At 41.3% G+C, this 246,295-nt stretch overlaps 4 protein-coding genes and 1 long non-coding RNA gene across 10 annotated transcripts; 3 read left to right on the top strand and 2 right to left on the bottom strand.

The window, feature by feature from the left end:
* The first annotated feature begins 7,280 nt into the window (after positions 1 to 7,280).
* Positions 7,281 to 7,770, top strand: CARTPT (CART prepropeptide). Its single transcript, XM_054054855.1, has 3 exons — positions 7,281 to 7,409; positions 7,485 to 7,568; positions 7,638 to 7,770. The coding sequence occupies exons 1-3, from the start codon at positions 7,281 to 7,283 to the stop codon at positions 7,743 to 7,745; spliced, it is 321 nt and encodes a 106-aa protein (XP_053910830.1). The 3' UTR covers positions 7,746 to 7,770.
* Positions 7,771 to 123,314: 115,544 nt separating this feature from the next.
* On the top strand, positions 123,315 to 157,844 carry MTAP (methylthioadenosine phosphorylase). Its single transcript, XM_054054834.1, has 8 exons — positions 123,315 to 123,385; positions 129,955 to 130,041; positions 136,842 to 136,900; positions 139,266 to 139,433; positions 145,762 to 145,864; positions 148,465 to 148,704; positions 149,241 to 149,363; positions 156,892 to 157,844. The coding sequence occupies exons 1-8, from the start codon at positions 123,365 to 123,367 to the stop codon at positions 156,928 to 156,930; spliced, it is 840 nt and encodes a 279-aa protein (XP_053910809.1). The 5' UTR covers positions 123,315 to 123,364; the 3' UTR covers positions 156,931 to 157,844.
* Positions 157,845 to 169,118: 11,274 nt separating this feature from the next.
* On the bottom strand, positions 169,119 to 182,215 carry LOC104059513 (cyclin-dependent kinase 4 inhibitor B-like). Of its 3 annotated transcripts, none has more exons than XM_054054493.1 (2): positions 180,395 to 180,647; positions 169,119 to 172,264 (listed from the first exon to the last, which is right to left on the bottom strand). In XM_054054493.1, the coding sequence occupies exons 1-2, from the start codon at positions 180,641 to 180,643 to the stop codon at positions 171,977 to 171,979; spliced, it is 537 nt and encodes a 178-aa protein (XP_053910468.1). In that variant the 5' UTR covers positions 180,644 to 180,647; the 3' UTR covers positions 169,119 to 171,976. The 3 variants fall into 3 exon arrangements, 2 of the variants coding, with proteins under 2 accessions (XP_053910468.1, XP_053910469.1); XM_054054494.1 differs by lacking the exon at positions 180,395 to 180,647 and adding an exon at positions 174,666 to 174,826; XR_008447817.1 differs by lacking the exon at positions 180,395 to 180,647 and adding an exon at positions 181,818 to 182,215 and having other exon boundaries at positions 172,126 to 172,264.
* A 1,019-nt stretch (positions 182,216 to 183,234) lies between these two features.
* Positions 183,235 to 186,433, bottom strand: LOC128850526 (cyclin-dependent kinase 4 inhibitor B-like). 3 transcript variants are annotated; one of them, XM_054055326.1, is made up of 3 exons: positions 186,238 to 186,433; positions 185,529 to 185,645; positions 183,236 to 184,988 (listed from the first exon to the last, which is right to left on the bottom strand). In XM_054055326.1, the coding sequence occupies exons 1-3, from the start codon at positions 186,376 to 186,378 to the stop codon at positions 184,671 to 184,673; spliced, it is 576 nt and encodes a 191-aa protein (XP_053911301.1). In that variant the 5' UTR covers positions 186,379 to 186,433; the 3' UTR covers positions 183,236 to 184,670. The 3 variants fall into 3 exon arrangements, with proteins under 3 accessions (XP_053911302.1, XP_053911301.1, XP_053911300.1); XM_054055325.1 differs by having other exon boundaries at positions 183,237 to 184,988; positions 185,466 to 185,645; XM_054055327.1 differs by lacking the exon at positions 185,529 to 185,645 and having other exon boundaries at positions 183,235 to 184,988.
* Positions 186,434 to 186,547: 114 nt separating this feature from the next.
* On the top strand, positions 186,548 to 237,206 carry LOC128850527 (uncharacterized). Of its 2 annotated transcripts, none has more exons than XR_008447951.1 (5): positions 186,548 to 186,642; positions 187,473 to 187,715; positions 201,450 to 201,497; positions 228,067 to 228,195; positions 232,749 to 237,206. It is a non-coding gene; the product is annotated as an uncharacterized LOC128850527 (long non-coding RNA). The 2 variants fall into 2 exon arrangements; XR_008447952.1 differs by lacking the exon at positions 186,548 to 186,642 and adding an exon at positions 187,241 to 187,342.
* Positions 237,207 to 246,295: the final 9,089 nt, after the last annotated feature.

Genomic DNA, 246,295 nt, shown 5'->3' with positions numbered 1-246,295 from the left:
CTTTGCCGTATGTGAGCCCAGATAATCATTGGCAGAAATACACTTGACTGAGAATCAAATCCAAGAAAAGGTAATGTGTGTGGATAGAGATACTGTTGTGTACTCGTCTGCAGGGAGAAGAAAGATTGCTACTAGGAGTAATCATCTTGGATAACACTGTAGCTGTAGTGTTCTAGGCCTGTGTGACAGAGGAGTTCCCCTTGGGCCCAGGAGAGGGGAGAAGGGTTAGCTAGCTATTGTCTCAGGCAAATGCAAAAGTGAAAATGAAATAGTTCTTTGGAATGGGGATTTTTCAATGTAAAATGCAGACAGCCCAGCATATGTTGAGCTGTGGTACACCTCTATATTGCAGTAACCAACCAGTTTTCTCTCATTTTAATAAGAAGAAATCTATCCAAAACCTAGTGTTAAGTGCCACTAGAAAGATTACTTTTGTAGGTCTGCACACATGTAATCTCTCTGTTGTGCTCACACACATGTTCTTAGTATATTTATTGAATATATATTTAGCAGAGAGTAATAACTTAAAATACTGCAGTAAATGGCAACTAAACACAGAGCTGTGCTTTTGTGCCAATGATTCTTGTTCTTGTCTGACTATAGGGATTTGTAAATGTGTTGGGCATGGCCCTGGGATTTCTTTATCCTAAAAGTACAGCAAAGTGAGTGTTTATCTCTTCTCCCAAGTAGCAAATGACAGGATGAGAGGAAATAGTCTCAAGCTGTGCCAGGGGAGGTTTAGTTTTAGTACCAGGAAAAATCTTTACTGGAAGAGTAATAAAGCATTGGATGAGGCTGTCCAGGGAAGTGGTGGAGTCACCATCCCCAAGGTATTAAAAAAAATGTGTAGACATGGGGGTGTTGGTGGGACTGAATGATCTTACAGGTCTTTTCCAACCTTAATTCTATGGTCGTTGGACTTCTGAAGTGCCTTTAAAAATATCCTACTTTTAATAATGTATGTATAAATATAGCCAGAGAGAACAAAGGTTTCAGACACTGAAATGATTGCTCTTATTGCCTTCCAATAAAAAGAAACAATCCATATTTTTCTCCTGCTACAGCTGAGCTATCAATTCAGGCAACTGTTGTCTTTATGCTCTGAATTATGGGGGTCGCTTTCGCCGGTCTGTTAGTCCCAAAGCCCTAAGAAGTACTATGTATTTTCTGCCAAGAAAATCAATCACTTCAGAATAATGGTTTTACTTTGAATATTCTTTTAATAAGATTGGTAGTGAAATCATTCTGAGTTGGAGACAGCAATGCATAATCCTGGGATGTAAATAATGTAAGTAGATACATTTGGGAGATTTCATACTTCTGAGAGTGATAACTCCCTATCACTTATTATGTCTGAAAGGACAAGTATTTATGGCTATCCAAACTTCTTCCTCTAAGCATGTGTGTAAGCCAAGTCAAAACATGTCTCTGAGTATTAAGGCGGAACATTTTTATTTAGTGCTTACCTTTGGGAACTTGTTAAACAAATGAAACTAATCAGCATGGGCTTAGGATCCTGTCAGCACGTTCTTGTTAAGAGGTTACAGATCAGGACCTTCACTGCAGACGAACAATTCAAGGAATCACTAATGAATATCAGTCCCCCACTGCACAGCAGAGCGCTTCTGCAGGTTAACACGTTGTGCTTCATATGTGGGCACTGACTACACACAATACACGTCATGTGTGATGGCAATCTGATGGCAGAGATGGCCTCTTGCCACCCAGAGGGCTGCTGAAAACCCTTGTCTGTCGATTCACCAGCAGAGAAGAGCTGGACCCCATGCTCATACCACATTTGGTGGTGTTGGTTGATACATTTATCCTGTCTTGAAATAGTCACCCGCAGCTCTTATGTTGCCTCTGCCATCACAATCTTATGCCCTTGCATTGGCAGCTACCTTTTGTTTATGTTTATTTAATGTTTCCTTTCATTAAATATCCAAAAGAGATGGTACCGGTAGAGCAATGGCAATGGGAAGTGAGAATGACTGTGTAATCGAGTCCATAATCAAGGCAGGAGCACCTCCCATATGAGGACAGGCTGAGGGAGTTGGGTTTGTTCAGCCTGGAGAAGTGAAGGCTCTGAGGAGATCTTATAGTGACCTTCCAGTACCTGAAGGGGCTGCAGGAAAGCAGGGGAGGGACTGTTTACAAAGGCTTGTGGTGATAGGACGAGGGGCAATGGCTATAAACCGGGGAGAGGCAGATTTAGACTACGCATAAGAAGGAATTTCTTCACCATGGGAGTGTTGAGGCACTGGCACAGGTTGCCCAGGGAAGCTGTAGCTGCCCCATCCCTGGAGGTGTTCAGGGTCAGGTTGGATGGGGTCTTGGGCAGCCTGGTCTAGGGGGAGGTGTCCCTGCCCATGGCAGGGGGGCTGGAACTGGATGGTGTTTAAGGTCCCTTCCAAACCAAACCACTCTATTATTCTATGATTCTAAGGTATTAAATAAACCTAAATAAAAGGTAGCTGTTAATGCAAGAGCATAAGATTCTGATGGCAAAGGCAACATAAAAGCTGTGGGTCACTATTACAAGACTAATCCTGTCTCCATTATATGTCACCCTTGCACCATGATATTGGAGCAGTTCACAACCATTAATCTCTTTCCTTACTGGAACGGATGATACTTAGGACTACACTGATTTTTCAGATGGAAGTTGAAGAACAAGGGAAATGACTTTGCCATACCACGAGCATAAACTGTGTTGGACCAGGACCTTGAACTCAGGCTTCCAGAGGACCTTTCTGCTCCCATCTGATCTCATCTTTGAGACTGCTCTTCTCAGCTGTATGTCTCTCTCCTGCCTCAGAGCAGTGGGAAGGCCAAGAAGTTACCTACCCCTCTTTGATAGCTGTACATGGCCTGTTTGAGAGACATAAACAGTAGAGTGTAAGGAATTTAAGAGGGCCAATACTGTGCCAATATATATGCCTCTGTAGGAGGAAGTGGAAAGCTGTGAATAAGGTGGGCTAAGCCATTCATCGTATTCCATGGGACTGCTGCAGTTAACCAAGGGTGCTTCTCAAACTGCCTGAATTGAAATTGTGAATTCAGGATGGATCATAAAAAACTACCCACTGCCATTTTCCTGTTTTATTCTTGGGGCAAATAGGAAGGTGCTGGGAAGCACCGGGAGCTACTATGTTGTCACCAGTCAGTGCCAGTTTGTACAGCGGCTATCAAGGGCAGAGCCAGCGATACACAATCATTGTGAGGCTTGCATGCCTGCTTCCAACCCTGCAATGAGATGTGGCTAGTGAACAGCCTCTGCAACAGCTCTGCCTGCAGAAATGGGGAAGGTATAGATGTAATTATTTGAGAAGCCATTGGATGATTGTTCCCACCCCTCTTCCACCCATTTTGGGGCTAGTTTAATGGGGAGTTTGTAGCCTCAATGTTCATGCTGGCCCCTGTGTATGTGTTACTCTTGTGAGAACCCACCTTTTATTTAGATGGCAGTTTTCCAATCTGTTGCTCATCAGGATGAATTGGCATCTGCTGCTGAAACAGATGTTATCTTTCAAGTCTGCCTCTGGACTCTACTATTGCTTCAAATCTGGCAGAATCCTAATTTATCTTAGATTTTCCTAGCTCTTCCAGATTTCAGCCACAGACATGTCTTGATTCAGAAAACCAATGATGGTATATTATATTAACTACTTTTTTTTTTTTTTTGGCTGAGGCTTATAAATTAAGGCAATTCAACAAAGCACTTACAAAAACCTGCTGCCTTTCAGCAAAGCCTTAAAGCATCTACTTAAAGCCAGATGTCCACTTTCATGGCTCTGATTCAGTACAGCACTTGAACAAATGCTTCACACTAATCTCTATGGTCTAGTAGTCATAAAATCCATCCAGCTCTGTGTCTACGTCAAACCAAAACTCAAACACATACATGCATCATAACTGCCTAATGGATACTCCATTATTTTGACTCTAGCACCAACAGAAATCTCTATTATTTTCCCATTTCTGGAAGAACATTCAATTTATTTATCATGATGGAAGAGTGTGATTATGAAAAGCATATACTATGTCAAAAATTACCCATTTGATATGCATAGGTTAATGAATATTGGCTGTGTCCTGTTTGTACTTCATCTCCAATTAACATTTGGGTGGAGAAAGCAAAGTAACTCTGAGAACCTTGAATTAATGCATAGCTGCAACAGAGCTGTGCATCTCTGAGGTCGGATGGTATTTCACATAGGTTATCTGCGGCTGAGCTCTTTGGTATCACAGACCCCCCTAATTTCACAGCCAGTGGTTTTGCGTCTGGCTACCAGTGCTGTCAAAAAGTGCCTGCTTTTTTATGGCTGTAAGCTGATTTTGCGTTTTTATACCTTGACCCTGTTCTGCTCCTTGACATGGTAGCTTCTCACATTCTTATTTAATATTCACCTATTGTGTGCCCTATGACTTATTTTAGTTCTTAGTGCTGGAGACAAAGTCTACAAGAACAACTACATAGGGAGCAGGGTACAGTGACATTTGCGGAGGCAGTGTGGTACAGGCAATAACAAGCACACAAACGCACAGCTCTGTGGGTGTCTGTAACCAGCCAGATACAACAACTTTTGGAAATAAATTTGTAATTGCATCCACATTCAACAATAATTTTACTGGGGCAACTAATAAGTTCAGCTTTTTATTGGAAGTGCAAGTTGGAAAGAAACCAGTGATGTTTTTCTAAGCAACTCTCTGGTGTTTTCCACTCTGCATGAGTAATCCTCACACTATAAAATATGGCTTCAACTCTTGGTCAGGCTTCACAGACACTGCTTTCAAATTGAAGAGGCCATATATCTGCCTCTTTATATGAAGTGTTGCATTTTTCTTAGCCTGTGTTATTTCTCTGCTGTAAGAAACTTTTTCTTTGGCAAACCCATCATTTCCAGCACTTCACATAGCTGCATTTTTCCTCCAGCCTGGGATGTAGGATTCTCTGTGAGTGTTTCACTGCCAGCCTTACGTCTGACATCTTAACCTTCCCCGCAGCAAAAGGAGACTGAAGGTTTCATGCAAACACACAGAGGATCCCTACTGTGAACAGCAATTACAAATGAGACCTTCACTGGATGTGATGATCAATAGGAGCGTGTGGGAGGAGGTAAGAGCAAGAGGTGAACATGCAGTTCTGGAGGCAAGCAACATGATAGTCAGAGAGACCAGAGTCTTCTTATTGCCTCAAAAAAAATGGTGCTGTAGAAAATTACTTGTTAAGCCCCAGTCCTCTTGGTCCCTTTAAAGGCTGCCTTCCCATCTGGAAAAAATACATCTCTGGGCCTGTTTAATTTTCTTTAAAAAACTTTTTTTTTCCCCTGTATCTTCTCTACAAATAATCAGATAGGAGGGTTTTGTTGACAAGTCTTTCCAAATCCCTCTTCTCCAGATGATTCTCCATCCACGTGGGAAGACCCAGCCCAGCTCCTGCTGCCACTGGCTGGAGGGCAGGAACCTCCCTGTGCCACTACAGACCTGGTAGCTGGGAGTGGAGCCTCCTTGCACCTAGACCCTGCTTGCTGCCTCTTTGTCCCCATAGCCATCATACTAGAGGGCAAAATGTCTCATGCCAGCAAAGCTGGTGCTCGGTTCCCTACCCCTTCCCCCCAAGTTTTCCCCCAGCCTTGTCCCAGAGGTGTGAGCCTGGAAAGGGCTGGGCACTGCCCCTCATCTTGCATGTTCTCCTTGCCACACCACTGCTTTTCCTAGTGGGGAAGCTGCTCCTGTCTTCCTCCTGTCCAAACCTCAACTGTGAGGCTTGGGCAGGCTTGGGCCTGCAAGGGAGCATTTCAGCCATGGTGTTGAACACAAAACCACCAAGCTTGCAGAGCCAAACGGCAGCAGGAAGGTCTGAAGGGAGATGAGTGGGCTCATGCTTGGTCTCCTTCTGGCAACCGTGCTTTTTCTCTTCCCCAGAAGGAAGTGACCTCATTTCACACACAAAGGTGGATGATGCTCACTGAACACCTGCTCAGCAATATGATATTTGGCCTCAAGCACCTTTTCACAGTTCTGTTTCAAGTGCCAGCAATTACTTTTGTACTGGGCCTTTTGACGCTGCTTCTTACTGTGCTCTCCACGGCCCTGAGACTTCCCACACTGTTGACGGTCCCACCTGTCCTTACTCAAGCAGCTCATCCTCAAAAGCTGGTTGCTCATCATCTTTGTCAGTCCTCCCCCCTCAACAACTTCAGGTTAATCCTGCTATTTTAGCTCTCCCTCCCATCACACTGTGCTTTTCCTTAGCCCACAGGCTACTAACTCTCCTTCTCTGCATTGATTTCCAAGCATGATATCCCTGATGGCCCAGCCTCCACTTGCTCCTCCAGGTGTCCAACAGCCTCCGTCTCCTTCCCCCTTCCCAACACCCACAGGAAAGATGCGGGGTGTGTGGGCAGATGAGGTGAGATCCCTCTTCTCTCTTGCTCCCTCTCAGAGATGGCTCTGCAGTTTGTCCTTAGCCTGGTGGGACGAGAATGCGAGCCATGTTGGGGGACAACTTCTGCCAACGCAGCTGGCTTTGGGGCAAAAATTCAGGAGGTATAGGGTGCTGAACTGAGATGAGTTGGGCCAAGTCAGGCTGAGCTGAGACAGGCTGAGCCAAGCTAGGCTGAGCTGAGCAGGGCTGAGCCAAGGTGAACTGGGCTGAGCCGAGCTGAGCCAGGCTGTGCTGAGGTGAGCTGGGCTGAGCTAAGCCAAACTGGGCTTAGCCAAGGTGAACAGGGCTGAGCTGAGCCAAACTGGGCTTAGCTGAGGTGAGCTGGGCTGAGCTAAGCCAAACTGGGCTTAGCCAAGGTGAACAGGGCTGAGCTGAGCCAAACTGGGCTTAGCTGAGGTGAGCTGGGCTGAGCCAAGCCAAGCTGGGCTGTGCCGAGCCACGCTGGGCTGAGGTGAGCCGAGCCAGGCTGGGCTGAGCTGAGCTAGGCTGAGCGTAGCCGGGCTGAGCTGAAGAAAGCCAGGCTGAGCCGAAACAAGCCAGGCTGAGCCAAGCTGAGCACAGCCGAGCCGTCCTGAGCCGAGGCAAACCGGGTTGAGCTGAGCCGGGCTGAGCCAAAATGAGCTAGGCTGAGCTGAACCAAGCAGGGCTGAGCTGGGCTGAGCCAGGCTGAGCTGAACCAAGCCGGGCTGAGCCTAGGCGGGCTAAGCCGAGCGGAGCCGGGCTGAGCCGGGCTGAGCCGGCGGCGCGGAGCGGGGGCGCTGACGCAGGTCGGGGCGTGCGCGGCGCTATAAAGGCGGCGGTGCCGGCGCGGCAGCGGGGCGGCAGCACCATGGACAGCTGCCGGGCTCTGGCGCTCTGCGCCGTGGCGGCCGCGCTGCTGCTGGGCGCCCGCGGGCAGGGGCTGGCGCCGCGCCGGGACCTCGGCAGCCCCGGCGGCGCCTCCCGGGAGAAGGAGCTGGTGGGGCTGGGACCGGAGGTGGCGAGGGGGGAACCGGGAGGGCGGCCGAGGCCTGACGGGGTAGTCTCTCGGCAGATCGAGGCGCTGCAGGAGGTGTTGGAGAAGCTGAAGAGCAAGCGGGTGCCGCACTTCGAGAAGAAGTTCGGGCAGGTGCCCATGGTGAGTGGCGGGGCGGGCGGGACCGGGGACCCCGGGGACCCCGCTCAGCTCCCCGCCGCCCTCCCGCAGTGCGACGCCGGGGAGCAGTGCGCCGTCAGGAAGGGGGCCCGCATCGGGAAGCTCTGCGACTGCCCGCGGGGAACTTCGTGCAACTCCTTCCTCCTCAAGTGCCTGTGAAGCGCGATCGTCCCAAGCGGCCGCCGCCTAGTTCCCGGCGCGGGGAACCTCCCTCGGCTCGAACTCCCCGAGAGACGCGGCCGGGAGCCCCCGACATCGCACCCGACATCCGTGGAGCTGTGTTGTTTTCTTTACTCTCCTTCCCCTCCCTACCCCGTTTGGTTTTGCCCATCCAGGAAAATCCCAGCCCGTGCCGAGCCGTGCCCGGAGTGCCGGGCTCCTTCCATCCCTTCGCTGGGGCTGGAGGGGCTGGGACAAGGGGATCCCCTGGGTGGTTGGGACGGGTGGGTGTGTTGGAAGCTCCCCGACCCCTTTTCCTCGCCCCGCAGCCCGTGGCAGGGTCTCACCCATGCCTGAGCTGCACATCTCACAGCAGAGAAGGTCCCGGTGATGTTCGCGGGTCCAGAGGTACTGGTGGTATTCGGGATCCAGAGATACCGGTGGTGTTCGGGGGTCCAGAGATACCGGTGGTGTTTGGGAGTCCAGCACTAGCCTGGCTGGGGTGGGACTTGGGGGAGAAATCAGAGCCATCACGGAGAGAAAACCGTCAGGATTCATTGCAAACTACCAGGGGATATCCTAGTCATTGTGACCAAAACGCTCGCGTTTCTACGATGAACTGATGTAAATAAATATGTCTGTCCTCCACAGGTACGCTGTGTTTCAGCAAACTCATGATATGTTTTAATCCTTTACTTGTCTCTATTAATAAAGCCACCGTTCTGATCACTGTGTTTTGGAAGAAGTTTTTATTCCACACGCAGGAATCCCTGGCGTTTGTAGGGGGAGGCTGTGGGATACTCCAAAATTACTGCAACCATCTGCATTTCTGTGTGCTTTACTCGGGTGGGTCAGCCAGGGCAGGAGATGGCTGGAAAATGAGGTTTGTGTCTTCTGGCACCGGGTTGGCTGGTGGCTGCTCCCCGCCCTGCAGGTGCCCAGAGGGACTGTGATGAGTGCAGACGCTTAGGACCTCAGGTTTTCCCTTGGGAGAGAGAGGGGCTCATTCCAGCTGCAGGAACCACGCAGAGGAGGCAATGCAGGGGGATCGACCACCATGGGCTGGATCATCTTTGCTGCTTTGCATTTTATTCCCATAAAAGAGGGACTGCTGAAGAAACTTCTTGCTCCTCCCTGGGTCACAGCTCATCTGTGGGTGACTGTGCCAGAATTGGTTCTCGTTTCTACCAGCAGGGAGATAAGGAGCTGCTTGGAATGAGACAGACATAGCGGGAAAGCACTCCTCTAAATAGACCTCAAGTTTGGTACTGAAGAGAACACAAATTCAGGTGAAAGCCAAGACAGACTTGTGAGAAAAAGAGACTTCTGTAAGGTACTTGCTTTACTCCTGAAGAGTAAGAGCATATGAGCAAGCCTGGCTGAAACAGGTACAGAAACACTGCACAAAGGGACACACCACTGTTTGTTTCATCATCCTTATTACTGTGACTGTTGTTAGTTTTATTGTCATTGGGGTTGGTTTGTTTGCTTTCTTCCAGTACAGAGACGAGCTCTTCTTAGCCCAGACAAAGAGAAAATAAATTGCAGCTGGAAACATCTAGAGAGAATGTGAAGGATGGTGGAGTGGATGGAACCACAGGACTGCAGGATGCTGTGGTTGTACTGATCCGGGGGCTGTGTGTGTTGAGGGGCAGGAAGGGAGTGTTAAAGTAGGGCAGGAGCAAACCGTAGGAACACTGTTCAGGGAGGAATTTACAAAGAGAAAGAGATATGAATTGAGCAGGGATGGAGCAGTGGGAATTTCCAGGCAAAGGTGGTGACCCACTGTGAATTCATTTTTTGTGGCCGTGGGTGAGTGCTGGCCTGCGAGGGAGATGTGTGATTGTGCGTTCACAGGGCTGCAGGTGTATGTTAGGTTTTGTGAATTGGTAACTGTGCTTCTGTATGTCTTTACGTTGTTTCGCAGAGACACTATAGAAGCATTTACCCTTGATTTCTTGTGGAATAATGAAATAATTTTTGTAGCATCTGGGTTTGGTTCCCCCCGCCCCTACAATGAAAAGGACTAATTTGTAAGTACTGCATGCTTTCAGACATAGAGTGTGTAGTCTGTTTTTTTTGGTGGTCCCTTCAAAATTGAGTCCGGCCCCAGGTACCACAGCCACCTCAGTGAACTGGGTCCAATGTAGATGATCTCAACACCTAACATTTTTACTGAAGGTTTATTTACATAACGTTGGACTGAGAAATGAAATACTGGACTAAAATATACCAAGAATGTTTTGGCTTGTGTGTAAATTTTATAGTTCTTATTTTGTTTTGCCTGATCATAGTGCTCAAAATTGTAAACTTTATTTAAATAAAGATCAAAATCATAAATCTAAACCTTAAGGAAACCAGGATTTATGGCTCACTTGCATGATGCTGTCATTATAAGAATACTCCGCAAGAATGCATGCATGAGCCTGAGGACTCTTATCTCTGATTATATTCACGAACACTTAACATTAAATTATTTCTATTACACAGCTTGAAAAAAGCAGGTAAAGAGGGAAACTTATGCTGTAAGCATCAGGATAGAGTTGGAATTTGCACGTTTTTCACTCCTATAATCAACGGCATGCTATGACACTGTTTTTCGTTTAAAAGATGTCTTGATCTCACCTTTCCTTTTGAGGGGTTTGGGCATGCTCTCTCATGGCATTTTAGAAGCAGAGGAATGCCTATACACCTGGGGTTCTCCAGTGTCCTTTGAACAGGAGTTTGTAACGTCCTCAAGGGCAACCATGTGACTCAAGGGCTGTTTCTGCCCTGGCACGGCTTCTACGCACACTGTCCATCAACCAGGACCCTATTTCAGCCCTGCCCTGGGCCCTCAGCCCATGTCCCACTGATGCGATAGGGTACTTCCACAGCCCTGTCCTGCTCAGTCATGGGCCCTCTGGGCTGCTCTGCTGGCCTAGCCTTGGCCCATCCCAATCCTCATTCCCTGGGAGGCGCCTGCTGGCCCCTGGCCTGCCCTGCTCCCTCTCTGTGGGTGGGATGGATCTGGCTCTGCCTTGCCACTCTTGGAGCATCCTCTAATGGTCCCAGGACCCAGCAGCCCTTGCAGGATGCACCCACAGGTGCTGTGGGAGATGGATAGCTGGACACCAGTTGCCAGTGTGTATTCTGGGGCAACACTGCCATCGTTTAACATCTTCATTAACAACCTAGATGATGTTCTAAAGTGAACCATGCAAGTCAACACAAGGAAATGACCTGGGCAGGAATAGCACCATGTACCAGGACAGGTTCTCTTGGCCCAAGTCAGAGAGTCGGGTTTTACCACACATCTGAAAACCATATAGCTCAACAGGACATGGCCTCGTAGCAGTCTTAGCTTCATACACTTTTTGCAAAGGGTCTGGGTGCTGCAGGTGTCAGCTTTTTAATCACCAAAAAAAAAAAAAAGAAAGAGGGGGCAGAGTATCTTCCACACAGTACTCTGAGGGCATTGATCCAGAGTACAAGATCAGTAATGAGATCAACATCAAGGACACATTCCTCAACAGATTGCTGGATGAAACAGGAGGATAGTTTGCAGACAGCAGAAAGAGGAATAGTCTGCCAGACCAGCTTGTGGAGAGACCAAATGCCTATTGCCAAGGTTCTGACCTGTTGTGGAAAGACTATTGAGGAATAAACCCTTCTTGGTCAGTTGTGTGTCTCTGCTGACTCTAGAGTCTGGAGAAAAACTAATGTAGCTCTGGTCCATGTTCACCCCTGCCTCTTCAGTACCTCGTTCTTGGAGTTAACAGAGAAACAGTTAACATACCAGTCAAAACTGATATAGCATGTCTGTGGATACTTTCAGGCTTTGTACCTGTTAGTAAGTCATACGGAAGTACATGGTGTTGCACCACTCTCTTGCTGTTTCTTGAAAGGTTTCAGTTTAACAGAAGTGGAAGGGGTTTTATGCCCTTGGATCCACCACAAGCTGGAGCGAGGCAAAATAAAATCTGCAGGTGAACAAGAGGTGGCAGTGTTGTAATGGAATAAAATTTCCAGCAAGCAGCTGCTTTTCACCTAAATGAGTGTTTTAGCTGTGATGAATGGGAAGCTGAATTATTCAGTTTGGGGGACTTTTTTTTTTTATAAAGTAAGCTGGAGCACACAGCTATACTTTGCCTGGCTAGAAAACCTTACAACTTCCAACAAGTCACCTTTAAACCCAGATCTCTGTAAAGTGTGAAGACACTGCAGAAAAGGGGACTCACAAATCTGAGAGGCCTTAGCTGATGCCTTCACCACCACCACCTGGTGGCTCCTGTGTGAGCCTCATTTCAGCTCAAACATGGCTCTCCATTCCCCAGCTCTGTCTCCAGAAGGCAGCTCAGACTTATGCTGTAGCTATGTTGCTTCCTGCATGGACACCTTATCTTGGTGTTGTAGCTTGTCTCCAGTCCCATCTCCATCCCAGTTCCCCATGGCTGCACTCCCCAGATGGATTCTAGGCACAGTTCAACATTTGCCTTCTCTGGGTCTAGTGATGGACCCTGCTACCAGCACCTGGCTGTGGTCTGCCGCTGAGGGCACTGCCTGTGTGTGTGTTCCTAGCTCACCTTCCCCTGGGGAGCAGACAGCTCTTACTGCAAGGATGTTCCAGCACAGCACTTATGTGCAAATGAAAAAGCAGTCATGCAGCCATGGGAGACTTAAGGCCACTCAGCTTTAAGTCTCACTCCTTTTTGCTCATGAGTAAGCAACAAGCTGCCTCCTATCCATGGCAAGTTGGGGCTTGGGAACCCTGCCACAGCTAGTGGGGATTGCCATTTTTTGAGAAGTCAAAAGATGAGGCCATGCATCCTCAGGGGAACTCAATCCTTCTCACACAGTGTCTTTTTCTGGGAAATAGTCTGGCAGCCCTGAACAGCCAATTCGAGGAGATGCTCATTCATGCCCTTCCTCTTGCAGCCAGCAGCTGTACCCATGATTTTGGCAGGATTATGCGGAAGCGGTGTAAGACCTTCCTGGAGCCCTTGCACATGGTCCTTCTCCAATGGCAGCTGTAACCATATTGGAAATGAAAACATAGATACTGATTAAGCATTCAAGTATTGTTGCAATTCCTACCTAGTAAGTGGCAAATACTAGTTTGTATGTGGTAATTGACTTTATGGGAAGTTGGAGACCCTGTCTATTCCGCATGAAGAGCCATGCCTTCTCACCCACAGGCACTACTGGGAGCCACAGAAGGACCATGTAGCAGCCAGACTTTGTCCCAGAAGTCCCTCCCCTCTTCTGGCCCACTATGATTGGCTGGTAGGACCCTAAAGGATTCCAAAAAAAGCTCATGCCATCCCAAAGAATCAGCCGGTGGGTCTGTGAAAAACAAATTAAATTTCAAGACATGGCACAGAGAGGGCAGATGGTGGTGGTGATCTTCCTTTGTTGGTGGTTCTGGTGGATCTTTCAGCAACCTGCAAGACCATGACAGGGTACAGGTGCTATATGTGTTTCGGATAAGGTCTATAATGTTGATGACCTTACTAAACAGTTCAAAAACCTCAGGCTGGCAGTTGGAACATGGAGAACTTAAAAGCGTTCTGTAACCTGCTGGTGTTCCTGGCCAAGCCAGCAGCAGCCAAAAGAAAAGAATGGATATGGAAGTGACAATGGTGTTTGATGGCAAAAAGGAAAAACCCTGAAGAACCTTGACTGGCAACCAGCTCCCTTCACATACTGCTAATAAATTTCCGCTGCATTTGTGTTAAAGTTACACCCCGGTGTTACATTTTTTACACATGTCTAATAGTGACATGTCAGTAGAAGCGTCTACACCACCACTTCTGTTAAAAGACATTTATGATGCTCCTGAGGAGGTGGAAACCTGTAGGGGTATAGCTTTTGGAAGCTTCTAAAAGGTGAATTGCCAGTTTGAGGAGAAGCTGTCTTACAAACCAGGACTCTCAGTTTACAAAAGGCAGCAAGAAAATACTTTAAAAGAATTAAGATGATTGTGGCAGAGGTGGATGCACTGTGGCAGGCAGACTTGATGGACATGCAGCAGTCTTGTAAACACAACAGTGATGCAACTTAATTGCGATAGACATATTATCCTATGCCTAGGCCATTGATCTACAAAGCAAAATAGATGCTCAAATAGCCTGAGCTTTTACAACAATTTTTATCAGGGAGCACTAGCCTCAGAAACTACAGCCCAATCCAATAAAAGAGTTTTTAAACCAACCTATCATTAAGCTGTTAAAGCACTATGATGTTCACAACTTTTTTTTTTTTTGAAAAAAATTAAATAAAAGCCTCTGTCACAGAGTGTTTTAACAGGGTGCTCAAAGCCAGTAAGTGCAGATATTTTACAGCACAGACTCTTTTTCCTGTGTTGATGTGTTGTCAGCATTTATAAAGAATGACAGTCATAACTTCTGCAGTAATGAGAGCCCGGAAGGTGCATGCAAATCCCATGCCTCTGCTTGAAAAGGGAGGCTGCAATAGAACAAAACAAACATCTGAGAAAAGTTTCCACCCATATATGTGCATGCATTTTAGAGGTCAGGCTGACAGTGGACTCCCTGGTTTCCAGGGTGTCCCTGTGGTGAATGGAGCAGGTTTTGAAGGCATATTCTGTAGATTGATTTCAAAATTCTCAAAAATAACTTTGGGGTGTCCAAGAGGGCATTGTTTTGTTTCGTTGGTAAGGCATAGAAGCTAGTAAAATGACAAGAATATAGCTTTTTATTGGAGGTTGTTTGTAATGCAGTCAACTGGCATTTACTCTGCTACTGAAAAGCATATTTCTGGGCATCAACAGTGTAGGCAGTTTGGTACCGGCTAAGTTCTCCGCTCATTTGGTTACAGTGATCTGCTCGGGTGCCTATTAATGTGTTGAAACACATTCTCTTTCAGTGGCTCTTTTCAGCGGCTTTGAAAAAAAATGGGGTGAATAACCTTTGCAGCTCTCAATACACAAAGCATGGGGGAGTTCACTTGGTTTCACGGGTAAAATAATTAAAGACTCTTCGAAATATATTTGCAGGCTGAGTACACAGAATCACAGAATCACAGAATCACAGAATCACAGAATCACAAGGTTGGAAAGGACCCATTGGATCATTGAGTCCAACCATTCCTAACACTCCCTAAACCATGTCCCTAAGTACTTCATCCACCCGTTCCTTAAACACCTCCAGGGAAGGCGACTCGACCACCTCCCTGGGCAGCCTGTTCCAGTACCCAATGACTCTTACTGTGAAGAATTTTTTTCTGATATCCAACCTGAACCTCCCCTGATGGAGCTTCAGGCCATTCCCTCTAGTCCTGTCCCCTGTCACTTGGGAGAAGAGGCCAGCTCCCTCCTCTCCACAACCTCCTTTCAGGTAGTTGTAGAGAGTAATAAGGTCTCCCCTCAGCCTCCTCTTCTCCAGGCTAAACAACCCCAGCTCTCTCAGCCGCTCCTCATAAGACTTGTTCTCCAGCCCCCTCACCAGCTTTGTTGCTCTTCTCTGGACACGCTCCAGAGCCTCAACATCCTTCTTGTGGTGAGGGGCCCAGAACTGAACACAGTACTCGAGATGCGGTCTCACCAGTGCTGAGTACAGAGGGAGAATAACCTCCCTGGACCTGCTGGTGACCCCATTTCTGATACAAGCCAAGATGCCGTTGGCCTTCTTGGCCACCTGGGCACACTGCTGGCTCATGTTCAGTCAGCTGTCAACCAGCACCCCCAGGTCCTTCTCTTCCGTGCAGCTCTCCAGCCATTCTTCCCCCAGTCTGTAGCGCTGCATAGGGTTGTTGTGCCCCAAGTGCAGGACCCGGCATTTGGCCTTGTTAAACCTCATCCCATTGGTCTCGGCCCAGCAGTCCAGCCTGTTCAGATCCCTTTGCAGAGCCTCCCTACCCTCCAGCAGGTCCACACTTCCTCCCAGCTTAGTGTCATCTGCAAACTTGCTAAGGGTGCACTCGATGCCTTCATCCAGGTCATTGATAAAGACATTGAACAGAGCTGGACCCAGTACTGAGCCCTGAGGAACTCCACTTGTGACTGGCCTCCAGCTGGAGTTAACTCCATTGACCACCACTCTCTGGGCCCGGCCATCCAACCAGTTTTCAACCCAGGAGAGTGTGCGCCTGTCCAGGCCAGAGGCTGACAGTTTCTGCAGCAGAATGCTGTGAGAAACTGTGTCAAAGGCTTTACTGAAGTCCAAGAAGACTACATCCACAGCCTTTCCCCCATCCAGTAGTTGAGTGATTTTGTCATAGAAGGTGATCAGGTTAGTTTGGCAAGATCTGCCTTTTGTAAACCCATGTTGACTGGGCCTGATCACCCGGTTCTCTTGCGTGTGCTTCATGATAGCACTCAAGATTACCTGTTCCATGACTTTCCCTGGCACTGAGGTGAGACTGACAGGCCTGTAGTTCCCCGGATCCTCTCTGCAACCCTTCTTGTATATGGGCACAACATCAGCCAGCCTCCAGTCTAGTGGAACTTCCCCAGTCAGCCAGGACCTCTGGAAGATGATGGATAGGGGTTTGGAAAGGACATCCGCCAGTTCCTTCAATACTCTTGGGTGGATCCCATCCGGCCCCATAGACTTGTGGGCGTCTAGCTGGGCAAGCAAGTCTCTAACCGCCTCCTCTTGGATCACGGGAGCCTCAATCTGCCCCTCTAACTCTTGGATTTGTAAACAGAAGGAACAACTTCCTTTGCTATTAAAGACTGAGGCGAAGAAGGCATTAAGTACCTCAGCCTTGTCCTTATCCCCTGTCACTGTTATTCCTTCTGCATCCACTAGAGACTGGATATTCTCCCTCGTCCTCCTTTTCCTGTTAATGTACTTGTAGAAAGACTTTTTGTTGTCTTTCACAGACTTAGCGAGTTTTAATTCTAGTTGGGCCTTGGCCCTCCTGATTTTTTCCCTGCACGATCTCACTTCGTCCCTGTAGTCCACCCAAGATGCCTGTCCTTTCCTCCAGAGCACATAGAGCTTCTTCTTCTTATTGACGCATCTTGAGATCTCCCTGCTCCACCAAGCTGGCTTTTCCCCCCGCCGGCTCCTTTTCCGGAACACAGGGATGGCTTGCTCTTGAGCTGCTAGGATTTCATTTTTCAAGAGCGCCCAACCCTCATGGGCTCCCTTGCCCTGAAGGACTGTTTCCCACGGGACTTTGCTAATCAACCTTCTGAACAGGCCAAAGTCTGCCCTCTGGAAGTTTAATGTGACTGTTTTGCTAACCCCCTTCTTAATCCCACCTAGAACTGAAAACCCTATCATCTCATGATCACTTAATCCCAGGCGTCCTCCAACCGTCAAATCCCCAACAAGACCTTCTCTATTCACAAACAGCAGGTCTAGGAAGGCACCCTCCCTTGTTGGTTCGCTAACCAGTTGTGCAAGGAAGTTGTCTTCAATGCACTCCAGGAACCTCCTAGACTGTTTCCTTTCTGCTGTATTGTACTCCCAGCAGACATCCGGAAAGTTAAAGTCTCCCACAAGGACAAGAGGCAGAGATTTAGAGACTGTCCCCAGCTGTTTATAGAAGAGTTCATCAGCAGCTTCTTCTTGGCTGGGTGGTCTGTAACAGACTCCTATCACAAAGTCCCCTTTCTTGTGGGCTCCTCTGATTTTAACCCATAGGCACTCGATCTCATCCTCACCGTAATCCAGTTCGAGAGTTTCAAAGCACTCTTTGACATAGAGGGCTACCCCGCCTCCTTTCCTACCCTTCCTGTCCCGCCTGAAGTGTTTATATCCCAACATAGCTGTAGTCCAGTTATGGAGTCATCCCACCACGTTTCTGTGATGGCAATGACATCATAGTCACCTTGCCCTACAACAGCTTCCAGCTCATCCTTCTTATTGCCCATGCTACGTGCATTGGTGTAAATGCACTTCAGCTGGGCTGATGAACCTTCAGCCCTCATAAAGGGAAGAGAGTTTATTCTCGATTGACTGGTCCTTGGAATAACTAATTCCACAGACCCAGTTTCATCCTTACTGTCCCCACTTATACTCGCCCTCACTTGCCCTGTTGTGGTGTACTGGTGGTCCTCTCCAGCACACCATTTCTCAGCCGCCGGTTTCCCACTTCCAGGCTCATTCCCAACTAGCCTGGTCTCCTCCCCTTCCTCCTTCACATCTAGTTTAAAGCTCTATTTAAGAGCCTAACTAGATTTTTAGAGATAACTTTAGTCCCCCTTCGAGACAAGTATGACCCATCCCTAGTAAGAAAACCTGGGGGTGGGTGGGTCACCCCATGATCAAAGAAGCCAAAGCCTCTCTCCTCACACCAGGCTCGGAGCCAGGCATTAATCATCTGTACGTTCCTGACTTCCTGCTCCATATTCCTTAGTATTGGGATGGAGCTAAACACCACTTGCGCTCCAGAGCCCTCAATCATCTTCCCTAAATCCCTGAAGTCTCTTTTGATGGCTTTCAGCTTTCTGTGCTGTAAGTCATCATTACCTATTTGAAATACTAACAGGGGATAGTAATCCGTTTCCTTCACCAAGGAAGGAAGTTTTCTATTGATATCCCTCACTGAAGCCCCCGGCAAGCAGCAGACCTCCCTGTGGAGCGGGTCCGGTCTGCAGATGGGACCCTTCATTCCTTTAACAAGGGAATCCCCTAAGACGATCACTCTCCTCTTTTTCTTGACAGAGGATGTTTTTAGGGCCCTCCGAGGATGCTGGAGCCTAGGGAATGTTTCCAGGCTGTGGGGACCATCTCCTTCTTCCACTGCTTCTTCCTGGGGAATAGGTTCTACCTGCAGCATTTCATATTTATTTCTGAGGGCTATCTGGGGATATGTGCACGTATGCACATCAGTTTATCACCTTGGGTGATTAATTGTACAGGCATCTTTTCTTTCAGAAACTGACTAATAGTAAAGTAGCCACCCAAGCCTTTGGCACTGTGCACTACAAAACCAGAGCCCTGAACTCCATGTCGATAAGCAACTGAATAAGGCACATGAGATGCATCCCCTCTAAACTCCAATTTTCTTTCAGTTTTCTTGTCTGCCTCTTCTTCAGCTAAAGGGACAACCAGGGATATTTCCATGTAAAAGTGTAGTTTGGGAAACATGTCCCAATTTCCCACCTGCGTTCCATGTCATAGACAATATAACCCTGCACTGCTCCTGGATTTTTCATCATGGGCATGATTTTTAATAACTGGTGCTTGTTTACACTACAGAACTTCCTAGTTTGTTGCTTACTTCCAGACTTCATGTTCATGAATTTATTTTAAAGGCATTTAAGTCTCACAGAAAATCATAGTCAATCAATCGATTTGGTTTTTAAAAGCCAGGACCTTATGCCCCTGTAGAAACTCCCCAGACCCACACTGCAGCCTGCAGCCAGAGCACCTTATCTTTGTCCCCATGTTAACTGCACAGTTGTGTGATAAAATTTACAACTCTGGCCATATTTACACAAGGTATGATGAAGGCCACAAAGGTTTCTTGCTCCAGATACCTTCCTGACACCCTTAACACCATAATGATGTTGGTTGTATAAAAGGAGGAAATAGCTCTTGGTGTATCTAAGACTGTTGTTTAGCTTAAAGATCCCCCAATCCTTTCCCCCTTGGATAGTAGGGGATGCATATATTAACTCCTGATGTCACCTTTTGCCCCAGATTTTCCTGGTTTGCTGACTTATAAGCCAAGGCACTAGAAGTAAAAGGCCCACTATCTCCACTATCACCACCATCCTGCCCACTGCTCCTCTGTGCCCCCAAATAATCATGATCGGAGCTGGAAAGCTCTACACCACCCCTTTGCAACAATTGCTGCAACACAGCATTGATGGATATCTCTGAGAGAAGGTGACAGAAGCCAACCTGCCTTCTCCAAGCCAGGGTCATTGGGACGTTCTCTGCGATGACAGAGGGAGCATTCAAAGCCTTATCTGAAGCTCTTGACACTGCAGGACTTATTCTGAAACTCCCTCTTGGAAACTCTTGCTGGCTGACCTCTATCAAGGCCTGCATGTGACCCTTGGAGAAGCTGAGTGAGGAGGAGAGATTGGAAGAACTGGATTGAAGAACTACTTAGAAGTTTTGCAAGTAGTGCCACCAGTATGGAGGGCCTGGAAAAGGCATGGGATTTCCCTGCAAATCTGCAGTTTCCTGTAAGATCCTGCTGGTTCTGACAGCTGCTTATTGCTGCTGTGGAATAGGATTTAGAGGGAAAACGGCATAGAAAAGCACTTCTTTAGTCAGAACACTTCCTTAAAGAACTTAAGATTGCTCCACAAAGTGACTCTCATCAGAAGCGGCCAGCATTTGCAAGTGTCTCAGTGAAGGCAGTTCCTCTGCTGTCAACCAGACATGGACAACTCTCCCTTTGAGCAGGCCTGAATGAAACCAGGACCTGGCAAACACCACCACACTTCTTTACTGAAAAGCAGATTTGAAAGCTGGGTTAGAGTATCTTGAAAGCTGTGTAACACAACTACAGGTTTTTGTTTGCCCTAGGAAACCCTGCACTGACTTCTCTTGATAGCAAAGGAATTATTAAAGACACTTATGATGCTCCTGAGGACGTGGAAAAAAGCACATACTTTCCTCTCTTTAGAAGTCATGTCATTTTTTTATGAGTTAAATGAAATACACGCTTTTAAAGAAGTAGCAGCCAGTGAAGTGGTGTTACGTTATGTTCATGTCCCCTCAAGGGGTGCTGACAAATTGCCTAGAGACAATCTCCTCATCTTCAAGTGGTTGGTGCCTCTGGTGCACCACATCAGGTAAAACTCCTCAACAAGCAGGATGCACTCCAGCAATATTGCCATACATTGGACCAAATAAGCTGAGTGAGGAGAACCTGTTCTAGCTGGAGCTGCTGATGGAGTTGAAAGACAAGTTATGCTGAATTTACCAACCAGCTACACCAGTGTTGTTTGGAAGGCTGTTGCGTGTATACCAGTGTGGGTCAAGTAGAGCATTGCTGTTGAGTGGTACTTTGCTGTCTCCTCTCTTGAAGGCTTGTGTAGGAGTTTTTTGTCAGAGTAGCAGCATGGTTGCAGCTATCTGCATATAAGAAAGAAGTCAGAAAAGCTGTTTGATGCATTTTCTGCTCCTTGGATCAAAATCAGTAATTTCAGAGATGGTTGTATACAGAGAGCAGTGGTCAACGGCTTGATGTCCTGATGGAGATCCGTAACAAGTGGTGTCCCTCAGGGGTCTGTACTGAGACCAGTGCTGTTTAATATCTTCACCAAAGATATGGACAGCGAGATTGAGTGCACCCTCAGCAAGTTTGCAGATGACACCAAGCTGAGTGGTGCAGTTGTCACAATGGAAGGACAGGATGTCATCCAGAGGGACCTGGACAAGCTGGAGAAGTGGACCTGTGAGAATCTCATGAGGTTCAACAAGGTCCTACACCTGTGTCGGGGCAACCAGTGATTTCAATACAGGATGGGGGATGATGTGATTGAGAGCAGCCCTGCAGAGAAGGACTTCGGGTGCTGGTTGATGAGAAGCTTGACATGAGCCGGCAATGTGTGCTCACAGCCTAGAAGGTCAACCGTATCCTGGGCTCCATCAAGAAAAGCGTGGCCAGCAGGGGCCTTCTATTCTGCTCTTCTATTGCACTCATTTTTTAAAAAAGAGTGGAATTTTAGCAGAACTATCTACACTTGATATACTCAAAACACATTTCCTCTGATGGAACTTTCAGAGTATTTAGAGTTAACTAACAGCATGTGATTTTCAGGCACACTCTTCTGTGTCATATTAGCTGAAGACTTAGAGCAATTACTTATTTGTTCAGCTTTCTTTTTCACCTTCAGAACAGTCAAGAAGATGAGGAATATTTGCAACAAGGCTTTAGAATGCTCCTTTACAGGTTTGTCACTTTTTTTCTTTTTTATCCCACTTCCATTACACCGATAAGGAACTAAAGAAACCACTCCATAGAGTCAATTGAGCAATGAAATAATTAAGTATTAAAAGGTCTGCTTCAGTATCTTCCAGGCCAATATAAAGCCTTCATTTAATCTACAGCACTATTTAAAGTATAATTGATTCTGATTGTCAGTTCAGGAGGTGACATTGGCAGTTGTTGTCTGCCTGCATTTATCCATAAAACAGGTAACAGTTCAGACCAATGTGCACATCCTTGCCAAAGACAGACCACCAAAATGAGACTAAGGATCACAATGGGCTGATGTTTAAGCCAAATGCAACTAAAATTAAAGGTATAATGAAAAACATAAAGGTAAATGAGAGATTATAACCTTTTGTCCATCATACCCTGGAACACGCTGTACAAGCATGTGTAACGTCACATCTCATTTATATTTATGAAATTTAACAGTCATCTTCACAAAGTCCAGCAGGGGGGGATATTTTTCAGCATTTGAGCAGGTATTTTTTTTTAAAAAAACCCCGTGTTACTAAACTCACCTAAAGAACAGACCAACATAGTGTGGATGATATGTTATTCAAGGTACATTTTGTACACAAAATAGTGATTCTAAGTCTTCTGAAAGTGCAGAATCAAAGACGGATTATCTCATTTATTTGTAGTAATAGGTATCACACCAAAAAAAGGTATGACTTTTTTCCTCCTGACAATATATCATAAACACTGGTAGTGGTACAGGTAGTGCTCTCTAACACACGAATGCTAGTGAATATGAAGGCACACCACCTAATCAAGGCACACTGCGACAAACCGAGCTTGCAAGAATAGGCTGTCAGCTGCTCAAACCTTCGTACGCTTACGTTGCTGTATTCCTGATACACATTGAATGGCAGAAATTTGTCATGTCCTCATTTAAGCAATCTAACAGTTTTTAGTGTGTAATATTTCACCTTCACTACAGACATAAGTAACACTGTAGTGCAGGAGATGAAGGTGGCTTTTTATGATGCTTCAATTACTTCTGATGGTAATCCTGAGACAGTGCCAGGCCCAGAAATTTTCATTTTCCCTAGTGCTGAACTAACTATTGTAGCCAGAAGTATTTTTTTCTTTAAATACATCCTTATGAGCGCATTCAGCACTAGTGTTCCTTGTCATATTCTTCATAATATATTTGATATGTATTCAACTCACTTACTACCAAGTGTTATACATGTTTTCATACCTGGCACCCTGTGAATTTAAATCTTATTCAAATTTACCTAGTTTTACCAGTAACCTTATGTTATTCAAAGAATTACTCAAGATTCAGCTAGCAAAGATGACAAAAATCTATGTAGATAAGCATTAATACAAACTGGATAAAATATGGCTATATTAATGTACAAAATACTTGGAGTGACTTGTTTATTGAGAAATCCACAGAATAAAACAGAAGTTGTGATCATACCGGAGGATTCTTGGAGAAACACTTCTGCACAATAAGAATATGCTTCATAGTTCTGAAGGAGGATGTTGAAAAGCTGCAGAAACATGCAGATCTGTATTAAACTCTACAGCTGTGGACTAGTTTCTACAGACAATTGTTTATAAACTATATGCAATTCTAGTTTTCTGTATGAAGTAATCTGAACACACAAAAAAAAAGGAGCTTTGATTGGTGGACAGTTCAGGGGCTGGCAGTCATCCTCATTTTTTTAAATAGGAGAACTATTCACTAGTAACTGCAACAATCCTGCTTTTATTCAGGTACTAGTGCTGTACCTATGCCAGACTACGTTTTTGTTCTGCTTCGGATCTACTTATGTTATTTTGTCACTGTTGCATTCTTGCCTGTGCACTTTTTCTTCTCTATAACAAAGCGTTGGTGATTTAAAAAGCCACTTGAGGAATTTCTGTCTTCTGTTGAAGATAGGGTGAAAACTAGTTTTTGAGACATTTCTGTGCTTCCTGGGAAGGTGGTAGTAGCTCCAAAGAAACACTGAGAGGAAAGTTCTTCAGTTTGAAGATTTCTGATGGTGGTTGTGCAAATTATCGTAATTACATATAGCTGTGCTCATTACTGCTTTCCTGGCTGGGCAACAGCCTGCTATTGGGGAAACATGTGTAAGCCTTGAGGTTCCTGCTGTAGCAGCAGATTTGAGGCAAGGGAAGTGTGCTGAGCAGTGAACGAGATCCCAGAGTCATCCAGTTACCTGCTCAAGGTTTGGCCTTTGCACACTACAAACACAAGAGGGTGCTGGTTACTCTGTGGAGACTTTTGCTTTTGGAAATAACTTTGTCCCAGTTTGGAATGGAAAAGCTAGAGGGAAACATGCTGCCCTGAAGCTCTATGTGCTGGGAACTGAAGAGTCATGATCAAGGTAAGCAATATGCATGAAACCACAGTTACTAAAATAATCATTCTTGATAGTACTGAAGTCACATATTTTATGTCTTTGCTGTTTGCATCCTTCCTTCATCCTTCCTTTACTCTGTCTAAAGTGAAAGACAGTAGTTTTTAAAAAGAATGTGATGTTGTAGCATCATTATAGCAGGCCTGGAGATTTGGATAAAGTAGATGCAAAGCTCTCTTACATGAGGCTTTTGCAAAGTCACCCCTGCTCAGAAGTAACACCTCACTGGAGACCTTTCATGCCACCCAGATTCTGAATGAGCTTTTCTGCTTGCTTTTGACCTGCTTTATGACCTCATTATGAGAACATGCCCACACAAGCACTGCTAAATATATATATACACAGATGAATTCTTGCATCCTATTCTATAAACACTCAGCAGAAGATTGAAGCAGTGGAGTATGCATAGTGTTTGTCAAGATATTGTTGGAGAATTGTTTAGCAACTGGTAAAGATCATATCAATTTTGCTGCATTATGTACATTATGCCTGAAACTGGGATATCTGCATAAGTGAGTAGCCAGGAGCCGAGATCGGCAAACATCCAGCTGATGGTTACTTCAGTAAACCAAATCTATTGCCTGAAGAGGTACCGCTTTAATTAAAATTAGCCTGGACGTACATTTTGAGAACAATAGGCATTTAGAGACAGACATAAGCAATTTCTTGTGCTCTTAATGATAATTTCTAGGAATCATGTGAATTCTGACTGTAAAACAGGGGTGTAAGAAATGCTAACTTTATTCACGTAAATCGTAGCTACTTTTTTTTGTGCTGTGTAAGGGAATGAAAGAGATAGGGGTTAGTATTTATGCTTTTTGTGTGTTTATTGTGGTTCAAGAAAGACTGATTTTGAGGTGGGAAAGCTGCTTAAAGAATGAGTTGGTGATGTGTTAATTTAAAAATACATTAAGGAGACCCTTGCCAATGTATTTCAGAATTGTTGCTGCATACACACATCAATACTTACCTAACTGAATCAATCAATAAACCTTTCTATACACTTATGCACAGAGGTCAGCAGCAGACATCAGCAAGTTTCACCAGGTAATGGAAAAGGAGCAAAGAGCTTTGAAACAGTTTCCATTCTGTACACCGCAACTTTCCTACAGTTCCTTCTTGTTCTTGAGCAAATAGAACTACTTTTGGTTATTAATCCTTTCTTGTGTTTCCCAAATAAGCCTACTTTTCCCTCCATGAATGGCAGTAATCAGACAGTTTCATTCCATTTCCTACTCAATTATTGTCCATTTTCCTATTCCTTACTCTTCAGTTAAGCATGCATTTCAGCACTGGAAAACTTTTCAGCTTTAAAAGAACACAAATGTAGGAGTCAATATAAAAAGTGAGCACCTACAACTTACACGGGTAACTAATCTTAATAATCAGTTAATACTGTAGAAATCATCTATTAGAAATAATGCAGTTTGTCCCTGAATTATAAAAGATCACACATGGTCTATGGAGCTGGCAGAAACCATGAATGAAACTGCTTCTAAATACATCCAAAATACTTAATGCTAGGGAGCATTTGTCAATGGAGCTATCAAAGCCTGAATATTCTTCAACTACTAGCATGTGTATGCTCCTGGAAAATAAAAATCTCAGAAATTACTTGGTTAGGAATGAGAATATTTTAAGAAATTGTTACCAACAGCCAACGTAGATTCTAACTTATTTCTCTAATTGAGGTGTAACTTCACTTTGTCATCTTCTACACTTTCAACTGCACTCATTAGCCCAGGCCAGCAAAATCTGAGTAATTTACTGAAAAAAATTATGAGGTAAGAAGCAAACGATGGTTTGCAAACAGCTTTAATATAGTGTTTCTTTTGAGGAGCATTGTTTGGAAATTACCCTCTCCCACTCCCCCTCACTGTTTTCCTATTTTTGGACAACCTTTGTACTATATTTACAGTATACTTTCATGATCACAGCAGCCAAGCTTGCCAAGTGCTGTTGAATCTTGCTGACTAATGAAGGTCACCCACTGGTCCGCCTGGTGGAGTACTTACGAGTAGCATTTCCCTGTTTCCTCCTGGATGAATTCTCTTCTTCTCTGGCACCAAAGAGAGGCCTTCAAGTTCCTCTACTGCTGTGTCAAAAGAGGAGCCGAGTATATAAGTGCTAGTATCAAGGAATATCTATTAGGATTGTAAATGAAGCACAGTACTTGAGCATTTTTAAGGACTGTAGCTCGTAAAAAAGAAGTTATGAAACAGACCTTGTTAACAGCAAACTTAATTCTATGGCTGTATCTTCATCCTAATCAAGGTCAGAATCTCACCCCAGGCCCTTGCTTTCTCCTTCCTTATAACTCTGCCCAGTCTTGTATTTGGCAAGAAATATATGGATTGTTTTCTTTGTTCTCATTCAGCTGGTTTCTGCACCATTTACCATTCTTTTGAACACACCAGAGGACCTTTAACATAGATTTTACATCTATATACACACACAAAACATCAGTTATCCTTTACTTGAAGTGCACTTACTGAGAATATGTTTATGATATAGTAGGTACGATTCATAGTACAGTAGATGTATTCTACACATCCTACAGCACAGTTGTTTCCTACAGAATTAATAAGATTTTGCTGGAATTCATCTCTCTTCACAGGACATACCGATTTCTGTGTAATTTGTAGAGGAAAAGGCTTAGTATTGTTTAGGCTCTACAGGCGTTTTACTAAAGCACTGCATTGTATAAACTTAGAACTGAAACAAAAAGTTTTAATACAGCTGAAATGCAATTTTTAAGAAATGTCAAGTCAAAACTTTTCAGAATGTTTAAAAAAAAATTAGGTTCTTGGCCCAGTCCATCAAATGCTTAAAAATTCTGAATGCTTCAAAAGATGCGAGTTTTGGGTTCCTGTTCATTCTTACTTGTATGAAACCTGGTTTAAAGCAGCAGACAAAAGGAAATGCCTAACAAACTAAGATAAATACTTAAACAGTTGCATCTTTTGATAAACTCTGGGGATTTCTAAAACATAATGTCAGATTATCATCAAAAGCATCCTATAATATGCTGCCTTTGTAATGAATGCTGCTCCATTCCATCTAGTTAACTGACAAAGGCTTTAGTCAGTCTAGTCAATATCCACACTAAAACTTCTTTGTGAGCTGCTGTTGAAATGCCTTATTTTTCAGAGTGAATAGCATAGAAAATTATAGTCTGTAAATCTGTATGATCCAAATACATCTTTCCTGGGTAGTTTTACCTGGAATAATCTTTTTTAACATCTTAAAGTTATAAAGTATGTGTAACATGTTTGCATTATGACAATGACAATTATTTGGAAGGAAGGTCAGACAAAGAGTAGTTGATTCATGGAGTGGTTCTTTTTTTAAATGCAACTCAAAACTTGAAAAGAAAAAATCCCACCTGTCTGTCTTTGGCCTGATACTAAACACTCAAAGGGTCTCAAGTGGAATTTTGTTAATTTTTTCCTCTTAAAGTTATAGTTGCCATTTTATGGGGTTTTGGGTTTGATTGGATCTTTTGGAGATCTATTCCGATTTAGTTGGTTCATGAGGTGCCACACAACAGACTTAAGGCTCTGAAGCAGTTTTGGGAAGAAAGAAGGCTGCCTGCCCACTACTGCAAGACTATCTAAGAGTCACCGCTCTATTGTTATACAGACCATGCAACTCAGAAACATAATGATAAACAGAGCTCAAAATGAAAGAGGTGCCATGAAACATCTATGAAATATTACTATGCAAATATAAAGTAACTTCTCAATAAACACAAAGGAAGGAGGAAAAAGCAGCTACTTTCTTAAATGGTGTTATAAGCTTCCAAAACTTCTGTCTGCACCTAAATTTAGACAAAAATATACAAAACCCATTCCAGTGTCAAAAGTATAGTGAACATAAGTTGAAATAAAATACAAAAAACTTTTGAAAATCTTGTGAGTTTAGAGGAGAAAGGGGGAAGGAAAACTGCAACTACACATCACACTAAAAACGTGAACAAAACTATCTTACAACCGGCAAACTATCCTTTAGACACAAACTTCCATTTTACACAACCCAGGGCCTGTTATTAACATGGCTACTCAAAAACTAGGCTTTTCTTGTACTTATATTGCATCCTACAGCCACCACTCATTAGGAACAAAAACTGAAAGGTACTGACTGGAAACTCATCAGCAAGGAAGTACATTCCCTGCACACCTGCAATACCCAAACATACAGACAGACACACGCTGGCTTAAGACAGGAGTCAGCACCACTCTGTTGGGTTACTAGGCTACTTTTCTACGGCATAGCAGTTGTGGAAAGCACAGAAAAACTGTTTTCTAAACACAGAAGAACATTTGTTTTTGATGAATGCTAGGAAAAAAAAATTATATTTCAAATTAAAAAAAGCTTAAGCTTTTTAATATTAGCAGAACTACCAAAAATATCAGTATTTTTGGTTTTGTGTATAAAATACCAAGCCCAAGTACTTCGAATCTACTGAAGACAGCAGGAGCGCAGTTTTATTAAGCTCAAAATGTACATTGTCTGTTCAATTACCCTTTCTACATTCAGGGCAGGACAATCTTCAGGCTGGTGTATTTTACACAAACTTGAAAGAATTTCTATGAATATCTATAAAAAGTAAGACAACATGCAGAGAGCAGCCTTGTGGTATTGGATAAGCAGGTAAACTTTCATAAGTAAGTATAAAGCAAGATCCATTCTATTCTTTTCAGAGTTAAGATGATCCTGAGACAATGGAAGAGAAATGTGGAACCACTTCCATTGCCAGCATTCAGATATCATACTAGTGATATAATTTGCTTAGGACTGAAATATTATGTACATGTTTTAAACTTGTTCCCTCAAAAGTAATAAACAACAGTACTCTAGCAGATTTCACTGAATTTCAGCAAAAACACAGGATTCAAAAGTCAGTAATACTAACTAAGTTCTCATCTAAGGTCTGAGAAAGAAGAGTTGTCATTTTGTAGAAACAAGCATTTTTTCGCCTCTGCTTGTGAGGTGCTAGAGAGAACAGTGAATGAACAAGAGATCATTATCATATATCAAATACCTTTCCCCAATTCTCTTTAATGCATCCTAACAGGCTGCATAGCCTCCCACATATTTTCCCTTCAGAAAACATGTAGGATGTATTTTGTTACTAGAAGAGTAGCACTGATAAAAGGTAACTAGGATCTGCCAGTGCTAGGCACTCAAATAATGGGATGTTACTTGTTAGCGAGCAAGAAGTCACTGTGCCACAAGAAAGATGACAGCTGCTCTGTGGATTACACTTGAGGCCAGAGGAGAGCTGAATTTTTAGTCACGTCTGCATCCTGCTTTAAGAAAAGTAATGTCGTCTGTTTTGGCCTTCACACCTGGTTACTTACACACCAGATTATTTTCAGTGTGCATCAGGAGAGGAGAATTCTGTGTTTGCAAAAATGAAGGAATTTTCTACAACTACAATCGGTGTGCTGCTCTATGTTTGTGATCAAGAGTGCAGTAGAATACTAAAATGAGAAGCTCACAGATTACCTGCATAACCTTCTACTGCAGATACATGGCTTAAGTGTAGAGATTACATTAACCTGAATACTGGATAGCTGAAAGTGATAGGAACATTTAACTTGTAACCCTTTTGTTATGGTGAGTGCAGATACTAACCCAAAGTTATGTATGGCAATGACACAACCCAGCCATAATGCATTTATCTTTTTTTTTTTTTTAATATATATATAGGTCAAACTCAATAGCTGAGTGACAGGAAAAGCTGCAAGCGTAAACAGACTACTGCAGAAATACACAACCCGGAATCAAGTTCTGCTTAATTTTTTTTTTTTTTTTAAGTAGCACTACTACTCCTGATCAAGACTCTAATTTATATTCTCTAAGCAAAACTCTAATTCTGTGAAGTAACATCTTAGACAGAATAAGTACACATAGCAATTTCATCATTAATGTAATTTACCTTTTGCCTGAGTTTCCCTGTACAGAAATCGTGAGACCTTCAATACCAAGTCTTACCGGTTTTTCACATGAAATGCAGCTACAACATTTCTTTAGTGGGAGCTCATTTTTTGACTACCACTGTGTTCTCGTAACTGAAAACCCTTTACTAGATGACTCAACAGAAAGTACAAACCTTAGAAGTTCATGGAGAAGGAGTAGATAATGAAAATCACAGAAAAAATAAGTAAACAGAATTACTGCTATGCAGGCTGCTATCTAAAAACTCATAATATTTCTGCAAACATGTACAGGTTACACAGTGAAACATTCAATCCTTGTCCTGTCCCCTGATGCCCTCTGGAGACCTCTCCAGTCCTCTTCTTTCTGCGTCTCTACACTAACTTTTTCACAGCAATTTAAGCTGTTTGCCATTTGAGTAACAAAAGAACTTTCAATTTCTGACCCTCCTCTGGCAATTATACAACTAATAAATACTTATCACATTGACTCAAAAGCAGGGCCAGAGAAATGGCATTTCAAGTTATCTATGAAAACTAACAGTGTTCCAAATGCCCACTATAATGTAGAATTTCTCTCTGCTGCAAACAGACAGGAAAGATGGCAATATGTCGGCATAGCAGGTTTTTAGGTCAACAGCTATGCCAACATCTTGCCTCCCCTCCAGCTCTCCATAAAGGAACTTCTTGGAAAGGCATCTGTGGGAACGATATAATCTTTTACTGCGATTGTTTGATCTGAAATAGAAACCCAAAATTAGGTAGAAGCTTCACACTGTTATGTAAAACATCTGAATATCAATCTTACAGTACAGCATACAGTAACTCTAGTGTGAGTTGCTTTTCACTCCTTAGGCTGTGAGATCTAAAAATAGGCCCTGAAAAAGGGCCCAGTTTTTAATTCTGTGGCTATAATAGCTGCAGAGCAGAGATGGCATTTGCTTAGCTTTTTTTCATGAAGCAACAATGTATGCAGGACTTTCCTTACCAACGCATCTACAAAATCCAAGAGGGAGGATGGTCGATATACAGATGTATCCTACATACTATAATACAAGCATATTCTCAAGTGGCTGTATTTTAAATACTCATTTACTGGATTTGGTCAGTTTCTTTGTCCTAGATTCATCTAAACAAAAGAGTGATGCCGAAGGAAGAGATTTTAAACACAAACATTTGCCGTTACAAAAAAATATATCAAAAGCTTCATTCATACTTAGAAATCACACTGTCACCTTCCTGTAATCTATTTCCATTGGCACAATTATTAACAGAGGGCGTTTGGGGGGGGGGGGGCAGTAGATTTGCCAAGGAGACAGATTTTTAGGAAGAACACTGTACTTATTAAAAAACTGGAGATAGCCTCATGCAATTTACCTCGCCCACAGCGCCCCAATTCTACTGTTTTGTGGTTGGTTTGTTTGGATGTTTTTTAATTTAAAAAAAAAAAAAAGAGGAATAGAAATAGGGGAGGTATTTGAATATATTTCTGTTACTGTGTACCTGAAGCTGTACCATAGCAAAAACAGTAGGACTAAAAAGTAGAAGCCTAATAAGCTTAAGGACATTTGATAATTATATCTGGAATACATTGACTAGGTCAGTCATTTGCCACACCAAACATACACGTTACTGAACAGACAATGTTGTTAACTGTGGGCATTGTCAACTGTACCTTTGCTTTTCATTTCCAAACTCTGTATTCAAACCTGATGCCTTAATACTGTATAAGCAGTGGGGGTATTATTATTATTATTAATTTTTTTATTTTTTTTTTTACAGTTACTACTGGTTTTGGGGGTATGAGGGAAAAAAACATAGGAAAAGTTACTGATTGACGTCGGGTACAATGTCTTTAACAAAAGACACGTGCACTCATGGTCACTAGACATCCTGGTAGCATAACATTTTGTAAGTAATCTCTGAAGAAGCTGTGTTTCAGTAAACCCTTTTAAAGCTGTGGTTGTTGCACAATGACCTCTTTCAGGTCATACTGTGCTACCAATGATTAAATCACTTAACAATATACAACCTAGAACTGTCCAAAAAGACGGGTGAAGACAAGAAGGCACACTTTTCCATACAAGTAGAATAGAAGCCATTACTGAATTAAGCACTGCATCACATTTCAAAATCCTACAAGATGGCACCATTTGTTGTCCTTGTTAACACTTGTACAATTAGTCTGAGAGCTGTCACTATCTTACCCAATCAAAAGTGTGGTTTTCCACCAATTATTTTCTTGTAAGAAAACACTGCAGAGTTGAAGACATGTGAATGATCCTTAGGACTTATTTTTTAAGGAAAAGCTCTTAAATGTGCCATTTTAAAATATTATCAGTGAATTCCATTAGAATTTTTCCATTAAAATTACTGTACCTCAGGATGGGAAAAAGTTTTAATTCTTCAAAATGGGAAGAAATTTGTAAGTTTAAATTGTTTATTTCATAAAAATAGTGGATATACAGAAAAAAAAAACATATTTACTTGCCCATTTTGTGTTTGTTAAGCCTGTAAAATTAATTTTATAAACATATTAGAAGAAGGCATGTTAATTTACAACTTTTCTTTACCATTACCTTGTAGATTTCATTTACAAACAAGTATGATTACATTAAAACTTGTAATATCTTTGCATTTGCTTAAGTTAACAACTTTTCCAAGGGTTTTTTTAATTGAAAACTATCTATATTTTGGGTCCGATTCTGCAAAATGTTTGCACGTACGTGTACTCACATCAGCAGAGGGGTTTTCTACTCTGACATGACACAATAACAAGAATTAAACTAAACAGCAGTGTCAGCAGACAATATCAGAGTGCATTAACACTGATGTTCTCTGACCTGCCAATCCAATGTCTCACACAATCACTTCTGTCCTAACAGAGCCTGTTGTTTTGGAGGGCAGTGTATGAACTGCAGCTTAGTCTGGACTTAGGCCAAGGGAGGTATTATTTCAAAGCTGCACGTCCTAGCTGTGCCACTAACCCAAAGATTAATTTTATTATTTATTGCTGCCACAGCTCGTTTTATCAATAATCCAATATAGTTAACATTTTTTGTAGATTTTGTAAAATTCTCCACAGACCCTACTGGCTAACAAGTCAAACAGGTTAGCTTACCTGGCAATACATCAAATGCTACCAAATGCATGAAGCAAGCAAGCTGTCAAAGGAACCATTTTTCTGGCTAAGTAGAAAATTTAGCTATAACTGATAAACAGAGATGTGCGATGGGGAAATGCAGACTGCGCATTTTTCTTAACAACTTGCCCTCTTCATCTGCTCCCGCTGTTAAAAAGTTGAGTAGCAGTACACAGCTTCACTTCATTATGACCAGATAAGAATATGACGGGGGAAGCAAACAGGTTATGGGCTGACTTCATTTGATGTACTGGAGTGTCTCCCACTCTCAGATTGCTCTCCCAGTTTTCAAACACGCTGCAACAGGGAAGCGAGGAAGACAGACAGCAAAAGTCGTTGAATCAGACAAAGAATCAGTACCTCACAGAAGCAAAGCTGTAGGTATAGAAGGATCCTAAAACAAAGGATAAAGCCCACATGAACATTGCAGGCTAAGCTTTTGGGAGGGGTGAAAGGAAGTGAGAAATAACCATTGTTGATACTGATTCACTGGGAACCTTGCGGTAGGGAATGCGAGGATGCCTTCCAAACCCAAGCATCACCTGCTTATTGTGTATAGACCTGCTCTGAGCAGGTTTAGACAACCGACATTTAAAATGCTAGCAGCTGCCTGGAGCTTCTTCTACGATAGGGTTCCCATTATCAGCACCAGTAGCTGCACTGGCATTAGCAGCGTGTGTGCGAGGGAAGGCATCATGAGAAAGCCGGCAGCCTCACGGGCACAGTTTAATCCCTGTAATTATGCAGGCCTGGTAATGTAAAGATCTGCAAACAAATTCTGAAACTCCATAAAACTGGGAGTTTGGGACATTCCCTGAAGTATCTTGGTTTAAAAAACAAGTATTTTGGCAGCCTTTGACATGTATTACCCATTTCAGTATATTTTTCCCATTAATTATAGAGAGAAGATGCCTAATTTCCTCAGAATAATAGCCTAAAGATAAGTGTCTGTCATAAATTGACTTAATTGCATTTTAATTAATTTTCATTTATTGCATTGGCTAAAGTATTTTTTCCAATTAAATGCAGAATAAGCATATTTCTGAAGGAAAGAAATACTTTACTTCAAGAAGACCAACCTAGTACATGCACGTACAACAAGGACTGGCAAACAATCAGGAGGTACTCCAGACTATAGGGAGACAAAGGGCAAAGACACAGTAGCTGTTCTGTGGCCTGGGTTTCTAAAGAATATTTGGTAGATTTCCCAAAATCTGAAAGCATTCTATACCAGGAAGATTAAAGGACTGAGCAGGCAATAACTTCCCAGTAGATCCTGCAATTACATGAAAAGTTTTCAGCTGGGAATGCATCAACACAAAGCATCTGGAAACAGAAAAATACGCAGCTGATCAAAATGCTCATTGAGGAAAAACTTGAGTGTTGTCATAGTTCTTTAAAAAAGATACATACGTATACCTCCCTCACGCCAAATTACTTGGCCACAGAGAATTTTATAAATTATTCATCCAGAAATATTTATTCACTTACTGCATTATAAAACATAATTAATTGTAATTGGATTTGACTGAATAGAACTACACTCTTTCTGCAATTGCAAGATTCTTCCGTACTAAGTTTTCTATGGATATTCTTCAGGCTAAATTTAAAAATTCCGCTTTTCTCTCCCCTGCTCCCAACATCCACAAGATTACTTCAGAGACTAATCCACATAATTTTCCTGCACAGCCTCAAAAGACACACTAGGGTTACAAAGCCTGCTGAAAAGATTTTAGTTCATGTCTATGGGTTTTAAACTGAGCCTCTTAAGCTCATGTGCTTGCCTTTTTTTTTCCTTAATCTGTGAATGAAATTAAAAAAAAAATACTGTGCAAATATTAGTGGTTGTTTACATCTCCACGTTGAAGCTGGCTAAGGTATGACTGATTCTCATCTTCTTCCACAAATGACTATATCCATTCCTCTGATAATTTTTTAGCTCAAGCTAAAAGAAAAAAAAATAACTTTTAAAAAAACTTAGCCTGAGAGCTAAGTTCAAGAGCTGAACTAATCCTTCTTAGATTGTAAATTTGGTCCTTAAAAATATATAACTTCTTGCAGTTGGCTGTGGAAATAAGAGAAATACATAGCATAGACTATGTCTTCTGTGAAATGTCGTGTTATCTGTCATTCTCTGGACACTGAAAAATGTGTAGTTTCAAAATGAGAGATTATTGGGAGGATTCCAAATTGAAACATCCCATGGAGGCCTGATTTCTCAGATTTTGCTGAATTCTAAGCCTCTGGGAGAACTGACAATTTTAAAGGTGGCCCCAGAACAACAGAACTGAGGTGTGTGAGTTGAATGGGTTTATCTCAGCATTTAACCACACAGCACTAAACTTTGACAGGCTAGTACCCCTGACTTCACCTGATCATGAGAAAACTGACCCCTACTCAGAGTCTAATTCTGACTACCCACTTCCAAAAAATACTAGCCTATGAGACTGTTTAAAGACAGTGGAACTTTAGTCTAGCTACCTTTACTGATAAAGGGACATTTGTTTTTATGCAGGTATAAATAAAATTCATATTTTATCAATATTTTAAATAAGCTACACACTTGGTATGTTCCAATGGTAAAGTCTGAAGAACAACTTTGAACCACATTCCTTATGAGTAAAATGGAAACAAAAAACATTTCAATGGAATCAGCTAGAACTGGATAGTGTCACTTATAACTAGCCAACATATTAGATGTTACAGACAATATTTCTGTAATCCTCATTTATTAAAGGAATACCTGTGATTTTAATTCAGCTTTTGCATTTAAAAATACAGACTAAAGCCATAGGGTTTAAACTTTACTGCAGCTGATAGATGCAGCTCCTCAAATAACTTCTCAATTTACTTATGAAGTCCATTCACTACATCAGTTTTAAAAGTGATACTATAGTTTCATATATTTAATTTTGTTCAGCTAGAAAGTCGCCATACCTGTTATCCAAAATTGAAACACAAACTTATAAGAGGCACCAGTAAAGTAAATCACATTACTTAGCACGAAAGCAAGCTGAAAAACATTTTTCTAAAAAAATCAATTCAGTAATCTTTTAAGATCAAACACAGTGGTGAATGCCATCAGTAAATACAGTAAAGACATTTATCATAATCATGTTGTATTTCTTACCCATCTTTAAGATTAAAAGATTGATGCAGTAGAAAGAATTCTGGAATACAGTGTCTTTAAATTTCTGAACCCTGTATTTGAATTCTGAATCAGTGTTAGGTGAACATCTCCTCTCCTTACTGGATGTAAAAACTGCAAACATTCCTATTATTTAGCAGCTGACAACTCAGTCTTCTGGGTAAATGCATTTTTTGCCAAAGACTGGGTGGAAACAGGGACAGATTAATGCTTGTGACTGGAAGTCAGAATGAAACTAGATTCAGGTAACAGCATCCCACCTCCCTGTATGAATTCTGTCCTTCCAGCACATGCTGTGAGGCATTAATACACCACAGGAAATAATAGGTTGCCAGAAAAGAAAATATATATACGTGAAGTAGCTTAGATTCTCTGAATATTTCTGTTTCTCCAGTGAGAAATAAGTCAGTTAGCTGATGTGTAGCCAGATGCAATGAAATGTACCTTAAATAAATTGCTCGAATTAAGGCCAATGATGATGGGAAGTTCTACAAGCTTCAAATAGCAACAGGGCATTCTATAAGATCATATTAAATTTAGCTTTGTCCCTGGAAGCCTCATTTTAGTAGTATGCTAATGAAGAAAATAATGGGTGTGATTTTATTTCAGGAGTACCTTGTATATTGCTAGTATATAGTTCCATGGTGAAGGAAAATCTAACGGATAGCTTCTCTAGCCATTGCTTGACAAGATAATCATATTTCCTTTCAGCTTGGAACAAAGTTTGTTATAAATGACAGATAAAACTCTTAAGATGAGCAACAAGGCAAATGCTTTTCTGTGAAAACATCAGCCACCTACATATTTGGGTATTCTCTGCTGGCAAAGAAACAGTCTTGGCTACTTACTTCATTTGTTCAAATAGAATAAGAAGAGGCAGTTCTCAAGGCACAACAGGAAAAGATCAAACATGCTGTATCAACAGAGAAGCTTACCTGCATTGTTCTGTCCATCCAAACAACTTTATTACTACTGCTGTCCTAAAAAAGGAAATCCCCACTTCCTATACGATGGTGTAGGATGCATATGTCAAATGACTATGACATCGATAATAGCTTTGGTGTGTAAAATTAGATTTCATTACACCACGATGTATTACTGCTGAATTAAGGATGCGGATGGGTCTAAATAATAAATCAAACGTGTAACAAAACCACTCGCTCATCAACAGGTTATAAAAACTAACCAAAGATATACAGATATAATAAGCAGAACATAGTGATTTGTTACGAACATCTAAGCCTTTTGTTATTTCTACCTTGTGGGTTTCGCTGGGGCTGTACTGTAAGACATTTACAAAAGACTTGCACACATATAGGCATATAGTAACATTAATTATTGACCACCTGTTCCTCCCTAGTTTAAGAAGTGAACCACTAAATCTAGAAACTTGAGGTATAAATTGATCTGCAGCTCATAGGCTGTCAGCTGTCCGAATTATTCAGCCTGTTTTTTCTACTTTGTGTAGAAAACAGAACTGATTCCTGAAGATAGGAAAACACTGTTGTCAGGAAAGTTATTGCAGTGTAGTCCTCAGGTGGGTACACAATATGCATCAAGTTACCTTTGAATTATGGCAGGTTCATATTAGCCATAACATTTGTGAAACACATTTGTATCACCCGCCATATAAATGATTGTTGTCACCCCTTCTAGTTCACAGACTGGGACTTCCATAACCATATCTGGTTAAAAATGAATGCAAAGACGGTGCAGACATCCATCGGTCTTATAAGGAGTCGACGATTTGAAAACACATTCATTGCGATTTTGCGACCAACATATTTAAAAAAAAAAATCTAGTTACAAAATCAATTATCCTTTGTTCTTTGCTGTTTGTTGGTTTTGGGGTTTTTTGGGGTTTTTTTTGGTTTTTTTTTTTTTTGTTTTTTTTTTTACTGTTCCTGACCCTAACTATCTGAAATTTGTTGCACTTTAAAGAAAGGTGTTAATTACTGTTCCTGGGTAATATCTTACAGGGGCAGGTGTCTTGCAAATGTGTTCTTGCAATTTAAAATGTTCTTAAAATACTTTGTTGTGGGCAGGATATTCCTATGTAGGTCTAAGAAACACATTAAGTAAAGCTGCACCTTGTACAGCTCTGTACTGTGTAAAGAACATCTTTATTGGAAAGAAACCTACAAATTAACTGAGGTTGACCTAGTTTCTGATTTTTAAGTATGGTCTGATGCTGTTCTAGGTCAATCTATGGAAGTTTTAGTTTTCAGTTTTGTCCTCAGACTTTTTAGTACACTGCATAGAAAGCTGTCTCATGTCTACTGCAGTTCCTCCCCACTCATCCCATGGCCTACATTTCAGACACTGCCAATAAAGATAGGACTGATTACTGGAAATTTAGGTGAATCAATGACAACATACTGGAAACAGAGATATTGTTGCAGGAATTGGGCATTTTTGTGTGTTTTCCGTTTCTTCAATGTGTAGTTTTTAAAGGAAATAGATAGTTTAAGAACTTGGGAATTCTGAAGTAGGATTGTAAGGAAAAGGAAAGTTTCACCATGATTAGCCAAAACAATTTGTTTGGATAGCACATAGGAATTCTTCATGCAGAATAGATTAAAGAACCGATCTCGATGTACACCTGGTTAAACTCAGCAGCCTCTAAAGAATCTGTTTCTGGGGAGCACATGTACTGTATGTGGTGGACACTGAATCCTATCGAGGATGCAACATGCATAACTATAGAAGAATTTCCAGAGGGAATAAATGTTCCTGCTGGATTCCATGGGCAGTCATTACTGGAGAAGACCTGCTGCACTGGTCTCTGAGAGGCAAGTGGTGTCAAGACCAACATAGTAACAGAAAAAAAACCTGATTTTTTTTCTCCTGTCCTGTTCAGAATTACAAGAAGATTTTTATGCTCAATAAGTGTTTTCTAGATGTCTGAGCATAATTTTGGCAGAATAACGTTTCAGCGTAAAGCCTGTGCAGTTAATAAATTGTTTTATTTGTTGCAGCCAGTAACAGAAAGACTTGCCTGCAACAGTGTCCCTCTGGAGAAAGCCTACATCACCACTTTCATGGAATGTTAAGCTTTAAGTGCATTTTGAAAATAAACCCATGGCACTCTATTGCCTGTATGAAGCTACCTTCTCTTTTTAGGTCTACTTGAGCAAACACTGAGAAAACACATTGACCTAGTCCTTGCTCAGTTGTTCAGAAGTTAACCTGTATCTGAATTTTTAAGTTCTAGGATAAAAGAATAAAACTTACAAAAGAGTAGTTTTAGGCATGTATTTTATATTTTTTAAAAAACCTACAATGGACTGAAAATTTTGCATTAATTTTATCATGCATTGAAGTGGGTTACATACATGTACATAGTCACAGGAAGAAATACCTTTTCTTTTTTTGTTTCCCTTAAATCATACCAGTTCATTAAACCAGGATTTGATGGTCATAAGTTCTCCATCAACAAATTTCTAAACATCCTTTTTGTTTTGCAGTCATGCATTCAAGAAAAAAAAAATGCATACTACTTGAAACTATCAATGCTGGATCTATTTAAAATAGTATAAATTATTTATGGGTTTATTTTTTCCTATTCTACTTTTTTTTTTTAATAACTTTAAGTGCCAATGTATGCTTGTTGGCTTGTGCAGAGAAGCTTTAAAATGTATTCAGAAAGAGTTTACTGCTCATTTGCTCCATTTAAAAAACCTGACCTTACCTATTTCACCCTCTATAATTTTCACCTCCTGGCTGTCTTGAAAATTTGTGAATACTCTTTGTAAAAACATCTGCTTCTTGTATTTCACTACATGAAGTATTGGCTCAATTCCTCTGAAAGTTAGGGCTCATTTTCATAAAAAAGTCTGCGGAAGTGACTGATGCACAGTATTTTACCAGAACAGATCTTGACAGATACCTTACCGCCAATTTGAACTTAGTTTTCTAATTCGCTGACTTCCAGAAAGAAATCTGTATTAACAATAGTTCCTAGATATATGTTCACATAATATCTTTTCAAAAGTTTTCTATCTTGTACAGTCCATCCAAAGGACTGTGCTCTGCGAAATCAGTAAGCTTGATACATGGAAGGACAGACTTTGCTCTGTTGCAGAAGCTGCAGGGTATATGTGAATTAAGTGTAAGGGCGGGAGAAAGGAAAAGTGTGTCCTTGCTGTACAGACACTGAAAGCTCTGTTAGTAAACTGAATTCCTTCTCAAGTCAACGTGCCCAACGCAAAGCTGGGACTTGACTTCTTCTAAAGTTTTCATAAATACCTACTAATCGTTAGCACTTTGTTTTATGAACAGCCAGGATGAAATACGCAGAGACAGATCAACAAATGTGAGAGGAAGCTCTCCGCTTGCTGCAGAAATAGTTATCGAAAGGATTTCAGACCCACCTAGAATACCCAGAACTAGCAGGCATCTGATCGTATTCACCTTAGCATCTACTCAAACTTGCAGGTCTTGTGAAATCCAATCAGTTTGTCACAAGGTACTCACAAAACACGCAGAAAGCTTGTATTAAGTGCACATTTAGGAAGTAACATAAAAAAATGGTCTTTGGGGCACAATGGATAAAATTAAATAAATCTGGTGAGAAATATTTTTTTTTTAAAAAAAGGACAGAATAATTATTTCACCAAATGAAGGTGGGACTGTAATAGGAGAAAACCAAAGAGGTCAATTTGTAGCAATGCCAAGCTTGCCAACACATGTACAGGCTTATAAGGCAAGGATCAAGGGCAAGAATAAAAATGATTCTGCTGCTGCCACCAATGCCATTTTTTCTTAACAAAGTTCTTTCCCTTGTTAGTCACAGATGTTGGGTTTTTTCCTTTTTTTTTTGTCACTTCCCAGAGAGACGTAATTTCTTCTAAATGAGAATGGCACCTGACTTACATCATTTTAAAACTTGTATCAATACATCACTAAAAACAAGCAGCAAAAGACAATATCCAGAGAAGGAAGACTTATTGACAGTACAGTAGGACAGCACTATCCTATTTTTTAGCATCATGCCGCTCTTTAAAAACAAATAGCAAACTTGAAGAACTCATTCATCTGCCCTGTTCTCAAACTCTTCATACCTACTTTTCATAAAGACATTCCTCCTACCACTAACCTTTTCTCTGATGGAAAGTTCTCACAGCATCTGTTCATCTGCCAACTGTGCAGCATCACTAACAAGGGAGGGAAGACCGAGACGCAGAAGAGACAGACTGAGATATTCTGAGCTGATCTCAATAGTAAATGTACCTATATTGTAAAGGCTAATTCCTTTGTTTTCTTCCCTCCATCCCCTCAAAAACCAACCAGACTCAAAATGTTCTTCACCGAGCTGTACTTTTATTGTGGGTTTTGATATGCCAAGAATAAAACTTTGCTTAGGTTCCTTAATTCTTCCCCTCTCCAAATGCCACTTTTTACATCATGGGTGGAGGTGCAGTACCTTGCCGTTCTGGCCAGAACTAGACTGTCCTCCCTATTAATTTTTAAGAAGTAGTACTGCTTAGCTAGTAGTTTCCTAAGGAAACACAGAGATAGCCACATGGATTGCTGAGATAAATGGAAATAAACACAAGAAAAGGAAACCCTAACTAAGGCAACTATTAGGATTTACACAATGATTTCTTTTTTTATTCATAGCTTCTTTCATTTCTTCCAGTTCTGTGCTTTCTCCTTCCACAGTTCCTTCATGCAATACTCTTGCACTAAGAAATAAAACAATAAATTGCACGTACTAGAACAAATGTCATTCCCGTATATGAGACTTTAGAGTTGCCAGAAACCTCTAAAAAGCAGGAGAGCTTGCTTCACTTCTTCAAATAATTTTGGTCAAACACAAGGAAAGAGAGCCTTCACAAAAGGGACTGATAGAAACTAAGAAGCCCATTTTCTTCTCAAAGTTAAAAAAAAAAAAAAGCACAAACTGCCACCGCAAGTACTTGCACAAAGTCCAAAATCTGAGGTTAGGCCTTGTGCCAATGCACTTCCTTCTAACATTACGGTTGTTCACAGCTATAGAAACACTTAAAAGATTTCTCTGTTTCTACATGCTGTTATGGTGCTGCCTGCAAGGAGTGGAGTGCTGCCTCAAAAACACCACTTGCCTTGTTTCACCCCGTAGTGGAAATCCACTTGACTTTAAAGATGTAAAACTCATTCCTTATGAAGCAAAGTTTTATTTAAATCAAGGACTCAGTCATGAAGGGGGCTAATTGTAATTGCCTATGTAACTTTTTTTACTCCTCCCCAGACTAGATGCAGGAAGCATAACAAAAATCCCTAACTATACACATTCACGACACCTGGTTTAGAATCAAGACTAATATCGAAGAATTAAAGATTATGCCTGTTTAGAATAGACTTTAGCAAGTCAGGTGGTGTGTAAGTATGACTTTCTTCTCCTGTTTGCACTTAATCCTACTGCGCACGGGCTCAGATGCTCCTCAGGGTTAAGAGTTACAGAAAGCCTTAGAAATGCATTGAGAAGATATTTTACTCGCGACAGTACAAGTTCCATCTTGAAATAATCTGTAAATAAACCCCCTTTTAAAACTATGTGTCCCTGTGTACAAGTGCAAGGCAACCACTTAATTTCATCTTAATGTTACCAGTTTAATTTAAGAAGTTTTCTGAAAAACTAAGCTAAGTGGACTTAAACTAATGTACGGCCAAAGGGAAGCTGGGCAATGGGGTTACGCTGCAGGAGCCTTCGGGAGTTCTTTCTTCACAAAAATATTAACATCAGGGATTTCAGATCCATAGTTTCACCACCTCTTTGCTGAATTAAAGACTTCATCTGATGAAGATGTCAGTGGTGGTCTGTGTCAGAAATGTCTCAAACACACTAGCACAGAATAATTACTGCCTTTTTTGTAAAAATAAAAAAATACATTAAAAAATAGCTTATAGACAAAAAATAGGCGTATATATAAACAATAGCAGAGAAGTGCAAAATTCTGCAGTGCTTATAAGTTTTTGTGTAATAAGAGGAGAGCCTTCAAAAAGTCACTGTACTACAGCCTCAACTCCAGTCCTAAGAAAGAGAAGGTCGAGTCAAACACGACAAAGGAGCCCTCGTGCGAGAACAAATCGGTATCTATGAGCAGAGATGCCTCGGCGATCTGCACTGGGCTAAACACCAGTAAGCAGGAGGTGGAACAAGCATCCATCCATCCATCCATTCATCCATCCATCCGTCCCGAAGCCCCTCCGGGACGCGCGGCGGGTCTGGATGCGGCTTCGCCTCCTGCCCCGCCGCTCGGGTGGGAGTGATTTCCTCCCCGTTCCTTACCGCTCGTTCCTCGCCGTGCCTGTCTCACGCCCGGTCCCTGCAGCGCTGGGATTCCCGGCGGTAGCGATCCTCGATCCGCCCCGAGATGCGGGACGGGGAACCGGGGCTCGCACCGCCCCTGGGATTTGCTCCTCCTCCGGGGACACCGGGCTGCGAGGGAGGCTGCTGCGGGGAGAGCGACCTGCTGCCCTTCGGGCCTCCTGCCCTTCCTCCCCAGCCCCCTGCCCCTCTCACCCCCCCGCCCTTCTCAGCCTCCTGCCCCTCGCAGCCTCGTGCCCTTCGCTGCCTCCTACCCCTCACAGCCTCCTACCCCTCACAGCCTCCTACACCTCGCAGCCTCCTACACCTCGCAGCCGCCTGTCCTTTGCAGCCTCCTGCCCCTCTCAGCTCCCTGCCCCTTAGTGCCCTGCCCATCGTTGTCTCCTGCCCACCGCAGCCTCCTGCCTTTGTCTCTCCTCGCTTCCCCCCCGGTCCCTCTTGCCAGTTTGTTTGCTTTCTTTCCTCTTCAACCACACCTTCTCCCAGGTGTTCCTGCCGGTGCGCAGTTCCAAGCTTTTCCCGCAGAGCCAAAACGGGGTCCGTGGCGGAGGCTCACCTTGGAACCAATGCCTGCTCCTCTTGCACCCCTCACTCCCCATCCTATGGGCGCAACCCCCGACCTGTTGCGACAGCAGCCAAGAGCTGCCAGGGCCGCTCTCCTGGTGCAGGCTCCAGGCTGTGCGTGTAGGTGGTGCACACGTGCACATGCACAGCGGGAGCAATGCTCTCAGCTATAGGTATGATTGCAAATAAACACAATCCCAACACTGTCTTTCCAACGTTGAGTGTCCATCGGCTTTTGCCACTTTCAGTTTGCTTTAGGGCAACCAGCAAGTCATTGCTGCCTACGTAGGATGTCAACACCACTGCTCCTTTCTACAGGAGCAAAGGCAACCACATCTTTTATTAGACTTATGATTATTAATTTTATTATTTACTTTTATTTTATTGTTTTCTTAAGGTCCTATTTTTTGTATGTGTAGAAAAAAATGTCACTCATCAGACCTGCCAATATAGTTGGGAAATGCAGACACATTTTCGGACCTAGTTCCTTGACATGGCTAAAAAGAAACAGCAAAATGCAAGATTAGTTAAAAAAAAAAAAAAAAGTTAAATACAATTGTTTGAGTGATCTGTTGGGCTGCTGGAGAACAAGAGGTAGTGAACACTGGTGGAGTGGAGCAGGGAGATAGGTGGCAGGGGTTATATCCTGATACTGATGGATAGGGAACTCTCATCACTTCTCCCTGTTAGTATTTTACGTGCAGTCTAAGTTGGAAAGTTTGGGCTAGAAGCTTCAATATAGAAAAACAAAAGAACCCCCAAAGTTTGCTTAATCAGGATAGGCATTAGTTCCCTGCTTTTTTGCCTTGCAAAGCAACTGGCCATAGTTTTTTAGTCGCCTTCTGCTTGGTGGGAAAGGGAAGAAATATGTTTACTCTACGACCAAGCAAGGCTTGGATAGATGGCCCACCACATGCAAAATCCCTTTTTAGCTGTGCAGTGCATTACAATTTTGGTTCAGTCTGACATTTCTGCTGACATTTCTTGCTGTGAACATATTGTCCATGACATGGACTACATTGATGTGTGTTGAGCTGGCTTCCTCTGCTTCTGATCACAATTAATGCAGTATAAGTTTGTGGGAAACACAGCAAATGCTTGCTTTAAAACTAGCATAGAGGAGTATTCTATAAATGTCATGGTCATAGATGTCAGACGGCAACTGTGATGTCTTTCAGCAAAATCTTTTTTTTTTTTTTTTTTTTTTCCGCTTAATAGTTACGAGTAGCAACAACCAAAGAGGACAGCCGGACAAAGACACCACCAAACCATCTTCTTGCTGGCTCTCTGCTGACTACCAGCTCACTGCTGCAGCACATACTGGTGCCAAACAGTCTTCTGACTTTAAGAGTAGTTAGTTTCTGCAAAGATGGTTGAGTATACTCAGCTTATGGTGAAGTCAAGCTCTCAGAAGGAGTGGCATTGTAATTATTTTAACCATTATATTGTAGTCGTACCTTCTAGAGATCAATAGGATTGTTCAGGAAAAAAAGCAACAACAACCACACGAGGCTGAAAAATAGAGTGTATCAAGTTGATCCTATCGTTTCCCATGGTTTTGTTTATGCTTAGTGAATTGGGATATGTTAGGAACTGACAGCAGATTCCATGACAGCAGATTTACAAAGTGTGTGTTAATTTTACTCTTTAAATTGCCCTGCACCTACTCCTTATCTCGTAGTAAAATTGGAGCTATATGTGCCTGTTCATTTATGGTATATATACATATAGAGATTATACGTATAGGGATTATAAAGCGCTTTGCAGACATCAGCTAAAAAAATTTTTTTTAATATTTACTCTGACATTTCTGTTGAGCAGGAGTGCTTTTTTTTTTGATCTAGATTTGTTTCAGAAGCTTGTGACAGCACAGCTTTCTCACCTTTCAAATGTACACCTTTTAAAGATTTTGAGTTAAAATTGGAGTTTGTTAAGTGAAACTCCAGACTGAATCTACTCTCAGTTCTGTATGTCTCTTTCCTCTTCTGGCAAAACCTGGAAATATTCAGATTGCTTAAAACTGTAGATGAAATTAGAAAGAACAAAAGGAGTATCCTAAAACGATAACTGTACTTTTATGGTGTAAACTTGCACTTGATTTCAACAACTGTCAGTAAACTGAATGTCATGTATGTCCTTTTAATGTTTAAAAGCATAACTGTCCAAACTACTTTATTTTCAGAAGCACCTACAAATCCACTGACAAAAGCATTTATCTTGATATACATTGTGTGGCTTTAAATACCACACATAGTTCCTTTTGTCTGATTCTGTTGAATGTTAAAGTTCTAAAACTTAAATTCCATTATCCATATCTGGTAAGTGTGTATTAATGCAACTTTTTCACAGCCTTGTAACTGTTTTTACTCAAGGACATATCCACTGAAGCACGAAGTTCTTTGAAATGTTGTCCATTGCCTATGTTTTGCAGGTAAGAAGCAGGGCTCAGTGAGCTGGCTGAAGTTGTGTAATGAAGGTACAGCTGAGCGAGGAAATCTAAAAAGAAGATTCTGTCCTCACTTGTGAGAAACAGCCCAGGAGAGGGGGACAACTCAGCTCAGACAGCTGTGTTCCCTCTATGCTGACGTCCTTAAAAGACAGAAAAGTTTCCTGGTAGAATCTGGAAACTCCTGGGCACTGAGAACGGCAAGAAGGTTGATATCTTAAGTGGAAGCTTTCTCCCTTGGTTATTGGATTTCTCTGCAGCCTGTCATCTCCTTTGTATCAAGATCTGAGATGGTCCACTGAAAACCACTCACACGCCAGCATATCTGTCTTGCCTCCTCAGGCAGAACTGAGAGTTTTACACCATTCTGGCCATTCTCATCAACATTACAATGTAAGAGCACGCAGTCAGAATTCATAAATTCTTGTTATTGTCCCATATGCAAGGCAAACATACAGGAGGTGGGAAAATTTCTCCAGTTTGTACACAGGTGTTTTACCAAGGTATTATACAAAATGAACTTTGACTTTATTTTATGCAGTCCCTTGGAAGAAAGAAGGCAGCCCAGAATGGTACAGAAAGCTTATGAAATATTTAGCAGATCTGTGCCACTGCTTATCTCTCCCAGTTTTATCCTTTCTGGTCAGGGCTGAATCCCCCTTAAAATTTGATAGAAAATTCAGTACGTGACTAAATGGTATTTTTCATGAAAATTACCTGTTTGTCTAGAAAATTTGATTAGTTTTATCAGAGAATAAAAAATTCCTGTTGGTATAGAATTTTAATTCATTTTTTTAAGACCATCTTTCTTTTTCTTTTGACAGAAAAATTCTACCATTTTTCTACCCAACTATGCTCCTATATTAAAAGATTTTTGAAGTGCTCATGTCTGGGAACTAAAAATTACTGAGAATGAGAAGACAGTGTTCCTTTAATCTTGTATGAGTTCTTCTGACTTAAACCCATGATTTGGAGGAGAAAAGGAAAACTGAAAGCCTTGTGTTAGCAAGAAGTGTAGGAGATTGCATGTTTAGAATTCTTGGTTCATAGAGATTAACTATTTTTCTTAGATCTCACTTTTTTATGTTTAAGTGTACTAAGTGGGGGAAAAAAAACCAACCATAAAAACATAGCACAAACAAGACATTAGTGAGATGCAGTGAGTCTCAAATCCATACCAGAACCGCTGAGTTTTGTGGAAATGCTAGTCCAATTTGAGGGTAAAATTTTGAGTGATAAGAAGCAGAATACATCATCCTGTCTGCCAGCTTATCTGCCGTATTCTTTTCTCTAAGGCCCCTTCCTTCTTCACTACCTTTAGTCAGACTGCTGAGGCTGCAGACATGCCAAAAAAAGACAGTTCAATATCGAAAGTGAGTAACTTTCAAACTGCTGACCTTCCTCAGGAAATCTAGAAGACACACACAAAGATGCAGGAGCATGAAAGAGCTACTCAGCCCTGTATAGTTTGTATTGGTAAAATATTGTTTGACTGTGGCTCTTTGATAGCCTTTTGTCCTTCCTTTTGGGGTAAATTAGACATTCTTTGTGAAATTAAGTCATCTACCCATAAGATAAAGCATGAATGGAACACATTAACTGCATCTCAGTGACTAATGTTCCCCCTGGTTAATTATCACAGCAACAATATAAAAACAGTTAAAACTTAAAATTAACTTGCTGCCAGCCTGCAGAGTGGCAGATGATTTCTAAAAGGTTGCTTTTCAGTAAAACTGAAGAACACCTTACCTGAGGGAGAGCTAATTGAACCAAAGGAATTCATTACATTACACACACCACTTCACATAGGTTGAGGGTGGAACAGCACTTCCACTGTTCTCTCCAAGTTCAAAGTAAATTCTTATTTCTTTTAAACAAAAAAAGCAGCTAAACAGCTTTACACTCAACTTAGTAAACACAGAGCACTTCGCTACTGCTTCCTAGTGCTCTAAAATATTGAAAGACCTGGAAAAATGTGTGTTTGAAAGAGCAGAAGGCTTTAGTACTTTGCCCTCAAAAAGTGCTTGATAAGTGTCATTAAGTTCCTCATTCCACTGATGAGGAAGCTTAGGGTCAGACAACACAGTTCATTTGGGTGAGGACATACAGTACCATAAAAAAGGTATTTTCTGTCTTCTGCATTAAAACAGAGATCCCAGTCTCACTATCTTAAGGGACAGAAGTTCTGGGGTGAAGTGAGTCATGTTTGATCCTTCTGTGAATAGTATGATTTTCACAGCTGCTGTGAACTTGCATCTGCATTCGATGAACACCAAAGACAAGCAACAGGATAAGAATGACAACTGTCATTGACAGGTCAGTGATTTTTGATGTTGTATGGAAGTGAAACTGAGGTTTAGAAAAGACATCCCTTGTTTTAGCAACACTGTATGGGTTGTACAGCTTTACGCGGCCTCTACTGGTGTCAGGCAAACTATGTAATATGGGAGACAGCTACAGAATTCCTCTGAAGCACGCAAAAAAGGCAATGCTAGATTTTGAGCAAAATCACTCAGTTTAACTGCATGGACTTCATCAGCCTGTCAGCACTACTTGTTTGTGTTTAGGCAGGAAAAGACTTCCTAGGGTTTATCATGCAGGAGGATGGTTATCATACATGCTGCATTGTTTTAGGCATCTTTGCTGCACTGAGACTCAAAGTAAAAGGCAGATGAAACTGAGAATTCAAATTGGTCTTTTAAATGTCAGCACTAGGAACAGAAAATCCTAGAGTTATAATGTTGCTTCCTGTGCATTTCATTCTGCTGTTTCTTCAAGCAAATCCGTTGCAGAGCAAATTACCATCTTTGCTTATGTTAGACTTTATCTAATTTTAAAAGTCTGAGCAGAAAATCTGTGCTCCATTGGTCTCCTTTTTTTCCTCCACACCTATGCAGTGAGCGTCTGACAGGCTAAAACTTGCTCTTCTTCCTTTGCATCTCATGGCTGACTCTCCTTGGGGGCTTAACGTAGTTGGCATTACAGGAAGAAGCAAAGTCCAAAAAAAATGAAGAGAGCCAGGATTTACACCACAGCTGCTACTGATCTGCTGGGATGATGGAGCTATACAACAGTAGCTTGTTGTATATAGGATCCACTTGTTGTAGAAAGAAGGAATCAGAATGCTAGCATGGCCATTGGATCTGGCAAATAGTTGTCCATGGATGCAGAGATGCTTCCCTCTGGGGATCCTCAGGGTTTGTACAGCTGGCTGTGTTTATCCACTCCCTCTCAACCCTGTCCTCAATGAAAGTGGACATCCATGAGAAGAGTTGCATTTACTGCTGTGTTTTGCGGGTGGTGCAGAAAAAGGCAAGACACTTCACAGCATGGAAAAAGGAAGTTTTGTTGCCTTGCTGCCCTATTTGTGTACCTATTTTGTGCTTCTAGAACTCTTCAAGCTGAGCTGAAAGGATATGTGGTTTAAATTAAGGGCATGAAATCTAGTTAAGTGTAAGTTAATATTCCCTCTCTAGCTATCTCTTGTAGATTGGAGTAGTATTTTTTTCCATCTCTAAACTTTCAGCTTGAGTGTTTTGCGTATTTCTAACCTAATTGTTTTTATGCTTGCATGTGTTTCCTTTGAACCCTCGCTCTAAGACATTAAGCTAAATCTCATATTTCGATGAGGATTTTCTATGTCTAGTCAGGTATTAGTCATTCCTAGTGAAGCAGAGCTGTTTTACTGTGACATGGAAAGGTTGCACAAACCACAGGCGTTCAATATAAATGTGTTTGAGAATTGCCGTTTGCATTATATGATGAACTAAATTCATACAGAGAGGGATGTTTGAAGACTAGCTACTATAGTAGACAAAAGCTGCATTTTGTATGCAGTTGGAATGTGCTATTTTTTTTATCTGTGTTATAAATTTATTATATATTTGCATATTCATTTTATAAGGCTATTTTTGAAAACTCGGCCTAAATTGTATGTGTGTGTTTCATACAGGTATTGCATCTGATAAAACATAGTGAGGTGTATAAAGTTTTGAATAGTTAAAACACATATTTTGGACAACAACACCCTGTAAAAGGCAAATTGTTTAAAAATACTTAGAAAGAGTCTTTAGTGCACAATACCTCTAGGCACCAGGGAGAGGAGTAGGAGAGGGGTATTTTACTGTACCCTTTTCATCATCTGAAGCCAAAACAAAAGCACCAATTTAATTTAATTGAATACGAATTAGGTCCTAGATGAAGAAAACACAGCAGTTCTGTGAGATCCTAGGCCCATTGTCAATAGTGAACTGTTCAGTCCTCAGACATCAGTTCTTGGACAGACTCAGGAAGGGAGAAACTTTCTGCATGTTTGTACTAGATTTTTCTGGATAGTTTTTTTTTTAAAACAGGAATAATATTTTTTATTTTTAAGCAAATTAGTATCTTGCATATTCTGAGCACTGAATAAAGAAACATCGAAAGTATGAAGAACTTGTTTTCTTTGAGGAAATGGTATTCACTTCAAACTATTGACAGGCTTGTCTATAAGACCCAATAAAGGAAAAATAGCTTGAGAGTCCCGCATTGTAATATCTAAAAAAGATCCTTTTTGTTAGTGTCAAAATCTGGTGTCCATGAATTAACTTTATGATTATTCTCAACAGTGTGTCCATAGATCTGTAAATTCTGTAAGGCTGTGCATAATGTATGTATAAAGTACATATGAAGTATATACATATATAATTTTTGGTTTTTTGATTCAGCAGCATTGCAAAGGATGAAGGAGTCAAAACAAGGAGTAAAATGCTTACACTTTAAAATAGGACAGAATTTTTTCTTTAGGCAAGTAGCATTGTTTCAGATCACTTTACCTCATTTGCACTGCTTAAGAATTATTCTTTCACTTTGGCTCTGGGGTGTTGGTGTTGTTCAAGAATTCAGATTATCTTACCTCCTTTAGAGTGCTCTTGGCCTTTTGTATTATTGTTTTAGCCAATCGGTATTCAAAGAAAAGACAAGATGGGGCAGTTAGGATTGCATGCTTGAGCTAAAATTTCCTTGTCTTGTCTTTTCTTACTTTAGAGTTTTCTTCCTGTACCTGTGAATTTACAAGTGACTAGTTCCTACCCTATCTCATATGTTTTTAATAAGGGTACAGAATTAAGTGAGAGTGGAATAAAAACTTGGGAGTGCTCCTGACTGCAATGAGATTTCAGGTCTCGTAAGCTGGGGTTTAATTTGGATGATTGGCATTCAGGGGTTCAAATTATATCATTGGTGCTGGAGAGTTCCTTGAATTTGTTCATAGATACTTCCTGGCCATGGATGACCTGATCTTAGGTGGCTCTGCTTTGAGCGGGGTATCATAACATATGTCTCCCAGAGTCCCTGCCAATTTAAAGTGTTCTGTCTTTGTACAGAAAGGGGGGAAGCCCACGGCTAGAAACGGCTACAGGTCTGTGTAGGCAAACACGAGACTTCTTGCAGAGGCTGAGAAAGGTCACTTTCTTTCGGCAGTTTGTCATGCCAGTGCAGCAGTGTTAGCTGCCAGAATCAGCTCCACAACCAGAGTCACCCCTGCAATAACCTCACAGGCTTAAGCTGTCATTAGTTGCTTGTATTTACTTGTAGGCTTCTTCATAGCATATTTATTAAAATTTGGAGTTTCCCTTGTTTCCCCTCCTTTTTGTTTTCCCGCTATGTGTTTGTAGTTCCTGTCCTGAAATATTTGCCTGGCATCTAGGACAGCAGACCTTTACTAGTTTTGATACATTCATTTCTCTGTATTTACTCTGTCTCTTCAGAGAGTTGGGATTTTGTCAGACTGGAGTTTATACTACTCTGCAGCAGCTCAATTATACATTTGGATTCTAATATGAGACTTTAAATGAGAGACTTCAATGCAACAAGGTACAGAATATCAGCCCTGCATCCCTTCATAACTTTATACTCTAAGACACAGAGCTGTCTGCTACAGAAAGATTTTTAATTATGGGATGGCATGACATATATAGACAGTATAATTATATTACTAATGATAGAAGAAGACAGGAAAGGATCTAGGTCATATAAACAGAATTTTTTCAAATTTTATGCATTAATAATATCCTCTATCTCGATGGCCAACAACAGAAGCGGTGCTGCAGTGTCTATCCATAGTATTCTAGTGGTCTTCTTATGGATCTCAAATTTCAAAATCGTATTGTTCAAGGGCACATTTAATTTCTTAGAACTACATACATGTAACTAACCATATGCATATGTATTTTCTGGATTAGAGTCTTCAAGAAAAGTTTAGGATAAGGTAGTAAGAATAAGAATGACTAGAATAAGATTATTATTTTTTTAATTATAAAGGGAGATTTTGTCATTATTCATGAAAGAAGGTTTCCGATTTTTCTGGTATAACATCGGTGGGAAAGGAGGGCTTCATTTATAAGGCAATATTTCTGCCCTATCTTAGATTATTCTGTAAAATCTTAAAGGAAGCAGTTGTTCGGAAAACTGTCAATAGCAGTTTCAAAGATATTTCCTTAATAAACTGTCCCCTCATTTTCAAAAGTCTAGAAGAAAAAGGCAGAGCTTGAACATTTTGTGTGTGTGCACGCAGAAAGCAGCTCCAACCAGATTCTTCAAGAGAGCTGCGTAGCATCTGACAAATACAGTTGTTGTGTGCTTCAGCATGTGATTCAGTTTGCTTCAGATCTTGTCAATTAGTTCAGTGCTGGTGGGTTTGTTTACAATGTGTCCGCTGCAGCTCCCATAGACACACCTGTGTTGAGCTTCCTATCTGGATGCTGCTGGCAGAGTCACCGTTGTAGCCCAAATTGTGGTGCAGGCCACTGCATGAATGTTTACGCAGCTGTTGGAGAGCAGGATTTGCAGTCTGATGAGTTTTGTGCTACCTACGAGTTTCATGCTACTGGTATGAAAATATTTTAAGGGATGCACAAACCCCGTGTAACACAACTGTCCTTGGTCTCAGTGCATTCAAATGAGTCGCAAGGTTCCTCCATGTGGCACTGAATGAACAAGTTTCATTCGCCCATACAGCTGTCTCCGTGGGGTGCAGCACTTTTGACAGTTACTCCAAGTAGTGGAATCAATTTGCTGGACATAACAATGGCAAATGGAATAATATGGCTTCTGAGACTTGAGTTAGTGCCTAATCTCAAGGGTTAATTATATTATCGAGCTAACTGGTTAGCTTCCTTCCTGTGACAGGCTGCTGTATAATTTTGTGTAGGATAGCTGCAAACTACCTAAGGGCTCCTGAAAATGCTGTCTTTATAAATTTTTTAAAGTGGCTACTTTTGTGCTGCAGTAACATACATCAAGTAGAATATCAGTCATAAGGAGACTTACCATATCTAAATTTTACGACAAAATTGATCAAAATTTCTACCACTTTCTTGTAGTCTTCAACATTACTATGAAAGGCACAGTAGTATTTCGCAATCTCTTTCATCAGGCATCTACTGATCTCATGATCATAAGGTACACACCCATTGTGAGAGCAAGCAAGTAATTTGATTTTTCATTATCAATATTGCTTCCAGAGGCAAGTGTCAAACCCAAACATTCATGAAACTGGTATTATTGAATGGAAAGATTACATCTGTGGGATTGTAACCACTCCCAATTTGGTGGTAAAAGTAATTATTAGTGTGCCACATACGCACCTCTTATTCTTTGAATGGTTTTAATTTTGGTATTAAAGCGTTGTGGAAGAGTAAAGAAAGCAGAACTGCTTGTCATAGTGGGGTTGCCCCTGCATCACTGGTACTTAGGTAAAGGGTATCCACTTTCTTAGTCCTTACGAAAACTATTTCAGCTGATTCACAATCGCTTTATTATGAAATACTCTTTTTTGACATCCTTTCATCTTTATTCTGTGTTGTCATTACACAGCTTTGGATTCCCAACTGCAATAGGGAAGAATAAAACCCATGTTTGCTGTGGAGTACATTTACATGCTAGATAAAGATCTGGTACAAAAACATCAGCCAGTTTGCTTTCAGGACCTGCTTCAAGTAGCAGCCCAGGTCTGACACGAGAGTGGATGACATGCAAAGAACACAACAAAGAAACTAATTCTGTAGTATTCAAGTTGTATCTCAAATATGAGCATGTAGTAGACACTTAGGCACATTTTTAAGCTAGAAAATATTTTATTTTACCTTTGTTTCATAATAGCTAAGAGAACTGAGTAGCTGAACTTCACAGGTTGTTGGAGAGGTCACTGAAATATGCTTTATATATGCTGTAAGATAGTTGCAGTGAACATGCCCTTTTCCTTTACGAGCTGTTTTTATTTGCAAATCTTGGAAGACAGGGGCATCTCACAGCTTGATACTTCCACAACATGTCTTACCTTTAGAAGCCAAACAACCATTGTATAAGATGCTGATGGTTTATTCCAGTGAAGTAAATCTGTGTGAAACTTCTAGAAAACACTGGAGCCTAACTGTGTCCTGTATATTTGTTGCCACTGACCTGCTTTTATTTAATTACAAATGAAAGGAATCCATGTCAAGTCTCAGATTCCTCTTAGACAGGCAGAACTAAAGTAACGAAGTTTTTATTTGGAGAAGTATTGTAGCTTATTTTGCCATTCTGACTTTAGTAGGTGTTCAGGAGCAGTTGGAGGTATACTGATCCTCATAAGCATTGTTTAACTCAATTTCTTTTGTATTAATAAATAGAGAAAAGTCTGTATGAAACAACACGTATTTATTTAATTAGAAAGCCTGTACAATGTAAATGAAAGTATTTCAAAGAAAAGGAGCCAGTAGTATTATCTGAAAGCTCAAAACCCAATATTAATACAAGCACATGCTTTGTATTATCCTAGTAATTTGTCATATCAGTGTGACATGTTCTCTGTTCCCAGATAACCCAGTTTTTATGTTTTACCTAATTTTCTTGCCTTTTTAACCAGCCACTAGATCTGATACAAATCATAAATAACCTTTTCTTCTTTAACCATGATCTCTATGATCTCATCTTGGTTAAAATGGCTAAACACCCAGGAATGCTTCCTTCTGCCTAATTTCTCCTTGTTCTTTCAACATCCCACTGGAAATTTATAACCACATGTTGATTTGTTCACAGTTTTGTCTTCAAAGTGTTCCATGACCTCCCATTATTAGAGATCAAAATGAAAAAGAAACATAGCTCTTTCTATATTATTAATAGCACTTTAGGTGTAATAAATTGCAGTTTAGAGGAAGTAAATTAAGATAATTAATTCACAATTTATTACAATGTATTTACAGCTTGCTGTGTATAAGCAGTTGCTGGGTGCATTTGAGTGTGATCAGGGATTGCAATAAATTGCTAGTATCTGCTATTGAATTTTGATTATTTATTTCCTAATGATTTCTAAGTTTGCAGCTTCCTATAAAAAGTAGAATACAAAAAGAAAATTGGACTTCTGTCATTTTGGAGATTTACAGACCTGAGCAATGCTGCTCTGGGTCCACTCTCTGTCTTTTCTAGGTATTCCTACAATTTGAAGACTGTCAGTGATCTAAGTGGGGAAGAAGTGGTGAAATAAATTGATCAAAATGATTGCCTGCATTAAGAGGCAATCAAGTCTTATTAAGAGTGATCCCAAAAGACCACAGTCAGCATTCCTGTGGGTCCTCTCACTCCAGCTTTTTTGCATTACGCCTGTTTTCTGTTTACAAACCTTTGTGAGCAGATGGACAAAGATCAGAAACTATTTCCTTCAAAATCGTGGAGAAGAACAACTAAGCTTTTCTCCTTATGCAATCGTAAAAGTGTGTAAAGAAGTTTGAACAAGTTTTGGAGTGCAAAGCCAAGAGGCAGGAGAAAGGAGTGAAGCGAGGCAGTCTGGGGCTGAAGAGGACATTTAGCTGCATATACCTTTCATGTGAGAAAGGCAGCTGGCTTCTTCATCCTTTCCTTGGAGACTGCACATTAGACTTAATTAGACATTAGACTAAACAGGGATCTATTTTTAATTTTCTCCTATGGGATAGCTTTTCTCTACTAGCCACCCAGAAAGGCACACATCAATTTTCTATTGTAAGCCTACTGTAATGGTGAGCTGAGCTAAACCTTACTGGGGTCCCTCCCAGAGTAAATTGGTAGGGAAACAATTTGATACGTGCAGAGTGCACCCTACTTTATTTTGCAATAGGTTCCCCATGTAGGCAAGCTGTTACTCGCACTCTCAAACAGTGCACACAGCCAAGCCTTCTAGGGTGGCTTTAGTTGGTGGCAGTTTCCATGGTTTGCACTTTTAACGGTGTGACTCTGCTCTCACACTCCTCTCTTTGGAGGAATGGGGTTCTCTCTTTCTAGTTAGCCGCCTGTGATGGTAAAATATAAATAAGTTCGCTCTTTTTTATTTCTGATGATATTGAGGTCCTGGACAAAATTAGAGATAATAAGCATGTCTTTTGTGCTCCCAGAGGAATAAGTTCTTTTGCAGAATATTTCAAATACTTATTTACAGCTTATTCACATATTGGTTGTCCCATATGTTTGAATTTAATCTTCTATGAAACACAGCAATTAGTAGGAAGACTGGATTCTCTTTTATACCTTATAGGTATACCTAATACCTATATTCTTATACCTCACTTCTGTGTTATATAAAGTTTACAGCACTGGCTTTCTTATTACAGAAAGCACGGTGTGGTTCCTGTGTTACTCTAGCTTGCTCCCATCTTTCCTTTGTAACCCAGATTTTGTTACTTTTTAGAGTAACAAATATTGTTCCAAGACTTTGAAATACTGTTGAAAGGCAAAAATCACGCTTTCATTTATGGTAGCCGTGAAAAAAAGGCTTGTTTAGACACTATTTTAACATCAGGATCTTCTAGAAAAGATTTATCTGCACATCTACTGATGTGTTTGCCCTTCATAATAATAAATACATATTTGATAACTTGTTATCAGAGTGACTTTCATTTTGGGGTTTTCTGTTTCTTTGCTACTTTCTCTAGAGGCAAGTTTATCTGAGATTTAAATTTATTGTTTGTATCCTATCCCTTAGGAAATATCCTTAAGGATGTTACCAGTAGCATCTGAAAGATTTCTGCGTTAGAGAAGCAGATCGAGTCCTGCATCTCTTTTGTCTGCAAGTATTAATACTTATTCATAGAGTCGCTAGAGCTGTCATTACATTATATGGAATATTTTCATAAAGACCACAGATTTAGGCTCTATATATTTTAAGTGCTAGAAATACCGCTTCCAAGTATTTGAATTACATGAAGAATCTGAAGGGGTTTGTTCCCACCTGTGCAATAGTAATGCATTTTCTTACTAATAGAAATGATAGGAGAAAGGGCTTGATGCTATTTTAAGCTCTAGATTTGTTTCTTTCTCTGAAAGACCTGGTTCAGCTTAGATGGCTTGTTACAGAGTGCTCAATTCATGCATGTTTGGGCTTAGAAACTTCAATACAGCAGCCTTTATTTGCAGTTCCTTTGCTGTTAAGTTTAATGAACTCCAACAGATTTCAAAACTAGGATCAGGCCTACAATTGAATAAAATTGGTCTGTAAATTCATATTCCAAATATGAGCCGGCATTTGTGGGTCCTCATGCAAATGCATAAAGTTTAACCACCAGTTGAAATGAGAACATACTCTGCAGGACTGTGTTCCTTTTCACTATCTCTCAGCTATAAACAGCATATTATGTACACCCGGGAAATGCTTTCTTCGCACAATCCATGATGTCCAATGCTGTAGGGTAACAGCTGCTTTTTGGCTGGATGTTGAAAACATCCAATTAACAATTTTTGCAGGACAATGGAAGGCTTAGGGCCAACAGGAGATGCTTAGTATTTTATGAGGTCAGACAGATTGAATTTAGATTTCTTTAAAAATAAATATATTATGTAAACTCACCTATACATTCAGTATCTCTTGGACACAATTGTCTCTCTTCATTTAATAAGTCCAAAGATGACAAACATGTTAACTTTATGCCTGTATGAACTGAGATCAGTGGTTCCAGCATTATCTCTTTCATTTACTTGTGGCTAGAATTTACTCTACATTCTAATGAATGCTTTGAGTTATACACAGTCAGTGTCATATCTTTTGTGCATCCTATAGAGATGCTATAAGCACTACATTGGAAACAGGAGTTAATGGATCAATAGAGGCTGCTTTTGCTGTTTGTTTTAGCTTTTACTCTCTGTTATAACTCTCAGCAGTAAGTTCATTTATGCAGCACCTAAAAATATGATTCTGTAGTGATTTTCAGATTACACCAAACAGATTTCCAATGCAGTGTAGACACAATTTTGCTCTGGAAAAAATGAAGTCGTTCAGTGTGTTATTTAATTAAGTGTAGTGTGTCTAAATCACGTAAATTGCTCTGAAAAAAATCATATTAAATTTGATTGTTTAGCACTGAGTTGTTTTTATTTAGTCCTTAGTTTGAGTAAGACGTGAGTTTTGTTCTGTTTACAATAGAATTCCCTTGCTGCACTCTGAACACAGAAAATGACCTTGAAGTAGCAGCAGATAAACTGTGGAACTCCCTTTAACAGCTAAGCATAATGCATTAAGCAGCATTTGCTTTCTAGAGCAAAACTGGATTTTAGAGGTCTTCATTATTACAATCGAGAGTTCTTATGTCAAAGACCTTGTCCCAAGTATTTTGGGCATGTTTAGTGCTTTGCTGTTGAATAAATGGTTGGTCAAATCTGATATTTTAATAGTTATATTAATCTTGTAATTTAATTCAAGTGCTTCAACTTGTTAGAATTCTGCACATCGCTGCTTGGGACTTGAGAGATACAAATGAAGAAATTTTCTGCTTAGAAAAGCTAGAGAAACTGTGGCCATAGATAAGCAAACTCCCAGATCACTGAGAAAACTTTGCAGTCAAATGGAGGACTTAAAGCTTCAGACACAGGGAATAAAGGACTGTCCGTGCTTTCACAGTCCTTCTGAAAAGAAATATTTGCTCCAAAACATTAACTAATCATTCATCCATATGCAGGGGGAGTTTTCACTATTTTGGGCATGGAGTTGTAGCTGGCCAAAATTTTCTCTTTTTATTTTTCCCCCTTTGGAAAGGCTAGACCAGATATTTGGACCATCCACACTTCTGAAGAGAGGCTTCCTCTGAGAAATACTCACATTTTATCTGAGAAAAAAAACTCCTGTGGTTTTCTCAAAATCAATTTCCTAAATGAGTTTTCTTGACTTGAAATAAAAGCATGAAAATTCACCTAATGTGGGAACTCTGGCTGAGTTTGCAAGTATTTCTGTGCCATCAGTAATGCGCTTCTCTGTACAGACAGGGTATTCTAATGACTTGCTTTTACAAAGCTGTGACTGAATGCAGGTTTAAGAGGCAAAGCCGTAAGATTTAAAGTGCTAGATTACTAACGTTTGTCATGCCCCGGCCCTCGCAAAATACAGTGTTGTTTTGTTCTGAATGGCTAAGGGAACAGAAGTAATACTTTACCATATAAATGTGTTTCAGAAAGTGACTTAAGTAGCCAAATATTTTTAAAACATAGCTTCTCATGTCAGCAATCTGATAAAAAGCATTTGGACAGCTGTGGAGCTGTTGGGGCTGATCTACTTCAATTAAAACATATCAGTGAAGACACTGCTGTTCTGTGAGACTCCTCATCCTAAATGGATGATGAGATGCTCTTCTTTCCTGGTTCCTTCTAATACTTCCATTCTGATCGTAGGCTACTCCTCAGTTTTCTCAGTGGAGCAAAGTTAAAATCAATTAAGAAATTGCGACTTAGGTGCCTATTGTGCAAATGTGATTCTAACCTAAATATTTTTTAAATTTTTAGATGTTTTCGATGTTGTGAGATTCTGCTTCTTCTTATTCTTAGCAACAAGTCCTGGCTTTAGCTACCTATTGCCTGCAAGTAATCTGACTTTTCTTGGCTTTAGCAGTGGAAGAAGCAAGATTCGTGGATCAGTCGGCTCTTTGTGTTTACCAAGATATTTCTGATTAAAGTATTCTCTGGCCTCAACTCTGTTGCTGCAAGGCAGATGTCTCCACTTGCTTTTCTTTCTTTTGTATCTTATTAATTTTCCTCCAGTAAGTTCCTCTGTGCTAGACAGGCAATAATCATCCTAGGGTTGAGCACCTAGGCTGCTAAAAAAAAAGTCCTAAAAATCTTGTGCTGATAGATGCAGGAGAGATTGGCTTATTAATCCATTTTTAAAATGTGAATGCTATAATTAACATATATTCCTCAGATCCAGTTTTAAGCCTGCTTTGAAGAGTTAGCCATTGTGTCTTTCCATTGCAGATATCTGCTGTGATTTGTACATATTTGTGAAACTGATTGTAATGGATTCAGTAGGCTGTCATCTACTTTTCATATCTGCCCATTGTGTAAAACTAAGTTTATTAAGTTTCAAGCAAGACATCTACAGGGCGTTTTTAAACACATGAAGAATACCAAGGTGTCCATGTCGCAACTGACTTAAGACTTACAGCATGGACTTGCTGTGATTATGTACACATGTCGTAAGAAAATTCCCCTTAAGACTGGAGGTGACTGTAGGCCATGTAGCGGCACTAAATGTATCTTTTATTACATCTTCACTGGTTTTCTGTTTGCTGCTATCTGGAATGTAATGTTAGTGACACAGTCTATCTGCTGTTTCACTGGTAAAGCCTGAAGGAGATCAGGCAGCACTTCTGTGCATCCATTAAAAAAACAAGGAAAAATTTGCATTATGCTCGTAGATCTATTGTGCAGACACTGTAGAAGAAATTGTAGAAGCTCAGGCTTAACAGAGAAACGTGATAGAGTCATAAAATTCAAAGGTAAAGCAGAGGTCTACAGTGATACCACCTACTATAGTTAGGCAACTATATTCAGCTAAAATCCTGAATAAGAACATTTTTCAAGTTGTCTGGAGGATTTTGAAAAATACGATTTGATAAATGATAAATCAAGGTGTAACCTAGCTCAAATAAAAGCACTACATTAGCCAAGAATGAAATTTTGCTATTTTACTTAATGAAGTTTTAAAACAGCTTTGCAACTTTTTAAATGTTTGCATTGTTTTTTATTATTACTTTTGTGTTATTTTTAGGGAAAAAAAAAGCAGTCTTTCTTTTATTTAGGATGTTAGTAGCTTGTCTAAAGACTGGTGTGAAGTTTTCGGAACATGTAGCAGACTGCAATGTTTATTTCCTTTCTATGTACTAAAGAGTCTCCTCCAAACTTTAAGGCAAAAAATCATAGAAGTGCAACATATGAACAGTTGTGCAGTTTTTCTTCAGAAAAAGAATTAACTTCTGGATTGAAACCTTTTGTACTGCATGTGTTGCTCAATGCAGAAAAAAAGAATGGCTTGTTTTTTGGCTAATTTTTTCATTCTTCTGGTGTTGCAAGTAGCTTGTCCTAGACTCATAATGTTGGTTTATTTTGAAATTTCATTTAAAACCACAATGTCTTTTCCCTCTTTTTTTAAGAAGGCTTTCACCATAGAAAGACTTCTGCAAGTGTTATATTCATACATGTGAACAACTCTTGTGAAACAATGTTCATGGTTAATGTAAAGCAGTTATTTTATAAAAAGGATTCAAAGTGTTCTTAGTGGGTTTAAGTGTATAATTGCTCTTATTTCAAAGACAAAAGCTAGAATAATTTCCAAAGCCACCAGTAAAATTGTAAAGTCTCTGTTGGTGCATATACAAAGTCACCATTCGTGATATGAAGGTAAACAGAGCTGGAGCTGAGCAAGCGTGAAGTAGACGTCACAACACACGCAGGCATTTATTTGCCCAAGTGAGTCATTTGTATTGTTAAATTCAGTAGGATTTATCCTAGGTGGCCAAGAGCAGTAAAAAGTGCCTTAAAAGCACCCATCTTAATTTCTGACTAGAATCACATTATATCCAAACCACAGAATATCCCTGAAGAAAGATTTCTAAATCTGAGGAATCTTGTGTTAGGTATGGGATTACAAGCTAACTGTATAACCGGACCATATCACAAAAGGTAATATCCTCTCTAAAAAGGAGGTATTTCTACTGTGTGTTTTAAACTAAAGGGAGGAAGAGAAATGGCAGATTAAACATTATGTTTTAATCATTCTGGATGAGTTTGCATATCTGATGTTTTCTAGGTAGCTTCCACGCCTCTAGGTTTAAACGTGGTTTAAGAGGTAAAGAAGATAGATCTTACATCCTGTAGTGGACATGGATGGAGAAAGGGAGGGAGTTGCTATCATCCTTCAAAGAAATATTCAAGACAAAAAGTATCTGCTGTCTGCTCAAGTGACATCAGTTCTCCTGTTGTTGTTTTTTAAAAATCTGTGCTGTTTAGTCCATAAGGACCCATTGCCCACTAACATCAGATGTTACATGAGAATAAAATGAGTGGACTGGCCTATCGTATTGTGTTTTAGAAAAACACACCACAAAAGGCTTGGAAAGGTAGATAAATGAATAGCTAACTAGAATTAATTCAAAGTCTGTGTGTTTACTCATGTCATGAAGATTCGAAAGGAATACCATGATGTATATTAAATTTTACTCAAGTAAAAGCCAATTTGTCCTAACATGATTCTAACCTTGGAATGTTTGCTAGCACTGCCCAGAATCTTTCCATCACCAGACATGCTCACATAAAGACAACAGCAGTGCCCACATGCAAATACACAAGATATCAATATTTTAGAGTTGCACAGAATATGCATCAGTGCTCCAAGCTGAAAAAAAAATAAAGAATAATATCACCAAAATGTTGGCCTTACCTTCTAGTGCTTGGCATCTGACTTTCAAGGTGATGGCATTATTAATGCTGGTAGTTCCTAAAACGTACAAGATAAATAATCCTCAACTTTGTTTCTCTTTTGTGCTTGCTTTTCGGCTGACCAGACAAATAAGAACCACAGATAGTTCTGTTCAGGTAGTTCTGAAACTGAGCAGGATGAGTCCTACCATCCACGGGAAGAACTTTTGAGGCATGGTCTTTGGAGACACGTAATTCTTAGTCAACAAATTGTCCTCTCGCTGGTGATTGATACACTGCAATCCTTCTCACTAATCCTTTTTGTGATTATTCTAATAAATTGATGAGGAAGATTAGCCCAAACATTTATGGACAGAGGGAAAACCCCACCTTAAGGGAATATATTTTCCACCCTTTTCTTTTACCCTTTCTTTTTTTCCCCTCTTTGTGTAATTACTACGTAGGAAGAAAATAATGCAAATATCAGCTACAATGACTCATATCCTGGGTTTGCCAGGCACACCTTGCTGTTGTATTTTTTTTTACACCTACATCTAAGTGCAGCCTTAAGAATGACAAATTCTGAACCTACTGCATAAGGAAGCAGAGGTGTTTTGATGTCGATGTCTCCAACCGAAATACAATCAAACAAAAGCAAGCCCTATGCCTGTGGAAGTACTCACAAGCCTTTCTCCCTGTTGCATACTCATCTCTACTTGGGTGTAGTCCAATTATTGTTGTAGAGTTGATCCAAATATTCTTGGGCTCACAACTATATGTCTGTGAGATTTCTACTCAACGTAGTAAGTATGTCAGCTTTATGCATGACCGATGATACTTTACACCCTATAAAATTAGAGTTGTGCAGATTGACCATACTTGATTTTGGCCACAGCCTTCCATACAAAATTAATGCTTCAAAATTTTCCAAACTAATTCAAACTAGCAAAGTGACTTTGTACTAGATCAACACTTTGCCACATGTAGTTACATTGGTTTTCATGTTGTAGGCAAAACTCTAAAGGCTTTACAAAACCACAGTCTTGAATGAAACTGTCACGTATATTTTTTTTCAAAAAGAGAAACTTCAGCTTACAAGTTACATAGTTTATCATATTTCTTATGGTAAGTCTAACCCCACAGTCTTTTAATACTTTACAGACTTACTACAGTGGTTATAAAACTCTTTTGCCTCCTATAGTAGTTTCTTGTCTTTACAACTCCTTTGTAAAGTTCTTATTTTAAAAGCAATAAACAGAACGTTTTTGGAAATAAACAAAATGAAACCTAACGAGCATTTTCTGCTTAAGGAAATTATTTCTGCTTTTCAGCTCTTTGAATGACTTTGAGATCATCTAGTGTGTCTCATACGATTGCATGTTATTTTTCATATTCCAAATGCAGTGTAATATGAGCAAGGTGATCCCAAGAGCTGGTCTGTCTTCCCAAAACCAACACAACAGAAAAAAAATTTTCTCGAAGCAAAATTTGCTACCATATTGGCCTCTGCTTGAGCAGAAGAGTGCAGGCAGTGGCCTGAGCAATATGGTAATAAACTTTTTTGTGCCACCAAGAATCCCTTAAGCAAGGATTGAGGCAAATTGAAGATCACTGATTAAAGAATGTGGCTTTGAACCCAGTGTTCCTAAGCCCAGCAGACAGTGTGGTGGTGTATGTATGGGCACTGTCACCAAACCAGGACTGAATGAAGGAAAGGATTTGAATTGTATGGATAGGATAAGCTTGTAGAACCTCATTCTAGGAGGCAGGAGGAGGAAAATATGGAGATAAGATGCCAGGACTGAACAACACACCATATTGAACCCTTACGTTCTTAAGTGCTTGGAATTTTATTTGGTTTTTAGGTACACAAAACCATATCTTTTAAGCTGTCCTGACAGCCTCTCTGCAGCTTTTCTTGTTTAATAGGAGGCTGAGTTCTTCATCCCTCTGAAGGGATGTTATAAATTAATATACATATAGTATTAAATACAGCTGTATATAAAAATATAAAACTGTCATCTCATATAAGGGATTCAATCAGACCTCTGCCTGTAAGTATTTCTGCCACTTCATTACTTGCACCTTTATTAATTAAGCCTTTCCAATGAAAGCTATACATCTAACCTTACAAGCAAAGGCAAAAGAATGGATTTGTCTTGGTATTGCCAGATGGAAAAAGCGTAGTCACCTGAGCAACTGATATCTTCAAGTACAGCAATGCAATATTTTAAATGCTTCAGAATAGGCGAGAAAGTAGTCAAACAACTTTAAAGTTAATGATAGATGTTTTTCTGCAAAAATCAATGTTCTAAATGGTATATCCAACAATAGGGAAATAACAGAGAAATTAAATTTCACTTCCTCAGTCTATACGGCATGTGAGTGTCCTCAGAGCCAAGTAAAAGGATGACTATATTGTGAAACAGTCATCCAATTTACTTGCCCTTCTTACTGTGGGATAATTTGCATAGCTCCTTTTCTGCCAGTCTTGACATTTTCACTTATTTGATGATTCTGGGGTTCAAACTGGATCTGGCAACCAAATGAGATATGCAAAGAATAGAAGTGCAGTGAATTTACTAGGAAAGCTGATTTGGAATTAGTCTGAGTCAGAGTTACTCCTTATCAAGTTGTATGAAAAGAATGCTGCCAAAGGAAGTGATGTGAAGCCAGAAAGGCATGAATTTCCTTTGCATACTGAATATTTGTCTTCTCCCCTCAAGGTAATTAATTGAAATTAATTTCCCACCCCTTTAAACCTCATTTACCCAGCAGTGCTGGGCAAAGTGTTATCTGAAGTGATTTAGGATTGTGAAATATATTAGTTAACATGCAACAATACAGGTGGTTGCTCTGATATTGTCAATGTTTGCCTTAAACCTCTGCTACGTTCAAGTGGAAGCCTACCACTTCTTAAGGGTATTAATCATCTCTTGGTCACACGTCCTGCTGTGGATGCAGATGAGCTATGTTCAGGAGGTATTGCCCTCGGAGAAGGAGGTATTGCTTCACAAGTGTGTGCCAGTTGTACCAGTGCCAGAGCCGAAAGAAGCGATTAATCAAGGCTTGAACCTGAGCCTTGCCTGCCTGGATTGAATGCCTTTTGGATTAATGTAGGATTGGAATTAAGGAGTTAGCTATTCAGCAAGGGATGATGTCTCTCAGTATTTAGGGTGAAAATAGAGTTGTATTATCCATACAAGGGCTGACATGAAATTGGGGTCTATCTCCTCCCATGGAAGAACTACTTGTCTTTTGAGTTTCATCTCTTTGTGAACTTCTTTACTTCTACTCTCAGATGATACACTACATGGCCATGACTTGCAGATGAGTTTTCATTCATGGACTGTTGTGTGAAAAATACTTGCATTTAGTCAGTGAGAGTGACTGTCTCCTTATAAGAAACTCCTTGTAAGGTATCTGTATTCCTCTCTTTGCCCTTTCACTATGGGTTAATGGGTGAACTGCATTTTTAATTTTTGAAGAAGTGTTAATACTTCTCAGTGAACTTGAATATTGGGGTATTTTTTGCTTTCTTTCATTCTGCAAATATTTTTTTTTTCTTGTTTTGAAAGAGTCCCTCTTTATTATTGCAGGTATTATAGCACTGATTTTACATTTGTGTCATGCTTTCTTTGAGCTTATCAATCAGAAGACAGTTTGGGACACTACTATTTCAATAGCAATGTTCCAGTCCTAGCGAAATCATGGTCCTGAAAGGTTATTTTCAATACAGCATGTGAGATCTGGGGAGTCAGGACCAGTAGATATAGTACAACCTCAGCAAGTTGAGTCCTCACCACTAGATGCAGTGATCCTCAAAGCTTGACATTACCATTGCTACTAGTGATGTGGGAAGAACTGGATCCGACAAGTTCAGCTGTAGATCATGTCCTTTCAAAGCATAAAGATTTTTGGGAGTTCCCTACTGAAATGTATAGCAGACACAAAAAAAACCCAGATGGTTGTGTGAACAGCAGAAATCAGAAATCTTGTCTTCCTGTGAGTTTGTACCTCAAGACCAATCCTTTTAAAAGTTAAACTCTAGCCCTGAAAGGCACAAACAGACTTTTTTTTTCCTCCTGTTCTTGGCTGCCTGTTATGAAAATTATGGGAAGACAGTGTTTCTGAGGCTTCTGTTCTTCCGTCTCATTGAACTTAATTTGGCCCACTGATTAAAACATAGTTTGTCAGGGGAGTCAGCCCTTTTCAGCCCTTTAGCACTTTTCCAGTATTCACCTTTCTTATGTCTTTCCTTTCTACTTTTGCCACAGGTTGCGCTGAAAACTGGTACAATCCTTTTAATCTCTCTTTGCATCCATACTTCCTGTTTGGAAAATGAGAGGAATGGGTTTCATCATGAACAATTATGATATCGTCACCCATGTTCATGAACCCTATTTGAGATCTTTGTAAATGAAAATCAAAGGGATTTATTGTAAATTTTTGTCCAGCAGAATTTCTTAAAAGGCTGCATTAACACTACGTACTAGGGTGAGATTCCACAGTATGGTTTCCTGGTGAGAAATCTGATTTAAAGCTTTTTATCAGATTACAACCCTCAGCAACTTGTTGTAAGTGTGGTCCATGCCAGTGAGAGAAATTCACTGGGTTGCGAAGAGCCTTCTAAAATGTGAAACTTTGGCAACTGAGTATGTAATGTGTTTTTGAGGAGTGATTTGCCCTGTGTTACAGAAGACTCATAGGTAGTAAAGTGTGTTTTCTGAACCATAAGTTATGTATAATTATTTGTTTGTTCTTTTTCTCCTTGCTCTTATTGAATATTTGTTTGGTATGAATATTCTAGACCATTTAATTTGTGGGACAGTTACAGTGTCTTGACCTTCTCTGGAAAAATACTTAAATTATTTGTATATTATTCTGATTATTGGGTTTTCTCCATCTATAGTTGATTAATACATAAAAAAAGTTTAATCCGTAGATGCTTTACAGGATGCTGTCTAGACAATCAAAAGCAGTAGAAAAATCTTACAAATCTTACAATTGTACAGTAATAGCATAAAGTCTTACACACGGGATCTCATAAATTCATTGTCTTTGCTCCCTTCTTTGTGGTATTTTGTAAGTGCTAGACAAAATGCAACATGGAAATTGTCTAAATTATGGTCTTTGAAGCACTTAGCAGTAACTTAAGGGTGAGAGTAAGGTAACAGGATATGTAAAAGTATACAAGCATGTCATTTTATGCTAAATGAATTACTGTGACACACAAATGATGTCTCATTACTTTGATGGTTCCTCCTCTATGTCTTCAAACTCTCTTCCCTCATAAGTTTTCAGTGCAAATGGCATGAAAGCAGAAAAAAAAAAAGAGAAGAGAACATCAGTGATCAGTGTCACAAAGAGAGAACAGATGAATCTGGCAATGAATGCCACATCTGCCTGATCAGTGCCAGAGAGTCTCTGATGAATGATACGTGTGTGATACCTTGTCCGAAACACTCGTAGCAAATAGTGCCATGGCAAAATGATATCAGGAAACATCCCTGCTGGAATATAGAGTCCAACAACGTTAGTGTTACAGCTTTTCTGTAGGTCCTGCTGACCTTGGGTTTGTCTTTTGGGGGTGGATTTGGGAGGTTGCTACTGGATATAGCGAGATCACAAAGATTCCTTCACTTTTTGACTCATTTCACTGCAGAGCTTTTATATGAAGAGTTAACAACATTCAAAATGTCTTCCTTGTATTATGGGGATAAACCTACAGCAGGACATTCAAAACAGTATTCAGGAAGGGCCAGATAGAGAATGGGACATCTTATTAGGGAACAGGCAGCAAAACGTGTCTTCGTGTGAGTTGAGCTGGTGAAGATTTACGATGTACCTTTCTGAGCTGCATGCAAATGTTTTGCTGGCTGTGCTTGGGAATCCCTACTCTTGGTCACCCTGAAGGAAGCAATTATATTGCAACAGATTTGACTCAAGGGCATCTGTGTCAAAATTACTAATCAGATAAAACACACATATGAATAGAGACTGCAGGATCAAACACCAAATGTAATATAACTGTATATTCTGACAGCTGGAAAAAATTATTCAAGTTTTAACATTGGATGGGTGTTGTCATTTTTGACGGCAGCAGAGCTCTAGAATTTGCATTAGTTGTAAAAAATGCAATGACTGTACTGTTTTAACAGTTGGCTAAGGAAGAACTCATTGAGAACAAATGAGTCATAAAAAGAACCAGGTTTACACACAGTAATTAACTTCTCTTTGTCCTGTTATATGATCTGTTAAAAGCTGGCACTAGGCCATCATGATAAGGGAGATCAAGATGCCTGTTAAGAAAAACTGCCTATTTCTCCCTTTTTCTTCTTTACTTCTGTACAAAACAACAAAACAGAAATTCTAGATCTTTAAATGAAGGTTTGGTGGTTTAGTAACAGGTTAGTTACAAAACTGTACTGAAGAGAACAGCAGAAGCTCAATGCACTATACATAAAGGACCGTGCATAAGTGGGGATACGCATGCAGTTCTGTAAATTCTAGCATCTAAGCATGTTCTGCAGTCTGTGAGTATCTCGAGTTGCCCTCCTGGCAGCAATTTCATTGGCTTCTGTGAAATATCTGTATGTGTCAGGAGTTAAAAACAACTCACAGAACTGTATTGGTAAATTAAAGCCTGCGAGATCATGGCAGTAAAGTCTTAAAATTAGACTTCATTATGCTTATAGTTTGTTCTGTGTATTTATGGTCTGTTTTAGTTTTATATACAGTATAAATCATTCACTGAAGCTCATATCTTTGAAAGATACAGTGCTGAAGAGATAGAATGCTAAAGTTTGACTTTTTCTGATTGGTTCTCTTCATTTGAGCAGCAGTTGTACTTCTAAAAGTAAACTTTATTTCTTAATAGATATCTTTGGCTTTGGTTTTGTGACCAAAATATCTCATCTGACTATATTTCTCAGAACTTGGGTGCTCTGTCGGGAAAGAGAGAGACAAAAGGAATCTCTGTGGGATAGACATGTAGGTTTCTATTTATGACTATACTGTTAATATACATTTTCATATCAGTGAAATGCAAATGCTTCAGATCTCCTGTTCATTGTTGGCAAGCGAAAACTAAATACATACTAGCGTTAAAATTATGAGAACTTACGTGACTCATATAATTTTGTGGTCAAAGATGACATCCAAATGGAAATAAATAGCATAAATTAAATTAATATTTAAATTGTAAACATTTTTCTTAATTTCCAACATTAAGCTTAGTGCCAAGAGCAATATGTGTGTGCTCTAAAACACATTTTTACCTGTATAGTGTGCTTTTGTGTTTTCCTTATACTTTGCTCTTGAGATCAAAAGAAATAACATGCTCCACTTAGTGATTTTTTTTGAAAGCAAAATCCTATCATTGTACTTTGATTTGTATATTGGAACTATCTAACTATTTGTTAATGTGCTGGGAAGAGGCAGGTGAGAAAGACTTGGAAGCGAAGCACTCACTAGAGTAGAAAAGGGTCCGTCCTGTTCTAGATTACATTGAATTAACTCCTCTCAGATCTCATGGCCAATAAGAACCATGTTATGCACTAACAAGGATTGCTGTAGCAACCTGAGACGTGAGGGCTTCCTGACAGGTGTTTCTTTGAAGCAGATCCTGCTTCTAGCAGTCTTGGCAGTGTAGCAGCAGGAACTCACTGAGGACTGGCCACCTCATTAAGAAGCAGAGTTTTCAGAACAGGGCATAAAATCACTGCCTGGTTGGGAGAAGGCAGGAAAGGCAGTAGTACCCTGTCCCCTTGCTCTGAGTCACAAGCTTTGCAGTTTAAAAGGGGTCCCTACTGACTTTTTGGATAGGGATTGGTTTGGTTTCTGTTTGTAATGGTGACTTTTTTTCTTGTCAAAGCATCCCTGCATAGGAGGATTGCATATGGAAATAAACAACACTGTAATTATTTCTGTGGGTGTAAGTTTTTCAGTGTGCAACTGAAATGTGTACAGCAAAGCCCTTAAGGAAGTTCGTAACTGGGTATATTGCTGCTGTGGTGAATTGTACTGCTATTGTACCTAAAATCATGCATGTGTTTAAGTGCTTTGCTGGATTAGGGCCCAATCTTAGAATAATTTTCAGTTCTTTCAGCTTTCAGCTTACTAATGTTGATAATGTTGTGTATGAAAAATAGCTCTACTATTCTGATGTCAAATAAGCCATGCCACACACATGAACTTTTTGGAGTAGGCAGTATTGTTTTCTAGATGACAATATTTCTATATTTTGTCTCACTTCTTACATATTTTCTTTTCCACTCGAGGCAGAAATAAAATGTTATTTCTTCAAATGGATATAGAATTCTCTCTCCTCAGCCCTGATTATAAAAGCATGCTGTAGCAGCCTTAGACCTATCTGAGCAATTTTTCTTTCTTTCTTTATTAATCCTTTTGTATGAGGATTCCTGTTCCTGGTTTTGGATTATCCACTCCCCCTCCTCTTTTGTTAGAAATATTCCTTTCTAACTATTAAAAATAGTAGTTACAGCTTCTTCTAGTTAATTCTTTATTTCTGCATCCCTCACCTTGAATATTTAGCTACCTAGACACTAAATCTAAATTTTTATCTACAGTTGCTATATTATTGACATAATAACTTTTTATGCGTTTGTGGTAATATTTGAATTGCAAATGCCCTGAAGGAATAGCTGCTTTTTTAATCAGTTTCTACTTCAAACCACAAGCAGATTTTTACTTGTCCTAGACATTGTGAAATTTGTGTATGTTGGCTGCCAGTGTTATACGAAGTCTTAACCAATTGTTCAAAGACCACAGATACTGAGCATTTTGGGGGTTTTTTCCTGCTTCAAAGGAAAAAAAAAGGCAAGAATGTGAAAAATAATAATAATTTTTAATAGATTAAAAGGGAGAAATATCTGCTGAAATGCACGTGAAATACTTTTTAAAAGGCTAAGTTGTTAGAATTTATGAACATAATTCGTGTGAGATACAAATATACTTTTACAGTGAAAGCCAGTATATGCCTTTATGTTCATGCTCTGAATTTTGAGCACATAGAAGAAACTATGATTTCGCCAAAGTCAAGGACAAAACTGCTGCTGGCTTCACTGGACTCAGGGCTTCATCATTATAAGGATCTATTGTCTAGGAACTGCTTTCTGAGTAAAAAATTACTAAGTGTCACAGAGAATCCACAAATTGATGTCACCGCTTCAGTGAAATTAATGTTGTAAAATAACTTTAATAGCATCTCCTTTATGGTTACACATAGGCCTACATACAAAGCTTTAATCTGCGTTGTGCAGTATGTTGTCAAAAAATATAAGATTGTGTTTACTTCTGATTTTGTTGCTTGCATTAATAACTTGGTGACAATAAAGCCATCTTCTGACCCTTCTTCCCATAAAATTAATTACGTAGTACCTAGTGCCAAGTCAGCTATCCATTGCTTGAGAACAGTTTGTGTTCATCCCACGCTATGCTAAGACCTCAAAACCAGAAACTAGTCAGTGCAACACTTGAGCTGCTCGTGCCATGCAGACTATTATCTCCTACTGAGGATTTGCTGATCTCTTTTCAGAACATTTGTGTTCTTTACTAAAATATAGGCAAAAATATTTTTATTTTTCCATACAAGCAGCCTTCAAGCAGAACAGGCTCTGTCTTGCTGTGATATTGTTTCTCTTCAGTGACTCAAAGACTGAAGTAGTAAACTGCTGTTTTGCAAGCCTCAAAAGGAGGGAGAGAGTCAGACATTGAGGCAGCAATATTCCTATGGACTACAGAATCCAGCATTTTCTTTGAAGCTTGCCCTTGTGCAGAGCAGGCCTGCTGAGTATGTTACCCTGCTTGTTGAAAGCATATGTGGAAGTGCAATTATTGTATAAATGAAATGTGGAACTCTGCTCAGGCTTGTATTTTACTCATAGTTAGTATTCCAGCACTGGAGTTTAATATTTGCTTTTCTTTGTGCCGAGAAAACACAACAGCTCGGAAGTGAACATACAATTCAAAGGTTTCTTAAATCCAAATGGGTTGAAGCTGTTGCTGTCACTGAGCCCTGTCTCAGTTCTTCTCTTTCTTCAGCAGAATTATTTCTTCTTTTGTACAAAGCCAATTTTTTTGTGACCAGACAGAAATTTTTTATGCTATTTTGCTGCTTGTTCTTGCCAAGTAAATGTACTAGTAGCATTCCTTATCACACCAGAGATCCCTGTTCCCAAATGCTACCTAATCTGCCCAACGAAATCAATGGATCTATGCATTTGGCTTAATTCCCTAGTCCTCTTCAGTCATTTTATTTCAGTCATGACAAGATTAATAAATTTCTGTAGGTAAAAGAGAGTATGAAGGAGTTTCAAGGGCTGTTAACATGCAATTTTTTTTCAGTGACTGTTCTTCAAGAAGTAAAATAGAGATTCTTTCTTTTTGCAGGGTTATATTTAACAGAAAGTAGTTACCTCTTAATGCATTGTATTCATATAATAATTCGGAATGTTGCACAACCATACTATTTTCTGCAGTTTGGAATGTATCAGTTCAAAGGACTTGATTTCAGAGGTTGCCCTAACTCCTCCAAATCATCAATATTTATTTTAGAAACCTTAGGGATCAACTGAGCAGTGATGCCGGTTCAAAGCAGGGCCATGGTGGTTGTCCAGTGTTCTTCACTGGGAAGCCTCATGGGTGTGGCGTCCTTCCCAGTGAAGATCAGCAGGATCCTTTGCTCAGAAACTTGCAGGATTGGTTTCTTGATTATACTAAATAGGATAAGTCGCAGCAGTCATTGTGTCTTTCACTCTGAACCCCAAATTTCCTGGATATCGAAGGGTATTTATTTACACATGATAGAAAGTTTTCTGATATTGATGGAAAATGACAAGGGCATTGAAAGTTAGGAAGAATTAGACATCAAATGAATTATTTGATGCTATTATTCATCAAATGAGTAATCTAACAGTGCTTGAATACACAAATTGAAAACAGCAATATACATCATATTAACAGATGAGGAATATTCAAACATAAGCATTCAACAAAATTCAGTTCTGAGTTAGGTTCCTTAAAATGAGATTAGGTTATCTCAGATTGTCATTCCAATGTGTGAAAAGGGAATTTGTCTAGTGTTTCTGGATCACATCCATTTGCCTTAGTATCCATACATTTAGCAGGAGAAGCAGGAGGTGGTACCAAACAAGAACTCCCGCAGTTTCAGGCTAAATGCAGCATCGCTATGAGCAAAGGAGATGCAGGACCTCCGGTTTATTTTTCTGTCTTCCTTCTGCTGCAGTGTAGCTCCACCAGCTAGTGCAGCAGGGCTGTACCGTAGTTGTCACACACTGTGATAGTTTTGGAAGGCTGGTACATGTTCAGACAAGGAGTTTGCTTTGTAGTCTCTTGTGTTTCGACATACAGCCAGTTGCAATCTATCCTTGAATAGGGTCCAATGCCGTTCTGCTCTTTAACCAAATTATAAATGGATGTAAACACTCAATGGCTTATCCTTTTGACTACAAGATCACCATTACCTCTCCAGGTCATTCTCATCTCTTTGCTGGAAACTTGGAGAGGGCAGTGCTTATAGAGCTTACAAGAGTATGAGTTTATAGAACTCCTTTGTCTTTCTTTCCTTCTTTCTTTCTTTTCTTTTCTTCTTTCTTTCTTTCTTTCTTAGTTTCTTTCTTTCTTTCTTTCTTAGTTTCTTTCTTTCTTTCTTTCTTTCTTTCTTTCTTTCTTTCTTTCTTTCTTTCTTTCTTTCTTTCTTTCTTTCTTTCTTTCTTTCTCTCCTTCCTTCCTTCCTTCCTTCCTTCCTTCCTTCCTGAGTAGTGGTCAGGCCTTCAGTCATTTTAACAAGAACTTTATGGCCCTGCTCTGCCACCCACAGATGTGCTAAATCTTTCTTCTTCTCCATGTCAGACAACCTCTTCTTTTTAAATTGCCTCCCTCCACTGAAGTTCTTGATCTTTCCTTTCGTTTCCCCTAGCAGAAAATACACATTTTATCTGATTCACTGCCACCTTTGTCCCCCTCATGCTGTTGTTTGTCCCACAGATCCCAGGTTGTTTCCTTACTCCAATCCTTGATTTGTGACTATACCGAGTCTGTTGTTGTATTTGTCCTCTCTCTCAGGGATCTTCTTATACATCTTTGAAAATTACCCATCATTAAAAGTCATAATTAACATAAATGATAAAATACACAGGAGTAGGAGGCAAAGAACATGCTCTTCAGTGCAGTTTCAAACTGACTATATATCTCAGTTTTCAGGTTTCACCTGCAAGTCCAAGCAAGCAACTTAGTAAGCTCAAGGTATTTAATAGAGTATATGGAGTTCTTTGCCTTGGTTTACATTATTTGACAACTAGTTTTCAAGTTCATTTATACGAATCTTTCAGTAGTGCCAAGTTCTCTTCAAAACTCACTACACTTCAGTGAAGTATTTTTGGGTATGTGTTTGCGCATGTACTAGTATATATATAAAAATATTACATATGCACATGTATACACATTAATCCTTGCAATATGTTAATATTTTCGGTATTTCCTTGTCTGAGCTGACTGGTGCAGACATTCACGCCACTGACAGTGTTTTGTGGAATCAAACCCTATAACCCAAAATTAGTTATAAAGCAGGTATGTCTATTTCTAACGAACGCTCCCAGCCCCCCTTATCTGCTTTTGCACATCAACAGGGTAAACTGAGTAGCAGAAAAAAGTGGTTTCAGAGTGATCACTGATATATGTCAAGCGGTTTATGTGGTGACTAATACTTTAGAATACGGAATTAACAATTAATCGCGTTATTTGTTGAGAAATGGGCAAAACTGACTGATGGCAGTCCTGATCACTAAGTTGCAGGCTCATGTATGTCACACTACAAGCACAAGCTGAAAACTGGAATATAGCTTTCATTATGCAGTTAGTTTTCTTTTCAGATAATCTTTCCCAGTTATCTTTTGGATAAAACCTTCAATACTAGGAGCAAGCTCCCTTGTTTCCCCTGTGAAAGGCACGGTTCAGTATTAGCTGTCAGTGAAGCATGGGGCTTTGGGGATTTTTGCACTCTGTTCTGTGGGATGGGAAATGGCACTGGAAGGCCTATCTCTAGGCAAAATTTGGGGTTAAGGAAAGTTCTGACTTACTGACAGTCTTTCTAAGATGTCCTATGGACTTCAGGGTTTTCTGGTACCTTCACAATATTGTGTGCTATTGTGCAGCTTCTGACACACATTTCAAGGCTTTTGATAGCATTATAGAATCATAGAATCATAGAATGGCTTAGGTTGGAAGGGATGTAGCCCCAACCCACTGCCATGGGCAAGGACACCTCCCACCAGACCAGGCTGCTCAAGGCTCCATCCAGCCTGACCATGAACATTTCCAGGAATGCTAACCATTTTTATCAAGATAGTCCTCAAGGTTGCGAGCCAGAACTGCCCTCCTTGTTTCCTTGTTGCTCACACATGCTGTTATGAACTTTTTACAGAAACAAGACCTATCCTGGCCTTTGCATAGCACTGCTTCATTTTTAAGAAAGATTCTATTGAATTCGCCTCTTCCCTTTTGTTTTCTGTCTCCTCTGGTCTTTCACATTCCCTTCCCTGAGTGATGCACTTCTGTAACTCAGCATGAGCTCACTGGGTTGAGTTGAAACTCAGCTTGCTTTGTATATCTCCTTGCAATCTAAGGAAAAGACTTGTTTTAAAATAATCAGTCTATTAATTTTGCATCCATGACCAATGAACTTATCTTACCTGCAGGTATGAAGTGCAGCTTGCTTTCCTCCTGTGCTTGTTCTCTGCTTAATGATATTTATGTGTCATATTTTGGTGCTAGCTGACAACAGTCACCTGCCTATTTTGCAGTAGCCATGGGCTAGTGATTTAATGCTCATTGACTCTGTCCTCAGAGGAGCCCCCCAGATTCAAAAGACTAGTTCCACTCTGTGGAGGTCCCAAACCACACTCCCTTTCACTGGCCCTGCCTCTTGCACAAAAGCCTGGGAAGAAATGTTTAAAGATTGCTGGGGATTTCCTTACACTACATGCATCGTTTGATGGGCAGCTGAGGTAGGTTTTGAACTGTATAAAACCACTGGAACTGGTGCAAAGCAGGTGGAACAGACCCAAGCTCAGCCCACAGACTGATGACTCATCATCAGCATGATGAGTCTGCTAATGCTTCTTAAAGTTAGACTTTTTCTCCCCCACCCTGCTCCATCCCCTTGAAAAAAAATTATGTTCCATATTTTTTACCTATTCGCCAAGTCTTAATTGCCTGCATTAGGCCATTTGAAGTTCCACTTAATCCCATTTGAATTTTACTTTTTCATTTCTTTTTATGTTGGGCAGGTGTCTAAAGGTGTATTGGCTGTGACACGGGGTGCACATGTATTGATGGAATTAAATTACTTATGGTTGGCTTCTCTTTTATAAGATCTTCAGCCTGATAAAGTCACTGACTATACAAGAGTTATATTTGTGACTTTGTCCTTTAACAGACAGATCTACCTTCCCTCCTGCATCATTTTCTAACCAGAGTGACAGAAGTAAAGCTAGCATATGAGCTAACTAGCATTTAATTCTTACAAAAAAATAAGCCTATAAACTTATTAAACTAAACCAATAGGAAGAGATTTCAGTTTCATTTACTCATAGCTCATTCCTCCAAATATCTACATGTTTTTTGTGTCTTTTATTGCCTGCTTAGAATCAATTTTCTGCCTTTTAGATTATTAAATTGCTTGAAGCTTGCATGTTCTCTTGCAAATCTACTTCTTAACTCTCCTCATCAGAACTGCATTTCTCTGGGTTGAGTGTAATGGTGCTCAGTCCTATACTTACACAGTGTAAGTAGACACTACAAGTCTGTAAGGTCACAAAAAAACCACGAAACATGACAGGCTTGGGGAAGAGTGTCTGGAATGCTGTCCATTGGGAAAGAACCTGGGGGGTGCTAGTCTACAGTCAGCTGAATGTGGGCCAGCAGTGTGCCTAGGTGGCCAAGATGGTAAACAGCATCCTGGCTTGTATCAGAAATGGTGTGGCCAGCAGGACGAGGGGAGGGATCGTCTCCCTGAACTTGGCACTGGTGAGACTGCACCTCAAATCCTGTGTTGTTTCGGGCCCCTCCCTACAAGAAGGATATTGGGTTGCTGGAGCTTGTCCAGGGAAGGGCAACGAAGCTGGGGGATGATTTGGAGTGCAGGGGTTGTGAGGAGTAGCTGAGGGACCTAAGGCTGTTTAGTCTGGAGGAGAGGAGGCTGAGGGGAGACCTTATCGCTCTCTACAGCTCGCTGAAAGGAGATTGTAGCAAGGCAGGTATTGGTTTCTTCTCCCAGGTATCAAGTGATAGGAGAAGAGGAAATGGCCTCAAGTTGCACCAAGGGAGGTTTAGATGGGATATTAGGAAAGATTTCTTCACTGAGAGAGTGGTGAAGCTGCCCAGGGAAATGGTGGAGTCACTATCCCTAGAGGTGTTCAAAAAAATGTGTAGATGTGGCACTTTGGGACAAGGTTTAGTAAGCACAGCGGTGTTGAACTGATGGTTGGACTTGATCTTAGAGGTCTTTTTCAACCTTAATTATTCTATGATTCTATGATTTTGCTAACGAACACTGAAAACCAATAACATTCATTCAAATAACATTCACTTCTGTATCATTTGAGATGTTTGTATTGCACTCAAACTCTTCATACCAATTTTGACCACTTGCACATAAAAGATTCCTAAATTTAAAGTAATTATTTAAAGAAATTTAGTTTAATTTCACTCACAATACAGGTTTTTCTCCAACTTAAATAAAGTTTTAAACCAAATTTTTTGAAAGCTGGGTGAAAATTGTGTGAACAGACAGTCCTCAAACTTGCCCTTTTTCCTATGTCCTATGAAAGGAATCTGACCGTCTTTCCCATGTCCACATGCTGCTACCTATAACCTTCTTGTCCCTTACACACCCTTCTGCAGGACTCTCGGGTCTTTCCCTTGGCAGCACCATGACCAAGGTTATTTGAGGATTTATTCATTAGATGTTCCATGCCAGGAACTTTTATGGATATGAGTCACCAGAAAACATTGCAGTCACTGGATCTGTGACTTGTTAGCAATAAATAAATGGCCCGAGAAGAAGGGGAAGACTTGAAGCACATCCAGATGTTTAGATTTAGATTTCAGACTGCTAATCATGCTGGTTCTCCTCTTGGACAAACTCATTTATCTGTTCCAATTAATCAGCTGGGAGGCAATTGCTTCTTCTTCTTTTCATGTAGTTTCTCTATTCTAAGACTGTCAGAGGATCCAGACAGTTGCACTGGCATGGTTGATATGTTACGTGTTGCTGGTCAATTACTTCCACATCAGTAATCTATCAGCGGTGGAAAGATAATGGGTTTAGTAACTCAGTGCCACTGAAAAGTGAGTCACATCAAGAACGTTTCTGTCTCTAGCTAGCATCTAGTTATCAGCAGAGCTGATTGGGATGTGGTAGAAAGACTAGAACAGTCTCACTTTAGAATGAAGAAGTTAAGTGACAGCCTGAAAATAGTAAAGAGAAAGCCTAGAATAACAGAAGAAAAATCCCAGTGTCTACTGACCATTATTTGTTAATGGATGTTGATAGAGATATCTCATGGATGTCAAGGTTGTTTCTGGCTTTCTAGGCCAGTCATCTAACTGTTCCAGATTTGTTACAAGAGAGATTCAGCTGCCAAAGATAAGGGTTTGCCACTGTCTTACTCTTGGGTGACTAAGAGAGGCCTGGGGCCAAGCAAGTCTTTCAAATCTTCCTCTCCACATGGTGATTTTGAAGACAACTTGTGGACAGCCTATCTAAGTGAATCTAATGTCCTCCAGACAGCACATCACCATCTGTCACATACCAGATGGGTTCAGGTAAAACAGTTCTTGGCTGGATTAGGGGCTGCACTGACAGTTTTGATGTATGTGCAGGTAGCTGATATGGCCCTAAAAGCGGCCTTGAAGCACTCTTGAGGAGACAGTCCATACATCTTCACCAGGTCCTAATCTGGATTTGTTCTTCTCCTTCACAGCTGGGGAGCTACTTAAGGCTAATTTTGGTAGTTACGACTCAGAAAGAACAGGCTGAGTAGTCTTGGTGGCATAAAGAACCGCTGAGACGATGACCCTCTTAAACACCTAATGTCATCTCTGTGCACTGCCCTGCCTTATTACGTGAGATGTCGCTACATGTACATCGAAGCATCTCCAGAATGATGAATACATTCCATCGTGTTCTTGGGGTTGAACCGTGAGTCTTTTGGAATGGAATCTATTCCATCTGTGTCCATGTTTTTTTTAAACAGCAGGCAAACAAAGAGGTAATATTTCCAATGCCTACGGATGTAAGAAGATAATTCTCTTTTCAGTTAAGTCAGAACTCTCCAAAAGTCATTAAGTACCGTGAATACATTCCTGAAAATTCCAGCATGTGCAAAATTTCTTCCTTGCTTTCTTCTCAGAATGGCTACTATGAGATGAGTGGAATGAAAAATAATATAAAGCATGTTCAGAGTAGGCTCCCTGCCATCATTTAGTAATGGCTGTCTCTTCTGGCAGAAAAAAAGGCAGACATAGTATGAAGCAGCAAAGACTGCAATTTTGGAAAATTAAAAGAGGAGGCCCAATGGAACAGATTTCTGTTTTTCTGTCACTGGAATTACAGCATTTCTGCCTCTTTATCAGTGAAAACTTTTTAAAGGGAAAAAAATAAAGTCATCATAGTATTAAGGACTGAGGGGACCATAAAAAGGAATATTCATTAATTAGATGAAATGATGATCCACATGTGGACTTCCTGCTACCAATGATATTTGCATCTGCGTAAGCAAACAAATATGATGGTATGTAAATTAGGAGACAGTAAGGTCAAAAGGGGTAAGTCAGCTCTAAAAAGTCCAGTGGAAAAATGTATATCACTTTCTTTCATAGAAATGTGTGGCAGCCCAATTTGGTTCTCCCAGGGTCTCTGCAGACATTGCAGAAAGGAATCCCACCCCACAGAAGATACAAACAGTCAGCAAAGGAGGATGGAAAAGATGTGCAAGGAATTACTTATACAGCACAAATAAAATCCAGTTCTTCTGCCAGGAGCATCTCTAGAGGAGTACCATTGCTGTGCGCTGGCTTTGGCTTCATGATCAGTCCTGGGAGTACCTCTGAGTATCAGTGTAGAGAAGTAAAGAGGAACCTAGGACCTAGAAAAATGCACCTACTTACGATCGTTTTGATGAGGAGTAAAAACACAATACAGCTGTAATTGAAATAGGGTGTGATTAGGGCAAATCTCGGTGATGTGAGACCTCTGACTGTCAGCAGAGTGCTGAGTTGGCAGTGACCCATCAGGGGTACCTGAGGAATTAGTAGGCTGCTCAGAGCATGCAGTAGGGGCCAACCGAGGCTTTTCTCAAGTTGTGTGCTGATGAGGCAATGAAACACAGAAAGATGTTCCCCAAAAGCCGGCACTTCTGCTTTGTGTGCTTGAATGGAAAGGTCTATGGTTGGCAGACCTGCTCTGATGCAGTGCCTTAATTTTAATCATTTGTAGCAGGGAAGACCTTTTCCCCACTCCCTTCTCTTAAGGATTCCCCCCATTCTGCATAATTGCTGGTTGTACAAGTTGTACTTTTATTTAAAAAAAATATGATACTACTATTTCAGTAATTCTGTGATATCTTTTTGCTTTCCTCACCTGGATCAAAAAGTATTGGCTGCTGCTAGAATTTTTACTTTTTTTGCTTTGTGTTCAGTAGTCACTGATTTTTACGAAGGAACTGTGAAGTCATTTATAGCAATTATCTACCACAGGCTCCTGGCTTTATTTATGTTGCTTCTATATTTCTCCTACCTCCTGTTCCTCAAAAAGATTCCAGACGCATTTATTTTCAGGCAGTTAATTATCCCCAGAGATCTGATGTTTGGCTGATTCATAGAGAAACTTATAGCCTTCCGCACGGTTGTGATTTTTCGAGTAGGAACTAGCTTCCAGATTTCACCTTCTTTCCTTTTATGATCTGATTCTCTTTATAAGTAAAAGCTTCATCTCACTTCATTCTTATGTGACTGCAAGATTTTCTCTGTAGGTAAGGCTGGAGCTTATTTTTTACACATACAAATTTATGTGTCTATGTGCATATATATTTTACATGTATATAGAGAGAAATTTCTGTAAAAATATGTTGTTGACTTGAACTCCCTATAGAATTTTTAAAAATTACTTTACTTTTTCTTTTAAGGTGAGCTGGTACATAAGTATTCTGGTCCTTATAAGTAACAGTAAAAATGTTTTTTCGCATAAATCATTTTAGCAAAGGACACTACAATTTTCACAGTAACACTTGGAAGTATAGCTGAAAAGGTGGAATTTTAAAGCCACTGTTTCATAAATGGCAGATTTTCAATTGTTTAATTTTTTCCAGTTTTTCATTGTTTTATTTTTTCCAGTTTTTCATATTCTTTTCAAATGTCGCCCAAATCTGACATCATACTGTTGTTAGAAAAGAAAGCAAGAGCTGTGTCTTCTTTACAGGAAATATGGGGTAAAGTGGCTTGTGAGAAGATTGCTGCCCATATAAAAGGGGTTTAGGCTGTGTCCTCTGATCAGACCCATTCTTAAATAATGGGTTTTCAAAGTCGCAATCTGCAAAGGGGCATTTGATCATCTGAAAAATATAGTGCTTTTGTTCTCAACTTGTACAACACCGGCAATTATGCAGAAAAATACTGTGAACACTCTAGAGGACACAGTGAGATTCACAGGAGGGCATGTTCATTCCACCCCACATGGACAAAATGGGATTACCTCCCTAAACCTCAGCGTTAGGTAATCCCTAAACTTCAACGTTCTAATGGCTAGCTATTTACACTGAGTTTTTATCTTACTTGCAGTCATTCAAAGGCTTCTATCCTATTTATCAGCAGTTCACAATTATTTGTAATAATCATATGCAGAATCCCATGCAGTACTGTGTATGTATGCCAATGTTTTAATATAACTTTGCAAGTTTGTTGGCTGTTTTGTTGTTGTTTTGGGTTTTTTTCTGAAAAACTGCAACAGAATTTTCAGACTTCAGCAAAACCATGAGTTAATTGCAGGCATATCATTGTTGATAAGTGATATGGAGCATACTTGGAACATATCTGTCTTCTGTAGGCGGCATAAACAGCTTTTGGTCTGGTGATTTTCATATTCGGAAAGTCTCGCTTTAAATAAGGGGTGGAGTGCTTCGTGGCAGCTTTGCATTTGTTGTAACAAGAAAAAGACACATAAGCTCTCTTTTTGACACCCAAGATCAACCTTTTAATTGCTATTGCTGTGTCTTTCTTCATCCAAAGCATTTTTTTCTTGTGCTTGAATTTCAAGTTCAGAAAAAAAGTAAATGAAGAACAATAGTGTGCCCAGTTCCCAAGCAGTTTCTGGGCTGCTCTTCGGAGAAGTATTTTAAATTAAGCAAATCAAAAGGTTCAAAGGCTCATTCCAGATATAAACATGGCTAGTATTCTCAGAGGATTATGTTTGCTCACTTTATTCAATCTAGCACCTGGCAAATCTCTGTGAGTTTTCTATGAGCAATAAGGCTTGGCAAATTTGGTGAATGATCAACTGATGCCTCTCCAAATTACGTAACTATCCTCGCTTCCTGCTCTCTCTCTCTCTCTTTTCCTCATCTTCAGCCATTCCTTGGAACAAATCCTGCATCTCACCCACTTGCCTCCCTTCAGCCTTGTTCCCTCCCACCCAACCCTTCCTGCCATGAGTTACAGATCTGTGTCACACTGTTCCTTCCTGCAAGCGTTGTCTCTTCAGGAGGAACAAAAGCAAATCCCTGCTCACTAGTCACACTGTCATTAGCTGACTTTCTTTCCTCTCTGGACATTAGAGCTGGAATGACCTTCCCTCTGTTGTCTAAGGAGACCTTGCTTTCAGCATGAGTTTTTTTCTGGAACAGTGGTGACAAACATGATTTTATGGGCCTCATCTGAATTAATGTCTTGTCCAAGGGTTTCAGAATTTCACCACAGATATTCAGAAAGGAGTGAAAAAGTTGGATTTAGCAGTAAGATTTTGCCCTCCCTAATTTTATATAAACATTTCCTCCAGTAGAGTTTTTTCTCATGCTCAGACAAATCAATTCTTTATAATACAATGGGATTTTTTATTTTATACTCTTTGCGTACTCTGTGGGGAGATGAGCTTCCTTTGGTAATATTTCTGGTACCTTTTATTCTGTGTCACTGATGAAAAAAATACTTATCTACTGATAGACCTCAGTGAAAAAATATAATTTTTTCCAACCTGAAATGGAAACGGTTGGACATCTGTGGATTTGTACACCCAGATGAGAAAGCCAAATATTAAATTAACATATTAACAATGTTTATAGTTTTATTACCCTGTAATTATATCATACCTTCTGATTGTTTTTCTTTTCATCCGTGTCTATAAAATGTAGTTGTCTGAACCTGTTTTGAACATCCACACTTCTAGTGTTAGATCTAGTGATGTTTTGCCAGGTTCAGCGGAAGAAAAAGCAGTGGTAGGAATGGAATTGTTACTCTGGAGAGTGTCAATGCCTGCCAGACATCAGAAGGTGTACTAGAGACAGATGGAGACTTGGTTAGGGCCACCAACTATATATGCCACCCTTTCTGCCAGGCCGAGTGGAAGAAATAATTAAATGCAGCCTTGAGTAGCCCTGGCTGGAAAGTTACAGCAGGGCTATGATGTGTAGTTTCAGGGACTGAACTAGTACTAGTTGTGAAACCACAGAGAGGAGGAAATTGATTGTCAACTGAGCCAGCAAAGGAAGCAATTGTGAATATGATCCTCCCAAATGCATTTGGCCCTCTGAGCCAACTATTGACTGAAATTCGCTGTCATTGTTCATTTCAGCTACATTGCAGGAAAAACAACTGCATGCGTCTATATTTTTCTTAAAGTATATCCAGCAAACTAAAAAATTATCCATGGTATCAGTTCATCTTCCTAATTGAAGTAACTCTACAAAAGCCAGCATAATGGCTAATCACTGAAGCTTAAGATGAAACATTATCATTACTTGATCATGCCAAGAGACTTCTTCAGATAGTTTGATGACCCACCATTACTGAGCTTGGTTTTGTTGTGCACACTTGTGGTGCAATGGCTATTTCATCTTGAATCTCTACTTTCATGACATGGAAGATCTTTAATTTTCGTTATCATTTATTAACTTTAAAATGCTAACATGCATTTTATTTCATGACTTAATTTAGATGTTAATAAATATTGAAGTAGACATTATGTACTAATTACATAGAACTGCTTTTATTAACAGTCCGAGCTCTTTCCACTAATTTTGGACAGCAGCTTCTGCAATGAATGTCCCAAAGAGCTTAATGGAAAACGATTCCATTATCCACATAATTTCACAGAAGCAGGGCTGCGTTTTGCCATTGCTACATCTATCTGCTGCAACTGTATGTGGAGTGGAAAATGAGGTGGTTTTGGCACCAAAACAGTTATGTGGCAATTTTTAGGAGTACAAACCAATGTTTTCAGTTGACAATAAATAACAGAGAGATGCTTCCCCCTTGAAAGAAAAGCTGCAAGGCTTTTAATGATTATTTGTAAGCAAGATTTTGCTTTTATATTTTGCCTGACAGTCTCTGAAGTTTTTATGGGTAAGTCTTAAAACTCATGCAACGCAGTTTATAGCAGTTGTGCAAAGCATTGTCTTACCACTTACAACTGCCTTCAGTGAGGAGAACTGCCTCAAAGTGGGCAGTCAAACAGAGCTAGAAGAAAAATATCTCCATTCTCATGGAAGGTATATGACAATCCTGCAGGTTGAAGCTATCTAGCTTTCTGGATAGAATATGATACTAGAAGTCCAGTGGTGGAAACTACAGAAAAACCTGCAAACAGATAAAATCCTTCCTCCTTAACTTCAGCCAATTTTAAATGTTTTCCGTACCACAGTTACCAGATAAGCATCTCTACTAGTGCTCCTGAAATCACCTCCTCATCAGCTGACTTTCACTTTAAGGGAGCCTATGGCTGCATTTAGTGGAAAAGCCTGACCCATCAGAGAATTAGAGTGAGTTTCAGTTAATAACTGGACGGGGACAGATGTCAGATATATTTTCATAAGCCTGCTGATGCTTAGCTGTAGGAACACTGGCCCAAGCTGTCAGTCAGTTTGGTCTTATTATAGATAGGGAGCTCATCCTCACCATTTTGGCCATAGAATCATTGCCTCCAACTCTAAGAGCTGAGCAAAGTGCATTTTATCGATGCATTTTTGTAAATTAACGAGTTGGCATCTAAGAATGGCAGAAAATAAACGTTGGACAATGGACAAAACTTCAGTTGAGTGGCTTGATCATGGATGTAGAATAGTAACTAATAAGGAGGGTCAATAAGCTGATGCATAAACTGTACCGGGGAAGGAGACCCCATTTTTCCTCCTCCTTTGTCCTCTATAGCCCAGATACTCTGTTGGAAGCTCTCTAGCTAGGACACAGCACTGAGCAGTGGGATGATGTGTGTAGCTATTTGTTCTCTGCAGCAAGATTCAGTTTTAACTTCACACGAACAGCAAAGCTGCACAGACCTTAACATAAAATTTCCACTGCTACCTGTGGGAATTTTACCATGGGAAAGACTACAGGTCTGGGCCCGGAATTTGAGATTGGTCTGTGTTTGCCAGGGGTTTTGTTGACACTGAAGTTCCTAAAGAGAGATAACCATTATGATGGCCCATTGATACTTAACTGTGTCCTGTCTGGACTTGCCTGGATGTGTGATTCACTTGAAATGCTCTTTGCTTTGACTCAATCATATAGCTTCTGGCACTGGAATTTTTAGCAAAGAGAGACATTTGCTGATTTTGAAATCTTTCAAATGTGCAAGCGATGCATTAATTTTGGGGTGTGCAAACATAGCTTGACTTCCTTTAACGGTGCAAATTTGGCACGGTCTTCTCGGAGGTGTTTTTCTCCAGCCCTCAGTCCTCTAAGTAAATGGACTTGAGACCCAGTATGATAATATTAAATTGTGCAGCTCACTTCTGTGGTTCAGGAAGTGGCTGCTGCCTTGGCACCTGTGTACTTACTCTGACTGTGCTCTAGTCATTATTATGGAATTTCCTCTCTTTCCTCTCTTATGTAGGTAATTCTTGGCCTCAGATCCAGCCACACATTTTGCATGGGAGTCAATGGGAGCAAATATTACTATATTTGTATACCAGTAATATTTGCTCCTATTGGACTACCTACATGCTTAGTGAAATGCACGCGATAAGGGCTTTGACTCCACAAGACCTGAAGTCCTTATACTAAGATAGCTACATTACATTATCAATCAGAACAACCGGAAAGCTTCCAAGCAATGTGACTGATGTACAGTAAGTTGTGACATTCAAAGTACCAGATTTGAGAGATTGCTTCCCTGATAAACAGAGTATTAAGGGACTAACATGGGCAGACTTCACTGGGCAATTAGAATATTATGCATTCTGGTTGATCCTTTGATCCACCTTTCAATTGCAATGTTAAATAAAATTTATGCTGCATATAAACATGTGAGGTCTTTCTATCTATTTGTTTGCTGCTTCAGCAAGTGCATGTCTTCCTCCTGTGTATCGGCAATTTCAGTTCCTCCTGTGTCAAAGTTAGATGGTTGCTCAGTTAGTAGTTTAGCTTGCAGGACTGCAGTCATAAATTGTTTATCACCTGACTAATATATTAAAGACAAGAGAATGATGTGTATTTAGACATGAAGCATATATGTAAGAGGGGGCATAATTCTGGTATTTTCTTTTTTCCAAAGCCTAAAACCCCATAAATTTCATACACGTTTATGTATTAAAATGAATGGATTAATTAATGTGAATGAAATGCAGTATTTATAAACTAATTATACATTACTTTTATTGCAACACAACTAAAAAAAAAAAAAAACAGCTATGTTCCAGACTCTGCATTTTTTATATCTTATAATGGTCTTTGTAGCAAAATCTCTTTTGTGGCATAATAAGCAAGAAAGAGTGCTTTTCAATTCTTACGTTAAGTGTGTAGTTCTAAGTTCTAATCTTTGAAAATGTTTCTTCATGGGTTTTTACTCATGTAGAAGTCTCACTTGAAGTTAGTAAGCCCTGTTGTGGTTTAGGATTGTCTACAGATGTACCAATTTGTAGGACTGAAACTTTACTATATCCCGGTTGAAAAACAAAACAAAGCTGGTTTAGACCATTTGCCTTGTATGGAAGGACAGGAAAAAATCACTTCTCTGTAAATGAAGATTTGTCTCTGCAGTCATTAACTAGTATTAAAATAAGTATTTTGGGGGAAGGTGAAGAGGGAAATTAGCAAAAATGAAGGTTACTATTAATGTTTATTGGGAAATGATTAAAAGACTTTGGGCCGATAGCTTAATTTTCATTACTTTAATCTTTAGACTAGAATCCACAGAAGGTGAAAGCTTTAGAAATATTTTTGTTTTCCTTTGTTCTTTTCCAAAAAAAGATACAGCATTTAAACTGTAATGAATGTTAGAACAATTAGCTCCTAATTCTGGGATATACCACTCCTCTGAATAACATCCCAGCATAAGTTCTTTTTCCTGATTTTTTCCTATGGAGCTTATGCTGTGCCTTGTCTCATTCTACATCTACCAGTTTTCCTGAATAAATGCTTAAATATTGGCCTATTTTAACCAAATTGGACAGAAGAATGCATGACGATTCATAGTTCTTATGGGGTTTGTGAAAGTCAATGGCAGGGCAGGTAACAGAGGGCTCAGCTACCATTTTAGAGATACCTGATTTGTTGGAGGTTTGGCGTATGTGTCCTGTCCACTCTGTCATTACATTTCACATCTGGCTTCCTCCTGCCTAGGTATGGATGGCAAAAAAAGGGAGCATAAAGCCTGGGATCTGAAAAACATGGGAGCACACTGCAAGTGTTTTTTGGGAGAAGATGAGACTTGAGAAGGAGTAGCTGCAGCTATTGATTTGGAAGAGAATAAATGCAATTTCGCATTTCTTTGTTTCCACCATAGACAGTGATCTGTAGGGGATTTTTGTTTGTATTGATTTGGTTCACTTATGTTTTTTGGTGTCTTTTTTTGTTAAAAGCTTTGACCTGCTGGCTAGTTTTCAGATTGTCACCCACTCTAATCCCTGTATGATTTCCTTCAGTTATTCTACTGAACTGCCTAGTCGTTTCTGTCTTCTTCCTAAGTGCAATCCGCACTTCAAAGAACATACTCTCAAAAAAAAAAAAAAAAAAGAAAATTTGGGGGTTTTCCATGAGTTACTGTGGTGCAGCATTTAGATGCACTTGCTTGAAAGTGTTACTTTTTGCTGGAATGTGTCAGTATAAGACAGAAATAAAAATGTTGAAAAAAATTGTCTTCCCATGTGTTCATTTCACCATACTTATTTGTGGAGGACATCTCAACATCCTTTGAGTAGCCTGAATTTACTTCGTGCTTTTACAAAATTTGTACTCAAATATTTAACATACAACATTCCTTACTCACCCCAAAAGCTATGTTTACAGCATGAAAATTCTTCTGTAATACGAATAGATCAAATCAGGCTGCTGAGAATCCTGTAACCCTGAGGAGTGGAACAAATTGAGCAGGGAGAGTGACCAATGATATTCTCACTACTGTTACAACGAGCCTCTCTCACTCTAAGGTTACCTGTACACTCGGCATGGTGGTGAAGAGTTCTGTCTGTTGTCCGGGAGGGGTGTGTTGTTTGAATAGAGAATTCCAGCCTTCAGAAATCAATACTTCCAAAAGAGCAGGGATAATTCAGGTGTTAATAAAAGAAGACTATGGAGTAGACAAAAGTCAGTTATTGCAATATCACAGTTTAATTATTTAGGCTTGATATAAATTAGCTGCTGATTCTTGTTGCCTATTCTCTTCTTCCTTTTCTACTCTTACCAATCTGATGCAGTACCTATAATTCAGAGAAACTATAATAAGACAAATATGACAAATTCCAACTGTAAATATTAGCAGGAGGAAATGCTGTGTATAGCTGCAATATTTGCATTTAGAGTGCTTATAAAATATGCCAGAGCAGAAAAAAATTGCATACTTGTTCTATTCGTGCCTTAATTTTGGGATTTTAACAGAATGTTTATTTGTTTTTTGATGAGTTATGTTGTAGAAAATTAAAGCTTTCCCTAAATACTGGAAGGCAAGAAATCAGTTGAAGGGTAATATAATCATTATTTTATTGGTATGACTTCAAACAGCTCATTTGATTATATTAATTGTGCAGTGTAGTGGGGAAACAGCTGCACTTTTCACGTTCTTTTTCATGTCAGAGATAAATATGAAGCATGTTATATTGTCAAAGGCAAAATTCCTGTTGTTTTCAAAAGAACAGGCATTGGTCTGAAAAGTTCGTTTTGAAACTAGCCATCATTGCACATCCTGTCCACAATGAGAAGGAAATCGGGTAGATGTGAACTGACAAAGTTATTCAGTGCTGAAAACTAGGCCCTGCATATGTGCAGCACCACAACAATTCACAGGATTTTCACTTTGCTTGTTGGTTAAGGTGGACAGAAGTGCAGTAAAAATATGTGATCACCCAAGACTCCTGTAAATTAGTCATATTTTGGAAACAAGTAAAGCAGGTGTGCTGACCTTTGCTCCTCAACTGAATTTCCCATTGAGCAAGGAATGACAAGGATGACAGTGTTTCTTTTCCTTTATATAAGCACATGCACGCACGCGTGTCTGTTGTTATGTATAAATAAATGCAGTTATGTATCTATTATATATCATCGTTAAACAAAATTCAGACATGGCTGGGAGACATCGTGAAGCTGGGGCAGAAAAATTCATGCAGCCACAGTTTGTAAACTAGAATTAGCTGCTTAACGTCACATAAGGTTTCACCTGATGAACACAGCCCTGCAAGTATAAACGTAGTGAAACCAGGCTTGAAGATTTCCCGAATATGAAAAGCACCACACGTTCCCTGGGCATGATCAATGAGTACTTAAAAAGTAAGAAACTAGCTAACTCAATGCTGAAGTAATGCTGAGAGCCTGATTCACATTGATTAAAAAAATCATACAAATTATCTTGCTGTCAGTATATTTGTCACTGCAATTTCTGCTACTCTGTGTATGGCCATTTTTAGAGAGAACTGAACTGATTTTAGGCCAGAGGTCCCTGCAGAGGTTTCTGTGAATGGATATAAGGTACTGGCTGTCAATCTTATTTCAAGACACTAGTTTAAATAAAAGCACTAAAAGTAGATTTATTATAGGAGGCTTCTTTATAAGCTATTGTATCACCATTTATGTGACTAGGGAAAGTAAAGAGGGAGAGTCTATGTCTTTCTGTGCTTCTCTGTATGCACCAAATACAGAAATACATGCATGCAAGCACATATATGAACACACATAAAATAATAGAAGTGAAGAGTGGCCTATTAGCTCAGTAAAAAGTTGATGATTGTGAAAAACAAGTGTGTATTTTCCTTAAAATGAGACAGAGTTATGGACTTTGTGGGTTGTAAAGACATCTTTTTTGCTATTTTGGAGTCCTCCCATGTAGTAGTGCCTCAAGATTTGAAAGATTAATTTCATCTGTTTTCCCTCCCAACACTTCTCTGGTCTTGCATAGTGCTCAGAGGCACTTTGCAAGAAAAAATGCAACGTATAAAGTTTCAATGGCCAGAGTTCGGAGTGGCAAAGGGAACCACAGTGTGGGCACAATGTTGTAGGCTGGTCCTCAGGTGCAGGCTGTGGCTCTGACAGAACTTTCTTGCTGGTGTCTGGTACAAAAATGACTATTCCTGGCTTGTACACTTCGCCTTTAGCCACGTGTGTTTAAAGTTACAGCTTAGCATGCCTCAGAGCCACTGCAGGCTGTTATGTTTGTAGTACTGGTGTCCAAGATTAAATCATTCCTGCTTGTATTTGGAAGTCTAGTTCTGCTCCCAGATTTTTTTCCTGATTCTGGCCTATGTTTTGTGTTCCAAAGAGATGGAGAATGGAGCCTGTGTTGTTTGGCCAGTAACAGGTCTGGTGTGAATTTGTTTACTGTGTTTTCTCTAAAGTGTCACAGCTGATCCTCTTTTGCTTCTTCCATATGTGTTCTTACAAATTTGATATATTTGAACTGGATGATTCTATCCTTGCCTCTTCTTACCCCAAATTCAGGACACTGGATCTTGGAAGAACTTTATTTAGATGGTACTTTTGTTGGCTTGGGGTTTTTTTCTTTTTTATTTATTGCTTTCTTTGTCCGTATCTATTATTCAGATTTACACACAGCAATGCAGATGTGTGAATGCATTTACAGGGGAGGTGAAAGGCTTTGCAAAAATAGTTGCATCCTCTTCTTTCCTGACACACAATATTTTTTCATTTGCACACTAGGTCTCCCTTATTTCCCTGTTTTCTGATATCATAGGAAGTGCAGTAGCTATGGTTTTACATTCTCTGTTGCAGTGAAAGTGAGTAGTCCTGTGCGGGAGTAAAGGTGGTCTGATGAACAACCACTGGGTGTTGTTTGGTTTGGCAGGTCTCCCATAACTATCCGTATGACTATGCAATACTGTGATTGAACTTTGTAGTTCCACTCTTACTTATAACATTTTGAGGTATATTCCCTCTTACCTGACAAGGAAGTACATGGTGAGCTAGTCATTTTATTTAAAAACAAAATCAGAAGGGGTACAATTGCAGTGCATGAGCCTACCACCCTTTTACACTAAAACCAGGTTGTTTAGATGAGTAAGAATGACTCATGACAGCTTACTAATACTTAAAAAAACCCCTGACATTAAATTTAACCTAAATTTTAAGCCATATTAACAGAAATTTCGTAAGTAACTTAAGTTGCTATGGGATCCTTTATAAAAGAAGTCATGCTATGTATTGTCTGGGATTATCTTAGATCTGGGTTACACAACTTGCTTAAGTCTTTTTCGGCCCTGCTGTTTATTAATCATTGGTGGGGTAAGGTGCAAAAGTTCCGGCAAAATCTTTGACCTTTCTTGGGGAGCTTGTTCACACTTTCTTATTACTCTGTGTGTGACTATAACGTAACGTATACACATAATGGTGTTTCCATAGCCCACTGTGACATCACCATCTTATTTCATTTTTCAGCTAAATTCTATGGAAACTCGATATTGAAATATGCTTTCTTTAATAAATTATTTTTATCATGCATGATTGTTATCTTGTCTGTCTTTTGAAGACTTCTATGCCAGTGGATTAGTCCTTCTTTCTCTATGATTACATTTTTTTAGGCACTGAAATAATTTTTTTAAAAAGGAAAAAGTGCATTTTGATTGCCTCGTGATTATGAGCTATTTTGAGACTGAACAAATCCAAAATGATACAAACTAAAAAAATACAAGACTGAAAAAATTGTGAACCACATACTTGTATGTCTTCCTGGAAAAAGAATAGGGTCTATCTGAATAAGTCTTAAAACTGTAAATCAGGAGGAATATTACAGAAAGCTGAGTTTTGACATGCAAAGCGTAAGCCCCAGGAACCACACTTTTACTTTAGGGAATGTAAGGGAAATAACTCTCTTAATTTCTGAAGAAAAATATTTAGAGGCTTCTACTTTATCTCTGAGCTTCCTACTAGTATCTTGCCACACACCTTCCCTGTTGGTTTCAACTGAGAGATTTTCAAAAGAATCAGTAAAATGAAGTGAAAGTGGTTTATGTAAGTAGAAGTGCCTAATTTACAAACAATGCTCTACTAGTAAGCTGTAGTTAGAGAAGCACAAACTAATATCAATTCAGCTTGAAGTCAGTAGGATTTATCTCTGATATTAGTCAGTACATGACAGAATCAAGTCCTTTGTAGCCCGGTGCTTTGATACTGCACAGCATCAGTCTTTGAGACTGTTTCTACATAACAATAATTAAAAATCAGAATAGCAAACTTCTCTCCAGTTAGGTAAAACGTACTGAATGTATTTGTTCTGAAACAGCAACAAGTGGGTTAGAATTCCATAAATATCACACTAACTTGAAAAGGAAATGATTTCTTCTTATACTGCTACAGATTTTCCCACTAGTTTCTGCAAAGAGCCATTTATAGCATACCTCCACCCACACATCTGTTCAAAAAGGTGATTGTCAACAAAACAAACAATTCTTGCTTCTCCTTTAAGTACTCTGAATTTTCATCAACTAAAAAAAGTTTTCTGTGTTTACCAGAGCTGCTTCTGCCAAAATATGCATTCTGGACAATAAAAAAATAGATAGGTATACTATGGAGGCAATTGAGACCAAGGGTGTTTTTTTTGTTTGTATATGATCCATTTTAATAAATTACAATATTATTGTGCTTAAGACATCAAACATATGACTTGAGCTGATGTAAGAATCTCAAATTTGGCAGCAGGGAGATAATTCGTACCATCATATCTCAGTTCAGTGATGTATTTAAGTACATTCTTACTCTTACCATGTGCAGAGCTGCATGCAGTACATACTTGCATATTTGGATCTGCAGCTTTACCTGTTCTTTCCTTAGAACAATTTGCAGCTGCTCATCACCACCCATTGCAGACTGACATGGACAAGGAGGCTAGTCCAGTCTTTCCCTTGTCTTATTTGCACACTGCCAATAAGAACACAGCTTGCTGTGAAGATTGTTGGAGAAAAACTTGATAATCACGATAGGTTTTAAAATGCTCAATAGTCACTATTTCTCAGGCAATGATACACTTACTGGTAAAAATCCTATTTAAAACTATTCAATAGAAATCCAGACAAGTGAAATCTAGACATCAATTCAACGTCTGGTGCCCAAGGCACTCACGATGAATTTGAAGCACCTTTCAGCCAAAATTTAAAGACTTTTTTTTTTTGCCTCTGTTTCTCTCTCCCTGGTCACAAGGAACTGGCAGCCATAAGAGACATCCTGTGAGCCTGTCCTTGGCCATACTTCAGATGCCTTCAGCTGAAGGCCACGTGAAGTGGTGGACATTTTTGGTCTCCACCATGCTTGGCAATCCAACTTGAGGACTGCTGTTCTTGGCTGCAGGGAACATGCCAGCTTTCACAGATCCATACTTGCACGAGGAGTGCTAGACCTGCAAGGCAGTACCCTACCATCCAGCTCCTGGCTGGCACCTGGGTTCTGTGAGTAATCCTCCAGTGAGGATGCATTCTCTGATGGGAGCCATGTCTCAACCCTCATGCCCTGAGCAAAATCCCAAATGAGCAGCTGTTTCCACAGGAAGAATTAGGGGCTCACCAGGCATGTGAGGCTCTCAAGATAGGTTCTTCTAGAGCTTTTTGAGGAGCAGTGCTATTACATGTGCTTAAGTAGGTTGAGAGGAATTGCTCTTCAATAAAGGAATCAGGACTGCGGATCTGCCATCCTTTCCTAGACTGCTGGACCTTGGACTGATTTCAAGTCCCAGCTGGGTGTAAAAGGCATGTTCCCATTTCTCCTTGGCATCAAGTTGACAGCACAGAGGTATAGACAGCTATGGTAAGTCCAAGACAGTAGGAAAACTAGCCTTCTGGTGCTTGCCAGCAATGCGACCTTGGTGGTCAATGGACAAAGTAGATGGCCAAGGGCAGGGTTAGCAGTGGTCATGGTGCCCCCGTATCAACTGCAGCCAAGCCAGACACCTGAGAAATACGTGGAGCATTCCACAGGACTGCAGTATATCAGGTATGGCTTGAAGGTTGAGCACAGAGTTCAGCCATGCCATCAGCCATCCTTATGCCTGTGAGCAAAACTAATCTTCCGTGTATTCTTTGTTCCACTGCCAATCTTCTGAATAACCACTTTCTTCCCTGCTTCTCCTTCACTTGCACGCACAGGAAGCTTGCATGATGTTTTTTAAAAGATGAAAAAAGCTCAGTTTGCTGTCTACAGACGTTTGGGGATATTCCCTGTATAACCCAGCCTTTCCCATCTTCATTGGGCAACACACATGGTACAGCAGAAACAAACACTTGTGACACAAGGAAAGCAATTAAAAGAAAAAAACCAGACTTGACATGTAATAATAATTTAACACCTCACCCTAATGCAACCTACAACATATTTCAGTTATGTTGTGAATGTATACTCATCAGTTTTTGTGGTGTTTTGCGTAAATTTCATTAGTAGGAACAGAGTAATATTAAAACACACACATATACACAATTTTCTGGCTATTCAATCCATTATTAAATACTTCACCTCTGGGCAGATGACTAATACGCTATTAAAATTCTCTATCCTTGAGTTGTGTCATAGCCAAAAAAGGGGTGCAGTCACTCACAAACTTTATTAAATGAATTGAATACACCCACTCAGCTAAAATGCTGTTGTATGACTTTTATGTGTCCTACGGCAGTGTTAACATGCTTTTGGGTCATTTAGCTGCAAGTTGTGGAGCTACTGTAACAATTCTGTAGTGAAAACTGAGGGAAATTTCCATTCTAAGCCTGTGCTGAGTAGCTCGGGAGGCATTACCTTGAAGTTTTACATTTCCAATTAGCAGAAGTAAAACTTTGATGCATGTTGGATTGTGACAGCTTGTATTTGGACTTGGGAGAGCTCTACAGTCTTGTATGGATAACAGTTTTTCACTGTCATAAAAAGTCAGTTGCTTTTGTTCAGGAATAAAAGAGAGGTGTGGACAGTCATATCCCAATTCTAGCCAAATTTATGTGATCCCTGTTCAGATCCTCCCTCTGTCAAAGATCCCTCATATAATTTATTCTTATTTTCCTAGATCTTTGGTTTATTATGTGTAAACCAGGGTGGTAAAACTGCTTTTTTTTTTTTTGCCTCTCCAGCTTGCAGTAGGTTCTGTGAGCCTGACCTGCAGAGGCTGGTATGGTGCCCCCACCAGCGTACTGGGGCTGTGCCTGGAAGTGGGGAGTGATTGCTACGGAGGTGTTGAGGTGATGCAGCACTGCAGCTAGTTCCTGTTATGTTGCTGCTCAATTAAGGGATAAAACCTGTGTGCTGTGTGTTTCGTGTAGCAGGTTGCTGGTGCAAACAACAGGATTTGTGTATCTGGGACTCTAGTAAACCATTTGTGAGGTGTAACATAATCCTGAAGAAAGTTTTAGTTTCACTTTTTCAGTTATAAAATTGTAATCTTCTTCTGGATTAATCTTTAACATAATAGATACTAAATTTGACTCATTTCCTACTGATTTTATTATTAATTCTGCCTATAACTAGACATAAATTCCCTTTTTTATTTTTAAACCAAAATGTTTAGGAAGAGGCAAAAACATGCAAACACTTCAGTGAATAGCAAAGCCAAATGGCTTATATAATACACAACGCACTAGGAAACTAGGAAAGAAGTTTGATAGCCTATGACTCAGCATGAATAAGGGAAAAACTATCAGGATGATAATAAATCAATGGCCTTTTTAAGTTGCTTTCCAAGATGCATATTTTTTTGAACGCCTCAACGTTACAAGTCTAATCTTTAGCCATATAGTGCTGCGCAATAAATTCTGAATTTTCTGTGCAGCAACATTTCTCATTTAATTCCAAGGACATAAATTGCCTAATGTTGATCTTTAAAGAACTTTCAGGTGTCTAAATACTTAATGGAAACGGTAAAGAATATGACTGTGGTCATAATTCCACAGAGGTGAAGGTACTTAGATTGCCACAGCTACTCTGCTAACGAAAGGCAGCACCCATCTCTGTCTCATTATGATTGTCAGCTCAGTAAAGTTTCTTACTACGTAACTAATTTAATTTATTTTTCTGTTTTTCTATAACTTGAAGCTTTAATCAAAACAGATACAATGAGGAAAAAAAACCCACCGTATGGACCAAAAAGAGGAAATATTTCAAACCCTTTTCTGTGAAAATTGTTTGGTCTTAAGGGTTGTTAGCACATCTAAAGGACTAAAAATTAGAGTCCTATGTATTAACTATTATTTCATAAAGACAGGCTAAACATGATGACAACGGGAGTGTAGCCGTACAATGTTATGATTATCTCTAAAACAAAAAAATCAACAACTCATAAGCGCATCAGCAAAAACATGAAAACTTCTGATCTCAAGCTGACACATATTGGACTAACTTCCTTCCCCTTTGAAATTCATAAGTCTGTACAGGTCTCATTGTATGATTCAGATCTCATAATTTAATAAAACAAACTTAATCAGAGGGGTTCATTAAATAACAATTCCGATACAGAGATAACTTAGAGTGACTAATTAAAGACCTACTTTCTTTTCCTCTATCGTTCTGTGAAAAGTTCTACAAAGGTGTAATTTGCTAATTAAGGCATGAGATCCGAATCAACGTTTCAGGTACTTAATTGCTCCGCATTATGCTCTTCTCTAAGAAATCACAGAAATTTCCATGAGAATTGAGGAGGTACCTTCTTTTAGTACTTTTTTTAAACTATCTTTTCAGTTAAGACATTGATAACATCTTTTTCTTTACAATCCCAAGAAGACATGGACTAAAACCAGGAAAGACTTTGAATTTGGAATATATTGAAATTGAGTGTGCTTAAAGTTGTGCATTTCCAAGCACCTCTCAGGAGGAAGCTGGGCTTTAGGTAAAGTATGGCAAAGCGTTTTAATGCACCTTTACTTCTGACTCTGCTTGTACAAGGGCAGAAGTACACGATCTGCTTGAAGGGTGTTATTTCTGTAATTTTTCACAACTGATCTGTCCTTTGTTTTCCTCTCCTTCCCTTCTTCTTTCTAGATGCAAAATTAATGCCTTAAAAATCAGCAAAAACTTGGTTTAGACTTCTTCCTTTGTTCCTTCCTGACATCGATAATTTCTGCAACCACGCCAAGAATGAAATGTGATATAGTATTGACCACTGCTGCGAATAGAGGTGGCTACTGTCTGTCTTTGAGAAACTCTGTCATCAAAAGCTTAAATAATAACTTGATATATTAAAAAATGTTCAATATATTAAACATCTTTTCAGGTACAAATATAAAAGTTGTCTTTGGAAAATGTTAGATTTGGCTTCCACCACTGTCCTTAATTTCCAGGCAGTATGCTGATTTCTGGAGGGGAATGACTGCATGGCAAGAACCAATATCAGAATTCCTTCTAAAGTATTCAAGGCTGTAAATAAGGCTGAGTGCAGGACATAATTCTTAATAAGAAGGAAAATTATAATCTCAAAACACACATTTTTATAAATAAAGCACAATCCTATTTTTAGAACAGTTTTTAAGGGGTTTACCTCAGGCTTTCTAGTTTATTTAAGAAGTGAATTGGATTTCTTTCTTAAATGGTATGTTTCCTGCAATTGCAATTTTTTGCATGTCTTTAGCATTATTATCATTACAGAACATAAATAATCCTGACAGAGCTTATGTGACACGTATTTATGATACCACCGGGGTATTGATGAGAAGAGAAAAAAATCAGTGGGACTTACATTTGAACTAAGGTTGAATTTTTATTGCAGAATATTTTTACCAGTTTGCTTTCTGCTGGTTCCTAGCATCCTATTTCCCAGTTAGCAGGTAGAAAAGCTAAGAATGAGTGGAAGAGAGGCTATACAGTTTCTGTGCTTTCCCAGAAACTTTCTCTTTGCTTTAGTACTTTGCCTTCGTAGTTCATGTGTCTGATTTATGATTAACTCATCGTACACTCTGATCTCAGAAACTGCCTAGGCAGCCACAGTTTGAGTTTCACTTATCCTTAGAAATGTGATGCAATTTGGTTGTATTTATTAGCTTCTAGTTGACAGCACACTCCTCGATGAGTCCCTGAACACTGGGTGAGCTGTATTTATTTTTATAAATACTTGTGAGGAAATGTTGGTTTCTTTTTTTATGTGGTATTATGTAATCTGAGTTAACAAACAAACAAACAAGGTCTAACGTAAGTGCTTGAAATGCTTAAGAGCTCAGCTTTTTCATGGGGACTTCAGTGAGTTAACATTTTTTCAGCAGTGGAATTTTAACTCCATGTGAAGGGAGGTCTGCAGATTTTCCAGCTTTCAGAAAAGTTTTTCAGGGACAATACTGCTACGGGCTGCAGGGACTGAAGGCTGGCAGATCCTCAGCCTGATTTGCACACCCTGCCTCACAACTCAGAGACACTGAGAACCTACCCATCATCACTACCTTAGGCAAGGGTTATTAACCCTGTTTCTCTAGTCGGGAGAGAAGTTAAAGTCAGCATTTTCATACCTGTGTTTCTATGTTGTAGTTGGGCTGCTCTTATCTGGCTGATATAACGTGTCTCAGTGGCACAGGTGACCACCTGAAGCTCAGAAATAGCAGGTTAGCAGTGCCTGGATATGATTCTCCTTCATGCTTGTTCTCCTGGCAGTCTTAACCTATGGTTGCTAAGTTGAATTAAGCACAGTGTGGAGACATTAGACTGGAAACCCACAAAATTGGGATGTCTTCCAATAGTCTTTCTGACAGATTTACAGCTTTGCATTCTCCTTATATTTCATAGCTAGAGGTAAAGGACATGGACAAAAAGTGGAACACGGATTTCGTGTCTCAATGTCTCCATTACCTTCACAAGAGAGATGACATGAAGACACAGTAACAAGAAGGTATCACGATAATGGAAATTCCCAAGAACTTCAAGTCATGACATAATGATGATTATACAAGGCTCCGCATAAGACAAACCACTTTACTACCCATTTGCACAATTATCTTATCTGAAGATGTTTTAAGTGTGGTACCATGCCTTGAAAAAAAAATCTCTTCCGACTATCTCTGAAATTGCTAGGGTTAATATGAAGATAGCAGGATTAATTACATTAAACCATCTCCTGTTCTGTATGAACAGTGATAAACTCCTAAGTACTGCTGGAGAATCACCTTTGTTAGACACAACCTGACCGGACTTGCTCTTCTATTGTAGCACAAGATTAAAGCATTTCTTACCACCACATTTTTTTAACTAACCCTCCTGGCTGACTCATACCAGCTGTTAAATAACTAGATATTTCACTAAAGATGAACCTAGCCTATAAATTTAAACACGTGATATAATAACCAACTCCTTCATGCATAGCAAAGTGCTTCTGTCATCATTTGAACCCTTTATGCTGACCTCACTGTCTGTATCTGATTGAACTCATACAATGTCACGTGGCAAGATTGGATAACAATGGTGATTAGATATTTCTGATGCATTATGGAGGAGGACAGAGATCACATAGGAGTGCAAGACATTGTATGGGGGAAGATGGAAATGCTGACATAATTTTTTTGAAACATTTGAAAGGTTGGTTGGAGTTCCTAAGGGTTTCAAAAGCAGCACGCGCAAAAATTCACATGCTTGTTTTTATTTTTTTTCTTTACCCCTTTACCACTTATCTGATGGTCTCTTTTTCTTCTCATGGCTCTGCAATGAAGTTTTAGCTTTGTCATAGATGCAATGGTACAGTCACCATTTCTTTCTGCCTTCTTAGATATTCTGACTTGTCAATTCACATTTTCTGTTGGAAGAGGTTGAGACCTAGAGAAGTAAAATGACTTGCCCAAATTTATTTAGGACAGATTCAGTCTTTTAATTCATAGTTCCCTCCTGCCTTACATCACACTGAGCTCCCATGCCTTTTATTCACAGCAAAGAAGCAACATGTGCACAAAAAGGGTTTATTTATTAAAACAAATCTGTGTAATAACTCAGAAAGAAAAAAAAACAAACTTTTTTTCTGCTGTTGGCAAAAGTAGCTGGAATTAAGTCTAGGAAGCGTGTATTTGTTCCATGTGAACAAGGTTCATGGAAACTAAAGTACAGTGGCAATTCTAAAGATTGCAGGCACATTCCTGAAATCTTAAAAAAACATGCTCATCTTTAAGCTCGTGAAAAGTGCCGTAGGACTTAAGGTTATTGATGTCTGTAATGTGTCATCTCAGTGCAGACCTGAATTCATAAGACAGCAATTCATACGCAGGAGTAAAATTGCTTGGGTTTTTTCTTCCCACAGTGAACATGGGAGCACCAATGACTGTGAGCACCAATGGCTAAAACTTCAGGAGACCTGACTTTCTTCTGTTCTGAATTATTTTTGTATTGTCAGGGAGACTAAGAAAGCTTAGTTGCTCTTGTACTCTGTACAAACATAACAGCCTTTTTAAGTGCTGAAATAACAGCCTTTTTAAGTGCTGATAAAGCAGAGCAAGGCAATTACACAGAAGGAGCCACTGTGCTACTAGTGAAGCAGGTGATAGCAAAGCTCACTATGTGGCTTGCTGATCTCTTCTGAGAGTAAAGGGCAATGAAAGAAAATGTACAAAGATGAAATGGAGCAAACTCCGGCATTGAACTACACTACAGTATCAATCACCTTATCGATAAGAAAACAGAGATAAAGGTAGAGGCTGGAACATGAGGCACGTCAACAGTGACAAGAAGTCATCTGTATTTAATGAGAAAGGAGAAGAGGGCAGCCGTGTCATCATACAAAGAGTGAGATTGTCTAAGCTGCTATCTAACAAAATGATCTTTTGCAGCAGCAAAAAGGAATGATAAAGGTTGATCTAAGGCCCTGTTTGCTGAAGTCAGTGATGATAGTGCCATGATAAAGTTGTGAGATATGGAGAGTGGAAGAAATTAAATGTGTCATTTGGAATTGCACAGCACAAGGCCCAAAATTTGTAAGACCAAACACTGCAAATGTGAATTCAATATTAGACTGAAATTCAGTATTAGACTGAGAGTCTGTGTGACAGGTAAGCATAAAGAAAGGAAAGTGGGGAAAGCCTGCCAAGACAGAGGGGTGGCTCAAAACCTTGTTGAACTTGAGCCAACAGCCACTTGCATTTGAGTTAATCTTTCCCTGGTTAAAGCATCTCTGAACACCTTCCACTTTTTATCACTGGGATCCTTTATCATGCTTCTTCACATGTATGTCCAGCTCAAGACCATGAGCATGGCCAGGTGAGAGTGAGCAGTGCTTACTCCTCTACCTCTTCTCCCATTGAACCTGGCACCACAGATGAGGCCTTCAGACAATACAAATGTTTAAGACAGTCAAAATAGTAAAGTTAGTCTTTATATTATTTTAATTATGGATCAAATTCATACAGATTTGAGAGGTCAGAACTACCTCCAATCTTCCTCCTCAAGACCAGGCCCCTTCGTGCACTCATGGAACTTCATTTTGTACCTGTTTTCCAGCTACACACAGGAGCACACATGTGCACTATGGATATACACCTGGTGATCAGAGAGCCGGGTAAGCAAACAGAGGCAGGAGGAGTCTAAGCACATGTATGAACTTGTTGTGAAGTCCTGTAATTGTTCTTAAGAACAAAATATCTGAAGTCCTCATCTTCCTTCTCCCTAGAGGACTTTCTCCCAAAAGAGCCAGTAAATACTGGCAGGCAGCAAGACAGGGAAGGGATACGTAATAGGCCGAAGAACCTAGAGGACGTTGATGGTGGTGGTTTTCGGTAGACAACAAACCACAGCATAAGCTGCACCCCTATAGCACTTAAGGCTCCCAAAAGTGTTTCTAGCCCCTTCTCTCTGTTAAGCTAATGTCAAGAAGGTCCAGTACTGGAGAACAAGAAAAGGAAAAAAACAGATTTCAGTTCTTGACTCATGCCCTAGGCAATGCCAGTGGCTGAGAGAAACAGCAGCTGGGGAATTAGTGGTTTAGAGGAATAAAATAGCTGTAGATGTTCCATGTATGATGCTATAAACCAACTGATTACAACATGATTTCTGAAACCGTGCATTGACACAGACACACGTATATGCTGATCTGTGTACATGTGGCTATCAGGTACTCTTAGGAGGGCTAAGGAGGAAACTTCCTAAATAAGTGAAGGTGTTTATTTTGGGCTTTGCTCCTGCCCCTCGCTCTACTTATCTGTAGAAATCACACTATTGGTATGATTCACTGCAAAGCAGCCCTAACACTTCCTCTGAACTACAAATACATATAAGCAATATATGGAATTTAAGACAATTCCAGTTACCAGATCTAATCCAGCTGATCAATACAATTACTGATGCTTCTAATTTATGATATACAATGGTGGTGAACTGCTGCATAAATAAAGATCAGAGAAATTTAGACATACATGGAACAAGACACTTTGGAAATGTATCGGTTTTTATGTGATGCATCTTTCATATTGCTATTGCTATATCCTAGCAGTCCTTGTCTTGGTGAGTGGGTTGTCTGTTGGAAAGAGATCCAGCGAGGTGAATCCCCACTCTGTTTTCCAGTTGATAATCATAATGCCACACTTCATTTCCCCTGCTGTAACAGATAGAGCTTGGATACCAGGGAGTAACCGGGCCTTTCTTAAGGCTGCTGGGGTATATGATAAAGACCAAATGAGTTCTGAGCATGCAAATATGTTTGCAAGATGAAGCAGTAATTATATGTAAAATATTTGTGGTTTGATTCACTTTTTAAATCTGTCTGCCAGGGATAGACATAATATCCAGCTCCAGGTGGCTCAGAATCTTTCACTTATTTTTCTTTTCCTTTTTTCCCCCCTCAATTCTACAGGCAGAGTGCTGTTCTGTTTTGTATTTTCTACATTCCTGTGTATTAATTTTAATCTTCCTTTATTCTGAGTGAGAATTCTTCAGGCAGGAATTTCTACAGTCGCAGCATCTGGTGCATGATTATCTTGGTCTTAATTTTTTATTGTTTACAAGAAGAAGAAAAGCCATAAGCACGTGAGGAACCCTAAATGATGCTTAGTTGAGTTTTTCAGTGTTCTCTGTGGAACTGGATAGGCAACAGGATATCTTGTGTACCCAGGAGAAGAGGAAGAAGATCCAGAAGCAAAGGAACATTTGCTAAGTCAAGGTTATCTATGGTTGCCATGAGACAGACTTTTTCTCAAGCACTCAAAACTGTTAGGAAATTTTGCGCCCTTCTTTCATCTAGACAAGAAAAGAGCATTCTCAAATGTCAAATTGTTTCTTCTCTATGAAAGGCAGGGAGTGAGGGATTACTCATATTTTCAGCACCTCCCTACTCCATTAGAATATTGACGATAGACCCATTTCATGCCAAGTGAGAGAGTTTAATCCAGATGTCCTTGGACTTCAATGTCTCTCAGGCAAGTGGAAAACTCGGCAAAGACAACTTTGTTGCTGGAGTACATTGGTGTAAAAAGTCTCATTCTGCTTCTCAGGGAGCTATGCTACAAGGCTAAACTATAAGCCCCAATTAGCTATCCCAGAAAACAGTTGGGCTGAGAATCATTTGGTCAAGCCATTGAGACTGTTAAGATCTCTACCTGGCACAGAGAAAAGTTGTCATATTATTGCGACTTTCGAAGTTATCTTTCTGTATCAAGAGGCTCTCTCCATAGATCAGAGTGAATAACACATCTGTTCAGAGAAGAGGCATTTGAGCATTGTGTTCACGTCAATATTTGCAACTCCTCCATCACAACAGGTTTCTCTAGTTACTTAGAATTAACTGTTAAATTTAATATGCCATGAAAAAAAAAGAGTAGGTCCATCTCTTGTATTCACAGCACACCTTCTTCTATTAGTCTTCTTGCTTCATCTTTTTTTTTTTTTAAGTTGTAGAGAGTTCACATCTCCATTTTATAAACTGTCTGCTCACTCCAGCACATTGAAATGTCACTGCCCATGCTGTCACAGTAAAGAGGATATAATTTACAGGTACAGCTTATCATGGAAATTAACTGTGTTGTAGAGGCAGCAAGAGGGCCTCTGGTGTCAGAGAGGCAGGAGCATTCAGAGGTACTACCCAACAAGGAAAGAGGCTCTATGTCAGGTCTGTATAATGATGTTCAATAACATGTGCATTGTGATAGTCTATACAACTGAAATATATAAATGCAATACACAAGCATGACAATAGTGGTTGCAGTTATGGTTTAGCAGTACACAACTGTAGGATAATTATGAGATAACTATACTAATGGAAACAACTAACTACAACAAGTTTAGCAACATGCAGTTATGGAAGAGTTAGCAGTACACTATGGCTATGATGGCTGCTTCCAAGTCCCTGGATTTACACATGCTACAAGGTCTGCAAGACCCCTCTTTTGTTACTGAGCATCTGTATGGATGGCACGGGGCCTCAGGGTGTCATATGTGAACAGGGTGATCGGCCACCACAGTAACTGATGCTCATGACCCGGTGCCACCAATGCTGGTGCTTTTCTGTTGACACCACCTTTGTCATCCTTGGGTTGTCCATTTAGCTACTTAGGACACCATAACCTATGGCCCTCTAGGTTTCATTTCCTCCATTTTCTGAACAGATTCATCATTATTGAATCACTTGCTGAGACAATCTAGAAGTGAACAGTTGCAGTACCCTAATGTCACCATATCTTCATCCTGCAGGGCAGTCCATTTTCTGAAACCACCTCAGAGGTGACTGCTGCTTTCACCATTGCCCTAGGCATCCCACCCACACCATTATTGCACTTTTCAGCTTAACTTTTATCAATCACATTAAATGAGCAGGACATGAAAATCTCTTCATGACAATGCATGTCAGTAATTTCACTGGGGTCTTACAATTATACCAAGCCTTCACAGTTAGGCTGGGCCAGGGGTACATTAGTACATTAGCTTTTCACCATAGACAATGTTAAACCTAACTGTTATGTTTGGTAACATAACTGACATTACATTAAGGCCTCACCCTCTCCCTTTCTTGGAACTGAGACCCCTACAGCCACTGGGTTTCCTCTTACAAATTCAGGCAAAGATTATTCCTCTGCTTTGGTTCTTCATCTGTATTATCTGCAATTTACAAGCTAGCCTTACTTGCTATATGACATAGCATGGGTCATTCAAAGTGGGCTGAGTTTCTTCTTCCTTGGGTAAGTATCACTAATGAATCAGATACAGATCTCATCTCCCCTAAGTGGAGATTTTTGTGGTCCATACTAGTTTCTTCACCGCATTGTGATTTTGTCCCATTCCATCTCCCATCAAATGCTGAGAATTATTTTTAAGGTGTGAAGGAAGAACAAGGTTTGTCTTGTGAGTTCTCAGGAAAATAGAACGAATTTTGTTACTAAGTGTTACCTGATTTATGAAACACTCAAAACAAAGTTCTGGGAGGTTTTCAAATCAGCCATAATATTTGCATGTGGAAATTCACCAGCCAAGGTTGGAAGCATTAAAAGATGACTAACCAGTTTGTTTCTGCCGTAATGTATGCACCATACAGAGTTGGACACGTGTCCAAGCCACTCGCTCATTCCTGTTATTCTTATGCAGCCTAACAAAACATTTGCTAATAATTGCCATCGGTTTGGATTTGCTGAGTTGTGGCTAAGCAAGGCAAAATGTCTATAACAGAGTCATGACTCATTGGGTTGGTTTTGTTATTAGAGGAGATGGTTATTGCTGAAGGTTGAGGAAGCCTTCAATGGTGGATGGAGGTGCAGGATCCCCATGCCCATCACTCCCTCAGGACACAGCTGATTGAATTCACTACTGTTTGTCTTCCCTAGCAAGGCCTATTGGACTTCAAGCTTGATTTCACTTACTTTTTGGTGATGTTTTATGCATTTATTGATGTTCTCTCACAACAAAAACCCCACACTCAGCTGAATGGAAAATGCCTCCCAGATGGTGGTACTCAGAGACAACACTTCAGCAACTACTTTCCAGTGCAAGATCTTCCAGCATTCCCATGCTATTTTTCTTCTTCTTCGCAGGCTACGGAAATTAATAACTTTCCAAGGTGCAATTAATAACAATCCTTGTGTGAAGCTAAATGTCACTTCTAGGACACTAGCTGCATATTTGGTACCTACTAAAATACATGGTATATATTGTATTTTATACATAATTTCCTAGATATATGCATATAAAGATGTTGTTTATTTCTTTTTCCTCATTAGTATTTCTAATGAAACTGTAAGAGAAGGAACTGTAAGTTTTCCCCAAAACTAACTGCCTTCCACCACCTCAATTTCTCCAGGAACTGGAAACTGCATATTTAGTCCATGCAGAACCTGCAATTTAGCTGTCACATAGCTCCCATCACCTCTGAGCCATGGCCCTGCAGCTTACGTGACTGCCTGCACTGCCGCCTAGTCATTTTTTCGGTAAGATTACCTCCCTTACCCCTTATCAAAAAAATCTCTTTTTTTCCTTCTGGGAAGTTGACTGTTTGAAAAAAATTGGTTAAAAAGAATCCTCAAATGAAAAATAAATTTTTTTTGTAGAAAAAATTAAGTTATCTTAACACATGGAAAAGTAGAAAGTTGAGCTTATCCTGAAATATTTTCATGGTTAGATTTTGAACTGCATACATACTTCAAATATTTGTTGGTTTAATAAGGTGCATGTGAAGGAGGAAGCCATTTTTTTCTAAAATAAGGAATTTGAGATTCTTTGGGTTTTCTTTTCAGTTATAAATATCGTAACACAAATATGTTTTATTAACACTTTTGCAGTAATGTCTCACTGCAATAATAATTTTTTCTTGAGAACAACAGCAACTCCGTAACGTTAGGAACATTAATAAATCAGTGTGTGTTCAACTTGTACAGAAGACATTAGGAGGTCTTTAATCATTTGCAGACACTTATTCCTAATTTAGTAATTAAACTTCTGCCAGCATTACCAGAATGAGTTGTCACACAGCATTGGTCACTTTCTTTCAATACTTTGGTGGCAGAGGAAGTGGATCTTCATGAAACTACAGAAAATCAAAAGCCATATTTGTGGTGGTGGCAGCTCAAAATCTCTAGTATGCATCTTCATGACTGCACTTCTCCTGGCTAACGGTATTTTTCTTTCGGTGCCTTAATACCCACGCTGACTCAGGCATATAAAACAATCGCCTGAACAAACAAGCAAAACATTTGATTCCCGTGCTTGTTACCAGTCTCATTTCAAAGTCCTTGACAAGTGTGAAATATATCAGAAAAAATCTAACACATCTAATGTCAATCTTGTAGGTGTTCATGATTTCAGAGTTTTCATAAAAATAATTATTTTTACAGTGACTATGCTTGAAGGAAAGTAATGTAAAGGCGTAAGTGTGCAACTTAAGCTGTATGAGAGATCAATGAAGAAACGTTTCAACTTTTAATTTGGAGTAATAATATTCTCATCCACTGCTTGTGATATCAAATCAAAGGAACTCACCATCAGTGCAGATTGCTTTCAGTAAGACAGCATTACAAAATTAATACTACTAAGGAGTGCTGAGCAAATGTCGTAGGTTAAGCTCAGTGCCAGAAGACTGGGAAAGTAAAATATTTGGGGATTTTTCTTTTCTGAGGAATAAAATTTAAGGCAACTCTCTCTTTGTTTTCTACTTTGAACGTGGCAGATTCTTTGGACCAAAGTACTTCCAGCTTTCAGAAATCATTAAGATTTGGAGAAGCAGTTCCTGAATGATTTTCCTAATCATTCCACTTACGATAAGTTTTTCTTGAATATTAGATATCTTCAGTTCAAAGGCAAAATAAAAAGTTGTTCTTTAAATCAGCTTTCCCTTCTACAAGCAGTTGTCAGGCTGTGTTCAAAAAGCTTTGCATAAGTTAGTTGCTCTTTGCCCACATAAATCTTGTCTATTATTAAGAATGGTCTCTCTATCTCCATTAAACATTCATGAGACCAAATTATGCACTAAAGAAATAGCCTGAATCCTCTTTACCACAAGTCATTACCATGGCATTTATACTATGTTTACGTGGACAGAAGCCTGCTTTAAGTTCTTAATGCCACCTATTTCCCTTAACACATCATTTGATTCCTTGCATATGTGAATTGAGATGCAGATGTTAATGGTTTAATCATGCTTCATGAATGAGTGGGGGTTATGTGCCATATTTGTTTGAATACATGAGAAATTATTTATATTTATTTATTTATTTGGGGGATTTGGGTTTTATATCTGTCCATAAATTATCATTCTAACATAAGGAATACAGTCACATTGGCATTACTAAGCAGTATTAAAGTTAACTGCAAAATTCATTTAAGGTCTGCTAATATTTAGTGGTTATACGTTTTACTTTACAAAATCTCAAAGATATCTAACTTCCCTATGACTCTCTACCTGCTAGATAAGAGTGTTAGGCACCCACTTACCTTTAAAAATGTTAGATTTAGCCAACAGGTAAGTTGTGAGCCAATTAACTGCTTAGGTCAATATTGTTCTATGTCATAACCAGCCACTTTGCCAAATGATTGCCTTTAAATTTGCCTGGAGATTTGTCATCTTCCATGTTTAACATAAGCCCGTCTCTAAAAGAGTTGCTCTAGTTTAGAAAAATAAAAATTATTCAGTTTATTGGTCATATATTATTATAAGAGAGGTATTTGACACTTCATTTAAACACCCCTGTAACAAATATTTTGACTAGACAAGGCTTCATTTTTAACTGTTAAGCAGTTGAATTTTATTATTTTTTTGAGCCTGATGAATGGGTAAAAAATGGAATAACAAAATGCAATATATAAATTGATTTCCTTTTAAGGATCAGTTTTCCTTAGAAAGATTTTAATTTAAAAGTGGTTTTCTACTCAGGCACAAAGTAACTTGTTAAGCACAGTTAGGAATAATGATAATTTCTTGCATTGTACACATTTTTTTCAGCAATACAAATACAGCATCTACACACTCTGTTTAGCTCTATAGTATGATATTGAGATATAGCGGAGAGACTGAAGAGAAAGAGAACGTATTTAAATGGCATGTCAGCTTAATTTTTTTGCCCTGGTCAGAAAAGGTGTGTAATAACAAGAATTTCTCAGGTTGGAAGGGCCAGTCAAAGGACGCCAGGTGAATTTGCTGAAAGCTTGTCAGGCAGTGAGTGGTTATTTTAGCTCAATATCACCAAATATCAATACAGTCTTAACACACAATGATTAAGTTACAGGAAGTTGTTCGGATGAACAGTTCAAACTGAAACTCATTTCAATACATAATTTCTTGAAGAAAGCTTGTTGCACACTTATTTGCCATTGTAGTTGAAGTAGAGTGAGGGACAGTAACATCACGTTGTTACAAGAAGGCTTTTTTCTGAGATTCTTGGGGTTTTCTTTTTTTTTTTTTTGTCTTTTTTTATTTTCAGAAACCTCAATATAAATGTGAGAGAATTCATTGGGAAGACAGAACAAAACGGTTAAGGCAGAAACAATGGAGAATGAAAAGAATATAGGAATATATGTTCTAAGCTTTACAATGAAAGAAAAGGAAAAAAGTGCAAAAAGGAATAAAACATGCCAGTAAAAAAAAAAAAAAAAAGAGAGATAAATCTGCACTCCTTGTGCAGATCCAGTCCTTGTATCCCAAAGATACATTTTTTTCTCCAAGTGTCTGTTAGCTTGTGGTTTAAATCAATAAGAACCAAGATTTCCAGACTTTCCATCTCCTTTCGTGTTGCCCAGTCATTATATCCTGCAGAGATAAAAGAGATTACCACTGTTGAGAAAGGTTACAAAGAATTTGGACAAGAATTATTTCTCTAAAACCCAACCTGACCCAACAGGTCTGTTGTCTCAAAGCAGTTATCCCCATTCTTAATGATGAGCATGCATATATTGCTGCTGACTTCAGCTTAATGTGTTTTAACTCAGTTGCACACTTCTAGGTGAATTTCGCTTCTTTAGCCAGAAAGTAAACAACTAAAAATCGAAAGTAGCCATCTAAGTAGCAGAAACACTAAGGCCCAGTTTCCAGTACATTTCAGAAGAATTTTCTGTTTGCTGAAAAAAGGACAGGTTTTTATCCTTTTCCTGTGGAAGAAGAGATGCGAGCCATGTGTTTTCACATGTCTTAAAGGAATCAGTATCTTTGAAACTTATTTCCCTCTTTGATTGGATTGATATTGGGCAGTAATGTCAAAAATTAATGGGAAAGGGTGAGAAAAGAAGGTGCAGATACACACAGAGGCAGAATTGTCTAATACGTCCAATCCTCCCTATGAACACCCTCTAAAATAACTATGTGAAGCTTATGCATTACTTAAAGTGTTTATATCCTCATCTTGCTCCTTGATCTTCTCTGTAGAGGAGTGCAAAGGCTGAAAGCTATTAAATAGCTATATTTGTCCATAAAGATCGCAAGTTTCTTTCTTTCCTCCCTCCATGCATGGTGCAAAGATCCTTTCATAGGGAACGAGGATGTGTTTTGTTTCATTACAGTACATACAATGCAGAGAGTAATCTCATGGCAAGAATAATTTATTTGTTTTCTTTTCAGTTCCATACTGATTTAGAGAGAGAATTAAATAGACATTTCCCCTAACAAGAATATCAGCTGAAAAATAGATTAGATAATCAGGCCAAAGTAGCCAGATATATTAGCCATGTATTTGTTTTCTAGTTCGTTGCCTGTTTTATTTCCCTTCATAGTCATTATTTTCTGTGTCTTATATAGAAAGCTATTTCCATGGGGCTAATTTCACTCAAAAGTCTATGACACAACCGTTAAAAATACCAATGATAAAGGAGCACTTGCTGCAGGCTTTCAGGTGGGTTTTAAGTTTTTCTGTTCCCACAGAGTCAGTAGCTTTTAGCCAAGATATTTTGAAATCCTCCACTTCTCTCCTGTCATTTTTAACAAGCGCCTTTTTCACAACAATAGTAAGCAGCACATTCAGACCATCAGTACGTACACCCACACAGGATAACACTGTCTTGCCTACTCACACATCAATTATGTTTATTTTGTTTTTCTGCCATTCTTTCTTTATTCTTCCAGTGAACCTTCCTTTCTGCAATTCAAATGAGTCATGGCATCATGCAATCTGTTGTAGTGTAAGCAGATTTCCTACATACTTGTTGAAAATGGTTTGCTTAGAGCCTCACCAAACACAGTGACTTTAAAGACTTTCTAAACAGGCCCTTGAGAATTACTTCTTTAGATGTCTCTTCATTTAGATGTCTCTCAGCTGAAATACCCCATCTTGATAATGCATCCTCCAGCAACACTTTTGTCTTTTAGCTCCTACCTAAATCCATAAAATACGATATATCCTCTTCAGGACTGCCAAGAAATGCCATTCAACTATGTGGTCTCTCAGACTGTACAGATTTTAATTTTGCACAAGTCCCAATCACAGGCCCACTGCAAACGTCTGCTTTTTCTTCATGGCAGGAATATCAACATACAGTTCTTCTCTATGCTGCAGGGTTTTACACTGCTAACACCTTTGGACAGTCTGCTAAAGCTTGTAAAAGTCAAATTATTTTGATAATGCATTATAGTTACAAGACAAATCAGTTACCCTAGCATAACCCTTCCCTGTTCTTCATCCAAAGTTCTATACTAATTGCTTAGGAATAGAAGAGGATCTTGTTAAATAAATCTACTCTTACTAAATAAGAATATGGGGGAAAAAAGGCATATTTAGAAGCACAGTGATGATTCTACAGGGCTCACAAACCTATAAACAATTCATTCCACCCGTGGGTTTTTAGCCTCCTAAAACTACTTCCATTTCTTTTACTTCAGGCTGATAAACTCTAGAGACAGTCATTGTTTTTTGCTGCTTTCCTTCTGCTTTCCATTGGTGTTTAAGAATTTTCTGAAGTCATTAGAATTTAAATCTTTTCTTATGCATCGTCTTGAGGAAAGCTGGGGAAGCTTAGGCAAAATCCTTTCCTTAAGCAGGGAGGGGTGCACGTGGTTGAGCTCTTAGGAAGGTGGAGGCACAATGAGTGCACAGCAGCATCAGGATGAATTCTTAATGTAGATGAACTCAAATTTTAGAGAGGATTCAAATGAGTACAATTGAGGAAGCCTGGTAGCTGTAACTTAGTCTGGCTCACTGGAAAAAGCATGGTGTTGGGACTCAGGAGATCCAGATTCTGTTTCTGTATTTTCATTACTCAAGTAGCTTCAGTTTCTGTTTCATATACTCTCTGCCTGTTTGGATGTGTGTAAACAGTAAGCTCTTTAAAGCAGAGAGATCATCTCAATATATGCTGTGCTGTTGCAAAGCACTACTGTCACAATTAATAGAACTTTTACTTGTCTACACTAAAGATTTTTCCTCACCAGTGGCTACAGCAAGACATAGTTTCAGAAGAGAGACACCCTGCACAATAATACACCTGTTAATCATGTTCTACTTACTACAGTCACTAAAAAACAGTAGTAAAGGATGTTGCTCTAGAAAACAGTAATTTTTGCCTCATAGCTATGTCTTAAATCTTGCTCGAAGGCAAATAGTGCAAATTAGACAGACTTTCTTCATAGACAAATCTCAGCTTCTGAAAACCCTTTCTGTCACATGAGTATCTGACAGAGATTCCCTGTCAGAATCAAAGAGTTGTTTTCCTTGTGCCTGGGTCTAGGTGAGATTCAGATGCCTGGGCAGTAAAGCCTCAGGATGAAACTCTGTTTTCTTGAGACTCAGAGAATTCCCTTGGAAAATAATTTTTTGGAGAAATCTTTCCCTTCTATTTGCAGACACGACTGTGGTAGAACTACTTGATATGATTGCACTGCCCTCATGCTTGATTCTGCTAGAAACCTCAACCTGTAGCAGAGACGACACAGAAGTTATGCCATGAGCTCTGGATGATGTCTCTCTTGGCATTTGGGATGCTTTGATCTCATTATGAGGTGTGCAGCTCTACCCATTAACCAATCATTTACATAGAGACCTGAGCAATAGTTAAGGTCTCCATTGTTTCAACACCCTGACCTCTTTCTTTATCGAGCCTTTAGCGTATCATCTGTAAGTAGTTTTCCCATTTCATTTGGATGTTATTAAGAGAAATACTTCTAAAATATTGTATGTTCCTCAACTAAAATAAGATGCATGCCATACACATGATGAATACAAGCAGACATGAACTCTGTTCAAAGCATTGTCCTTTTACTAAACTGGAATGTAATATTTCCTTTGATTTAGGGGCTTCATTTTACTCTGCTTACTACATTGTGCTAGTCATTCTAATAAGATCAACTGAAGTATGAGGTGTAAACTTTTAAATGCTTCTTTAGCTTCACTCCAAATATTTGATGATAGTTATCAAATTAAATTCTTTTAAATTAATCTCTTCTTAGCTCAAGCCTCTTGTATTATTTTGGAAATATGAAGAAGGGATATAAACCCCCTCTTTTCCAGGTAATATGCATGGACAATTTTTAATTCCTATTTAAAGATAAATGATGAGATAGAAGATTATATACACATCAAGGCTTAGCCAATGTTGCCACACAGGCTACATTAGTAAAGAATCCACTCATACAAGGAAAAGGAGCTATTCTGCTGCTAGAGTTAAATAGCATTGCTGATGGACATAAGCTGTGCCTGCAATGGATTCGCATGAAAGAGTGATGTGGCTTTTATTCAGCATAGCATATCCAGATGTTGGCTAGAAGCAAACCTCAGAATGGAGCATTAAATAGCCATATATCTATTCACCTCCACAGAAATGCTGCTGGACCAGGGGTCTAACCATAAAGAAATAGGACTGCGAGACTGCTTAATTGAAGCAGGCAGAGGCATGCATGCGGTGAAGATCTGGCCCCACTCCCACTATCACCATCCACAGCAAGGCTGTGTGGCATGGGCATGTAATAACTGGAGGATGTACAAGGCCAGCAGTGAGTACCTGCATGCCCGCAGCCAGGAGGAAGCAGGGAGGCAGTCTGCGTCAGACACCTCTGAGTCAGACATCTCCCGGGGCAGCCCCCTTCAGTGCAATTTACAATAGCCAGGACCTAACTTTTAGTCATCAAAGTCATACAGAAGCAGTGCCTGAGCAGAGCCAAGGAAGGCACCAGAAGTCAAGGTGCAGTCAAAGTGGAGTTGTGGCTAAATAAAATCCAACTGTGGTTCAAATAGCCACACTTAGTCATAAACCAATGGAAAATTTTCCCCAGTCTTTTTCATTCTTCTTTTTTATTATTTACAGCAGAGGTCGAGCTAAGCTGATGTGTATGCTAAAAGAACCCCAATGGTACTAGTAGAAGCATGTGATAGATAAGCAAATTCCAGCAGAACCACATGGAGAGGCAGCTCATACTAGAGTAATGTAACTTTATAAGCACTTCTATGTACAGGTGATAAGAAGTACTCATGTACTTTGTGCACAGAAACTAATTATCTGGTTTGCAGGCAGTATTAAGGAGAAGCCTCTAATTCTAGCAGACCAGTACAGCTATTAATTGAAATAATGCTAATCTTTTGTAATCATTTCCTTCATGATCTGGGTTCCCTTTTCTCCATGGCTTCATTGAAGATAATCATAGACTCATAGAATGGTTTGGGTTGGAAGGGACCTTAATGATTACTCAGTTCCAAACTTCCTGCCAGGGGCAGGGACACCTCCCACTAGACTAGGCTGCTCAAGGACCCATCCAACCTGGCCTTGAACACCTCCAGGGATGGGGCAGACACAACTTCCCTGGGCAACATGCTCCAGTGCCTTACCATCCTCACAGTAAAAAATTTCTTCCTAATATCTGATCTAAAAATCTAAAATGATAGGCCTGGTCCTATCACTGCACTCCCTGATAAAGATCCCCTCCCCAGCTTTCCTAACAAGCCCCCTTCAGGTACTGGAAGGCTGCTATAAGGTCTCCTTTGAGCATTCTCTTCTACAGACTTATTTAAAGTCCAACTCTCTCAGCCTGTCCTCATACGGGAGCTGCTCCAGCCCTCAGAACATCTTTGTGGCCTCCTCTTGACTCACTCTAACAGATCTAAGTCTTTTTTACGCTGAGGACTCCAAAGCTGAACATAGTACTCCAAGTGAGATCTCATGAGAGTAGAGGAGGAGAACCACCTCCCTCAACTTGCTGGTCACACTTCTTTTGATGCAGCCCAGGACACAGTTGGTTTTCTCAGCTGCAGGCACACTCTGCTAGCTCACGTTGAGCTTCTCTTCCACCAGCACTCCCAGCTCACTCTCCTCAGGGCTGTTCTCTCCACCCAGCCTGTATTTGTGCTTAGGATTGTTCTGACCCAGGCACAGGACCTTGTCCTTGGTCTTGTTGAACTTCATGAGGTTCACACAGGCGCACCTCTCAAGTCTGTCCAGGTCCCTCTGGATGACAGCCCTTTCCTCCAGTGTGTCACCTACAACACACAGTCCGGTGTTGTCAGCAAACATGCTGAGGTGCACTCAAATTGCACTGTCCATGTCATGGACAAGGATGTTAAACTCTGTCCCAACACCAGGCCCTGAGGAACAACGCTCATCACCAGTCTCCACTTAGACATTGAGCCATTGAATCTTTCAGTGTAACCTTCAATCCAATTCCTTAGCCACTGAGTGGTCAACATGTCATACCTGTGCCTCTCCTATTTAAAGACCAGAAGGTGATATGAAACAGTGTCAAATGCTTTGCACAAGTCTGGGTAGATCATGTCAGTTACTCTTCCCTCATCCACTGTAGCACCACTGTAGCACCACCGCAGAAAGTCATTAAATTCATTAGGCACAATTTGCCCTTCATGAAGCCATATTGGCTGCCACCAATACCTCTTTATTTTCCATATTCCTCAGCACAATTTCCAGGAGGATCTGCTATAATGGGAACCTTGAGGCTGTACATCACAGTTGGGAAGAAAAGCACGACTGCTTAAGTGCAGTATGGATTTTATTTTCTGAAGTAACTTGTGTCAGTACTGTCAAATGTGTCAGTACTGTCAAATGTCAAGGTTCTGGATCTGACTATCTTATATTGTAGTAGATTTTATATACCTGACCTCGTACATTATACATTTCTTTGTGTGAAAGCTTTCTGAAATACAGTAGTAAATTACTCATAAGATGAAAAATTCTCATCCTTCCATCTGCAGTTTTGCTCTGTGAATTTTGCAGTCTTCACCTGTTCATTTAGGTTATTTAGTGCTCAAGGTGCACATGACAGCTTTGAAGCTGATGAGGTCAGCTTCTTGATGGTTCCTCCTTGAGGAAAATGTAAAGCTACAGTAGGAATTTTCTGATGCTTCTATGTTGCTAAAATGATGCCTTGAAGATACTTCCACTTGTTGCAATTTAGGAAAAAGGCAACTGTTTATTTTGTAAATGGACCTACCAATGTAAAGTGTCACCGTATCATAGCAGAGTCAATTTAAAGATAGCCATCTTCACTTCAGCTGTTGATTTAGTTTGCTTGAACTTCCTCAGTTAGCCTTTTTCTGGCTTTCTTTTGATGGTCCACAGACCTTTCTGCTCCACAAGAGTACTGTAGAAACAATAAACTTTATGTAGTGGATCATAATAAACAGCTGGAAACTTATGTTTTCAAATATTCCTGAACATCATGCTTGGATGTTTCCACACAATAGCCATAAAATTTATTTATGCTTAAAAATTATTTGCCCTTACATCAAACACAGAAATTAATTTTTCTTTGAAGTCAGTTGAAATCTTAAACTATTACTTTGGGGACAGGCTCCAACAAATTGTTTGAAGCATACAGGAGAAAAAAACCACAACATTTACATGGAACATGCAAGAGAAAGTGTTTTTCATAGTAAGAACATACAGTAAATATGGGCTTCCTCTTTAGGGCAGGTCTTGGCTGATACAGAAGGACACAGAAGATGCTCTTCTTTTAACATGTGCAATATTCCATCACTATTGAAATAATTTTTGTGAATTTGCAGGACAGAAACAACAAAGTCTACAAGTAGCACTGCATGATGGGAACTTTTGAGGCTGAGATCTGCATGACTGAATGCAGAAGGTAAACTTGACTGAGCCTTTATTTTCCCCTCACTTCAATGTGAACATTGTTTCTTTGAAGTAACATCAGCAAAAGCAATTCAAAGCTCAGCTATGTGTACACAGTACTGTTATTTCTTCACAGCAACTTTTGTAGTAATAAAAAATACTAAGACCTTTTACCCTGATACGGTGCTTTTCATCTTCAAAGCATTTTCACAAACACATTCTAGTTAATTCGAACACCTCTTTAATGCAGTTAAGGTTGATTATCATCACACTATGACTTTACAGGACAGACAGTTTAAATTACTTAAATGCAGAAAAGCTCTTTGTGTAATAAGGATTAAAAAAAACCTCAAGGGTCACTATGCCCTAATTACCTGACCACAACATTGCACCCTCTTCTAATAACCTTGGTTTGCAATGTGAAGAATTACCTTTTTACACATACTGTTTTCTATATTTAACTAAATAGTATACTATTTGTGTAGTTAAAGTGCTTCTTACACAAACAAGAATGTTTCAGTTCATTTTGCCAAGATTTCATAACTTTGTCAGGCATATGGCCAAAAGTGCTAAGAGCTGCCAGGACCTTAAACTGTGAGACGTTCTCATCAGTACTTCCAAGGAGGACAGGGGTTTCAGGTATTGATGACAGGTAGACTTAGACCATGATTCTCTCAAGGTTTAAAAAATGGCACTTTACATTTATGTTTGAAGGGCCTTAAGATGGTGTATAAATTACTTATTTATATCTAGACGTTACTTTTCATTTTTTGAACAGTGTAAGGTGTAAATGAGACTTTGTTCTTATGCATTATTTTAACTTAAGCCAAGGAAATACTGCCCATGACACACAGCCACCTGAAATACTGAAAAATCAAAGCACAAAGACTCTAAGTTATTATTGCATTTATTTTATTTTTGAAAAAGTAAAATGAACCGATACTAAATGACTCATTTTTATTCAGATAAATGGATTTACATTCCATCATTTAGAATACGAAGTACAAAGTGCGCCCTCTGGGAAAATACAAACATATTGTTTCACTTCAAGGTTTTCTGTAATGTCATAAACAGGACTGTAAACTGAAATTGCAGCTTTTCTAATAATCCTCTAACCAGTGTCTTTTTAGTAGTATATGTTCATCCTGAGCATCCACATTCACAATGTTTTCCTGAATATTATGGTGGTGGTTTTGGTGGGATGCAGTTTGATTACGTGCTTCCAATTTCAAATGGCTGCTGTAGAAAGCTGACTGCTCACAATGATAAATGCTGTGCTAAAAATTTCTAAGTTACAGTTTACTGATGAACAGTTAGTACTGATTCTGTCTCTCAATCCAACAATAGGATTTTAATTTCAAGCTATTCAAAACTGTTACCAAAAGTGTATTGTCTACAGAAATGAAAGCATTTAAAAATATTTATTTCACAAAGCACTACTTCTTATCTGTTATTGAACAGTTAAATAATTTTGAAAGCTTAAATACATGTCTGTCTGTATGTAGGTTATAAGCTGGTATAAAGAACAGGAATACACTAGCTGTTGATAGACAGTGAAGTCACTTGAAGAGTGTGCAAAAATTCACATTGATATAGGTTTTCCTTACTAGTTAACTGCTAAACTAAAATTAGCATGGTATTCAATTTGAAAACGTAGTTTGTCTGCAAGCATACAGTTTTTCAGCTCCTTTTTCTGATTCTGAATATACGCCGTCCACCCACTGTCTGAAATGTGCCAAATAGTGGCTCAGAATAGACATCTTCGGAAGACCCATCTAATTAAGCTTCATTTGAGCTTCCAGCTCAATGCTTCTTTCAGTACCTATGCCACTAACAATTCATCATGAGCAGTCTTTTCTGCTCGCTGTTCTGTGTTCAGATTTACCCATGATATAAAGAGAGCTCTATACAGAGTAACACTTGGACAAAATATATACAGTAAAGGGAGTCCATAAGCATAAAGTTGGAAAGCTGCCCCCTCTCTGGACAGCTACAGTATCAAACTCCCATGGGAACAGCATGTGCAGGAATAGCAAGCGCAACTTTTAAATGGGAGTTATTGTTTAACTTGTCCCTTACAGTTCAAATAGTTATTTTCATACTCTTTAAAAAAAGTGATCTCTCATATTCAAAAAGAAGCAAAAAGTAGAGCCAGAAAATCAAACATTTGACTGAACGTAGTTCTAAAAAATCAACACTTCAGCACAATGGACACAGCTTCTTAAAAGCAATTCAAGAGAGGAAAACAGTAGAATTACACAGAAGTAATTGTCAAAAATTATTCAGTAAAAAATTCTGAGCACTGAAAATAGAACTTATGTGTCCAGTGGAAAGGCCAAAGTAGAACAAGAAAAATGGATAAATTTCAGTCTTAATATGGTGTTATGACTGGACTGGACTGCAGAAGTTAACAAGTAACTTCAATTATGTCCTTCCTTTTCCCCTTTGCTAAACTGTGATTTTCCAAAGTCTATTTCTCATCAGTGTAGCCTCACATCTTGAACTGCAGTAAGAAGTCCTCAGCAGATAAGCATCCCAGCCATGTACGAATGTCTCTAACATACACTGAAGACAGGAGGATGAAGTGTTTAAAGCTGCACAGCAAGCAAATGGACATTGAAAAGACCACCCTTAATTTAAATTATATTAAACTAAATGAGCTGGTTTTTAATGGAAAACAAACCTCTTCTACTTAGTTACACATACTATAAACCAGAAAATTTCAACTAGGTTAGAGCCAGAACTTTGGTCTCATTTTGCCATTTCTGGCAATCAGCACTTTTTGCTTCATGTCACTGTTTTGTAGTGTGCTCCTGGGATTTTGTGGTCTGTTTAGTTCCACCCTCTATTAGTAAACTGAGGAATTCTGAGGGGGGAAGTCAAACAAACCACAGTGTCTCCAGGAATATGGCAGGTGGCTCAGATGAACTATGATCTGAAAGCTAGTTTTCAGAAAGACTGAGCCAATGCTTAGCACTTTTACACATGCTTACACATTTAGGTAGATAAATTATTTCTATTATACCACAATATTTGTGAAATATTGTTTTCTGGAACTGCAACATAACTTATTTACATGCCATCAGCTGCAGCACCACTCCATTTACATTAATTCAGTGAAGACTCTTGGAGGGCTGAGTGTAAACATGTAGAAGTATTGAAAAGACAGAGGAAAGGGTACCCTGGCTGTAATTTCAGGTGGTACTCAAACATAGCAGCATTCTCATTGACTTAGTAAAAGTATTTCCAAGAGAAAAGCTTTTCAAAGCGTACTAAAACTTTCAGTGAGGACACATTTCGGGGATGCAATAACATCTCAGGGCTTACAGACTAAATGAGAGTGATGTTCCAAAAGCACACTGGAGATGACAAGTGTGTCCAGTTCTAGAACCCTTTATGTAAGAACAATATGGAGCTCTTGGAACGGGTCCAGAGGAGGGCTACAAAGATGATCACAGGGCTGGAGCACCTCCTATATGAAGACAGGCTGAGAGAGTTGGGGTCGTTCAGCCTGGAGAAGAGAAGGCTCAGAGACTTTATAGCAACCTTCCAGTACCTGAAGGGGCTACAGGAAAGCAGGGGAGGGGCTGTTCATAAAGATTTGTAGCGACAGGACTAGAGGCAATGGGTATAAATTGGAGAGGGGCAGATTTAGACTAGGCATAAGGAGTTTCTTCACCATGAGGGTGGTAAGGCACTGGAGCAGGTTGCCCAGGGAAGTTGTGTCTGCCCCATCCCTGGAGGTGTTCAAGGCCAGGTTGGATGGGGCCTTGGGCAGCCTGGTCTAGTGGGACGTGTCCCTGCCCGTGGCAGGGGGTCTGGAACTGGATGATTCAGAAGGGCCCTTTCAATCTATGGTTCCTTTCATTGTCTACGATTCTTTGACCTAGTGACGCAGGATGTAGGGGCAGCATAGCAACAGAAATACTCAGGAATAACAGCCTAGCAACATCAGCTACTGAAGACATACCCGGGGGGGTGTGGGGGGTGGGGAAGAAAATAGTTTTGTCATATGCTGTGTCACAAAACCACAACAAATTAGATTTTACTCCAAGGTGCTGTTCTGCATCCTGTTAACCATAGAATCACAAAACAGTTTGGGTGGGAAGAGACCTTAAAGCCCAACCAGTTCCAACCCCTGCCATGGGATCCCACTAGATCAAGTTGCTCAAAGCCCCATCCAACCTGGCCTTGGACACCTCCAAGGACGGGGCAGCCACAGCTTCCCTGAGCAACCTGTGCCAGTGCCTCACCACCCTCACGGCGAAGAACTGCTTCCTAATGTCTAACCTCAATCTTCCCCTTCCCTATTTAAACTCATTTCCTCTTGTCCCACTACCCCACGTCCTTGTAAAAAGCCGCCTCTCCACCGTTCCTGGAGCCCCTTCAGGTACCGCATCAGCCCAGGCGCCCCCCCCTCGGCCCGTCCCCTCCACTCCACACCCCGCCCCGCGCGCGCGGGCGCTGCCCCCTGGCGGCCGGCGGTGCGCACGGCACGCGGAAGCGCGAGGCGGGGCGGGGCCCCTGGCGGCGCGCGGCGGACTGGCCGCCTGCCAGCACCGCCCGCTCTCCCGCCCCCTCTGTCTTTCCCTTCCCGCCAACATGGCCGCCGCGGCCGTAAAGGTAAGCGCCGGCCCGCTCGTCTCGGCGGTTCGGGAAGGAGGAGGCGGCGCCTGGCGCCAGGATGGTTTGTGCGCGCGTCGCAGCGGGAGCGCGGGCGCGTCGGCGCTGCCTCTTCGCGCCTTCCCCATTCTCCGCTCCGCGCCGTCCCTTCCCGCCTTCTGACACGCCGGGCGGGAACGCGGCCTCTGGAGCCACGCGCGTTGCTGCCCGCCCTCCCCCACTGCCTCCCCCCCCCCCCCCAGCAAGGCGGTGCGTGGGGGGGCGGGGCCGGCACCGGGAGCGCCGCGGAGTGAACCGTCTGGGACTCACTCTGGAGATTTAGAGAGCGAGCATCCCTTATCAGGGCTGGGCAACGCGAGGCAGCGATCTCCATCGATCCTGTGCAGCGAGACAAGAGCTGGGGACAGGGTGTGTTTTTCATTTACATATATAAATTTACCCAGAAATCTTGTGCACATTCCTTTCCAATGGCTGATTTCAGTGTCATTATGAGCTTCACAACAGTCGAATCCCTTGCTGATTCGGAGCTGGCTCCAGCTCTGCCTGACCTTGCCTTTGAGACGAGGAAAGGCTGCGAACAGAGGGGGTTCCAGCAGGCACTGCTGCTCAGCACAGATCATACAAGACATTATCATCTCCAAAGAAGAGCAATGTCTGGAAAAACTGTCTCAAGGCAAACCTGCCATCAGAGGGACATTCTGTCTAACCTGCAAAGAACACAATTACTTATACAAAACTCTATCTCCAAAAATATTCCACTTTTTTGTAATATTAACTGCTTCTTGTATCAGTTACTATTACAAAAAGTGGAATATTTGCATTTAAGCTAAAGTTGAGTTCATGCAAGTAGCTGTATTTTCTGAAAGTTAGACAGAATGTGCCTCTGATAGCATAGTGAGGGGTTCTAGTATTTTTTTTCCACATAATATTTTTCCAGATGCTGTAAATTCTTTCGGAGGTGATCTTGTGTGAAGTATGATCTGCCCTGAACAGATGTGTCTTCTTCTATGACCACCTGTTGTTTTCAGCCTTTCCTCATCTCAAAGGCAAGGTCAGGCAGAGCTGGAGCTGGCTCCGAAACAGCAAGAGATTTGACTGCTGTGAAGTTCACAATGACGTTAAAATTAGCCCCTGGAAAGTAAGAGAAATCATAATATTTCTGGGAAAATGTATACATTTGCATATAAGTGGGAAATAAATTCTGTACCCAGCTTTAGTCTCGCTGCACAGGATCGATTGAAATCACTGCCTCGTGTTGCCTTGCAACAAAGAATGCTTGCTTTCTAAAAGTCCAAAGTGAGTCTTAAGAGAGTTTATCTGCAGGCATTTTTGGTATCACCTGCACCAAACATGTGCAGGCCAGTGGGGCTGAAACTCTGGGTTTGCATTTTTGACCCAAACATAATTCTGTTTCCTGAGGAGCACTATCACTGTTGCTTTTGTGCATAGAATTCTATCATAAGCTGCCTTTATTTTGCAGAGACAGTGGATTTATCCTCTCAGCTGTAAATTGCTTTCTGTTTATCTCTTGTTAAGTGAAAGTCATTTTAATGCCATCCTCTTCCTATTCTCAGTTCCCCAAACTAGAGGACAGGAATTCAGGTGTATTTGTTCGTTGTCACAAAAACTCACAGTTGATTATCACGGTACTTACTGGTTGGTGTTAAAGGCCCTCAGATGGACGAGCATGGACTGTAACTGCATTGATGATTGTGTGTATTGTGCTTGAACCTGTTTGAAGAATTTCACTGAACAGCAGGTGAAGAATGGCATACACTTAAGTGTGATCAGTATTTGGAATCCCGCAGAGAAGCGCTTTTGATTTTGTGTTTACTGGTGTGATAACTGTTTTTTGTTAGGTTTCACTTTTGGTCTTCTTTGTCCATGTGTTTGAGATGGACTATATCATAGTAAAATACTTCATGTTTCATTCCACTGCAATACCTTTTTACTTTAGATTGAATGTCAAATTAGCCACAGCTTCCATTAATTTTTGCAGATTACGTCCTTCATGTCGCTTTCTAGGGTGCAAAGTCTGGAATGGAGCATGCAGTCTTGCATCTTTCCATTCTTGACTTTACTCCTAGAAGTGACACTGCCTTCTGAGGAGAGGTGAGACTCTTCTCCCTGAATCAACTACTCTGCCATTCCTTGCTTTCAGTGCCAGGGCTGCTGCGACCTCAGTTTTCTTGGCAGAGTATCTCTGCACAGAGCCTACAGCAGCTGCATTCCATTTGATGATTTACTAGGAAGTCTGTAAAACAGAATTTAATACAGAATCAGATTTTAGAGTTTCCAGCTCCCAGACACAATTGATATTCCTGGAGATTATGTGAACTGGAGGAAAAATCTCCTGCAGAGAGGTAAAGTGAATTTTAGGGTTGAAGCTGCCGGCTCTAAATTGGTACATGGTTGGAAAAGCAGTAGCTTCAAGAAGCCTCTGATGGCCTAACTTTCCTTGCACTATAGTAGCTCTCCTGTGAAGTATTGTGAGCCTAGCATTTCTCTAGCCAGTGTTGCTTAAGGTAGCTTAAAGGTTGACCAAACCACTGCTGAGATGTTCTATAGGGAGGAAGAAGGCAAAAGCAAATTCTTAGTAGTCTGGCTCTTCCGTGCTCTCTGTTCTCCTTGCCAGCTTGTTGCACTGCTCCTGTTTCTGACAGTGTGGCCATTGGTGTAAAAGCCTGCTCTGGGACAGAACAGTGCAGCGCAAGCACTTATTGATACCACTGCAGCAGAAGAGTAGGGACCCCAAGATCAAATCTGATAGCAACTTCCCCTGACCTATGCTGCCATGAGCAGACCGAGCCTCGTGCTGCTTTCTGGTACAGGAATTGTCTGTTACAGTGCTGGGTCTGTGTGTTCATACCAACCGTAAAGCACTGCATTCCCAAAATACCAGCTACATGACATAAAAGTTATTTCCATCGTTGCACTGTTTTCCTCAATCCCAACAACTTTCACTTCAAAAGACATAAAACTTGACACAGGTGAGCATTCCCTTTTGGGTGTTCACAAACTTAGGTCATAAGGCACTGTTCCAGGGAAAGTCATGGAACAGGTAATCTTGAGTGCTATCATGAAGCACATGCAAGAGAACCGGGTGATCAGGCCCAGTCAACATGAGTTTACAAAAGGCAGATCTTGCCAAACTAACCTGATCACTTTCTATGACAAAATCACTCGACTACTGGATGGGGGAAAGGCTGTGGATGTAGTCTTCTTGGACTTCAGTAAAGCCTTCGACACAGTTTCTCACAGCATTCTGCTTCAGAAACTGTCAGCCTCTGGCCTGGACAGGCGCACACTCTCCTGGGTTGAAAACTGGTTGGATGGCCGGGCCCAGAGAGTGGTGGTCAATGGAGTTAACTCCAGCTGGAGGCCAGTCACAAGTGGGGTTCCTCAGGGCTCAGTACTGGGTCCAGCTCTGTTCAATGTCTTTATCAATGACCTGGATGAAGGCATTGAGTGCACCGTCAGCAAGTTTGCAGATGACACTAAGCTGGGAGGAAGTGTCGATCTGCTGGAGGGTAGGGAGGCTCTGCAAAGGGATCTGAACAGGCTGGACTGCTGGGCCGAGACCAATGGCATGAGGTTTAACAAGGCCAAATGTCGGGTCCTGCACTTGGGGCACAACAACCCTATGCAGCGCTACAGACTGGGGGAAGAATGGCTGGAGAGCTGCACAGAAGAAAAGGACCTGGGGGTGCTGGTTGACAGCCGACTGAACATGAGTCAGCAGTGTGCCCAGGTGGCCAAGAAGGCCAATGGCATCTTGGCTTGTATCAGAAATGGGGTCACCAGCAGGTCCAGGGAGGTTATTCTCCCTCTGTACTCAGCACTGGTGAGACCGCACCTTGAATACTGTGTTCAGTTCTGGACCCCTCACCACAAGAACGATGTTGAGGCTCTGCAGCGTGTCCAGAGAAGAGCAACAAAGCTGGTGAGGGGGCTGGAGAACAAGTCTTACAGGGAGCGGCTGAGAGAGCTGGGGTTGTTTAGCCTGGAGAAGAGGAGGCTGAGGGGAGACCTCTACAACTACCTGAAAGGAGGTTGTGGAGAGGAGGGAGCTGGCCTCTTCTCCCAAGTGACAGAGGACAGGACAAGGAGGAATGGCCTGAAGCTCCACCAGGGGAGGTTCAGGTTGGATATCAGAAAAAAATTCTTCACAGTAAGAGTCATTGGGTACTGGAACAGGCTGCCCAGGGAGGTGGTCGAGTCACCTTCCCTGGAGGTGTTTAAGGAACGGGTGGATGAAGTGCTTAGGGACATGGTTTAGGGAGTGTTAGGAATGGTTGGACTCGATGATCCAATGGATCCTTTCCAACCTTGTGATTCTGTGATAGAACAAGCCTTGTACAAAACTACAGCTAGCTAAGTTACTGAAGGAACCATTCTTTTTTCTAGACTGTTTTTTTGATCCTGGCTTATGTTAATTTAGTAGTCTTCCATGTTTACAGAATGCATGCATTAACAATGTTTAAGGCGGTCTTTGGTTGGTTTTGAGTGATTACTTCTGTCACACACTTATTACGTGATTCTTCAGGCAAAAAATTATTCATCCTAAAATTTATATAGTTTTCAGGGTTTTCTTGGGCAATCTGACGGTCTGAACATTTATGATAAACAAGCAACATGAATAACGTGGGAACAGACCCATCAGTGCTGCTGCAAACAATAATGTAGTTCTTCCCTAAAGCTTGACTACATTCAGGGTTGGAGTTTGTGCGTTTTTACTGGTATTTTCCTTTGCACTACACCCCGCGCTCCACAGGGGGGTAGCAGAAGGAAACGGGAGATCTGTTAGTTTCAGCGTCTACACCATCTGGTGTGGAAAGCTTTCTCAGAGAACTATTTGATTTGTAACGAAGACCACAGAGTCTCTGCTTATCAGAGCCGACTAGCAGAGTGAGTGAATAGATGAGTTCTCTGTTAATGTAAAAGTTAAGAAAAAGTCAGAGTTGGATGTGTGTTGCGTAAGGGGTGTGTACGTTCAAGTCTGGAGGTTTTAATTGAGAAATATCTGTCTTTAATAAGAAGTGGTGGAACTATGCAGTAGTAAGTCATGCCAGAATGGTTCCAAATTTTCTTTCTCTTGTGATAAGCAACTCAGCTATGATATGATTCTTTGACTTAAAAGTGAGACAAACTTTGAAACAACTGGTTGCATTGGAGAGGAAAAAAAAAATAGCAGTAGCATTTTCTCCGTGTGTGATAAATGATGACAAATACCATTACTAAACTTGAGATTGTGGAGGCCCGGACAGTACCCATTTCATCCAGAGAGCTGTAAGTGTCCTGAACTCAAGGTAAGACTGAATATGGAATTATCCCTGAAAAGAAAAAAAAAAAAAAAAAAACCAGCTTTCCAAAGGCAAACTAAAACCAAGAAAACTCTGATGCATTTTTCTTTAGCTGTAGTATGAAATCCCAGGAAGGGTTAGTCTCAGTGAAAATACATGTCTCAATTTGCCATTTTTTTCTTTCCCCCTTTTTTACAAAAGAACTAGACCAGATGAGCAAGAGCAAGAAATTAGTGGTTACTGAAGCGTGACAGGTGGTAATTGTGAGTCACTTCATGCTTCTTCACTGCAAGTTATATGATAACACAACATAGGACTTTTAGCCTGATTTCCTAAAGAAATAAAATGTATTTTATTTAAGTGCCCCTTTGCTTTTCCCTTTGTTTTCTTTCTCCGTTATGATCTGAAACTGTAAGTCAATTTCATAAAAATTTTGGGAAAAAAAAACTTGAAAAGACTTCATTAAAAACATAGAGGAGCAAGAGTCTGTTCAGTTTCAGCTTACGGAGAGGCGGTTAGTTCAACAAAAGCTGATGCCAATGTGTCTGCACAGAAGACAATTAGTGACCAAGCCTCATGCGAAGTTTGAATGAGTGCTTACACTTTCTAAGGTGCAAAACAACCTAATTGTAAATATGTGAAGAAACTGAACACTACTCACAGCAGCTGAAATTATCAACAGATTATTTTAATTTTACTTGTAAAGATGCTGTTGAGCTGTCCTTGTTTTCAGAAGCTGTACAGATACCATTTACAGAAATGAGGAAGTTCTCAGCAAATCAATACAAAACTTTATAATTTTTGATAAATGTTTTCTTTTTTTTTGTCTGTATAATACTGTATGTATTATACCACTCAGTATGGCGTTATCTACAGAACTTTTTTTGCCCTTGTAAACAAGAAGCCTTTATTATAAAGTGCTTCATTTCTCACTCATTGGAGGCATTTCCAAATTACATATTTCATTTTTGTTTTGGGAATAAATGATGAATAGGTGCATCTTTGTGTATAGCTCTTTCAGTTTGGGCTCTTTAAAGTAGAAAATCACAGTGTAAGAAATCAGCAAGCTAAATACAGTTGTTTAAAATCAGTCATTTGAAATTTCCGTTCAGGGAAACTGTGCTGGGCATTTTATGTTTTGTTGATCTGTAGTCTAGCCTCATCTCAAGCAGAAAATAAATTTGATGGCTGCTTAGTTAGTTTTTCAGATATGCTGTTAAATGAAGTGTAATCTCAAGAAGACTAACATGTACTTTTCTGTGTCAGATTGGCATTATTGGTGGAACTGGGCTGGATGATCCAGATATCTTAGAAGGAAGAACAGAAAAATATGTTGATACTCCTTATGGCAAGGTCTGTATAACCTTTTTATTACTGAGTATTTTGTGGTTTTTAAAGATGTTTGAATGTTTTAAGGATTTTCAGACTATTAAATGAATGTATAAATGAGGTACTGTCAACAGATTATTTCCTTTTAGTTGTTATGTGTTGTGTGATTCTTAGTTTGTAGAAACAAGGTGTTAGAAAGATGATGTGCAAAGGAGACTATACCTCTTCTTGTTTGTAGGTTGGATGAGTCTACAAACTTGGTCCTGAGTTTGCAGTAAAGAGGGATAAGTATAAACCCTCTTTTTCAGTTTTGTGCTGTTGTGTGACTTGTAGTATATGTCAGATTGCTCCAGGAACCTTTCTGAATTGCAGAAAACAGTCCTTTGAGGTATATGGGTCACCATTTTCCATGTAACCACTGAATTGTGCTTTATGTACCAATGCTTTCCTTACAGTCATGCTTATAACAACTTAATTTAAAACTGATTTGAAAATGAACCTCTAAAACTTTTTGTGTCATAGGAATTCCTGACCAACTCTCTCTCACATTGCTTCAGCCCTTTTCCTCAGCAAAAGGGAGTGAAGGCTAGTGTTACTCTCTAACACACAGTGCCAAGTGTTTTGTGAAGATTAATCCATGCCCCAAAGCCTATATGATAGAAACGGGCAAGACAAAGGATTATGGTTTTACAGGCAGGAAATCTTGGGGAGGAGAGGTCTTCATAGTCATAGGAGGCTGATAGAAGAATAGGTCTCATATATTCTGTAATGTCATAAGGCCAGGGGAGTCTGTGTGCTTTATAATTGCCATGAGAATTATATTTTATGAAATCTATCATTGTGAGCTAGTATACATACAATAAAACATCTGGCATGTGGCAGCAAGTGCCGTTTTATGGGTAGAACCTTGCTAGAAAGCTCTGTGATGTGGTGTGTGATTGAAAATCTAAATGTGTGCCTCCATTCAAAGTGGTTTTGAGAGGGAGGCAGGATTGTAAAGAGCAAGTAGAGTTTGTGTGCACACTGTTCAAGAAGGGGAAGAAGATAAAGATTAAGGGAGGAGAAAACATGATCAGAAAAATGCATTGGACTTCTCTACCATCCTTTAAAATCTGTTAACAAACTGCAAGAGAATGAAAGGAATTTACCTCCTCTCTTTTCTGTACCCTGGTCTGCGAACAGCAGCCAGCATTGGTCTGAAGTAGAATTCACTGGCTAAACCAAAATAATTGCCATTGCATTCCGTATTTTTTCGAGAGTCATGGATGATCAGGTGCATGGCTATGTCTGGAGGCTGCTAACAAAGGGAAAGTAGTGCTACGCTTTTAGCAGATACTAACTGAAGCCTTCCTATCGAGGAAGGATGAAACACATCTCCTCCCTCACAGGGTCGGTTCAGATAAATAGTTAAGGGCACAGTGGTAGCACAGCGTTAGGAAGGCTGTTCTGCCACAGCACTGGGATGCTGCAGGACCTGGATTGCTGAAATTCTGCAGTGTGGTAGGTGCCCTACAGGAAGGTCTAGTATTGTGGAGAAGAGTAGAATACCTGCTCCTGCACAAGGAAGTGGAAAAAGCTTCCTCACTGCACTTTTGGTCAGTATGGAAGGCTTTTTTAATTTCATTTAGGGAGCAGGTTAGCTACTGTCTGTTTTAGTGTGTTCTTCACAGAGCGCAACGTGAATAGGGGAAAATAAATCTTGGTTACCGGTTTTGGTTTCTGTGAAACCTTGATTGATGAACTGGTGATATCTGAGCTTGTGTGTTACACGTAAAGCAGAGGCTCAACTTAAAGAAAAGCTTGTGACTGTTCTGTCTCTTTGTATGGTTGGGGTCAGAGGTGTGGCTGAGGCGTCTTGGTAGGAACCTAAGCATGGATTCTAGGTATTGTAGTGAGCTTAAGCTGACCTGGATGGAAAACTTGCAACTTTGTGAGGATTCTGTGTCCGTGAAAGGGAGCACAGCCAACCAGCAAGCTTCATCCTTACCCTTGCTGGTCTCTATTTCTTCTCTGCGTGTAGAGCTGAACTTTGAAGAACTCAGGCCATACATCTGATGGTCACGTCATGTAGATTCACACCTGCATAGACTCACATTAACTTCAGTGTTTGAATGCATTTTTCATCCTCATGAAGCAACTGGTGGATTTGCCTTAGTGTGATATGTAAAGGGCTTAGACCACAAGTTACTGTGGCGTAAAGTACATTGAGTGGATCAAGTTAATGGGCTTGATTTCAAACAGAAAAAAACCTCATAAATTTACTTGATATCATGAGGAGGATCAATATTTGATTATTTTTCTGCTGAGACCTTATAGCGTTCCAGAAGGAGGTGCTACACAGCCTGCCTCTCTAATTTGGGGACAACAGAAATAAGAGAAGCAGCTAATGCCAAATATGAAAGGGCAAATAAGAAGGTTTTGTAAGGGTGCCTGGAAAAGCTTAGCAGTTTGTGGTTTATGTTAGTAATTTTTTTTCCTAAAGATGTGTCTTGATTTTGAGTGTTGCAGAAATAAAACCAAGTTGGGATTTTTCTGCCATAAAGATGCTTCTTCATGGAGCTGTGGCATCAGTGGAGACAGAATCTGCCTGAAATTTTAATAGGCTTCATCTAAATAAACTCTTCAGAATTTTGTGGCCTTTTAATTGCTGAGAGAATTAGATATGCAACATTTAGCCCCTTTAGCTCAAGTGAAACTATGAAGTATGAAAACAAATGCCCAAAGGAAAATGCAAGACATAGTTTAAAAAATGTAAATAATTTCATTCTATTCTGTAAAAATGAGAAATATACAATTCTACTTTCCTTAAATTCTTAATTCTTTTTTAATTCTTGGTTTTCTTGGCCAGGACATACCCAAAAGACTTTTAGCTGAAAACCTTTGTGGTGGTAACGTTCCTTGGCACCTTTACCATTTGACAGGACCAAAACAGACATTTCTTTAATGCTGTTTACTTTTAGAACCAAAATAATAGCTTATTATTTTTTCATATAGAGTCCTTCAATTGTCTTCTGCTTTGTTCATCTCGAAGGGTAAGAATCATTTAGTAAAAAATATACTTTATTAGGGAATATGGGAATTTTTTTTCCTCAGGTGGAGTATGGAAAGTTGTAAAGAAAACTAGTATGAGAATTTTTGCAATCCTCTATATTGGCATTGGTCCTCCCATCATCTTTCAAGTTACATTAGTAATACTATGAGAAAGTTATACATGAGTTTTTTAAAAAATAAATATGCTTACAGTGGTTAATATTCTAGCCTTCTTTTCTCTCTTGTCCACTTCCATCTTTTTCATTGCATGAAATATTCGGTATTCTATGGAAAATAACCTAAAACTTTTTGACATTCCACCTCCAGATACTGGGAAAAAAATTTTCTCTTATTTAATAAAAAGTTGCTTCCAACAGTGTTTTATCTCCGTCATTGAATTTTGAAGGCACTAATAAAACTGTCCAGAAAATACTTCTAGTTACATTGTTTTACTCTCTGGATGACAGTGCTTAGTTCTGAATCACCTTTCCCCAAGTCAGTGTAATATCTTCCTGTTCTAGAAAATTACTTTAGGCGCTTCCCTCATTTTTGGTCACAGGTGTATCTGGCAAACAGGTGGGGGAAGGGGCGGCTCCACCTTGCAAGTGAGCTGTGTATGTTTGCATCAGGAAAATCACATGACATAATATTTGAGCTCCTCTTCTGCCTTCTCAAAATAATGTACATTGTTTGGTTCCTGAACTAGATTACAGGTTAAATGAGGACTTGGAAAACCTATGAGATGCTTTTCCATCTCAGCTTTGCCTAGATTTTTATTTTACTTGTTCATTCTACTTTCTGTTCCAGCTTGCTTCTGAGGTGAAACGAAGGAACAGTGGATTTTCTAAGCACCCCATGAACATTACTTTATGATATTTATCTTGCAGAGAAAGGGCATTTATATCAGTTTTTTGTTACTGTCATAATTTAGGGTTAACTCCCAAGGGTTCTTTGCTTCCTTTTCTGTTTGCAGCGCTGAGTAATATATATATGATTTGGAATTTGTGGAAGAGGGAAGTACTTAAATATGTGTATGAATTGGCAATGTTTGAGAAGTTTATTTGGAAGTTTTGAGAACTTTATTAAATTCTTCTTTAATAATACTGTATTAGAGCTTTAAATTCAGGTTGTTTCATTGGAAGTTTTTGTTATTTAATCAGTATTTCAAAGCTCCTCACTGCAACTGACGTAATAATAGAGAGGTACAGCACTGGAAAGAACTTGTGGAAGAAAGAGAGCAGCACAGCAGCATACAGTAGCTTTGTTAAGTAGTTAACACAGTTCCAAATTTCTGTATCTTTCACTTCCTTGTAAGTTTAATGTGCTGATTTATCCTTATTTCCTCTCTTTTAATGACCCATGATGCAGTAACTGCAAATTTTTTTCTTAAATTGTCAGTTCATCATTTAGCAGCAGATTCTTTGTTCCAAATATTTCTTTTTCTCTGCCATGTTTCTAGCAATCATATGCAAGAAAGATATTAGGGCAGTCACCTGGAAGGTGCACTGAGTGTGTTCTGTGGAAATCTGTGTAAAGATGACAACCATCCTGTTACATGGCCACCCTGAAGCCTTTTGAAGTGATGAGGATGACAGCAGATAGGGAAGGAAACCCTGGCTGCCGCAACTAGATTTTGAAGCCTGTTGGATTTCAAAGCTGTTGCATTCTTGCTGCATCAGCTGTGGATACCAGAGTTCAGTGGAAGTGCTGTGGTGGGGATAAATATCAAATAGCAGTTAAATTGCCCTACACTTTTCTTCCCCAAACCTTTTGGAAATTGATACAAACTTGAATCTATCGCTTGCAATAAACCTGACTCTGTCAATTGTAAAGCAAAGGGTCCAGTCTTCAACTTACAGATCCTTACTTTTAATTTTGATAGTAGGCAAGGATTTTGGCAGAAGTCCTCTTTAGTTTTTGAGAGTGTTTTTGTCTCCTGCTTTGAGCTAAGTTGCGTGCTTATTACTTCACAAAGCAAATGTGTGCTCTCAAAATGAAATAAACGAACCCAAGAAACAAAACCCCAAATGTGAATCTTCATTGTGGTGGATGTTGCAACATCAAATGCCTTGGCAACTAGACAGCAAGACTTCTGCCCTGTGTGAAATTTCACTTATAAAATCTAATGTCTAATTCAGAAAAGTATGCAAAAGTATGCATAAAGTAAGGTAAATAGATGAAACGTTTCGATGTCAGTAGGTTACTATTAAGTGGAGAATTTCAAAAATAAGTCAGAATATGCTACAGTTCTGAAAATAAATTTTCTGGAACATCTTATTAAAAAAAGTGGTAAATCTGCATCTGGCAGAATTTAAACGTAGGTGCTTTGAAGAGGTTTCACTTCGAAAATAGCAAAAAATATATCTGCAGTAGGGAGCAGGAAGTGGTGGTTTTACTAGAAATTATTGTCTTTAAAATGCAGCTGTAATAGGTGGGACTCACATTATTCTAGATCTCTGCACATTTTCAAGTGAGGAATAGAATTAACAGCTCTAAAACTAAATACTAATTGGAATCTTGCAGGTAACATTAAACTACTAATAAAATTAAGTCAAGTAGCAGGCAACAGACCATTTCTCAATGCAAATGTGTGAGTCCTTCCAGACACTTGCAAACTTGTGATCAGTAGATAAACCATAATTTTGTTAATTGCTGTTTCAGCTTGAAATCCCAGAGCATGGAAGGACAGATTGGCACAGAGTGGCTTCCTGCTTATTTACAGTTTCTTTTATACTGCAGTAAAAGCAGTGAAAAGCATACAGTTCTGAGTTAGGCAGGAGAAGCAGCACATCCAACTGCACCACTCCCACACAAATGCAGTTTAGCATCTAATTAAACAGAGGCCTTTCACAATGTTTCTAGCTTCCCTTTTTGTTAAAATATGTATTTCAGATCCCTGATACATATAGCCCAGGAGCAGAACACAGCCCCAAAACAGTTAATTTATTGTAGTGGTGGCTGATGACTTGGGCCTGCTGCATGTAGTCAATATAACCATCTCCAGGGCAAGGCACATGTCCCTGCTGGGTAGCTAAAACCAAAATGCTCTAGATTCCAAATAGTTGGTCAGTCACAAGGAATGCATGTTCTCGTCATGTAGCTGTGAGAGAAGAGCACGTGCTTTATCCTGTTCCCAAGGCTGACCAAATACAACACTGCTTCTGCCACTAGTGTACCAAAAGTTCACTGTCATATCATAGTTCATTTCCCACAAGTGAGAATCCCAGAGCAGGGAAGAGGGCCTTTAGCAAGGAGCTCTAGAGGAGTCTAGAACATGAGTGTGAGCTAGGGGGCTGTGGTAGAAAGGGGACAGAAATGAATGGGGAGTGTTAGGCAAAGAGACTGATTAAATGTGATTTCTGTTGGGAGGGGGCTTTCAGTAGGGAACGGCACCTACTTCGCAAAAAGGAACCAAAGTTTACAAGAGACAAGGAAGTGCTAACCAATTTAAAGGCAACATGTATGTGTGTTTTTCATGCTTGTGAAGCACTATTTGAAATACTATTTCAAAGTATTTGGAAGTATTGCTGTTTCAAACCCTAAAATGAGGAATTGCATCAATGTTAGTATGAAGACAGAAAAATTGTGATAAGCCTTCTAGTTTGATAATCCTATTCCAGACTGTTTTGCTAATCTGCCATGTCAAATTACAGGTTCGTTCCAGGCCGAAGAAAGTGTGAGACTACAGCGATAACCAGAATTTCCTGTCACAACCATCCTTATTTTCAAGTAGCAGTTAAGATTTCTAATGTGATTATCAGACTGAAACTTATTCTTCTTTGCTTGTTTTGCAGCCATCAGATGCTTTGATATTGGGAAAGATAAAAAATGTGGACTGTGTGCTGTTGGCAAGGTAAATGAGCATTTTAAGAGGAATTCTATATCTTCAAGTTTTCACAAAAAGTTTTTCTTTTTACATGAGGTTAACTAAATTTTACTCTGACTTCATCTTGCTCTGTGTAGCTGCTATCAAAGTTCAGCAGAAGTTTGGTGTTTTTCTTGAACAAATTTGGTGCTGCAGGGACTGAGAGCACATATAGATAAAATAGCATCTCGTTTAGGAAAGAGAAATCCAGTTGAGTGTGCTGCCCTAGTAAGAATGGCAACCTGCCAGGCTTTCTGCTCTGGTGGTAAGTAGGTGGTGCCTGATAACCTCTGTAATCTGTCTGGTCCCTATGTTGGTAAATTTCCTTTGTGAAACTGGGAAATTGCCTGTTTACAGATGAACTGTACCTCAGGTACTACTGTGGACTCTTCCAAATCATTCTCTTTGAGACTGAGTCATCTGGCTGTTATCTTTATTGCATAGGAGGCTGCACCCCGCATAGTTTTTCCTTGCTGGGTAATTTTTATTAAGACATCTCTTTCTGTACTCAGAAAACACTCTGGAAGCAGAATCTGCAGATGAGTGCATGGAAGTTTCACACCAATGTAACAGTGGATATCTTGGACCAATGTGCTGTTAGACTAAATATAAGAATGCACAGTTCTCAGCATCTGGACAGCATGGGCAGAGCCAGGCACTCATAACAGGGTACATCAGCAGTCCTGGACAAGATGAGGTGATGAATCAAGTCCAGGATCCATCCAAGGAGTCCAGGCAGGAGCAGCAGGAGATGGGGCCAGAGACAGGGCTGGAGGCAAGGCTGCAGTTTTTTGTTCGAAGTCCATCCAGAAAACACATCTGGAGTCAAACTCCAGCATAGGTCTGAAGGCCATCCTGGGAGACAGGGCTGGGAACAAGCACATCTGTGACATAGCTCAGGCAAGGACTGGGGCCTGGGCCTGAGCTTGGAAGTGGAAGCACCTAGGATCATGGACACTGGGTGTGTGAGTAGAGTTGCAGGGTGAGGCTCTTCAGGGCAGTTACAACCTAGTAGACCATTCAGGGCCACAATTGTTTTCATGCCAGTATTTTTCCATTAAGCTGATGAGTGTTACCTTCTCCTCAACTACACTTTTGTCTGTAGTTTTACTTTTCTTATCTTGCATGGACTTTGCTCATGTTTTTTGTTACACCTGGACAACATTTTTCTCATTTTCTCAAATGAAATGCTAAGCCAAGAGCTCACAGTTGTGCTGTGTCAATATAGGCCTTGGGCTACAGATGGCTGAACAACTGAGCTGTGGTTTACATCCTCACTGGGATTTATGACCATTCACATATCACCCCTTTGAATTTGCTCTTGGGGCTTGGGTACCTGGAACTTCACTTTGTGTTTTGAGAAAAATAACAGACTTACTCATGAATGCCAGATTTTTCAAAACAGGATTATGACAGTAAATGCAACGTTAAACAGTAAATCTACACTCCTAGTAGCTTGTCAGAAGTGCTAATGACAACATGAGAATCCTGACTGACAGTGCTTGGTCATGTTTTGTGCAAATCCCAGATCCCAGCTGATCAAACTCTTAAGACCTTTTGATCTCTGTGAAAGAGTCAGTTGGGAAATTAGGTTCCTTCTTTTGTCTGCATGGTTGAAAATAATTTTCGAGTATCTTTAATCAGTATGTTACTCTGTAGTGGTAACAGAGATAACACAAAAGCTTGTGCTTATAAGACTAAGTATTTTACCAAGACTTATAATATCTTGGTGAAAAAATATACTGCAACAGTGTGAAATCCTTCTTCTAGTTTATGAAAGCTGTCAGATCACATTAAGAGCAAAGAGAAAAATGTGATTATTCTGCTGTTTTCTTTGGAAAGGTGGCAGATTAAAACAGTGTGTTTTTTCTGGATTGCATTTCCTGTGACGTGACACTCTTCTGTGTGGGAGAATAGAAATAGCACTTCTGAGCAGAAAATTAGTAGAGATATATGTAAATCATAAAAATTTGTTGTGATGTATGGAAGATTTGATTTACTACACCTAGGTTTTCAGAATCTATGGTACTGACAAAATTCAAAGAAAGAATACCTTTGTAGTCTTAAGACTACTAAAGTATATTCAGATTGTATTTTAAAAATTCTTTCATTACAGTCTTGAACGTAAAAAATTACATTTAAAGAGGAAACTACACCACTGCTTCTTAAATCAAATATTGAGAGAACCTTAATACAGTTAGAAAAACAAGTTGAACTAGAGGTAGTTGAAAAGACAGGTTCCACTTTCATTGTTGCTAGGGAAACTAGATTTCTTGGAATTCTCTTTATCTGGAAGAAGGAAGGCAATTGCAGCTTGATTTATTTTACTGTCTTGCAACACATATCTTTGCAGACATGGAAGGCATCATACAATTATGCCATCGAACGTCAATTACCGTGCCAATATCTGGGCGTTAAAAGAAGAAAATTGTTCACATGTTTTAGTGACCACTGCTTGTGGTTCGTTACGAGAGGAAATACAACCTGGCGATCTTGTCATAACTGATCAATTCATTGACAGGTGAGTGACATCTGTGTTAAATTGTGTTCCTAGTTTTGCAGGAGAAAGAAAAGAGACAAATGGGGTTAAACCATATAATAACTTAATGTTAACTTAAGATTTTGTGGAGTGAGGCAATAGCTTTATGGCAATAAGTGAGATTATTACAAGAAGACATGATAGGAAGCAGGTATGGATAACAAAGTTCAGCTTTAACAGATATGGAAGAAATACTAGGCTTTGAAGAATGGCCAAGGAGCAAAGTATAGCTCCTTGTGAAGTGTCTGAAGAGAAGAGATACCGTATTTTCACATGCCAGGAGGAACATGGATAAAAGCACGGACCGCTCGAAGATTTAAGAAGAATCTGAAATTAGATGGAGAAGTGCAAGACAGCATTGTGGGAGCAAGGTAGGAAAATATGTGCAGTAATAATGAGGGTCTACAGAAGAGGGATCAAATACAACACAGTGGGAAAAGAGAGGAGGTTGTCTTAAAGCAAGGAGAGATGCAAACATTTTTTATTTGCTAGGGATCATAAGGAAGCAATTTTTTTCTGAAGTTTGTGTACTCCAGTCAGTCCTCTGATTATCTGATGTCTAGAAGAATTCAAACAAACAGAGTGAGGGAGGAGGCTACATTTAAACATCACCAACTCAACAAAATATTTCAAAAATATAGTTGCACATTTTAAAAGGTAGATTTATTATTAGTACTTACAGGTGTGCTGTATCTGAAAGTCTTACTTTAATATTCTACCCAATTATAAGTGTTTGGAAAGGAAAGTTTTGTGCTTTTGTGAGGCTGCTGTCAAGATTTCATTACGGACTCAACATCTATACCTAGGTTTGTTCTCTGCAGTGCAGTGCTGTTCAAGTTTTGACTTAGTGACTTTTTTTCATGTGTGTAACTGAAGTGCTTTCTTTTGTAGAGTTTATCTAAATGACTAAGTATCTTGCAGGAGCAAGCCCCATATAAACTGCTTCCTGTTACACTAGAGTTGATTTTTTGGTGGAGAACAGCTGTATTGCTGAAAATGGTCTTTTTTTTGTTTGTTTTTCAGGTCTAAACATATTTAGACTAGTCACTTTGTTTGTACAGATTAAATCATAATCATCCTAATTCTGCCACTAGTACTTGCAAATGAGTAATTTTAGTATCGATATTGATTTGCGTAGGAAAAGTATTAAACATGCTTGGTTACACAATTTTCATGATTGCAAGTAAAGCCCCAGTTATTTTGACAGCATTATTATCTGTCAGACTCCAAGGTAGGTGACAGGAGCCTAGCTGTATTAGGCTGTCGCTTGGATGCATGGTAAGAAGTAGCTTCTGGCCCAGATTGCCTGCCGTTTCAAACAAGAAACAGTTGGAATGATTGCAGAGTTATTATCTTCTACATATGAGGGTTGGAAGTATGGAGTAACTTACTCTTGCAGAGGTCAGGCAGAAAAACGTTAACGGAGCCAGGAAATGAACACAGATATGCAATCTGAGACTGTCCTCCACCCAAAATGTCATTGTCAAAATTAACAACTCATTTTGAAGCTAGCCAAATCTCCTCTCACAGCCTTAAATTTCCCAGTACTCGACAGGCTACATCATAACTTCTGAGCTGGAAAGGAAATAATCTTGGTTAAGTCAGTTTTAAGAACACATCCTTCTCAAGTAGAAAAAAAAGCATTATAGAACAAAGGTTATGTATTCATCTGATGTGAACATGAGTATAAGGCCAGGGATCATTTACATTGCAGCAAACAAGGCAAATACTATCTTGGGCTGTATTAGTAGGGGTGTTGCCAGCAGGTCGAGGGAAGCAATCTGCTTCCGCTCTCCTCTGCACTGGTGAGGCCATACCTGGAATAGTGTATCCAGTGCAGGGCTGCCCAGTGCTGGACTTTGCTGGGGAGAGTCCAGCAAAGGCCACAAAGGTGATATAGGGACTGGAACATCCCTCCTTGTGAGGAAAGGCTGGGAGAGATAGGACTCTTCAGGCTGAAGAAGAGAAGGCTAAAGGGGGATCTCATTGAAGTGTATAAATACCTGAAGGGAGGGTGCAAAGAGACAGAACCAGGCTCTTTCCAGTGGTGTCCAGGCGACAGGACAAGAGGGAGGGGACATAAGCTGAACCTCAGGTTACATTTTTTGCTGTGAGGGTGGCCTAGCACTAGCACAGGTTGTCCAGAGAGGTTTTGGAGTCTCAAATGTTGGAGATATTAAAAAAATGCCTGGATGTGGTCGGCCAGCCAGCTGTAGGTGGCTCTCCTGGAGCAGGGATTGGACCAGATGACTTCTAGAGCTCCCTTCCAACCTGAGCCATTCTGTGGTCTGTGTCTTCATTTAAAGTTTATTCAGATGGTCATCGGTAGTAGTGGGATAGCCTTCGTATGAACAGTGTTTCATCCAGGCAGTAAGTATTAATTTCAGTGTAGAAGAGTGGGGACTTGTGGGGGCTTATTTTGTTGCTTTGGGAAACCTGTAATCTTCTTAGAAAAGCACATGAGAATATTTCAGTATGGTAAACAATATATGTAATATGAATTTTAAAATCATTACTAGCTTGCCCTTTATTTCAGAAAACTATCAATTCATAACAATCTGTTTCATTTGACAATTTAATTTCTGTGGTAAATCCTTTTTCTTATGGTTTTTGACAGGGAGTGTTAGACTTCTGGTTCTTTGGAAGCAAGGTCTGCATTTTTGCCTTTCACAGGGGTGTGTTAGACTGTTAGCACTAGACTGATTGCATTATATATATTGTAAATCATTATGAAAACAGGGCTGCTGATTGGAAGATATTTTCATAGGGCAAAATAGGTTAATTGTCCACAAAACTCTGAAAAGATGCAATTTTCATGAAATACCTTCTAATGAAAGGTCAGGGCCCTGCAAACAAACTGTGCCAGCGGTCCTGGAGAGAAGGCACTGGCTAAAGCTGCAAAACTAGTTAGCTATTTTTCTTGAAATGTAACCCTGGGTTCTGTGTGGTGATTAACCCATGCCAGGCACTACATAGGAAAGTGTCTTGGGTCTAGATGGGAAGGAGTTACTCCAGCTGCCGTTAAAATCAGTGTTTTCCAAGTGCCTTTTGATATCTGTGTTCTAGTCCTCAGCAAGGAGCACATCATGATTCTTCTTTAGATATAAAGCAAGAAGAGGGAATACTGAATGGGAATGGGAGTATAGTGAGAAATGAGCAGGAAGCAGCAGTTGTGATTTGCCCCCCTTGGAAATTCACTCTGTTGATGTTAATGACAGGCTCTCAATACACAGAGTTGTGTAGGACTTCTGTCTAGTTTAGGGCATAGATTTGACTTAGAGTTGGGAACAGTGAATAGATGTCATTAGAACTATATATTATTTCCAGACTTTTGAGAGCTTGATTCGGCACTTGTGTTTGGTTTTGTATATAGTCTTTGCCTTCTTCGTGCTTATCTGTTAGTGTATGTTTAAACAATAAAAGACAGCGTTTTGTTAAATAAGCACCAAAATATTTCCATGGTGTTCTCCCTACTTCCGAATTCAAAAGTGACTGCTCGTACTATTGTAGACTACAACAGTTGTTCTGTTCTTTGGAAAAAGAGACCTAAAATAAATCAAGAAGAACGTTTTTATGCCTTTGGCTCCTGTTAGTGTATTACAGCACTGTTAGCCACCTGCCTGACTGATCAGACTGATTAGGGGCTTTTTAATACTTTGTTTATTTTGCTGCTATGTTTGCTATGAAAAGAAGAAGGTATCTACTTACTTAGATGATTCAGCTCAGTCAGGAAGATGCAGAAAATAGCTTCATAGGATAAATGCTGTAACAGCTGCCAACTTTATTGTTTGAATTCTTATAGATATTGCTTTAATGTCACATGCACCAGTACAATTATTACAGTATTGTTACACTCTATATTTTTCATGGGAGAATTTTCTTTCAGTATCCCTAAAGAGGCTAAGCATGCCAAGGCTGCTTTCTATATAGCAGGTGCCAGTGTTAGTCCTCACTTTGTTCTTTAGCTATTAATAGTTTGTTGGTAATTCAACACTACTGGAAGAAAAGGGAAGATCATGATGCAAGTGATAGAGGACTGTTTGTCAGAGATGGCAGTGATTGGTTTGTTCACTTATTTGAGTTGGATTTTGCTTCCAGGCATCAGTTATAGTCAGCATTGCCAGAGAATTTTGTGTTGTTGTGATAAAATAGAAATGTAAGAGCAAAAGCCGCCTTACTGCCTGGTTAAAAGTGTGGCTGTTGCTGCTGAATGTTACATGATTGTGTTGTTATCCAACTGTATGCAGTTATGTAACATTATGTTAAGGAGGCTCTCCTGGGAAAGGGCATGGGGACTTCACATTTAAAACTGTGAGATTTGTGGTGCAAATGGTCATTGAAGGGTGACTGTTGAGCTCCTTGTTTCTTGTTTCCTGCTGGCTCCCTAAGGAGTCACTAAGGCTACATAGGAAAGATCTTGAAGCTCCTGTTATGAGAGGAGCCTTAGGCAGATACTCTACTTTGCTCTCTGGCTCTTGGTCTTTCTGAGTGTAAGGCAAGGAAAACATCTGTGATTCTGTAACTTTCATTCTCTCTACAAGGGATACACAAAAACCGTATTGCAGCAGTGAAAATTATGTGCTGCTGCTCTGTACCTTGCAGGTAGGTGAGTGGGACAGATCAGAATGGCCAAGTCCTGACTTGAGTAGCAGGGCTACAGAAAGGTGGGAAGGCTAAAAAGGCCTTTGTGCCGGCCATTACTTCATAGGTAGCAAGAATCAGAGATTGGTTCAAATCTGCCTTTATTCTATTTGCAACTCACAGACACATCAGCTGGCCTGATGTACAATAGCTGTAGCCTTTGCAGAGTTGCAGCCCTCCCTGCAGAAGAGAAGTTGTTGCACTTTGAGTGCAAACGTGGTCCATTGCTCAAAGCAGTCATAGGTCTTAACTGCAGTTCCTTATTCCTGTGCAGTTTGTGTGTATGGCACTAAGCATAGAGGACCTTCTTTATTTGCCCAGGTAGAGATGTGGCTATTCTCTCTAAAAAACATAGGGTGTCCAAAAACCAGAGGTTAGTATCTGTACATATGTGATCTTTCCTCAGGGCTTTTCTGAGTGAAAGGGCCTGACATCTGAAATACTATAATACAGGAAATGGGTTATGACTTTTCCCATTTCCTCCAGTGCTAAATAGTTCATTGGCAGACACTGAAAAAAAGTGTAAAATCACATACAGTCTATTTGCAGCTCTTCAGTATTCCATAAGGGAAAAATTAGTATTAGTGTTTCAACCAATTTTCAACAACAGTATTCTGGTTTGCATATAATTTTGCTTATCTCTTTTCCTGTTTTGTAATTTCATCCATAAGGCTACCCTGTTAGTTGTGTTTTTTCCCAAAACTATTCTTAACACGTAACTTGTATTTTAAACCTTCTTTTAAATATTTGCTGATGGTGTGGGTTGTGAATGGTTGTGAGCGTATTACCAGCAGAAATTCTGTATTTTGACTGTGGTTTGAGTTGGCTATTGCCTTACTTTTCTCCTATAAAGTATAATATGTGACAAACTGCAGGAAGAATGTCTCAAAGACTTTTGTTCCACCGTCCCACTGGCTGTATTAGCTTGAGGCAGTGCATTTGAAGTAAATGGATAGCAGGTAACAGTTTGAGTAGTTGTCAAAATGGCATGCTGGATGTTCATTTCTGCAGTATGTTTGACCATTTCCCTGCAAGGAACCATTTTCTCAGTTGAAAGAAGGGAGGAAGAGGGTTCATCTCTTTGCAGGCTGCCAACGCATGTGTGCAATCTTTCTGAGGGTATGAAGACATCCTGCTCCAGGGTTTTTCTGGTTGAATTCACACCTCTTTCGTTCCGGAAGCTGTTTGTATAAATTCCCATTCTTTCAACGTAGGAATACAATGATACTAAGAAACTCTATTTTGACCAGCTTTGTGCCAATTCAGACTTGATTGCTTCCCTACTTGAACGCTTACTGTGCTCTTTTTTTCAGATTACTTGCCTGACTATTAAATTTAGCTGATTTCTTTTGAGTCAAATTGCAGGATAATGTGGCTATTTGTGTCATTCAGGAACAAATCAGCATTTCAGCATTTTGTTAATCTTGTTATGGATTTTCTCCAGTTAATTGACAATGCACTACTAGAGTACCAGTTTTGTAATCTTGAGCACCATTCTGAAAGGTCTGTACAGAGGCAAAACAGGATTACAGGTGGTCATTAATAAATACCATACTGATGCTTTTGTTCCCTCCCAGGAATGCTGTGGCTTTGGGTTTGTGTAAATTTCTTGTTTTCTCTTCTGTTTTCTCCCTGTTCTTCTGTCTGAGCATGTTTCCTTCTTTTCTAGGACAACTAAAAGACATTGTACTTTATATGATGGGCAGCATTCCACTCTTCCAGGAGTATGTCATATTTCAATGGCAGAGCCTTTCTGCACCAAAACCAGAGAGGTTAGTGAATTCTTCAAGAGTATTTAGAAATGTTATTTTTATGGCATTTCTTCATGATATATTTGTCTGATAATGCATTCTTAGCATACAGAGGCAATCTGTACCTCTTTATTCCTATTTCTCAGCTATTTTGTGGTTTTAAGGAAATACGTAACATTAGGAAGGCCTGGGAAGTACAAGATCTTGTATCTATAGGAGCTGTCTTCCTAAGGGGTAGTAGATATGCAGAAGATGTCAGTAGAGTCTCAAGGTTTTATTTAAAGGATGTTAATCACAGAAACAAGCCAAATTACGGTAGCCTTAACTGTTGCTCTTAGTTTTGTCACTTCAAGATTTTTAGGCTTCAGAAACACTTAGACTAAGCAGTATGAATCATTGCTGTTTTTTAATACCTTTGTAAGCTCCTGGGAGGAGTGTATCTGTGATTAAATATGCCTTTTTCATACAACAAGAGCCTAGCCACATCTTACCAAGATTAGTTGCTGTTACTGGCTTTGAGCATGGTGTCGTGTCATAACAGATACAAGGAGTTTTTTGAGAGCTAACTGTACACTTTCTGAAATGGATTTAAAACAGTGTCGTTACTGAAGTAATTGACAGTGCTTCACCCCGTGTCTCTTTTGTATTTTTTAAAAAAGGTGAGTAAGTATGCCTAGGTTGTTTCCTGAGATTGCATGAAACATCCGCCAAGGCTAGTTTTCATTCAATTGTTATGTAGCTAGAGACAGTGTTCTTTGGGCATTACATTTTTTGAAAAGCCAAGAGACAAATGCTCTTTTTCAAACAGAGAAAACAACATTTAGGTACTTCCCAGTCTCACATGTGATCATTATCTCATTAGTCTATGTGTCCTAATCAGCTTAACAGATGTTTTAAGGAACGTGGTTTTGAGCGCTTAGGGAGGCTGAAAAAGGATACTTTCACTGTATTTGAAAATAGCAGATAAAAGTGACTTAAACTTTTTTTCCGGGAACTATCCCTGAATATTGTTGGGATCATTTCAGCCCAGTTTATCTTAGTTCAGGGGAATTTCATAGATAAATGTGATAATAATAAAGCCAAAGCTATTAATGTAGTAGACTAATAAAGGAATTTTGCATGAAAACATCTGAAAACTTTATTACAAATATTTGTGCAAATACGTGAAAATACTCATTGTATTTGGTTTATGCACTGTAAATTGAATCAGAATCTGAAAGTTTATCTTTTCTCTGGCTGCAGACTTTTGAATAACGTAGGTTACTACTAATTTCAGAAATTGGAGCTCACTGCAACTTCTTACAGGGAATAAAGTTGGAACTTTGTAAAGAATTTTGGGGAAATCCTGCTTGACTGATTCAAGTCATGTGGCAGTTGAAGTTGCTTGTTGATTTATTAACAATGTTTAATTAATTGGCAGTTAGTGAATAACACCAGCAACAAACCACAGTGTGATATGTCATTAATATTAGATTAACTTTCAGCATGTCAGTAAACACGTATAAATTTCTAAGTGTTCTTCTTTGGCTAATTCAACCAAAGCTCTGCCTTACTCTTAGATGCATATTCATGCAGCTGCATGCACAAGTACCCTTTCCCAGTACATATGGGTTATATGCACACCTACTGTCTTCTGGGAGTGCAGGTTTGCCTGTTCACACACATCTGCAGTGGGAGATAAGGGTACTTGTTGCACTTTTCTATGGAGGGTCATCCAGCTAGCTGGAGTGCAGGCTTCTCACAGCATTTTACAGAGAAGCTGCTCCACCTGGCCTGTGTGAAGGTCATGATACTGCCAGGGCAGCTTCTAGTGGTGTCAGACTAGGTTTTCACTGCTGCTGTATTATGAAGGTCTTTCTTATCCTGTCACAATTTTTCAAGCTGCTTTCATAATTAGTTTCCAGCTTTTCCTTTCTGTTGATGGTAATTCTAAACAGATGTCATCATAGTTACTTTCTCCTCCCTACTCAGGACAACTTACGGGTGTCCCAGTCCCACTTACATGTGCTGGTACACTTTTACTCCTACTGTATCAACTGATGATAGCCAGGGTGTTCACCAAGGGGGAAAGTGATGATGTTGATTCCTCCATATACAAGGTTCTAGTTGGAACGGAAAAGGCTAGTGTAAAATACATGGCATATGTGAAGTGTAAAACTCAGTCACAGGCGTGGGAAAATGTGGTAATTTCTCTACAGATTCCCAGGGTCCTCCTCTAAATATATGCTTGTGAAGTTTTACTTTCAAAAAGTAAATTTCCTATTACTTGTCTCACCAACTCAACTTCACCGTGTGGTAGTACAGTGCTTAGTGGAGTATTTTTACCATTCTGTTCTCAAAGTAAGCACAGCCCAGTTATCACACAAAAAAGAATCTAGTTTCCAATGTTCTTGGTCTGCATTGAAAATAATAATCCACCTGATACTTAGAAAATCAGATAAGTTCAAGATCATTCGTGATAGGAGGACTGTTAATTTCTCTGTCTGTATGGGAAAATTAAGACTAATCTGTGGTTTTGGACAGCTGTAGCCATATGAAGCCTGACTGCTTAGTATGTCAGTTTTCTGATGGAATGCAGAAGCACCAGGGCAATTATTTCCTGGTATTGGCATGTTTTGCAGGTTCTTATTGAGACCGCTAAGAAGCTTGGGCTCCAATGTCATTCCAAAGGGACAGTGATCACAATCGAAGGCCCACGTTTCAGTTCTCGTGCAGAAAGCTTGATGTTTCGCAGCTGGGGAGCTGATATTATCAACATGACCACAGTGCCTGAAGTGATTCTTGCAAAAGAAGCTGGAATGAGTTATGCTAGTATTGCCATGGCAACAGATTACGACTGCTGGAAGGAACATGAAGAAGCAGTAAGTGAAACCTTTTTTTCCTCTGGGTCCTGTCCTGAGGGATCTGGATGAGAACCTGTAGGTTTTGGCAAGAGATCACATACTAAACTAAATCTGTTCTTACTTACAGTAATATCAGTGAGTTATTCTTGATGAACACTTTTGAAAGAAAGAACAGAATCAATTGTTGCTAACTCATTTATTTTCTTTAACTTGCCTCACTCCTGGCAAACCTTTTGTCTCCTCTTGTCTGAATCAGGGGGTCTGTATGTACAAAGGTCCTGACCTCTGCATATGAGATTGTCTTCCTGTAACTGGTCTACTGTTCTTTTGCAGCTCTGTGCAAAATTATGTACCTGCTTTAGTTCTCTTTTTTTTGTAGTATACAATCAGACGTGCTCACAGAGGAAAGATGTTTTTACTGGCTAGAATCATTGTGGTGTTTTAAGATTTCACCTTTACACTTAGAGCTGTACAAGTTATATGAATTTGTTTAAGTATTTAAAAAGTGTGCTATCAAAATTGAGAGACACCACTCAGTTTTATTGTATTTCTAGGTTTCAGTGGATAAAGTTTTAAAGACGCTGAAAGAGAATGCAAATAAAGCTACTAGCATACTGCTTACTGCTATACCTCAGATAGGTTCCATGGAATGGAGCGACACACTGAACGCTCTGAAAGTAAGTACACACATGAGGCTCATGAGTACTGGGGACAGTGCATGCATCTGTATACACACATCATGTGGTTATATGTTCCAAGATGTTTCTGCTTAAATCATAACTTCTTAGAATAGGTGTTTCAATTACCAAAATCTATTCAAGATGGGCAAATTAATTAATTAAGACTCCACAAGCTTTATTGCAAAGATATATCTTCAGTTTTACAAGAAGTATTACAAAAGGCAAACAATTAGGGACCTCTTTATATAGCTGATGAGGTGTTATCCTTCCTAGGACAGTTAAAGATACAAGTCTATGTGAGTATACAAATGAAAAAAACTGTACCTCTGTTCAGCTTTAGCTTAGCTTTTAGAACGATGGAGAGCCAAGCAGAGAAGACTGAACAAAACAAAAAACATTGTGCTCTTTAATGTGCAGGAGGAGAGGAGTCTGTTACAAGATACAGGCAACAACTACTTAGGAATTATTAGAAGGGCATTCTTCCACTGGTTTCAGTTCCACAATATATAGGAAAAAGTATGGAAAATAAAAAACATTTCAAAATGTATTGGTGAGAGAATGTTTAGGCAGAATTTTTCTTAGACAAGAGGTTTCTTGCATGTTTTGCACCTCTTCTATTTCACAAGCATGCTTGAGATTCATTTCTGAGAGATCCATTTCTAGCTATAGTGCAGAGGGAAAGGACAATGTTAAAATAGTTTAGATGTCTATCCAAATTCTCAATGAGTTTTTTGTGACAGATAGCCACTTCCAAGAGTGTGAAGCACAAGAGCGACTGAGGATTACATTGAGATAGAGTGAGAAACAGGGAGAGATAATTAGAATGTGAGAAACAGAGAGGAGACAGAAGTGGACCACTAAGATCTCCATTAATTGGAGCAACAGCAATCTGAAAAGGGAGGAAACCTATTGAGGAAACTTCTAAGAGTGTCCAGTCTGATAACTCTCCTCTCTTAGGTTCTTTCTTCAAATTTCTCATTTGTTTCCAATGTGGTTCTTCTGTCAGTGACTCTTATCTCTAGTCACTGTCCTAAAGGAAAGACGCGTTAAGCAAATTCACCTCAAAATTCAGGTGCTTTTAAGCATACTTGACCAGGTCAGACTTGTGGAGGTCCAGCCCAAATCCTTGAAATTAGTCTTTTGCTGACTCTTCACTAGCAAACCTACTTCTTATTAGGAGGCCTTGGTTTGTGTTTATGACTTTCCTCACCCAGTTATCTGAAATGGCTATATTAATATCCCCTCTGTACATTTTTGAGAGGTAACTGATTTTTCCCTTGCAGTCTTTGGGGAGTTTTGTCATAGGTGGAGAAGAGAAACAACAGAATCAGTATTTTTTCTCCCCCCCCAATCCACAGAAAACATCTTCAGAGGCCTGGGCCAGACTTTTTGTTTTATATTGATGCCTGGCTATACAAAAACCCCTCAGGGTTTGAACAAATAATCTAAAAAAATATGCTGGATATTCCTCAGCTACTTTGGTCATACAGGCATGAAGAAATTTCCCTAATATGTAGTGCTGCTTAGGTATTGAGGGGTCTGCCTGCAATTCTGGCAGGTGTACATCGGTAAGCAGTGTTCTATTGCTTTCCCTTGCATAATTATCTTGATTCTTCATTGGGATTGAAAAAGAAAGTGACTGGAAAAAGCTGGAACTTAGTTTACAACGTTCCTGTCCAATAAACACTAACCCTTTTTTTCAGTTTGTTGTCAGCTTTTTAAAACACTCATACAGCGTCTTCCTTCAGCTCAGCCTCTGAACTATTATTTGCTGAAAGGAGAAAATCTGATGTGCCGGAGGAAGTGTCACTCTGTTCTAATGCAGCTTTTTAAAATTTTTCTCTTAAGCATCTGCCACTGCCAGGTATCTGTGATGAGTAATGCGATAGTTTCAGTTTAGCTTGGCAATTCTTGTGTGTCTTTATGCTGTTTGCTGATAGTGCTTGATTTGAGTGATAATGTACTGAGATAGGGAGTTCATCTGAAGGCATTAGAAGAACTGGAAACAGGAACCTACGTGTTGGCAGTGGGACATGAGATTTTATGTCAGAGGAGTAGGAGTCACCATTATTTCTGATTTAACACAATCAACTACTCTGGAAGAGTGGCCAGAAAGTGTGAGGCTTTGGAAGCATCCTCTGATTTTATTTACGAAGGGCAGGAAAGGCTAAAAATCTTTCTGTTTGAGGCATTGAATAGTGATAAAGTAGATGAAGGGTTAGTCCTAGGCTTCTGTGTTAGTGAATAAGGAGAAATGCAATTATTTAATACGGCAAAGAGAGATACGTGCATGTGTGCCTCTGACAATTGTATAATTGTACAGTAAAGAATTGGATAACTGTTCTGTTGGTGGGTCTGAAGTATTCTTCTTTATGGGAAATTTTGAAGGTCAGATGATGGATTTTATTGAACTGATCTCTTTCAGAAGCACCTTACACTAGAGCTCAGAGGCAGCATCTCTTGCATGCCCTGTGCTAACATGGTGAGGAAAACAGACTAGGAGGGAGCCAAGCAAGACTGCAGCTTGTACTCTGCCATCAGTGACCATGTAAAGCCATGCCAGCCTACAGTCAGGCTGCAGCTAGACACCTACAGTGGGCATTTGCCAGTGTCTTTCTGGTGTTTATGAAGCCATAAAGCTCCTCATGGTCACAACTTTTTCTTTCTGAGTTCTGTAATCTGGCTGTTGCAAATGCAGGAATGTCACCAGGCAGGAGAAAATATGCTGCCAGTGTCTTTGTCCAGTTGCATTTATCTGTCTCTTTCCGTAAAGCTGAGTCCCACCCACCCATACACATGCAGTAGTGTCACCTGTGAATCTCACAGTAGTCTTTAGGCAACCCTGGAGTGTCAAAGCAAAAATGTCCAAGGGTTGTTTTTCTGTTGAAGGATAGGCTGCCTGACATCTGTTCTTTCTCATGTGTCTTTTCATCTGTCATATGACAGTGAGTTTAAGTGTGGTTTGAAAGTTACTGGTTTTAAGTGCCTAAGATGTCTTTATGCCTTTGTTTCCTGACTCTGTTGCTGTAAAAAGAAATTGTTCTCCAGGTTTAGGTTACATGAACTTCAAAAAAAGTTTGGAGCACACTTTTCTACAGGCACGGCATCTTTCTACAGCCTGTCATTTTGAGGCATGGCCAGGGTACAAAACGCTTAGCTTTCAGGAAAGAGTGTGACCACGTACTATTTATGTTACGGATCAGAATCACAGAATCACAGAATCACAAGGTTGGAAAGGACCCATTGGATCATCGAGTCCAACCATTCCTAACACTCCCTAAACCATGTCCCTAAGTACTTCATCCACCCGTTCCTTAAACACCTCCAGGGAAGGCGACTCGACCACCTCCCTGGGCAGCCTGTTCCAGTACCCAATGACTCTTACTGTGAAGAATTTTTTTCTGATATCCAACCTGAAACTCCCCTGACGGAGCTTCAGGCCATTCCCTCTAGTCCTGTCCCCTGTCACTCGGGAGAAGAGGCCAGCTCCCTCCTCTCCACAACCTCCTTTCAGGTAGTTGTAGAGAGCAATAAGGTCTCCCCTCAGCCTCCTCTTCTCCAGGCTAAACAACCCCAGCTCTCTCAGCCGCTCCTCATAAGACTTGTTCTCCAGCCCCCTCAGCAGCTTTGTTGCTCTTCTCTGGACACGCTCCAGAGCCTCAACATCCTTCTTGTGGTGAGGGGCCCAGAACTGAACACAGTACTCGAGGTGCGGTCTCACCAGTGCTGAGTACAGAGGGAGAATAACCTCCCTGGACCTGCTGGTGACCCCATTTCTGATACAAGCCAAGATGCCGTTGGCCTTCTTGGCCACCTGGGCACACTGCTGGCTGATGTTCAGTCGGCTGTCAACCAGCACCCCCAGGTCCTTCTCTTCTGTGCAGCTCTCCAGCCATTCTTCCCCCAGTCTGTAGCGCTGCATAGGGTTATTGTGCCCCAAGTGCAGGACCCGGCATTTGGCCTTGTTAAACCTCATCCCGTTGGTCTCGGCCCAGCAGTCCAGCCTGTTCAGATCCCTTTGCAGAGCCTCCCTACCCTCCAGCAGATCGACACTTCCTCCCAGCTTAGTGTCATCTGCAAACTTGCTAAGGGTGCACTCGATGCCTTCATCCAGGTCATTGATAAAGACATTGAACAGAGCTGGACCCAGTACTGAGCCCTGAGGAACTCCACTTGTGACTGGCCTCCAGCTGGAGTTAACTCCATTGACCACCACTCTCTGGGCCCGGCCATCCAACCAGTTTTCAACCCAGGAGAGTGTGCGCCTGTCCAGGCCAGAGGCTGACAGTTTCTGCAGCAGAATGCTGTGAGAAACTGTGTCAAAGGCTTTACTGAAGTCCAAGAAGACTACATCCACAGCCTTTCCCCCATCCAGTAGTTGAGTGATTTTGTCATAGAAGGTGATCAGGTTAGTTTGGCAAAATCTGCCTTTTGTAAACCCATGTTGACTGGGCCTGATCACCCGGAAACGCAGGTGATCATCAGGAAACGCAGATGATGCTATTGATCGCAGTGGTCCAAGTGATTTCTGGCTGGATGTCAGGGAAATTTCAGGATAGGAAGGGTCAACTATGGCTGGTGTACTGCTGGATCTTCCATTCACTGAAAAGAGTTGTTTAGTGAGATGATAATGGCTGGCAGTAATGCTCATGGAGTAGTGACATTCAGCATCCTATGGAGAGCAAGAAAGTCAAGTAGCAGAGTACAGCTGCTGGAGTTCAGGTGAGCATACTTGGGTTTAACCAGTGAACTAGTAGCTGTCGTCTTACGGGATGCAACTCTGAAGGGGCAAGGAGCTCCAGAAAGCTGGCAGGCCTTTAAGGGCAGCATTCTTCAAGCACAGGACTGATTCACAGAAACACCAATCAGGAGACTTACTTGGCTAAACAGTGAACAAAGCTCCAGTGCGAAAATGCAACAATCAAGGATTGGAAGCAGGGACAAGCTACAAAGAAGGAATCCAGAAACAAGAGCGTATATAGGGATGGTTTCAGAAAAAACGAAGCTTGCCTGTGGTTAATACTTGGAAAGGGCATCAAAGGTAAGGTCTTCAGCCACTGCTGATCACATTGATGGTTTTGAAACCAGTGGGTTTTGATACCAATGGGTATCAAAAGCTGATCAAGTCAAATGTGGGCTCATGGCTGAATGAAGTAAACAAATCAGTGACAGTGGACAGTTTCAAAAGGGAAGCAGTTCTTTTTGACCTTTGCTAAAAAGGCTTTACCGTTCAACCCTATGAGGATGTGGAGCGAATCTGTACTGGGGTGGTGAAAGGAATGTCACATTAGAACTGTTTTTTCTTAGAGCATTGGGTGTAAGAAAATCAGTTTGTGGTAAGGTGTCAGAGCTTCTGTGAATGCTCCTCAGATAAACTTACGGACTCTGAGGAGACCTGCTGGTATTACCTGCCTGTTTTGACCTTCTGTAACAGCCTATGTGAAACGGTATTTGTCAGACTTCAGATACAAGGAATAGTGTTGTACATTTTGTTAAGAGAACTGTGGTAAGTGAATAGTGTGGGATAGTTTAGATTGGGTAAGCTATCTCTAGAGGTGTTTCTGCAAACATCATCCTTGATATAGCTGAACTTCAATATGTGTGGTAGCTGACAAATTGAAAGGCACAAAGGTTAATTTTTTTAGTTATTTTTTCTAGTCCATTATAAACTTGCCTTCATCATTTAAGTATCTGGAGCTCTGATCTTGTCAATATTCTTGAGTAATTTTCTTCCTCAAAATATATCTCAATGAAATCAGTGAACGTACTTAGGTGACTGTGGTGAATTGGCTTAGGTGAATAAGGTAGTGGGGGAAAAATCATCAAGGCTTCGCTTCAACTGTAGGTGCATTGATCTACGTACTATGGTCCTTGAAGTCTAAGAACCTCTCAAGAAAGCTGAGACTGAAGTGCTTCTTAGGTCCCACCCTTGAATGTGGCTGCTGTCAAAGTTTCCCATCCCTGCATACCATGAATAATTCTTTCACTCCCAGTCAGTGCACCTTCAGAGAAGAGTTTCTCTGTACTTGATAACAGTTCCTCAAAACTGATGAGGAAACATGTAGAAATCACTTTTAAGGAGCTTTGTTTTCAGCTCATTCTGGTTATACTTAAGAAGAACTTTCTGTGAATGTGATGCATCTAAGCTAGTGTGCTTGCCTTAAAAAATGAAAAGCAAGCTGCAGAATTTTTCATTTGTTGCTTGGGAACCTGAAATCCTTAATTTAGTGTTTCTGCAGTATGATTGTGTGGTGGATTGACCTTGCTGGATACCAGGTGTCCACCAAGATGCTCTATCACTCCTCTCCTCAACTGGACAAGGGGAGAATACAACGCAGTGCTCATGGGTCGTGATAAAGATGGGGAGATCACTCAGCCTTTTCTGTTGCAGGCAAACAGGCTGGGCTTGGGGAAATACAAATTATCCTACCAAATCACGGTAGGATAATGAGACATAAAACTAAATCTTAAACCCCTTCTCTCCCTTCTTCCTGGGCTCAACTTCACTCCCAGTTTTCTCTGCCTCCTCCCTTCAAGTGGCATAGGCAGATGGGGAACGGGGCTGTGGTCAGTCTGTCACACGTTGTCTCTGCTGCTTCTTTGTTTTCACATTCTTCCCCTGCTCCAGCATGGGGTCCTACCCATAGAAGATAGTCCTCCAAGAAGTTGTCCAATGTGGGTCATTCCCACAGGCTGCAGTTCTTAACGAACTGGTCCAGCATGGATCCTTTCCAGGGGGTGCAGTCCTTCAGGAACAGAATGCTCTAGTATGGGCCCACCACAGGATCACAAGTCCTGCCAGCAAACCTGCTCCAGCATGAGCTCCTCTCTCCATTGCTCACAGGTGCTTCCAGGAGCCTGCTGTAGCACAAGCTTCACACAGGGTCACAACCTCCTTTGGGCGTATCCACCTGTTCCAGTTCGGTGTCCTCCATGGGCTGCAGGTGGATATCTGCTCCACCATTTATGTCTTTCACCATGGGCTGCAGAGGAATCTCTGCTCTGCTACCTGGAGCACCTCCCACCCCTCCTTCTTCACCAACCTTGGTGTCTGCAGAATTGTTTCTCTCACATATTCTCACTCCTCTCTCCAGCTACAATTGCTGTTGCACAGCAGGGTTTTTCCCTTCTTAAATATGTTATCCTGGAGGCACTACCAGCATTGCTGATGGGCTCTGCCTTGGCCAGCAGCAGGACCCTCTTGAAGCCAGTTGGCATTGACTCTTCTGGACACAGGGGAAGCTTCTAGCAGTTTCTCACAGAAGGCACCTCCGTAGCCCCACAGTAACAAAACAAAAAGTTGTTATGACAAGTTGTTGAAGTGTTGTAAGGTGTGACCATAATGCTTCTGACTTTTGTGGTGTTGGAGGAAATTGGAGAGGAAATTGGAGATACTGTTTGTATGACAGAATTACATCTGTTTTGTAATCCACGTGGAAGCTATGTAGTCTGCCTTTACATTAAAAAGTGATTCTGCTCTGCATTGGTAGAGGAAGCATTCAACTACTTTGACTTTGTGTTTCAGACAACAGTGCAGTGTTCAGTCATCCTGCCAAAGCAGTAACAACCTGGATGGACCTAGAAGTTTGGGGGCTCACATGGAAGAGTGGATCACTTTCGAACTTCCAGAGGTTATAATATCTTCAAAAATTGTTGCAAGTATACAAGAATGGAGTAACGCTTGACGGATGATAATGTATAAGGCAGCTTTTATTATCTTTATCATGCTTAATCATATATGAAATGGCCTAAGTTAGATTTTGAGTATGTTTTAAACCTGGAATATCTTTACTGTCAAGCTGGATCAGACTATGACGGAAGAGGAGTCAGGAGCAAGTTGTCATCCTCTGTTCAGTGCTACCTTTTAGTGGATGGAAAAAATGAAAGGCTAGGTAACACTCCATTGCAGTTTTGTAGAATTAGATCTAAGAAAGCAGATTCACAGATATGCTGTTTGCTTTACTATTTCTGGCTCACATCTTTTCCTTAATCAAGGCAAATGGTTACAGTTCACTGCAGAAACATATCAGAAAAAATGGAATAGGCAATTGCAAAATAATACTATACTATTTTTATATATTATCTTTTTTTTATTATTTCAGGTTTGGGGTTTTTTTAAACAGTGTGTTTTGTTTGTGTGCTAAAGACATTGTTCAGTAATTGTAGTGGTTCTTCCACAGCACAGGTGTAAAATCGATGAATGTTCTCGTTTAAAAAAAATGTAGGTAATACCTAAGACAAATTTGTGCCTGAAGATGTACTTATGTGACTTACAGAATGGTACAGAAAAGTACTTTACTGCCAGTGTCTTGAACCCTGCGCTGGCCTTTTGCTGCTTCACTGATCTGAACAACTCTGTTTAGTTTCTGTTTTAAGTGATGAATGTGCTCAAGTGCTTTGAATGTTTACATTTCATTTTTAATACAATTTGACTTCAATAAAATAATCTACTGCTTCTTGTCTAGAAAATAAAACAAATGAAAACTATGCTTCTCCATACTGTGTGGAAACCAGGGTGGGATGGGGTTGTATTTACTTCTAGTCATTAGTAGGTGAATTCTGCTTGTCGGACAATGGCTTTTGCTGTTCATGGGACAAGTTGGTGGGGGTAGCTTTTAAACAACACATCTAGGAAGACCTCTTTTGGAAAACACTGTGCTGCTTACAACCTAAAGTTCTAAGTCCCTGAGACAACAGGGATTGCTGAGACAGAAGTGGATCAGAATGCAGTCTAAGCAGGCGAGGGAAAGAAAAACATGAAACATAAGGAACTGGAGCCATAAGGTTCATATTTGGTTGTTCAGGAGAAACTTGTTTCTGGGTTTCTATTTTCAATCCCCCTTGGTTTGTTGTTGTTTTGTTTGGGGTTTTTTACATTCCATAGTGACATATAAAGATGTGTTAATATTCTTGTTTTGTATTCTGAGTACTTACAGTGTCTCGGGACGGAATGGCACACAGCAGGCCCATACATTTCTGTTATAAATTCTTCAAATGCAAGACCTGAAGATAATGCTAGGTAAGATAGGGATGGCAGCATTCAAAGAGTCAATAGCTCAGTGTCCAAGTGGAAAGCAGTAAAAAGTGGTGTCCTTCAAGGGTCTGTACTAGGACCAGTACCATGAAATATCTTCATCAACAACATAAGAGAGTGCAGTTGCCCTCCTGGATGATGCCAAGCTGAGTGGTGCAGTTGATTTGCTAGAGCAACAGATTGCCGTTCAAAGGGACCTGGATCGTCTTGAGGAGTGGGCTCATGTGAACCTCATGAGGTTCAACAAGGCCTAGTGCGAAGTCCTGCACCTGGGTTGGGGCAACCTCTGGAATCAATGCAAACTGGGGAATGAAGAGATTGAGAGCAGCCCTGCAGAGAAGGATTTGGGGGATTGGTGAATGAGAAGCTGGACATGACCAGGCAATGTGCACTCACAGCCCAGTAAAACCAACTACCTCAAAAGAAGTATGGCCTACATCAAAAGAAGTATGGCTAGCAGGTCGAGGAAGGCAATTCTGCCCCTCTACTCTGGTGACTCTCCACCTGGAGTACTGTGTTCAGTTCTGGAGTCCTCAGCACAGGAAGGACATGGATTTGTTAAAGCGAATCCAGAGGAGGGCCTTGAAGATCATCAGAGGGCTGGAGCATCTCCCGTATAAGGAGAGGCTGAGGGAGTCGCGCTGGTTCAGCCTGGAGGAGAGAAGGGTCCACAGAGACCATATATCAGCCTTCGAGTGCTCAAAGGAGGCTTATAAGAAAGGTAGCGACTGACTTTTTAGCAGGGTCTGTTGTGGTAGGACAAGGGGCAATTGTTTTAAACTGAAAGAGCATAGATTTAGGTTGGACTTAAGATCTTTTTTTTTTTTGCAATGGGGGCAGTGACACAGTGGAACACGTTGCCCATCATTGGAAAGGTTCAGGGTCAGGTTGGATGAGGTTTTGATCAACCTGATCTAGTGAAAGGTGTCTTTGCGCATTGCAAGGGTGTTGGGCTAGATGAGCTTTGAAGGTTCCTTCTAACCCAAACCACTCTGTGATACCAGTTTGCTCTGTCAACATAGGCTTAGTATCTGAAGGTGTCTCATGCGGAATTACTGTATGGTCAGTAACAAAGTGGTACTGTGTAGTTTGTCTTCACAAAGTTCGGTATACATTTTCTACTCCCTTCAAATGTATTGGGAGATATTTATCCAACTGTCTACACAATGGAGATGGTAACTGGAAAGAAATCATAGGTTATGTTTAATTATGTAAGACAGGCCAAATAACTGGTTTTAATGTTTTCCTGAAAGTCCTAAGAAAGATATTTACTTTATTGTAGGAAGTACATAGAACAAGAAGATACAAATGTGATGCACTGCGTTACTAAAACCAAGTAAACATTTTAGCAGAGAGCAGTAGCTGTTCAAAATGGCTCTGTTTTGACAAGAGGGATACAATGACACAGAAGGCTTTACAGAAGGTAATGATGGAAATTACCTCTCTTGACTATCTCTCCATGACAGTTGTATTTTTTACAGACGTTATTCAGTCTGTTTGCTGTGATGGCTCTGGAGTGCCTTCTTCTGGTATATAGTATTAACGCTGCTTCTGGATCATAACTTCAGAATCAGTCTTAACAAATACTAGGTTGAGGTTCTTTGAAAATCACATATTGGCCTGGTAACAGCTTACCAAAATATAGGGTGGTAAATTGTTGCTGTTGCCTAGTTCTCAAACATCTCAGGCTCCAAAGTTATCGCCTCTCAAGGCTGACTGATATCACTGCTCCTCTTACAGAGACTTTGTGTCTTCTGTGTGCTAAACATAACTTGTTATAGGCTTCTGCTACAGTTTTAGACAGACATCTCTTATACAAAGTATTGTTTCTTCTAAAATTAATAAAACTTTCAGCAGAACCTCTCAGGACCTGACTGGTTTCTATTTGTATGTTTCCCAAACCGTTAGGCTTTAAAGCCTCATTTAAACAGTGACTACTTCAAAACAGGCACTGAAATCGTGAGCACTGAAGCAAATGAAGCAGCTTCTCTGTGAGTAAGTTTCATGTCTCATGCTCAATTGATTAGAACCATGGAATGCCTATTAAAGTACTAGCTAAAATGAAACTTAACCTTAAGTTTTTCAGGTCTGCTTCTTATTCTCCAGTGCAATTGTCCTAAATTGATGCATTGAGTTGTATGGCCTGAGAGCTTTCAAGGCTTTGGAGGAAAGAGCCCTAGAGGTAGCAGGAGCAGGTGAAGAACAGGTCAGTCTCTCATACTCCTGTGCGGGAATTACCTTGGGAAGATAGAGAAATGCAGTTAGGAAACAGTGGATAATGAGAAATAAATGCTGAAAGCATTACCCCACCCCACCCCCCCATATACAGAGGGGAGAATGAATGGAAGTCAGTGATTTTAGATAGCACAGGTGCACAAAGCAGGAGGCATGCCAGCACTAGCCAAGGACTGGGAAATACAGAATTGGTAGCCAGCTGATTCCTTGTAAAATTTTCCACTGGGCTCCAAAGGAAATGCCAGAGCTTGGTACTACATGAAAAGCCCAGATCCGCACAGACTACAAGCAGAAGTGTCACTGCAGAGCGAGTTTAACATGCAAATAGCAAATGGAAGAGGAAGGCTTACGCCCACTCACAGGAGCTTTTGTTTGACTGTCCCTCCAGTGGCATTTGTTGGGAGTTACGTTTCATTTTGGCACACAAGTCACAGGCAACAGACCTCCTTCCGCTTTGACTGAAGAGGCTTCTGGATCCGGACTGGGTAACATTCTGACCCAAACAGCCCTTGTGTACATTCCAAGCTCCATGCTTACTTGTATCATCAACGTTTTCTCCCTCTGACTGTGGAGTTGCTATGGTGTCCTACAATGCTTCTCATTGATTGTTTGGATATTGCATTTTGTTTAGCCCTGATACCCAAGGTTTTTAAAGTCCTTTTCTCTTGGAGGAGATCTCCATTTATTTTGCTTGCAGTATCCTCCAGTGTGTGTATTAACAGTGTAACATACTGCGATTTTGTAACTTCAAATATGGTACAAACTAGACCCTGAGCCAGGCCCTTAGATTTACCCTTTTATTCCCTTTTCTGTTTCCTGTAAACCATTCTGTGCAGCCTAACAATGATGTATCTTGCTAATGTGAGATTCATCTCTCGTTTTCACTTAGCACTTCATGCTGTTTCATACTAACAACATCCAAAACATCTCTCAGGATCAGCACAGGTGGCATGTGACGTCAGAATCTAGTTTTTGTATTACTGTTCAAAACAGGCCCAAGAGCAGTTGAGGTTCCCAGAACTGTAACCAGTAAGGGAGTATTTTGTTTATCTAACCAGCTGAGTATCAGTAAGGAAAGATATTAATTCCGGAGGTGCTCAGCACTGGGCAGGATCAGCCTTCTAAGATGGAAACTAGCTTAACTGTTTTAACCACTGCTTCCTCTCCCCACTGTCATTGCAGTACTGACTGAAGCAGGACAGTGCAAGAAAAGTGAAATTAACATTTAATCACTTTTTTCCAAAAGTTTGCAATTGTTTGTTTGGACAATTGTCAAGTTCTCCACCATCTTTACTATGAATTGGCTCAGGCAATTTATGTTGCAAGGCCACGTATAACTACGCATACTTGTCAGTATGATTTCTGTCTGAACATCAGGGTATCATAGAGGTGGCCCAGGTCACAAAGATTCCCGTCTAGATATATTCACAGGGAATTAAGTATTTCAACTCTCTGCATCTTGTATACTGACAGGGCTGCTATTCCACATCTCTCCTACTCTTCCCTGCTGCTTATTTTTCTTGCTTTGATGTATGTCAAACTCCTCATTAGGTTTCATCCGTTAACAGAACCAGAAAAAAAAAAAAAAAAAACCAAAACAGAATGGAATATCTTGCACTATGTCAGCAAGTTAAAGCAGGTCATGAGAAGGTGAAAAGTGGTTTTAGCACCATGGGGCTTATGGCCAAAGCCCAATTAGAACTTCATGTCAATACTAGAGTAAAAGACAATAAAAAATGTTTTCGTAAATACGTCAGCAACAATCAATCGTTTACTGGATTGGGGGAAACATAGTGACAAAGGATGAGGAAAAAGGTGAGGTATTTAATGCCTTCTTCATCTCAGTCTTTAATAGGCAGATCAATTGTTCTTGGGGTACCCTGCCCCAAGAACTGAAAGACAGGGATGGGGAGCAGAATGAGGTCCCCGTAATCCAGGAGGAAATGCTTAGCAACTTGCTACTCCATCTAGACATGCAGAAGTCTGTGGGGCCAGGTGAGATTCTCCCAAGAGTACTGAACAAACCAGTGGAAGTTCTCACCAAGCCACTTCCTATAATTTACCAGCAGTCATGGCTAACCAGGGAGGTCTCGGTTGACTGGAGGTCAGCAAGTGTGATGCTGATCTACAAGAGCTGGAAGGAGGATCAAGAGAACTACAGGCTTGTTAGCCTGACCTCGGTGCCAGGGAATGTTGTGCAGCAGATCATCTTGAGTGCCATCACACAGCATGTATAGGATAACCAGATGATCAGGTCCTGTCATCATTGGTTTAGGAAAGGCAGGTCCTGCTTGACCTAATCTTCTTCCATAACGAGTTGACTCACTTTTTTGATGAGAGAAAGCCTATCAATGTTGTCTACCTAGACTTCAGTAAAGCCTTTGACATGGTTTCCAACAGCGTTCTCCTGGAGAAACTGGATGCTCATGGGCTGGAGGGGTGTACTCTTCACTGGATAAAATAACTGTCTGAAAGGCTGGGCTCAAAAAGTTGAGGTGAATGGACTTAAATCCATTTGGTGGCTGGCCACAAGCAGTGTTCCCCAGGGCTCAGTCAGTTTTGGGGCTGGTTCTGTTTAATATATCTAACCATGACCTGGAGAGGGGATCAAGTGCTCCCTCAGTCAGTTTGCAGAAAACACCGTGTTGTGCAGGAATGTTGGGCTGTTGGGCTGCAGAACGATCTGGACAGGCTGGATAAATGGGCTAAAGCAAACTGTATGGCTTTCAACAAAGCCAAATGCCGGGTCCTGCACTTGGGACACAACAACCCCATGCAGCTCCACAGGCTTGGGGAAGAGTGGCTGGAAAGTTGTACAGTGGAAAAGGACCTGGGGGAGTTGGTTGACAGGTGGGTAAACATGAGACAGCAGTGTGCCCAGGTGGCCAAGGCAGCCAATAGCATCCTGGCTCGTATCAGCAATGGTGTGGCCAGCAGGAGTACGGAAGGTATCGTCAGCACTGGTGAGGCCAACCCTTGAATCCTGTTTTCAGTTTTGGGCCCCTCACTACAAGAAAGACATTGAGGCACTGGAGCATTTCCAGAGAAGAGCAACGGAGCTGGAGAAGGGGCTGGAGAACAAGAGTTGTGGGGAGCAGCTGAGGGAGCTGGGGTTACTTAGCCTGGAGAAGGCTGAGGGGAGACCTTACCCTTCTATACAACTGACTGAAGGGAGGTTGTCGCAAGGTGGGTGTTGGTCTCTTCTCTCACGTGTTGAATGATAGGATTACAGGAAATGGCCTCAAGTTGTGTCAGGGGAGGTTTTTACTGGATATTGGAAAACATTTCTTCACTGGTAGGGTTGTCAAGCACTGGAACACGCAAGTGGTTGACTTGCTGTCCCTGGAGGTATTTAGATGTGCAGATGTGGTGATTAGTGACATGTTTTAGTGGTAGGCTTGATCTTAAAGTACTTTTCCACCTTAAATGACTCTGTTATTCTGTGATTACTGCTCTTGCAGTTACCACTAAACACATAACCTTCTTTCAGGAACCTTAGATAGGTGAATATGAACCTTCTGACTTGTTCTTCTACTCAGGGCAGACCAGGATAAATGGCTATCATCTTAGCAAAAATATCAGAAAACAAAATTATTTAATTATTTAAATAATAATTATTTTAGAATAAATCTGAGTAGAATCAAGAAGTTTCACCATTTGATATTAATATAATCTGGTTTTTTCTATGGATACGTAGGCTGAGATGTTCCAGAAATTACTGTTGACTGACATGAAATGCAAAAGTAACTTCTGCGTGTAATTTTTGTGAATCATAGAATCATAGAATCATAGAATCACTATGTTGGAGGGGACCCACAGGGTCATCGAGTCCAACCATTCCTAACACTCCCTAAACCATGCCCCTCAGCACCTCGTCCACCCGTCCCTTAAGCACCTCCAGGAAAGGTGACTCAACCACCTCCCTGGGCAGCCTGTTCCAGTGCCCAGTGACCCTTTCCATGAAAAATTTTTTCCTGATGCCTGAACCTCCCCTGGCAGAGCTTGAGGCCATTCCCTCTTGTCCTGTCCCCTGTCACTTGGGAGAAGAGGCCAGCTCGCTCCTCTCCACAACCTCCTTTCAGGTAGTTGTGGAGAGCAATAACATCTCCCCTCAGCCTCCTCTTCTCCAGGCTGAACAACCCCAGTTCTCTCAGCCGCTCCTCATAAGACTGGTTCTCCAGCCCTCTCACCAGCTTCATTACTCTTCTCTGGACATGATCCAGAGCCTCAACATCCTTCTTGTGGTGAGGGGCCCAGAACTGAACACAGTACTCAAGGTGCGGTCTCACCAGTGCCAAGTACAGAGGGAGAATAACCTCCCTGGACCTGCTGGTGACCCCATTTCTGATACAAGCCAAGAGGCCATTGGCCTTCTTGGCCACCTGGGCACACTGCTGGCTCATGTTCAGTCGGCTGTCAACCAACACTACCTCCTTCTCTAGGCAGCTACACAGGTCCTTCTCCTCTAGGCAGCTTTCTAGCCCGACTTCTCTTAGTCTGTAGCACTGCATAGGGTTGTTGTGCCCCAAGTGCAGGACCCGGCATTTGGCCTTGTTAAACCTCATCCCATTGGTCTCGGCCCAGCAGTCCAGCCTGTTCAGATCCCTTTGCAGAGCCTCCCTACCCTCCAGCAGATCCACACTTCCTCCCAGCTGAGTGTCATCTGCAAACTTGCTAAGGGTGCACTCAATGCCTTCATCCAGGTCATTGATAAAGGCATTGAACAGAGCTGGACCCAGTACTGAGCCCTGAGGAACCCCACTTGTAACTGGCCTCCAGCTGGAGTTAACTCCATTGACCACCACTCTCTGGGCCCGGCCATCCAACCAGTTTTCAACCCAGGAGAGTGTTCGCCTGAGGCAGACAGTTTCTGAAGCAGAATGCTGGAAACTGTGTAAAAGGCTTTACTGAAGTCCAAGAAGACTACATCCACAGCCTTTCCCCCATCCAGTAGTTGAGTCACTTTGTCATAGAAGGCGATCAGGTTAGTTTGGCAAGACCTGCCTTTCATGAACCTGTGTTGACTGGGCCTGATCACCGGGTTCTCTTGCATGTGTTTCATGATAACATTCAAGATCACCTGTTCCATGACTTTCCCCAGCACTGAATGAGCTGGACTAGTCTCTTTGCAGGAAGTCCTTTCTGGATGCATACACCTCTCGGTATTTTCAGATGTCCTGCCTTAGGGCAGGCATTCCTCACTGTATAAGATCTATTTAGCATTAAATTATTTAGCTTGACATTTGGTGAAACAGTTTGCGTTGCTACTAGTTAATAGAACTGCATGAATGTTTGCTGAAAACAACCACAGAAGGAGCACATATGCAAATGAGGTACATTCATAAATCATAATATCTTGTATGCTTCTATACATTTGTAGTAAAGAAATGGATTATGCAAATCTGTAGGATGTCTTGATGTCCACAGTGTTGAATAATATTGCTTACAGGAAAAATATGTACTTTCTATGTACACTTTGAAAAGGAAAAAAAAAAGAAATTTGGGAACAACATTCAATCCTCAGATTTAGCAGCATACAGAACCAAGTGTAATGTCTGTAGTAAGTGAAGTGTATCTTAGTGGACACGTGAAGTCTGTCCAGTTGTTTGGCTTCCTACAGTATGGTTCCTCTGGCACAAGGGGAAAGATATTTGATCTCATGGAAATCTTTTAGTTTCACCTTAATCTGCGTTTTATTAACTAATGCGTTATAGGAAGCAGCTTTTGTATGGACTTATACCCACGGTGTAAGAGCGTTCTGAAACACATTTTATTTAATTTCATATCACCGTCAAATATTTAAAATCATTCTTTCACATCTGCCGGAAAATAAGTCAGCAAAATGAGCCAGTAGAAGAAAGGTGACAGTAGGAATTTCTTTCCCCTAAAGTGCATGTGAGGAGTACAGTGTAATTAGCTCTGTCCTTGGACCTTGGATACAAGTTCTCCACTCTGTGGTGTTATTAGTACCTTAGTTTGACTCTCAATTCCTTCTCTGGACCTTAGGCTGCTCTAGTCCTGAGGCAAAAACGGATGTAAAAAAGCCCATGGAATGCTAGCAGTGTTCTAATGCTTGATCTCCAGAGGCAAGGAATGGCCTCTCTCCCATGACTTAGAATCATAGAATCATAGAACAGTTAGGGTTGGAAGGGAATCTTAAAGGTCATCTAGCTCCAACCCCCCCTGCCATGGGCAGGGACATCCCACTAAGTCAGGCTGCCCAAGGTCCCATCCAACCTGGCCTTGAACACCTCCAGGGATGGGGCAGCCACAGCTTCCCTGGGCAACCTGTGCCAGTGTCTCACCACTCTCATGGTGAAGAAATTCTTTCTAATGTGTAGCCTAAATCTGCCTCTCTTCAGTTTATACCTGTTCCCCCTCGTCCTATCACTACAAGCCCATATGAACAGCCCCCCTCCAGCTTTCTTATAGGTCCCCTTCAGGTACTGGAAGGTCATTTATAAGATCTCCTCTGAATCTTCTCTTCTCCAGGCTGAACAAGTCCGACTCTCTCAGCCTGTCCTCGTATGGGAGGTGCTCCAGCCCTCCAGTCATCTTTGTAGCCCTCCTCTGGACCCATTCCAATAGCTCCATGTCCTTCTTACGTTGAGGATTCCAGAGCTGGACACAGTATTCCAGATGAGGTCTCCACCAGACAGAGTCTCCACCAGATGACTTCCACCAGACAGAGTCCACTGTCTCGTTTGAAGAGCCACTGCTCATCAGCAATGGGCACTGGATGTCTGCAGGGATGATTTTTCCTTCAGAAGCCGCACTAAACCATTGACCCAGCTTGGCGTCGGGTGGGGTAGAGGTAAGTGACTGTTGTGCATCCTTTCAGGAAAGGTAGACTCTGCTCTGTCTGTCTCTCCTTTCTCCAGGCACCTCTTCCCTGAGCTGGACCTGCCAGATCTCAACACGCTTGTTTTCTTACCTTTCGGCCAAGGCCATGCTGTCAACCACTGGCACCACTTGAGGAAAAAAAATTATCTTGGGACTTCTGCCACCTGGGAGATCAAACTCTTTTATTCTAGATTACCACTCTCACCTCCTCAAGCAGCAGTATCTTTGTTCAGAAATCACGTGTAGGAGGCTGCTTCCTGAGAAAAGTGACTTTAGTGGCTGCATGAGTGAGTTAGTTTGGTGGTGGGAGGTAGGGTATTCGAGTATTGGGGATCTGCATTCAATTCTGGAGTCCTCAGCACAGAAGGGACATGGATCTGTTAGAGGCAGCCCACAGGCGGCCACGAAAGTGATCAGAGGGCTGGAGCACCTCCCATACAAGGACAGGCTGAGAGAGCTGGGGTTGTTTAGCCTAGAGAAGAGTAGGCTCCACAGAGGCATTATAGCAGCCTTCCAGTACTTAAAGAGGGCCTCAAGAAAGACAGGAAAGGGCTCTTAATCAGGGAGTATAGCGATAGGACTAGGGGTAAAGGTTTTAAGGTGAAAGAGGGTAGTTTTAGGCCAGATCTTAGGAAGAAGTGTTTTACTGTGGGGTGGTGAGGCACTGGAACAGGGTGCCTAGAGAAGCTGTGGAATCTCAGTCCCTGGAGATGTCCAAGACCAGGCTGTATGAGTCTTTGAATAACATGATCCAGTGGGAGGTGGCCCTGCCCATGTCAAGGGGATTAGAACAGGGTGATCTTTAAGGTCCCATCTAACCCAAACCATTCTATGATTCTATTTCTAATACCATTGACCTCTGCTGACAGCTCGAGCTACACACTAAATGTCTTGTCCCCTTGGTCCTTTGTGGAAAACTTCCCCTGTCTGAAGGTGCAAACAGGGCTTCTTACAGCTCACTCTCAGTCCTGAACTTACACTCAGAAACAAGAACGATGCTGGGCCTAGTAGCAAATACCTGTTTTGTCTTTCTGTTGAGCATTCTGAAGCCTCTAGCTGCAAGGTTCTTGGTTTTCAGATCCTAAGGATGACCTTTCATTTCACTTCACCTACATGGGGTTTCTGCAGCAAAGAAACACTTTCTTAGTAAGTGTTTCTGCCAAAAGTGTGCAAGTACTTGTGAGTACATGGTAACATAGAGACAAATGTGGACAAATTTGTCCTCTGGGCTATTTTAACTTGTATTTTAACTTCGTTTCCTACAGTATATTCCGAAAGAAAGAAAGAAAGAAAGAAAGAAAGAAAGAAAGAAAGAAAGAAAGAAAGAAAGAAAGAAAGAAAGAAAGAAAGAAAGAAAGAAAAGAAAGAAAAGAAAGAAAGAAAGAAAGAAAGAAAGAAAGAAAGAAAGAAAGAAAGAAAGAAAGAAAGAAAGAAAGAAAGAAAGAAAAAGAAAGAAAGAAAGGAAGGAGGGAAGGAAGGAAGGAAGGAAGGAAGGAAGGAAGGAAGGAAGGAAGGAAGGAAGGAAGGAAGGAAGGAAGGAGGGAAGGAGGGAAGGAAGGAAGGAGGGAAGGAAGGAAGGAAGGAAGGAAGGAAGGAAGGAAGGAAGGAAGGAAGGAAGGAAGGAAGGAAGGAAGGAAGGAAGGAAGGAAGGAGAAATGGTGAATTACTCCAGCGAGTGTCAGGTTAGTATTTATTGAGACATGATTCATAAAAAATATCTAGAACTACTAAGTAGATTGACTTTCATCTCTGCTGGTGGGAGTGATCGACCCACCGGAGCTCTTGTGTCTTGAGAGGTCGTCTTTCCAGCACCGGGTCTGTGGCTTACCTGTCCCGTCTTCAAATTCCTCACTTTCTTATATGAAGGCTCAGGAAATATCCATTTTCCCCGTGAGATACACAGTGCTTGAGGCTTATGTTCCATGTAAGCAGGCAGTGAGTTTAATATATTTCCACACCCATGACCCAGGCATGGTCAGGTGATGACTGTCTTTCCTAAAATGCATTTTGATTTTCACTTCCGTGAAGCTTTCGGAGGTTGTGAACAGAGTATGCACAGCCTATGGACCCTTAGACACAACAAACTGTGGTAAATGTAGGCAAATGTAAAGGTGATGAAGCTTGGGAGTCATGTTCTCAAAGAGTAAATTTTCAGAATGTGTAGTAGAAAATCCTTTGTTTTCTAAGTGTCATTACACACTAAGGTATTTTTATTTTAAAAAATAAAAGACTGACAGTGGAAAATATCTAGTTAAAGTATTCAAATGCTGGTGTTCACACACAATTAAGTTGTGCTTTGTGACATACGGTTCTGCCAGCTTCTTGTCCAGATAGCGAACATTTGTGACAGGAAAGCAAAGCTGCACAAAGTTGCTGCTTCTGTGTCATGAACTATCTTTTTAATTATGTTCTATAGAGATAAAAAAATGTTGTGGATATTTTTTCAGAGAGGTTGGGCTGGACATTTGAAGGCGAAAATCTTTTTCTGTAGTTTCTTAAGCAGTGTGAGTTCTTCTTTGCTTCTCCTTTGATGGTGGCAGCGGTAAAGGGGGAGTAGCTCAATTCAGTGAATGCATTGTCCAGTCACGGACCTCACTTACACCACCTTTGAAATTGGGATGTGTGTAACTACATCCCAAAAACTCTTCATTTTCTTCTCTTCAGGGGACTTCCTAAGGAACTTTTGAGTTTTGACAGCTCCAGGGCCCATGGGAAAGTCACGTTCTTTTGGCACAGCTTTCCCAGGTGGGGAGAGGCTGCGTGGAAACACAGTGGGAACCGCAGTGTGAATGCTGCTCCCGTGACACGTTTTGGAAGGGACTCCATTGGGCGCTGTCTCTCCTTCCCGTGGGGAAGGGGGCTCCTTCGGTGGGCAGGGAGGAGGGCAGTAGAGGCTGGGCTGTCGTGGGACCCCAAAAGGCAGGGATGCTCCGAGAAGGCAGGGATATTGTCCCAAGAATCACAAGGCTGAGCTGGGCTCCTGACTGCGTGCAAAGCCGTGGAGGGGTCGAGGGTCAAAAACACCCACATTCGTCCCACCCACCTTGTCCCCGCCCCGGATCGATTTGCTGGCGCTTCTCCCACCGGGTCTAAACGCCCTCTGCGAGGGGCCCACTTTCGAGTTGGTCCCCAAAGAGCTAGGAAATAATTTTTTTTTTGGAGGAAAGAGTGATATTTTTCCCTCCCCCTTCTATTTTAGAGCAATGAGCTGCAGAAAGCCTTTTCTCGGTAAACTGGAGGCGGAATGACGGGGCACTGGAGCCCTTCTTCCTCCTGATCTGTGACCCGGACAAAGCGTGGTCTCCTATGCACAGGCAACAAAAGTGCTGGAATCGGGGGGGAAATCGTTTTTGGGCATAGTAAGGTGCCTTATGCTGCAGCGTGTGCTTGCCGTCGGTTTTTTAGCAAGAAAATTTTAAAAAAAAAAAAAAAAAAAAAGTTATGCAGAGGTACGGAGGGCAGTGGAGCTTCCCTTTTGCCCGGTAAGCGTTCTTCTAAATAAGGAAATTAAGACTTTTCATGGATGTTTTTGACTCAAGTATGTATGTGTATAATACACACGTGCGCACAAGCCCCATGTATCTGACACGCGTGAATATTTTGAGTGTGTGGACGCGTGTTTGTGCACAGACACCAAATTGCGAGCCACGAACAAACCCGAAATAAATAACACCGCCCAACACTGAGTAGCGCTGCATGCAGGACCGTTTAATAGCCGAACACAAGAATTCTTTCTTTGTACCACAAACATTGAGTAGATTAATCGAATCGCTATGGAAAAAAACTGAGGCAGTGTGTGTTAAAGGATTCAAATTTACAGTCAAGCTCGTTCATTTGGTTTTGTTTTCTAATGACTGGTTTAAAGACCCGGAAAGCCGTTTTAAAATTACCGAGCTTATTGCCCCGGTGGTGGAACGGGTTGTTTCCAGATGTTAAAAGTGCACGTGAGCTAAACGATTACCGATTGGTTTTTCACATGAACAACCTTCCCGTCTATAAAAAATATTCACAATAGTCCCCAAATCGTAGGCTCGATCAGTGTTAAACATTTTGAGACTTTCTAAACTGAGCAGGGTGATGAGAGGAGAAGATTGGAAGATGGATTAAATTTGAAAAGGGGATGGCTAAGGTGTTCGCTATTTCGCAGCCCTAGGTAAAATAATCGCAAACTATTACTAAAACGCAAAGCTCTCCAGGATTCCGCGACCATGAATAAAACAGTGAGAATTTTTCAGTGGTGAAAAATCCAAGCTCCCGATGGAAATCGAGGCGGCGAGCGAGCCGCTCAGGGAAGCGAGCGTTCTCCTTCTCAGGACGTCATCAATTTAGAAATAAATCGGTAAACGACGAATTATTTTTGTTGGGTTATTTTTCTCCCTCCTGGAGCACCGCTCGTTCGTTCGATGCTCGTCCTCTGCCCGCCGGGGGAGCCGCCTTTGGATCCTTTCGGCTTTTTCTCTCCGAGCAGCGCAGAAGCGGCGCGGGGGCAGCGGGGGTGTCAGCGCTCAGCCGCGTCCCCGGCGGCCCCGGGGGGGTGCGGGTGCCGCAGGTACCGGGCCACGGCTCCGTGCGGGCCCCCCGCCGCCACGTCGAGGGGGAGGCGGCCGCGGCCGTCGCGCAGGTCGAGGCGGGCCCCGGCGCGGTGCAGCGCCGCCAGCGTCTCCAGGAACCCGGCACGGGCAGCGTCGTGCGCCGGGAAGCAGCCGGTGAGCGGGTCGGGGCGGTTCGGGTCGGCCCCGCGCTGCAGCAGCAGCTCGGCCACCCGCGGGCTGCCCAGCATCATCACCTGCGGGGAGAGACAGCGTCAGCGCCGCGGCGGGGGCGGCTTCGCTCTCCCGCTGAGGACGCTCGGGGGCCGCTTCCAGCTTGAGGCACTCTGGGATGGATTAAAGTACCCTTTAAAGCCATTTCCAGACTGGGTACCGCGCATCCGTACGCTCTGTCGAACGCTCGATGCCATTTGTACTTTCCGTGGGATATATGGTACCCGTGGTGTGCGGCTGCGTGTGAGACGCATACACCAACACGGGCGTGTACACGCATATAGACACAGGTATACTTACATGTAGTATTTATGTCATTTACATATGGCATTTGTATACACAATACGAATGCCTTTTATGTGCTATTATATACTTTTACGTATATACTTTTACGCACTACATATATATACTTCGTACTATATATAGTACATGTACTATATACTATATATATGTACTAGTACTATGTGCTATATGTAGATCAGATATATACACACTATGTACTAAATATTTATACTTTTATTTACTACTTATGCCTTTTCCATATACAGCTCTTAAATACCGCTGATGCCTTTTCTCTATGCCGCTTTTAAATACCATTTATGCCTTTTCTATATACTACGTTTACGTACCATTTATTGTATCATAATGTATGCGAACATACTCAACATATATACACCCAGACACTATGTATACGCACTGTACGTAGATGCACTATCTATATACATCCCTTGTATGCTCTGAGAGCCCTGAGAAGCCTTGCATTAAGCCTCCTGCCGCTGTAAGCCTGTTGCTGATTTATCAGTGAGCAATGCAGCTGACAGCAAGGCTTTTCGGTAGTGCTTTTTTGGCAGTGATTTGGCTCTTTTCGGTGCCTCCTCTGGATTTCCCGAATCCTGAAGCACGGATCGAGCCTTTTCTCTCTCTCTGCCTAAACCTTTGCTGCTTCTCACAGGAATAAGGACAGCTGTAGGATGCCCACGGGGAAGGCACAGAACTTTCCTGCTGAACCTAATGCCACTCTGCAGCCAAACCAAAAGCAGAAACTTCTGGCAGGATCTCATCTCACACAATTGAACAAAAACAAACAAAAAAACCCCAACCGAACAAAACCAAACAACAAACAAGAGAAAATGACACTTGGGCTTTTGCTTCCAGCATTCTCCTGCTAATTTTCAACAGAATTTTAACCTCCATAAATTGAGAGTCAACATTGTATCAAATATCTTGAGACAAAAGAGTTTTTTCATTATTTGCTTCCTCAAGAGTGTTCGGTTATGGACTAAAATTTTTGGTTTTATTCATACTGAAGTGCGAAAACGTTTATAAATTTAAGAATTTATGACAATTTAATGTTTTATTATTAAATAAAAAATATTACAAGTAATGTAATAATTTATTTAATAATTAGCCTCTAAAGGCTAATTTTCCCAGAAAGATTAAGAAATTGCACATGTTTCAGTGGCAGCCATTTTGCAAAGTGTTGGTGAGGGAAACAGAACTTAGTCTGACTCTGAAATGAGGGGAGCAAAGACAAAAATCACAGCAATTTGGAGATCCTTTTCATCTGGAATTTGAACCAACAACAGAAACAAAACAAATAAATGTCTTAATGCCTTCATAAGTAACTTAATTTAGGAAAAATGTTTCCTTTTCCATACAAAATGCTAGGACTAAAATGGCTGTTCAGCTTGGCTGGTGAGTTTTTAAATACATCCCTTCAAATGGCAATTTGACAAAACCTTCGCATAAATTAAGCAACTCTAACTCACAGTTCATTAATCGTTCAATGAGGATTTAAAAACTTTCATCCTTTTCAGTATTTCGATTAATATAGCACACTTGCGGCTCTCAGAATACTTGGGAAGCGACTCCTTTACACACTGGTACTGATAATACCTACCAATGAATACTACCACTACTGATGAATAGTAAATATTAAAAATACCACTAGTAATAGTGGCTGCTACTAATAAATACCTACTTTCAAGTTACAATTTCTACTCGGTGACGATTTCTACACCGTCTTCTGCCGCGTTTTTTGACACGACAATACCAGCAAAGGAGGCCACTACGATTTCCTTGAGGGAGAAGATCAATTAAGACCGTATTTCAAAGAAACAAATAAACCAGAGAAGTTGATTGGAACGCAGTCAACTCCCCGGACACATCAGGAAGGGGGTTTTGCGGTCCCGATTCTCCCTTTGGGTACCCCCTAGAGTAATTCGTTTGCTGCCCCTCCGAACCCCACCTCGGACGTGCGGGAGGGCGAGAGCTCATGGGATCGCCCGCTGGTGCTCAGGCGGCTGCGGCTGGATCCCGATCCGATAAAAACAATCAAAATTCATTCGAACCCAGAAAAAAAGAATTCATTCAGCCCCCCCTCCAGGGCGGCAGAGGACTCTCTCCCCCCGCCCCCCGGGGTACCTGGAGCGGGGTCCTCCCGAAGGAGTTGGTCCCGTTGGGATCCACGCCCGCATCCAGGAGCCTCCGCACCTCCTCGCGGTCCCCGCGGGCGGCGGCGCTGCACAGCCTGTCGCTGGGGGTGTCGCTCGCGGGGGCCTCCTCCATCGCACGGCCGGTCTCGGCTCTGCATGTCCCCCGCCCGGGACCTCGTTCGCAGCGGCTCCTCCTCCCCTCGGGCAGAGCCGCCCCCCCGCGGGCCGCCCCGTCCCGGGCGGAGCATCCCACCCCCGGCCCAGGGAACCGGGCGGGGGGCGGCGGGGGAACGCGATCCACGCACACCGGGATGCTCCCTCTGAGGGAGCCGTCGGTGCTAGAAAAGCGAGGGGATAGGAGGAGGGCTGCAGCCCGGCGCCCCCACCCCCCACCCCCCAAGTTGAGGGGGGCGCTATGAAGGCAGCCCCACCGGCAAGCGACTTCTCTGGGCTGCTTCGGGTGGGACGCGCCCCACGGTTGTAACCGCGATATACAAGATACACTTGATATAAGTATGTACGATATATAAGATCTATATAAGATAACTTTAGGGGAGGAGGCGGTGGGAGAGAGGGAGGACGAACACGCCTGACCCTTCCCGGGGCTGAGAGGGGCTCTCGTGAGAGGGATAGATTTGTTTACCGCCCCCGGGGCGGGGGGGGGAGGGGAGGGAGAAGGGGTCTGGCCGGCCCCGAGCCCCTGGGAGCGCTGGGGCTGAGGTCCATCCCATCTGGAGGAGCTAGAGCCGTGCCCGCGGGCAGCCTGCGATCCACCCCGCGGCACTCGGCAGGAGCGGATGGCTTCACCCCAGCCCCGCGGCAGCCTCGCAGAAAACCGCGGCGACACCCAGCCGGGATAAGGTACAGCTCCAGCCCGGCAGCCTGAGGCTGGGCAGCGCCTCGCCTTGCCTCTGGGAACGTCCTCCGAAAAAGGAAGCACCTGACTCCTCCTCCTGTCTTCCCCCCCCCCACCCCCCATCCCTCCTGGAGGCAGCGGCTCCCCTCCACGGGCCCCGCGACACCCGGCCGGCAGCGCCCGCCCCGTCGAGGAGAGCGGGGACCGGCCCCAGCGCGGGGGCTGCGCGACGGGAGAAGGAGAGGGAGCTGAGGCTCCCTCATTCCCGCGGAAAGAAGTGAAGGAAGGGAGCTGAGGCTCCCGGAGCGCCTTGCAGAGCCACCGCCGAGGGCGGGTAGTGGAGGGAGCAGATACGGAAAACAGATTTGAGGAAGCTTTTTAGGGGGTTGTTTCCCCTTCCCGCCCCACGTCAGTTCCCCACTCTCCTCTTTTTAAGTACAGAAAACCGGTGCGATCGCACGGCAGGCGGGTGCACCTTTGTCCCCTTCGGCAATTAACACGGACAGCCCTGCGTGGGCGAAAGCGGAAAAAAAAAAGGCAATTTTATGCCCACGTCTACAGAAGGCCGAAAGTCAGAGGCTTTCTTGGATGGGGAGAAATAAGCACAAACACAGTCCTGTGTAGACAAGTTAGAGGTTCACTGAAATTTCCTCATTTGAGGGGTTTCTGAACATCCCCCGCGAGGTTCCTGGGGAAAGCGGCACTGCAAGAGCAGGGTGCAACATTGGAAGGGGGCTTGGGTGGCACCCGCTGTAGTACGTGGTGTGAAGCAGACCCCAGGGCTGGTGGGTGATAAAAATAAAGCAAAAAAAAAAAAAAATCAAAAATCAACAAATAAAGTTTAAAAGTGGATTTTTTTTCAGGAGTCCATAAGGCCTAAGAAGTTAAGAGGCAAGGATCGCCCACTCAGCCAGCAAAATGCCTTCCGCTCCTTCATGAGCTCTTTGGAGAAAAGAAAAAACCTCCATGGTTACTAATGTCAGTTGTTTTAAAACTTCAGATGAATAGCGAGGCGAGGCAGGGTTGCCTATTATAGCTGGCTACTCTTACTTTCTGTGTAACAGTACTGATAGTCGATTTTATGCATCTCTCTCTGTAGATAAATAAATGTATACGTCTGTTTTTTTTGTGGATAAATAAGTATATATATATCTCATACATATACATATTTATATATATATAAAAATCATACACTCGCACGTCAATGTATTTGTAAGTGAAGACGTTACTAGAAGAACCAACCTGCCTGGATCTCCACCGGCGCTGAAGTCTGTTAAGAGCCACGGAATCGCAGAATGGCATCAAACAACAAATACAGTCCCTTACTAACGATTACTGACGCTCCAAATCACCTATCAAGCTTCTGGGCCACTAAATCGACAAAATTTTAAGTTACGTTACTGAGGTCACACGAATTCTTCCCCCACAAATGCAAACTGTGTTTTGTATAATTCTGGTACACACACAGGACCTCAACATAATGACACGTGGTCACATCTGAAATCAGGGAAATAATAGCCGAGCCTGTGCTAATGTGCTTTGAAAGTGGCCCTTGCATTACACTTGTATCTCGGGGGAAGAGAGGAGAAATCACCGTCTCCCCCAACAAACCTCACTGCAAAAATATTCCCCCCTCAAAGAAAACAAAATCCATCCACGTTGTCTCCCTATTTTACATTTCTGTTCTTATTTATCTTCTCTTTTATTAAAGTCACTGTTTAACAATACATATCCTTGACGCTGGAGACAGATCCATTTTAATACTACTGTGCAGCAATCCTGCAAATCGTTCTGAGATGTTAAGATAATGGCATGCGGGACAGAAAAGCTCATTTTCAGTTACCAAAAGCAGTCGTCTTACACCCTACTCAAAGACCAGCAAGTACTACCCTTCTAACAGAAATAAACAAATAAATAAATAAGTAAACAGAAATATTTTAAAACATTTACCGGAATTATTTTATCATCTAACAAGTATTTTGGCAATACCTTTAGGGGTTAATTAAATAGTACAAAGAGATAAACTATAGATAACATAATATTGGGATTTCTTCACTCTTGAATAAGTAAAAAAAGCTCATAAAAGGCAGGGTTGGAGGGTGTAATGGGGAGGTTGCATGCAAGTACCCCGGTTTATAATTAAGGGGAAGGGAAGACAGAAGTTTGGAGTTAAAAGCTATTAATATAAATAGTTGAGCAGTATCCTTCTACTCTTCAGCTTAAAATATCTGTACATTTGCAAATGTCTTTTTTCTGATTACGCATATTGGGTAAGAACAGGAAAATTTAGCTTCTTAATTTTAGACTTCTAGATGTTGTGCCATTATGTTTTCTTTGGAACACAAAAATGACAACAACATCAACAAAACAAACGAAAAAAAACAACCAACCAACAAAAAAACCCACAACCCCAACCCAGCAACCTGCAATAATAAAGAATTAGTACTTCAGTTTCTGTTTTCCAAAATATGCATTATAAAATTGCTCAGAGCGCATTTCTGAGCACAATATGCTGCCCTAAATACCTGTGAATACCTCTCGATATTTTAATATTTTTCTTTAAAAAACTTGCAGAAAAAATTTAGATGGATATTATTTCTGTTCCTCGCTTTGGGGTATGGAGTCACTGGAAAGTAAAACGACCTAAGGACCGTGGATATCCACCTAGAAGTTCGCAAAAGGCAGTCCTCAGGCAAAATACTCCCTCCCTTGAAAACCAAGTAGCAAAGCAAAGACAAATAACAAATAAACACACGCACACACAGAAAAGGTAAAACAAATAGCCCGGAAGGGTAGATGTCGGACTGCCTCCCCCAGCCAGTTTTTGAGAGTCTGGCTCCGTCCCGGACTCGCTCGGGGTTTAGAAGCAGCTTCGTGAGTGCTTTTTCAGAGAAAGGCTCTCTCTAACGCTGCTCGAGGAGTGTTATATTTTAATTTGTTCATTCATTTCATCAAGTAATTTAATTTTGAACAAAGCTTGAGAATAGAATCCATCTCTCTAAATAGGAAATAAGGGCAAAAATAGCTGTTTTCTCTTTATTTCCATACTAATTCCCGGCCCCGAAACAGATTTATATCTAGTGCGAATATGAAGCCACCCTTCCCCTGCAGACTGTGGCCCAGACTACTACAGATTCGGAGCTTGCTGTCTCCGAGCTGTCAAAATGTACTTTTATTGACTGTAATGTTGTGACGTCCCATTACAGAAAGGATAGGGCTAAATATAAAATCATCCTTTTTTTTTTTTTTTTTAATAAAACAGACACTCTTGTTTGACCCCTCACCGGCCCCTTCAGAATCAGATTTTCAGCACATTTCAGAGACTGTTTTAGACCTAACTGGCATTTTAGAACTTCACTTCCCCGATTAAAAGCTGGGGAGGGGGGGATAAAGGGGGAGTAGCGGCATTAACAGTAACAGTGGAAACAAAGAGAAAACAATTGCCACTGCCTGATTCACGAGAGCTTTTTGACCTCACTACAGCGAATTTACTTCGAGATAATCAGCACATTCATATCTATGTTTTATATTCAAGATTTGTGCATGTCAGAGCAGGGAGAGTTTACAGTTTCTTTTTCCTCCATTAGTGTAAGTTAAAAAAAAAAAAATTAGGCCTACTAAAAATACAAGAAAGGAGGGATTTGAGGGTAACAAGGCAAACTAGATATTTTTTCTGATTTTTTTTTAATATATATATACATACAGACAGAGAGTATCCCCACATTCGATGTTCAAAAAGCACTGAAAGCTCTCTAACCAGAGACTGGAGCAGGCAGACTCTGAATTACTTTATCTTCACACCTTGAGTCCTGTAGCTTGAACAGTTTACTTTTTTTAATACATATAAATGTATATAAAATCTGTATTTATGTAGATATTTTCAGGAAAATATTTATACTTCCTTTTTCTCCTGCCTCTGCTCTTCTCCAATCTGTGCTCTGGATTAGAAGAGCTTATGGACCCCTCTAACGACCCTTTATGAGGATTTTTCAGAACAATCCTCAGGTACACATAAAATTTAATATTCCTTTTGCTTTTCATTCTGTATTTAGTTATATGTAATGATTGAGGCCTAAGCTGTGCCCTGCGTATTTACAGCAATCTGAATTTGCAGTCTGCAGTCAGGAAAAACTGTCTAAAAGTACCTGAACATCTGTGTATCTCAAGGTCCTTTATCCGTGTGTATTTTAATTACTCTTTCTGAGGCTGGTTGGCCACTGTGACCCTTACTGCGTGTGTTTATATGACAGCGAGGGAAAGCAAAGTAGGCCACTGTACCTCGCTGTCATTTACAACAGTGGAAAGTAATGCACACTCGGAAAACAGTGGCCATTTTCTCTCTTCAGAGCAATAGTTTTGTTCCTTGTTAGCAAGGAACTATCTGCAAGTATCGCTGAAGGGCAGCGAGTTCATTGTTTCTACACTAGCCACAGAGAAAACTAAAAGAAAAACCTCTTAAAGGAAAAAAAAAAGGCAGGAATAAGTTACAGTAATTTTTCGAGAACACGTTGTTTCCTATTGTGTTAAAAAGGGGAAAGAAAATGAAGGGAAAGACAATGAAGGGGAAGAAAATGAAGGGGAAGAAAATGAAGGGGAAGAAAATGAAGGGAAAGAAAATGAAGGGAAAGAAAATGAAGGGGAAGAAAATGAAGGGAAAGAAAAGAGAGGGAAAGAAAAGAAAGGGGAGGAAAAGAAAGGGAAGGAAAAGAAAGGGAAGGAAAATGAAGGTAAAGAAAAAGAAGGAAGAGAAGAGAAGAGAAGAGAAGAGAAGAGAAGAGAAGAGAAGAGAAGAGAAGAGAAGAGAAGAGAAGAGAAGAGAAGAGAAGAGAAGAGAAGAGAAGAGAAGAGAAGCGAGGCCGTACCTGTGCCGGGGCCGCGCCGCAGCACCAGGCGCAGGGAGAGGCTCGGGGGCGCGTGGCCCGTGGCCCTGAGGAGGCGGCGCAGGACGCGGCGCGCGATGCGCCAGGCGCGGCGCAGGGAGCCCCCGCGCCCGCAGCGCACCGTGCACCTGATGCGGGGGGGCATGGCGCGGGGGGCCTCTGCGCCGCGCTACAAATACCTCCTCCCCGCGGGGCCCTGCCGCCCAGCCGGCCCTCTCGCCCTCCATTCATTGGAGAGCGTTTGCCTTTTTTTTTTTCTCTTTTCCGTTTCACGAATTTCGACGCCCCTCTTCGCCCTCCCCCCACTCCCCTTAAACGCCTCCCATCATGATGGCTCCCGCCTCGAACTCGGCGGAGGAGGACTGGCGGCGGGGGATGGGGGGGGGGAGCCCGCCGCCGCCGCCGCCTCCTCTCCCCTCCTCCCGGCTCCCACCCGCACCGAGCGGGGACCGGCCAATCGCAGGGCGCTCCCCTGCTTTCAAACCAAGCCTTGACGACATGTCCGTGTCCCCCCCTCCCCTCCTTCTCCTCTCCTCGTCGTCTGCCCCCTCCAAACACGCCGCCTCCCGCTCCTTTTCGTGCTGTTTAGGGTCTGTTTGTTTTATTTTCTTGTTGGTTGGTTTGGGACCCTCGGGGCCCTCTCGACGGGGCGAGCGATGCTGTGGCACCGCGACCCCCCGGGGGCTGTTCGGTGTCCCGGGGGGAGGCGGCTAGCGGATCGCTGCCGCTTTAAAAGCGCAGGCCAGCATTGGCCCGGGCGAGCAGCTATTTCCTCGTCACATGGTCATTTGAAAGCGACGCGGGGCCGTTGTTGGGCGATAAAAAAAAAAACAAATAATCAAAAAAAAAAAGCGGATCTCGTCTCCTCGCGCCGGTAACCGAAACGGGTAATTAACTATTTCCTGCCCCTCGACCCTCTCCCCGGCAGTGCTCCGCCGGGCCAGAACGATTGATTTTCGCTTTTCAGGGTGAGGTTGGGGAGCGCGGGCGCGGGTGGAAGGGGAGGCAGCGGGGGAGCGAAAAAAAAAACCGGGATCAACCCTCCGGCACTGACTCAGGGATGGCCGCAGGGGTGCAGAGCCCCCCGGCAGGGGATGCTGAGCCCCCCGGCAGGTGGTGCTGACCCCCCCGACAGCAATGCTGAGCCCCCCCGATAGCCAATGCTGAGCCCCTCGACAGCCAGTGCTGATTCCCCCGGCAGGCAGGGCTGAGCCCCCCCGACAGCCAATCCTGAGCCCTCCCGACAGCCAATGCTGAGCCCCCCTGACAGCCAATGCTGAGCCCCCTGGCAGGCGGTGCTGAGCCCCCCGGCTTGCTCTCCTAGCGGCGATGGTGGGTGTCCCTCCCCCCCGGAACCCCCTCTCCCCGCACATTTCCCCCCTCCCCCCCCCAGTGGCGTGGATACCTCCTTTCGAGGTGCGGGACAGGGTCCTGCGGGAGCATCTCCGCCCTCCCGGGTGCGCAGGGACTGCAGGGAGCCAGAGGGAAGGGCTCTGGAGAGGGGAAGCGGAGCACCGGCCAGAGTGTGCGTATGTGACTCTGTAACAAACACCTCCTCTCGGCGGGACAAACGGCAACGACACCGATGTCAATAGAGTTTTCCTCCTTCTGCCTTCTGCACGGAGTAACCCTTACAGCAAGGCTGATAAAAAAAAAAAGAGTCTGTACTGGTTTCGCCCAGACCGAGTCTGATTTCAAACCTGGGAAATGGGTGACTGAAAACAGCCATTTCGAAATGAAATCGGCTTCTTCGAGAGAGGCTTCTCTCTCTTCTTTTCTTTTCCCCTCCAGTGGCGACTCCCCCCCGAGAGACGAAATTGAGAGAAGCGCCTGCTTGGCGGTGCAGGTGCCGGAGCGGCCGTGGGAGGATACACCGACGGTTTTGGCAATAGAAACCAAATCCCCCCTAAAGCTGAACGCCCGGGCGAGAGGCCCGAGGAGAATCCTTTGGCGCACACCCCGCTGCGGGGGGCTGGAAGTGCCTGCGTGTGTGCGTGCGTGTGCACGTCCTCGATAACACGGCGATATTACCGATAACCCCCCGCCTTACCTGCCGCCTTAAACCCAAAAGCCTTTGGGGCTTCCTCCAAACAGCGGTTTGTTGTTAACAATTTACTATTCCTTTTTTCAGGACGACTCCAAGCTCTGGAGCCGAGGCTGCTTATAGAAGGAAAGGTGTCCGTGGAATCTCCTAGAGGCATCGCGCCAGGGACCCCCATCCTCCCACGGGTGAGTGTCCCACGCCTTGGTCCTGGCTCCAGACCCACGGCTGGTCTGGGCGTTCAGGGGCTGAGACCACGTTCTATTCCTTCGGTGCGGTTACCTGGGGAAGTCTGCTATTTCCCTGCCAATTTTATCAATCGATATTATAATTATTGTAATTAATATTGAGGGGTTTTTTTCCGTCTTTTTTTTTTCTTTTTCTTCTTCTTTTTTTTTTTTTTTTTTAATAAGCGGCCATGGAAATACTCAAAATTTTAAATCGAATTCTGGCTCTTGGAGAAATCGACTTTTAAAAATAGGAATCCCATTCTATCTAAGGTTGGAAGCGTGGTCTATTAGTATCTTATTTTGCTGCAAAGAGACCACTCAGGCTCCAGACTTACCCTATCTCCGTGTCTGGTCCCGGGTCCACGCCGGTTCCCTCGGGCATGGAATGCAGGCTCTTAGCTGCTGTATGCCCAGTGCCCTCCTTGGCTTGCTTATGGCTATGCCATGCATTAAGACAGAAAATGGTACTATTCCATAACGTCTTATCATTGCATGTTATAATTTTATATATTTTCTATTTAAAGATACATATAAAATAATATTCTAGGCATTCTTACACTAAAGAAGCACTAATACAGACTAAATATAATTTGAGGAGTTTGGTACATACGCTAAATGCATATAATGTAGTTATTATTAAACATAAGAATATTATATAGAAAAATAATAGAGAAACAAATATATAGGCTTGATATATAATCATAATGATTTATATAAGCATATTATATATTTTTATATGGGTATTACATAGACGTCTTATGTACATAAATGGCATAACTACATATTTAACAATGCACAAACTTGTATTAAGTAATTCTAAAACATGTATCATATTAAATTATTTGGTAATAAAATATACATTGCGATACATTGTATAAAAGTGCATATATACGCTTTTTAACGTCGATGTATAAAATACCTAGGAGTGGACACTCAGTAGGTATGCAAAACGAAGAGGCGCTTTTTTTCTCCTTGATTTGTCTGCAGGCATTTTTTTGCGCTGGGATTTGCTCTGGGGAAGGAGCAGAGAGCTCTCCCGCTGCCCTGCCTTGCTTCCCCTCCCCTGTCCCTGTTGCACGGGTGTGGGTACAGAACCGCGGGGGTCCGGGAGGGAGGAAGGTTCTCCCATTCGTGCCGGGGGAGCGACCAGCGAAATACGGCTCAGCTCCCTGGTAATGAACCCACTCCCCGGCACCGCAGCCGTTTGCAAATGCTTGTTGTCCCGACGGCTTGGCTTTTTTCCTTCACCAAACGTGCCACCCTGGAGAAAACTGGGAAACCCTGGGGCCGAGCTTGTCTGTACGATTTTTTTGTTAGTTCTACGCGCCCTTCGTTTCGCAGCCCCCATGATTTCTCCCAAATAGTGGTAAACTTACAATAACTCAGGAAGGTCATCTGCGAGCTGGTAAACACGTATTACTTCACGCGAGGGCGGTATCGGGCTTGCAGAGGCATAAATCGCTTTGACTTCGTTCCCAGGTCCCAAGATCACAGCCCTCAAGAGAAGAGCCACGGATGCACCGCGGGCCCGTGTACAGACATGCACGCGTGGCGCTAAGAAGGTATTTGCCAAAGCTGCAATTGCACTGGGAAGACTCAATCCCCCTCTGTCCCGGCCGGTTTTGCTAGGGAGGGGCAGGGATTGGCTTCAGCGCCCCGCGAGACGGATTTTGAGTCTGAAATCAAATAAAGACCAGACGGCTCGGAGCCCTCTTCAGGCTGGGAAGGGCAAGCGGGGAGGAGGATAAACAGAGATCCCAGAGGCGGTTCTGTCAAAACACGAAGGGTTTATTGTGCCATCCGTGTGGGGGTTTTCCTTCATATTTATTTCTCTTCACAGTATTTGGTACCTTACGCGAAAAAAAGCGCGAGGCGTGAGGCTCCAAGTGCACGGCAGCACACAGACTCGGGCCAAGTGTAGCGAGCGGAACGATTCACATCCCGCCGGTCCTTCACGCGTCCGAGCAGCGAAAGGCGATGCGGGGGTTCATCCACAGCTGCTCGGCTTCTGCTCCTCCGCGGGGACGGCGCCCGGGCAGGGCCCCCCGGGGGGGTGCGGGTGCCGCAGGTACCGGGCCACGGCTCCGTGCGGGCCCCCCGCCGCCACGTCGAGGGGGAGGCGGCCGCGGCCGTCGCGCAGGTCGAGGCGGGCCCCGGCGCGGTGCAGCGCCGCCAGCGTCTCCAGAAATCCGGCACGGGCCGCGTCGTGCGCCGGGAAGCAGCCGGTGAGCGGGTCGGGGCGGTTCGGGTCGGCCCCGCGCTGCAGCAGCAGCTCGGCCACCCGCGGGCTGCCCAGCATCATCACCTGCGGGGAGAGACAGCGTCAGCGCCGCGCCCGCCCCGATCGAGCCCGATCGGGAACGGAAAAGCCACGAGGGAGGCCTCGGGATCAGCGGCAGTGTCGCGCAGCGGTGGGAAACCCTCCTTTTCCGCAGCGCTGCGGGAGCCCCGTCGGGGACCTCACCGGGGCTGCTCCGCCACGGGGGAGAGGGTGGAACCGGGGAACGGGGGTCGCCCCTGCAAGAACCGAGGGCGATTCCCGAACCGCTGCTCCACAGCTACCGCGGAACCGTCCTGATGGAAAGACTCCCTGAGTCCGTCGCCGTCCCTCTCCCGCCAGGGGGAGAATTCCAGGATGAATTTGGCAAGGGACAATGCCGCGCAGGGAACCCGCCCTCCTCGAGCGCGGTGCCCGCAGGAGAGAGTGGAAAGCCATTTTTAGCCTGCCTCCGCTGCCCAATGCAGCACCAAAACCCCCGGCAAACCTCCCCCTCGAGCTCACCGCTTTCGAAGCTGCGTTTTCCCCAGAGCAGCCGGCAGCGCGTTCAGCGCAAGGGGTAAATACCTGCTGCACAAAGGTGCAGAAATAAACACGCCGGAGGACGGCATCACATGCGTGTTTCGAGTGAAATGCTGCACCGACATTTTGTAGGAGAGAGTTTCGCAAGCATTGCCTGTAAAACTTAAACATAGCTTCTCAGATTATCCCAGTTTCGTTTTATTTTGAAAATTTAAGAAGCTGGCCAGAACTACCTCGGAAACTAACTCGGTTTTACAGATCCAGTATTTATGGCTTGTCCGGGCACTACCTCTATCTACACGTTCACGCGACTGCAAAACGTAACTTAGGCAGGCTGAGCTCCACGGGGACTGCGAGCTGCCTACCTGCAGGGTCTGCCGGGCAAATCTATCGCTTTCCTGTTCCTAAGGGTCCGTGAATATATCGTGAGAATCGATGAATACGCTTTTTTTTTTTTTTTGATGGGGGAGAGATAAAAATAGCCACAAGGCAGAAGACGAGGTATGACCTAAGGCGTAATCCTTTCTGAAAAGGTGACTGGTTATTTTGTATCTCACGTTTATTGCTAGATGAGCATTAAAGCTCTCGGGTTTGAGTCACCCTACCTCGGCTGGTTAAAACAAAGTCTGGGGTTGCTAAGACCAAACCCTGTCTCTCCCCTGTGCCGGGAGGCAAGGCGCGGCGGCCCCGGTAGCAGCCGTCGAGGGGCGAGCGCGGCCAGGAGGCTGCCCCGCCGCACCCCGCTCCTCCCTACCTGGATGGGGGTCCTGCCGAAGGAGTTGACGGCGTTGGGGTCGGCGGCGCCGTCCAGCAGCTCCTCGAGGCGCCGCAGGTCCCCGCGGGCGGCGGCGTTGGCCAGCTCGTCTGCCGCCGAGCCCCGGGGGGCTCGGCCCATGGCAGAGCCGGGCCCGGCGCGGAGCCGCCTTCCCGGGGCCGCCTCCGCCGGCAGAGCCGCCCCACGCTGCTTTTCTCCGCGGGGCCGCCCCGCCCCGTCCCGCCTCGTCCCGGCCTCGCCCCGGCGGATCGCCCTCTGCGGCCCTTTGCCCTTCTCTGTCCCTTCTTTGGTCCTTTTTCATTATTATTTTTATCCCCGGTCCTGCCCAGAAGGGAGGCAGAGGCGTCTTAACCCGTACCTGGAGGAAAAGGGGCAGGAGGAAGGGTAGGAGCAATGGCAGCGAAAGGCTTTGTTTAACGACAGCGGGATTGAAACAGGGGAACGGGCCCTCGTCCTGCTTCCCTGCCCTCTGCAGACACCACCCCCCCCCCAACCACGCCCCCCCGCGCACTCGGGAGCGCCCTTCTTTCCCTTTCTCCCAGGGGAAACTGACAGCTCCCTCAGCTGGCACAGATCCTTGGGCGCAGAGAACCGGCACGGAGACACGGGCCGGGCCATGACGCCGCCACCCTCCGCCTGAACCGGGTGGCTTTTCTTTTCTCTCCTCTCTCTTTTTATTTTCTTTTCCTTCCTTCCTTCCTTCCTTCCTTCCTTCCTTCCTTCCTTCCTTCCTTCCTTCCTTCCTTCCTTCCTTCCTTCCTTCCTTCCTTCCTTCCTTCCTTCCTTCCTTCCTTCCTTCCTTCCTTCCTTCCTTCCTTCCTTCCTTCCTTCCTTCCTTCCTTCCCTCCCTCCTCGAGGCCTCGCGCCCTCCGTCCAGCCGAGCCCTGCGGACGGTCCAGCCCTCCTTCGGCGGGGCCATCAGCGGGCTGAGCGGCGGGCGGGGCGGGGCGGCGGGACGCGGGGGCGCGGGGCAGTGGCAGCACCACGGACAGCTCCCCCCTGGCCGCACCCCACAGTCCCGCGCCGAGCCGAGCCCAGCCCAGCCTGGCCGGGCCGAGCTGACCCAAGCCAAACAATCTCCCTGGTAAGAGAAATAGTTATTATTACAAAAAGTGGAATACTTTTTATTTGAGATAAAGTAAAGTTTCATCTAAGTAATCGTGTGGCTTTGCGAGTTAGGCAGAACGTCCCTCTGATGGCAGGTTTTCCTTCAGACAGAGCTTTTCGGGACGCTGTTCATCCCTTGGAGACCATACTGCCTTGTGATCGGTGCGCTCTGTGCTGAGCAGCTGTGTCTGCTGGAACCCCGTCTGTTCGCAGCCTTTCCCCGTCTCAAAGGCAAGGTCAGGCAGAGCTGGAGCCACCTCCGAATCGGCAAGAGATTTGACTGTTGTGAAGCTCATAATGACATTGAAATCAGCCCTTGGAAAGGAATAGACTATGCATTAGATTTCTGGGTAAGTTCATACATCCGTGTGTAAGTGGGAAATACACCCTGTCCCCAGCTCTTGTCTCGCTGCACAGGATCGATGGCGATCGCTGCCTCACATTGCCTAGCCCTAATAAAGGATACTTGCTTTCTAAAGCCAAAATGAATGTTAAAGAATTTATTTGCTGGCATTTCTGATATCACATACTCCCTGCCTCGGGCTGGCCACTGTCTGTTGTCAGCTGCTGCTCCAGGGACGGAAAGTGTCCTGGGGCTGACAGAGGAAACACCCCACTGAATCACTGCCTTGGTGGAACGCGGTGGCAGGCGGTCTTCCTCTTGATCCGGATGGCTGCCCTGTGAATCTCACTGTAACTGCCAATAAACAGAGCACCTGGCTTGGAAAGGGAGTTAAAGGTGTCTTGGGTCTTGTGCACAGGCTCAGTGGAAGTAAGAGCTCCTCAATTTTTCATTCGAGTATACTTCACAATGTTGCTGCTTGAGGTTTATAAGTGTCCTTGCTTCTTTCACCATGAAATGTTGTCAAAGTGACGTATGTCCTCACCTTAGTTCACAGACATGACCTTCGTCAGATACATGCAATCTCTAAGCTTATTCTGTTTGCACCCATAATTCCACTCACTGCTTTTTAGTCCTTTGCTGAGGACGCTGCCCACTTGTTTACCTGCATCTTTATCTAAAGCAACTGGCAAATATTATCAAAACAATGAAATAACTCTCTTGGCCTAACACTTTGGCAAACACAGCTATGTGTGAAGCTCTCTGTCTTCAAATGGTCAGACAGTTTCCATCAGGAGCAAACAGAAGAATGCTAACTGCTGTGGTCAGTGGAGACTGTCTGTGTAAAGGTTAGGTTTACGGCTTTATTTACAAGGCTTGGCATTTTCCTATAATCAAATAAGCCCAATAACAGTTTCTGCTTCTTCACTCACACTGGCTACTATTCTATGCTCAGATATGTAGGAATGAGTGGAGTGCCACTCATGATAAAGAGCTTCTTGATATAAATAGTGGCTTCTGGTTAAATAATTGAGCATTTATACACAATCTGGTGTTTTCCCAGTGTTCTGTTTTGAGTTTTGGGTGTGGGTTTTGTTTGGTCCTCTTGCCCCTCCTGCCTCCCCCCTTAATGAATTTGCTGTTCAAGCACTGGGTGCCACAAAAACCAGAAAATAAATACACTTCAGACGTCTATAGTAAAAGAAAAGGAAAGAAGATGAAGTGTTAAATCTATATATCTTAGGATGTAGATCACTATACAGCAAGAACACTCAAATGGTGTTCTTAAATATTACTCAAAAAGTAATATTTAAGTCTTAAAAAGACTGCAAGCTAATTTTGACAGCAGCTGGATCAAAAAGCAATATCACAGGAACAGTTCAGTAGAGATATTATACTGATTCTGATTGTCAGCTGCAGGACAGCCATCCACTACCAACAGAAAAAGGGTTATGACAGGATTTTGGCACCAATTATATATCCATATGGTAAGAAAAACCAGCCCATACCTATTGGAATTGTACGAAAGTTTTAAGCAGGACATGCTATTTTAACAAACATGAAACATGAAAATAATGTCTAAAGGAAGACAGGCTTTCAAATAACTCATTTAACTCACTTGTTACTCCAAGGTTATGTGGTAAATAGGATAACCAAACCTCAAAATATTCTTTCACACTGTTTTCAGAAGAGGTTGGCATTTCTTACAAACCTCTGGATGTAAAACTGTCAAACATACATGAATGACAAAGTAAGGAGTCTTTTCTGATTTTTCCAACAGTTCAGAAAAACCCACACTGTGTTATTAGGGAAAAGAAAGCTGTCCTCAAAAAGGCTGCCTTTGCAAATTCATAAGTGCCTATTGTCCTGACCAAGAATTGAAAACACACCCATGAGAGCAAACACGATATTTTAGCTGAAAACTCCTTGCTTTGGAGCTGGAATCTCAGCTGGTATTTTCATTTTGCTCTCAATGTGCAGCTGCTGGGTGAAGGACAGTTGATGGCAGCTTTATAGAAGATGTTACACAGTTAGAAGTGATTTCTTCTGGTTTCAGTGTTAATCATACAAGGATAAGTTTTGCAGTCATGACCTTAAAACAATCATTTAGGGAGGCATCACACCTTTCATGACTGTATTACAAACACGTGCTGCAAGCATACTAAATATGCATATAGACATAGATCAAATGCCAAATAAATACAAATTGCTTGGCAAGCAGGTAGACCTTACAAGCATGGCAGCAATACCAATTTCTACAGTCAAAAGGAAAAAAGAGAAATGTCGAGAGGCTCAGGAAGAAAATTGTTAGTATACATTATGTGTAATCAGCTCGATATTACTCAATAGCAGCTTACCACAAGGGAAAATGTTACTCACAGCAGATTTTCTTAGTTTTCACTGATTTGACTCCGGAGATGTCAAAGTTCTTCCAAAACATCGTTTTAAAACTAGTGTAAACAACTCAGTGCCACAATGAAATGTAATTTAGTAGCTCTGGATTTTTAAAACCTGTCAATAATTTTTTTCTGCTTTATAATGTTAATGTATCACATTCTAATGATGCATGTGCAGGTATCAGTAAAAATTGTCAGTTATGATACTGCTCCATAGCCTAATAATAGAGAATAGACGTCTTAGGCTCCTGTAGGAAATCACCAGGTTTATCTGCCAAGGAGAATGGACTATTACAGGATAACAGGAATATTTGGAGATACAGCAGTAAGGATTTGAAAACAAAACAAAATCAGACAAATAAAAAAAACAGGCAGAGAGATTTTAAAATCCTCAAGATGGGTGACTACATAACTGCGAGAACAGCAGGCTTCCAGTCTCCAAAAACACCAGCTGTTCGCAGGCCAGTTCTCCCACTGACTGCACCTCACAGTAGTTATGTGCCAACTCTGGTAGTCTGCTTACCCCTAAGAGAAAGGTGAGCATTTGGTGCTCCCCTCAAATACTACCTGGCTGTCGCTGGGAGACTTAACCTTAGAAGGGGAGAATCTGTTTTTGTCAAAAAGTCTTGTTTCTTCCTCAGTTTCTTCTGCTTTTTCTATCAATAAATTAAGCTAGTTATCACTGGGCAGGAAAAAAAAATATTGGCAGGTTTATCACAGGTGTTTTCTTCCAGCTAACACCTTCAAGGAGTTATGTTTGGAGTAGGAGGTTCTTGTGCTTCCCTCTAAGGGAAGAATAGCTGGGTCTCTTTCTTTGGGAAGGAGGAAGACAGACAGCACTGCTGACTCAACATTCTTTGTAGAGATCAAAATAAATATGCAAATAAATCAGAACAGAAAACCATACTGGTTTTGGAGTCCTTTCAAGTGGAAAGAGTTGTGACTCTTTAATAGCATTGGCTCTATTTTGGAAGTGGATTTTTTCTTTCTTTCCCAGTTGTTCTTTGTGTATTCTTTCAAACAATGTGGACACTTTTACAGTCACTACAAAACACTGCATAGATACACTACTGGCAATTTTGTGGCTACTTGCTTAGCACTGAGCTGTTGATGTGCACTGTTATTCTTACTGAAGGTGTTCGCATTACAGATTCTGTGAAAGAGACATTGAAACTTGCTTCTCAGCAGCTCTCTCAGCCTTTCCTGATACGGGAGGTGCTCCTGCCCTCTGATCATCTTTGTGGCCCTCCTCTGGACCTGCTCTAACAGATCCATGACCTTCATGGGCTGAGGACTCCAGAACTGAACACAGTTCTCCAAGTGAGGTCTCATGAGAGTAGCAGAGGAGAATCACCTCCATCGGCTTGCTGGTCTTGCTTCTGTTGATGCAGTCCAGGGTACAGTTGGATTTCTGGGCTACAAGTGCACATTGCTGGCTTGTGTTGAGCTTCTCATCTGCCAGCACTTCCTCAATGTTGCTCTCAATCCATTCTTTGCCCAGCCTGTAATGGTGCTTGGGACTGCCCCAGCCGAGGTGCAGGACCTTGTGCTTCGCCTTGTTGAATTTCATCATGTTAGCACAGGTCCCCCTCTTAAGCCTGTCAAGGTCCCTTGGTATGGCATCCCTTCCCTCCAGCATGTCAGCCAGGCCACACAGCTTTGGTGTCACTGGCAAATTTACTGAGGGTACCCTCAATCCCACTGTCCATGTCTGTGACAAAGGTACGAAACAACACTCCTGCCAATAGTGACTCCATAGGAATGCCACTCGTTACTCGTCTCCACTTGGACAATGAGAAATTGACCACTATTGTTTAAGTGCGACCATCTAGCCAATTCCTTATCTACCAAGCAGTACATCCATCAAATTCCCGCCTCTCCAATTTAGAGATAAGAACGTCATATAGGAAAGCGTCAAATGCTTTGCACAGCTCTAGATATGTTACATCAGTTACTCTTCTTTTATCCATCAGTGCTGTAGCTCCACTGTAGAGGCCACCAAGTTCATCAGTCACATTTAGCCCTTGGGGAAGTTGTGTTGTCTGTCATCAATCACCTCCTTATTTGCCCTGTGCCTCAGTAGAATTTCTGGGTGGATCTGCTCTATGATCTTGCTGGACACAGAGGTAAGACTGACTGGCCTGTAGCTCTTCAGGTCTTCCTTTCTTCCTTTTTTAAAGATGGGAGTTATGTTTCCCCTTTTCCAGCCCTCAAATATGATGGATAGTGTCTTAGCAGCTTCATCTGTCAGGTCCCTCAGCACCCACGGATGCATCTTGTCAGGTACCATGGACTTGTGCACTTTCGGGTTCCTTAACAGTCTCAAACCTGATCCTTTCTTATAGTGCGATGTTCTTCGATCTTCCAATCCCTATCTTTGTCTTCTGTGACTTGGGACAGTGTGGCTCAACATTTGCTGATGAAGACTGATGAAAAAAAGTTGTTGAGTACCTCAGCCTTCTCCATACCCACATTTCCCCTAGTCTTCTTTTTATCATAGACATATCTTATAGAAGCTTTTCTTGTTGTCCTTGATGTTCTTGGCCAGATTTAATTCTGTCAGGGCTTTAACTTCCCTACCCCAATCCCTGGCTGCTCGTATAATTTCTCTATATTCTTCCTAGGCTACCTGCCCTTGCTTCCACCCTCTGTAGGCTTCCTTTTTTATTTTAAATTTGTCCATGAGTTCATTTTCCATCCCTGCAGGCATCCTGGCATTCTTGCCTGACTTCCTCTTTGTTGGGATCCATCACTCCTCAGCTTGGAGGAGATGATTCTTGAATATTAACCAGCTTTCCTGGGTCTCACTCCCCTCCAGGGCTTTATCCCATGGTTTCCTACAATGCAGGTCTCTAAAGAAGTCAAAATCTGCTCTCCTGGAGATTGGAGCAGTGGGCTTTCCACATGCCATACTCACTGCTCTAAGGATCTTGAACTCCCCCATTTAAAGGTCACTTGCAGACAAGGTTTCCCTCAAGCTTCACATTCCCCACATACTCCTTCCTTTTGGTGAGAACAAGGTCCAGCATAGCACGTCTCCTCGCTGACTTTGTTATTTGGGATTTAATTTTGCTCTGTGGGAAAGAGTTTCTTGATCTGCAATAGCCTAATGGTTTGATCTTGTGGCTTGTACTATAGAAATTCTGATAAACATCAGAAAGTGTGTTGTCTACGTCTGGGTTTTTCATTTTTTAAAAAAGTTGTATTTTAAGTGCCTTCTTATCTAAAGGTTTAGCTGACTACAGAGAAAGACATGAATGCAGTATCTATGACACATTTTGCGGTTCCCAAAGTCTAACACAGCTCCGGCTTGTTTTTTTGTGGCATTGGTGTAGCAAAATGACTTGGAACCTGAGAATTCTCAACTCCCCATAACATAACTGTTTAGAGCTGAGAGCAAATCGCTGTCTCTTAAGCTCATTTACACATGTAAGGATTGTTCTCATAGGTCTGTGAGACAGCAGGAGAAAGACTAGTGACTTTAGGAGGTGTTTTCAGTATATAAAGACAAATGATAAAAGCTATTGTGCACCCTGTTCATGGGCCTTGTGATTCTGCAGTTGCAGGGAACAATCATCTTTGGAGTGTCTGAAGAAGGGGGTGAGTCAGGCAACATTCTGTCTGAGAGCTAAGTTGTGGCTAACATGTCAGGCAGAAGTCAGGCATCTCACACAATCAATGTCTTAACATAAAATTCACAGTTTTTTTAGAGAAACATGTGAGCTAGTCCTTAAGGGTGTGTACGTAGGTTTATATTGTTAGTGACAACTCTTCTACACAAGCTGTAATGCATCTATCAGATTGAATTGGAGAATCAGTCACATTATGTTCGTTTTTTTCTGTTTGAGCAAGAGTGCAGTGATCGAGTTTAGCTGCTAAAAGCTACTGACTTTCTCACTACTGTTTAGTTTCATATAAAGATATGCTGACAATCTGTAGGATCAATTATATCTTATAGTAAATTGTCCTTATTGATCGCTGCATCTCTATAGCTGTGGATTTACATCTGCCCAGGGAACTAAGAAGAAAAAATTCCTAGTTACAGTAAACTTATATTCTCAAGGATGTGAATTGTTCTAAATGGGACTGGGGGCTCGGAGGAAGTGCAGTTTAGTGCATTATTTCAGTGTACAGAAATCTTGGAATATGAAATTTTAATTTACCTAAACTCATGAACATTAATGACCAATTACTTTAAAAAAAAAATCTTAATTCAGGCCTCTTGGCAGCTGATTGCAAAATGAGCTTTCCTAGCTCTGAGTTTAGTGAATGTTTCTGTATTTTTCACTTGGTGGCTGTGCCTGTCCTACGCTTGAGTAAGGAATACGGGGAGGAGATCATGACATTTTTAAAAGCTGACCTGCAAAGAATTTGTATTTAATTAGTTTCATCTTTCTTTCATAAAGCCCATATGCTCTTAAGAAAAAGAAGACCATTAGGACTTTTCTTTCCCTCTAGCCTAACTTCCTTTGTAGAACATCTTGAAAATCAGTTATTAGGAATACCAAACCTGGTCTTCCTGAGCAGGCTGGCCAACTACTGAGAACATGAGGAGTCCATGTACTGTTAGTCCAGCTATTGTGAAGCCCAAGCCATAACTTACCATATAAGATGCTTTAAATTATCATACTATAAACCCCAAACATTTTGATCTTCTTTAGCTTGTCTATTAATTACAACAGTTCCTGGGGTTGTATTTTCAAATTTCTTGCACAAAGCTAAGATCTTTCTTTTACTTAATCATATAAGAAGAGTGGAAACTGGGGCTATCAAAGATACTTGAAACAGAATATTGTCACTCCTTGGACTGGCCACACCAAAATACTTAAAAAAATCATCAGAATGGTGGAGCAGTGCTTCATCTCTAACCACAGCATTCTTTCTTCAAAGCATTACTAAATGCTAGAAGTAAGTGTTTAACTCGTTTAGCTGAAAACTATAATAATATTTAAAATCCCTCAGATCTTTCTTTCCAAATGTTGATTTCAAGTTTCTTGACCCTTGACACATCAGTTTCTGCTTCAGAAACTGTCAGCCTCTGGCCTGGACAGGCGCACACTCTCCTGGGTTGAAAACTGGTTGGATGGCCGGGCCCAGAGAGTGGTGGTCAATGGAGTTAACTCCAGCTGGAGGCCAGTCACAAGTGGAGTTCCTCAGGGCTCAGTACTGGGTCCAGCTCTGTTCAATGTCTTTATCAATGACCTGGATGAAGGCATTGAGTGCACCCTCAGTAAGTTTGCAGATGACACTAAGCTGGGAGGAAGTGTCGATCTGCTGGAGGGTAGGGAGGCTCTGCAAAGGGATCTGAACAGGCTGGACTGCTGGGCTGAGACCAATGGCATGAGGTTTAACAAGGCCAAATGCCGGGTCCTGCACTTGGGGCACAACAACCCTATGCAGCGCTACAGACTGGGGGAAGAGTGGCTGGAGAGCTGCATGGAAGAGAAGGACCTGAGGGTGCTGGTTGACAGCCGACTGAACATGAGCCAGCAGTGTGCCCAGGTGGCCAAGAAGGCCAACGGCATCTTGGCTTGTATCAGAAATGGGGTCACCAGCAGGTCCAGGGAGGTTATTCTCCCTCTGTACTTGGCACTGGTGAGACCGCACCTCGAATACTGTGTTCAGTTCTGGACCCCTCACCACAAGAAGGATGTTGAGGCTCTGGAGCGTGTCCAGAGAAGAGCAACAAAGCTGGTGAGAGGGCTGGAGAACAAGTTGTACAAGGAGAAACTGAGAGAGCTGGGGTTGTTTAGCCTGGAGAAGAGGAGGCTGAGGGGAGACCTTATTACTCTCTACAACTACCTGAAAGGAGGTTGTGGAGAGGAGGGAGCTGGCCTCTTCTCCCGAGTGACAGGGGACAGGACAAGAGGGAATGGCCTGAAGCTCCTCCAGGGGAGGTTCAGGTTGGATATCAGAAAAAAATTCTTCACAGTAAGAGTCATTGGGCACTGGAACAGGCTGCCCAGGGAGGTGGTCGAGTTGCCTTCCCTGGAGGTGTTTAAGGAACGGGTGGATGAAGTGCTGAGGGACATGGTTTAGGGAGTGTTAGGAATGGTTGGACTTGATGATCCAATGGGTCATTTCCAACCTTGTGATTCTGTGATTCTGTGTGATTCTGTGATCATAATTTCCCCCATTCTCCAGGCTGCATCAGCCTTCCAAAATAAAGGAGATACGCATTCTGAAAAGTCATTAGAAAGTAACTTACATTTCGACTTCATCTGATGTCTTTTTAATATAAGAAATGCCTGCCTACTGGCTCTATCTTTCACTATTTGTCATTTGAAGTCCTTTTGCAATGGCTAGAAGGTAGAAACATGGGGACGCAGCTGATGTCTGATGCTTTGGTCAAACTCCATTGTTAGGCAGGCAGAAGCATAGGGTTTTGTGCTGCAGGATGGATGATACAGGAGAGGCAAAAGCATAGGGTGAAGTTTTAATTTCTCTCTAGCTTGCATTTCACTTTAGAATATGAACTACTTTTCTCTTCCCTTATTAATGAATTTGTTAAAAATTGTGTATTATAGCTGTAGGATGTGCTGCCCAAAACCAGAAGCACCCTCCCCTAGGGGCAGAATGAAGGGCTGAGAGACGAATTTTGACTCTGACCCTGAATCAAGGCCAAATCTGTGGGGGGTGGGCACACAGCAGACCTGATTGAAGGCATGCAGTATTTCAGTATGACTGAAAATAAATAAGATACAAAATATTGGGTGCATATTATCTATGCAGTATTTGTCTTTATAGAGCTCAAACTTACTGCTGAAATATTTTTGATGTGTGAATTGTACTGTTAAGTCTTTCCAACATTTCTAACATGTGATTTAGTCTCTCTCTGCCCTCCACTTCAGGTTTACTTGTGTTTCTGGCTCATGCCTCATGAAGCATATGCTTTCTACAGTTCTGGACACAGCTAAATACCCTATTTTACTGATAAGACCTCTTCTTCTCTTCTCTTCTCTTCTCTTCTCTTCTCTTCTCTTCTCTTCTCTTCTCTTCTCTTCTCTTCTCTTCTCTTCTCTTCTCTTCTCTTCTCTTCTCTTCTCTTCTCTTCTCTTCTCTCCTCTTATAATTTCAGGGAGTGCTTGTGTTATGATTAGGTCTGCAGACACAGCTGGTATTGAAAGTTAATATTTCCCACAGTAAAATAAGACTAACTGGGCAATCAGATCTGGCATAACACCAGACCTGTGTGTGTATATATATATATATAATATATATATAAGTACCAATAGTTTAATCCTCAGTTACAAAGTTTTCTATGTGAGAATCTCTAAATCCAAAATTCAGTCTTAAAACCATTTCTGTTGTTCTTAGCTCACATGATTACAGATAAGCAAGGAGACACCATATAGTCAGGAATGGCCTGCCTTTATACTATGTTAGTTTCTAAAAGTATTTGAACTTCAGATATAGTGGCTTTATTTTTAAGATGAGAACACAGATGCTTTCTGTAAATAGACTAATGAAAGATTTTGCCTTGTAATTTATCAAAGTTTCAGCAAAATGTGAGTAGATAGAACAATAAGTGTGATTCAGTATCAAATATTTTCAGACAAGCCCAACAAAATTGAAGTGTCTTGACAAAAAAATTATTAAAATAACTTGAAATTTATAATTTGGCAATACTTGTGTTCTTGTAATTTAAATAATGCATATATGATCCCATCAAACAGAATGAGATATTTTATAATACATCTATAGCTTAGGTGATTTTAAGCAATAAAAAGAGCACATTATAAGATGGTTTAGAATGAAACTTTATACGTGCAGAGATCACTGCTATCTGTAGTTTTTCTTTTTCTTGGTAGACTGATAAATTGTTCACATTTCTGTTATTAAAACTTCATTTTGGCACTTTAAAAAATGTTTTTGTTTTATTTTATAGAATCATAGAATCATTGAGGTTGGAAAAGACCTCTAAGATCATCAAATCCAACTATCAGCCCGACACAACCATACCTACTAGAACATGTCCTGAAGTGCCACTTACATACATTTTTTGAACACCACCAGGGATAGTGCTGATATTCCCTGAGCAGCCTGTTCTAGTACCTCACCACTCTTTCATTGAAGAAGTTTTTCCTAACATCCAATCTAAACTGCCCTGGCACAGCTTGAGTCTATTTTCTCTTGTCCTGTCACTTGTTACTTGAGAGAAGAGACCAAAGCCTACCTCGCTACAACCTCCTTTCAGAGAGTTCTAGAGAGCAATAAAGCTTCCTCTTCTCCAGACTAAAAAACTCCAGGTCCCTCAGCTGCTCCCCATAACACTTGTGCTCTAGACTTTTCCCTAGCTTCATTGTCCTTCTCTGAACACGCTCCAGCAACTCGGTGTCCTTCTTGTAGTGAGGGGCCCAAAACAGAACACAGGATTCAAGGCACAGCCTCATCATTGCTGAATAGAGGGAGATGATCCCTTCCCTTGTCCTGCTGGCCACACCATTGCGGACACAAGCCAGGGTGCTGTTGGCCTTCTTGACCACCTGGGCACACTGCTGGCCTACGTTTGGCCAGCTGTCAACCAACACCCCAGGTCCTTTTCCACCAGGCAACTTTTCAGTAACTTTTTCCTAAGCCTGTAGCATTGCATGGGGTTGTTGTGACTGAAGAGTAGGAGCCAGCACTTGGCCTCGTTAAACCTCATACAATTTACCTGGGCTATTGATCCAGCCTGTTTAGACCCCTCTGCAGAGCCTTCCTGCCCTCAAGCAGATCAGTGTTCCTGTCCAATTTGGTATCATCTGCAAACTGACTGAGGGAGAACTAGATCCCCTCATCCAGATCATTGATAAAGATATTAAACCAAACTGTTCCCAACATCGAGCCCTGAGGAACATTGCTTGTGATCAGCTGCCAGTTGGATTTAACTCTGTTCACTACAGCTTTCTGGGCTTGTCCATACAGCTAGTTTTTTATCTAGCAAAGAGTACACCCATCTAAGCCATGAGCAGTCAGATTCTCTTGTTGAATGCTGTGGGAAATGTCAAAGGCTTTACTAAAGTCCAGGTTGATAACATCCACAGCCTCTCTGTCACCCACTAGGTGGGTCACTTGGTCATAGAAGGAGACCAGGCTGGTCAGGCAGGACCTATTTTTCAGGAATGCTTGCTGGCTGGGTCTGATCCCCTGTTTGTCCTGCACATGCCTGCTCCGCATACTAAAGATGAATCAAAGCGTAATTTTCCCAGGTACCAAGGCATAGCTGACAGGCTTGTACTTCCCCAGATCCTCCTTCTGGTCTTTCTTGTAGATGGGTGTCACATCGGGAAACCTCCAGTCATCTGGGACCTCCCAGGATAACTAGGACTGCTTTAGTGGTAAAGCATATTATGGTATCACAGTGCATTTTAAACTTATTTTGTATGCAGTGTTTCCTACAAAAGCCTTGATAAGGCTACTCATCAAAGAACAGCCCTGTTTAGAAATGCAGTTTCAGTCATCTTTCTTTATCAACAAGTATAATCTTCTCATGGTGGAAGAGACCCTGTGACTATGGAGATCTTATCTGTGGGGTGAGACGACTCCTCACTGATTGCAGCCTTATGATACTCTCTTAAAAACAGAGTTACCTGAGTAGCCTTGATACTGATGCTTCTATATTACTATAAACATCTTCATATTTCCATTTATCTTGGTTAGATATAATCATTACTCTACAGCACTTCTGCTCTTCGTAAAAATCAATCCTGCTAAAGATGTTTTTTCCTGGATATAAGCCATGGAGGTGCTCAAAGTGGGGAAAAGACGTCAGGTGTGGCACTCTGTGTGGGTGTGTAATGTTTTTTTTCTGTGAACAAAAGCAGCTCAGGATGATTTGTGATGTCGAACAACCGGTTAGTGACATCCTGTTTCAGCGGCAGGGATAGCTTCCGATTCCCTCATTGCTTTCCTGCAAAGGCTCAGCGGTTAGCAGAAGCAGCTGCCTGCCTGCGTGGAGGGAGGATGCAGCTAATTCACTGCTTTTGCTGCACCTGCTGATGCTGCAGCACAAGATGCTATTTGGGCTACAATGAGTTATAACGTGTTGTTTGTTTTGGTTTTTTTTTTTGGGGGGAAGTAGGCAGCCTGTGATGGCTGCTATCAAGCACATTTGGGCATGTGTTTGTTTTCAAGTTACACATTCACAAAAGAGGTGACTGCGTAGGAAACACAGGTGTTCTACTTTCTTTTGCCTCTGGGATGGCACTGTGCCCACCTGTCATAGCACACATGCACACTAGTTGCCATTCCTGCAGTCTCAGATACCTTTAAGCACATGCAGTCCCCTACAAAGCTGTATGTATTTACCTCCAGTTTTCATTTAGAACTGGAACGTGATTGGAAATACTTGTTTCTACCGAAAAGAAACCAACAAACAACAACATGATTTACAATAAGAGAAACCCAAGTTACTTTTTTCCCCCATTTTTTTCAGTTACTGATTCCTGCTGTGTTCAATACATCTTCCAGACTGTGTGTAATCCTGCAACGATCCTTAACATACTAACGCAGCACATCTGCTTGATCAAATGCCACATGCTGGCTGCCTCCTTTAAAGTCTAACATTCCACAGCTCCTGAGCTCTCATTCTGTTACTCCCACAGCAAAATTTCGTTATGTGAGTTGCAGGTCCCCCTCTGACTGCTCATAGAGGACTGGCAGGGTTTCTGCAGCTGGCAGCACAGCCTCATTTGCAGAGGCAGAGCATTAATGTCACAGCCTAAGTCTGCAGCTTGTTTCTTACATCTTGTTTCATCAGATTTGTAGCAGCCCACTTGGTTGGACTCCTAAACAGTGATTGTACTGAACAGAGAGGTAGAAACCCTGGACACAGGGGTGTGACAGCTGCTGCAGCTGGTGGAGTGCCAGCCTCCCAAGAGCAGCTTAGTGTTGGTTGGTGGCATTTGCAGGTGTCTACAGTGCGTAACAGGCATGTGATTTCCTCCACATATGCTGGATATAGCTTCTCTATCTGTTCAGCTGAATGAGAGGGACTTCTGAGCAGCAAAGTTTTTATGTGGCTTTTGAAAGCAAATTTTTAAAAGATCAAAAACGGTTGCTTAATGATCAGCACTTAGCAACTGGAGAACCTCAGGAGTCTTGGAGAACTGACCCTTATAATCTTAACCTTATGCTTTTTCATTTTCTAGTTGTATGCATATCTATGTGGCCCACACTGGGTCATGACCAGTGACCATCTTAGGTTTAGATGTTATTAATTAAATCTGTGATGTTGCTTAGAGGTGACAGCAAAGCAGAGCACCATTACTATGCATGCTGTGTGAATAAGGTCTTTAACAACAAATATAACATGGCTCTTCGCTTATTTGTTTTTCCCTTCTCCCCACAAATGTTTTTAACAGCCTGTATTCAAGCTGCAGGAGCGAGAAACAGGATCTCCAAACACAGAGGTAAGACTACAGTGAGGAAGTGGCTAACAAGACTACTGCAAGGCAGCAATTCACATCAGTGGAGAAATGGCATGAATGGTGAAGCTGCCATTCTTCTGTGGGTAAGACCTCCAAACAATGAGATAGCAGATGGATGAAGGTCATACCTGTGATGGATGAAACCCCTGACCATGCCGGCTGCAGAAACAGACCAGGCAAGGGTAGCACACATGTAGAATCACAGAATCATAGAATCATAGAATCATAGAATAGTTTGGGTTGGAAGGGAACTTAAAGCCCACCAAGTTCCAGCCCCCCGGCCATGGGCAGGGACATCCCACTAGATCAGGCTGCCCAAGGCCCCAATCAACATGTCCTTTAAGGTGTTTGGCACCCTCCAGCCCCAGGAGACATTACTCCTGCTTTTGGGGCAGATGGTTATGTCTCTCCATGTCTGTGGGAGGCTGCTCTGGGGCAGAATTACGCTTTTCTGTAGTCTCTGCACAGTTGCTATATTTGAATGCCTTATTTTAAATTTTTTTTTGTAGGTCTGATTTTTATTAACATTTTCCACAGTTTCTTTGTGCCACCACAACTTTAAAAGCCAGGGGCATTCTTTTTCGAGAGCATTCTGCTTGATGACCACCCTCACTCTTGGTGCTCCTCGCTTTTGTCGGGGATGGCAAACGCAACGCCCCATCTCCCACCTGCCTCACTCCCCAGCAGGGGGTCCGCCTTTTGGAAGAAAACCCCTTGCAATAAGCCATGGAAAACCTGCCAAACCCACCGTGGGAGGCGGGTCCCGCCTCGGTGCGGGTTTTCGGAGCGGTGCGTGTGCCACCTAGAGGATCCGCAGCCGCTCCGGAGCCGCTCCCACCGCCGGGACCACGCCGAGGGGCAGCCTGGAGGCTGACACCTCTGGGGACCTGCGAAAAGCACCCCGACACCCCGCGATGAGTGTATTCCCTCGGGAAATCGCGGTAAAATGCATGCTGCGCCTCTGTGTTTGCAAAGCTTTTGCGTATCCCAGGAAAAGAGGCTAACACGCTACTCTTTCCTACTCCAGTAAAAAAGATAAGACCGTTCTTTGCGTAGTTTAGTAGCCCTGGCATTTGTTAATGCTGTCTAGTTCCTAAGATGCAGAAAGAAACTGCTCTGGCCTGACAAAAATAGAATTAATTATTTCTTCCCTCTTACTAGAACCTTCAGGTTTGATTTGTGTCTCTGTTTTTTGAACGTTGCCTAATCTGATGTTTGTGGCATGCGTCAGCTTTAGATCAGCCGACAGTAAGTTCAGGAGTTGTCTCCTTCAGGATGAGCCCACACAGGGAGGAACAGATGGAAATGAGAGTGGTAGCTATGAGGAATGGGAAAAGTAAGGTAGTGAAAGAGAGGAGAAAACAGAATGAAAAGGGAAGAATGGGAATTACAAGTACAAAGCAGCAAATATTAGAGAAAGGGTACAGAAAGCAAAACAATCCTCAGGACAAATGTGTTTGCCTTTTATTCCTGCAGCAAAACTGATCCTTTGCAGATCTTCCCCAAGAGAAGGCAGCTGTGGTGGATGCTGTTCATGTGATTCCTTGTAGCATGTCTTATTTTATTAAAAGACAGAGCAACTCTTGGACCACAGTCACAGGCATCCAGATGGTCTCCTCTTAAATAAATCCTTGTTTACATGATAGGACCTTGCTTGCAAAGAACTGAACTTTGACTAGGACTGATTTCAGTAAGCACTTTAACTTGTTCTCTCGTATTTCTGTTTGCAATGCTGAGTTCTTCCACATCTGCCCCTTTGCAAAGCTGGGAATGCAAGGACACCTGTTGAAGCTGCCTAACCCAAAGTAATGGTCATTTGTGAAAGTGTCAGCAGCTTGAGGACAAGGGGCAGAGCCTCATCATCGCATTTCCTGTTCCCTAGATTTTGCGATGTAGCAGAAAATCTGTGTCCCAGATTTAGATCCTTTCCATTCACTGTGGTTCCAGTACTGAGAATTTAGGAAATGGCTAAACTTTATTTGCCAAAATATAGAACCTCAAGTGTGGCTGAACAATCCACACCATAAATACATTTTCAAGTAGGACCTCCACCAGCAAGGACTTGATTCTGCATGAAGTCATGTGTGTAAAGTTTCTTGTGGGTAAGATACCCTCCCCTGTCATTTGCAGGCATGAGTCTTCAAGCACTACTGAAACCGCAAAGCAGGGTTTCAGTGCAGCAGTCACTACTTGACAAGGTCTGCTCCCTGGTTTCAGATCATGTGTTTGTTTTAGTGAACTGACCTAACTGAAGGAAACAGTCTCACCCTTGGGCCATAAGCTCAAGCTGAAGGAGCGGAAGGGAAGTTAGGTCTTGTTAATTAGAGATCTACTGAGCACTTGCTCCTTAGAGACATGTACAAGGCGAAGAGCAACGAAATACCCTGTGATTGCTGATGCAAAACATACAGATGGTAAAGCAAACTTGTCATGTTTGTTAACTTTCCCCTGATTTTGTTGCACTAAAAGGTGTTCAAGCATCATTTGAAGATTTCTAAACAGAAGCTTCAGTGACTCAGGGGCTTTAAAGAACTAAAAATTTTCTCCGAAGTTCATTGTCACATTGCTTACCAAATAATTAGGATTAAAATTTAATAAGCAGTACACTCTGTCCACTTTCTGAAACCTTTCATGACTTCTTTGATAAGTGACTAATATTAAGGGATGACTAACCAGGGTCAGAGTATATCTGACCTGGCTTTTTTCAGTGACTTCATTTGATGACATCAGCCTCTCACACAAGGGCCTCACTCACGAGGAGACTCTATAACATCTATTAACTGTTAAACACCATGGGATCTCTAAGTGTTTACTGCACATGACAAACCAATGAACAGCAACAAATGGGAAGTACTTTGCCTTGTAGGCACTTGCTCACTGGCAGAAGGTTAGGAAGCTGCAAACACAGTGATAGCTCAGGTGACAGTTTGTGGCTTGTCTCCTACTCCATGACACTGCCTAAGTGGTGTAAATGTCAGGAAGCTTTCTCGTTTGTGGAAGAGGAACAAACAGCCCCAGCCTCTCATTTACTCTGCACTATTTATTGAGGTTGCAGTGTCAGGGGACATACACAGATATAGTCACACTACTTTTGAGCTACCTTGCATGGTCATTGAAGTCAGGGTGAAAAGGCTTTCAGTAGCTAAGTAATAAGCTCGATGCTACTGCAAATTAATTGTGTCCTGTACCTACATCAGCTATTAATGAAAATAATCTAAATCAAGTCTGAGAACATGCAGGGAGTCACCACACTGCAGTGACACAGCATATGGTCTGCTGATCTTCTGGTGTGATGAAACTCATCAGCCTTTTGTGCTGTGTGTTGGGGAGAGGTAATGTTCAGGCTCCCACTGCAGGGAAGAAGAAAGATACCAACATGCCATCCTAGTATAACTAGATAGATTAACTTCTTACAAGTGAATAGAGGATAAATTAACTTCTTAGAGGATGAGGACTGAAGTAATGAGTAAAGGATGCATAAGCAGGTGAAGAGGAGGCTTTAAGTTTGTTCCTTCCACCCTCCTTTGGGTGAGATGTCTTTATTGAGGAAGTTATCACTGGGTCAGGTATAATATGAGAATGAGATGTGTTTGGGGAGTCGCTTTGTCTTTTTGACATACAGAGGGCTTTCCACACAGGTAAACAGTTCTTCTAACCCATCCTGGGTTTTGCATCAGCCCGCAGAGTTTTCAGTTGAGTCACTTTGATGCTGAATCTGCCTGAAGAGAAGACAATTTTGATGCTGGTCTATTAATTCCTTTAGTTCCAAGTAGGTTCCTGGTGAGCTGATGGAATTTTGCAGCCTAGAGGAAGGGCTCACTAGGGCTGAGTTTGGATTTTGTTTTCATTGTAATTTGCAGTAACAAGAGAGGCAAAGCTTAACAGAGAGGTAAACTAGCATTACATTAATTTTCAAGTCTAAGAAATGATTTCTGTTTGTGACATGGTTGATTCCAACAAGCCAGACTTGCTTCTGCAAGCATGATGAGCAGGACACTCTATGAATGTATGAAACAAAATGCTGTATGAGAAGTACTTTTTGCAAGATCAATGCCATAGTCAGCTAGAGGACTGTGCCAATCTCAACTATAGATTTTTTTAGTTGATTATGTGTTAAAGAAAAATGTTTCCAAGAGCATGTCACAGCTCCCCTTAAAATACACGATTGATCACTTTTTAGAGATAATCACAAGTAAACATTATATAGAAAAAAAATGCCATAAAGCAGTTGTATCCATATAGATATTGTCATCTGACTTTTTATTTTGAGAAACGACCTTTTGCATACTGAAATAAGATTAAATATGAAAACATATGCTACGGACAAAAATATTTACTTACCCATGGTTGGTCCTTTCAGCAACACGAGATGGCTTAAAAATGATTAAGCATTAAGAAAAAAGTAAAAAAGAATGTGCTGCACATCAAAAACCAAACTAATACTGTACACAGTGAATCTGTAAACTGTGACTAAAGGCGAAACATTTTTAAAATGCCTCTGATAATGAAAAGATTTATTGTAAAATATGTCTTAAAGGGCTTGAATAAAATGCTTATTGTGTGTGCAGAAAATAGCTTTATTCAGCAGTCATTCTTGGATTTAGCCCTTGGTGGTGTTCAAACACAGAAGGAGCAGAGGATTTGACGGCAGGAGAGCTGGAATCCGTAAAACCCACCTTTTTAATTTAGGGCAATAACAGTGATGTGATTTGGTATGGGAGAGCTGAATTTGATTATTTTTTTCTGAGTGCCTGGAGCTACCACCTCATGTGCTCATATTCTCATAAAAATGTCTTCAGTGTGCAGGATGCTGGGGGTCAGATACTGTGCACCACAAAAATAGATAGTGGGTTCCACCTCTAGATTTGCGAGCTCCTTTCTTGTAAACTGATTGCCCAGCCCTGGGTGTTGCCTTCTCTCTTTCTATCAATGGTTATATTCTATTGTGTTTCCTCATTCTTTGCTGACGTGTACATGTTCAGGGCTCCTGCAAAATCAGGTCTTGTGAGTACGCAGAAATGGGGCCAAATTCACCAGCTGCTTTTGAAACTTGCATACGTACAAGTTCTGCTCCTGATTTGCTAGTGTGAAAGTCTTTCTCATTTCTGCTCATTTCTGCACTGTAAAACACCACAAACCAAAGAACTGTAGAATTTGTGAGAATGTGTGGCAAACAAGAAAGAAGATGCTCTTTATGTGCTTGCTTTGAATGCTGTCTTTTCACGTAAGAGGAAACGTGTTTCTGAGCAAGGTACTAAAGCCTTTTTCCTTGTTGTAAAGCTTTCTAGTCACAGTCTTTTTCTGAAACTATGTTTTTTTACTTTCTCTCTTATAACTTCCTATCCTTCTTTGTTTTGCTGTTATTGTTTCATTTTGTGGGGCATTTGGTGGTACAGGAAGGAAAGGAACTTAAAAAACTATAAGCCAGATTATAGACCAAATTAGCCCTAAAAATTGATTGCAATAACAAGTTTTGACTCTTCTCTCCAGCTAAACAACTGTACTAGCTGCTATGAAAGTCTTTCAATCCAACTTAAACTCCATGTTTTTCCACCCATTTTCATAGAATCATAGAATCACAGAATCATAGAATCATAGAATCATAGAATAGTTTGGGTTGGAAGGGAACTTAAATATCATCTAGTTCCAACCCCCTGCCATGGGCAGGGACACCTCCCACTAGATCAGGAAACTGATAGCATAGTCAGGGCCACTAGAACCTGCATCACTCAGTGGGCAGAGGACAAGAAGACTTGGGCTAGAAACACGTTCCCTTTCGGTTGCTCCAGAGAGAGGAATGCTACTTTATTTTTGGCTTTGTCTCTGTTACTGGCTTCTGTACCCATATGAGAGAGAGGGGAATTAGTACTTCTTCTTGACGCTGTTGGCAGCTGGGCTTGCAATCACAGCTGAGTAAATACTGTGACAATGTTGTTCTGAATGATAAATTTTGAGGTATCTACATGCCAAGAAAAATTACTCACAATAGTTAGTTAAATGTGTCAAGGCTGTGCTCATGGACAAAGTAGAAGTGGCTGTGTCACCACAGAACACTGCATGGATGCCTAGTTGCTGTAAACTGAAGTGAAGTTTGACACAGAAGCTAATGGGTCTAAGGTATAGATCCAGCCTAGTCTTTCACAGCTGAAAAAAATTACAACTCACCTGTGAATGCATGAAGGCCAGGATGCTATACAGCCTGCATTTCCAGTTCTGTGTTTGTTTTGTTTATTTCTAAAGTGCCATTGGCACATTTCTACGTGTCTGAAAAGGCAATTTGAATAAAACAGGAAGAAATCTTCAAAAGAAATCTTTAGATCATAGGGACTTAGATTGTTACTGCTTGTGGGTCACTCTCCTTGATTCTGCCATAAAAGGAGATAGCAATTAGATAATGATGTAACAAAGTCCACCAGTTGCTGGTTGAAGTCCAGCTCTTGCAGGCTAGTCATTAGTCTTCTGCAACCTGATGAAAGCTGCAGTTCTGTGAATTTGGAAATGCTATCAGACTTCCTTAAGCAGTAACACACACGCTGGAGGAAGATGTAGGTCATCTTGACATGGCCCACTGTGTTCCTCTTCCTATGTTTCCCACCAGCTGGATGTCATTTCGGAATGACCACAGTAAGATGGCATGGTTATTTAACTGCCAAATTTATGTTCTGGAGGTGCTTGCTTAGTTAGTCTTAGAGATATTGGAGGAACCTCAATGCATAAATCTGCATTTCTGAAGATTTCTAGGTACATTACCAGAATAATCTGTATCTTAAAGACAAACATCAGCCGTACTTGATCACTGCTGGAATAAGCTAAGCTTTTCTGTGCTACTTGGATGCAAGAATTGTAACAACATTGCTAGTAAAGTAGGAGTTTCACAGAAAAACAGCATGCATGATGTGATGGAGTTGGAGAACTTCTGTTTATTAACCTGAACTTGAACCCCTTCTTCAAGGGATTTGACCACAGCTCTCTTTCCAGATGAGTAGTCTGTGCACTGGGCAATGGCATATTCTACAGTTGCTGTCTCTCTGGTCCTTGCTTCAGTGACTGTGGAGCCAGCATCTCCCAAGCTGTAAGGAAACATGCCATCAGGAAGGGACACAGGGCTCAGGCTCCTGCTGGTCTTCAAAAAGTGGAGAAGTTTCAAAGTTGAAAGATTAAAATGTTTCAGGCTCTAAATTTCTGGCTACGATTTGTGAAAAAAAGTGTAGCATTTTTCACGTTTTAAGGATCATTGTGTGCTTAAAACTAGGGTTATGGTTTGAAATGAGTTGATGCTGACAGGAGGTGTTTGACAGAAGGAGACACCCATGACCTGTAGGAGGGATATGAACTGCATGAGGCTCAGCATGGTTCTGCTTGAGTTAAAATAGCTTCTCAGATAACCCTACAGCCTAAAGAATTCTCTTCCAGAAACAAAAGATAAAAAGAAAGAATGTAAACCAAATAAAGTTAAACCTGAAATGGGGATTAAAAGAAATTCTGTAGAAAAAAGTTCTGAAAATTACAAGAACTGATAGTAGGGGTTTCTGGTACAGTAGAAACAGAGGAACTGAAAGAGCATTAGACACCTTTCCTGTTTATTAAAAGAGAGAGAATCCATGAAAAAAGGTTTGTAGGGTGGGATAATATCTTTTATTAGCTTGGCTGATAAGTCGATTTGTTTTTTTTCCAGCTTCTATTTGTTGGCCTAATAAAAACTAGTACCTTACCTCAGACCTTATTTTGTGGTGTGCTTATCTGAAAAATATAAATCAACGAAGTTGGCCTAGTGCCAGTGGTCGTGTTTCCAGACTGCAAACTATGAAACAAAAAAATTCAAAGTTATTTTCTATAAATCTAGCTTATTTATTGCCTTACATCAGTAGTTTTGTTCTTTAATTTGTGGCCACTGAGGAAAAAAAATGTTGTTTAATTTATACAAATTCATTTCTTGAAAATAGCTGATTTCTTCAATAGCATGTCTACAAACAAGTAAGATTAAAGCAGTAACTGACTGAGAATGACAAGTAAACAAAAAGCAGAGCCAGGGCCTAGCATGACTGCAATTCCTAATTTTGGCCTTAATAGGTAGCAAATGGATAGATTAAACTAAAACTGTAGGCAGGAGAACATTGTTCAGCTCTGTTTCCATAACCTGAGTTTTCCAGCATCTGCCTGGTCCCTGAACAGTCACCCAGTGGTGTTTCATGGTAAAAAAAAAAGCATAAAGTTCACCTATCCAGTTTGCAGTCTTGTCAGTAATTCCAGTGTGTATAGTGTATCAAACCAAGAAGTTTCATTGCTTAAAATGTAAATATTATAAATCATACATACATTTTCCCCATTTATTTGACTGTGTAGGTTGAGGCCTGTTTGAAGTTCATCCTTCCATACTTTATTTATACACGGAAAGCACTTAAGGACTACTCCTTATTAAAAGTATGCAGTCTGTAGACTTTCTGGGTTCATTTTGCAACAGTTTTTCCTGGGTAATTTGGTACACAGATGCTCCATGCTCACTATCTTCAAGCAACAGAGATATTGTGATCAGCAGTTCATAATAAATAAACAAACAAACACTATTAGTTGAACTGTATGTGTTAAGTAAGGAGATGAAAAGAATAGCTAAGGGATCAAGTTCTGTTGTTTGGCTATTCTTCGTTTTGTGGTATTGAACAAATTGCTGAATTCTGATTTATTGCATTAGATGTATGTGCTTATTCTTGTGTCAGATGAGTTATTAGAGGGATCCACAAGGATTTTATAAGTATCTTTGCTCTCTCTTTGTCTGTGTTCAAAAACATAATTCTGGTCAGAGACAAAGAGGTCCTATTGCAAGATATCATTTCTGTAGAATTCCATTAGCGAGGAGGAAATCACAACCTTTCATAGTTTTCTAGTCTGTTGGAAAGTTTCCAAATACTACTGGAGAAGTAATCAAAGCAATAGCAGTTTCTGACCAGGTTCCTGCACTTCATTGATTTATTAGTACTGTGGCTTGTTTCATATGATAGCTGGATCTTCTTACGACAACACAGGAAATAGTTTGTTAGGTAACAGGCTCTAGGTCTTTCTGTCAGAAGATTTGGAGATGTTTATAGAAAAGTTGCCTGCTGAGATCAGATGCTCATACCTGATCAGTGCTGAGGGATGGATACGTGACCATCTTTTCTGCGAACAGCAGCCTTTAGAGTCTGCACCTGGGTGGTCTAACTCCAGTGTTCCTAGGAATACTAACTTGGCTTGGCAGTGTGGTGTGCTAAGTGAGACTTTTTAGGGCTGCTCACAGAATCATTAAGGTTGGAGAAGACCTCTAAGATTATCTAGTCCAACGGTCAGCCCAATACCACCATGCCTACTAAACCATGTCCTGAAGTGCTATGTCTACACATTTTTTGAACACCTCCAGGGATGAAGCCTGTTCTAGTGCATCACCACTCTTCCAGTAAAGAAGTTTTTCCTGCTATCTGATTTAACCTACCCTGGAGCAACTTGAGGCCATTTCCTCTTGTCCTATCAAGGGGATGGTTCCCTTGTCCTGGTGGCCACATCATTGCTGATGAAAGCCAGGATGCTGTTGGCCTTCTTGGCCACCTGGGCACACTGCTGGCTCATGTTCAGGCAGCTGTCAACCAACACCCCCAGGTCCTTTTCCACTGGGCAACTTTCCAGCTACTCTTCCCCAAGCCTGTAGCATTGCATGGGTTATTGTGACTGAAGTGCAGCACCTGGCACTTGGCCTTGTTGAATTTTATACAGCTGGCCATGGCCCATCAATCCAGCCTGTCCTGGTCCTTCTGCAGAACCTTCCTGTCCTCAGGTGACTCAATACTCCCACAAAACTTGGTATCGTCTGCAAACTGACTGAGGGAGCAGTCAATCCCCTCATTCAGATCATTGATAAAGATATTAAACAAGGCTGGCTGCAACACTGAGCCCTGGAGAGCACTGATTGTGACTGGCTGCGATCCAGGCAGTTATTTACCCAATGAAGAGTATACTCGTCTAAGCCATGAGCAGCCAGCGTGTCTGGGAGAATGCTGTGGGAAATGGTGTCAAAGGCTTTGCTGAAGTCCAGGTTGATAACACCCACTGCCTTTTCTTCATCCACTAGGTGGGTCGTCTGGTCACAGAAAGAGATCAGGTTGGTCAAGCAGGACTTACCTTTCATGAATCCTTGACTGGGTCTGATCTCCTGATTATCCTGCACTTGCCTAGTGAGTGCATTAAAGACGAATCACTCCATAATATTTCCTGGCACCGTGGAGAGGCTGACAGGACTGTAGTTCCCCAGGTTATCTTTCCAGCCCTTCTTGTAGATAAGTGTCACATTGGGAAGCTCACAGTCCTCTATGACATCTCCTGTGAACCAGGAATGCTGATAAATAATGCATTTGTAGCAGCATCTCAAGCACTGAGGTCACCCAAATCTTGTTTTGGCCATTAAATGAGAAGGGGAGAAAAAGGAGAACTTCTACCTTTTTGTTTTTGTCTCTCAAACCAGAATGTCTGGTAGAAGAGAATATGAGAAGATCCTGAGACGTGCCTTAGAGGCAGGGCTGGTGGCTTTTTCCCTGTGGCCAGTGGTTTTCAAAGGGACAGACTCCATTGGTTAAGGGGATGTATCCTCAATCCTTATTCTTACATGTTTTCCAAAGCCTGTTACCCATAGTCATGAAAGTACTTAAAAGCTTTGGTATTGCAAGCTCTCGATGCCCAAGGGTTTAGCACAGGGAGAGGTTTTATTATCTTCTTCTGTCAGAGGAGGGGCTGTGCAGATGAGCCATGCTGCGGTGTTGGTTAACAGATAAACTCAGGAAGTCAGAATGCATTGTCAGTGCTTCACACACGTCCTGCAGCAAACATAAAAGAAAAGGAGAGGGGCATCTGTCAGGTGGTGCTACTGAAGAGGTGCAGCAACTTAATACATCTGAGAAGAAGCTATCATTGATTAGCACGTGCCAGTGTGAAATCTTGCTTTTTCTTTCATACTGCCATATAGATATTTCTGTTACCATATTTAACTCCAGAGGACTATCACATCTCTCCTTCTCCTTCATACCTACTGGAATCCCAGTGTCACTCCCATCTGCCTTCATACCTGAAATAACTGGCATATGAAGTACTGAGCTTCCTCTACTCATATTGGCTAGCAGATTGGATGAGATACAAAAATACTGAGCCATATGTTGAGGCATAGCTTTATAAATCTGAGATGGATTAGGGTTTCAGGTCTTTTCCCCTTATTTACACTCACTTAAAAATTTGATGAAGCAGTTAATTGGAGTAGTAGATGCAGAACTTGAAACAGTGCTACAAGTTACAAAGGGAAAGGCCCAAGTGTAAAAGGCTTTCTTTTATATTTTAAGGGACAATGTGGTGACAACAGTTGTATTTTACATGTATTCAAGATAGGAGGTCTTTTCTCCCTCAGGGTTTTATTTGCAGTGTTATCTAACTTCGATTCTGACTTTCACGTATATTAATGTATTTATAATTTGCCTCAGGGTCAAAATGACTAAGATTTGCACCTGAAAAAATAAGAAGGTGATACAAGACCCATACGAAAATCAAAAGAAAGCAACACAAATACATGTCAACCATTTAAATGAAAATATATTTGAATTGCGAAACTCAGCATTACTGAAAGACTTTCTTTCAAGATGATGTATGGGAAATTTCTGTTAATTGTTTCCTGTAATGAATCTGATGGAGAGGAATGTCTATTCCTTTTTCCTTTCAGCTCCCATGTTAAGCTCGTTTATAAGAACTGTGTTGGGTGAATACCTCCGAAAAGGAGAAAAGAGTATCCCTTCCTTCAAAAGCAACTGAATGTGCTCAAGAAGATATAGTCCTAGACACTGACAGATGACACATTTCTAGACCCAGAGGAAAGAGCAGCAGCAGAGACTGCTGCAGCAGGCAGGATATATCCAACAAGTCCATAGGTATGGTCTTATAGTGATGGACAGAGAAACACCTAAGGGACTAGAGAGTCTTGATAGCCCCTGAGGTGGCTGAAATCAGGCATAGAAACAGGGACGCCAGTGCCAGGAAAGAGTTAGTTATACACTTCTTTACATTTCTGCTGACCTCATTGCTTTTTTTCTTTTCCTAATTCTAAAACAAATCTGCTTTTGTGAGCTTGAAAGCTCTTTGGATTTCTTTGGGAAGATCATTATAAGAAAAAGTCTCAGCAAGTCCATTTCAAAGCTCTGGTGAGCTTGAGCTTCCATCGCAGAAAGGGCGGCTGAGGCTAGTAGACTGCGTGGTTTCAGATCTCCGCCAATGAGTCAGGCATGCTGCTGCTGGAGTCTTTGCCTTCTCATGTTTATGAAAGAAATATTAAAGTTGTTTCACAGAAGAAAGCCTAGTCATTACCAGTCATCGCTGGACTGGTACTTTTAGAGCAGTGGTCATTCACTACTGGATCTCAGAGCCACCTAAACCCCTGATGAAAGCTTTGCAGAGCCAGGTGCCAGGCAGAGGTGGTTCACAAAAGCCAGCAAGTCAAAGCCCAGGAAACTCTCTGGAGTGGAGGAGAATTTTTAGGGTAGCAGACTCTAAGAGGTACCAACCAGCTGGAAAAGTAAATCTATTCAGGATTCATAGCCATAGATTTTTCCTGGAGTTAGACAAAGAAACAAGATTGGTTTATATTTTCTTGTCTCTATTTCTCTTCCACTTTTGTCCAAATTCTCACTAGAAGTGTGAAAGATCACAGTTCAACTCTTTTCCTTCCTTGACCTGATTTTGACTTAATCTTGAAACAGCTCTCCCCTATCTCCCCGCCCTCAGGAGTGTGTCAGGTATTTGTCTAAGTATCTCCAGCTTAACGTCCTTTGCTTTGTTGAGTTGGAGAAACTTAAGGCAGTACCAACAAGGACCTGTGCTCTTATTGCTGCTTCTGACACATAGTTGTGCTTCTCCAGGAAGGCGGGAAGAAGTGGAAAGTACTGGCTGGCATATTTACTTTTTTCTTCCTTTAACACTGCTGTGAAATGTATATTTCAACAATAAATATTGACTAACATTTTTGTTTAAGCTGTGGGTTTGTTTTCTGGCATAAACACAGTTTGTGTGCCTCTTGTAGCACTGACTTGGATGTAAAGATTCAGCTTCCTCCCTTTTCCAGTGCCACATGAATAGCTGTCACATGACTGTGGAAGGGAATTTTTGAAATATTCCTGCATATGTGTGATAAAATCTGCTTACCACAAAAGGATTAACTTACGCCATCTCAGTGCATACGCTGCTTCTGAGCCTTCTGGGAACTTCCAGAATATTAAGTACACAACCTACTTCACAAGTGCATCTAAAGGTTCATTTTAGCTAATCTGATCTTTGTGTGCCCTGTTTGGGAAATGTCAAGATCAAAAGCTTTGCTGACAACAAAATATCAGAAAGGAGGAAATATTACACACCTGTGAAAAACCATAATTCTAAAACCAGAAGCACTCCCAAGTCAGTGGCCTCCCTAAAATATGTTTCCCTAAATGACTTGAATAAAGCTGTAGTGGCAGGAACAAGAACTCATGGATATTGTAAACCTTCAGTGTTGGCCTGTGGAGCCTGATGAGAAGGCTGCTCTGAGAATAAACTCTGAATTAGTCTTTTTGTTTGTCTTTCTTATGTGAGAACAACAGATGAAGTATTTTTCATTTGTTTGCTTTCTGGGTATGTCTGCCACTGGATGAGTATTTACCACCCTTCTTCTTGCACAGCAAAACATATAAAAGAAAGTTGCAGAAGTGCATTGATTTAAAGTAATTTGCTCTTTAAAACATTGAATTGGAGAATTAATAGTCTATTTTACTCATCCAGGTCTCAGTGAAGCTACGTCTATTCACTTCACAGCAACCAGGTGACCATTCTGTTTTGCACTTCAGCTATTCTTTTCTCTTTCTGATCTGTGCCCTTCAACCAACACCATCAATGTGGGACAAATCTGCAGTGCCAATTACTCTTTCCTCAGCAAGATCTTTATGTAAGATGCTCTTTCTAAGCACAAAACGTTGAGTACAACAGCCACGCTGCTCTTGGCAGACAGCTGTAAAAATGTCATTGATTATCACCTGAACCACTTGCCTTCTGCCTGTCAGGCTGGGGGTGTATTTGTAAGACAACATTCACAGGTGCTCAGACTCCCAGGCACGAGTCAGTCCTGGGAGACATTGTGGTTTCGCACCGCCTTATTTGAGGGTCCATGTAATCGCAGGTGTCGTTCAAATTAACTGTTTGGGCAGAAAAACAGGACTTATCAGTAGGAAGGTAGAACATGGGAAACAGAAGCTGGGTACCATGGTGGGAGCATAGACATTCGTGGGCAGGGAGGCAGCTCTTTCTGATAATCATATATTATATTTAAGCAAGCATGTCAATTGGCCCCAGATCTCTGCCACTTTAGCAAAGCTCTTAAAATTCCCACTCTGTTTCTTGGGATTGTAACATAAAAGGCTATCTTTACCTTTTGTCCTCGGAAGCCAATTTGTCTGAGCTCTGGGCTGCTATCCTCCTTTTTTTGGAAATCCCCTGTGCACCTACATTTACCCCACGGTAGTAGAATAAGAGCATTCCTGATTCTAAACTCTCCTTTGCACTAGTTCTCGCTGTTCTATGTACCCCCTGTCCTTGTTGAGAAAGTTCTGGGGGGCTTGCCTTCTTACTGACAGACCTTAAAAGTCTGTAGCATGCTGCCTTGTAGCTACCACTTCATGTCACAGTTGATGTTACTCATATGAATAGGTGGAAAACCACACCAGAGTGCTGTGCTGGTATACAGATATCACATTCTTCATGGGACAAAAAGGTGAATCACTTAAAATCTGGGTAGTCTCCAAGGAAGAATACATGACCTACGTGGACTCCCTCTAAGGAAACATGCAGAGGCTTGCAAAATTAATTTCCCAGAAGTATCAGGTCTGTCAGGGCTAGAGACATAAGGCTATTTCTGTCACCAGGCAAGCCTATATTTTAACTGCTGAGCGTGGAAGCGCATGAAGAAGGGAGGTGGCTTTGATTGCGTAAACTGGGTCCCCTTGAGGCAGTTAAAATGAATATAAAGCAATGTTTACACTGCTCACTCTTTTGCTGTAAACATGTAAAAGTTGCCCCTGTTTTCTCCTTTTGGTCAGTACACTCTGCTCTGGCTCTCAAAAAAAGCTTCTTACCATAAGGCTTCATAGTCATCTTGATTCTCAGTTTGACTATGCTGGGGTTTTGCAAATAGTTCTCTGGGTAAGGATACCAATGGTGTTTACTTCCTTGGCAAGATTGTCTTCATTTAGTAAATATTACTGTTTCTCCTAAGCTTGGAAAATTCATGAGCTTGAGGCATATCAGGGGAGACTGAAGCAAAGATGGACACAGTGCTTAACAGTGACAACGATCTTCCTGTTTACACTGATCGTACCTAAAGCTGTTTCTGAAAAAGACTGAAGAACCTACCAAGAGATTCTGTGTCACAGAATTTGTGTCTGCAAGTAGACTGCATTAGAAATCTCACGAGGAAATGTATCAAATGCAGTCTGTACCTTGGGTTCAGTTCACTTGTAAAATGGGATTCAGGATTTGGAGTTAGTTGTCTGCACACCAGACTGCAATCATACAGTGTATGGGTCAAACACATTATTTTTCAGTACTTGTTTACCAGATCAAAAGCACAAGGTCTGAAATGATCTATGAGAGAATTGTGGAGGTTGGAAGGGACCTTGGAGGTCTCTAGTCTAGTGGACCATCAGGCCATTCTGGTCTAAGCTATGAGATAGTGCACCCACCCTGTCTCCTGCTATTTGTGGCAGGACTCCCTTGATGTACCCCGGGACTGACTTGTTACCTTATCCTGTTTGGGGCTGCAGATAGGACTGGTCACTGTTACTATCCTGACACCACTATGGTCTGTGCCTGTGCTGGGGGCACCCTGTTTGTGTCCAGCCCCATTCTTGCCGTGCCCTCCAGTCCATAGATCTCTATGGAGGTGTTACTGAGAAGAGAAAGATGCTCTTCAGAGTAGCAAACAGCAGGAGCGTTACAGGCAGTGGTCAAAGTCTGAAATAAATAGGAGATGTTCAGCCTGATGATAAGGAAAAAGCATTTCCTCACGAAGGCAGCCCAGCAGTGCAGCAGAGGCTCAGAGAGGTTGTGCCAACTTTGTCCTTGGAGTATTGCCAGCCCCAACAGGATAAAAAGCTCCGCGTGACCTGGTCTGACCCCATGGCTGAGCCTGCTATGGCAGGGGGGTGAACTGGAGTTGTCCCAAGGTCCATAATGGGCTGCATGAGTCTGTGGTCCTTAGTCACGTAGGCAGAACATCTTGAAACACTCTGCTGTACTTCAGCTGGGAACAGGAGTGTTTGTGTGTTCCTGATGAAGAAGTCAGTCCCTGCGGTCATGAAAGCCATGCTGTGGGCCCAGCTGACAGCCTCAAGAGTAAAGGGGATGTGGAGTAGGTCTTCTTGTGGTGGTGAGGGACTGCCTATCCAATGTGGATTAGATGCTGCAAGCTGAATTAAACATGTGATGTTGTACTTGAGTTATTTACTTAGGGCAACAGAATTATTCACCTGAAGTCATAGGAGGGTGATGCCTACTGCATTTTAATTCTGTGTTACCCTTTTCACTCTCGCTGTCTGGTTAGTTTTTGCAAGCAGCTTGGTCACAAAGTGAATAAAGAAAGGTCTTCCAATATTCTCATGTGCATCTGAATACCAGGCCATATCTTTTGTAAAGTGGTCCAGTAGAATGAGACATTAGCAAAGCTTATGAAACCATATTTTAGCTTTTAAAGCCTTGGCACAACTGAACTAGTGACAGGAAACCTCAAGCACTGTATTACTAAGCAATAAATAGCAAGTGACTTTCAGTAATTCCTAGAACTCATCACAGTATTACAACATGACATTTCTCGGTAATTTTGTGAAGGTATTTCCATCTAGCTGTCTTAAATTCTTCGTATTGGTTAATCTGAAAAACAAAAGTATTTACTAGAAGCAAATTTGAACACAGCAAAGGAAATGGAATAGAAGAGGCCTGAGCCTCATAAAGTAGAATTTTTATATGCAAAAGATGTTGAGTTTTCTCAGGAAGCCTTCAGGTATGATCCAGCCTAACTAAAATGGTTTTCAAAAATGATCATAAAAAGGGGTACTCACCGACTGGTAATATTCCTTCAGAGCAGGGAGGTGAAAGTCAAAAATGGAAAGCTTGGCTGCAAGGCTGCACTGCTCTTTTTTGATGTTGTGGAAGAGATATAGCTGCCTGCAATCTTGAATGCAAGTCTTGGAGCTCAATGACTGGCATGAACTTTGGAGCACTCACAGTATGCAGATATTGTTTCTTTTTGTCAGCACAGAAGACTGGAAGATGTTTACTTGCCTGAAGCCACAGCTAGATATACACAGCATATCCAGGATTATGAGAATTCCGACCTCTTTTCCAGTTGGTAACCACTCACAGAATCTCTCACAGCTTGTTATGAGATGTGCTACTTGTGTACAGGAATGAGAAGGAAAATAGCGCATTAGCCTAGAAGAGTCAAAACTCAGCTTGTGTAAAACTGGTTCTTGGAGAGGTTTCTGTGAACTGGTAAGGGTATGGTTTAATGGAAGAGCTTTCTCAGCAGTTAAAAGGAGTGCACTCATGTCACATTTGTTGAAGAATATCCTCCTCCATCTGAAATGGACTGGTCTGCTACCTGTCTCTGTTTGGCACGAGACTGATCTTTATTTTTAGATCTAGTGGTTGCACAGGCAAGTCACCAAGAGATTTTATTTGTGCATGAAGACTTTGTAGGTAAATCATTTAATCTCTGTTGTTTGTTTTACACATTTCACTCTGAACACAATGAACAAAATACACACACACTCACACTGGTCTCAGGAGCCATACCAGGCAAAACATAGTTTCAGGCTTTGGGGAAGTCTTGATTTTTTGATTCATACCTAAATTGCCTGAAAAGGGTAGGTTCCCCTGACTGTTGAAAAGAGCCTAGAGGAGAACAGAGATTCCAGGCAAGGTGAGAGATCTAATTGCAATATTTTAAGTTCACTACTTCAAGCTTCAAGGCATTGTCCTTTACCAATGAACAGGGGCTTTCTTCTCCTTCTTATTATTTGTACTGAGCTGGGTATTTTCAAGGTGTATTTCAGTTGTATATTTATTTATTTAAAATTGAATATCAAAGCATGTATGTTCAATACTAAAGTCAGCAAAGGAGATTCCAGTGAAATCCAACAGCTTTTGCAAGTGAATATTGGAAAAATGCTTCTGGCTGGAGTAATAAACGCTGTGTGTACAGGTACAAATAACATGGGTACCATAGGGTTGCTCAAAGCTGTTTTCTACATTTTACATTTGGAATATTGAGGCATATGGAGGTAAATGACTTGTCCAAAATATATAAAGGAGTACTGGAACACAACTGTGAATGGTACCCAGATGCCTTGAGTCTCAGAGTGATACTGCAACTGCCAGATGACAGATGGTCTTGCCAACTTTTATGAAGAGGGTTCAGGAAACTATCTGTTCAGGTTTATGTTGGCTGTTTGCTCTAAATTCATTGTTCTGTGAAAAAGCTAATGTTCTAAGATTTGAAGAAGAAGATTTTGAATTGGAAGTCAGATGCTCTAAGCTTTTTTAAAAAAAATTATGTAACTGAAATCTGAATGTCTTTAACACTCTCAATGCAGGGAACCATGAAAGCTGCATTTATAAAAGAACTGTGGGATTATAAATTATTCTCATCCCTTTTTCTAGAAAAAATTATCTTATAAGCAATAATACAAGGATATATCCATGGGGAAACAATGTAATTCCCCTTCCTCCCTCCTGTTTATGTTTTAGGTCCTTCTTTCACTTTTAAGTGCTTTGATTTTTGATTTTTCTCCACTTTCTCCCTGTAATTTAGGCTTTTCTTTCACATAAAAATTCTCTGTCTCCCACTCCAAGATGTTACTATGTTCTCTGCACTTGGCTTCAGGCTTGAATCTTGGCAAAGCAACTCTCAATTATTAGGCAATTTTTGAAAACAAACAGATTCAGCTGTTTTATGCAGAGAAGTGCAAAATGCTAACTGTTTCCCAAGACACTCTGTAATGCCCTGAAGGGTAACAGCTGAGAGAAAGGGGCAAAAATACTTGAATATTTCAAATCTGATGGTTTCAAATTCAATAAAAATAATAATAAAAAAATTTTTCTTCTGATGTAGACAGGGTTTGCTCTGGGCAAACAAATATCTGTACAAAATGTAATATGTATCACATTTGCATCTGGCCTCTAATATAGTTGCGTGTGAAATAGCCAAGAGTAAACTTACCCTATTTGTCAGTTATAATCTGGGGCTGTGTCTATTGCAAGATTTCACAGCTTATTGCTGCAACAAGAGTAGTAACAAAACAGGAGCATTGTTGCACTGTACTTGAGGGCCAATGATTTTCGGTTTTATTTCAAGAGCAAGTGGAATATTCAAGATAATTCTGATGATGGAAAACCTTTTTAAGAACTTTCTTTTGGCTTCTTTCCTCCTCTGCAGGGGAACAAAGTGGAGCATGCATGGGAATGGAAAGCAGTTGAGAAAAAAAACCCTGAAGAAGAAGGAAGAGAAAAGGAGTGAGGGGTATAAGCTGCTGTTGAACCTTCAGGTTCTGGAAGAATGAGTGGGGCTTAAGCAAAGGCTTGTGGGGAAGGTACAGATGGGTCATCTGAAAGAAATCCAAGGCTCTTATTACATGGAGCCAATAGGGCCTGAGCTTGGTTTGTTAGATGAAAGTTGATTTGGCAGACCCATGCATAGCCCTCTGTAGCAAGTTTGAGAGAGAGCTTCTATCCTGCTGCATTTCAGCTCTCAGACTTTGCTGAAAAAAATAAGGTAGAAAATCAAAACAGTGACATTTTTCAAGGACAGGCAGATCAGAGGGCTTTAGTTTCAAAGTTCTGCAATGGAAACTGAAGCCACTTGATTAGCTGAAAAACATCCTCTTTAAATAGTGATTGAATATTAAAGATTTTTTAGAACAAATTTCCCCTCAAAATAATAAGTTTAATTTTCAGCAAAGAACATTAATTTCACACAACTCTGCATATCAGGAAACAGTATTTTGGTCTACAGTTTATGTCTGGCTCCTGAGCTCAAGGCTATTAGTTCATAGTCTGTGTTGAACTTCTCCTCATGCCATGGGCTGTGACCACAAAATAATTGCTATGGCTGTGGGAGGAATAGGCCTGGTGGGTTTTATTTTTGTCACCGCAGTATCTTGAGAGAGGTGGATGGAAATTTCTTTACAGTTTACCACAGAGCAAAACAAAAGCTGAGGAGCTGTCATTCTCCTAGAAGAAAGATGCCAAAGAACTGCAGAAACACGGTACTTGTGTACAAGGAGAAAACAGCTAGTCTTGATGGTTTTGTGGCACTTCCCTTTCAGCTGCCTCAGTCCCACCAACATCTGATTTTGGGAAAGAGAGGTCACACATACCATGTACTAACAATGAAAGTCAGCATGGAAATGTTGGTGGCAATGAAGACCTTTGTCTAGCCATGGAGAAATCCAGGCAGAAGGGGACAGATTAAGAAAACTAGGTTTAACTGAAGAGTTTTAGGGCCAAAGTTTGCTTTGTGGGATTCATTCTCTGCTTTATTTCTTGCTGTGTCTGGTTTCCATTAGAGTGCAAATGTTACAGATACTCCTTTTTAATGCCAAAAATGTGAAAGGCCCTTGGGAAGAGAAGAATAGCTTTATATTCACCGAGTGTCCCAAAACAGAGGTCTGTAAGACCCAGGTGACAAGATATATACAAAAAAGTCTAGGATCTGTTATTGCCAGGAATAAAATGAGAGTACAGGAGTCCTTAACTAAAAAAAAAAAAATCGAACTGTAAGATTATAGCTATTCTGCTATACATTGCTAAAAACTTAGTGTTATTTTGTTGTACTGTTGGTCCAGGTTGCTGTGTTCAAGTCAGTTAACTTTCCTGTACTTGAGTGTGTTTCAGACAAACATCCTCAAGAAAGGATCTGCAGAAGTATCTGTATCTGTCCTCTCATCAGCCCCAGAAAGCACATGTGCTGGGGACCCAATTTTTTATTATAATAGCTTTACCTCTTTAATGATCAATTTTTAAGTGGATGGGGGCAAAACAAAACCAGATGAAGATCTACATTTTTACATATTACGTGATTTATTTCTCAATGCACCAGAAGAAGTGGTATGATTATTCTGAGATAAACATGGAGTTCACACTACTCAGAAATCTCCCTTTCAGAAGGAAAGTAAATGCACTGACACCAACTCTATCTTGGCTCCAAAGTCAGGGTGGAGCTTGCGTTCGTTCGTTTATCTGTTAAAGTAAACAAAGAATCTGTTGGATTGGTGGAACACATAGTCTCAGAGCTTATGGACTCTGAATCAATGCTACAGAAAATGCCTGTTTGCTCAAAGAAATTGCAATTAAAACTCATAATTTCTGGACCTAGCAGTACTAAAGAACATTAGTGCATCTTTCCATTTCCCTCAAGGGTACACATACTTAATCTATTTTTATCAAAATACTGTTGTTTCTAAAGGGATTCTTAGACCAAATTTTACCTTATGTAAGACTTTTTTTTTTGACAAGGGTGTTTATATGTTGCTTGAGTATGATGCTGGGAAAGCGTTAGAGATCAAAGCCAGCATGTTAGAGGCTTTGTTCAACTTAAAAAGGTATTTGCCTTTAGTCCTCAAACTATAAAAGCAAGAAAAGGTACCATTTTCAGGATGCTTGCCCTCAACTGTTACCTGCAGGAGTTCACATATTATTTGGGGTGAAATCCTTACTCCACTGACACAACTGATGGTTCTGGCATTGTTTTCAAAGGAGTCAGCAATACATTTAGAAACTAAAAAAAGAAACTAAATTGAAACCTTTGAATTGAAATGTCATTGTTTTATGGTTGCTCCCAGGAAATTCAGTTTAGAGATGATGGGTGACTATGATTTTGAAAATAAACATTGCATTTTTATACTTGAATTTTTGAGAAACTTAATTAAATATGCCTCAAATACATGTATTTATGTGGATGGGTGGGTTATTTTTTAAATTTTCAAATAAGAAAAAGAAGTACTCTTGAGACTCCTACAACAAACTTCCTTCCTACAGCATTTTCTTGGTGTCTGTTGGTGGTCCAGTTTGCAGGCGTTGGGCTGTCAGCAGAAGTTACCAGAACTGCAATGGCTTCGTCTGCTATCAGCTCTGCCCTGACATGTTTCATAGCCTTGGCCACCAATTTCACATCCTTGGATATATCATCAGCTGGTATAAATTGTCATAATGCCATCTAAGCCATTAACACTGGCAGTGAGGCTCTGCCTCTCTGTGCCTTGGTTTACTCTTGTGATGAAATGAGCAGAACTGACTGTGTTTGCCAAATGATTGGGCTGGGTAAATAAAGAGCAGATGTCAGATGGTCTGGATTTCTCCAATGGGGGAACACCTAACCACCCAACAGAAAGAGGCTGTAGGAATGGCTAGGAGTGGTGTTATATTCAGAAATCTTCACAGAGCTGGTAGGTGTATTCTTAGGAAAATGGACTGTTTTTAAGATTGATTACTCTTAATTTGTCATTAAAATATTTGCTTGCAGACCTAAGTTCTTTTGAGAACTTGTTTTGAAGTAGTGGTAATGGGTACGTTTGACTCACGTAATGTTTAACTTGAAGTTTTCTATTTGCTCAAGGTTTCGAAAGTGTTATAAGATCAAATGCGTGTTGTGGGAGACAAAAAGTCAAACAATATCTGAATACCAGTCAGGCTCCGGGAAAACACAAGACTCTTGCTTATCTATTGAAAAGCAAACATTTGCAGCTATATTTTGTTTGCTACGAGTAGCCACCAGCTACCTTTATACTGCATAATCTAAAATATATTTTTTCCCTTAAGAAGGTATCAAGTCTCTGAATATCAGTACTATGGATAGAAATCTAGCTATACATAACAAGAGTTACTTCTTCAAATGTGCTTCTTGAAGCACACACTTTTTGTTGTTAATTTTTTTTTTTATATTAATGTGGTAGTGTAGATTTTTTTGTCTGAGCTGAGAAAGATATTACTATACAAGCTTTAATGAAGAGTTGCCACACAAATGGTCATTAAAAAAATACCAAAATGAGTCTATTTTGATTGTTTCCATGGCTGCTTAGATGATTTATACCTCATACTGCAGCAAACTGAAAAGCAGAAGGAGCCTGAGACAAGGAAGGTAAAACAGGTGACAAACCTGCTTGGGATTCCAAGCTCATAGAGAGCTGGGGTGTTGCTGTGGTGGGAAGGGGAGGGTGTGAGAGAATGAAGGTGCCGGGAGAAAGAGGACAGTCTTGGAGGAAACCTGGGAGGACATCCACGAGGCCTGGACTTCTGGTGGCTCTAGGGACTAAGTTTTTAAGCCTGGTAACAAAAATACAGTTGTAGGCTTGCAAGTGCTCAGTTTTAGTCATAGGAGATAAAATTATCATTAAAGGAACTGCGGTTATGGGAGGGTGGGGGCAACTCTTCCTATTTCTTAGAAGGCCAGACATGTTCAGCAGGCAGTGTCTTTCTCTGAAGTCACCCCACAGCCACAGCAAAAAACAATGACTGCATCTGTGGGGTGGACCCATGGAGGAATGGGGCTGTTTCGTGTTCTCCAAGTGAACACCTGCAGCTCTGAAGTATGAGTTAGGGAACCCAACACGCTGCCTTGCGAATGGGTGGCAGCAGCCTTCAGCAGCTCTTCTTTTCATCCATTTCCTACATTTTACCCAATTCCTCTTCTGGCTGTGGCACTGTTGATGCTGCAGGGTGCCTTCAGATTGCTGTAAGCTCTGCAAGAGTAGCTTTCTGCTGCACTAAGAATTAATTTGCAGGGCTGCAGCTTGTACAAATACTTCATGTGGCTCGTTCCTACTCGCTTCCGCTCACTTTTCCTAAATTTAAATTTTATGAGTCCTTTGTGCCACTCTTTCTGTGGGTGAGCACTATTGTAGCGCTTAACAGGGCCTGTTGGGAGGACAAACTTTGTTAAAGCCATCAGAAAGTCTCCATGCTTCACAGGGGTTAAATGTCTGTTTAGCTACATCGTTATTAATTTCTTGTCAGAATCTTGGGAAAAAAAATTAATACTTCAGGCTAAAACATGTTTCCATGCAGCCTGATACATGCCAGATATATACTGGATTTCTCATATATCCAAAGCAATAGTCTTTGGTATGCTGATGTACATCCTCCGCAACATTTTAAACAAACCTGCTGGAACAAAAGCTTAGGAAAAGAGGACAGAGAGAATAAATTTCTTAATTTAATTAAGATATCTTAGAAAGACTTGAATGAAATGAGATTTCAGCTCAAGAGGAAAAAACAGATATTTGTAACAGTAACCGAAGAACAGTATATCCACCTTGATAAACTGTACAGGGCACATGAAGGGTTTACTGTACAGCAGTACTTTTGTAAGAAAAGCAGGATTCAAACCCTTGCCCCTGAAGGCTAAATTTCCAAATACAAACCAGACAAAAGAGGCGCTTATGGTTGAGGAAGGATCCTTTTCTGTCGAATTTGTCCATAAAACCATTGGCACACTGGAGGAAAGGCATTTTCCCCATGTAGACAATTTCAGCCTTGTTTTGTTTTTTTTCTTTACTTGCCAGCCAAAGCCCGTGTTCTAAAAGCTTGAGAGGGTCCTATGGAGGCTGCAGGAGTGCACACCCTATCTGTGCAATCCCTCTGTGGTGTGGGCACTACGGCTGAGCAACCATGGTGGTCCACTGCCAGGGAAGGTGTGAGTCAAAAACACTCTCTTGTCTCCTCTGTCTTACTGGTAAAGGTCTCTTCCTGGCCAAGAAACCATTTCATGCAGTTTCCCTCTGATGTGCTGTGTTTACCTGGGCATTCTGGAAGACCTGCATCCCTTCCCCACCATTGTTTCTTGCTCTGTACTGTGATCTCTCACGTTGCTCCAGAAATGATATCAACAGCGCAGAGAGATGAGCCTGTGACGAGGGGACATCCATGAGCACTGATCGCAAAAATGATGGCAGAGAGACGAGCTAGACCAGGGAATGCTGTGACCTGCTCCCTCTCCACTAGGACTTTGGCTAAGACTTTTCACCCTGCTGTGTCCCTCCTTTCTTCATTATATTTAGACAGTGAATGACTTAGGACAGGGCCTGTCTTTTCTTGACAGTGTGTACGTGTACAGTGACTAAGGCAATAGACTTGTGATTTTGTCTGGGACTGCTGCTCCAGTACAAGTAGTACTCAAAATACATGTTTAAGCTCCAAGTAATTGATCTTTAAGTGGTATCTGCTGGTGGAAGGTGGAAGTCCCCTCTGCTATGCAGAAATTGCAGTTCCTGCTCTGAGTTAGCACTTCCACATGAAACCAAATACTTAAGGATCTTTGGAAATTTGGTTTCAAGTGCAAAGGGCATGTGCAAATGGGTTTATACGTGAACATGTTGCTATGCACCTACCGTGCTTCAGCCTGCAGTCTTGCGCATGCATAGCACACTTCCCTGGCACTTGACAAATTCTTACAGTCTCTTCATAGGGATTTTTTTTTTGATAAGACTTTGCATTCTCATAATGTTTACTGCAATTCCTCTTAACTTTCCAGGAGCACTGGGCTAGGCAGAGGCATTTAAAACAACCACCAGTCGGTGTTGGGTTTCTCTCTCTATGCCATAACTGTGTCTTGTACTTGTGCAGAACCCTGGTGACTTCTCAGGGGAGGTATATCCTGTGTGCTTTCTCCATGGGCTCCCCTTGGGATGGATGTTAAAGCCATTATCTTCACATTGCTGTTGGCGAATAGCTGGCCTTGCTGTGAACGGTGGCACTGTTTCCATTTAGCTGAGATGGAAATGGCCTCAGTTATTCAGTCCCTGCAGTTAGTTTATCTCCATTTTAGTAAGGAATGACACCACCAATTGTGTGCTGTAAGTTTTGAGGTGTTGGTTTTATTGCAGGCATCCAGAAGCCAAGAAGCAAGAACAGAAATGCTGCTGCAATGGAGCTTTCCTCTCGTCCTTTGTCCTATGGCACATGTAACAGTGCCTCCCAGAAACTCTCCTAACCTTCCCGCCAGGAGGGAAATCTTGTCTTGATTTTAGCATGGGAAATTAGATGATAGGAAAGGGAATGGAGCTAATAATGAAAGGTAGCTGCAGACACACTCATCACCAGAGATACACAGTTGTCAGACTTTCCCCCTGCTAGTGTATACTTTTGAAAGACAAAGTCTTTACTTGTCTTGGTAGAAGATAAATGTTATTTTCTCCATCCTTCAGTTAAAGGTAGAAAACTGAAGGCAAGAATAGGTGTCCTGCTGCCAGCATATCTAGCTGCTGAAGTAAAGATTCCTTCATAAAAATCTTTTCAACTTTGCACGGAGTGGCAGAAAAGTCTGTCTGTATGAGGCAGTATATCATCCTAGACGTGTTACTCATTGCAAATTAATTGCGTGAGGCAGTTTTGATACTACAGGCACACAGAGAGTTTGGACTGCATCAGATACCTGACCTGACTTGCCATTATCTCCTAAACTTTGCAATGTTTATCTTGCCAGCCAAGCATGCAAAATGAGATTGCTGACATCAGGGTACAGTAAGAAGACGGACCATCAAACCTGGAGAGCAAGAGGGACGCGTCGCGTTTTTATGGGCTGACATCACATCTGGAAAGCTGCTGCCCTCTGGTGAGTCAGCACACAAAAGGCAATCATACGAGTCTGATCATCCAATCACTTGGATGGAGGAAAACGTGCTGTTTCTGCCAGTAGGCTGGTTATAACTAAGCCTCGGTCTTTATCAGGGAATTCTGAGAACACTGCAAAGAGCCTGTCAATAAATCTCCACTTGTTTTCCTTGACTGTAACCTCATTTTCCACTTGCATGTTTTCTAACCTACATAGGTATGTGTTGACTGATCAGCTGTGCTTTTTTTTTTTTTTTTTGACTGCTGACCCTGTGTGGTCTATTTCATCCTTAAAGCACCAGAGCTACATGCTCCAGTATGAAGCATGATGGTGGGAACAGTGCACGTGGAATGTCCCTCTCTTGGATAGTCTGGATATAGTTCTCATTTCCTTTGCTAGTGGAAAAAAAACAGAAGTTCAGAGAAAGAGAATAAACCCCAATTTTTTTCCTCTGAAGTCCAGAATGCTTTCTTGCTTCTCTTCTACTGCTGCCTGTCATAGCTTATGAGATGCCAACCAAGATTTATATTTTGAAATCTGCTCTCTTACTCACTATGGATCTTATGAGTAGGAAAAATAATGAAGATATTGCAGTGTCATAATGATTGTAAATATTGACATCTTATTGGTTTTTTTCACATCAAAGAGGTAGAGTATCCTTTTGTCATTGTTTGTGTAAAGCACCCTATTGCTTTCTGCTACAAACACACTTCAGAATTACTTATCCTTTGGTTATCTACCACTGTCTTAAATATTCTATAATACCTCCTTATGTTCCTTTCTCTTCCTTTCTGTATTTTGATATGCATAGAGAACTCCTGAGGAAAGCCCTAAAGTTCAAGTCAAAGAGACTATTGTGCATCTGGGGATAAAAGTGGGTAACTGCTGCCATGTCCAAACAGCATGGACTATCAAATTTGTTTAGTAATTTCCATATCTACCCCACAGTGGCACAGCAGCATGTCTGTGGGAAGATCAGTCTTATTTGCCAAAAAGCTTTCACTGGCAGAGAACTGGAACCGCTTTACTGGTCAATCTTCTGCCTTTTGAAAAATATGCTTCTTTTATTACAGACCCGATTCTGTTCAGTTTGAGCTTCCAGCTGTTGAACAGCATCACATCTTCTTACTTGCTAAATGGAAATAAATATATAGTATTGGAAATGTCCCTGAATGTTGGTACTGACAGAGTGTGACCAAATCACTGCTTAAATTTTTGTTGTATTAATCAGTGAGATTTCTCAAGTATCTCTGATTACACAGGAACTTTTCAAAGCTAAATCTTTTTCATATGGCTTTTTTTTTTTTGGTCAGAAAGCACTCTGAAGAGTAGACATCAGGACTAGACAGATTTCCAGGGTCAATCTGCAACTGCAGTAATATTCACAACAGTAACATAGAGCCCTAACCCTGGCTGACAGATCTGGCTGGATTCTGGTGCGACTTAGGCTTTATAGTATTTCAGATATACTTTTATTAGTAATAGTTGCCATCACAATTTTATTGTGTCTGTAGTTTTATGAGTCTTACATGTGTAGTTCACAGGAAGGCCTCGAATACCTCTGTTCAGACAGGTGAGTCTCACAGATAGGAAGTCTCACAGATATGAAATCTCCCAGATAGTACTGGAGACTGGGGTGTGTGTTAAACTAGTTTTAGGGAAAAATTAGGATCACCCTCAAATGAGTGTTTAAGACAAAAGGGATCATCTGCCTCCTGAAAGGGAATGTATCTGAATGCACAGGGAACCTAAACAGATGTGTTACCCTCATTTCCTGACTTTTAGATGGCCGAAGGTGAGAAAAATCCCATATAACATTACTGTGTTGTGCTGTTCGTGATTTGAATGGGATCATAGCTTTGTGTCTAATAGTGATGTTTGTCATCCACAAAAACAGCATTAGCACAAATCATCCCACTACCCTGGAGTAATCTAGGGGACTGGTATGCAAGCAAGAGAAATTGAGACTCTTGTGGGAGCTGGTGAAGCACTCTGCTGTAAGAAAGGAGCACTCTGATGATAGTGAAGATACGTGTCTGGGAAGCTGCCTTTGCCTGAAGTGGCAAGACTTGCATAGAGATTTCTCAGATAAATCCTTCTCCTCTGTTTCTGCTCCATCCCACTTCCTCCACTAAAAAAACCCTGCCCAGCTGAAGCCTGTCCAGAGAATTGCAGGGAACAGGCTATTTTTATTTCAGCTGCATCCTAATAGTGTGCAGGGGGACACACGCTCCTACTGAATGAACAGGAAGGAAAGGAGGTTTGATGCATGGCATTATCCCAAAGCGTTTTTGGGCCATGCTGTTAACCCATTCATGGCTGTTTCATAACAACTATCTCCTCTCCCAGTCTGCATGTAGCCTTCTACCTCACCCAGATTTCTCATAGTTTCACACGGACCTGGGTTGCAATAAGGTCTGAGAGGCTCTGCTCAGTCATTCTGCAGATAAGTCTGAACGGGCCCTTGGCACAGGTGCATCCCTGCAGCTCCTCAGGACGGTTATTGCTCCAAGGCAAGGACACACAGAGGTGTGCCACTGCCAGCCACGTGGGTATCAGAAGGCAAAGCAGAGATGTCGAAATCTCTGGAAATGTGCCTGTGTACTCTCTTTTCTTTGGTGGGAAGTTTCTTTCTCTAATGGACCTTAAGGTGAGTTGTAATGAAAACTGGGCTGAGTTTACACGCTCTGGAGTTTATGGATATGTTCTGCTTTAAAAAGCTCAACCAGAAATTGAGAGGTGGAGATAGAATTGTTTGGAAGCTCCCAGTAAAGTTCTCATTCCTCTTTGAAAGCCTCTGGAAGCACTTTCTATAAGGCTGTTGGACTTCAATGAAAGAGGGAAGTATATGTGTGAATTCTTGCTCAGAAGGTCTCTTTCATCACAGATACCAAAACATAGGTACCAATTCTCAACAGACTAAAAAAATGTTGTCAGATTCTGGGATGCATGTGTGGTCTCACTGCACAGAGCAGCTAAGATCTCTGTTTTCTCTTCAGAAAGTTTGTTTTCATGAGTTGGAGAATGACTATTATTTCATCTGCGTGAATAAATGCCTTGTGTGCTATCAGATCAAAGATATTCCAGAACAGATTTCTTTCGATACTGTTTGAGAAATTGTGGTTATAGGCCACCAGCATTCATTGGCCATCTACCAGGCAGACTTTTATGGCCATTTGGCAAAGATGCTGGGAAAAGTATGTAGAGTTCACTACGATCGGCAAAATCCTACTTTATCTTATTAGGTGTGGATAGCACATTAAAGTAGATGGTAATAAATACACTATGTGGCTGCATTAAAGTTGATCTTGAAAGGATCGAAGTGTTTAGAAAAACAAATCAACCCAAACAAAAACTTATCTGAGAATTTTATAGCTTTATCAGGTATAATATCTTGAATCTGGCCAAAAATGGTAGCTATACACCTGATGCTTTCCAGTAGTCAGTGGAAACTCAAACTAGAAATCTACAGAAATAAAAAAAAAACAGTCACAGAACGTGGTAAGTGGTTCATATCCTGTAATTTTCTTAATATGGGATCATAAGTATTTGCCATGCAGTCTAAACATTCTGCCTACACCTAAATCATGTGCCTCTTTCTGAGGCCTAGAGATGGGGGAAATCCTATTGCTCTTCAATATGAATATTCTTTTCTGTTTATGAAACAAAGAATTCCCCTTGTCAAACTATGAGCCTCAATTGAAGATAGGAAGAACGGCCGTATTCCTCCAAGTGCAAAATGCTCAGGGCGATACCGCTGCAATATTAGTATGAGCCACTGGAATGTTGGATAACAGACTTTAACCTAGTGTCTATTTGGAAACCAATGTTTATGAGTGGTCAAGGCAGGAGACCAGAGGAAAAAAGTCCTGTCAACTGATGCTGTTTAATGTATGGCTTTGGGATATTTTGGTTTATCTTTGCAGGTAGCTGAGTCAGTGTTCTGGCGATAAGAGAAGAGAGGGGGGATGACTACTTCAGTTAAAACAGTAACTGAATCTTTCATTGCAGATGGTTTGTGTCGTATGAAATAAGTTGGAGTGGCCTCACAGCACCTCACTGTAAGACTCATAGCAGGGATCACTTCTGCTTGGGTCGGCTTTTTAAAGAAGAGGGCTCATCTGCAGAGGAGGACCCTGTGTTCTCTTTCCATGAGGTTGTGAATGTCCAGTTGCAGCAGGGAACCTCGTGGCTGCTTTTGAGAAAGGACTGTGTTTTCAGGCACACCTTTCTGCATAGCGTTTGCCAAGCTACAGTTATTTTCCTGTTCAGCAGCAGGTTTTATTTCACTACCTTCCTTGGATATTCACTCATCCAGTGCAACGAACTGGCACTTTCTGGCCATTTGATTTCACTCCAAGGACTAGATAGGTAACATTAGGTAACTCAGCAGCTGATTCAAGGTTATCTTTAATCTTAATTCAATCCAGTCTGGATTAATTTGTCTGAAGTTACCAAGTACAAGTTTCCAATGTACAAGAGTCTGAATTTATGCAAGAATGGAATAAGAACAAACTCTTTTTATTCAATGTATTTTTCACTGTTTTTTTCAGCAATACTGAATAAAAGAGAAGAAGAAGATTCCAGCTAACCCACCAGTAGATGCCTAAGAAAACCCTGGCAGCCCCTGCCTCCCTCGTGGCAGTTTCTGATAAGGGAAGATGGTGTTGAAGGAAGGAATTTTTATAGTAAGGTAGAGATTTGCCTCAGTAATATTGGGGGTTCTCTTGAGATACTTCATATATTTCCTAACATAAGTTTCCTTTTTATTTTTTTCAAACTCACATAGAGACAAAGAAAAGTCTTCTGTTTCATGTTGTTCAAGTAACGCAGAACTGCTTGGCTGAGCACATAAAATATGCGTATTTATTTATATCTTGGGTGTGGACATGAATCTGCTAAGAGGGTACAAATCTTCTTAACTAAATTTCTTCCATCCTCCTCTCACACTCATACCCTGCTATCGGGTGTTGGAAATTGTTAATTTAATGATGAGTTTCAGTTAATATTAAAGCTCAGCTTCATTGTCACTGGACAAACTTTTTACAGCTGACTTAGAATTGGGAAAATGAACATAGAAATGGCTGCTCAGAAGTGTATGTATAGGTTATATTTTTTGAGCAGATGATTGTCTCAATAAGAATACTAACCACAAAAATTTGAATCTTAGTATGTATGTTTGATGTTATTAGAAGCAATTTTTATCTGTCCTCCTCTCCTCCTGTTCAGGAAGGCTCTATGTTTCACTGCCCCAGGAGCTTGGAAATGTGACAATGTTGACTTTTTCAGCAAAGACGGGAGAAAAAAAATCTTTAAAAAGTGTTTTGAGCCATTTTTCTGAAGGAGATATTAACTAATTTGTCCAAAGTTCTCCCAGTGGCAGGGCTGGGAGAAATTCAATATTGTAGCAAGTTGTTGGCTCTTACTTAACATAGGACATGAGTCATTACACCCATGTTGGCAGTGAACAGACTTAATCCTGGGAATTGCAGTTAACTGATCAAGGAAGGATTTTCTTGTTGCCTTTAATAACCTACCTGTATGAAACTTGAACTAGCTTGTTACCACTGTTACCCTGTTTGAAAAAGCAGGTGACTATGGGTGGGGAGTGAAAAAGAAAGTCTAACAGGTTGCTGATATGGCATTTTCAAATCACCTCCTTAAGCCTGTTAGTTTTAACTCTTGGACTTTGTAACGTAGCCCACAGAAACCACACAATTTATCACCCTTGTCTCTTAATATTATTGCGTGTGAAATAAAATAAGAGGAGAAAATTACCTGCAGCGTGATTCAACTCTTCCAAGTAGAACAGGCGATAGTCCTTCATCCAATAACAGTAGAAGCTAATATACTTTGAATCACTGCTTGAATTCCTTCCCTCCATGTCCCGGTAATAGTCAGTATGTGAAGGGATCAGTTTCTGCAAAGCCAAGAATGATGTTCTCTGCATAAGCAAGCGATCAGACGACCCTTCAGATGACCCTTTGCTAAACTCTCCTCCCAGCATTCGTGAACTGTGTTGTCTCAGGCCTTCGGCATCTTTGTTTCACTCATCGCAGATCTGGCTGAAGTTACCATCTCTGCCTTTGTTCAAGCGAGAAGAAATTAAGCTCTTTACAGGAACAGAGAGCCAGAGGCAGTGAAAAAGTCTGTAAAAAGCAGCTCATCTCATGGCTAGAGATGGGTAGGAATGTTCAGATTAGACATCTGTCTTCGTTATTTATAATAGAGCAGAAGAAGAAATTCTCTTGAAATGGATTTTTTTAGTGGGAATGTTTGGAAATTTCTCATCAAAATGAGAAAGAGACATTAATGTCAGATATTTATGCTCTCACATCTACAGGTGTTTCTGTATTTCTGTGAACTTTGGCAGGAGTTACTGCAGGTGATCACCCAGTGGTTACAGCCTTCGCTTGAGGCATGAGGAAGTTTGGTTTGTTTCCAGGTCAGAGCTGGGATGGCCATAGACCATGTCCAGAGCCAAAAACTCTCACTGAACAATAGCTCTGGAAATTGATACACAGTGATAGCATATGAAAAATTTTTCCTACTCTGCTTCACTCTGAGTGAACAAAGGGAGAGGAATTATGCTTTAAAAACACTCTGAATTTTGGGGAAACACAACTGGACTTTCAGGGTTACAGGTTCTGAAAAGCATAGTCTTCCTTATAGTAATCACCCTTAAGATCTTTCCTTGGATAAATATTTCAAAATTATTGCAGTCAGTCACTATACCTGTTATAAAGATAAGCACTGGAATTAAAATACCTATCTGGGTTATTATCTGATAAAACATTTCTTCGTTCAATAAACTGAACTACAGTTACTTTCTCTTTGTTTGTCAGCTGATTGCAAGCTGACGAGATAGTGAGCAGCAGAAAGGAGTCTGAACTGTGAACTTTTACTTTATGGCATTGAATAAGCTTTTCTTGACTTGTTTGAACCTTTCCCTTCTCCCTTAGTTACAAACTGGGATGGAATAATTTCTGCATGTAAGCATGGTGTTTAGGAGTACCCCTTACAGTCAAGTGTCTAAACAGTGAGCCATAGCAGATAATGCTGCTGGTAACTGTGCCAGGCTGTGCAGGAACAGCCCTTTTGTTCGAGCTTTTCTTCAGAGCCAGGCAAACATGATCTGCTTATTAATATCCAAACAGTAAGTTGCAACTACCCATGCAGCGAGATGTTTGTATTTCAGAAGGTCATTAAAAAAGTCATCAATATTACACCTACAAGTTGCTTCATGCATCATTATTGCTTTTTGTCTGAAATAAAAATCTTCTCTTCAGAATATTGGCACTCAGCAAACCCCTCAAGCATCTTGTGGAGAGCAAAATATTGTTGTCTTCATATGAATGTCAAGGAAGAACTGCCATAAAGATATTCATAGTGTGAACATTAATCTTTATTTTAAATGCCTATTGTGAAAGATGGCACTTGCTATGCCTTCAAGGAGATGTCTCTCTCTTGAGAAGGCACCCACAGGATTAGTTGCCATACATCAACTTCTGAGGCCATATGGAGGTGTTAAATTTCTCATGCCTGGACAAGCTATCAGTTCATAATAATATCAAACTGCCAAATGATACTTGTTATTTTCTAAAGTCCATTGACTCAAGTTTATGTAGCTGAAGGTGACAAGGAAGACATATCTCTTCTGAATCTCAGTTATAGGTGGCAGGGGTTTGGAATGATGATCTCTAAGGTCCCTTCCAACTCAAATCATTCTATGAGTCTATTAATCTATGATTCTATGTTTGAAGAAGTCATTTCAAGAGTGGTGGGAGGAGATAAGCAAATTTTATTGTGTCAGAAAGGAGTGACAGGATCTCTACAGAGTCTCTTTAGAGAGACGAGCAAAAGCCCAAGCCACACAGTACAAGAAAATGCAATAGTTAGAGGCAATGGGTGGGTAAGGATCATTTTGGAGACCCTTGGTGTGGGAGAGGCTGGAAGCCTGTGCCCTGTGTCAGCAGCAGGCAGACTCTTTCTTCCTCTATAGGCCTGCAACAATCAAATAAGTATGGGACACAGGCAAGGAGGAAGTGTCTAATGTGTCTATTGAGAACCCAAATGATGGGATGGATGTCAGTCTTGAAAAGCCGGGAATGATACCAAACTGAGGGGATCAATCACTGTTCTAGAGGGTAGGGTTGCTGTGCAGATGGACTTGGATAGGTCCAGAGAAGGATCCTCGTTATGGTCAGGGTTGGAGCACAGAGTGTGCAAGGGAAAGTGCGGGACACTATGGTCCTTCAGCCTGGGAAAGAGGAGGGGAAGGAGAGATATCTCTGCTGTCTGCAACTGCCTGGTGTGAAGGAGGGGAGAAAATGGAGACAAACTTTTGCCAGCGGTGGACAGCAACAGAATGAGATGCAAGAAACATGACCTAGAACGTGAGAAATCCCCAACAGATATTGAAAAAAACTATGACAGTGATCAGGCATTGGAACTGGGCCCAGAGGGGATGTGAATTCTCTTTCCATGGAGAAATTAAAACTTAACTTGACAAATCTCTAGCAGCCTGATCTAACTGGACCTGCATTGAGTTAGATTAATTCCAGAGGTTCCTTCCAATCTGAATTATCCTATCATTTCAGTAAAATAATTTGGGGAAAAAATAGTTTCATTTTAAAAGTAGACAATTAGCTTGCCTTGGTTTCTGTACACAAATTTATATGTTTCTTTAATGAGCTTTAAAAAATTTGAATGTTACTATTCCATTTTTGCAAGTTTTCTAAATTATGCATATACATAAAAATATTGAAAGGCCATTATTACTATTGTACTGTTGTTAACTGTTATTATTATATGTTGTTAAATGCAGCAAACTAGCAAACTGTAACATTTTAATTGTCGTGGCATCAGACTGTGACAATGCAAGGATTAGGTCCAAATTAGGTCCAAAATGATGGTCTATATCATAGGGAGCTTCTGAGCTTAATAGAAAGAATGGTTTTCTATCCATAAGACTGTTTGCAAGTGTTTTTTTCTTTGAATTGAAGTTTAGGCCAAGCAAAGCAAGAGGGGGAGCTGCTCATAAAGCACGCACAAAAAAAGGGAAGATATGTGAACTCTCTGTAGCAACTCAAAGTTTGTTCTGAGAAATTTTGCTCATTGTGCCTCTCCAGACAAAAAAAAAGTCTTTAATTTGTGTCAAAAGTAAAGATAAGTGATGTAAATGAAAAGAGTTCAGCTGTCCATGTGATAGTAACTTAAATACATGACATCTAGAAAAGTCAATGTAAAAATGCTTTCTGTATCACAAACTAAGCTACTGATCCAAAAGTCTATCATTCCTGGAGGCAAGTCATAGCAAAATGTTGGGAAGAATGCTTGAGTAAGGGAAGGCCAGGAAGAAATTTTGAAAACCTTCAGATTATATAGGTTTATTATACCATGAAACACAACAACAGAGAGTGAAGTAGTGGAAGAAGCACAACTACCATAATTGAAAACTAACTAAAATCAGAGGCTATTTAGCTAGGTGAGCCTTTAACTTTTCACAGGCTGTCTTCATCAGATATTAAGACTTTTGTTAATGTAATTTTCTTCATATTTTCTCTAAAAAGAGGGAAGCTATGCTTTAAAGACCCCTTAGAGACCTCTTCATAAGTCTCACCTTTACTGCCTGTTACCCACTTTAAAGTATCTCCTCTCTGACTCCATTCACAGAGAAGACACTGTGACTTATGAGATTTATTTTTGCCTTTTGTGTGCAGCTTGAGGCTGGTTTGGACAAAAGCCTGTGCTTCTTCTCTCAGGTGAAGTGATTCAGCTTTCCAAAATGTGGTTCTCTTGCAGCAACTAGACTGCCCTGGTCACATAGCACCAGGGAAGTGGATATCTGACTCATCTTTTTCATACATCTGCAGTTGCAAGGTTCTAAAGAAAAGCAGATGCGGAAAATATGCCCAAATATTTAACAAACCAAGCTGCTCTTCCCTGAAACCCTTCCTTTACTCCCCTGCGACAGCAAGCTTAGTTGCAAATTGCACTGTCTCTATGGGAGAGGTGCCAGATTACCAGTGGTGCAGCTGAATCGGTCTCTGGCTGTGGAAGGTGTGCTTTACTTTTCTTGTTGTGTTTGCAGCTAAATTGGCTTCAGTGGTCCCTGTCCCAGATTAGATCTTTTGTGATGGACTTTTGTGCAATACTGCTACATCAGACCTGCTCTGATTAGTTAAGTGATGGACTTGAAAGGCTAGAGGAAGAGATGTGTGAGCAGAAAGCAACTCATACTTCTCACACTCCTAACTGAGGGGTTTAGTAGCTAAGTAAAGAACATTTTAAAGTTTCTTAGAGTACTTCTTCCCCTCTCCCCCAACATTTCTTTAGATATCAAAACTTGTATTTGAAAGATAGTGGTTTGTTCTTCTCCAAAACTTACAGCTTCTGTTGTTGCATAGCATATATAAAATTATTTAAATATCCCAAATAAATGGTGTTTGCTGTATGTGGACAAAATAATATTTTCCACTGGTGACTAAACAGCTTTAATCTTGGTAACTTGCTTGTCTGTAGTATTCACAATTCAAGGAAAAGGAGATAATGACTAGGGGACTATGTATTTGACATTGTGGTTATATGTGTGGCCATGGCAGATAATTCCCAGAATTTTTACAAACAAAGTTTTGCTTTGTTTATAGGATCTAAGCCAACTCAATGTAACTTTATCTACCCATTAAGAAGCATACACGAAGAAAACGTACTTCCACCTTCCTTGTCCTTGACAGGGCCATATACACATCTTAGAGCAGTAGTAATAAATGACACACACAACTGCCATCCCACTAACTTCTGTATTTGTGCATGCAAACAGTTATCATGTGTGGAAAGAAGACTTATATTTGTCAATGGACTTATACTTTGCAGAGATTTTTAATGTCCTAGATGTAGGAACTGCACTCCAAATACAGTTGAACTAATGGTTAAAGAAATTCTAAGGCATGCATCATTGTGGTGCAATGGGTATTTATGCATATACATCTTTGTTCTTGAAAACTTCTTTTGTGGTTTACCTCCTTCTCTCTCTCTCTCTCTGTCTCTCTCTCTCTGAGTCTCTCTTTTTTTTTTCTTTTAAATTCCAGACTACCATAAAAAAAAAAAAAAGGTCATTTTGTTTAAACTTTTCTTCAGTAGTGTTAGAACAAAAAATATTTATAACTATTCATCCAAGAAGATGTTTCTAGGAATGAAATTGCTCCATGCAAAGTAAAAAAGAATTCTGCAAACTACAGAAGGAGGAAGAACAACCAGGGCAACTAAGATGTAAAATAAAGGACAACTACTTATCTAGTGTTTGCTTATACCCTTGAATGTATGCACGTGATTTCTGATTAATTCACTTGTAGTTGTCCTGAGTACAGTTGTATGATTAGCTTCTCAGCTGAACTAAAGAAGTCTTTTCAGCACAAAGTGCAAGATTTCTCATGGAGCTAAAATATTTGTTTTCCTTTTACTGTACAGGAACAATCTTGATAAGAAAATTCAGCTGTAGATTTTACGTACCATGAGCCAGGTCTCTTGCTTGTTTGCAGTAACCCCCTGCAGCCCTCTGCGTTAGTGGGTATCTTACCTTAATGGGATGTGTGTGCAGCCACTAGGAAGGGGGTTTTTTTGTGTATTTGAATGAAGTCTTGATTTATATTTCTGTCCCTGTGCAACTGAGAGTGTTTGGGAATGGCTTTTGATCCAGACAAGCTGTTAGATAGGTTTGTTATTAGATGTTTAGATGATTAGATTTTCTTGAATTGAGTACAATACCAATACTGGGAAAAATACATCAAAACACATGCTTTTTAATTCCCTGCTCTCCACTCACTGCTAGAGAGTATTCTGTCTCTGTCTGTCCAGGCAGTGTGAGTCAGATCATGACTTTTCATGGTAGCATTGCTGGGAGGGACAACATTCCACTGAAAATAATAGGATGTGCTCAGCGAAGCACCATTTAATCTTTTTTCCTTAAAATAAGTTTCTTCCTAGAAAAATGACACTTACATGGCAAAAACACAGCCTGCTCTTCTGGCCCAGAGATGTCTGAAAACATCACTTTTAGGCATGTTTGGTGCTAAGAGGTATCTGGAAGATCAGATTATTTTCTCTTTAATCTCTAACAAATGATGAGTGTGAACACAGTGCATGTTTACTTCCTGCTCATTCCTGGAAGGAGCATGAAAAAAAGGATTAACCAGACAGCCTGCTGTTCTTGCTGCTACTGCTGTCTATAATACTTCCTTTCCTCATACATTTGCTAGGTAGCTGATGCAAATTGCTGTTCTGTGCACTCAGAAAAAGCCTTTCACCTGTTCCATCAAATTCAATAACCAGTTACAGTCCTATAAGTTGGTAGGGGACTTAAAAAAACCCCATCCTCTACTAAATTCTGTGAAACTGAAATTTGTAGGAAGTGTCTAGAATGTGGCTTGGTTCTGTTATATCATATAAGGTGATAGCTCCAGAGCTGTTAGTTCTGACAGGATTTCCACTTCACGGAGCAGAAAGAGAGACAGAATGACATGATTTCTGACTGTGATATTAAGCAGTATGTGCAAGGGTAAGGTCTTCTGCTGCTCACTGTGTGTGATACTGCTTTCTGGATGAAGGTTGCTCCTCCAGACTTTCCCCAGTGAAAACAGAATTTGAGAAGTCTACGTAGGTGGTAACACTAACAATGGATTTTTCTGAAGAGCCAGTTCATTATGTTCCAAGAGAAAGGCAGTAGATCCCCTGTCTAATTGGAACAGGCAGCAGCCGAGCTTTCTGTCCAGTGAGGATTTTTCAAGGGAATAACTTTGGGGATCACTCAGCTGCGCTTTTAGTGGGAAGTTGGAAGCCTGGTTTCATTGAGGAATTTGCTAGTGTCTTGCATGAGAGACAGCTCGTGGGTGTGAAGGAATGGAGAACATTTATTAAAGATGTGACTTCATGGTGTATGGTCTGAGTGAGCACTGCAGTGACTTGTGTGTGTGTGTGATGTCACACTCTTGTCATCTATACCATGTGAGAGTAAAGCTGCATGAAAAATTACGTGTAAGGTCTCCCCTGAATCTAAAGCATCATTCAGCGATCAAATACATCACGTGAATTGATTCAGGTGAAAGTGTAATTAATGAAAGGTATGACAAATCATTTTTTTCTTTTTTTGTGCTTAGTCGCAAGAGCATTTGTTGTTTGTTATTTAGATATGTCATTTCTTTTATGTCTTTCAGGTCAGGGAATCCTAGATAACTTCAATACTGATGAGAGCTTAGTTACAAGGCCGGCACTTTCTGACTAAGTGTCTTGAGGAAAGATTTTCCCATCCTGAATCAAAATTTTGCAATTTAATTTGCCCCTCCCTCTTCCTGCACTGAAAGAGCACCCCAAATACTGCAGAGCTTTCTGTGCAGAAGCAGAAGCCTGACTCACATCTGAAGAATTATCTTCTGTTTAGGGGTAGTATACGAATTTCAGCAGAAGGCTTCTGTAACCTGGCCTTCTCCAGTTGCCTGAAAACTAGCAATCTACTCTTCAATAAGTAGTAGTATTTAGAAGTGTAAGGTGAGACCAGAAGACAAGGCTTTTCAACTGCATGTAGCATTATTCCTATTAGCACCAGTAAAATATACAGATAGCTATATCTACATTCTGCACAACTTTTTGTTTTCCTTATGCAGTTGCGTAGTTCATTTGAAGTGTAATTAATATAATTTTATCTGGTTTATATGACTGTCCAATTAAGAATCCTATGCCTACAGTATCGAAGAACTTTAATGTTTTTAGTGATTTGGCTTCTTTCGCCAGACTCTTGTCAGCCATACGTTTAGGAATTTGCTTAAGAGTGAAAGTCTGCAACTGGAAACACACAAAAATAGAAATAAATGGAGTAACTGCGCACATATATGTAAGTGGAAAGTTGAAAGAAGATCTATCTCTGAGCAAAAATGTGAGGCAGCATGAATGCTACCTTGGTGGTCTTAGCTCTTAGTACACTTTGGTCTGAATCACAGACACGAGCCTCTGTAGCCAAGCATAGTCCCGACCCTTTACAATGCACACCTACTGCAGAACTAAGTGGAGGCCGATTTGTCTTTGAAACAAAAATCTTCAAGGCAAATCTTTATCTTTTATTACATTATGAAAAGCCTTGTGGTTAGATCTGTTCTGCCTTGCCTTAGGACCGCAGCAATGTTCTGATCCTTGGTGCAAGGTCTAAAAATTTCATGATAGTGAACACATCATAGATTTCTTTGAATCATTCAGCACCTGCTAACCTGGCAGAGTTTCAGCACCAGTCTTGCTGCTCCCTTTCCTCAACCCGCTCACACACAGTTAATAGCACTGCTGGGGTTATTTTCCATTTATTCACAGTGATGAGTGACAAGAGAGAATGGACCTGAAATGGAAAAGCCTATGGGAGTAGCTTGTTCAGACCTACCTGATGGAGAGCAGAGCATGTGAACAGACTTCACTTAACGTCAGCACATGAACTGACCTTAACAGATGCCCCGATCCTGCAAAAAGTTCCAATCTCAAATTCTGTTTCCCCTATAGGTCAGCATCTGTTTGAAAAAAAGAAAATGCCTGCTTGTCTTTTTTTTTCTTTTTAATTTACATAATGCAAAAAGAAAGCTACAGTGAATTTTAACTGATTTTAGTTTGCTGAATTATTTTTAAACTTATGCTCCTGGATTTAATCATACAGTAAAATCAGCAAAAATATATACCCTTATGTAAACACATACGTATACAATCTGGGTGGTAACTTCTCAGAAGATGTTAAAGGAAAAAATGCTGTCTTCACCCATCATCTCAAAATGAAAAAAGAGATCAATATAAGGAAAGTGAAATGATATATTTCTAGATCACATATTTGAGCATCATGGCTGGCAGTTTGTTTACAACCTATGTAAAGGGATTACAAGTCTGTATGTTCCAAGAACTGTTAAAAAAATGGAGAGATGAGTAGGAGACAACTTGCTGCAACCTGTTATTATTTTCTTTATTATGAGTAATCTAATTGCTCCAAATGTATTCAGGCCTCACATGCTCTTGGTTGTATCCCACAACCTAATGAGAACTCACCTCGGCTGAACACCTTCTTTCAGAATTTCCTGAATTACTCCAGTGTATGTCTCACCAGAAGAGTACCAGGGAACCTGCCTTTCTGTGATTTAAGAGGGTAAACTGCTGCCTCCCTGTCTGCAGTAAAACTGTAAGACAGACTAATTTGCACAACCCAAAGAACAATCCATTTTGAGCTTTGGCGACTTAAAGTCTATCCTCAATAAAGAAAAATTGTTTATATGTCCTAGACTTCAACAAGCACAGATATATTTTCCACATGATTTTGATATGGACTGCAAGACCTCTTTTTTTTTTCCCATTCTTCATTTTCAGAACACATCTAATATCTGCCTATCATTATCATTTGGCTCCAGCTAGAGCAAGTTAAGGGATCTTGGGTGAGTTCTTGGGAGTATGCACCAAGATAAAGTGCAATTTGAAGTCTTCACACCTGTTTTCCGTGGGGATGAGGGAAAGGCTAGGACCTGTCAATTCTAGCAAATTGCATTGGACTATTCTTTTTTGGAGACAGAGACTTATGATTGTGCTTTGTTTCAAGACCAAAGACGTCCTCATGGATCTCATGGTGGCTGTCAACATTGGATTCTCCAGGGGCTCACCAGTGCCTTGGGGAAGAGAAAGGCTTCAGACAGAAGTCAGAACTTCATCATCAGATGTCAAAGGTTAAATGAGAAATAGCTTGACAGAAAGCAGCTAATTTCCTTCCTGAAAAAAAGAGATTGCCCAAAGGCAGTGGTTAAGCTTTCGAAGTCAGGCAGATTTGAGTTGTTTTGATTTGAGTTGGTGACATATGAACAGCTGAGGATGGTGTACAAGTCTGACCTCTTGTAGCGAGGAGGGAATCAGCCAACAAAAACTCAGTAAATGATTTCTAATGAACAGTCAAAAAGTTGCCCATTAGGCAGGCCAAAAGCAGAGATGGACCTGGCTAATATCTGCCAAATACATATTGGTATGAATAGGCAACCTCTATTCATCCCACAGACATGTCATGGACAGTCTACAGACTATGGTAATGAATGGCACTATATATTTAATTGTTTGCTGTACTGTTATCTACTAAATAGCAGGGAATACATCACCACTGTAAGGAAGAGCAGTGCAGCTCAGCTTTACAAAGACGCTTCCCTGTCTGCTTGCGTTAAATAAATGTCTATTCTGTGACCTCCCAGGACCAGAGCTGCGGGGTCCGTGGGGCTCTTGTGTAAGGCTGGAAGAGGGAAGAGCAGAAGCATGGCTCTTCTGAAGCCTTTGGGGACAGACGTCTGTCCATAAAATATGTTGCTTTAATATGTTGGGTTATTTTCCCTTCTGAGAAGCACAGGGGCTCTGAGACTCACTGAGTCAATTATCAGCTTCTCCAAACTGTTTGCTGAGTCAGTGAAGAGCAGCACTGCAGGCTGGCTTGTACTGGCATGAGCACTGCTTAGGATCAATACCACTGATGCTGACTGTAATAGGCGAGAGTGTGAGGCAGCAGCGTATGGCTAGGGACTGCACTTTTCCCACAGTTACTCTCCTAATCTCAGACAGGAGATTACAGTATATTTGTCAGTAACAGAGGCAGAATTTCTCTTTCTGATCCCCTGAAGATGGGTAGGTGTACTTCTTTTATCTAAAATACTTCGTGATTTGATGCTCAATAGAGATGTTGAAGTGTTTGCTGGAGATATTATCACTTACTTGGCCAACGTGTTTTTCATCACTGTTCTCCAGATGTCAAATGGAACAAAGCACTAAAACAGATTTTCTGCACAGGGACAGATAAAAGACCATCTTTCCCATGGTCTACGAGGAATTGTGGAGGTGCATTAAGTAGCTAAGGATGGGGAGAGTGCAAAGGGAGAAGCAGCTGGAAACTGAAGTTGTTATGTTCACAATGGATACATGTGCAGATGTAGGGAGGAAGGACACTGCCATACTGACTGCAAGGAAACAGTAGTCTAGTGGTGTATGAGAGAGAAGGCAATGGTCCTCTTCATACTCCATGTTGACAACTCGGTGACTGTTGTTTGGGCAAGAACTTGTTGGTTCTCTCTGTTGCAAACTCTGTCCAGCAATGTGAGGATTACCTTCAGAAAGACAGCATGTACTGAACTTAAATATATTAAAATTATTCTCATAATACTTGATAATGTTGTAGCTAAAATGTGGTGCGAAGAAATACAATCGGAACACTTGAGTAATAGGAGCTTTCAAGAGCCAAGACTTCTATGAAAATTTCTGAGATGGTAATATCATTTATAAGCATTCAGATTAATATATAATAACTCAATTATCCTTTATTTCAAGAAAATTGTAGAGTGACTCAGAACAGAGAATTAGAATCTCTTAAAAAAACGAAGCGTGGTAGCAAAGTTTTGAAATAATTTTGTCAAGATTAAATAATCATCTTTGGCAGTATGCATTGCATATTTAATTTTAATTAAGTTTCTTCTCTTTGATTTCCTGTATGCAATACATTCAAAGCTGCAAAGTCACTAGTTAAAGCCAAAGCTTTAAAAGAATAAATTTTTTTTCCCACCACAGCAATAACTCAAACTCAAAAAAGGTGCTGTAGGTGGCATTGATCTTCTTAATAATGCAATGTAATGGCAGCAGGTGTGCATTCATCCCACTGCTTTAGAATCTAATCAGGATTTAAGTTGCCTGTAGGTCTGATGTGTCAAAGGAAATAAGAGTGTCGAATGAAATGACATATTTGTCTATGTCTTTGTAATACAGTATTCAGCAGCTTTGTTTTGAAGGGTCTCGCAGCTCATGCACTCCTCCCAGTTTTGGTTCTTCTGGTTTAAGACCAACTTTTCTTAAACCAAAATGTCTTCTGGTTTAAGACCAACTAGGCAACGTAAAACTAAACTCTGTTTTGATCCTATTTTAGGATGTAATCTATGACTCTTTGTACACTTCCCATAAAAAAAAATGAACGTCTCAGGTCTTCTGAAATCTTGCACATCCTTGCATAATTGCATTACTTCTCCATTATTAAAATTATATACATGCATCATTACACTTTGTTATCATAAAGAGA

Source organism: Cuculus canorus, chromosome Z, assembly GCF_017976375.1.
Source record: "Cuculus canorus isolate bCucCan1 chromosome Z, bCucCan1.pri, whole genome shotgun sequence".
NCBI classification, from domain to species: Eukaryota; Metazoa; Chordata; class Aves; order Cuculiformes; family Cuculidae; genus Cuculus; species Cuculus canorus.
Note: the sequence above shows the minus strand (reverse complement) of the source record. Positions and strands in the feature narration are given on the sequence as shown.

What these genes read in the sequence shown, in the direction of transcription:
- CARTPT (XM_054054855.1), top strand. Translation starts at nt 7,281, where the DNA reads ATGGACAGCTGCCGGGCTCTGGCGCTCTGCGCCGTGGCGGCCGCGCTG. An exon ending in CCTCCCGGGAGAAGGAGCTG is followed by an intron (nt 7,410 to 7,484) that starts GTGGGGCTGGGA and finishes GTCTCTCGGCAG; the next exon opens with ATCGAGGCGCTGCAGGAGGT. An exon ending in AGTTCGGGCAGGTGCCCATG is followed by an intron (nt 7,569 to 7,637) that starts GTGAGTGGCGGG and finishes GCCCTCCCGCAG; the next exon opens with TGCGACGCCGGGGAGCAGTG.
- MTAP (XM_054054834.1), top strand. Translation starts at nt 123,365, where the DNA reads ATGGCCGCCGCGGCCGTAAAG. An exon ending in TGGCCGCCGCGGCCGTAAAG is followed by an intron (nt 123,386 to 129,954) that starts GTAAGCGCCGGC and finishes TTTCTGTGTCAG; the next exon opens with ATTGGCATTATTGGTGGAAC. An exon ending in TTGATACTCCTTATGGCAAG is followed by an intron (nt 130,042 to 136,841) that starts GTCTGTATAACC and finishes CTTGTTTTGCAG; the next exon opens with CCATCAGATGCTTTGATATT.
- LOC104059513 (XM_054054493.1), bottom strand. Translation starts at nt 180,643, where the DNA reads ATGAATGGAGGGCGAGAGGGCCGGCTGGGCGGCAGGGCCCCGCGGGGA. An exon ending in GCGGCGCGGCCCCGGCACAG is followed by an intron (nt 172,265 to 180,394) that starts GTACGGCCTCGC and finishes CTCTCCCCGCAG; the next exon opens with GTGATGATGCTGGGCAGCCC.
- LOC128850526 (XM_054055325.1), bottom strand. Translation starts at nt 186,378, where the DNA reads ATGGGCCGAGCCCCCCGGGGCTCGGCGGCAGACGAGCTGGCCAACGCC. An exon ending in TCGGCAGGACCCCCATCCAG is followed by an intron (nt 185,646 to 186,237) that starts GTAGGGAGGAGC and finishes GCTATGTTTAAG; the next exon opens with TTTTACAGGCAATGCTTGCG. An exon ending in AAAACGCAGCTTCGAAAGCG is followed by an intron (nt 184,989 to 185,465) that starts GTGAGCTCGAGG and finishes CTCTCCCCGCAG; the next exon opens with GTGATGATGCTGGGCAGCCC.